Source organism: Hypanus sabinus, chromosome 25, assembly GCF_030144855.1.
Source record: "Hypanus sabinus isolate sHypSab1 chromosome 25, sHypSab1.hap1, whole genome shotgun sequence".
In the NCBI taxonomy this organism is placed as follows: domain Eukaryota; kingdom Metazoa; phylum Chordata; class Chondrichthyes; order Myliobatiformes; family Dasyatidae; genus Hypanus; species Hypanus sabinus.
Genome location: NC_082730.1, coordinates 20,588,653 through 20,864,928, shown reverse-complemented (window position 1 = coordinate 20,864,928; position 276,276 = coordinate 20,588,653). Strand labels below are relative to the sequence as shown.

The 276,276-nt window shown below is 42.7% G+C and overlaps 4 protein-coding genes and 1 long non-coding RNA gene across 13 annotated transcripts; 2 read left to right on the top strand and 3 right to left on the bottom strand.

Annotated features, from left to right (window-relative positions):
- The first annotated feature begins 16,355 nt into the window (after window positions 1–16,355).
- LOC132381084 (uncharacterized) lies at window positions 16,356–35,359 on the top strand. 5 transcript variants are annotated; one of them, XM_059950277.1, is made up of 4 exons: window positions 16,356–16,413; window positions 23,295–23,402; window positions 31,952–32,037; window positions 33,935–35,359. In XM_059950277.1, exons 3-4 carry the CDS (start codon window positions 32,013–32,015, stop codon window positions 35,083–35,085), a joined length of 1,176 nt encoding a protein of 391 aa, XP_059806260.1. In that variant the 5' UTR covers window positions 16,356–16,413; window positions 23,295–23,402; window positions 31,952–32,012; the 3' UTR covers window positions 35,086–35,359. The 5 variants fall into 5 exon arrangements, with proteins under 5 accessions (XP_059806260.1, XP_059806259.1, XP_059806258.1 ...); XM_059950276.1 differs by lacking the exon at window positions 31,952–32,037 and having other exon boundaries at window positions 16,362–16,413; XM_059950275.1 differs by lacking the exons at window positions 16,356–16,413; window positions 31,952–32,037 and adding an exon at window positions 16,556–17,320.
- LOC132381083 (uncharacterized) lies at window positions 23,420–29,866 on the bottom strand. 2 transcript variants are annotated; one of them, XM_059950273.1, is made up of 2 exons: window positions 25,190–29,866; window positions 23,420–23,963 (listed from the first exon to the last, which is right to left on the bottom strand). In XM_059950273.1, exon 1 carries the CDS (start codon window positions 29,735–29,737, stop codon window positions 27,548–27,550), a length of 2,190 nt encoding a protein of 729 aa, XP_059806256.1. In that variant the 5' UTR covers window positions 29,738–29,866; the 3' UTR covers window positions 23,420–23,963; window positions 25,190–27,547. The 2 variants fall into 2 exon arrangements, with proteins under 2 accessions (XP_059806256.1, XP_059806255.1); XM_059950272.1 differs by having other exon boundaries at window positions 23,420–25,238; window positions 26,923–29,866.
- A 59,156-nt stretch (window positions 35,360–94,515) lies between the features above and the next one.
- On the top strand, window positions 94,516–159,959 carry LOC132381081 (ETS domain-containing protein Elk-4-like). 4 transcript variants are annotated; one of them, XR_009507924.1, is made up of 7 exons: window positions 94,516–94,655; window positions 94,813–94,954; window positions 124,209–124,430; window positions 126,947–127,792; window positions 134,368–134,484; window positions 135,979–139,965; window positions 140,230–159,959. XR_009507924.1 is itself a non-coding variant. In XM_059950269.1 (6 exons), exons 3-6 carry the CDS (start codon window positions 124,224–124,226, stop codon window positions 136,075–136,077), a joined length of 1,269 nt encoding a protein of 422 aa, XP_059806252.1. In that variant the 5' UTR covers window positions 94,516–94,655; window positions 94,813–94,954; window positions 124,209–124,223; the 3' UTR covers window positions 136,078–159,959. The 4 variants fall into 4 exon arrangements, 3 of the variants coding, with proteins under 3 accessions (XP_059806252.1, XP_059806254.1, XP_059806253.1); XM_059950269.1 differs by having other exon boundaries at window positions 135,979–159,959; XM_059950271.1 differs by lacking the exon at window positions 94,813–94,954 and having other exon boundaries at window positions 94,518–94,655; window positions 124,206–124,430; window positions 135,979–159,959.
- A 178-nt stretch (window positions 159,960–160,137) lies between these two features.
- On the bottom strand, window positions 160,138–224,537 carry LOC132381079 (major facilitator superfamily domain-containing protein 4A-like). Its single transcript, XM_059950265.1, has 10 exons — window positions 224,172–224,537; window positions 203,865–204,063; window positions 200,957–201,199; window positions 192,645–192,804; window positions 172,816–172,931; window positions 168,895–169,068; window positions 165,571–165,718; window positions 164,154–164,224; window positions 163,087–163,210; window positions 160,138–160,368 (listed from the first exon to the last, which is right to left on the bottom strand). Exons 1-10 carry the CDS (start codon window positions 224,396–224,398, stop codon window positions 160,316–160,318), a joined length of 1,515 nt encoding a protein of 504 aa, XP_059806248.1. The 5' UTR covers window positions 224,399–224,537; the 3' UTR covers window positions 160,138–160,315.
- Window positions 224,538–239,629: 15,092 nt separating this feature from the next.
- On the bottom strand, window positions 239,630–241,170 carry LOC132381082 (uncharacterized). The gene is made up of 2 exons (XR_009507925.1): window positions 240,194–241,170; window positions 239,630–240,100 (listed from the first exon to the last, which is right to left on the bottom strand). It is a non-coding gene; the product is annotated as an uncharacterized LOC132381082 (long non-coding RNA).
- Between the last annotated feature and the right edge of the window lie 35,106 nt (window positions 241,171–276,276).

Genomic DNA, 276,276 nt, shown 5'->3' with positions numbered 1-276,276 from the left:
AGTGCTGATATTCACTGATAATCAATAAGTTTCATTCAGGAGCCACTAACTTGGTTAAGGCAAGGGTATCTGAACCATGTATAGACCAGGTATATCCTACGTTATTGAATTGATGTCAGCATGATGGAAGTTTCTAATTTTCCCCTAAGGAATCAGTCAACAGCCAGCAATCCTATTGCTCAGTATTTGGAATTGCTTGATAACCACCTACAATAATTTCTGTAATGGGATTTACTCTGAAAGAGATGGCCAGTCTGGGTAATATGGGGGGGGGGCGGGGGATACTGAATAGACAGTAGTACAACAAGTTTCTTAAGAGGGGCTAGAGAAAAATGCGTTGAGGGATAAAGGAAGTGGGACATTGTCCATTTGAATGGCGATGATAAATCAGTACTTATGTGGCACTTAATATGAATCATTGTGCTTTCCCATCACATTTGAAGTAAATTGCATTTTAACATTGCTTCCATTTTTATTGTAACACTAATTCACAGTATAAAATAGCGTAGTGCTTCCATCTCATAGCATAATTGATTGGACCGATTAGTATTCTTAGTTTTAAAACATTCATAGCAATATATTTTTAATAATTTATTAGCTATAAAACTGTTTTGATACAGTAGAATTGGTATTTTTTCCAGACTTTCAATGTACTGTGTATCTAAAAATGCATGTAAAGGGGTGATTCCTTTTTGTGCTTCATTTACAAACTTCTTAAATCTGAAGCTGCTCTATCTAACAGGATTTTGTTTGTACTGCTGGGATATTTCAATTAATTCAAAGTGCAACTTCTAAGTGCCTTTTGAATCTGCATGTTGTAAATTTTAAAAATGTAAAGGAATTGCATATATTCACATTTAATGGTAATTACCATTAATAAAACCAGAATTCATACCAAGAAGTCTTGTGTCTTATTTACTTTATTTAGTCAGCAAAGCATTTAGAGATCAAAGTACAAAAGTAGTTTGCATACTGGAGCTAATCAACAAGCACCCACTAGTATAGGTGGATCAAGAATCAATTTTATTCACCATGCACTGTACATGTACACTCTGGCCACTTTACTAGCTATTTCCTGTACTTAATAAAGTGGCAACTATATGTTCATGGTCTTCTGCTGTAGGTTATCCAGAGATTCTCTTCTGCACACTAGTGTTGTAACGTGTGGTAATTTGAGTTATTGTCACCCTCTGGTCAGGTTGAGCCAGACCAGCCATTCTCTTCTGACCGCTCAAGGCATTTTCACCCACAGAACCACTGCTCACTGGATTTTTTTTTTGTTTTTCACACTATTCTCTGTAAACTCTAAAGACTGTTGTGTGTGAAAATACCAGGAGATCAGCAGTTTCTACAGTACTCAAACCACCCAACAATCATGGTCAAAGTCACTTAGATCAATTTTTTTCCCCATTACACAATGCGTTTAATAGGGAAATGTATTTGAACACAAGCACAACACTGTTTACTGCTTACAACTAACTTCTTCGGGAACACAAAAAACTAAATAATGGCAAGTTGGTGGTACTTAAAGTTGTGAGCAGCAAATATATAAAATAAAAATCAGATGCTCCAAAGCTGAAATAAAACCCAAAGATGCTGGAAGCATTCAGTAGGTAAAGCAGAGGGAGAAAGAAAGTTATTTTTAATTTGCAGAGGAGTGGAAAGTTGGATTGAACAAAAGGAATATAATTTATAGAGAGGCCATGGGTGCCAAACGGATAAATTGTAAAGATCATCTGGTCAATAGGGTTAATGGGACCCAGACAGAGAAAGTGAATGAAAGCAGTGACTTTGGGGTAGCTAAAGAGAAGCCATGCAAGCAAAGAAGCATGGAAGTTGTCAAGGGTAGGAATGTAGAGACTGCCTTTTGATCACTCTGCTAAGGAGAGGGAAAGGCCCACTGCTGTGCCCAGAGAATGTTATTTAGGTTTTCTGCGATTTGGATATGGACTTGGACAATAGACTGGTTTTTCAGACTTTTTTTCATGTTGTGTTTTTCACCAGATCTTTCCTGTGTTTGTATGCGGAGGAGGGTGATTTGGGGGAGGGTCAATGTGCCTGTTCTTTTTTGTCCAGGGAGGAGGGACTTGGGGGTTGATGATTGTGCTGCCATTCTTGGTTTCATGGCTACCTGGAGAAGAAGAATTGCAGAGTTGTATACTTCAATAATAAGTGAACCTTTGATTTAGAATGTGCCCAGCAAGTCAGGCTGTGCTAATGGAGAGAGCGGAAAATATGAGTTAATATCGATGTTTTGCCTCAGAATTCAGTAATATTTCGTAGAGTTGGCCGTTCAAGTCATGCAACCCCGCAACCCTGATTAACTCGGTAACCTAATCACAGGACAATTTTCAATGACCAATTCAACTACCTGACCTGGTATGTCTTTGGACAGTGGAAAAAACACCAGAGCACCTGGAGAAAACCCATGCATTCAGAGACCATATAGTGACTTCTTACAAAACGGCGGCGTAATTGAACCCAGAGCTCTGGAACGCCCCAACCTGTAATAGCATTGCGGTAACTGTTATGTTAGCATGGTGCATATTTGCTATTCTGAATTAATCAAACTTAAAGAATTTGATACTGATTCTGTAAGGCTGCAACATGCACCAAAGGAAAATGAGATATTGGATGTGCTTACCTTAGATCTCCTTGTGAGAGTGCAGAAGCACAAAAATATGTAATGGAGAATTAGGGTGATGAGCAATAGAAGCTCCCCTGTGGAGCACTCGATGCAGCTGCACTGTGAAGCAACCACCCATTTGGTTTCTCCAGTGTTAAGGAGATTATGTTATGAACAGTGAATGCAGTACACTAGAAAGAAATGGAAGTGTATTGCACACCTCTGCCCTCATCCCATCTCCAGCACAGACCAAGGATAGTTTCCCAGGTGCTCATCTTCCACATGTGCAGCATCTGGAGTCGATGAAGCATTTTAACAGCTTCAACAAAATGTCACTACCAGACACAACTCTTCTTCCCTTTTTAGCATTTTGAAGGGACCCTTTTCCTTCGTGACTGCCTGGTCACCTTTTTCATCCCCAGTGGCTACCAGCTTTCTATAATCTCTGGCTCACTCACTTAGCCATTTGGGCTCATTAACAAGTAGGCAATACTTGACCTGAGTGTTTCTAGAATTTTTGTACTACTTCCAGATTTTTGATTTTCAATCTAGCAGTTCGCCCAGCTATTCTGAATGATGCTGATTACACATTACTGGCAAATCAGTTGAATTATTTCTAACAGTGATTATGGAACACATATAACTGAAGACAAGTTACTAATCTTTTTGATAATATTTTAAACCAATGCTCCTGTTCCCATTTCAAGTGGTCAGATTTCCTCTTCTTCAGCCCTTTACTCTCCCATCTCCCAACATTTTACTTCAATCTCCTCCCCCACCCACCCACCTTCCCTCTCACCTAGTTTCACCTGTCTTTGACTATTAGTACATAGCTAGTGCAGTAAGACTAGCTATGCGGTAGGGATGGGCTCCACCAGGTTTCAGGTGCCCAAGGTACGAGGAGCAATCACCAAAAAGATCGGTGTCAAAAGCTTGTCATGATGGCGCCCCGACAACTCCACCAGGAGGTCAAGGTGCGCGCGTATACACACACACACTCTCTCTCTCACTCTCTCACTCACAGAGATCTTCAGTCTCCCTGTTAACCACATCTGCACAAAGTGAATGGATCTGCAGTGGCCTGGTCTCTGGCTCTGTGGCTCAGAATGAAAGAGGGGAGAAGAGTAGTGTATCAGTGATGAGGGATTCCATAGTTAGAGGGGTAAACATGAGATTCTGTGGATGTGAAAGAGATACCATATGGTACATTGCCCCAGGTGTCAGGGTCAGGGACATCTCAAACTGAGTCCACTACCTTCTAAAGGGGGAGGGAGAACAGTCAGAAGTTACGGTACATATTGGTACCCACAGCATAGATAGGAAAAGGAAAGAGGTCCTGAAGAGAGAATATAGGGAGTTAGGTGGAAAGCTGAAAAGCAGGACCCCAACGGCAGTAATCTCCAGGTTGCTGCCTGTGCCACACACCAGTGAGGGTAAGAATAGCATGATTTGGAAGGTGAATGTTTGGCTGAGGAAATGGTGCAGGGGGGAGGTGTTTCTGATTTCTGGATCATTAGGATCTGTTCTGGGGAAGGTGTGACCTACTCAAAAAGAACAGATTACACTAGAACTGTTAAGGAGGTTGTAAGCTAATTTGGCAGGGGGTTGAGAACTGGAGTGATGAGGCTGAGGATGGGGCAGTTGGTATGCAAGTATATTGTGAGACTGTGAGGAAGGACAGGCAAGTGATAGGGCAGAATTGCAGACAATTCAGCCATAATTTTTTTTTAATTTAGACTTCATGAAGAGATTAAATTGCAATGAGATGCCATCAGCACTGTAGTATTGTGGTTAGCACAATGCTTTACAGTAGCAGAGACCCAGGATCAGAATCCGGTTTAATATCACTGGCATAGATTGTGAGATTTGATAACTTAGTGGCAGCAGTACAATGAAATACGTGATAATATAGAAAAAATATAAGAATCAATTACAGTAGCTATATAAGTATATGTATTGAAGAGTTAAATTAAAAATCGTGCAAAAACAGAAATAATAAAAGTTTTCATGGGTTCAATGTCCATTTGGGAATTGGATTGCAGAGGGGAAGAAACTGTTGCTGAATCATCGAGTGTGTGCCTTCAGGGTTTGGTACCTCCTTCCAGATGGTAACAATGAGAAGAGGTCATGTCCTGGATGATGTACACTGTTTTTCTGGGCACCGCTCCTCGAAGACGTCTTGAATACTACGGAGGCTAGTACCCAAGATGGAACTGACTAATTTTACAACTCCTTAGCTTCTTTTGATCCTGAAGAGGGTTATAAATCTGGTCAGCTCCATCTTGGGTACGAGCCTACAAAGTACCCAGAACATCTTCAAGAAGCAGTGTCTCAGAAAGGCAGCATCTATTATTAAGGACCCCCAGCACACATGGCATGCCATTTTCTCTCTGTTACCATCTGGTAGGAGGTACAGAAGCCTGAAGGCACACACTCAGTGATTCAGGAACAGCTTCTTCTCCTCTTCCATCCAATTCCTAAATGGACATTGAACCCTTGGATCACTTTTTTTAATATGCAGTATTACATTATTTCTGTTTTTTGTACATTTTTAATCTATTCAATATACACTGTTACACCTGCAGCCCCCTCCTTTTTGAGAATCGCAGGATCACTATTGATTTGGGTCAGGAGACCAGGAAATGAGAGAGAGACATGGACTTGTGTATTACAATACTGTGTTACATGGAAGGCAAAATGGGCTGGTTGAGGGAGGGATTGCATCACCCCAACCTGATTGACATCTGAGACCCTGTGAGTCAGGATAAAAGAGGGTCTGTGGGAACAGCCCCTCAGACGCACCAGAAGAAATGCTAGCAATCCCATAATAGCGGAAGTCGGTGGGAGGAGGCCACGTGAGTTCAGTTCCATTTGCCCTGGAACCGGTGGCTTTTACCATGGAAGAATGGCTTTTAACTAACAACAGGGAAACCAACTCCCAATGGCTCTCAAAGGGTTGACATCATAAAAGGACTGGGCAAGTTTTAACCCGTCTTTCTCTCAAACCAAAATGCTGCAGCTTGAACGAACTAACAGTGACTTTTATATTTCCATCAGACAATACATTATCCCCTAGACAATGATAGAGCTATTTCTTATTGATTATTATTATACCCGCGCTTTTAGATTTAGTATTGACGACATATATTATCTGTATGTTTACATTGATATTCTTTTGTGTATTTTTATCAATAAATACTGTTAAAATAGTACCATCAGACTTCAACAGACCTCTCTATCTTTGCTGGTAAGTGACCCAGTTACAGGGTTCGTAACAACTTGGGGGCTCGTCCGGGATTTGATACCAAATTGGAGGGCCAGTGAATCGGGCTTGTAAGTCCAAACTTGGATCTGGTACACGGGTAGCCAGATGGGAAACCAGCAAAGATGGACATGGGTAAATTTATAGAAAACCCAACTCTGGAGGTGCTAGAGGCAGCCACCAAATCAGACTTGATAAATTTGGTGAAAGGGTTAAACCTCGCAGAGGTGAAGTTGTCCATGAAAAAGCCGGAGGTGCGAAGGGCAATAACTCAGTATTATATTGGGAAGAATGTGTTTGCAACTGAGGTGTTGGAAAATATCCCTGAAAAGGTACCAGTTAGTGGGACGGCTCAGAGTTGGAGAAATTAAGGTTGGAACATGCAATTAAGGTAAAGCAGCTGGAAGCAGCTGAGAAGGAGAATGAAAGAGCCGAGAGAAAGAAGGAGCATGCGCTCTAGCTAAAGGAGTTAGAGGTGAAACGGGAGCAGGAAAGAGTGAGAAACAAAGAGAGCATGAAATTCAGTTAAAACAGCTGGAAGCAGCTGAAAAAGAAAAAGAGAGAGCCGAGAAGGAGAGAGAGTATAGGGAGGCAGAGAAACAAAGGAAACATGACTTGGAGATGGAGAACTTAAGGCAAGGGCGAAGCGATCAAGGGTCAGACCAAAAGGAGCGGTTTAATGTTAGTCGAGATTAGTCGAGGTTAGTACCTCCGTTCGAGGAGACGGATGTTGATAGTTATTTCTTGCTTTTTGAAGAGGTGGCAGTGAATCAGAAGTGGTCCAGAGATCAGTGGGTGGCGCTGTTACAAAGTGTGTTAAAAGGGAAGGCACAGCGGGCATATACGCCATTGTCCATGGAGGAGGAAGAGGAGGAGAGTTATGACAAAGTAAAGGCGGCCATTCTGCGGAGTTATGAGCTAGTACCTGAAGCGTATAAGTTCAGAACTTTAAAGAAAGGGTGGAATCAGATGTATACCGAGTTTGCCTATGAGAAGGGTGTGCTCTTGGACCGTTGGTGCACAGCAGAGATAGTGGAGGAGGATTATTGGCGTCTCAGGGAGTTAATTCTGATTGAGGAATTTAAAGGTTGTGTTTTGGAGGATATCCGGATGTATTTGAATGAGAAGCCAAATAAGTCCATCTCAGAATTTGCTAGGTTCGCAGATGAATATGCCTTAACCCACAAGACAAAGTTTTCCTTGAATAAAAGTTCCCAGAGAGTCCGTGGGAACGATCGAGAAAGCCCGCCGGCTGAGGCAAAGGTCCCGCCGGGAGCTAGTGGTAAAGTTGAGAGGGAAAGGCCAGACGGCCAGAGATTTCTGGGCTTGACCTGTTTTAATTGTGGAAAGGGGGGGCGTATTGCATCTCGGTGCTTTGCTCCGAGGAAAGAGACAGGAAAAGGGAAAGCAGCAGTCCCTATCTGATGTGCCGTGGTAATCAGTAAATCGACAAGAGAGCCCTGGGTAGACAGAGTACGAGAAGGTCCTGAGACTTGTCTGTCAAATGGAACCGTGTCTGTGAGGGAGGGAGACACACCAGTTCCAGTACGGATCTGGAGAGATACGGGGGCTGAGCTATCGTTGATCAGCAGTAAGGTACTAGCTTTTGGTCGCAAGACAGGAATGGTAGCTGTGAAAGGAATAAGTAAAGGGACAGAAATGGTGCCCTTACATAGGGTCATTATGAATTGTGAGCTAGTCTCTGGTCCAGTTGAAATAGGGGTGCGATCCGAATTCCCGAGAACTGACGCGGACGTCTTTCTTGGTAACGATTTAGCCGGTGGTAAGGTTTGGTCAGCGATGACACTGACGAGCCAGCCGGTGAGTGTTGCGGCCCCACCCCTAGATTCCAAGATCTATCCCTTATGCGCGATCACTCGCAGCATGTCGAGAAAGGCAGCTGAGAAAGGGAGCAGTTTAAATCCGGCCAGTTTCAATTTGGCCGAGACGTTTTTACCGACCCTGTACCACGAGGGTTTCGAGGGTGGTAAAACGAAGAGTAGTAAAGTGAAAGAGGGCAAGGGAGAGGAGGTAGACCTGCCCTTAGCAAGGAGAAAAGTTCTAGAGGCAGAAAATAAAGATGAGAAACAGATAGAGCTGTTAAAAGGTCCAGGGTTGGACATAGATGATCTGTCTGGTTTGGCAGCACTGTTTGAAGAAGTTGAAAATGCTAGAGGTGTTTCCGACAATGAAATGAGGGCAGTCCTAGATGAAAAGGGTGCCCTTACCTTGAAGAAGTCTGCTGGGTTGGCAGATGAGGTTGTTTCAGCCCGTGGGGTTGAGGGTACTCCGGAAGGGAGTTGCCCAGAGAGTAGCTGGGGGGATCAGAGGAATTTAGAATTTGGACCGGGTATGGGTATTGAAAGCCTGGAAGAGGCAAATGTCCCATTTGAGTGTGTCCAAGATGTGGATGCACATGGTACTGAACCTAGTATTGGAGCTCAGAAAAAGTCTGAGGTATTTGATTCAGTTGAAAAGGAATGCAGTCCTTGTGGGTCAGATAGATGTGGTTCAGTGAAGAAAGGGTTAACCCTGGTAATAGTGGGAAGTGAGAGTTCCCAGGTGTTTGTGCTCGAAGGTGTGTTAAAAGTTAATGCTGAGATCAAAAGTGAGGAGATAAATATTATAATTGAAGGAAACGGGAAATATGTAGTTCCCAAATCGAATGAAGAAAATTTAAAGCCTGCAGATCGCTTACTGATTGAGTTGGAAGATGCTATTGTTATTCCAGAGTGTGGTGTGAAAAGGCAGAATTTTAAATGCTGCTTGAACAAAGAGTTCGAACTGAAAACTAATAGCCTGAAGGGTCCTGAAAAGAGGGCTAACAACCTGTGTAAAATTAAAGAATTGGGTGGAAATTCAGAAGATGGTCTAAGTTTGGGACACGGTGTTGATAAAATAACTCCTATGAAAGAAGCGGGTGAGAGCCTATTTCGCCAGGGTACCCAAGCTCCCCACGTGGGGATTAACCGGAAAAGAGGCGAGGGTTAATGGGGACGTCATTTTTAAATAGCAAAAGCCGGTTTTACAGGATTTCGACAAAGCATGTGAATAATAAAGACAACCCCATGGAAGCCTGCCTGTTAAGTTTGAAAGCAACATAAAGATTAGTATTTGCATGAACTTTTGTAGATACACATAAGCTAAGATCACAACTCCTTAGTTTTTGTTTGCTGAAGGAAAGAAATAAAAATAGGTGGTTATTAAATTGAAGTCTGAAGCTACAAGACTTTAGTAAGGTACAAGATGTTAAGATATTAAAGGAAGTGACACTATAATTGTTAACTGTTTAGATGCTGAATTGAATGTATAACTGTATTACTCTGTAGTGAAAAGGAAAAGCTTTTGTATTGTGTTAGATTCTAAAATCCTGTAAGACTCTGTACTACTTCGTTTTCACCGCTGGTGAAAACGCGTTGAAGAAAGGGGGTGTTACGCCTGCAGCCCCCTCCTTTTTGAGAATCGCAGGATCGCTATTGATTTGGGTCAGGAGACCCAGGAAATGAGAGAGAGACGTGCGGAATGTCTTGACCCCCCCCCCCCCCCGGCGATATAAAGCTACGGGAAACGGCCATTATCTCTTGGAGACAGACTTGTGTATTACAATTCTGTGCTACGTGGAAGCCCTCAGACAAAGTGGGCTGGTTGAGGGAGGGATTGCATCATCCCAACCTGATTGACATCTGACACCCTGTGAGTGAGGATAAAAGAGGGTCTGTGGGAACAGCCCCTCAGACGCACCAGAAGAAATGCTAGCGATCCCGTAATAGCGGAAGCCGATGGGAGGAGGCCACGTGCGTTCGGTTCCATTTGCCCCGGAACCGGTGGCTTTTACCACGGAAGAACGGCTTTTAGCTAACAACGGGGAAACCAACTCCCAACGACTCTCGAAGGATTGACATCATAAAAGGACTGGGCAAGTTTTAACCCGTCTTTCTCTCAAACCAAAACGCTGCAGCTTGAACGAACTAACAGTGACTTTTATATTTCCATCGGACAGTACATTATCCCCCAGACAACGATAGAGCTATTTCTTATTGATTATTATTATACCCGCACTTTTAGATTTAGTATTGACGACATATATTATCTGTATGTTTGCACTGATATTGTTTTATGTATTTTTATCAATAAATACTGTTAAAATAGTACCATCAGACTTCAATGGACCTCTCTATCTTTGCTGGTAAGTGACCCAGTTACGGGGTTCATAACAACACATACTGTAATTGATTTACTTATTATTATTATTTTTTTCTTCTTCTATATTGTATTGCATTGAACTGCTGCCGCTAAGTTAACAAATTTCCCGCCACATGCCGGTGATAATAAACCTGATTCTGATTCTGTGCAGTAGCACTTGTGCCCCCCCCCCCCACCCCCCCATCATACCAGACAGTGATACAGCCAGTCAGAATGCTCTCCATTGTACACTTGTAGAAGTTTTCGAGTGTCTTTGGTGACAAACCAAATCTCCTCAAACTCCTAATGAAGTAATAGCCACTATCTTGTCTTCTTTATAGCTGCATCGATAATCTAGGTCCAGGTTAGATCCTCAGAGATCTTGACAACCAGAAACTTGAAATTGCTCACTCTCTCCACTTCTGATCCCTCTATTAGGATTGGTTCATGTTCCCTCGTCTTACTCTTCCTGAAGTCCACAATCAGCTCTTTGGCCTTCCAGATGTTGAGTGCAAGGTTGTTGCTGTGACACCACTCAACTAGCTGTTATACCTCGCTCAGTTCCTGCCACCTTTGGTAAGGAGTTTGTACGTTCTCCCTATGACCATGTGGGTTTGCTCCAGTTTCATCCCACAGCCCAAAGATGTACCAGTTGGTAGGTTAATTCGTCATTGTAAATTGTTCTGTGATTAGGCTAGGGTTAAATCGGGCAATGCTGATTGGCACGGCTCAGAGAGCCAGAAGAGCCTAATCCACGTTGTATCTCAAAAAATAAATAAAAATATAATTTACCAATACAGAAAACACAGTGATTGACTTATTCACCACTGGATAAACCGCAGTTTCAAAAGACAATTCTGCTGTAATTTTAAAAAATATTTTTTGAGACTTCATGAAGAGATTAAATATCCAAACGTTTCATGATGCCGGGTGCCCCTAAGATATTCAGAGGTAGAAGTCCTGTCTGAATTTGCACAAGCTAGCTGCACCCCCCCCACCCCAAAATAAAAACACCATCCCACCAACTAATATGTTTTAATGGTTCTCAGCAACGAGCGTTGCAATCTTTCTTCTCTGCTACTCTAAGAACATTATTCAAAAGCATTCAAAGCTTGTTACAGTGTTGTCAGTTATTTTAACTTGGGACAAGGTTTAATTGGCAAATTATGTTCCACTGCACTTTGGGTCTAACTTGTTCTGAGCAGCCCTCATCATTCCAAAAAAGTACACATGACAGTATTTACATGCCGAAGGCCTCTCCAATCAGAATCAGCACAGTTTTGGTCAGGAAGTTAAAACCAGTAATCCACATAATGAAAATACAGTATTTACCACATGAAAGCCTTGCCTTTGATAGATAACTCAAGGTCATTGCTGGTTTTGTAAGTGTTGTGGCAAGACTCGTTCATTTGTTCCAAAAGGAATTCAAGAGAGTGGCATAGTGATATGGTTAAGTGGTCAAACACAAATGATGACTAAATTTATCCCATATTTGGTGATTCATGTATTGTGCATTTTTTGTGACCAGTGTTACGTTCTGTCTCACAATTTGAGAATGCCATTGTTCCTAGTATTTAAATATCTCGGAGTTAAAATCTGCCTTTACCCACCACCACCAAGGTCATTAGAATACTGTCCACCAAACACAAGGCCAAGAGGGCCAATCTTGGGATCAAAGTTCAGGAAGGATAAGATCAATAGATTCTGATAAATTTGACCGAACACTTTCCTAAACAGTTTGTTCATGCTGTAATGTTGCCAGCCATCCGGGAGGTGGTACGTAGAGGGATTGTTGGTGGTAAAGTGATGACACAAAGAAAAAAATGGCAAATATTTGGTTTTTCTACCCAATATGGAATTCTTTTAAGTTCCTAATAATCTATCTGTTCCTCTGTGGTCAATGGGTAGTTTCAAAGATTCTGATTCTGCTTCAGATGTATTTATGTCATTCAAAGATTCAAAGTACGTTAATTATCAAAGTATCTATGCAGTATACAACCCTGAGATTCGTCTCCCCACAGACAGCCACAAAACAAAGCAAACCATGGAACTTGTTCAACAAAAAGCATCGAATACCCTCACCCCATGCACAAAAACAACACGAAGGGCAACAAAAAAGAGTGAAAAACACAGAATAAAAAAAAACAAAGTCAAAAGAGTTGAGGCATATTCATACATACAGTGAAACATGTTGTTTGCATTAGCAACCAACACATCTCGGGATATGCCAGTGCAGCACACTGTGATACTAACATTACATGACCACAATGTTCAAGACAACAAGGCCAGAGTGGAAAATGCCACTTGTACATTCTCAGAATTACAATTAGTTTCATGTCTTCAAACAATCTTTGTTTGTAAAAGAAAGAAACAGATGGAATCCATTATTGGGGATTGGAAAGAATACCAAATCCAGTAGTAAGACTTATTTCTTTTTTTCTCTACTGTATGAATTAAGAATGTCTTCCTTCACTGGACAACTGTGAGGCCCCAATGCTTTCAGAGATCTGTTCGGTTCACTAAATGGACATTCCCTGACTGGAATTCTGTTCTACCAACTGTTTCAGTAACCAGCTTGCTGAGCAGATGGTATCATTGGGCTCTGCCCATTATGTGAATCTGTTTGTCAGTGATTGTATGTAGTCATTGATAGAAGGAATAAACTGAGAAATTAGGCAAGTATAAAGTTGTTCAAGGTGAAATTTTATACAGTATACCAAAGTAAAAAAACCAGCAAGTCGGCAAAGAGCATAAAATTTAACAACTGGGACAGAGTGACTCTTATCTTAAAGTCCATCCTGCGTACTTTCATAATTAATCATTACGGGGATTGCATTAGAGCACATTTCCTCTGAGAATATCATCCACATTTGCCAACTAGCAGGCAAAGTTGATTTTGTCCAATATGACAGCATACAGTATATACTCCCACTGGCCACTTTATTAGATACCTCCTGTACTTGATAAAGTGGCTACTGACTGTATGGCTATGGTCTTCTGCTTCTGTAGTTCATCCACTCAGCCATACTCTTCTACACACCCCTGTTGTAACGTGTGGTTATTGGAGTTATTGTTGCCTTCCTGTCAGCTTGAACCAGTCTGGCCATTCTCCTCTGACCTCTCTTATTAACAAATTGTTTTCACCTACAAGACTGCTACTCACTGGATGTTTTCTTATTTCTCACACCACTCTCTGCAAACTCTGGAGACTGTTGTGTGTGAGAACCCCAGGAGATAAGCCACTTCTGAGATACTCAAATCACTATTATTCCACGGTCAAAGTCACTTGAATCATATTTCTTCACCATTCTGATGTGTGATCTGAGCAACAACTGAGCCTCTTGACCATGTCTACATGCTTTTAAACATTGAGTTGCTGCCACATATTGGCTGACTGAATATTGACATTATTGAGCTGGCATACAGGTGTACCTAATAAAGTGTCCATTGAGTAAATAAAGCTACTCCTTTTGATGTAAACAAGCAAACATGATAACAATCTGTAGATGCTAGTAGATGAAGTTGTTATGATATATGATAGTGGTTTCCATTGCACCCTTCCACACAAATGGTTTATCAATTAAACGTGACTCAGTTCCTTTTACATGTCATCACAAGTCACATGGATAAACTAATAAAAATGGCCCCATCTTTTGTCAATAGACAGAAGCAAACAAAATGAAAGGGCAGGATATTGACTGTAACTATTGTTAGAAATGTGGGCAAGGTAGACTCTGAAATATGTTACAACTTCCAATGAACTACACTAACTGATGTTAAATGCTATCTTCACAGCTTTTTCTCTGATTATTACACTAGACAACAATTTTTTTCCAAAAGTGTTACTTCCTCAAAATTGTTTTTGGTTTATGATAGACAGCTTAAAGCTGAACAAAAATATAATTTCAGACTGCTTGTATCATGTAGGAATTTGTTGAAACAAGAAATTAACTTTTATTGAAGATAATGCATTTAATTGCATAATGATGCTGATGCTTCGCAATAGTTCAACTAATCTAAAAATATTTTGTTGGTGATTTTCATTTGTACAAAGTGTCTGAGGCTTCTCGTTTAAGTGTTCAACAATAATCAGCCAGCATTGATGGATTCCAGTTGCCCTGGTACTGTTTCTCCATGACTGCAATGTCCTGGTGAAACCTTTCACCGTGCTCATCACTGACAGTGCCAAGATTTGCAGGGAAGAAGTCTAAATGGGAATGCAAAAAATGTATCTTTAGTAACATGTTGCATTTCATGGTTTCATATGTTTGAAATATGTTCTCAACTAGCTGCATGTGGTTTGGTGCTCTGCTGTTTCCAAGAAAATTTTCAACAAAGTCTTTGAATGTCCCACTAAAAGTTCTTCAAATATCCTTTTGTTGTTGACTGGTTTAATTTGTGGCATCGTTTATAATGACTTGAATTATGAATTGAAATTACAAATACAAGTGATTTCAGGATCAGCAGCCCAAAATCTATCCAATATACCCAAAAGTATTCAGGAAGCAAAATCTTTTTTGTCCAGTTTTATTATTTCAATGCATAAATAAAATCTGGGAAATTGTGAGTGATGATATGGAAAAATGAAAAGAATAATATCCTGTGGTTATTTCAGAAAAACCATCAACCCTAGAGTTAAAAAAGAAAGAAATATGTATTCACACTGCATTTTCCATGGTCTCTGGTAATTCTGAAGTCCCCTCCATCTATTTACATGTGGTCACTGTAGTGATTAAAGAATAGTGGGATCCCTGCTGTGAAATGCAAGATCCCACAAACAACAGGATCATCTGTTTTCAGTGATGCTGACTTACAATCCCTGGAGAGCTGTTTTTAGAATAGTGCACCAGGGCATTTTATATCTAGCTGAGAGGCCAGGTGGGACTCAGATATAAAGTCATCCAAACACTGCACCTCTATCTGTTCTGCACCCACTCCGTCCAATACCAGAAGTGTTAGCTTCTATATTGTACTCTAGTCTGTGGAACTACAACCCTCTGACTTAAGAAGCAAAGTTACTGGTCAGGGATGGGATTCGTACTTGAATCTTTAACATACTTACATTGGTGTTGAAGTTATAGACCATCTACTTGATACATCAACAGAAATATCGAGGCTCCTTTACTGAAAGTTTGGTCTTCCCACTGTAAGCTCCTCCTTATCTAAAAAAAATTCAAAGTTCAAGTTAAATTTATTTTCAAAGTAGGTATATGTCAACATATACTACCCAGGGATTAATTTTCTTACAGGCTTTCACAGAAGAAGTACAACAGAACCAATGTAAAACTACACCCAAACGAAGACTGACATACAATGAATGTGCAAAAAGAAGATAAACTGTGCAAAAACATAAATAATTGAGAACATGAGCTGTAGAGTCCTTGAAAGTGAATCTGTAGTTATCTACACTGGTTCAGGATCCTGATGTTTGAAGAGTAGTATCTGTTTCTAAATGTGGCGGTGTGGGAACTAGTGCTCATGTACCTCCTTCCTGTTGGCAACAGCAAGAAGAGAGCATGTCTGGACAGTGGGGCTCTTTGATGATGGACGTTGCTTTCTTGTGGTAGTGCTCCTTGTAATGTAGATGTGCTCAGTGATGGGGAGGGCAATTCTTCTGATGGACTGGCCTCTAGCCATTAAATTTAAAGGGCTTTTTTTTAGCCCTTTACCTTTCTCACCCACCTGGCTTCATCGATTACCTTCTAGCTTGTCCTCCTTCCCCTCCCACCACCTTTTTCATTCTGGCATCTTCCCCCTTTACTTTCCAGTTCTGATGAAGGGTCGGCCCAAAATACTGTCTGTTCATTTATTTCCTCAGATGCTGCCTAACCATTTGAGTTCCTTAGGCACTTCGCGTGTGTGTTGCTCTGGATTTCCAGCATCTGCTGTTTGCTTATAACACATTAAGTTTTGTAGGCCTTTCCTTTCCTGGGCATTAGTGTTTTCATACCAGGCCATGATGTAACCAGTCAGGATACTCTCTAGAGTGCATCTATAGAAGTTAACAGAGAACAATAGTTAAGGCAGGATTATGTATAAAAGTTAGGGATCTAAGCCTCCTTCATAAAATGTTCCCTACACAGATTCAGAAACCTTCTGTTCACACTGTAAATGATTAGTGAACATCATTATCCAATTAATACCAATCCTGCATACATCATCTTCTTCAGTGTGTCTAAATTGGGTTTGTGGATTGTTCTTGAAGACTGGTTGGTTGCTAAATACAAGCCAAAGAGGTGAATCAGCTTCTAAGGGGAGGAACTATATTCTCTTTAAATTACATGTTCTGACTGCGATCCACATTCAAAAGCTTCTCCTGATTCCTGCATGGTTGCTTTTACAGGTATTGTACTGTTTATTCGATGTGCGCTAAGCTATTCTAAAGTGTCTGGCATCATTAATAACAGAAGGAACTGGTTTAAAACAGAAGGAATGGGTTATTTCTTCAGCGGTTTGATCGGGGCACGACTGCACAAGTGCGTGGACGTTAGCCAGTGAGGACAGCGAGAAGAGTTTAAAAGGAGACACCTTACAGAGCGGGCGGTAGAGTAGAAAGGCTTTGGCTCAACGGGGCTTCAGCGATAACGGTCGAGGCGTGGTGGGTTGCCTGTGTAGAATACAGACAGGAAGTATGTGTGTGAGGCTGGTGTTCTGTGCTCAGTGTCAGATGTAGGAAGTCCAGGAGACTCCCAGTCTCCCGGATGGCCACGTCTGTGCCAATTGAGTCGAACTGCAGCTCCTTAGGGACCATGTTAGGGAACTGGAGATACAGCTTGATGACCTTCATCTGGTCTGGGAGAGTGAGGAGGTGGCAAAAAGGAATTATAGGCAGGTAGTCACACTGGGGCCTTGGGAGACAGATAAGTGGGTAACAGTCAGGAGAGGGAAGGGTGGGAATTAAAGGCTAGAGATCACCCTGTGGCTGTACCCCTTGACAATATGTACTCCTGTTTGAGTACTGTTGGGGGGGAACAGCCTACCTGGGGGAAGCAACAGTGGCCGTGCCTCTGGCACAGAGTCTGGCCCTGTGGCTCAGAAGGGTAGAGAAAGGAAGAGGATGGCAGTAGTGATAGCAGACTCTGTAGTTAGAGGGACAGACAGGCAATTCTGTGGATGCAGGAAAGAAACACAGATGGTAATTTGCCTCCCAGGTGCCAGGGTCCGGGATGTTTCTGATCGCGTCCACAATATCCTGAAGTGGGAAGGAGAACAGCCAGAGGTCATGGTACATATTGGTACCAACGACATAGGTAGGTAAAGGGAGAAGGTCCTGAAAGCAGACTACAGGGAGTTAGGAAGGAAGTTGAGAAGCAGGACCACAAAGGTAGTAATCTCCGGATTACTGCCTGTGCCATGTGACAGTGAGTATAGGAATAAAGTGAGGCAGAAGATAAATGTGTGGTGATGGATTGGAGCAGGGGGCAGAGATTCAGATTTCTGGATCACTGGGACCTCTTCTGGGGCGGGCGTGATCTGTACAAAAAGAACGGGTTGCACTTGAATCCCAGAGGGACCAATATCCCGGTGGGGAGAGTTTAAACTAGGATTGCTGAGGTGTGGGAACCAAACTGAAGAGACAGAGGAAGAGACCCTTCATCAGGACCCTCGGCCCAAAACGTCGACAGCACTTCTCCCGATAGATGCTGCCTGGCCTGCTGCGTTCCACCAGCATTTTGTGTGTGTTGCTTGGATTTCCAGCATCTGCAGATTTCCTCATGTAGACAGAGGAAGAGGTAGTTAGCTCACAAATAGAGAAAGCTTGGAAACTGTGAGAGAGGGAAGATAGGCAGGTGATAGATAAGGGCTGCGCTCAGACCGATGGTTTGAGATGTGTCTATTTTAATGCAAGGAGCATTATGAACAAAGCAGATGAGCTTAGAGTGCGGATTAGTACTTGGAGCTATGATGTTGTGGCCATTTCAGAGACCTGGATGGCTCAGGGGCATCTTAGCCTAGGGTGCATCTTGTCCAGTCCTGGTGACATAACCAACTTGATGCTTTCCAAAAGCTCCAGCACATCCTCTTTCTTAATATCTACATGCAGGGAAGCAAAAGAGGTGGGAACGTAGCACTGTTGATCCGAGATAGTGTCAGAGCTGCAAAAAAGGAGGAAGACATGGAGGGATTGTCTACGGAGTCTCTGTGGGTGGAAGTTAGGAACAGGAAAGGGTCAATAACTCTAGTGGGTGTTTTTTTATAGACCACCCAATAGTAACAGGGACATCAAGGAGCAGATAGGGAGGCAGATTCTGGAAAGGTGTAATAATAACAGGGTTGTCGTGGTGGGAGATTTTAATTTCCCAAATATGGATTCGCATGTCTCTAGAGCAAGTGGTTTAGATGGGGTGGAGTTTGTTTGGTGTGTTCAGGAAGGTTTCCTAACACAATATGTAGATAAGCCTACAAGAGGAGAGGCTGTACTTGATCTGGTATTGGGAAATGAACCTAGTCAGGTGTCAGGTCTCTCAGTGGGAGAGCATTTTGGAGATAGTGATCACAATTCTATCTCCTTTACCAGAGCATTGGAGAGGGATAGGACCAGATAAGTTAGGAATGCATTTAATTGGAGTTAGGGGAAATATGAAACTATCAGAACTCGGAAGTATAAATTAGGAACAGATGTTCTCAGGGAAATGTATGGTAGAAATGTAGCAAATGTTCTGCATAGGTACATTCCAATGAGACAGGGAAAGGATGGTAGGGTACAGGAACTGTGGTGTACAAAGGCTGTAATAAATCTAGTCAAGAAGAAAAGAAGAGATTATGAAAGTTTCATAAAACTAGGTAATGATAGAGATCTAGAAGGTTATAAGGCTAGCAGGAAGGATCTTAAGAAATAAATTAGGAGAGCCAGAAGGGGCCATGAGAAGGCCTTGGCAGACAGGATTAATGAAAGCCTAAGGCATTCTCCAAATATGTGAAGAGCAAGAGGATAAGACGTGAGAGAATAGGACCAATTAAGTACGACAGTGGAAAAGTGTATATAGAATTGGTGGAGATAACAGAGGTACTTAATGAGTACTTTGGTTCAGTATTCACTACGGAAAAGGATCTTGGTGATTGTAGGGATGACTTACAGTAGACTGAAAAGCTTGAGCATGTAGATATTAAGAAAGAGGATGTGCTGGAGCTTTTGGAAAGCATCAAGTTGGTTATGTCACCAACAGGACTGGACAAGATGCACCCTAGGCTACTGTGGGATGTGAGGGAGGAGATTGCTGAGCTTCTGGAGATGATCTTTGCATCATCAATGAGGATGGGAGAAGTTTCTGAGGATCGGAGGGTTGCGGATGTCGTTCCATTATTCAAGAAAGGGAGTAGAGATAGCTCAGGAAATTACAGACCAGTGAGTCTTACTTCAGTGGTTGGTAAGTTGATGGAGAAGATACTGAGAGACGGGATTTATGAACATTTGGAGAGGCATAATATGATTAAGTATAGTCAGTATGGCTTTGTCAAAGGCAGGTCATATCTTACAAGCCTGATTGAATTTTTTGAAGATGTGACTAAACACATTGATGAAGGTAGAGCAGTAGATGTAGTTTATATGGATTTCAGCAAGGCATTTGATAAAGTACCCCATGCAAGGCTTATTGAGAAAGTAAGGGGGCATGGGATGCAAGGGGACATTGCCTTGAAGATCCAGAACTGGCTTGCCCACTGAATCATATTCTGCATGGAGGTTGGTGACCAGGGATCTGTTCTGGGACTCCTGCTCTTCGTGATTTTTATAAATGATCTGGATGAGGAAGTGAAGGGATGGGTAGTAAATTTGCTGATGACACAAAGGTTGGGTGTGTTGTGGATAGTGTAGATAGTGTGAAGGGCTGTAAGAGGTTACAGCAGGACATTGATAAGATGCAAGACTGGGCTGAGAAGTTGCATATAGAGTTCAGCCCAGATAAGTGTGAGGTGGTTCATTTTGGTAGGCCAAATATGATGGCAGAATATAATATTAATGGTAAGATTCTCGGCAGTGTGGAGAATCGGAGGGATCTTGGGGTGTAAGTCCATAGGACGCTCAAAGCCGCTGTGGTTAGGAAAGCAGATGGTGCATTAGCCTTCATCAATCGTGAGATTGAGTTTAGGAGCCAAGAAGTAATGTTGCAGCTATATAGGTCCCTGGTCAGATCCCACTTGGAGCACTGTGCTCAGTTCTGTTCACCTAACTACAGGAAGGATGTGGAAACCATAGAAAGGGTGCAGAGGAGATTTACAAGGATGTTGCTTGGATTGGGGAGCATGCCTTATGAGAATAGGTTGAGCGAACTTGGTCTTTTCTCCTTGGAGCGACGGAGGATGAGAGGTGTCCTGATAGAGGTGTATAAGATAATGAGAGACATTGATCGTGTGGATAGTCACAAGCTTTTTCCCAGGGCTGAAATGGCTAGCACAAGAGGGCGCAGTTATAAGGTGCTTGGAAGTAGGTACAGAGGAGATATCAATGGTAAATTTTTTACGCAGAGTGGTGTGTGCATGGAATGGGCTGCCAGCAATGGTGGTGGAGCCGGATACAATAGGGTCTTTCAAGAGACTCCTGGACAGATACATGGAGCTCAAAAAAATAGAGGGCTATGTGTAATCCTAGGTAATTTCTCAGTTAAGGACATGTTCGGCACAGCTTTGTGGGCCGAAGGGCCTGTATTGTGCTGTAGGTTTTCTACGTTGCTATGTTATTTTCTGTGTATAAGTTTATAACAGACATAGATAGAGTGGACATCCAGTGCATTTTTCCCGGGGTGGCATTGACACATACCAGAGGACATCTGTTTAAGGCAGGGGTTCCCACTCTTCTTTATCCCATGGATCCCTACAATTAACCAAGCGGCCTCTCGACCCCAGGTTTAAGATGAGTGGAGGATCTTTGAGAGAAGATGTCTGGAATGTACCCCTGAGGCTGAGGGTAGAGGCAGATGCATCCAGGGATATTGAAGTGACTCTTAAATGGATGAAATAAAATGGAGGGTTACGGGCTGCACCCTGTAGGAGGGAAAGTTTTTTGATCAGGGAATAGGCTAAAAGGCTGGCACAACATCATAGGCTGAAGAGCCGGTTCTGTGCTGTACTGCTCTGTGTTCTATGTTCTATGTTTCCTGGCATCTGTTATGTTTCGTAACTCCAAAACACAAAACTAACGGAAAGAAAAATGCAGAGCCAGAGAATAACGTGTCTACTCTTAGTCTTACTTTTAACTCTTACAAACAGTTCGGGTCAAATTTGACCCGTTCTGACATTTGACAGTAGTAAAAATACCCTAAACGCCATTTTTTAAGCGGAAATTTGATGGCTTTTCCTAAAGTGACCCAAAATGTGCAAAATTGAAAATATTTAAAAATTTTATACTTTTGTACAAGTGCTACAAATTTTTGTACATTGAGGCTGTTCCGGGTCAAATTTGACCCGTATCTATTGAAATAGATTTTAGATCTCTGAAACATTAATTAATGATTAATCTCCCATTTATTCATGTCAGATAGGCTATTTATACATTTTAAATAGATCTGTGGTTCAAAATTTGGTATAGACACTTGTTATGAAGGGATTCTTGGGCCGGGTCAAAATGGACCTGGACCATACTGTGAAGGTATAGAATTTGAACAGTATGTAAGGGTTAATGGGATGTGCACATATGACAGGGTGATGTAATGATGTATGCCATTCACATGTTTTTACATATAGACTGTAATGAATTATGTAAACAAGCAATGAATACTTCAAACAATATATTTATAATATTACTCAAGTATTACTGAATTATTAAATACACACCATCAGCCATATAAAACCAAATGCCTTCATGGTAATTTTATCAATAAGAAGCCATTTGCTGCTCCTACGCATGTAATGGGTTTTACCTGCTCAAAAGTACAATAGGAAGCCAAAGGTCACTGCTGCTCATTTGCAGTATGTCAGTTCCTACGCTGATGTAGGAAGCAATGCTGAAGGATAAATGGGACATTCAGACTGAGATAGAGAGATGTGGAAATTTGGTGGCATGGTACAGTGTTGATGTTCACCATGCAAGTTTTTTGTACAGATATCTGGGACCGGAGCCAAGGAGTATCAGGCCCACAGTTTTCCCCCTGCGTTCTCGATCCTCTGATGCACACATGCACAGCTACCTGAATTGTTCAATGCATTCAATGCATGAGTGCATGCTACGTTTCCTGAGATTCTGCATTGGCCTTAAATGGCATAGGCGATTCATGCAGAAACAGCTCTCTCCCCACCCCACAATTTGGAAATTTTCTTGGGCAAATCTCTTTGAAGTCAACCCTTTGTTAACCTTAGAAGGGATCTCCCTTAGTAATTCTAAGCGACTGAAGTCTGACACTATGTAGGTCGACCGTAAATAGGAAACATACCCTTTTTGATATTGCCCAGAATACCACCACCGACAGGTAAGTCCATGACCCTAACCTAATCATAATATCAACCCAGCACTGGCAGTTTGCAATACCCAAACACCAACTTGTTGTCCTTAGACAGGAATCAAGGAAGACTTCTTCCATTCCAGTTTACTGCATTCTAAGTTAGACCATTGAACAAGAACGTTACAGCACAGAAAAGGCCTTTTGGCCTACAATGTTATGTTGTTGTTTTATACCACTCCAAGATCAATATAACCCTTCCCCTCTATATAGCTCTCCATCCTTTTTCATTGATATACCTATCTAAGAGTCACTTAAATGTCCCTAACATCTGTCTCCACCACCACCCTCAGAAGTGCATTCCATTCACCCACCACTCTCTCTGTAAAAAACCCCTGACATTCCCCTATACTTCACTCCAATCACCTTAATTATATGTCCTCTTGTATTAGCCAGTGCCTCCCTAAGAAAAGAGGCACTAACTATACACCCTCTCCATGCCTCTTGTCACATTATACACCTCTATCAAGTCACCTTTCATTCTCCTTTGCTCCAAAGAGAAAAGCCCTTACTCATTGAACCTCCATAAGACATGCTGTCTAATCCAGGCAGCATCCAGGTAAATTCTCACTGCACCCTCTCCAAAGCTTCCACGTCCTTCTTATAATGCAGAGACCAAAACTAAATGCAGGTGTTCGGCTGAAAACAAGAATTCAAGTGACACAACCACAGACTCTGCGCCCCCTCACCTGCAGGAGGCAGAGTGGGTTTGGCAATCGCACTCGTGATTATGCACGTTGCAGCCGATTAGTGTTCCTTTGTGATGGTATTAACTCCTTTCCTCTCATTTCAGTCTTGGTGAGAGCTGACCAAAAGCAGTGCAACGTCAACCCTCCCTGCTTACTGTTGTCCTCGTCCCGGGGAAGAAGACAACTATTTACACGGTTGCTGTTAAGGAGTGGTACTGTGTTTATTTAGTATTAAGCTACTACTGCCAAGCTGCTGTGTCAGCATTAGCTTTAATTTGAAAGTTCTAGTTAACAGCCCTGTTGGCCTAGCATTTACTGATTTGTCCTTTATTTCTGCACAGTTCCGGTTAAAGTGAACTATTTTATTGATTTTTGTTTTTATTTACTTTGAGAAACAGCACGGAATAGGCCCACACAGTCAGTTGAAGCTGTATTGGGAGAAGTGACTATATCAGTATGACAGATACTCTCAGAATGACAAGCCCAATCCAAGCTAAGGTTTGTGGAGGATAAAGTAAAATCAGTAGTAGGTTTCTGCTTGTGTGCGCATAGGTTTCCTCCAGGTGCTCCAGTTTCCACCCACAGGTTAACTGGTCATTGCAAATTGTCCTGTGATGATGCCAGGGTTAAATCAGTGGGATGCTGGGCGACGCGGGTTGAAGGTCCGGAAGGGCCCAGTAAAGGCCAGGACCGAGGTTAGATGAGCTCCCTCTGCTGGGTCCATTTTCTTCAGATGAGATCTGCTGACAAGAATGTGCGTTATGGCCCAAGTGCTGGGAGAGAGAGAAAGAGAGACAAAGAAGTGATCAGCCACGGTCGTGTGGTGAACTACATATACCTGTCTGGACACGCCCCCTGCTGACTGCTCCTGTGGCTCCTCCCACAGACCCCTGTATAAAGGTGATCTAGGCCTGAGCCCGGCCTCTCAGTCTCCAGGATGTAGTGTGGTGGTCACTCAATGCTTGTTCCTTCTTCCAGTCAATAAAAGCCGATATCTCGCCTTTACGTCTCAGAGTGAGTTATTGATGGTGCATCAGGCAGTGTAACAGTTAATGCAACACTATTACAGCTTGGGGCGTCGGAGTTCAGAGTTCAATTTTGGCGCTCTCTGTAAGCAGGCTTGTGGCTGGATTGGCCAGCATGTCTCATGCAGTGTGACCGCTACTTTCAGAGCAGCAAACCCAGTCCCAGCTGGAAGAGCCGGTGTCAACACCTGCACCAACAGTAAGGCAATTTACCATAGACAGCCATATCTAGGTGGCAGATTACTGCCCTCATGGTCACAGTCCAACAGCTTAGTGCCAACAGGCAGAATCAGGCGACAAGCATTATCACCCTTGTTGCCACAATTCAGTAGCCCTTAGCCATGTCCGTCCCCCTCCCTGAATCTCCCAGACTCTCCTCTTCAACAGCCTCAGCAACCTCAGCCTCTAATGCCCCAACTCCCGTAACCAGGAACAGACCAGAACCAAGTATTCCTCACCAGCCAGATACTTCACTGGCCCCAATGGCTGTAGAAATGTTATTACTCAGCACGAGCTGACCTTCCAACCCTGCTGGTGATGATCATAAACCAGCATACGTGGTGAATCTGTTAGATGGACCCCCCCCCACTCAACTTGTTCACTGCTCTAGGGGATAAAGGCCAGTCATTTTGGCAATTTGTTGGCGTGATCAAGAGAGTTTTTGAGCTTCCGGTATGGGGTCGTGTGTCCGCTCAGCCACTCCTGGACTTGCACCAAGGTAGAGGGACAGTGAGGGACTACGCAGCAAGGTTCCGCATGCTTGCGGTGGAGATTGGCTGGAACGAGAGATCCCTCATCGTTGCCTTCCTGCTGGGACTGAGCACGAGAGTCTGGCATGAGATCATAATGTGTGAAGAGCAGGACAGCCTGGATGACTTGATTAATCTGACCATTCGTATTGACAACCGGGCAAATGAGTGACACAGAGAAAGAACACCCTCAGCTACCTATTCCATTGATTAGTGGTTGCCAACCTGTCGATCGTGATCAACTGGTCGCTCTTTAAGACTTTCCCAGTAGATCCTGAAAAAAAAAGAAAAATAAATAAATACACAAATACTGTTGAGAGATTGTTTCCGGGTTGTGGGGTTTTAGTTCCATTCTTTCTGCTCAGTGTGCATGTGTGTAGCTCCCCCGCCATGTGCTGGTCCCCAACCACCGGGCTGCAAGGAAACAATATGAGCCTTCTTCATTCCCTGTCACGCTCACTGTTGAACTTGAATACACGCAAGGTCATTACTCAGGCACATCAGGGATCACTGGTAACCGGCCAAAGTCTCAACTCCCGTCAAGCTCGTCGGGCTCTCCTGATCATCGGTTTTAACTTCATCCTCGCCTACCAAGAATACCAAGGCCGATGCTCTCTCCTGGCAGTTTGACGTGTCAGAAGACAAAGTCAACCTGGAGCCCTTCTCTCTTTGCTGGTGTATTGCTGCTCCAGTGATTTGTTGAATAAAGGTGGAGGTGACAGAAACCCAACAGTCAGATGCAGGATCAGGTGGGATCCTCCTAACCAGCTGTATGTTGGAATGGGCTCATTCCTCCGGTCTGGTTGGACAGCCAGGAATTCAATGGACCTTGGACTTTATCAAGAGATGACTTTGGTAGCCACCTATTTTCCGTTGGCCCGTGAGACTGCCATCCTAATGATTCAGCGCATGTTCAGGCTGCACATCTTCCCTCAGGAAATAGCATCTGATCATTCACATCCCATTTTGGGAAGGCCGTCTGTTCTCTTGTAGGAGCCACAACCAGTCTCTCATCTGGTTTCCACCCCCAATCTAAAAGCCAGACTGAGAGAGTGAATCAGGAGCTGGAAACAACCCTGTTTCTTCCAACCTGGAGCTCCCAACTGGTTTGGGCAAAGATTGTCCACAATTACCTACAGTTGTCATCCACCGGCATGTACCGCTTTAAATGCCAAAAGCAATTCCAGCCACCACTCTTCCCTGACCAAGCAATTGACATGGGAGTTACTGATCTGAACTGTTGATCTAATGCTCCAAGTGCACGTGGAGACAGGCCAGAGCTTCTCTGCTACGTGCTCAGAAACAACAGGGCCGAGAGCTGATCAGCTTCGTCTCTCAAGGCAGGGGAGAAAGTCTGGCAGGCATCAAAGGACATTCGCTTGAAAGTCGAGAGCTGCAGGTTGGCTCCACTCTTTTCCATTTGTAGTGAAAAAGACTATCAACAAGTTCTCATATAGATGGCGTTTACCATCATAAAAAAAAGGTTCATCTGGTGTTCCAGCTCAAGGCAATGACTACCTCCTCCTTTGTTCCAGTCACTCACCTCCCCCTCCTCGCAGCTTGGTACATAGGTCCCTGGCCTATTCTGTCTAGTGACTCCTGGCATCCTGCTGGGTGCAGGGAAGTGCCCATTATCTCATGGATTGCGAGTGGTATAGCCCTGAAGAATGCTCTTGGGTTCTGGCCCATGACTTCCTGGACAAGTCTCTCATCTGCAACTTTCAGCAGGCACAGGTCTCTGGTACCAATGGATGCCTAGGGAGGGGGTCCTGTCACAACCACAGAATCTGGGTGCCCTCACAGGCGGGCTGCAGAATGGCTTCGGTAATCACACTCCTGCGAATGCACGTTCCAGTCGATCAGTATTCCAGTGTTGTGCTAGTGAACTCCCTTCGTCTTGTTTTAGTTTTGTCAGGCCTTCGACCAAAAGCAGAGCAAAGTCAACACTTCCTGCTTACCGTTGTACTGTTCCAAGAAAGAAGACTTCCATTTAGACTGTCACTGTTAAGGAGAGTCTTTTATTTAGTATTAAGCTACCTCAGCTGAGCTGCTTTGTTAACGTAAGCTTTGGTTTGAAAGTTCTAGTTAATGGTCTTGTTGGTCTAGCATTTCTTGTTTTTTTTCCCCTTTTTATTTCTGCACAGTTCCTATTAAAAGTTAGTGAAATGTGGATTAGCTTCAGTGGGCTGCTCTCTCTCAGCACTTGGGTCAAAGTGCACATTCTTGTCATTCAAATGTGTGATCTCGCCAGAGTTTGATAACACTCCAACATTACTTCACGGCTCTTAAAATCCATTGCAAGTGAAAACTTGCCTAATGACATTGATGCACCATCAATAACTCACACTGAGACGTAAGGCGAGATATCGGCTTTTATTGACTGGAAGAAGGAACCAGGAGTGAGTGTCCATCATACTACGTCCTGGAGACTGAGGCCGAGCATAGGCCTCAGATCGCCTTTATACAGGGGCCTGTGGGAGGAGCCACAGGAGCAGTCAGCAGGGGGCATGTCCAGACAGGCACACGTAGTTCACCACATTCGCCCCCCCTTTGTTTAAAAGAGTCCCCATGTGGCGAAGTTTCTTACAAGTCAAGTCTATCAGGTGGTCGAATCTGTCGCTGCGATCTACGTAGCACCGGCTGTGATCGCATGGATGCCGGCGACATTAGTGATTGCACAGGGGACGGAGGTTGCGTTTGTTCCTGCCCACTAGGCGCCGGTGATCCCTCACGCATGTGTGAGGCGCCTGGTATAAATGCGTACGAAACGCCCGGTATACAAGTGTCGTGAGGAGTCTGTGTAGGGCCTGGTGAGTACGGTGTCACCTCTGGTGCAGGGTTCATAGTTACCGGAGAGCCTTCAGGGTAGTGGTCTGCTGCACCTGCGGGTGCCAGGTCGCGGATGGAGACCGTGTCCTCCCGCCCATCAGGTAAGACCACGTAGGCATACTGGGGGTTCGCATGTAGAAGGTGAACCCTCTCGACCAGCGGGGAGTATTTATTGCTCCTCACATGTTTCCGGAGCAGCACTGGCCCCGGGGACTTCAGCCAAACTGGTAGGGTGGTCCCAGTGACAGACTTCCTGGGAAAAGAGAATAGGCGTTCGTGAGGGGTGGCATTGGTGGACGTACATAACAGAGAGCGGATAGAGTGCAATGCCTCAGGGAGGACCTCCTGCCATCGAGAGACCGGCAACCCTTTTGAATTAAGGGCTAAAAGTGTGGCCTTCCACACTGTGACATTCTCCCGCTCCACCTGGCCATTACCCCGGGGATTATAACTCGTGGTCCGACTGGTAGCAATGCCCCTAGCTAGCAAGTACTGGCGCAGCTCCTCACTCATAAAGGAGGACCCTCTATCGCTGTGGATATAGCAGGGATACCCGAACAGAGTGAAGAGCTGGCGCAGGGCTTTTATGACGGACGTGGCAGTGGTGTCGGGGCAGGGGATGGCAAAGGGGAACCGTGAGTTCTCGTCGATAACACTGAGAAAATAGACATTGCGGTCAGTGGAGGGAAGGGGGCCCTTAAAGTCAACACTCAGTCGTTCAAAAGGGCGGGTGGCCTTGACAAGTTGTGCCGTGTCAGGACGGTAGAAGTGCGGTTTGCAGTCAGCGCAAATTTGGCAGTCCCTGGTCATCGTCCTGATGTCCTCCAGGGAGTATGGCAGGTTCCGAGCTTTCACAAAATGGTAAAATCGGGTGACCCCCGGATGGCAAAGTTGTGCATGAAGGGTGTACAGCTGGTCGAGCTGTGTGCTAGCACATGTTCCCCGGGATAGGGCATCAGGGGGCTCATTGAGTCTGCCAGGCCGGTACAGGATATCATAGGTGTAGGTGGAGAGTTCTATCCTCCACCGCAGAATCTTATCATTTTTGATTTTGCCCCGCTGTTGGTTGCTGAACATGAACGCAACCAAGCGCTGGTCAGTCAGCAAGGTGAACCTTTTGCCAGCAAGATAGTGCCTCCAGTGCCTAACAGCCTCCACTATGGCCTGGGCTTCTTTCTCCACCGCGGAGTGCCGAATTTCGGAGCCTTGGAGGGTGCGAGAAAAGAATGCTACTGGTCTGCCTTCCTGATTGAGGGTAGCAGCCAGAGCAAAATCGGAGGCATCACACCCCACTTGGAAGGGAGCGGTCTCGTCCACGGCATGCATCGTAGCTTTGGCAATGTCCTCTTTAATGCAGCTGAAGGCCGCGCGGGCCTCAGCAGAGAGGGGAAACGAGGTAGACTTGACCAGGGGGCGTGCCTTGTCTGCGTAATGGGGGACCCATTGGGCGTAATAGGAAAAAAAACCCAGGCACCGTCTGAGGGCCTTGAGAGTGGTGGGAAGAGGGAGTTCTAACAGGGGGCGCATACGTTCGGGATCAGGGCCAATAACCCCGTTTTCCACGACATACCCAAGTATAGCAAGGCGGGTGGTTCCAAACACACACTTGTCCCTGTTATAAGTAAGGTTCAGAGCTGCGGCCACTTGGAGAAATCGTTGGAGGTTGGCGTCGTGATCAGGCCTGTCGTGACCACAGATGGTGATGTTATCCAGATAGGGAAATGTGGCCTGCAGTTGGTACTGGTCCACCATCCGGTCCATTTCCCTCTGGAAGACAGAGACACCATTCATGACACCGAAAGGGACGCGCAGGAAGTGATAGAGCCTGCCGCCCGCCTCGAAGGCAGTGTAGGGGCGGTCCTCTGGGCAGATGGGGAGCTGGTGATAAGCGGATTTCAGATCTATTGTCGAGTACACCTTGTACTGAGCAATCTGGTTGACCATATCCGTGATGCGGGGTAGGGGGTACGCGTAAACCTATTGATGGTTTGACTATAGTCCACCACCATCCTATTTTTCTGCCCAGTCCGAACAACAACCACCTGGGCCCTCCAAGGGCTTGAGCTTGGCTCAATGATCCCCTCCCTGAGCAGCCGCTGCACCTCCGACTGAATGAAGGCCCTGTCCCCCGCGCTGTACCTCCTGCTTTTAGTTGCCACAGGCTTACAGTCAGGGGTCAGGTTAGCGAACAGCGGTGGGGGAGGGACCTTGAGAGTGGAGAGGCTGCAAGTGGTGTCGGTAGCGCAGCTGTCGGCCTGGTTCTGGATGGGATGTGTGTGCCCGTGTGTGTGTGTGGTCAGTAGGGGGGTATGTGAAGAAGTCCCACAAAACTGAGGATTCCTGACAGTGAGTGGTGGGAGGGGCCCGTCGTATACCATAGTCACACTTTTGAGATGGCTCTGGAAGTCCAGCCCCAATAGCACAGGTGCGCACAGATTAGGCATGACCAGTAGCTCAAAGTTCCGATATTCTGTGCCTTGCACCACCAAAGTCGCTACACAACCCGCCTGGATGTCTGCGGACTGCGACCCAGAAGCCAAATGGAACCTCCGACTTACCGGCCGCGTTGCGAGTCCGCAGCGTTGCACTGTGTCCGGGTGAATAAAACTCCCAGTGCTGCCCGTGTCAAACAGGCATCTATTCCTGTGCCCCTCCACCCGGATGTCCATCATGGACCTTGCAAGCTGGTGTGGGGCGCTTTGGTCGAGAGTTACAGTGGCCAGAGTTGGATCGCCGTCGGGGTACCCGGTAAGCATCGGAGGGTCGGGGGCGGGGCATGCTGACATCGACAAAGATGGCCGCTCACATCCGGGGTACCCGGTAAGCATCGGAGGGTCAGGGGCAGGGCATGCTGACATCGACAAAGATGGCCGCTCACATCCGGGGTACCCGGTAAGCATTGGAGGGTCGGGGGCGGGGCGTGCTGACGTCGACAAAGATGGCCGCCCACATCCGGGCATGCAAGATGGCGGCCCCCACGTTTCACCCGCAGCGCTGCACTCCGCTCGAGGTTGAAACTTACAGACCTTGGCGAAGTGGCCCCGCTTTCCGCAGCTGGAGCAGGTCGCTTCTCGCGCTGGACAGCGTTGTCGAGGGTGTTTTTTATGGCCGCAGAAATAACACACGGGCTTCTGACGGGCCACCGCCGTGGTCAGGGTCGGGGAGCTCGTGGAATCATGACTGGAAGCGGCGTTGGCGAATTCGCTCCCGGGAGCCGGCGGAGGCGGGGTCTGAGGTGTCCACGGAACCGGCGGGGAATCGCGCGACTGGACAGCGTCAGCATCATGCAAAGCAGCTTCTAGAGCGTTGGCCGTCTCTATTGCCGAGCGTAAGGTAAGGTCGGCATTTTCCAGCAGTCGCTGGCGCATGTACACTGACGTCAGTCCCGTCACAAAGGCGTCTCGCACCAGCAGCTCCGCATGCTGTTCTGCCGTGAGCGTCTTGCAGTCACAAGCTTGGACGAGCGTTTGTAGTGCTCGGAGAAACTCAGCGCACGATTCGCCAGGCCGCTGTTGCCGGGTAGCTAAACGATGTCTTGCGTAGACGGTGTTTACCAGCCGCAGGTACTGTCTTTTGAAGGCGTCCAGTGTCCCATCGTAGGTCGGCAGGTCCCGGATAATGGAGTAAACTTTGGGGGTGACCCTCGAGAGTAGGATTCTGTGCATAACGGCGGGTTCAGTTGCACGAACCTCCTCCAAGTACGATTGGAAGCATGCAAGCCAGTGTTCAAAAGCGAGAGCTGCGTCAGGGTCTTGAGGGTCCAAATCCAACCGGTCCGGACGCAAAACGGTTTCCATGTTTTAAAACTTCCAGTCAATAAAATTGATGCACCATCAATAACTCATACTGAGACGTAAGGCGAGATATCGGCTTTTATTGACTGGAAGAAGGAACCAGGAGTGAGTGTCCATCATACTATGTCCTGGAGACTGAGGCCGAGCGTCAGGCCTCAGATCTCCTTTATACAGGGGCCTGTGGGAGGAGCCACAGGAGCAGTCAGCAGGGGGCATGTCCAGACAGGTATATGTAGTTCACCACAGACATGGAGCACCCTCCCCATCAGAAGATCCACTGAATATTTTTTCTGCATTAACAACAGCAACAGAGGTAGACACAAGATGACATAATGAGATTTATGAATGCAATATTTTTCCTCAGCTTGGAGTGCTAAAATTGTTGTGTAAAGGGAAGAGTGCAAGGCCACACGGACATTGGTGCAATGGGTAACATCTTGAACGCATTTGGTACGAGTTATTTTTAACGTATGATTCTATTTTGGTGTTTGTGCTCTGTGTGAAACACTTTATTCTGCACTCTAGTAATGTTTTACCTTGTACTACCTCAATGCAGTCAATACACTGTTGATTGACACGAATGGTGTGTAAGACGAGCTTTCACTGTAAATCTGCACATGTGACAATAATAAACCAGTTTACCTCTGTAATGCAAAGACTTAACTTGCCAGCCAAAAGCCACTTATGTTGTGCAGATCATCTTGAAGCCTGCTTGAGGGATGTCTTTCCCATTGGCTGGCTTTCGCACCATGGCACCAGCCTCCAATTCCAGACACACCAGGGGTATAAGAATAATACGTGCAGGAGACTCTGCCTCTTTCACTTGGGGCTCTCTTCAGAACGAGGTCGCAGCCAGTGCTGAAGAACCATTGGGAAAGTGTGCTGCAGATAGTGGGGGGGGGGGGCCCACACACACACACACACCCACCACACACACACACACACACACACACACACACACACACACACACACACACACACACACACACACACACACACACACCACACACACACACACACACACACATGTTTAGTGTCATAGACTTTATAACTTAGGGTGGTTTACCTGAATATTGTTTGATTTAGATGCTTGGTTGGGTGTTTCACTGCTTGTAAATAAATAGTTAAAATGCTTAATCACAATCAGTGTCTTCTGTCCCACTTACCAAATCTGCGAATCTACTTCTCTAGAACAACAACCATCTCTGCCTTCCATTCCTTTCCCAGCCTTTTTATCCAACATTACCACAGTACATTTCTGTTCCTTTTTCCTCCTGTTTGTAAGTGTACTCTGGTACCTGTTTCACTATTCCACGAGATAAAAAAAAATTCTCATGCCTTTTTGTTTAAAAATGTTTATTCTCAGTTCCTTTTTAGATCTGTCCCAGATAAATCTAATACAAAACTCAAGATTTTTTTTAACTCAAAGCCTGGAAGGGATTTTCTACCCTGTTGAGTAGTTACATCAGGAATTACCTCAAGAGTACTTACCATTTCACCATTATTAAAACAGATTTTTCCAATATATGAATCTGTTTAAAAGGATTTAATGAAGTAGCCAGAACAGCTAAGAAGAATTAATAAGGTTCAGGGGGTAGTGTGGCTGAATGTGCAGAGAAGAGGCACCTTCTGAGGGGCTTTAAACACATAAACACATGATATAGGCCTCAACTTGTGTCAGTTCCATTCCTCATGAATCACAGGCAAAGTTTTGACCAGGATAAGGTGACAGGGTTTTGCCAAACTCCAGATATAGGCAACCCGCTATCCATCATTGACTCAGCTCTCCATTAACATCTCTGCCAGTACGACACCACCTCATGTCAAGGAGTGAGTTGTGAGCTTTACCCATCAGAGGCAAAATGTCGAGTTGAAACAGGTGCCACCTTTATATACCCATCAAATAATGGAGGGCTATGGTTCCAGTGTAGGGAGATGAGAGTAGGCAGTATAAATGGTTCAGAACAGACTAGATGGGCCAAAGGGCCTGTTTTTGTGCTGTACTTTTCTTTGATTCTACGACTCTAATTCTGGTCTTCTCAATTTACATTTTCTCTACAGTTTTCATTCCAATCATTCCACAGTGTAAAACCTCTCCCTACCAAACCAAAACCTTCCCTTTTATTAAAGTTCCTGGCCTGATGCCTGGTGAAGACATCCTTTTAGCTCTTGCCTCATCTTTATGAATGTTCTAGCATTTTCTGTTCCCTCTGTAATAACATACTGATCTGAATCATGAGCATAAATTGTCTGGTTCAGCCAATGGATTATCTGATTGAGATATGTCTTAGGCAATATTTTATTCGTCCTGCTGAGAATAACAATTCTCTCTGTGGTCTTTCTTCAGCTGATGCAGATTCCAACTCTTCCCTTTGGGAAATAATTGGGATTGAACTGTACCCAGAAGATCTGTCGACATATTGCTTTCAACCTGACCGGAGAACATGCCACCGAAAGTACACTGTTCCTTTTACAGCAGAAACCAAAAAGTTGCTATATGCAAATAATGATCGAATTTCTGCCTTGGGAAATACTGCCAGGGTTTCTAGAGTGGCAGCTAGACTTTTGAGGAGAATGATGTCTTTTAAACAATGTCCAATAGCCACCAAAAGACCAAGAATAAAAGTAGTAAAACTCTCTTCTACATTTCCCACCAGAAACAAAGATTTGCATTTATCTAGCACTTTTAATATGCATAAACACCCCAAGGTGTTTCACAGGTACTTTATCAGAAAGAAATTTTGCACTGCTGCTAAAAAGTTTATGGAAAATGGAATGAAAAACTATGAGTCAAACCATACTTCAGCAATTGTTACAAAGAACCCTGGAGCACCAACTATTAGAAACACCAGTAAGAGCTCAAGGATGGCAAAGACTAGAAGCTCTCTGGTGACCCCCACCAGAAGTAATTGGGTTGCTGCCATCAAGAATACTGATGGCTCTTTGGTAGCTGTACCCAGGTTAAACATCACCAAGAAACGTTCAGCAACTGTCATTGCGAACCCTGGGAGAATTATCCCTGTAAACCCAGTGGTAAATGCTACTCAAGTGCCAGGAGCAGCAACCAATCAAAATCCTTTGACGATAGCCGCTGGAAATCCAAGGATGACTACTGGGAGCAGTTTGAAGGTGGCCGCTGGAAATCTGAAGATGACTACCGGAAGAAATTTGAAGATGACCCCTGGAAATCCAGGGGTGACAACTGGGAGTGACTTCTTGTCAGTTGCCATTAAGAATGATAACATCCTCATTAAAACTGATACAAACCAAAGCCCAAGTAACATCAAAAACAGGTACACTGTCACCATTCGTCACCCCAACAAGAGTGCTATCCAAAAGCCCAGCAGAAGTAACAGTGGAAGCACCAGACGTGTTTCTAATCAACCGTCCAAAATGATCACCGTGAAATCTCCCCGTGGGAAGGTCACTAAAGAAGTGAATGGGATCCTTAATCAAAAATTGAGCAGAATTGACATTAAAATCACAGCAGGACCATAATTCAGAACCCTAGAAGAAGCCCCATTCAAAAATTCAGCTGAAGCACCAGTGAAGAAATTAACAATATCATTATTGTAAATCCCAGTCGAAAAGCCAAATTAAATGCCATTATGGACCGTGACAGAATAGCCACTCAAAATCCTACCACAACCAGTGTCAGAAATGTCAGCATTATTAATGTTAAGAAACTTGCTTAGCCCTTCAGTTAGAAGACAGAAGCAAATCTCAGCATTTTATATTTGGCATTTGCATGAGATTAAATAATTAAGCAGAATTGCTATTTGGGTCATTATTAAATTCCCTCTTCTGGCACTAATAATGAGCAATCGAAGTTTGTGCAAAGACTATCGAATGAAACAGATTAGGGGGAGAAATGAGGCAAATAATTGCACTTTAAGAGAATAAAATGTAATTTACCCATGGGTCAAAATTTGGGATGAGATTTCACAAGGATCTCTTTCCTTCTCATCATGGCCTCTATTTTGCTTCTGTTTCTCCCAAGAAGGAAGACGTTTCATTTATGGAGCATCTCAGGCTGTCCCTTAAATCGTTGATTATTTTTCATACACAACAAGCTCCCAGAATTCAGGAAGGAAATAAGTGACTAAGTACCAAGCAGCTTTGCTTTTAACTGTGGAGGAAGAATTAGAATCATTCCAAATTCAGCTCCTTGAGATCTGACACTCGAGCCTTATATGGCGGTATGTAACACTAACCGCCATATTTAATATGGCTGTACTAAACATAGCTATCGGATATTGAAACACCTAGAAAAAGTGGACATAGAGAGGAGTAGGGGAGTCTGGAACCAGAAGGCAGAGCATCAGAATACAAGGACTTTCCTTTAGAACAGAGATGAGATGGAATTTCTTTAGCCAGAGGGTAGCAAATCTGTGGAATTCATTGTCGTGGATGGCTGTGGAGGCCAAGTCATTGGCGTATATTTAAAGCAGAGGTTGATAGGTTCTTGATTAGTAAGGGTATCAAAGGTCACAGGGAGAAGGCGGGAGAATTAGGTTGAGAGGGATCATTAATCAGCCATGATAGAATGGTGAAGACTTGATGTGCTGAATGGCCTAACTCTGCTCATATACTTTATGTCTGATGGTCGTAGAGTCATACCTGATCAGTAGGCAGGAGTGGATTGTTAGGAAGCAGGAGATGAGTGGTTGAAATGGCCAGAGAAACAGGCTTGCTTCCCATTCCTTGAAATATAAGAACTAACCTTGATCTTCTTCAGTGTCACAAATCAACCTCTGCCAACTACCCAGCTTCCATCCATACACCCTCCACATCAAAGCACACCATGAGTGCACACATAGTGCTCTACAGCAATGGAACTTTCATGGTCTGCTCAGTGGAAGGTGTCCTGGTTCAGAATGAATTCTCAGTGGAAAGTGCTTCCAACAGAAGCCATGGCTATTGTCATTTGTTGAAAGAAGGGAATTGACACTTAGGTGTTGGGATGGACGATTATGATCCAATCCCTTGATGGGTCATGAGGGATATAATAGAAGAGGCTGAGAACCATTCAGCCCCTCCTGCCTATTCCACCATCCAATGAGATCAAAACTGATCTTTCATCACTTAGTCACGGAACCACAGATGGCACTTTGCAATGCTTATCTGAACTGCGGCAGGTACAGTCATTGGCTCCTGTGCCTTGCTAATCTTTGTTCAGCAGGAGGAACTGAGCCTTAAGGGAATGGGTGTGGAGGTGGACAAAGTGGACAAGGTTAGTCAGGAACCATCCGGAGTCTCCCCTCACCGGACAAGCAGACAGGAAGTTTAAGAAAAGATTAGCTTTATTTGTCGCATGTGCATCAAAAACATCCAGTGAAATGTGTGGTTTGCAAGGATGATGTTGGCAGCAAATATTGGATGCTTGCAATTTACTACCTCTAGCTGTGCGTCTTTGGAATGTGGGTGGAAACCGGAGAACTCAGAGAAAACCCACCTGGTCACAGAGAGAAAATATAAATTCCTTATAGACGGCAGCAGGAAATAAAACCCAGTCGGTGAACACTGGTCCTGTAAGGCAATACACTAAACACTGTGTTACCGTGCTACCCAGCAACTAACTACACCACTGTGCCGCCCAGAGCCAGGGACCAGTTGTTCCCTGATGTTTCTGCTGATGGTGACCTGCAAGATTCCAGCAGCTCTCCATCCCAACCCAATGAAAGCAAAGTAATAGCTGTTTCCACTATATCGCTTCTATTGAGAAATAAAATTCAATGCTCCATCTTTACTCATTGCAAGTTTTTCTCCATTATACTAATTGCTGAATATAGTAAAAGCAGACATTAATTGAAACAGCCATTCATTCACTTTCTTGCTGCTATGAATGATTCAAGTTAGCTGTGAATGCCCAGAACCCTCTACTTGAAATTAACATAGATAGATTTTATGTGCACAGAACAGCATTTTAATATTATTTATGCCATCAGAAGTTGATATGTAACACTCAAACACAATTACCACCTAACAGAATGGCAAATGCAAGGATAAGCAGTAAAAAGGTATGTGCAGTGATCTGATACAATCACATTCATCCTGAGAAGTTGTTGGCCATTATGTCAAGCACATTGGAGTCCATGATGGTGAATGGGGAGCCCAGTGTTTTCTGGTCCTTGATCTTCTCCAATACTGCAGCTACACAGTATCAGGGTCTACCTGCATTTCGTATTGCTCCAAGATTAAAAGCCAGTGGGAAGTCTCCTCTTATATCAAGGGCTAGTAAAGCTTTTGTGTGCTTGTACTGCAATCACCTGATTGATTCTCCACATGGAAGAGTTTGTGTATGGCTCTACACTACCTCATTAAGTCCTAGATTAGCCACACTAAAAGTTCAATTAAATTTATTTAAACATATGTAAATGTCCCATGTACGCCCTTGAGATTTATTTTCTTGTAGGCATTCAAAGTAGAGCAAAGAAATTCTGTTAATCGATGAAAATCTGCCAAGATTGACAAACATCCAACATGCAAAAGAAGACAAAATGAGCAAATAAAAATAATAAATAAATTCTGGGAACATGAGTTGTAGAGACATTGAAAGTGAGTCCATTGGTTGTGGAATCAATTTGGTGATGAGGCGAATAATGAAGTAGATATTATCCTTGTTGGTTCAGGAACCCAATGGTTGATGGTTAATAACTGTTCCTGAACCTGGTAATGTGGGACCCTAAGGCTCCTGTACCTCCTACCCATACGAAGAGAGCATGGTGTGGCCTGGATGGTGGGAGCTCTTGCTGATGGATTCTGCTTTCCTGAGTTAGTGCTCCTCAGAGGTGTGCTCACTGGTGGGGAGGCTTTTGCCTCTGATGGACTGGGCTATGTCCACCACTTCTTGGAGGCTTTTTCCATTCTTGGGAATCAGCGTTTCTCTTTCAGGGCATGACGCTACCACTACACGCTCTATCATAAAGGCCAAATGCCCACAGAGCACTGTATTCAAGTCAAACTCCTGGGCAGTGGATTTGATGCAGTCTGTCACTTAGGTGTTGGAATGTTATTCACCTATGTTGAAGTTCCCTTCTTCCAAACTGACTTGCGAATGCTCTGGGTGTAGTGGTAGAGGCTTCCTAGGGCAGACTACTGGAATTAGTTGAGACACAACAAGGAAGGTGCTGTACTGGGAGGTGCCACGCTTACATGACTCCTCTAGGCTGGAGAAGATCCAACGTAAGTGTTCTCACAGAGAGTAATGTTTGTATGGAACATGTCGTCAGTGGTTCAAGGTTCAAAGTAAAGTTATGAGCAAAGTACTACATATAGCCCTGAGATACATTTTCTTGCGGGCATACACAGTAAATCCAAGAAATGCAATCGAATCAATGGAAGACCACAGCCAACAGGACAAACAGCCAGTGTGCAAAAGACACCAAACTATGCAAATACAAAAGAGGAAATAATAATAATAATAATAATAAAAAACAATAAATATAAAGAACATAAGATGAAAATCCTTGAAAGAGAATCCATAGGTTGTGGGAACAGTTACGTGATGGGGCAAGTAGAGAGTTATCCCTTCGGTTCAAGAGCCTGATGACTGAGGGGTAGTATTTGTTCCTGTACCTGGTGTTGTGAGCCCTGCTGCTCTTGTATCTCTTTCCTGATGGCAGCAGCAAGAAGAGGGTATATAGCCTGAAGGTCCTTGATGATAGATGCTGCTTTCCTGTGACAACACTCCACGTAGATGTACTTAATGGTGGTGGTTGAGGCAGATACATTAGGGAATTTAAGAGACTCTTAGATAGGCATGTGGATGGAAGAAAATGGAGGGTTATGTGGAAGAGAAATGTTAGATTGATCGTGGGAGTAAGTTAAAAGGTGAAGGACATTTACTGTACCATACTGCTCTATGTTTTATATAGTCTGTAGCCCCTCATCACTCACATGCCCTTCCCCTTGAATGAAGACACCCACTGCTACCCGCCATTCACCTAAAGCACATCTCACCCACAGTGGACCCCTTAAGTTCCATATAATGCCTATCTGTAGCCGTCTCTATAATTTGGGATAAGATTAAAACTATCCATCTACTGAGAAAATGCACACAATTCACAACAGTAATTTCTTTAATTAAGGCACATCTCTGATCCAAAACGATAGGTTACAATATTTATGTGTACATGTTGCAGCCAAATATTTGACTCAACCCCATGTCAACTTGACATCAGAACCTAGGTTGAACAGCTCAAAGACATTTCCTTCAAAATACAATAGGTCCTTAATTACAGAATCAGAAGCAGGTTAATTATCAGCGACATATCTGGTGTTCGCTTGCTATATCTGCTGATGGTGGTATGGCATCAACAGACTTGTTTTGAATGACAAAGTCTTCGTACAGACTTCATCCAGAGGGTTGTGCATCCAGTCAATGTCAAGGGCATTCAGGTCTGGCTGGTCTGTTAGATAACACTCACCATTGATCTGGTTACCATTCAGCTTCATCGTGCAGTGTGTTCTGCCAATCGGCTTGGGGGTTCCACCCGATGCACAGCAGATGGACTGATGCGATAATTTGATTGGTTGGGACCCAAGTGCCCACCATGTGCGTTTGGAAATAAAAATGGTGATGTCTGACACCACCGCAACTTATAGATCGACCAAATGATTGTTGATAAATACATTGACCTACCTTCAACTTTGGACATGACCATTAAATTCCTTGTAAGTTTTGATGGCTTTAGAAACTTCTTGTCCTTGTGTATCACTGGCCAAGAAGATAGTGAAGGATGGAAAAAGCCTCCTTTGTGACCATGCTTTTGGCACTTGCTGAAATGTGTTTCTTGTATTGGCAATTTCTCACATAATGCCACACACCACAGTTCCAACAAGCTGTGTTTGGCTACTTTCTGAATGTTGATGCCTGAGTGACTGGAAATTGCAATGAAATGGTTCTGTTCGACCAGGTTGGAATCCTTTTTCAGATATTCTGGAGTGCCAGCTTATAAAGTCCTTTCAGAGACTTGCTCCAGTCCGGCAAAGAGCCGTTTGTAAATGTCTGCATTGCCAGGTGCCTCAAGTTCACAAATAAAAATCAGATATTTGAACTGTGATTCAGTCATGTTACCCAGCTTGAGCTTTTCACATTCACGATTGACAATGGTGGCATGGGTAACTATGTCATCGACGTCATGTTTAACAAGGTTTAAACATTGCCCTAACTCCTGTCTTCGGGTCTCATGAATAGTTATAGGTTGAGTGAATAGAACAAATTGGTGATGAGGCACTCTATTATACTGACATGCCAATTTCATCAGACAATTTACACACAGTTCTTCAACAGCAGTAAGCTTAATCTGAGGTGGGCTAACTGAAGTTAATTGAAATGTTGACCTGCAGGTTATCATTGAGCCCAACAACATTGGTGTCTAGCACTGAACAGAACTCATATGAGTCAGTTGTTGTATCTATTACCAACTTCCAGTTCAATGCCGTATTGGATGTTACATTCGAATCCTGACTTAAATGTTATAAAAATATATTCTGGGTTGAATTCACCAGTATGGGCGACATGTGGAAGACATGAACTTGGCTCCAAAATTTGAGTACTAGTGAATGTAAGTATTATTTCATCTTCATTTTGCCTAAGAAACCATGTGACCTATCGTTTGATGAAACTATCCAACAACTCACAAGCATTTTTGAAGAGCAACCATCTCTCTTCAGTGTTCACTACCAACTTGTATTGGTCAGCTGACAACCAATCCCAGGCTGACTTCCACTAATTGATCATTGTTCCAATCAATGTCTTGAATGATCTTTGGTTAAACATCGTGCTTTGGGATGTACAGTTGAGTTTTGAGTTTGAGGTTTTATAGTTCCGAGGTTTTACAGAATATAGGAGTATTTCAAGTTCTGGCTTTGTCCTGTCTGCGGGCTTTGGGTCTCATCAGTAGTTATAGGAGAACAGAGGCAACATTTTGCAGTAGCAGTACAGTGCCGACATAAAAATACCATAAATGACAATAAGAAATATATTTTTAAAATAACTGAATAACTAAATAATGTGAACCATGATACAAGATCACAGTAGTAAGGTAGTATTAATGGGTTCATGGACCATTCAGAAATGGGGAAGAAGCTGTCTGTCCTCAGCTTCCTGTACTTTCTCCCTTATGGTAGTAATGAGAAGAAGGCATAGCCTAGATCAGGGGTCAGCAACCTTTACCATTGAAAGAGCCACTTGGACCCGTTTCCCACAGAAAAGAAAACACTGGGAGCCGCAAAACCCGTTTGACATTTAAAATGAAATAACACTGCATACAATGTTTTTTTTTGCCTTTATGCTATGTATAAACAAACTGTAATGTGTTGCATTTATGAAATTGATGAACTCCTGCAGAGAAAACGAAATTACATTTCTGCATGCAACAAAAACATTTTGAACTCCGAAAAAAAGACGTTGGGTTGAAGGTTACTTTTAAGTAAAATACTCAATGTCTATTTGAGTTCTTCTTTTATTTATGAAAAACGCTGAACTTAAATTTTCCGCCAGCAGCACACCAAAAATAACGTCAGCCAGCTGTCAACCTGAAAAATCAAAGGACTATTTCACTGAACAATGAAAAAATATGAATATTCCTAAAATAATAGGCAATTAAAATATGTATCATACTTGGTTAATGGGATTTCTGCTCCTGGACCTCAGCGCACAGCATCTGCACATCAGGGCTGTATGACGTCACCTTCATCTTTACACAGGATCGCAAGCTGTCATCTGTGAGGCGTGCACGATGTTTTTAATAAAGTTCATGTTGGAGAACACCTGCTCACATACATATGTGGATCCAAAGATCGACAGTACTCCAGACGCATACTTTTTAATGTTTACATAAATGTCGGGAATAACATTCCATGTTTCGAACACAAGTTTGTCCGGTTTAGGGAGGTTTTCAATACCACTCCATTTGTGATTCTGAGCAAGAACGGCCTTCTGACGGGCAACATCTTCAAGGTCTGCTGTCAAGCGTCTAAACTTGGACACCCATATGTCTTTGTCGGCTATTTCGGCCAGTTCCATCTCAAGATCAGGTTTACTCACACCTGCCAATGCAGTCGTATTCAGTAGAGATGAATCGATGCTTGGGGGAGTGACCGGGAAGGATAATGTGTTTTTTTCCTCTCTGAACTCACAGAAGCGTTTCCCAAACGATGTTTGCATTGCAATGATTGCATAATGTAAATACTCCGAACTTATCATGTCGTGACCTTGTTTGAACTCTCTCAAATTGGGGAAGTGAGACAAAGTGCCTTTCTGTCAATCTCTGGCAAGCACTGTCAACTTGCGCTTGAATGCCAAAACTCCTCCAACATGTGTAGGGCTGTACGTCCTTTCCCCTGAAGAGCTGTGTTCAGCGTGTTCAGATGTGCTGTCATGTCTACCATGAAGTGTAGCTTTTCCAGCCCTTTGCTGCCCAGGAAAGTTTTCACTTCTTCCAGACACGCGACAAAGCGTTTCAGCACCTCCCCTCTGGACAGCCACCGGACTTTGTTGTGCAGCAGGAGATCAGAATATGCGCTTTCCAGCTCGTCCAGTAACAAACGGAATTGACAGTGATTTGCCATTATTTTATTGACAATCTGAATGACAACATCCATTACTTCTGTGCATTCCAGAGGAAATGTTTGAGCGCACAGTGCCTCTTGGTGCAAGATGCAGTGAAAAATCAGCAGCTTTCTGTCCAGCGACTTCTGCAGTAAAGCCACAATTCCCTTGTGCGTTCCCGTCATATTCGGTGCCCCATCAGTAGCTACTGACACCAGGTGGGTAGTCTTTATTCCTTTGGCTCTTAAACAATTCAAGAGAGCCTCACAGATGTCCTCCCCCCGTGTTTGGTCTTTTAGAGGTATCAACTCAATCAGTTCATCCTGTGGCCCGGCAGAGTTTACATACCGGCAGAACAACGCTACTTGTTCAATATCACCTTTGTCTTGAGACTCGTCACAGGCAATCGAGTAGGCCACAGCTGAATTGATGACTTTAATTTGCTGTCTTGTGATGTCTTCTGCCATTTTTATGGTTCTGTCTTTGACAGTCTTTGCAGAGAGGGGCATATCCCTGATTTTCTGCACAATTTCACTCTTGTTTTTAAAGTCCGTGAATAGATGTTCTGAAATCTTAATGAAAGATTCTTTTATATATTCACCATCTGTAAACTGCTTCCCGTGCCTGACTATTTCCTGAGCGGCAATATAACTAGCGTATGTCGTTGGTTTTCCGGACTTCATCCATTGCTTGAAATGATTTTTGCTCAGATCAACCTTCCGCATCAGTTCCGAAACGGCTTTTTCTCTCTCATCTCCATCCGGATATTTTTGAGCAAAGGCTGCGTGTTTATTCTGGAAAAGTCTTGCGATTTTTGACTATTTGTTGTTTGGTAGTTTCTCATTGCACATTAAGCATACCGGTAAACCAGTCTCATCAGCAGTGAAAGCAAATGAATCTGTCCACTTATCAGTAAACGTTCTGTTTTCTTCAGTCACTTTTCTTTTTTTAGAATTCTCCATAGTTGGCCTACCTTGGATCGAAAAATTAAAGAAATCGCGCACTGACGGGTGTCAGGTATTGGCAGTGGTGACGTATATTAATAGCGATAAAAACACGTTGTAGCGGTGTGCTCACGCAGTCAGTAAACTGCAGTCGAATAACTTTATTCGAACTAAACAGCCTTGCTTTTAAGCCTCCCTCAACCTGGCCCCCATGGGCGCAGATGCTGCAAAAGACCAATTATTTCCCAAAGCAACAGGGAGCCGCAGCACAGAGGTAAAAGAGCCACATGTGGCTCTGGAGCCGCGGGTTGCCGACCCCCGGCCTAGATGGTGAGGATCCTTAATGATAGATACTGCCTTCTTAAGGCATGGTCTTTTAAAACCATACCACTTTCAGCATTTGACATATCATGAACATTATTGACCATCATGGGCACTAGCCTCCCCAGTAGCCCGAACGTCTTCAAAAGGCAATGTCTCAAAACATCAAATTTCTTGACGTCTGTCAGTGATAATATCCTGATTCTGATTTGGCTTACTCTGAAATATATGTGGGACATACACGCAGTAGCTTTTGCCAGAGTGTGGGGCAGAGAGCTCTGCTTTCACGTAGACATGTTCAAACTCAGACTGTCTGTGCAAGGTCTTTGAATTTCCTGTTTGTGCTGACCAACTCCAAAACCTTCCAATCTATTCTGTTCATGTTCCTGAAGATCCATTCTGCAAATCTATGCCATAGTCAGGAAAATATTGAGATCTCAATTGCTGACATTGAAAATACTTCTGACATCATAAGATCTGTCCCTCTCCTGTGGCTGGGTACAAAGCACATCAGAAATATTTCTTTAATTTCCTCATTATAATAAACCTTACATGGATATGAGAATTTTTTATTTTATCCCTAGAGTCCTTAAAGATTTACATGAGTCTTTTACATGAGGCATGAATATAAATGAAAATCAAATAGCAGTTTGCTGATGGAAATGTCCAACAGGTCGTCAGCTTTCTGAGACTTGCCCTGACCCCAAATTACATCAAGAGTACTTCACATTTATTATCTTAAGCACTTTACAAATATTAAAATAGAATTTCCAGTGTTTGAATCTGATTGAGCATTTAATGAAAGAGAACAGTTAAAAAGGTTATCAGAGTTCAGGATGATCGTGCTGTGAATGGACCAAGAGACATATTCTGGGACAAGCAAGAGAAAATCTGCAGATGCTGGAAATCCAAGTAACACACACACAAAATGCTTGAGGAATTCGGAAGAACAGGCAGCACCTATGGAAGAGAGTACAGTTGGCATTTCAGGATGAGACCTTTCAGCAGGACTGGAGTAAAAACGATGAGGAGTCAGAGTTAGGGGGTTTTGACAAACACCAGATGTAGGCAATCTGCTGCTCACCATCGTCTTAGCTCTTTGTCACCATCTCTTCCAGTACAACACTACCTCATGTCACGGAGCAGGGTATGAACTTTACCTTTCACAGGCAGAACTTTGTGACCATCATTCTTTCGATGAGATAGGCAGGATCTACAGGAAGAAATAAGTCAATGCTTTTTAGAGGAGTGGAGAGATGGGTTAGTAGATTTGCTGATGACATTGATTTGCCTTGAAGAATGAATTGGGAGAATTTGTTATGGGAAACAGGGAAATGGCAACAGAATTTAATGCATACTTTAGATCTGTCTTCACCAGGGAGGACACAAGCAATCTCCCAGATGTATGGATGGGCCAGGGTCATAAGATATCAGAGGAATTGAGACAGATTGACATTAGGAAAGAAACTGTGATGAGTAGACTGGTAGGACTGAAGGCTAATAAATCCCCGGGTCCAGATGGTTTGCATCCGAGGGTTCTAAAAAAGGTGGCTCAGGAAATTGCGGATGCATTGGTAATCATTTTCCAGTGTTCCTTAGATTCAGGATCAGTTCCTGAAGATTGGAGAGTGGCTAATGTTATCCCACTTTTCAAGAAGGGAGGGAAGGAGAAAACGGAGAACTATCGCCCTGTTAGCCTAACGTCAGTCGTGGGGAAGATGCTTGAGTCCACTATTAAGGACGAAATAGTGGCACATCTTGATGGCAGAAATAGAATTAGGCTGAGCCAGCATGGATTTACCAAGGGCAAATCATGCTTGACTAATCTGTTGGAGTTTTTTGAGGGTGTAACAAGGATGTTAGACGAGGGTAAGCCAGTGGATGTTGTGTACCTAGATTTTCAGAAGGCATTCGATAAGGTGCCACATAGGAGATTGGTGAGTAAAATCAGAGCTCATGGCATTGGGGGCAGGGTTTCAACATGGATAGAAAACTGGTTGGCAGATAGAAAGCAAAGGGTAGCAGTGAATGGGTGTTTCTCGGACTGGCTGGAGGTGACTAGTGGGGTACCACAGGGCTCTGTATTGGGACCACAGCTCTTTACGATTTATGTCAACGATTTAGATGAGGGCATTGAAAACTATATCAGCAAGTTTGCTGACGATACTAAACTGGGTGGCAGTGTGACATGCGAACAGGACGTTAGGAGAATACAGGGAGACTTGGATAGGCTGGGTGAGTGGGCAGATACTTGGCAGATGTCATTCAATGTGAATAAATGTGAAGTTATCCACTTTGGAAGCAGGAACAAGAGGGCAGAGTATTGTCTGAATGGTATAGAGTTAGGTAAGGGAGAAATGCAAAGAGACCTAGGAGTCCTAGTTCATCAGTCAATGAAGGTGAATGAGCAAGTGCAACAGGCAGTGAAGAGGGCAAATGGAATGTTGGCCTTTATTACAAGGGGAATTGAGTACAAGAGCAAGGATGTCCTTTTGCATTTGTACAGGGCCCTGGTGAGACCACACCTGGAATATTGTGTACAGTTTTGGTCTCCAGGTTTAAGGAAGGACATTCTGACAATTGAGGAAGTGCAGCGTAGATTCACTAGGTTGATTCCTGGGATGGCAGGGCTGTCTTACGCAGAGAGATTGGAGAGATTGGGCTTGTACACGCTGGAATTGAGGAGATTGAGAGGGGATCTGATTGAAACGTTTAAGATAATTAAAGGATTTGATAGGATTGAGGCGGGAAATATGTTCCAGATGTTGGGAGAGTCAGGTACCAGAGGGCATGGATTGACAATAAAAGGTCAGTTATTTAAAACAGAGTTGAGGAAGAGCTTCTTCTCCCAGAGAGTTGTGGGTGTCTGGAATGCACTGCCTCAGAAAACGGTGGAGACCAATTCTCTGGATGTTTTCAAGAAGGAGCTAGATAGATATCTGATGGATAGGGGAATCAAGGGATATGGGGACAGGGCAGGGACTGGGTATTGATAGTGAATGATTAGCCATGATCTCAGAATGGCGGTGCAGACTCGAGGGGCCGAATGGTCTACTTCTGCACCTATTGTCTATTGTCTATTGACACAAAAGTTGAGGGTGTTGTGGATAGTATGGAGGGTTGTCAGAGGTTAGAGTGGGACATCAATAGGATGCAAAACTGGGCTGAGAAATAGCAGATGGAGTTCAACCCAGATAAGTGTGAGGTGGTTCATTTTGGTAAGTCAAATATGATGGCAGAATATAATATTAATGGTAAGATTCTCGGCAGTGTGGAGAATCGGAGGGATCTTGGGGTGTAAGTCCATAGGACGCTCAAAGCCGCTGTGGTTAAGAAAGCAGATGGTGCATTAGCCTTCATCAATCGTGAGATTGAGTTTAGGAGCCAAGAAGTAATGTTGCAGCTACATAGGACCCTGGTCAGACCCCACTTGGAGTACTGTGCTCAGTTCTGGTTGTCTCACTACAGGAAGGATGTGGAAACCATAGAAAGGGTGCAGAGCAGATTTACAAATATGTTGCTTGGATTGGGGAGCATGGTTTATGAGAATAGGTTGAGTGAAATTGGCCTTTTCTCCTTGGAGCGACGGAGGATAAGAGGTGACCTAATAGAGGTGTATAAGATGATAAGAGGCATTGATCCTGTGGATAGTCAGAGTCTTTCCCCAGGGCTGAAATGGCTAGCACAAGAGGGCACAGTTTTAAGGTGCTTGGAAGTAGGTTCAGAGGAGATGTCAGAGTAGATTTTTTATGCAGAGAGTGGCAAGTGCGTGGAATGGGCTGCCATGGATGGTGGTGGAGGCAGATACGATAGGATTTTTAAGAGACTCCTGGACAGGCACATGGAGCTCAGAAAAATAGAGGGCAATGGGTAAACCCTAGGTAACTTCTAAGTTAAGGAATGCTTGGCACAGCTTTGTGGGCTGAAGGGCCTGTATTGTGCTGTAATTTTCTGTTTCTATGCTTCCGGCTGAGACCCTTCATCAGGACTAATGTTGGGTCCTGATGAAGGGTCCTGGCCCAAAACAGCAACTCTTTTATTCCTCTCCATAGATGCTGCCTGCCTTACTGAGTTCCTCCAGCATTTTGTCTGTATTACTATGGATTTCCAGATCTGCAGAATCTCTTGTATTTATTCTTTTAATTAACTTAATGGATCCTGATATAAGTGTTGATGCCAAGACCAAGATTGCTTAACGTCATTTCCAGTTCACAGGTGTAAAGGAGAACAAAATAATTGTTACTCCAGATCTGATGCACCACAAAGAAAACACACACACGCAAAGTAAAATAATGAACACAACATTAAATAAAACATTAATTTTGCACCTTTCAGAAGGCTAAGAAATCATACAAAGTGAAAACAGTGTCCAAGATTGAATCTCACCCACATACTTCCTAAGTCTACCAGGATATCGAACAAACAAAATGAAAGCTGAAAGCACTGAAAGCCAGCACAAGGACTGTGTGTTTATGCTTCTGTATCACTAAATTGTTGCAAATTGAGCATGATAATCAGAGTTTGAATTTAGCAACAAAGATTATAAATCAAGGCTGCCTGCTGCACGGCATTCCTTCAGTCACAGGGCTATGTCACAGCACAAGTTATTGCCCCGCCAGCACAGGGGTAGCCTTGAACAGAGGTTCTCCAGCAATGATACTCCAGGGTCAGAACTGGCATGAGAAGAGTGCCTCCTTTGTCCTCCCCACACCCCCTTCACCACAATCAGCTGCCATTGCATCCTGTGTTCTGGGGCAGTATTTGAAAGGTACAGGCCTCTATTTGGGGACTGGACAGGTAACTAAGCTGATGCTAGAGGGAGTGTTGCACTGTTAGAACTGCCAGTGAAAACATTAACTAAGCTCTATCTGCCCTCTTCAAGTGGGTGTCAGTGACCTGACGGTATTATTTTAGGAAAAAAGTAGAAGGAACTTTGTCCTGTATATAAGGCAACTTACTCTTCACCCCCAAAGCAATTTATTTGCCTCTTTAATTCACTACTCTCATGAAAGGCCATTGACCTGAAGTGTTACCCCAATTTTCTCCTCCCCCCTCTCTCTGCAGATACTAACTATCCCCAGCATTTTCTGTTAATATCCTGCATTGATTTTGTTTTGAAAGCATTACTCAAATGGGATGATTAAAATTATTGCTGGGCCATAAGTACATAGAAACATAGAAAATAGGTGCAGGAGTAGGCCATTCGGCCCTTTGAGCCTGTACAGTGTGATCATGGCTGATCATCCAACTCAGAACCCTGCTTTCTCTCCATACCCCTGATCCTTTTAGCCACAAGGGCCATATCTAACTTCCTCTTAAATATAGCCAATGAACCGGCCTCAACTGTTTCCTGTGGCAGAGAATTCCACAGATTCACCACTCTCTGTGTGAAGAAATTTTTCCTCATCTCGGTCCTAAAAGGCTTCCCCTTTATCCTTAAACTGTGACCCCTCGTTCTGGACTTCCCCAACATCGGAAACAACCTTCCTGCGTCTAGCCTGTCCAATCCCTTTAGAATTTTATGCGTTTCAATAAGATCCTCCTTCAATCTTCTAAATTCCAATGAGTATAAGCCTAGTAGATCCAGTCTTTCTTCATATGAAAGTCCTGCCATCCCAGGAATCAAGCTGGTGAACCTTCTCTGTACTCTCTCTATGGCAAGAATGTCTTTCCTTAGATTAGAGGACCAAAACTGCACACAATATTCTAGGTGCGGTCTCACCAAGGCCTTGTACAACTGCAGTTGCTCCTGTACTCAAATCTTTTTGCTATGAATGCCAACATACCATTTGCCTTTTTCACCACCTGCTGTACCTGCATGCCCACCTTCAATGACTGGTGTACAATGACACCCAGGTCTCGTCGCATCTCCCCTTTTCCTAATTAGCCACCGTTCAGATAATAATCATGGTTATTGTGAACAAATGAGAATGCACCACTATTCAATTTTTCAGAAAAACTAACTCTTACAGCTCTATCATGTGTACATGCACAGTACGTCTGTGTTGCCTTTATGGCAGTTATTTAGTTTATAATATATTTGTTTATTAATTCGTTTGTTAGCATTCTAGTTAAAGATAGGATTGTTTAAAGTAAATTCATTGTCTATGAGATATCGCGGCATGCGATGACTTCACATCCAGTTTTGCCGCGTCCTGTGGGAAAATACCGGTTTGGAGAGGCGGGAAGGTGGGAGTCGAGACATGTGCGAGCGCAAGCAGCAGCAATATTTTCTCTCTACGCACCAGAAACATAGTAAAGGCAACGCTGTAAGTCATGAGATAATCGATATGTTGAATTAAAATGTTAATGCCGATCCTGTTAAAAGTAATGACGGTCGATAAGGTTTATGTTTTCGTTAGTTAAAGAGTTGCGGATAGTTTGCGTTGAAGTGTATTTAAAGCAGTCAATGGCGTAGGTAAGATTCTGACTGTATGCTGCACTTTAATGTAATGTAGTTGTTGTAGTTTTACTTTTGCAAGTATTTACGATGTAAATGTAATATCAAGAAGGAAACAAATGCTGTACAAATCTTGTATTGTTTTATCAACAGTTTTCACCATACGTTAATGTGGAAGAGTGAACAGTAAATGGTTAATCTTACTGTGATCCTGTCGTCATTGACAAAGGTTTAACTCGGTGTTTAGTTTGGTGTTCCGTTACACCCGAGCAAGAACACTACAATGTCCAAGGTCTGCAAACACTGTGATTACCTAGCAGGGACAAGAAGAGCACTTTTTACAATATCTTCTCTAATATTAACACACGGTAGCAGATGCACAATGGAATAAGGTGGAGCCTTATTCCATTGTGTCAAGTCCCATTATAATGTTGTTTTGATCATTTTTTTCCCTAATCACTACTGTAAAGTTGGAACATTGTCCAAAGCTATCCACAGCTGCTAAACTTTGAAAAGAGGATGCTGTCTAAGTTGCATGCCATCTTGGACAATGACTCCCATCCACTCCATAATGTACTGGTTAGGCACAGGAGTACATTCAGCCAGAGACTCATTCCACTGAGATGCAACACTAAGCGTCATAGGAAGTCATTCCTACCTGTGGCCATCAAACTTTACAACCCCTCCCTCAGAGTGTCAGACACCCCGAGCCAATAGGCTGGTCCTGGACTTATTTCCACCTGGCATGATTAGCTTATTATTATTTAATTATTTATGGTTTTATATTGTTATATTTCTTCACTATTTTTGGTTGGTGCGGCTGTAACGAAACCCAATTTCCCTCGGGATCAATAAAATATGTCTGTCTGTCTTACTTTTAAGATGAAAGCACACAAAATACATATATTATTGGTTACACATTTTATATTTACTTGTAGGTGCCATATTTTCCTACGTACTTTTACATACAGTACATAACCTTCCATTTTCTCTGCTTTTCTTCCCGCTGAGCAAAGGCTCCCATGATGTAAGTTCCAGGCCTCTCTTTCTCGCTGTTCCTTTAAGATGAATTGATGGCCTCAGACCTGTTAGAAGGACAATATTATTTTCCCTCAAGATCAGTTACTGTGATGCAGAATATATTGCTACCTCAGTGAGGTTAATTAAAGTATTCATGCATGGTTCATTTTCAGGGATATAAACTGAGTATGAGAGCTGTGTGCTATTTGTTACTGATTCACCTGGGGTCTCCATCGTGTCTTGCTTCTGCTTTAAGTTAGGTATGTGTAAATGTTCAGAAAATAAAAATTAGATACCAAAATGTTTGTTGCATGGATAAAATCCTGCATGGTTGCCCATAAATGATTGGGTAAGGAAGACTTGGGAATGTATGTTATATCTTTCAGTTCATCACTGACCACACCACACTTCAGTTCAGCATTCAACACAATCATCCCTCAGAAACTGATTGGAAAGTTGAGCCTACTGGGCCTGAACACCTCCCTCTGCAAATGGATCCTAGACTTCCTGACTGGGAGACCTCGGTGAGTCCGGATCGAGAGCAGCATCTCCAACACCATCACACTGAGCACGGGGGCCACCCAGGGCTTTGTGCTCAGTCCACTGCTGTTCACTCTGCTGACCCATGATTGTGCTGCAACACACAGCTCGAACCACATCATCAAGTTCGCCGATGAACGACGAGTCAGCTTACAGAGAGGAGGTGCAGTGGCTAACGGACTGGTGTAGAGCCAACAACCTGTCTCTGAATGTGAACAAAACAAAAGAGATGGTTGTTGACTTCAGGAGGGCACGGAGCGACCACTCCCCGCTGACCTTCAACGGCTCCTCGATAGAAATCGTTAAAAGCACCAAATTTCTTGGTGTTCACCTAGCGGAGAACCTCACCTGGTCCCTCAACACCAGCTCCATAGCAAAGAAAGCCCAGCAGCGTCTCTACTTTCTACGAAGGCTGAGGAAAGTCCAACTCCCATCCCCCCATCCTCATCACATTCTACAGGGGTTGTATTGAGAGCATCCTGAGCAGCTGCATCACTGCCTAGTTCGGAAATTGCACCATCTTGGATCGCAAGACCCTGCAGCGGATAGTGAGGTCAGCTGAGAAGATTATCGGGGTCTCTATTCCCTCCATCACAGACATTTACACTACATGCTGCATCTGCAAAGGAAACAGCATTATGAAGTACCCCAGGCACCCCTCATACAAACTCTTCTCCCTCCTGCTGTCTGGGAAAAGGCTCGGAAGTATTCGGGCTCTCATGACCAGACTATGTAACAGTTTCTTCCCGCAAGCTATCAGACTCCATAATACCCAGAGTCTGGACTGATACCTTGCCCTATTGTCCTGTTTATTGTTTATTGTAATGCCTGCACTATTTTTGTGCACTTTATGCAGTCCTGTGTAGCTCTGTAGTCTAGTGTAGTTTTCTCTGTGTTGTTTTTTTACATAGTTCAGTCTAGTTTTTGTACTGTGTCATGTAACACCATGGTCCTGAAAAACATTGTCTCGTCTTTACTGTGTACTGTACCAGCAGTTATGGTCAAAAGGACAATAAAAGTGTCTTGACTTGACTTGAATATTGTGTACTATTATTCCTGCTTATATTATTAAGCACACTCCCCAATACTTTCTAATGAATAGCTGCTTTCATTTAAGTAAAATCTAGCATATTCTTGTTTTCAACTATTTTCATGGTCTGGCCTCTCCCAGAACCATAAACTCTGTATGGCAATGACTATTTGATAACAGTAAGGGTCAGTGGCACAGCCAGTAATGACCTAGCCCAGTCCTGATCACCACTGCTGCCTGTATGGAGTTTGCATGATTCCTCTGTCACTGTGCGGATTTTCTCCAACTGCACCATTTTACCCCAGCACCCCAATCATAGACATATGTTGATAGATTAATCGGTCATCACAAGTTGTGATGCCACTGTTTATTTTTTATTTACTCATGTCTTGTTTTGCAGACGATCAGAATCAAGTTTATTATCACTATTGTGAAATTTGCTGCCTTGTGGGAGCAGAACAGTCCAAGACATAAAAATTACTGTAAGTTAACAAAAAAACAAACAGTGACAAAAGACAAATTCTGAGCTGGTGTTCATATGTTCATGGACCATTCAGAGATCTAATGGTGAGAGAAAGTAATTGTTCTGCAAGTATTAAGTATGAGTCTTCAGTCTCCTGGTATCTCCTCCTAACAAGAAGAGGGCTTGCCCCAGATGGTGAGGGTCTTTAATGATGGATGCTGCCTTCTTGAGGTATCATCTTTAGAAGGTGTCCTTCATGGCAGGGAAGATTGTGGAGCAACCTGTGTCCTCAGGATCTTGCGAATCATGCATTGGAACCTCCAAACCAGGCAGCAATGCAACCAATCTGAATGTTCTCTGCTGCACTTCTGCAGAAGTTAAGACGTCTTTCCTGACATCCCAGATGTCCTCAAACTCTTAACAAAGTAGAGCCACTGGAATGGCTTCTTCAGGACTGCATCAATGTCCTGCACGAAGGGTGGATCCTCTGAGATGTTGAACGCCGGGAATTTGAAGCTGTTCACTCTTTTCACCACTGATCCCTCAGTGATAAGCTGGTGTGTGTTCTCCTGACTTCCCCTTCCTGAAATCCACAAATAAATTCCTTGGTCTTGCTGACATTGAATGCAAGGTTGTTGTTGCAAAACCCCTCAATTATTTGATCTATCTCATTCCTGTACACCTTGTTGCCATCTGAGATTTTTGCCTACCACAGACGTGTGATCAGTGAATGTATAGATGGTGCGAGCTGTGCCTAGTTACACCATTATGAGCTTAGAGAAAGTAGAGCAGAGGGACAAGCACACATCTTTGAGGTGCGCTGTTGTTGATCGTCGGTGAGGCGGAGATGTTATTACCGATCTGCATTGACTATAATCTCCCAATGAGGAAGAAAACATCCCTGTTGCAGAGGGAGATATAAAGGGCCAGGATTTGAAGCATGTTGATTAGTAGTGAGGAGATGATGATGTTCAAACCTCTCATTTATGGCTTCCATAATTTATGTAAAATATATATTCAATGGCCACTTTATTGGCTACACCAGTACACCTGCTCATTATTGCAAATATCTAATCAGCCAATCATGTGACAGCAACTCAATGCATAAGAGCATGCAGACATGCTCAAGAGATTCAGTTGTTGCTCAGATTGAATGTTAAAGTGGGGAAAGAAATGTGATCTGACTGACTCTGTCTGTGGAATGATTGTTGGTGCCAGATGGGGTGGCTTGAGTATCTCAGAAACTGTTGATCTCCTGGGATTTTCACACACAGCGTTCTCTAGAGTTTACAGAGAATGGTGTGAGAAATAAGAAACATCCAGTGACCAGCAGTTCCATGGGCAAAACTGCTTTGTTAATGAGAGAAGTCGGAGGAGAATGGCCAGACTGGTTCAGGCTGGCAGGAAGGCGACAGTAACTCAAGTAACCACACGTTACAACAGTGGTGTGGAAAGAAGCCCTCTGAAGGCACAACACATTGAACTTTGACATGGGAGCAGAAGACTACAAACATACACTCAGTGGCCACTTTATTGGGTACAGAAGCCCACTGAGTGTATGTACTGTTTATTTGTGCTCTGTATGTTGTCTGAATCTTTGTGTCTGTGATCAAGTCAAGACAAGTCAAGATTATTGTCATTTTGACCATAGACTGCTGGTACAGTACACAGTAAAAATAAGACAACATTCCTCCAGGACCCTAGTGCTACATGAAACAACACAAAACTACATTAGACTATGTGAGAAAGCACAAGGCTACACTAGACTACGTAAAACAACATAAAAACTGCACTAGACTACAGACCTGCAAAGGACTACATAAAGTGCACAAAACAGTGCTGGGCAGTACAATGATTAATAAACAAGACAATAGGCAAAGTAGAGGACAAATTTCAATATAATAATAAATGATGTAGATGTCAGTCTAGACTCTGAGTATTGAGGAGTCTGATGGCTTGGGGGAAGAAACCATTGCCCAGTCTGGTCGTGAGAGCCTGAATGCTTCGGTACCTTTTGCCAGACGGCAGGAGGGAGAAGAGTTTGTGTGAGGGGTGCGTGGGGTCCTTCACAATACTGTTAGCTTTGCAGATGCAGTGTGTGGTGTAAATGTCTGTAATGGTGGGAAGAGAGACCCCGATAATCTTCGCAGCTGACCTCACTGTCCGCTGCAGGGTCTTGCGATCCGAGACGGTGCAATTCCCGAACCAGGCGGTGATGCAACTGCTCAGGATGCTCTTGATACATCCTCCATAGAATGTGGTGAGGATGGGGGGGTGGGAGATAGACTTTTCTCAGCCTTCGCAGGAAGTCGGGATGCCTCTGTGCTTCCTTGGCTATGGAGCTGGTGTTGAGGGACCAGGTGAGATTCTCCACCAGGTGGACACCAAGAAATTTGGTGCTCTTAACAATCTCAACGGAGGAGCCGCCAATGTTCAGCGAAGAGTGGTCGCTCCGTGCCCTCCTAAAGCCAGTCGACACCCATCTCTTTGTTTTGCTCACGTTCAGAGCCAGGTTATTGGCTCTGCACCAGTCCATCAGTCTGATGTTGCAGCAAACAAGTTTTTCTTTTTACCTATACTTCACCGCACTTGAGAGCGTGACAATCAACGTGACTTCTGAGCCAGAAGGCTTGTTCCTATGCTATGAGACCAGAAGACTGTAAAACCATGAGATAAAGGAGCAGAATTAGGTCATTCAGCCCATTGAATCTACTCTGCTATTTAAATATGGCTGATTTATTATCCCTCTCAACCCCATTCTCCTACTTCCATGTCCCCCCTTCACTTTGACACCCTTTCTAATTAGCCTATGAACCACTTTAAATCTTCACTTTGAGCTGTCTCTCTTTAGGACTCTATGCCTATGAGATAATATTGTTTAGTAGAGAGATATGTTAAAAATGACTCATACCAAATGTGTTCAAGATGTTGCCCATTGCACCAATGTCCATGTTGGCTTACATTCTTCCCTTCACACAACAATTTTAGCATTCGAAGCTGAGGAAAAATATTGCATTCATAAATATCATTATGTCATCTTATGTCTACCTCTGTTGCTGTTGTGAATGCAGAAAAAATATTCAGGGGATCTTCTGAGGGGGAGGGTGCAACATGTCATTAGGCATGTTTTCATTTGCCATGGGTTTTATGAGCCGTGAGGTAATGTTGGAGCGTTATAAGACTCTGGCTAGATCACATTTGAATGGCAAGAATTTGCACCAAGTGCTGAGAGAGAGACGTACAGGGCAAGAAGCTGCAGAAAGCTATAGTGTCAGCCAGTCCAACATAGTCACTACCTTCTCCACTATTGAGGTAATCTTCAACAAGGCATCAGGCATTACTGAGGACATGTTCCCTTCTCAAAGCTACCTTCAGGGAATAGATGCAGGAGCCTGAAGACACACGCTCAGTGATTCAGGAATAGCTTCTTCCCCTCTGCCATCAGATTTATAAATGGTCTCTGAATCATTGGTAAATAAATCCTTGAACTCTACCTCATGACAAGTGAACCCATGAATTCTACCTCATTATTCCTTTTTTATGTTTTTGCACTATTTTTTTTAATTTATTGTAATTTTATAAAATTGCTGATGCAAAGCCATAAATTTCATATCATTTAAGTCAATGATCCTAAACTTGATTCTGAAGTTTCTGATTAGTTGCTGGTAACTGCTGCTGACAAGCATGCTGTGTATTCCTTTCCTTTTACATTTAATGGATAGGTACTTTTAATGCTGTAGCCTGCAGAGAGCATCTGTAGCAACTTGAATGAGAAGCAGTTAATCTTAAATTCCCGCGCTGTTAATAAATTAAGATCAGCTCCCTTCAGGGGCAGGTCAACGTTTTCTGTAGTACTCGGGCATGCAAACTTGGTTACGCACTGAGTTTGTTGATTTTAATTAGTGTAGTTAGAATTTACCTCAGCATGAGTGGGAATTAATCAGTCCAGATTGCAGCCTTCCCAGTAACTTCTGCCCTGAAACGTGTGTAGAATTTGGGTAAGTTGACTATTTGAACTCATTAGCTATTCTTTTTTTGTAAATAATGAGTTATCAGAGATTATCAGAGGTAACACAAGTTATCAGAGATTCTTGACATAAAGTTTAGGACTTTATCCCTTGGAACATAGTAGACTGAGGGGAGATTTAATAGAGGTATACTGAATTATGAGGGATGTAGATAGGGTAAATATAAGCAGACATTTTCTATTGAGTTTTAGTAGGACTACAACTAAAGGTTATAGGAAATGTTTAAGGGGAACATGATGGGAAACTTCTTCACTCAGAGGATCGTGAGAGTGTGGAATGAGCTGCCAGTACAAGTGGTGCATGTGAGCACGATATCAACATTTAAGAAAGGTTAGGATTGGTACATGGATGGTAGGTTTATGGTGGGTTATAGTCTCTGTGCAGGTTGATGGGCTTAGGCAGTTTAAATGGTTTGGCATGGAATAGATGGGCCAGAGAGCCTTTGTCTCTGCTGTACCTGTCCATGAGTCTAGAAGGAGTTGAAAACACAAGGCATTGGGAACTTCTAACACAGGAGCAGGCTGTAACAGGAAGGGTAACAGAAGCTATCCATACAACATCGTTCCAACAACAGTTAGTCCAAGAGATGATTGTATTAGAAATTGGGGAGAACATTTTGTAAGTCCAGCGATTGTTAGCTTTGCTAATTACTGTGCAAAGTTGATAATAAACGGCACCAAGGTTGGGGTGGTCCAGCCTCACACACAACACAAAATGAAAAAGGGAAGCATTATAAGAATCTTCTGTCTTTACCTAACACCACCATCTACCTCCACTCTAAACCTCAGGCCCAGGTCTATTTAGAAAATTAGCCTGTTTCAAGTTCTGAGCTTATTAAAATTTCTGAGAAATTGGTTGCCTTTTAATACACTAGGTGAAAACTGATAGGACCAAACAATGTTAAAAAGACTTCAAGAATAGTTAGGGTTCTTCCAGAGGCAATCAGCTTCTGTTGCTTCTTAGACTGGAAAATCGATTTATTATTGTTACCTGTACGAAGTACAGTGAAAAACAGTTTTACTTGCTGTCCATACTGATCATTTCATCCCATCAGTGTATCAAGATGGTACAAGGTGCAGGCCTACCTAGTAAATGAACAAAAGCTTGTTAAAAGATCTGAAGACTTTGTTGTCTTTTAATATACAGGTGAAGACAAATAGAATCAGAAAAGGTTGAAAAGACTAATACAATTTAGGGTTCATACAGAGGCAATTAGCATATTTTGTCTGATATGTGGTGGTGGTGGGGCTACTACGCAGGATCAAAATAAGCTGTGTAGTTGTATACTTAGTCTTCACAGTATCCAAGACATCTTCAAGGAGTGATGTCTCAAAAAGCTGGCATCCATCATTAAGGGCCCCCATCACCCAGGCCATGCCTTGTTCTCATTGTTATTATCAGGAAGGACATACAGAAGCCTAAAGGCACACAGGCAAGAATTCAGGAACAGCTTCTTCCCGTCTGCCATCCAATTTCTGAATGGACATTGAACCCAAGAACACCAACTTACTATTTATCAACTTTGCATTATTTATTTAACTATTTAATATATAATTACTGTAATTCACAGTCTTTTTCTGTTATTATGGATGACTTGGTCTGCTGCCGCAAAGACAACAAATTTCACGACATATGCTGGTGATATTAAACTTGATTCTGACTCTGATTCTCTTAAGTTGATAAATTGGTTTATTATTGTTGTATGTATGAAGTACAGTGATTATACATTGTTTTGCTTGCTATACATAACAAATTATTTCATTACATCAGAGCATGAAGGTAAAACAGTAACGGAAAGTAGAATAAAGTGTTGTAATTACAAAAAAACTGAAAGCACGTACCACCACCGTCAGGAGCAGCTTCTACCCCGATGTCATAGCACAGGAAGACAACAAGATGTAAGGGAAAACAAAGTAGATTGTGAGGTCAAGAGTCCATCTTATTGTACCAGGAGACCATTCAATAGTCTAATGACGGTGGGATAGAAGTTGTTCCTGGGTGTGATGCTACATGCTTTCAGTTTTTAGTATCTTCAGTCCCATTGGGAGAAGAAACTGTTCAGAGTGGGTGAGGTCTGTGAGTATGTTGTCTGCTTTACTGAGGCAGCGAGAAGTGCAGACAGAGATGTGAAAGATTGAGAAGGGGAAATTCCCTTTATTTTAGGATTCTGTCAAAGAATGATTTATGAATAGAAGCTCCCAAAGGTCTTAAGTTCAAGCTAAGCCATTTGGAGAAATCAGGAAATGCTCGCCATTAAAGGGAGACAGAAATGTACTGCACAGTCTCTCAAAATAAAAGTTCAAAGTAAATTTATTATCAAAGTATATTTCACCATATACTACATAGAGATTCATTTTCTTGCAGACATTCACAGTAAAACAAATAATATATAATAAACTCGATTAAAAAACTACACACAAATGAAGACTGACAATTAATGTGCAAAAGAAGATAAAAGAGTGCAAATAAAAATAACTAACTAACTAAATAAATAATACCAGGAATATGCATTGTAGAGTCCTTAAAAGTAAGTCCATAGATTGTGGAATCAGTTCAGTGTCGAGCTAAGTAAAGTTATCCATGCTGGTTCAAGGTGAGTAAAGTTATCCTTGCTGGTTCAGGAGCCTGATGGTTGAATGGTAAGAACAAAGAAACACAACAGAATCAATGAAAAATTGCACAATATGATGGACAATCAACCAATGTGCAAAAGACAACAAACTGTGCAAATGCACAAAGAGAAAAAACAAATAATAATAATAAATAAACAAGCAATAAATATCGAGAACATGAGATGAATAGTCCTTGAAAGCGAGTCCATAGGTTGTGGCAACAGTTCAGTGTTGGGGTGAGTGGAGTTATCCCCTCTGATGGTTGAAAGGTAATAATTGTTCCTGAACAGGCTTGTGCAGGAGCTAAGGCTCCAGTACCTCCTTCCTGATCCCAACTGGATCAGAGAAAAGAGCTGATGTTTCAAGATTGCTCTTTCCTGAAAGGTAGCCAGTGTTCAGATAACAGTGAATGTCAAGGCTGTAGCTGATAGAGGAACATAACTCACTGCTTTTACCTGTTCTCTGGAGTAACTATCATCAATTTAACAAACTGGTCGAATTGAGATGTTTCTCGGTACAACAGCGCCCTCTATTACATGATTCAAGTCAAACAGCTAATTAAATCAACTGCTCACATTATGGAAATTAAAGGTATATTAAATTTCTCAGCTTCTAAATCCAGAGTATAGCAGTTAGCATGATGCTTAGCAGCACCGGCTGTAAGAATGGGGCTAAATTCCCGCTGCTCTCTGTAAGGAGTTTGTACGTTCTCCCCATGACCACATGGGCTTTTTCAGGTGCTCCAGTTTCCACCCACATTCCAAAGATGTATAGCTTAGGGTTAGTGATTTGTGAGCATGCTATGGTACAGCTGAGAGTCTGGTGACATTTGCGGGCTGCCCCCAGCACCCCCTCAAACTGTGCCGGTTGCTGGCACAAAGAACGCACCTCATTGTGTGCTTCGATGTACATGCAACAAATAAAGCTAATCTTCTAATCTTCAATACCTGATAATCTCCCCCTCTCCCAGTGTAGAGTGCTCTCCTGCTTCAAAACACCCACCATTGTCTAAAAAGACCAAGGTAACCTATCTGAATGACTGGCGTCCTGTTGCACTCACCTCAATAATAAGCAAATGCTTTGAGAGGCTGGTCAAGGATTACATCTAGAGCTTGCTACCACCCACACTAGACTCCCTACAATTTGCCAACTGACACAACCGATCAACAGTTGTTGCAATAGCCACAGCTCTACACACCGTCCTTACACATCTGGAGAAGAACGATGCTTATGTGAGAATGGTATTCTTGGTCTACAGTTCAGCATTCAGCACCAGAATTCCCTCCAGGCCCAACAAGAGGCTCAGAGACTTCAGCCTTCATCCTGCCTTGTGCAGCTGGATCTTGGACTTCCTGTCAGATCGCCGGCTGGTGGTAAGATTGGGCTCCCTCACCTCTGCCCCTCTGACCTTCAACCCTCAGGGTCGTGTCCTTTACTCTCTGTATACCTATGACTGTGTCGTCACCTGTAGCTCCAATCTGCTAATTAAATTTGCTGACGATACTACATTGTTTGGCCTAATCTCAATTCATAATGAGGCAGCCTACAGAGAAGAACTCATCACCCTGACAGAGTGGTGTCACGAAAACAAGTTCTCCCTCAATGTCACAAAAACAATGGAGCTGGTTGTGAACGACAGGAGGGATGGAGACGGGCTAACCCCTATTGACATCAATGGATCTGGGGTTGAGAGGGTGAACAGCTTTAAGTTCCTCACCACACACATCACCGAGGACCTCACGTGGTCTGTACACACCAACCGTGTGATTAAAAAAGCACAACAGCGCCTCTTTCACCTCAGACAGTTGAAGAAGTTTGATATGGGCCCCCAGATCCTAAGAACTTTCTATAAGGAACAATAGAGAGCATCCTGACTGGCTTCATCACTGCCTGGTATGGGAACTGTACTTCCCTCAATCACAGGACTCTGCAGAGAGTGGTGTGGACAGCCCAGCGCATCTGTCGATGTGAACTTCCCACTATTCAGATTCAGATTCAGTTTATTGCCATTTAGAAACCACAAATGCAATGCAGTTAAAAAACGTTCCTTCAGAATGATATCAGAAAAGCATATGACAAAACAGACTACACCAGAAAATCTACGTAACGTTTGGCAATCCCCAATCCAGAGTCCGGAGTGGCTGCTGCGTATTAATATCGCGCTACCGTCTTAGCGCGTTCCCCGGAAAGGAGCTCCAAATTCACCAGACAAAAACAAGACCAGAAACTAAAGCTACAAGACCTGAACAAAACCACATAATTACAACATATAGTTACAACAGTGCAAACAATAGCATAATTGATAAAAGAAAAAGACTATGGGTACAGTAAAAATAGTCCAAGATGTTAAAGGACTGTGAGTTCAAAAGAAATCACCAGTTTCCACAAATCCCCAGGGTCCTGACAGACTCGCCATCCCACGCCGGTGGCAGAAGGGAATACCCCCACTATGGACTTCCAAGGCGCCGCCCAACTCAGCCTCGCAGATGCAGCACACAACAGAAGCTCTGTCGAAACCAGCCTCGCAGACGCACAGCACACAACGAAAGCGACTTGAGTCCGTCGAACCTCCGAGCCTCCGACCATCCCCTCCGGCACAGCTTCTCAGAGCACCATCCTCTGCCGAGCGTATTAAGACGGCCCCACCAACGGCCATCGGCAGCGCGACCCCGAGGACTGGGGGCCTGTTCTTCCCAGCAGAGTCCCGGACCTCACAGCAGCAGAAGCAGCAGAAACAAAGAAGGTCTTCCTGGAATTTCCCGATGTTTCTCAGGACACTTATAAAGACACGTATGTAAAAAGGGCCCGAAGGATCACGGGGGACTCAAGTCACCCCAACTACAATCTATTCCAGCTGCTACCATCCAGGGAACGGTACTGCAGCATAAAAGCCAGGACCAACAGGCTCTGGGACAGCTTCTTCCACCAGGCCATCAGACTGATTAATTCATGCTAACACAACTGTATTTCTATGTTATAATGACTATCCTGTTGAACATATTATTTATTACAAATTACTATAAATTGCACGTTGCACATTTAGATGGAGGCGTAATGTAAAGATTTCTACTCCTCATGTATATGAAGGATGTAAGTAATAAAGTCAATTCAGTTCAAGTGCTTCACTTTATCTTGATACATTGCATGATAACAGCTTTGTTAATGACAGTGATTAGAGGAAGCCAAGGCTGATACATTACTAGGCAGACCACACCACAGTGGAAATCTCTGTGGAATTCACCCACACTTCCACAGAGATAAAATCTCTCCAGTGAGAGAGGACTTGTGCACCAGAAGGAATGTAAAGCTCAACAGCTCACTCCCTCTCCAGAGCTAATCAGTACTTGGATGTCCCTGGAGAGGTAACGCCATCAAACTCTGATTTTTCCTCTTTTAACACAGATTTGTCTCCTTTTGCATGTTGGATGCTTGTTCGTTTTTATGTATAGTTTTTTTCATAACTTTTATTGTATTTCTTTATTTTCCTGTAAGTGCCTGCAAGAAAATGAATCCCATTGTGGTAAACGGTTACAGATATGCACTTAGATAAATTTACTTTGAACCATGAACTCAATGCCTTCAGAGAGACAGATGTACATTGACTATTAGCAAGATATTTTAGGTTATATTTTAAATCTCTTAATTAAAATAAAGGGTTTCCCCAAAAGTAAATGGACTTCATAAGAAAAATATGCATTTGTCCATAATAAATCAATATCATGAAACAATCTATTGATGAACTATACCATTGATTTCCTGGTGTAAGGATAGAATAAGCTCTAAGGACTGAAGCCTATCAAATATTGAAAGACATAGACAGGGTGAATGGCGAGAGGATGTTTCCAAAGGTGGGTGAGTCTAAGTCCAGAGGGCATAGCCTCAGAATACAAGGACATCCCTTTAGAACAGATATAATGGGGAACTTCTTTAGCCAGTGCATGGTGAATCTGTGGAACTCATTGCTGCAGGTGACTGTGAGAGCCAAGTGATTGGGTAGTTTTAAAGCGGAGGTTGGTAGGTTCTTGATTAGTACGGGAAGAAGGCAGGAGCATGGGATAGAGAGGGATAATAAATCAGCTATGTTTGAATGGCAGAACAGTCTCAGTGGGCTGAATGTTCTAACCCTTACATACTGTTCGGGTCAAATTTGACCCGTTTTGACATTTGATAGCAGTAAAAACACCCTAAATGTCATTTTTCAGCTGAAATTTGATTACTTTTCCTAAGGTGACCCAAAATGTGCAAAAATGAAAATATTTAAATATTTGATACTTTTGTACAGGTGCTACAAATTTTTCTACATTGAGGCTTATCCGGGTCATATTTGACCTGTATCTATTGAAATGGATTTTACATTTCTGAAACATTAATTAAGGATTAATCACCCATTTTTAATGTCAGATAGGCTATTTATACATCATAAATGGATCTATGGTTCAAAGTTTGGTATAGACACTTATTATGAGGGGTTTCTCAGGCTGTCAAAATTGACCACAACCATACTGTGAAGGTATAGAATAGGAACTGTATGTAAGGACTAATTTTGTTCCTATATCTAATGGTCTTATGGACAAACACAGATTATTACACCAGCAGAGGTAGGGCCATGGGATAAATTACATCCAGCTGATGGTGCTAGTGACATTCTTGCCTGACGCCACGGTTGAGAATTGGCAACTCAGACAGTGCCACATTCTCTCAGAACTTCAATAAGTGGAGACACAAGAGAGTGAAGATCCTTGATCTGAAGCAAAAATAACAAAGTACTGGAGGAACTCAGTGGCTGAGCAGCATATGCGGAGGTGAAAGGGATTGCTAATGCTATGAGTCAAGAGCCTTCACCACCATTGGTAACCAAGGAGACCATGAGTTCTGTTACCAAGCCTTAAACTCTATTGAAACTCCTCTCTGTCACTGAGAGATTGATTAAATTATTCATTTAGCCATTCACTCTGATAACTGATTAAGTGACTTGTTGTCAATCTTTGTATGAACCATATTTTAGAACATAGTACGGTGCAGTACAGTACAGACCCTTTGGCCCACAATATTGTGCTGACCCTTTGACTTACTCCAGGATCAATCTAACCCTTCCCTCCCACATAGGCACATGAATGAAAGAAAAATGGAGGGCTAAGAGTCTCTAAAATGCCCCGACTTTACCTGACTCTGCCACCACACCCAGCAGAGCATTCCACGCACCCACCACTCTCTGTGTAAAAACACCTCTGATATTCCTCCTATAGTTTCCTCCAAACACCGTAAAGTTATGCCCACTTGCATTAGACATTTCTGCTCAAGAAAATGCCTCCGACTGCCCAGTTGATCCACCCCTCTTAACATCATGTGTTAAAGATTGTTATTATTATATTCCTGGGAAAATTGGCCTGAGCTTTGTGCCAAAATCTCCACAACAGGATTGTCAAGATATAATATTTTTGTCTGAATGCTGAAACTTTTCTTCATCTCAGTTCCCTTTACTTAATCTCATTAGTATAACCTCTTTCTGAGTTAGTTCTAAATCTGTAACTTATGCTGTCCTTCTCAGACTAACCACTAGAGCGCAACCATTACTGAAAGTACTTTACAAGAGACCAACTCATCGGCGTCAGCCAACGGATTCAGTTTCTATAGAGTCTTAAAAATTTTTCCTGTTTTTCAGCTTGTAATCAACAAACAAAATATGTACACACAGCAAGATTCTACAGTCACTGAAAATAAAGTTAGATTTATTAATTTTTCATAATCAGGAAAACTATTGGGAAGGGCAGCTTTTATTATCCAGCTTGTACTACCTTTGTTCTCTTTCTGATTGTGCAGAGCTAAGACAACTGATAGAGAACTACATTTCCCAGCATGCTGTGCTAATGCCACCCTGTGGTATAACATACATTACCTCTCCACTTTACGGCAACCTGCTGTCAAACTGAAAACTATGGATCCATTTCCATGTCAGTATGACACAGTGGTGCAGCCGGTAAAGATGTTGCCCTTGTGACTCCTGATCTTGGTCTTTAATGCTCTCTGTGTGGAGTTTGCACATTCTCCCTGTGACCATTGAGTTTCTTCAGCCTGCTCATTTCCTCCCATGAGACATAGGAGCAGGACTTGGTCATTGGGCCCATTGAATCTGCTCTGCCATTTCATCCCTCTCAACCCTATTCCCCTACCTTCTCCCTGTAACCTTCGATGCCCTCACTGATCTAGAATAATCAAGAACCTATAAAACCTCTGCTTGAAATATCCCCAAATGGCTAGGCCTCCTCAACTGTCTGTGGCAACGAACTCCACATATTCAGCACTCTCTGGCTAAAGAAATTCCTCCTCACCTCTGTTTGAAAGAGACCTCCTTCTATTTGGAGGCTGTGCCCTCTGGTCCTAGACTCTCCCACTATTGGGAACATCCTCTCCATGTCAACACTGTCTAGGACTTCACTATATTCAGTAGTTAGGACTAAGATGGGGAGATTAATAGTTAATTGGTCACTGTAATTTTCCCTAAATATGTGGGTAAGTGGTAAAATTTAGAATAAAATGGGCTAATATAGCTTTAATGTAAATAGTCAGGGCAGATGCATGGAGCCAAAGATCCTTTCTGTATGCCCCAATACCATTTTTAATGATATGAAGCATTTTAAGATGCTTCAAATGAGAGTTAACAAATGACACTTGATACTCATCCTGCAGAAGTGATGTGAGGATGAATGTCTTGGACCAAACTGAAAGGTTTTCAAGAAAGTGAAAAAAGGACAGGAAGAAAAGTGGAGAGATTGAGAAAGGAAATGTTAGAGCTCTGGATCTGGGCAGCTGAGAGCAGGTTGTTGCCATGTTTTGTAATTTCAAAACATTAAACTAATTCAAAGGAGGACATGGTTGCCTGAAAAGCGGTCTAACTTCGAGTTTAAGTGAAGCGTGGTACCATGATGATGAATGCAATTAACGTATTCTAACATGTAACCCGAAATTAATTACTTAAACGAACAATCAAACAGTATATATATAAATATACAAGATTACTCACATACCATTGAAATTTTAAATCTATGACTGTTGCAGATTAGAATCAGAGATGCCCAAGAAGGTGGAATTGGTGGTGCGTGTGGCATTCCTGACAAGGTTGCATGAGCTGCAGTCTCCATCTTAGATTTAGTTATTTTCTTTAGTTCCTGTGGATGGATTTGGTGACGGGTTAGAGGTCAGGTTGGGGATGTGGAGGAGTTAGAGTTTACGAGTCCGAGAGTCCGCTGGGAAAGTCAGAGGCCTGATATCTGCAAGTCCATGACCCACGGGAAGACCGGAGGCCAGTTCCGGGGATGGCAAATTTTCCGTGTGTCTGAGTGGGTGGAAGGGAGGAAAGGGGTTTGTTTTGCTGTTGTTGCTTAGTTGCTCCTTGTTTTCTTTTTTTGCTGTGCTCTCTATTGTTCTGCTGTACATTGTGGGTGTGTTACATTGTCGTGGAGACACTTGCAGGCTGCCCCCTCGAACACGTCCTGAAGTATTGGTTGTTAACACAAACAACGCATTTCACAGTATGCTTCAATGTACACGTGATAAAAAGAGATTTGACCAGCGGCCAATCTGGTCATCCGAAGTTTTGAGAGGAGGAGACTTCAATCAGGTCCTCTGCCCGAGGATAGAAGGCAGCAGCAGGTCGCCTCAGGAGTTGGAGCTGGAACGGGATGAACTACAGATTATTCGGGAGGCTGAGGGGGTGATAGGTAGGACATATAGGGAGATATTTACACCCAAGGTACAGGACCCAGGAAACTGGGTCACAGTCAGGAAGAGGAAAGTGGTTGAGGAGCCAATGCAGGGTATCCCTGTGGCTATCCCCCTCAACAACAGGTCATCACTTTGGGCGAGAATGACCTAACAGAGGAAATTCTCAATGGTCAGGTCTCTGGGACTGAGTCTGTCTCTTTGACTCAGAAGGGAAGGAGGAGAAGGGCACGCTGTAGTGATAGAGGATTCATTAGTTAGGGGAACAGACAAGAGGTTCTGTGGGCGAGAACAAGATTCCTGGATTGTATATTGCCTCCCAGGTGCCAGGACCTGGGATATCTCGGATCGAGTCCTCAGCATTCTTAAGTGGGAGGTTGAACAGCCATAAGTCGTTGTCTATGTAGGTACCGATGATGTGGGTAGGACGAGTGATGAGGTTTTGCATGGAGAGTTTAGGGAGTTAGCTGCTAAGTTATAGGACAGGACTTCCAGGGTTGTTATCTCAAGTTTGCTACCTGTGCCATGTGCTAGTGAGACCAGAACTAGAAAGATTATACAGTTTAATATGAGACTAAGGAGTTGATGTAGGAGGGAGGGCATAAGATTTTTGATTCATTGGGCCCTCTTTCAGGGAAGGTGAGACCTTTACAGAAGGGACAGCTTGCACCTAAACTGGAGGGGTACTAATATCCTAACAGGAAGATTTGTTAATACTGCATAATGGGGTTTAAACTCGAGTTGCGGGGAGATGGGAAACAGTGTGCCAGAACAGTTAGTGGAAGGATTGTGGAGGCAGTTGTTGCTAGGACCTCAGACAAATTTAGGAAGCGAAAGGTTAAGCATGGTGCGACCAGTGTCCTGAGCTGCAAATTTTTCAATGCAAGAAGTATCGTCGGAAAGGCGGATAATAGTGCTGAAGATGAGGTAGCTGGTTTAAAAAACAGAGGCAATGTGTAGTCAGGAGAGGCTGCTGATAGGGCAAAAATGCAGTCAACGGATGAGTTGCAATGAAAAAGGCAGACAAAATCACTGAATACATGACTAAAGGTGTTGCATTTGAATGCACGCAGTGTACAGAGTAAGATAGATGAAAATGCAGTTGTATATTGGCAGGCAAACTGTCATAGGAATCACTGAACCATGGCTGAAAGAAGATTATAGCTGGGAGTTTAACGTCCAAGGATATGCACTGTATCAAAAGAACAGAGGGAGCAGTGTTGCTCTGTTGGTTAAAAAATTAAATCAAATCATTAGAAAGAGGTGACATAGGGTTTGAATCATTGTGAATAGAGCTAAGGAACTGCAAGGGTAAAAAGACCCTGATGGGAGTTGTATACAGACCTCCAAACAGTAGTAAGGATGGCCTACAAATTACAACAGGAGATAGAAAACGCATGCCAAAAGGGCAATGTTATGATAGTCATGGGGGACTTTAATGTGCAGGTAGAATGGGAAAATCACATTGGTGCTGGCATCCGGGGGGGGGGGGGGGGTGAGTTTCTAGAGTGCCTGTGAGATGGCTTTTCAGAGCAGCTCGGGGTTGAGCCCAGTAGAATAACAACTATTCTGGATTGGGTGTTGTGCAATGAACCAGAATTGAATAGAGAACTTAAGGTAAAAGAACCTTTAGGGTAAAGTAATGATAATATGATTGAATACACCCTAAAATTTGAGAAGGAGAAGCTAAAGCCAGATGTATCTCTAATACAGTGGAGTAAAGGGAATTAGAGAAGCATGGGAAAGGAGCTGGCCAGAGATGATTGGAAAAGAACACTGGCAGGGATGATGGCAAAGCAGCAACAGCTGGACTTCTGAAAGTAATTTGGAATGTGCAGGATATATACATACCAAAGAGGAAGAAGTGTTCTAAAGGAAAGTTGACACAACCAAGAGAAATCAAAGCCAGCAAAAGCCAAAGACAGGGCATATAAAAGAGCAAAAATTAATGGGAAATTAGACAATTGGGAAGCTTTTAAAAACCAACAGAAAGCAACTGAAAGAGTGGATAACAGATTGCTGGAAAGTGATGCTGGAGAGATAGTAATGGGGGACAAGGAATTGGTGGGTGAACTGAATAAGTATTTTGCATCAGTCTTCACTGTGGAAGACATACTAGCAGTATGGTGGAAGTTCCAGGTGTCATGGGTCATGAAGTGTATGAAGTTACCATTACTAGAGAAAAGGTTATTGGGAAACTGATAAGACACCTGAACTAGATGATGTACACCCAGGGTTCTGAAAGAGGTGGCTGAAGAGATCATGGAGGCATTAGTAATGATCTTTCAACAATCACTAGATTCTGGAATAGTTCCAGAAGACTACAGAATTGCAAATCTTATTCCACACCTCAAGAAGGGAGAAAGAGAGGCAGAAAAAGAAAACTATAGGCCAGGTTGTCTGACCTCAGTGGATGGGAAGATGTTGGAGTTGATAATTAAGGATGAGTTCTCAAGGTACTTGGAGGCACATGATAAAATAGGCCCTAGTCAGCATAGTTTCTTCAAGGGGAAATCTTGCCTGACAAATCTGTTGGAATTCTTTGAAGAAATATCAAGCAGTATAGATTTAAAAAAATTGGCTGATGTTGTGTACTTGCATTTTCAGAAGGCCATTGACAAGGAACCATAGATGAGGTTGCTTAACATGCTACGAGCCCATGGTATTACAGAAAAGATTCTAGCATGGATAAAGTAGTGGCAGATTGGCAGGAGGCAAAGAGTTGGAATAAAGGGAACATTTCTGGCTGGCTGATGGTGAGTGGTGATGTTCCACAGGGGTCTATATTGGGACTGATTCTGTTTACGTTATATGCCAATGATTTGGATGATGGAATTGATGACTTTGTTATAAAGTTTGCATAAGATATGAAGACAGGTGGAAGGGCAGATAGTTTTAAGGACAGAGAGGCTACAGAAGGACTTGAGGAGAATAGGCAAAGAAATAGCTGATGGAATACAGTGTTGGGAAGTGTATGGTCATCCACTTTGGTAGAGAAATGAAAGGGTTGACTATTTTCTAAATGGAGAGAAAATACATAAATCTGAGGTGCAAAGAGGCCTGATAATGCTTGTGCAGATTTCCCTCAAGGTTGATTTTCAGGTTGATTCTGTGGTGAGGAAGGCAAATGCAATGTTTCAAGAGGGAAAAAATAAAAAAGCAAGGATGTAATGTTGAAACTTTATAAAGCATTGGTGAGGCCTCACTTGGAGTATTGTGAGCAGTTTTGGGCCCCTTATCTTAGAAAGGATGTGCTGAAACTGGAGAGGGTTCAAAGGAGGTTCACGAAAATTATTCCAGGATTGAAGTGGTTTGTCATTTAAGAGTGTTTGATGTCTCTGGACCTGTATTTGCTGGAATTCAGGAGTTTGAGGGATGACCTCATTGAAACCTATGGAACGGTGAAAGGCCTTGATAGAATGGATGTAGAAAGGATGTTTCCTACAGTGGGAGAGTCTAAGACCAGAGGACACAGCCTCAAAGTGGAGGTGCATCGTTTTAGAATGGAAATGAAGAGGAATTTCTTTAGCCAGAGAGTGAACCTGTGGAATTCTTTACCACAGGCAGCTGTGGAGGCCAAGTCTTTATGTATCTTTAAGGCAGAGGTTGATAGATTCTTGATTGGTCGGGGCATGAAGGGATTTGGGGAGAAGGCAGGAGATTGAGCTGAGAGGAAAATTTGATCAGCCATGATGAAATGGCGGAGCAGACTAGATGGACAAGATGACCTAATTCTGCTCTTATATCTCCATGGTCTAATAAATAAATTAATATAAATCTCAGAGGGCTAAATCAGTTATAGATATGAACAGAGATGAGACAATGAACTAGCAATTTTTCAGATCAACAGATCTGTTTGAACCCTTTGCTCACCTACCAGATTTTCTGGGACTGGATTTTGTGAAAAAAACAGCAGTCTACTATAGCCTCTGTGCTGGCTTTGCAGCTCTGCAAAATCAGTTGTGGCAGATTAATTTTCTTACATCACAGTAGTTAATTACTGTGTGCTCACAGCATCTGTCATCATACTTTAATGTTTCCACCCATACGAGCTTGTCAGAGCCATCTCGGAAATAAACCTGTAACAGAAAAATAAAACGACAAAGCAGCTGGACGGAATATAAACTAGGATGGAGACGTTGGAGAGTATACAGCCCCTGTTCCGATGGTGATTACAGAATTATGCAAGCATTATAACACTGAATAAGGTGGCTCGGTCTCACTAATTATTGTTGGTCTTTATCCCTCATACAAAGTAATCCTAAATATAGATGAGTATCCCTTTTCTTCAACCACTGATCTAAACCATTAAATACTGGTGTATCATTTGTAATTCTAGTAGTGCATACCTCAACCTTGTTTTTTTTACATTGAAAAGGTTTCAGTTGCTCATTTTTTGAAGACCCTTACCTTTAATTTTGCATCATTTACTCCTTGACCACAATTGCTGGAAACAGTCCGTTTCAGTCTACATCAATCTATTCCTTCTTAATGTTAATACCTTGGGCAATCACATAGTCTTCCATTTTAAATAGTTTTGTTTCCTTTCTGGATCTTTCTGCCATTTCTTCACATCAGATAATTGAACTACATCTTCTCCTGTTGCAATCACATCCTTCCTGCAGTGTGGAGGCCAAAGCTGTACATAGTCTTCCTTGCTCTGAATCCTTCCTCTTGTATTTATAATATATTCTTAAGATTTTGGAGATGCTCCTTGTCATCCTCAACAGTAACAATGATGTCATCGAAGTGAAACAGGCAACCTTTCAGCACCTGGTCCATTATTTTCTGTCAGAATGCAGGTGTCGATGCTACTCCAAAAATAACCCTATTATAGTGATAAAGACCTTTGTGAGTACTTATGGTGGGAAATACTTTAGACTCTTCTTCTATCTTCGTCTGTAGGTAGGCCTCAGATAAATCCAATTTATCAAGTGACTCCCCCCAAAAAAGATATCTTCTATTCTGGGCTGAGGATATGCTTTCAGTACTTGGTTGATGGTGACCTTAAAATCATCACAACTCCTGACAGACCCAAACTTCTTGGCTACTAGAACTACTGGTGGTGCCCAAGGGCTCCACTCAAACTTGGAAAGAATACCTTCAGCATCCATGTGATCTAGCTCAATGGCTACCTTGTCACAGATGGTATAAGGAACTAAACGGGCTTTGTAATTCTTGGTTGTGTCATTTTCATTTAACACTATTTTACCCTTGATACCTTTGAGTTTTCCAATGCCATCCTTGAACACTGTTATGGCATTATCCAGTATTTTTCATAATTCACCTTCAGTTGAATCTTATTGCAGGGGATGTGGCATGCAAATAGAGGATGGATCTCTAATTAAGCTCGCTGGCAAACATGTCCCCACAATACTGGCCCTACCGTTTGTACTACGTACAATCCCAATGTGGCTTGTTGGTTGTTGCATTTCACTGTTGACTGTATTTCCCACAGGAGTTATCATTTCTCCAGTATAAGCTCTTAGTTGGATATCTGCAGGCTTCAGTTCAGTATCTTTAAATTGTCATTCAAATGAATTTTATGAAATGATTGAGACAGACAAACAAGTATCCAATTCCATTTTAATTAATTTGCTACTTTCTTCTTGTGTAGGCCATATTGTTTGTCACCTGTTAATTTTAAGATTATAAATCTTGAGGATACTCAGTCTTGCATTACATTCATCATTATCAGAATTTTCAGCTTGCAGATTAGCGCTGTTTTCAAATCTGCAACTTGACTTTTTTACAGTCTAATTATTTTTGTCTGTGTGGTGAACTACTTGTGCCTGTCTGGACACGCCCCCTGCTGACTGCTCCTGTGGCTCCTCCCACAGACCCCTGTATAAAGGCGATCAAGGCCTGAGCCCGGCCTCTCAGTCTCCAGGATGTAGTGTGGTGGTCACTCACTGCTTGTTCCTTCTTCCAGTCAATAAAAGCCGATATCTCACCTTACGTCTCAGAGTGAGTTATTGATGGTGCATCAGTCTGCCTGACATGTGTTCTACTTTGTTGAATCTTCTGCAAGTTTTGCCTTTAAATCTACATTGGTCTCATGTATGTGAGCCTCTGCCACAATGGTAACACAATTTAATTGGCCAGGTATGTACTGCTTAAACATTGTAATTTTGTTCACACTCATCTTCAATCCTGTCTGCTACTCAGTTACTTCTCTAGCTGCAGTTTCTATTGATAAGGCGATTTCAACTACTCTTTTAAATGTGAGTTGTGATTCAGTTAGGAGTCACTTCTGAAGGCTCTCTTGTAGATTCCACAAACTAGGTGATCTCTCAGTGCATTAATAAACTGATCACTGAACTGACAAAGCTCAGACACTCTCTTCAATTCAGCCATGTAACCTGAAAAGGACTCTCCTTCCTTTTGATTCCTCTTCTGAAACCTAAAGCATTTTGCAACTAACAATGGCTTCAGTTCCAAATGTTCCTTATTATTTTCACAATAGCAGTAAAGCTCATTTTGGCTGGTTTGGTTGCAGCAGTCAAACTTCTAGGCAAATTGTATGCACTTCCATCCATTGCACTCAGCAAATCTGACACTTGTTTCTCATCAGCATTCCATTTGCATTAAAATACTGCTCAATTTGTTCAGTACATACTGCTGTGCAATTGAGCGTCTCTATCATTCCAATGTAGCCAGCCATTTCTGCTTTTATTATTATTTATTATTATTATTGCCTGGTACTCACTCTTTAAGAACCCGTGAAATTCTTCCATTTTCAACCAACTCATCCCCTCTCCTGAACAGACATGTTGCGCTTTATATTTTAACTCAACCAATTCTTCACTCTCGCACTTTTTTTTTAAACTCAAATGTCTTGCTGTGCTTCAACAGGTAGGTAGTCATCTCAGGTTTGCTTTAAAACTCACTTGTCACAACTGTTATGTTCTGTAACTCCAAAAGACAAACATAATTGAAAGAAAAGAAAAGAGGGAGACAGGGATAAATTGCAAGTTTAGTTTTTACTTTAGTGAGGTGCACAATTAGATGTGGTGGTGTACTGACATATGCCATTCACATACTTTTATATGTAACCTACAATAAGTTATGTAAACAACAGATGCTTAATCAAATGATATATTTACAATATTACTCAAATATTACTGAAATATTAAATGCACAACACCATTCAAAATATAACGTGAAGTACACCACCTCACGTTTAATGATGCTGTATTCTGTTTGGAATCATTCTGGGTTTATGAAATTATGGAAAGCATAATTATAGATGAACTAAAATGAGAACCAGGTTACAGGAAATAAATTTAATGGATTATTCTGATTCTGTTGTGTTGAAGACAATAGATGAATGTTCCTGCTTTCAATAGTTTCAATGGTTCCATTTAATTTCAGAAAATGGATACAGTATACAACCTGAAATTCTTACTCTTCACAGACATTACCAAACAGAAGAAGAACCCAAAGAATGAATGACAGAAAAACAGAACGCCAAAGCTTTTAAAACATTATTAAAAGTGTATCCCTGCCACTTAAGGCAGGCTGGATCTGCTTTGCCTCTTAACCTTCTGGTTAGCGGTACATCCATGGAGCCAGCCATCAGCATTGCCACAGAAGTGTCATATTTTGGATGTCTAGTGGCTTTTCGAACAAACACCAGCACTGAATATTCACAGGGGTTCTGATAGTTGGGATGTGCTGCCATTGTAAATATACGATCCCGTAAATTTAAGAAAATGAATCTCAGGGTAGAACTTGGCGACATATATGTACTTTGATAATAATTCTACTTTGAACTTCAAGTCAATTACCTGACTATATTCAAATGTTAACTAGGTAATTATAGCAATTGAAACTGCAGTTACTCGTATTGTTAACATAATATTGAAGAAGTATAAAACATCACATTAGGAGGGTAAAACTCTTTTGGATTCACCTGGCCTCACTCCTGAAGATTTGCTGTGTGAATAAAGACTTTTATATTTCCCAGTTACAGCTTCAGTCACAACTTATTCTTTCTGTCAATGTTTTACCATTCCATCATGCTGCCAATATCCTATTTAGCTTCTTTTAGTTGCTGAAGTTACTTGTGTTGTCTCTAGTTGGCGCAATTGCAAGAAAAATAGGCACAAAAGTAGAGCTGGAAAGACATGGAAATTGAATGAACTAGAGTAGCAATGATCCCAAAGCAGATCTAAACCCATGGAGCATTTGGACAGAACATAAACATGGAAGGAAAGATCATTCAGGTTACAAGGCAGCAATCACAGCTCAGGTTCAGATGATTGTTATAAAATTACATGCACATCGCAACGTGAAATAATCCGGCTTTGCCCAACCAGTTCACTATCCCTCACACAAACTTTAATCCTAGCCCCAAATACCCAACCACTTGAACCACTGATAAGCTTGCTGCTTTAATCATTAACCCTGGTTATGCATCCACAGCCTCAGTGTGCGTTGTATTTAAAAAGAGATTTCAGTCCTTTCCATGTGATATGGTGAGACTTTAATCTAAGACCAGGAAAAACCATTAATTCCACAAAGTGATATGAGACTGCTGCTCAAACAATGGTAAAAACCCTTATTTACTAGGATTACTTATAACACACCTAATATGATGAGGGTTAAACAGCATCAATGGAGAGGATTAAACAACTGAGTCCTGATGAGGGGTCTCGGCCTGAAATGTCAACTGTTTATTTCTCTCCATAGATGCTGCCTGACCTGCTGAGATCTTCCAGCATTTTGTGTGTGCTTCTCTTGTTTTCCAGTGTCTGCAGAATCTCTTAGAGTCATAGACAAGTACAGCAGAGAAACAGGCCCTTCTGCCCAACTAGTCCATGCCGAATGATTTAAATGCTTACACCCATCGACCTGCACTGAGACTGTAATTCCTCATACCCCTATCATCCATGTATCTATCCAAACTTCTCTTAAACGTTGAAATCAATCTCACATGCATCACTTGTGCTGACAGCTCGTCCTATACTCTCACGACCCTCTGAGTGAAGAAATTTCCCCTCATGTTCCCTTTAAACTTTTCTCCTTTCACCCTTAACTCATGACCTCTGGTTGTAGTCCCACCCAACCTCAGTGAAAAAAGCTTGCTTACATTTACCCATTCTATACCCCTCATAATTTTGTATATCTCTATCATATCTCCTCTCAGTCTTCTACGTTCCAAGGAATAAATTCCTAACCTATTCAATCTTTCCATGTAACTCAGGTCCTCCAAACTTGGCAACATCCTCATAAATTTCCTGTGTACTCTTACAAACTTATTTACATGTTTTCTGTAGGTGGGTGACCAAAACCACACACAATACTCCAGATTAGGTCTCACCAATGTATTATACAACTTCAACATGACTTCCCATCGCCTGTATTCAGTACTTTGATTTATAAGACCATAAGATCCTAAGACCTTAAGATATAAGAGCAGAATTAGGTCATTTGGCCCATCAAGTCTGCTCTGTCATTTCATCATGGCTGATCCAATTTTCCTCTCAGCCCCAATCTCCTGCCTTCTTCCCATATCCCTTCATGCCCTAACCAATCAAGAATCTATCGATCTCTTTCTTAAATATGTGTAAACACTTGGCCTCGACAGCCACTTGTGGCAATGAATTTCATAAATTCACCATTCTCTGGCTTAAGAAATCCCTCCTCATTTCTGTTCTAAAAGAATGCCCCTCAATTCTGAGGCTGTGTCCTCTGGTCCCAGGCTCTACCACCATAGAAAACATCCTCTGCACATCCACTCTATCAAGGCCTTTCAACATTCTAAAGGTTTCAATTAGGTCATCCCTCATTCTTCTAAATTCTAGTGAATACAGGTCCAGAGCTATCAAATGCTCTTCATATTCCAGAATCATTTTCATGAACCTACTTTGAACCCTGTCCAGTGTCAATACATCCTTTATAAGATAAGGGATTCAAATTTGCTCACAATACTGCAAGGGTGGCTTCACCAGTGCTTTATAAAGCCTCAGCGTTACATCTTGCTTTTATATTCTAGTCCTCTTGAAATGAATGCTAACATTGCATTTGCCTTCCTCACCACTGACTCCACCTGCAAATAAACCTTTAGAGAATCCTTCACAAGGACTCCCAAGTCCCTTTGCACCTCAGATTTTTTTTCTCTCGATTTAGAAAATATTCTACCCTTTTGTTTCTTCTACCATAGGGCATGAGCATACATGTCCCGACAACGTATTCCTTCTGCCAGTTTTATACCAATTCTCCACATCTGTATAAGTCTTTCTGTAGCCTCTCTAATTTCTCAAAACTATCTGCTCTTCCACCTATCTTCTTATCATCCACAAACTTTGCAACAAACTACCCAGGTCATTGACATATAACATAAAAAGAAGCTGATCCAACATAGACCCCTGTGGAACATTACTAGTCACTGACAGCCAACCAGAAAAAGGCTCCCTTTATTCCCATTCTTTGCCTCCTGCCAATCAGTTTATCCATGCCATATTTATGAAGGTCAATGTGCCAAAATCTTTCTTTAGATACATGACTACCTGAGACACCACTTTCAATGAATTATGGACCTGTATTTCCAGGTTCCTTTGTTCCACCACACTCCTCAGTGTCCCACCATTCACTGTGTAAGACCTACCCTGGCTGGTCCTAGCGAAGTGCAACACCCTGCACTTGTCTGCATTACATTCCATCTGCCATTTTTCAGCCCATTTTTCCAGCTGGTCCAGACCCTGCTACAAGCAGGATAGCCTTCCTTGCTATCCACTATACCCCCAACCTTGGTGTCATCTGCAAATTTACCAATCCAGTTAACCACATCATCATGCAGACCATTGATATAGATGACAAACAGCAATGGACCCAGCACCGAGCCCTGCAGCACTCCACTAGTCACAGGCCTCCAATCAGAGAGCCAATCACCTACTACCACTGTTTAGCTTCTCCCACAATATCTAATCCAATTTACTACCTCATCCTGAATGCTGGGCAACCGAACCTTCTTGACCAGCCTCTGATGTTGGACCTTAGCAAGTTCCTTAGTAAAGTCTATGTTGACAATATCCACTGCATTTCCTTCATCAACTTTCCTGGTAACTTCCTCGAAAAACTCTATAAGATACAAAAGCTCCTGTGCTTACAAATTTCCTCTGACCCTCTTTTTCTGCTTAACTAAAAGTTGAGTCTTGGAAATTGACAAAACATTGATAGTTTCTACAAGTCATCCACATCAGTAAATATCCTGACCATACTTAAGCTGCTTCAAACTTTGCTGTTCAGATCAGGAAAGGGACAGCTCAAGGTGTGTGCAAATTTGCCGGATGGGAGGCGATAAAGGAATGAAAGCAATGTTTCATTAGAGCACTTCCTGGTATGTAAAGAATGTTAAGATCCACACAGGCAAAAAAAAATAGCAGAGCTGTTTATGTTATGATTACTGGGCGATAAGTCAGTGCTATTAAAAATGTAAGGTTTCGCTTGAACAGTAACGAACACACTTTACAAGGATGAATACACAGAAAATGCTGGAGGAATTCAGCAGGCCAGGCAGCACCTATGGAAAAGAGTAAACAGTCAACATTTTGGGCCGAGACCCTTCATCCAGTCTGATGAAGGGCCTCAGCCTGAGATATCAATTATGTAAATATAAATTTTATGTAACTGAACCCTTAATACAAACTGGCCGCTTTGGTGTTTATCCTCCAAACACATTTACTCATACTCTTCCCAATTTCTCTTACACGTTTAGTTTCTGTCTTGAATTAGGAATTCTGTCTTGAAAGTTGACAAAGCCTCCGGCCTAAAAATTAACCTTGCAAATGATTGCACCATCTCACAAAGAGGTTTAAAGATGATAGTGACCTTATTGTGAGCAGTTTTAGGCTCCTTATCTAAAGAAGGATGGGCTGTCATTGTTGAGGGCCCAAAGGAGGTTCACAGAAATGGTGCTGAGAATTAAAGGGTTATGAGGAATGTTTGATGGCGCTGGGCCTATACTTGTTGGAGATTTGAAAAATGAAGGGGGAGCTCAGTGAAACCTATCAAATATTGAAAGACCTAGATAAAGTGGATGTGGACAGGATTTTTTCTATAGTGGGGGAGCCTAGGACCAGAGAGCACAGACTCAGAGTACAAGGAGGGTGGTAAATCTGTGGAATTCATTGCCACAGACAGCTGTGTATATACAGTCATTGTGTATATTTAAAGTGGATGTTTTACAGGCTCTTTATCAGTCAGGGTGTCAAAGGTTACAGGGAGAAGGCTAGAGAATGGAGCTGGGAGGGATAATAAATTAGATATGATTCAATGGGCTGGATGGCCTAATTTTGCTCCTATGCTTATGGTCTTATGATTTTCTTACTTCTGTTCCAGATTTCTTGCCTTCACACTGTTTTTTGAGTTATTGTTTAATTTATGAAGATTCTGAAACAAGTATGTAGAAATGTACATGGACATCAGCCAAATTATTGCATCAGCCAATAAGACCCAAGGCTCCAAACCAAACATTTGCTAGAGTGCGACATTGGTTTATCAATTAAAGTTTACTGAAAACTTAACCCTTAACTTTCAGTCCTTGAAATTGCACAAGGGAATTGGCATTGTACTATATCTTTATATTTTAACCAAGTTTGAATTCACTAAATGGAAAAAAATCATTCCTAGAATTAAAGGTAACATCGATTAGATTCTCATTGACACAAAATTAGCTTTAATAGGCATTCAATTTGAAATCCCTTTCAACCAGAGGTTAATTAGGTGAAAATTGAAAAAAACGTAATCCCCAATCCAGTTGAGAATGGGATTGGGTAGTAGAGAAAGAGTTTTATTTTTCATCGAGCCAGTTTGAGGATCTAATTTAACTAGATAAACTTTCCAAGGCCTATCAGGTGTAATTTTCCCCCTACAATCCTGACTCGCTGTGCATTGAATTAACCATTGATCTGGTAACACCTGAGAGTGACATTTTGTGTTTGAACTGGGAAGTCAAAGTCAAAGTAAAAATTATTATGAAAGAACAAATATGTTCACATATACATAGTACCCAGAGATTCATTTCCATGTAGCCATTTACAGAAAAATGAAAGAATTCAATAGAATTTATGTAAAAGAATACATAAACCAAGACTAACAATTAATGTACAAAAGAAGACAAACTATGCAAAAAAAAAATACTGAGAATATAAGTTGTTGAGTTCATGAAAGTGAATCTGTAGACTGTGGAATCAATCCAGTGTTAAGGTGACTGAAGTTATGGTTGCAGGACAATAACTATTCCTGAACCTGGTAGTGTGGGACCTAATGTGTCTGTACCTCCTGCCTGATATTACTAGCAGTAGACCTGAAGTGTTGAGTTCCTTGCCATTACTGAGTTGGATTGCATTGGACCCAGCTCACTGGCTAGACTCTACAATGCCTGCTAGCATGCACTTAATTTTTTTCAGAAGCACCAGATCAAATGTGCTAACATGTGACAGGTGTCTTGGCCTGGCATACTGCCTGCCAAAGGTTTCATACTTGTCTCCGATAGTCAGAGATGTCTAAATGATCCTAAATAGAAATGTATTTATTTCTTTTAAATATAAGAACAAAAAGTGCAACTAAATGTACATCAAATTATTGGCAAATAACTAACAAACATCAAGGTGAAGTGAAATAAATGAAGCACAACTGTACTTAACCTTTCCATAATCCATTACCACATTGAAAAGATCAGGATCACTGGTCACAGGCCAGCTTTTCCTGCTTAAAAGCTGAGGGTTTGGGTGAGAATTGAATTTGGACCCAAGGTAGAGGTTAGATGGTGAGGGCGAGAGAAGCACATTGGTAAGGACTCCACTCAAAATACTGGAGGAACTCAGCAAGTCAAGCAGCAATTATGGAGATGAATAAAAATGTATTTGATGCAATCGGTAACAGGGATTACATTGGTAACCTTAGTGATAGAACCATTTTGGTGAGTAATTTATGTTCACTCCTCACCACCTTATCAAGACAATTATGTATGGGCAACACTCTTGACCTTCTTAGCAACACTCCACATCCACCAAATGAACAACAAAAGGTCCACTTTGTGATTACAAACAATTTAAAGCAGAAGAGAAATTCCTTCACAATTAATGGTAGTGTGTATGTGGAACATCAACATCAGAGGACATGGATGTAGAACTGATTGAAATGTTTCCCCGAGAAATTTGGCAAAGGTGAATATTAATAAAAATAGGGAGAGTGCAAGGATTAAAGAGACACTCTGGACAGTTTCAGACTCTAAATTAATTAAAAATACCGGGATATGCAATGCTGTTATTAATGAAACTACCAGTTTCATTGCAATGCACACGGTGGCCTGTTCAATTAGCCAAGTGAATTTAATTACAGTCTCAGTTTTGGCGATGTTGACGCAGGAGAAGAGATGGGTATTGGTTCATGAATTCAAGATTCAAAGATTCAAAGTTGCTATTTTGGGCGATTTTGAATTTGGGCGGCGTGCAGATGATGAACACTGAGCTGAACTGGATATGCATGGACTCTTTTGATTTAGTCTTTTATATTCTGTGCTTTTTGCTCAGATTTTTTGTCGCCATTTGCACGATTAGTTATTTTCTGTGCAGGGTTGATGTTTTTCTTTGAGCAGGTTCCGTGGTTTTCTTTGTTTTGTGGTTGTCAGTGGGGAAGGCTAATCTCTGTGTTGTATACTGCATACACACTTCGATTATAAATGTACTTTGAATCTGTGGTAATTATTTTAGTTGGGATTATGTGCAATTACTGTACTAATACAAATTATATTGTTAATAGGCATCTGGAAGGTAGTTTTTCAAGTGACATTTGTATTCATGTTAAGTGATGATATGATTAACATTAATGCTAGCATTACTTGTACTAGAGATATCGACTATTAATAGTTATGAGGACAATGGTAATGTCTGCCACAGCTGTGTGGTAAATGTGCTACTAATAGCTGTAATATTAGTTTGTCATGATTATGGTGTTATCTGATTAGTTCAGAATTGCTCTTACCGTTGTTATTTCTTCAGATGCCACATCTGTGTTGAATATCAGTCCTTGGTGGTTCCAGTTACTCTCAAGAGAACAAATTAAAAGCAGGAAAATAATATTGTTCAATAAGAGTCAGAGTATCAATTACAACTGGGTTATTGCTAATAAATAAATATTAAAATTTCCATTCAAAATTCTGATGGAGGATTTCACAACCTGTTAACCAGCAAGAAATGCATTATAAGATTTTTCAAATGCATTATAAGATTTTTCTTCGTCTTTTGTACTTCCAACTCTATTTTTCACGCAACAGCGATAGGTTTTTTCTACCAAATCTTTTTCCCACAACCATTTGCCAAAATAATCCCCTGAGAGCTATAGTGTGTTCTCACAGCCAGGTATAAAGGTACTTACCATCCTCCACATTGAAGCAGTGAGAAGTCTAGGAGGGTTCTTTCTCACAAAAGGACATTCGATCGGACTATCATTGATCTCCATAGATGCTGCCTGGTCTGCTGCATATTTCCAGCATTATCTGTTTATCATTTGTGCCCATAATGGCTTCATTTTATAAGCATGTCACGAACAGGGGAAAGTTTCAATTCCCAGAATTTTCAGGTGGTTGTGAATCACAAGAACAATTTCCTTGTGGAGAATGCCAAGTTTCTAGGAAGCAAACATTGCTTTTGTCATCCTGGGGGAATCTGAACTGCCAGATATTTCCAACAGCCAATTCTGACCTAGAAGATGGATCCTAGAAGGTAGAGGCTACAAGAACATGGATAGAATGATAGCCTTTCTTGAAAAGTAGGGTAAGACTTTGGATACAACATTACAAGGCCCCGGTGAGACCACTATAATAAAAGGTGATCAGGAAAAGCTGAGCAGATTGGAGAGGGTCACATATAGCTTTGAAACATGCTGATGAAGGGCCTCAGCTGAAAACATCGACTGTTCATTCCTCTCCATAGATGCTGCTTGAGCTCTGCCAGCATTGTTTGTGTGCCCCCAGGGATTACTAGCATCTACAAAAACTCTCGTGTTTATAACCTGCTTACCTTTTCCGGTAATTTTAAATGGAAGGGAAAATGGGTGATCTACCTCAATGCTGTCCAGTCCTGCCTGTTCAAACTTCCACCTTGCAACTTGCACGGCACCCAGGTCACTGGGATCCCAGGTGGATCAATGACCTCAAAAGGTTATTATTGGACTTGGGCAGAGGATGAAGAGAAAGGCATTTTACATTACCAATGTGGATACGGACTGTTTTGATTTAGCAACAGACCTATGGCCTTCAAAAGCAATTCCATCCAATTTGGTGACCCACCTTCCTCCAGTTGCACCAGCATTACCTTCTGATGTCATTTGCACTGTTTATTTATGTTAGACCTTAACCCAATCTTTATCTCACTTCAGAGGAAAAGGTTCCTTTTAGTGAACTTAGAGCAGCACTGTGGTGTAGTGGTCAGAGTAACATTTTACTGTATCAGATTTCAGAAAGTCGTGTTTCCATTCCTGCTGGAAACCCTCAGGGTCATGGAGAGAACACACAAATTCCTTACAGGCAGCAGCAGGAATTGAACCCCAATCTCACAGCCGGTGCTGAAAACCACTGTGCTACCATGTTGCCCCAGTAATATTCCACTTAGGGAGTTCTAATGCATGCATCAAGTTCATCGAGGGAATTGGATGATGAGGTTGATGAGGTTATATTGATGATCCAGTTGCTTTATGAATGGGATGTATACATTCATATATAATGATTATAAAGAGTAGAGGGCTTGTGTCCAATGCTCATCCTTCAACTCTGACTTTATTAAAGAAGTCACCTAGACACTCATTTCATTGCTATTTGCAGATGTTAATGATGTGCAAATTGACTGTTGTATTCCCTGCATTACAACAACTGTAACAGTTATATGTCACTGCTGTATTCAGAAATATGTATCTTGAGTCATGAAAAGATCTACACTCAGAGGTCACTTCATCAGTTACCTCCTATATCATCCACTGCAAGGTTTGACGTGTTGTACATTCAGAGAGGCTCTTCTGCATGCCACTGTCATAAGGCATGGTTATTTGAGATACTGTCGCCTTCCTGTCAGCTCAAACCAGTCCGGCCATTCTCCTCTGACCTCTCTCATTAACAAGGCAATTTTGCCCACAGAACGGGCACTCATTGGATTTTTTTTTTGTTTATTTGTTTTTTGTACCATTTGCTGTGAAGTTCAGAAACTGTTGCACATGAAAAATCCCAGGAGACTGGTAGTTTCTGGGATACTCACACCACCCTGTCTGGCACCAACAATCATTCCAAGTTTGAAGTCACTTGGATCACATTTCTTCTCCCATTCTGATGTTTGATCTGAACAACAACTGAACCTCTTGACCATGGTTACATGCTTTTATGCATTGAGTTGCTGCTACATAATTGGCTGATTAGATATTTGCATCAATAGGCAGGTGCACAGGTATATCTAATAAAGTAGTAGGTGAGTATATACAATTAATTTAAAGAGGACATTGGGGGGGGGGAAACAGAAGACAGCCTGATTTGCTGAGTTCCTCCTGCATTTTCTGTGTCTTGTTCAAGATTTTCAGCAGCTCTTGTGTTTATGATTAGCTGTTTATTGTTTGGTAGCTATCGGAACAAATACTCAACTCTTAAACCTTAGAATTTATATCTTCATGTATTCAACTGAAAACATCAGTTTCTGATTACTCATAACTAAAACCAAACAGAAAAGATTCTGTAAGTCCATGTGCCCTTTTCTGAAAAACATTCTTGTGTATCACTGGACTAATTGGGTAATTTTCTATTCATTGCTCTTCCAGCTCACAATAACCCTGCCAAGATAGGGTGTGCAAAGCTCAGCGACTGTACTTTGTGTCTAAACTTGCTGGCACTAAACAATGAGAGCGAAGAGAGAGAGAAGGGAAGGGGGAGGGAGAAAATGAGAGAGACAGAGAGACAGACAGAGCAAGAGAGTGAGAGATACGGATAGATGTTAGCTCGACAAAGAAAACCCAAGGAACACATTCACTCCCAGTTCCCTGACACTATCTTCCTGCTACTTCTGAGCAAATACCTTACCACGTTACCTCTAAATCTCTGACAAAAGTTTTAATTGTCGTTGTTGTTCCTTCCTGTGCCTTGCGGCACATCAGGCGGCAACCTTGCCATTTCTTTAGCAATTGTCTGTTGTTGCCAGCTCAACCCAGTACAGATGGAAAGCCAGCCAGCTGTGAACCCAGAATCATTCGCCTTGAAGATGCCTCTATGCCACCGGCTGGCATGGGTTTTTAATTATATTGTTTTAAATGTGCGTGCTCATGACAGCTCCTCAGCGATTGCAGAAGTGAAGTTATGAAACATTTATACATGGAGCAAGTACAAGGAATTTAGCTTTAGAGGGTAAAGTGGTGTTGCTGTTGTCTCAAAGCTCCAGTGACCCAGGTTCAACCCTGACTCCTGGTCAAATCAAAATCAAGTTTATTATCATGTGCGCAAGTACATGTTTGCACAGGAGCAATGAAAAAACTCGCTTGCACAGCATCACAGGCACAGAGCAATGCATAACCAGAATTTATATGAAAAATATAAACTAAATTATACACAATCCTTACAAGAATGAACATAAAACAAAAAAAAACCTATTTTAGCGGAAAGTGACCAAAGTGGTCACAGTGTTGCTAATCTATAGTGGAGCAGTCTGTGTGGAGTTTGCATGTTCTCCCTGTTTCTGCGTGGGTTTCTTCTGGCTGGTTTCCTCCCATATCGCAAAAATGTGCGGGTTGGTAAGGGTAACTGGCTGCTCTATATTACCCACAGTGTTGGTAGTTGGCAGGCATATCAAGGAAGATGATAGGCTCATGATTATGATTTGATCTTGGAACAGTTTGGGCCCTTCAGCCCATGATGTTGTGCTGACCTGTACAATGATCAGTTTGAACCTTCCCTCCTTCACAGCCCACCTCCTTTTTTTTAACATCCGTCTAGGAGTTGCTTAAATGTCCCTCATGTATCAGCCTTGACCAACACCCCCCAGCAGTGCATTCAAGACACCCACCTCTCCCTGCATTAAAAAAATTTCCTTACTCCCCTTAAACAGATGTTCTCCAGTATTGGCCATTGCTAAAAATTAGGTTGCAGGGAAATAGGTGGAGAATGGGACTCTGTCAACTGCACTTTTTTCCACAGATGCTGCCTGGCCTGCTGAGTTCCTCCAGCATTTTGTGTGTGTTACTCGGATTTCCAGCATCTGCAGATTTTCTCTTGTTGGATAATGGGATTGATTGGATTCTTCTGAGAGCTGGCATTGACTGATAGGCTGAATGGCCTTCTGTGTCACAAGACAGTACAGCACTTGGTTAGGTCGATTCTCTTCCGCAAATAGCAATTGATGCTATATAACATGCAAACGTTGAGGTTGATGGAATGCTGCTAAACAAAGGTATGAAGGGATATGAGGCAAAACGGAATATATTGAGTAAATTTACCTATCAGCTATAATTCTACTGAATGGTGGAGCAGCTCGTGTGGCTGCACCTGTTTTTTTACCACCAACCTGTATGTGATTGTCGAGCCCCAGCAACACGAATGGCCCTTTAGTCAATCTCCAAAATGACCACAAGCTAGCCAGTTAAGTGACAGTTAGTACTGGCTTTGCCCACAACTTTCAGGTTCCATCAATGAATAGCAAACTTAGGAAAACTTCCTTGTTAAATAAACATGACTTAACTTTCGCAGCATATTGACTTTCCAAAAGTTTAATTACTTTGCCCTTGAAAATTGATTGCAACACTTTCCCCACTACCAATGTTAACCTTGTTGGGCTTCATTTGCTCTACTTCACTTCCCTTTCTAAATAACAAGGCCTCTAAGGGGTTCATAGAGTTCAGAGATAAAGAATAGTAAAAGGACCTTCTGACCCAATGAACCCGCGCTGCCTAATACCCACGTGACCAATTAACCTACCAACCCCTGAATCTTTGAAATGTGGGAGGAAACCAGAGCACCTGGAGGAAAGCCATGTGGTCACAGGGAGAAAATTAAATGGCTTATAAACAGCAGTGAGAATTGAACCCGAGCTTCTGGCACTGTTTGGATTGGAACAAGCTACACTTGAGTTAGAACTGAGGCAAATTATCAAAGAGCAGATGAGAAGTTTTGCTTTCCACATAATTGTGTCACAACTCACCGTTGATGAAAATACTGGGTCGTTACGGGATTGATACTTAAAAATACTTTCATTCTCTTGGGCCTTACTAGGATGGGTAAACACTAGTCACATAGGGACTGAAATGTGCACCAGAAAGAAAATAAAGAAGAGTCCCAACCGAAAATGTTGATTGCTTTTCCCTCTCCATAGATGCTGCCTGACCTGCTGACTTCCTCCTGAGTTTTGAGTTTGTTCCCCTGGGTTTCCAGCATCTGCAGAATCTCTTGTGTTAAGTTGACCTGCTGGGTTAGAAACGAGTAGGATTGGTCACCAAACAAGCAAAACTGGATTTGCTTGGATTAGGGAGATTTTTACTAGCTGCCATCCAACTGGAAACGTTGAGCAGTGCCAACAGGAGGCAGGGCAGCAGCTCCTGCTACTGATGGGAATGGTTAAAGATGCAAATCGGTGCATCATCCTCGCACTGTATGTGGTGCCACAATGAACCCACCCTCAGGGTGGAGGAGCAACACCTTATATTCTGTCTAGGTACCATCCAACCCAATGGCATGAATATTGACTTCTCCCTCTGGTGAAAAAATATGTTTTCTTCCCTCCCTCTATTTCCCACTCTGCCCTTTTACCTATCACTTCCCCCAGGTCCTGTTCTCCTTTGGTTCACTCTCCTCTCCTATCAGATTCCTTCTTCTCCAACCCTTGACCTTTCCCACCCACCTGGCTTCACCTATCACCTCCCGTCTGGCCTCTTTCTCCTCCCCTCCCCCCACCACCTTTTTATTCTGGCAACTTCCCCCTTCCTTCTCATTCCTGAAGAAGGGTCTCGGCCCGAAACATTTCCATAGACACTGCCTGACCTACTGAGCTCCTGTAGCATTTTTTGTGTGTTGTTTTGTATCTTCTGCTTGATGGGAGAGGAGACAAGAGACAAAGTTCAGGGTCCGGAGTTGGTGGGGGGGTGGGGGGGTTCTTTTATTATGCTGGCTGTTTCGCTGAGGCAATGAAAAGGCCGTGCTGCTGGAAGGCCATCAACTCAGTGAATGATGCCCTTTGATCTACCCAAAACTTGTTGGTCTTCCAGCACAGCAAGATGCCTGTAAGGGAATGTTGCAGTCTGGCACGGTTCAGGCCGTACAAGTACGTGCTGAGGGACACACTGAAGCTTGGTACAGCCAATGCTGAGTCTCTGTGGGGAAGGACACAGTATAGGCTCCTTCCAATAGTGCACACAGAGGGGCAGAAATGGGTGGGGAACCCCTCGAACGATGAAAGGGTGTAACACCTCAGGGAGCTACATGAGTGGCTATGGTGCTTTTTCTTTTTTTTAAAGATTGGACTACTGAATGTAATGACTATCAACTTAAGTTTTTTTTGCACAGCTTCTTTCTTTCAATATATTTTTATTATGAATAAAGTCTATTTTTGAAATAAAGAAAAGATTGGCAAATCTCTTCACATTGATATCCTGCCAGACTAATTAAAGTTCCCGCCAACTTTTTTTCTGTAAACCTTTTCTTACAGTTGCAAAACAGCTTTGAAATCAGACGCAGCAATGTTAATACAGTGATGCTTAAAATATTCTGCTGAAATACCTCCCTCTAATTTTTTTGCATTAAAACTATTAACCCTAAAATGGCAGAGCGGAAAGAAAAGAAAAAAAGTGGAACCAAGACACTTTTTTGTAAATCTCTATGAAAGCTCGGGTTATTTTTAATATCTCTACATTAGAAGTGATATACAGAGCCAAACAGCAGGGTTTAGGCCCTTTGGCCTAATTCATCCATGCTGACCAACATATCTATCTAAGCTTGTCCTGTTTACCCTTGCTTGGTCCATGTCATTTCATTTTTACCATTAGATATGTGTCGAGTCTGAAACAGGTTTAATATCACTGGCATATGTCGTGAAACTTGTTGTTGTACAGCAGCAGTACAATGCAATACCGAATAAGAAAGACTGTGAAGACAATAAGATGTATATATTTTTTTATAAGTTAAATTAAATAAGGAGTGCAAAGTAGTAGTGAGGTAGTGTTCATTGATTCATTGTCCATTTAGAAATCTGGTGGCAGGGGGGAAGAAGTCGTTCCTAAAACGTTGAGTGGCCTGCAGTCTGCTGTACCTCTTTCCTGATGGCAACAACGAGAATTGGGATTCAGGCACAGGCCCATTCTGCAAGTTTAAGTTTATTGTCATAGTTATATGTGCATAAATGCTATGGAAACTAGCTTTCCTTCAGTAATATGACAGGGTGCACTTCTACCTTAATGGTTCAAAGTTTAATTTATTATCAAGGCATACAACTCTGGAGTTCTTCTTCACTGGATAGCCACGAAATCAGGAAAGAAAAGAGAGGCAGCATGATCACCAACCCCCCCCAAATCCCTCCTCCCGCATAAAAAACAAACAAAACAGAAACAAGAGAAGATCTGCAGTTGCTGGAAAAAACAGAACAGGCACATCAACCCCCAAATCCCCCTTCCCGCACAAACAAAAACATGAAAAATTGGGCAAAAAAAGCACAGAATATAAAAAAAACTCTAAGATTGAAATGATATCTATAGTCCAAGTCGATATCCAAGATGCAGAAAATCTGCGGAACTCTCTCTGGGCACAGTGACAGGCTCTCCCTCTCCGGCAGCAGAGCGACGAAAAGACAAACAGCTGTCGCTCACCTTCCACATTCACCCCGATGTTTCAATCTCCCTCATCGCTTTAATAGAGGCTTAGCAGAGGCTTTAATTGGTGAAATGGAGTCAAAGATTGGCTTGCAGCCCATCTCACAGCCTGTCCACCACGAGATTTGCACGCGCTGCCTCTGCCTCCCAGAATCCTTTTGGAGAACGTGGAGCACTGGAACAGCCAAACAATCTCCAAACGTCTGCATTCACCTTGATATTTCAGTTTCCCTCATCACTTTAATCGGCAAAATGGAGTCGAACATCAGCTCACCCATCACGAGGTTCACACATGCTGCTTCCATAGTGCCCATGGCATCCATGGTTCAATAGGTTGGCTTGATAATCTTTTCTTGCTGATTTACTTGGAATTAGAACATAAAACACAGACTGCATAACATAGGAGCAGGTCCTGAAACCCACTATCTCCATGGCAACCATATACCAAATTAAACTAATCCTACCTGCCTGCACATGATTCATACCCCTCCATTCCCAGATCACAGGCCCATGTAATGATGTCTTAAATGCCACAATCACGCCTGCTTCCACCACCACCCTGGCAGCACATTCCATGCACCCTGTGTAATACACTTTTCCTTCTAACTTACCCCTCTCATGCCTTCTAGTATTGGATATTTCCACTTTATGGAGAAAACGTTCTGACTATCCATATTTTATATATCTCCCCTCTTCATATAAAGCTCTGTGAGGTCTCATGTCAGCTTCTGAAGTTCCAGGGCAAACAACCCAAGTTTGCCCAAACTCTCTTAAAGCAAACTCCCTCTGATCCAGGGAGCATCCTGGTAAATCTTTTCTGGAACTTCCCCACAGCCTCTACATCATTCCTGTAGTGAGCTGACCAGATTACACGGAACCCACATCACAAATTCTTTGCCCTGCAGTCCAAACTAGAGGGCCAATGCTTCGATTGATCCAATGATCCTATGATTTCAGGCTCTTTGAGGCCGATGAGCGAGCAGCGTTCAGGACGGTGAACCCACAGAGAGCAGATGGGGTACCCGGCCAAGTACTAAAGACCTCTGCTGATCGTCTGGCTGAAGCGTTCACCAACATCTTTCACCTCTCGCTTCAGCAGTCTGAGCTACCCACCTGCTTTAAGCAGGCTTCAATTAAACCAATGCCTTAGAAGTATGTGGTAAACTGCCTCGATGGATATCATCCAGTATCACTTTCATCCACTGTGATGAAACGTTTTGAGAGTTTGGTGATGTTACATATCAACTCCTGCCAGAGGAGTGACTTAGATCCGCTCCAATTTGCCTAACATCACAACAGGTCCACAGCAGATGCCATTTCTTTGGCACTTCACTGAACCTGCAACATCCAGACAGCAAAGATGCATACATCAGGATGCTCTTTGTCGACTACAGCCCAGCATTCAATACTATCAATCGCTCAAAATTAATCAATAATCTTCAAGGCCTTGTTCTCAATACCTCCATGTGCAATTGGATCCTCAATTTCCTTATTTGCAAACCCCAGTCAGTATGGATTGGTAAAACATTTCCTCCATACAGGTGACCCAAAAAGCTGTATGTTTAGCCCCAGCTCTAATTGCTTTACACTTATAACTGTGTGGCTAAGCACAGCTCCAATGCCGTATTTAAGTTTGCTGTTGACTCCACTGTCATGGACCAAATTAAAGGTGGTGATGAATCAGCATATAGGAGGGAGATTGTAAGTCTGGCTGAGTGGTGCCAGAACACCAACCTTTCACTCAATATGAGAGGGAGGGAGACAGGGAGAGAGGAAGGGAGAGAGGGAGAGGGAGGGAGAGGGAGAGAGAGGGAGAGAGGGAGAACGAGAACGAGAGGGAGGGAGAGACACCCCCCCAGTGCAGGGACCTTCTTTGGATCACAGCAAACACTCTGCCTGCTATTTCAACCTCAACACAAGGATCTGCAGATGCTGATATTTTTAACCACAATAACTGTGGGTGACAGCAGATTTCCAGCACAGTGTCTGGTATTTGTTGGAGCCATCAGATTAATCAAATTAATTCTATACTCTGGCTCTTTCTCAATGGCCTTGCATTTTCAATTTCTTTGAATGTTCTGTTGGATAGCTCACTATCTTTAATTTCCCAGTTAATAGTGTCCCACGTTTTAAAATATCTGATCTCTTATTTTAAACTGGACTTTGGACGGCCTGGTGTTTTCAAGGATAGTTATCACTTAATTGAGGTGTATAAAATTTCCAGAGGCCTAGATAGGATTTACAGGAAAGGCCTAGTTTCTGTTGACATTGAAGTCACTTACTAAGGAGCGCAGGTTAAAATAATTGGTAAAACGTTTAGAGCGGAGTTGATAGGGAGGGAATTACCAAAGTGTGATAGGGTTCCGCAGGCTCCAGTCTGAATCGGTGGCGGAGGCAGAACTACCAGTATATTTAAAAATACACCTGATAAACATTTGATGAATGAGACGCAAGGGACATCTTAGAGAAGATCCAAATTTTTAGGAACTCCCACAAAGGGCAGCGGCTGCCGCTCACTAACTGTATTCGGGACGGGTGGCTCTTTGATTAGGAGGCGGTGAATCTGGGCAGGGAAGTGGAAGTGGAGCCAAGATTGGATCAGGTAACACACACAAAATGCTGGTGGGACTCAGCAAGCCAGGCAGCCTCTATGGAAAAGAGTAAACTGTCAACGTTTCGGACCGATACCCTGCATCGGGATTTGTATAAACTGCTGAAGGAAGTCAACAAATCGAGCAGCATTTGCAGGAGCAAAAGAACTTCCGACGTTTAGACTGGAGATCCTGCATCTGTCCCAATATTTAAGATGCTGCCTGATCCGTTGAGTTCCCGCTGCAGATTCCAGTATTTGCGGTGTGCTGTGTACTTCTTTAAGTTCTTGTATAACTTCCAAAGCTACTGACCGACCGCGAGTCGGCAAATGACAGTGACCTCCACAGTACCGTTTCTGTTTAGGCCGATGTGTGTTTGTGTCTCGAGTTTCCACGCTGCGATACGAGACGCCGAGTGAAACAGGCGTGTGCGTAGGACAGCGCGGACTCCCGCGGATGGCTGACAGCTCCCAGGAACCGAGGGGGAATCGATAGAAAGGGGCGGGGTGGGTGGGGGAAACCTGACAGAAATCAGCACAGGGCAGAGCTGATTTACCGGCGAGTGATTGCGGAGACTCCTTGTTCTTCTTGACTTTGCGTGAGGAGGGCGAAAAGCAAAGAAGAACAAAAAAAAACGTGGGAGAATCCTTAAAGTGTTGATCCACGCATAGGCACCCGCCGCCAGCAGCCTTCTCCTCTTCGCTCCGACACCAGGAAATCCCCGGAGACAGCAGACGCGGTGAAGTTAACAAGCGGACGGGGCGAGACAGCTACAGGCTTGAAACTGAGCGGTGAGAACTGGGAGACCCGCGCCTCCAGGTCGGGGAGGAAATGCAACCTTTACCCAGAGTCTCTCCTTCTCCTTCCTCTCCACACCCCCAGCCTCCTGCAAAACGACCGGAGAGGCTTTCTCTGTGGCAGTGAACGATACTTTGATTTGAATTTCAACATTGTAAATAGCATGATCACCTTGGAACTGCCGGTCCCAGAATTTGCAGAGACTCGCCGGAGTTGGGGTGAGTGTGTGTGTGTGTGTGTGTGTGTGTATATATATATCTGTGTATGTCTTGTTCTCTCCCCACCCCCACCCCCGCTGTTGCAGTTGTTCGTCTTACAAGATTGTTTATTTCCCCTCTTGATCTTGGCTCTTGTGTAACAAAATTCTTTTTGAAGGGAGCGGGGAGACAATTGGATTAAAATGTATCGAGCTGGCGGACGTAGCGAGGTCGAGCCCAGCTGTCGACTCCTGGTTTGTGGTGAAGTCGGGAGTTAATTCAAGCGTTGGCAAATGACTGACTAGAAAGCATAAAATAAAGTAAGAGGACGTGGTTGAGTTTTTATTTATAAATGGGGTTATAGTAAACGGTTTAAATAGGCGAGCTAAACTGATAAAGAGAACCGCCCACTCCGATGATTGGGCCTTCTTTAGGCCCGAGTATGGGTTCGCAGGTTTGCGTTTCATCCTGTCGACTCTTGGTTACTTCCCGAACACCCTCATCTTCCCCAACCCGCCAACTATAAACGAGACGCTCTCCCTCGTTCACTCTCTGAGGGATCCGGTTACGAACTGGTTTAGGAGCTCCGGAGACTCTGAGTTTGGCATCCAGCTCGAGGTGGCTCACGCAGAGATTGCTGCTGGAAAATGGGCGTGTGTGGGCACTAAGTGAAGCTGGAACTGGGCTTCAGTTCGGACGCCTGTCACCCGCCACACAGACACACACACACACACACATTCATTCACATACACACAGGGACACATAATATACACGCGCGCACACACACAACCATTGCCTCTCAAAAGGCTGGGAGCACCGCGCTTTAGATACACATATGGCAAGGACAACTCGGGATATTTTACTGTCTTTATGTGGGGGGGGGGGGGGGAGAGAGAGGATTACATTTTAAGTCACGGACTGATCTGTAAAGGCTACTTTGCTCCTGATCTAGTGGCGGTGACATTCAGCTCACCTGGCACTTCGCTGCCCCAGAGGTGGAGGCTTCCAGCCACTTACCGCGAATAGCTTAATGAGGTGGGTGGGAAACCGTTCAGAAGTAATGTCAGAAAACAGTGCCGGCGGTTCGATTATTTTCACACCTACACACACATTATTTTTAACAGTATATATCACCATGTTATTTATACAGTGGTGATAATAAAATGGAAGCCGTGGATAGGCTGCTGGTGACACGGACAGTCAAAAGAACCATCCCTTGGGTCCACGTACGAAGTGTATGACCCACAGGCGCTTTTGGTAATCTGCTTCCCCTGGTTCAATGTAACTGCTGACACTTCTACGTCTTAAATGAATAAAGACCAACAAATGTTCACAAATACATGTAGGCAACATTCGGTCCTATTCTCTAACCACGGGTTGTTTTGTGTGTTCTTAATGGTTAAAGGACAGGGCAAAGTTGTCAATAATTTAGTGGTTTATAGAGCAATCGTGTTTTGTTGATGCTTGCGATAAGGTGACGCCAGATGTGAGGGCGAGTTGAAGAGGGAAGAAATTGGCTGATCAAATTCGGATTTAGATTTATGAATCACACATAATGCGTCGTTTGTGTTAGCCACCAATACGCTCAAGGACCTGCTGGAAGGAGCCGGCCATTATCGCCACACAGTCCCGCGCCGACAGAGCAGGTCAGCGGAACAACAAACAGACCTGCAATCTCAGGACCAGTCACCTCTGAGCCTCCAACTTCGGATTTCGCACCAGTCATGGGTTTGATCATCGGACCTCCGATCCCGGGGACCCCGGACCTGGTGACTCCCTTGGGCCCCTGCCGTTGGACATGCTGACCTCTTTACAATCTTCGGGCTTCTGCCTCTGGTAGATCATTTAGTCATCGGATCTTCAATTAGATCATGTTTATTCCGTTTCTCAACGTGTTCTCTTGTATTTCGACTGTAAGTAATAGTATACCTAAGGTGAGAGGAGGAAAAATTATGGGGAGATGTCAAATGTTTTTTTTTAAAAACACAGTGATAAGTGCCTGGAAAACATTGCCAGGGATGGTGCTAGAGGCTGATACAACAGAGACATTTAAAAGACACAAGAGTTAAGGAGTGTATAGGAAAGAAGATTACAGAGTAGTTTTATGTTGCTTGACACAACATTGTGGAACAACAGGACGGTGCTGTACTGCTCAATGTTTTAATAAAAAATCTGGCAATCAATTTTTTTTTTTATTGATATACAGCATGGGATAGTCCCTTTTAGCCCTTTGAGCCCTGCCTCCCAGCAATCCTCCAATGTAGTCCTAATCAGGCAGCAATTTGCAATGAACAATTAACCTACCAACCAGTATGTCTTTGGACTGTCGGAGGAAACACACGAAGTCACGGGCAGCAATTTGCAATGAACAATTAACCTACCAACCAGTGTGTCTTTGGACTGTCGGAGGAAACACACGAAGTCACGGGGAGAATATACAGACTCCTTTCGGGACGTGGCAGGAATTGAACCCAGGTCACCAGTACTGTAAAGTAGTTGAGCTAAACACTGCACTACCCTGCTGCCCCATCCTTCATTGCTTTAGGAGAGAATGTCATTTTCCACTACTCCACGTGTGATAAAATAAAATGGAACATCTGTACCTGCTGATTCTTCCCAGCCTCCACGTGCAGGAACCTCCCAGACTCCACCCAGGTATTAGGATTAGAACATAGAACAATACAGCACAGTACAGACCCTTTGGCCCACAATGTTGTGCTGACCCTTAAACCCTGTTTCCCATATTACCCTCTACTTTAAATTCCTCCATATACCTGTCTAGTAATCTCTTAAATTCCACTAGTGTATCTGCCTCCACCACTGACTCAGGCAGTGCATTCCACGCACCAACCACTCTCTGAGTGTAAAAAAAAACCTTCCTCTAATATCCCCCTTGAACTTTCCTCTCCTTACCTGAAAGCCATGTCCTCTTGTATTGGGCAGTGGTGCCCTGGGGAAGAGGTGCTGGCTGTCCACTCTTATCTATTCCTCTTAATATTCAGACAGGATTCACCTGCCACTTGCTCCAGACTCATCACCTGCAGCCTATTTAACCCCAGTTCTCAATCACAGCCCTCAGTTGCTCATCGAACTGGCTTTCGAACTCTAGCTTTCACTCTCACTGCCTGAAGTTTACCTGGTTGCCTGTTGTGTTTAATTTCTCTTCTGTCTTGATTGGTGGCCCCTCGTGGCATATTATTTTGCGGTCTGTTATTAAAGTTAGCATTCAGTGCTGAATCGTCCCCGCTACTCTGATTTTGAGTCAAATCTCCTTTGTATTTCCTGACAGATGAAGTTGCATAGAGATTACAGAACTATACAGGATGTAAACAGGCCTTTCCCACTGGCCACCAATCTCCCATTTAGATTATTTCTACACAAATCCTGTTTTATTCACCTCACATCCTTACCAAGTCCCACTCTGCTGGATGTTAGAGATGATTTCCAGCGGCCAGGAGGTCTACCAATGTGGGTGGAAACTGGAGCACCTAGGGGGGAAGTCCACACAATCACAATGAGGGCATGTAAATTCCACACAAACAGGAGCAGCAGGCAGGTTTGAACCTGTAGCTCTGGCATTGTGTGGGAGTGGCTCAGCTCGATTGTAGCAGAATACCACCCTGGAGAGTCATATGAGCGCCAGCTGTGCTACTGGTGTGTGTGAATGCAATAGAACAGCTTGAAAAGCACTGTCTATGAATGTCAAGAATGAATAGTTTTTTCTTGTAAGTAATTTTTTTACTATGAATAAAGTTTATTTTTTTTTAAATTAGCTCTGCTATGATATTGTCTGGTGAAGTTGGACAGGTTAGGCGTATATCCACTTGAGTTTAAAAAGGTGAGAAGGGAAGGCTAGGAGCAACTGATTAAAGGCAGCTGGTTCATTGTGTGTACAAGGACTGTGTACAAGGACTGTGAACGAGAACTGGGGGTTTAAATAGGCTACAGGTGATGAGACTGGAACGGGCAGCAGGTGAATCCTATTAGCTAGGTGGAGTTTGGGAGGTGCCTGCATATTGGAATATATGAGAAATCTTTGAGTGACTGGCTGTGGACAGGATGCTTTGAAGAGAGCTCAGATGTTGGTGTGTCTTATTCATGGTTGCATCTCTTGGATTCAACTTTATGAGTTGTTTTGATTTTTGAAATCAACTTGTTTTGATTTCTCCTAATGCTTTCGCCCTTTAGAGCAGGGGTTCCCAATCTGTGGTCCACAGACCCCTCAGTTAATGGTAAGGGACACGGAATAAAAAAGGTTGGGAACCCCTGCTTTAGAACATAGAACATACAATAAAACAATACAGCACAGTACAAACCCTTACTCCCACAATATTGTGCTGACCCTTTAACCTACTAGATCAATCTAATTCTCTCCCCCGGTGCATTATTTTAAACAATGTACTTGTAAACCTAAACTTGAGGAAGCACAAACCCCCTAGGATCATTCTAGTGAATTTTCTCACTGCCATTTTATTTAGCATCAGAAATCTTAAGCCTAAAGTGAGATGTGATGTCACAAAACTCTACTTGTTCACATGTGGAGCTCTGGAACGTGCTTTCTGCGCAGTAGAGTACTAAAGGCAGCATAACAATTTTATGGCACTGCTCTTCTAACCGAACTGTTGAAATAGCAGTCAATTGGTCAATGAAAAATGTTTCTTCTGAATATCCATCCTTGTCTCTGGCCAGCTTCACTGTGCCTCTTGAAGAGTAAAATGAAATTAATTAAATATGTTAATTGTATGCTAACAAGTATACTATATTAACACACTAAGTTACATTGGTTACCTGCCAATGTACATCAGCGTCCATTCACAAATTATTTCACGATGTTGACCCTTTCAACTCAGTAATCACCTACAAGTGCTCCCCCCATTTCCAGCCTCATGCAGTCAAACAGCACACAAGGGAGCTTTGGCCCTTCTAGTCCATGCCATTTACTAAAGACCAATTCGCACTAATCCTATTAACAATTTCTGAAGGAAAATAATCAATATCAAACAAATTAATTGTTCTCCTATCATAGAAGCTGCCTGACAAGCTGATTATTTCCAGGATTTTTTGTTTTATTTATACTGGTCAAATGTGATCAATTTTGACACTTGTGGTTGCAGAGGCAAGGGACAATCAGAACTGTAGGCTCAATAGGACTTATTTTAGTTTTTACAATAAGGCACTCTGTCACAATCTAAGATAAGATCAGTTGCTGATTTGACTTATCTTTCTACCTTCAGATAATCATTAGTTCCTCCAAGGTGTGGTTGATCATTTGGCTAATATTTTTATTTATTAATTTATTTTATTTTACATTGAGATACACTGTGGAATAGGCCCCTCTAACCCTTTGAGCTGCGCTACCCAACAACCTCGATTTAACCCTAGCCTAATCACAGAACAACTTTACAATGACCAATTAATCAGCTAACCCACTAACTGGAACACCTTTGGACAGGGGATGAAACTGGAACACCCAGAGGAAACCTACGCATTCCATGGGTACAAACTCCCTGCAGGTGACATTGGAATTGAACTCTGAACTCTGACGCCCCTGGCTCTAATAGCATTGCGCTAACCGCTGTGTTACTGTGGCACCCTGGAAGGATGATCAGATGTCTTGCCATTCACTCCTTGCCTTTGGTCACGATAAGTGTCAGTCTTCCCAGAATTCCAGCATCTCACAGCCAATTGGAAAGTGAAAGATTCTTCATGACTGGCATTTTATAACTAATAAACAGAAAAACAAGCTTAAAGCATGTTAATTTTAATTATTCTCTGATCTCTCAAATGTTCAATTGGGCTCTGTTTACTGGGAGAATTTGATAACCTGTTTTTTTGAACTCCTGGTCTCTGACCAGTCTCTAACACACTGACCTAGATATATGTAATTATCTTAATGCAACTTTGATAGTGTACTGTCAGCTGCAGTTTAGTTGCTTCTTTTGAGCAAGACCAGATTTATAAGGCACTTTTCATTGATATTCTCATGCTTCATAGACAATTTGATACTTTTGAGGTTTTTTTCACTGTTGTAGAGCAACATCTGGGTTTGGAGACTCAAGCAAAGCACTTAGATGGCATTTGAGTTCTACTTGATTGGATGAGACCTCAATGTTGGGCCAACTTGATGACCTTCTTTCCCAGTTCTGACAATAGGCCTTCGACTGAAACATTAACTGTTTCTTTTCCAACAGATGCTGACTGACCAGCTGAGCGTTTCTGATATTTTCTGCTTTTATTTCAGTTTTCTCTAGTTGTTTTAATTTTCATTTCTTGGTACCACCCTACGCTGTCCTATTTTTCTCTTTCTCTATCTCCCTTTCTCTCTTTCTTTCTTTCTCTCTTCTCTCACCCCACCCCTCCACACACACACACACACACACACACACACACACACACACACACACACACACACACACACACACACACACACACACACACACACACACACACACTTGATTCGGAATTAAACAATAAAGTACACACTGCGGCTGCCTGGCTTGTCTTCATTAACTAGTGCAGCGTTCCACATGAATGCAAATTCCTGGAAAAATATTGCATTGAATTTTCCTCAGCTGCACCAGGCAAATTATATAAATAGCAACTCCAGCCTGCAAAAATAGATCTATTTATGTGAACATTGATTTACTTGAGAAACTTGTGCTAATGCTTTAGGATGTATAATAAAATTTTAAAACACCCATCCGGATATTTACCTGTCAGCTCTCCTTCTGTGTTTTACTCTCTCTCTTGTGGCTTTTCGTTTTTCTTGAGCCCTCTTTCTGTCTGTGCATATCTTTTTCATTTCCCTTCTCGGCCACTCTACCTGTCTGTGGACATCACCCTCTCTGTCATTTTCTCTCTCTCCTTCACCCTTAGTCCCTCATTCTTATTCTGTTGCTCTCTTCCTCCATATTTCAATTGAGATTAAAAAGTGTGCATCAACAAGCCAGTAGACTGTATGTGTTCTCTTCTCTCTCTCTCTCAGACACACACAAACACACACTTGTGAGAATCTTTTGGTGTACAATATAAGTTGCAGTTGATGATACTCCCACTGATATATGCTGCTCCTCACATGGGAATTGTAGCACCTACTATTGAGTTGTGATCTCATTTTATTGCAAAGCTTGTTTCACAGAAGCGTCGAGCTTGTTTTGTTCTCAAAAAGCAAAATTCTTCTGGCAGAAGTTTATAAAATTGTGAGAGGCATAGCAGAAAAAATCTTCCCCCCCCCCCCAAGTTAAAAATATCAGATAGAAGAAGACAAGAATTAAATCAGGGGTTCCCACCTTGGGGTCCATAGCATAAAAAAGATTGGGAACCCCTGATTTAATGTGGGAGGGGCGAAGTTTAAAGATGTGCAGGACAAGTTTATTTTTATAAGGTAGGTACCAGGAACGGGCTGCCAGAGATAGTAGTGGAAGCAGATAAAATAGTAGTAATTAGGAAGACTTGAGGTGGGCAGATGAAGGTACAGGCAATGGAGGGATATGGATCAGGTGCAGCCAGAGAGATTTAATTTAATTTGCCACTGTATTCAGTGCAGATACTATGGGCTGAAGAGCCTCTTGTGGTGCTGCACCGTTCCATGTTCAAAGTTGTGTCTGAGGCTTATTGGAGTAAAATGCATCAGAAGCTGAAAATCTGAACTAAAACCAGCAGATCTCGCAGCGTCCATGGATAAAAGAAACAGCTGATGCTTTAGATCAAAGATCCTTCATCGGAATTGGAAATGTGAGTAGGCGATCAGTTACAGAGGAGGGTGCAGAGAGCAAGACCAGGTTTCCTTTGTTAACCTTGAGAAGTGGGTGAGGAGTTGGGAGTGGCGAAGGTGCTGTTCGGACAGGACCTCCCAAGATTTTGACCCAATGATCATGAACGAAGCTATGGCCAATGCACACCTCAGTCAGGATAGTGTGTCCTTGCTTAGATAGACCTTGATAGTCCTTGCTTTCTTATTGGAGGCCTGGAGTAACACATACAAAATGCTGCAGGAACTCAGCCAGTCAGGCATCATCTAAGGAGAGGATTAAAGAGTCAGTGTTTGAGGCCTGTGCAGTCCTGCAGTGCTGATGAAGAATCTCAGCCTGAAACGTTGATTCTTCATTCCTCTCTGATCCCCCAGTATTTTGTGTGTTTCTCTGGACTTCCAGCATTTGCAGAATCTCTTATATTTATGGACTGGAGCATATTCTGCTATAAACCGAGGTGCAAGGTGTGTCTATGTTTGCTCCTCATTCTCTGAAGTAGTTTTTGGGTTAGAAGGACTTGGTCACTCTTAACCTCCTACCTCTCTCTGCTTAGCGATGCTGTGCTTTGTACTCAGTATCTTGGAAAGCTAGCAAAAGCTGTTCCACAGCTTCTGCAACCCAGCAATTCAAATATGAACCAACCTGTAGGAACAAGTTGCTGCACAGCCCTTGTACCTGTAGTTAGTGGGTGAGACAACATTCCGTCATTTCTATTTTGTATTTGAACTCTACTATTTCCATACACTTCGTACTCACTAGAACCCAAGCATCTGATTGCACACTCTCTATGCCACTCATCTCTCACACACGCTACAACATCAATCAATCTCCTCAGCCCCTACACACTCTGTTCTCACTTGTGGAGGTGCCAGGGGAAACTTTAAAGGGGCCTGAGGGGCAACTTTCTCTACACACAAGGTGGTGGGCATCTGGAATGAGCTGCCAGAGGAAATGGGAGAGGCGGGCACTGCCACCATGTTTAAATGACATTTAGAGGGCCACATAAGTCGGAATGCTTTAAAGGGATATGGGACAAATGCAGGGTAATGGCGATATCTCAAGTAGCCCCTTTAGGCTGGCCTGGATGAGATGGGCTGAAGGGCCTGTTTCTGTACTGTACGACTCTATAATTATTGCCCATTTTCTCACTTTCAATGTATTGTCCATTTCCCTACTAGTCACATTCAAATTTTACCCCATCTATCTATCCGCCCTCTTGTGCTTACACAATCCAGCTCTGTTGAGTGACACTCTTTGCTCTGAACTCCATTTTCATCAGCATTCCAAAGACAATAAGGAGTCTAACCATGTCCCCTTAAAATATAATGAATTAGCATTATTAGAAACCCTAACCATGATGTATTGGTCACCATTGGGTAGAAATTGAAATTGATCAATTATATACAAATTGAGGTAACACTATGAGGGGTATAGATAGGGTAAATGAAAGCAGGCTTTTTTCACTGAAGTTGGGTGGGACTAGGGTTGGTGGTCATAGCTTAAAAGTGAATGGTGAAATATTTGAGGAACCCAAGGGGGAACAACTTCACTCAGAGGATAGTGCGAGTGTGGGACAGAGGAGGTGGTGGATATGGGTTTGATTGCAACATTTAAGTTTGGATAAGTACAAGGATGGGAGAGCTATGCAGGGCTCTGGTCCAGGTGCAGGTCGATGGGGCTAAACAGAACAATAGTTCAGCAGATGGGCCGAGGGGCCTGATTCTGATCTGTATGACTTCTTTAACTGAAGATCATGAGATGAATTTTCTGCAATGAGTTACTTGCTTCTTGAACCTCCAAAGCCAAGCAGAGAGAATGAAAAATTTGAAGTACTGTCCACTTGCTTGGGATGAGGCCACCCTGTATATAGTCACACACATAAAATGCTGGAGCCACTCAGGAGGTCAGTCAGCATCTACGGAGGAAGATAAACAGTGAACGTTTCAGGCCAGACCACTGAGTTCCTCCAGCATTTTGTGAGTGTGAATCAAGATTTTCCACCCTCAGCAGGATCTCTGAAGTCAAGAAGATTGGGACTGTCAGGAATTGGAAATGGATTGATCACGATCCAAACCACAACACTAAACATCCTCTCACAAAGCCATCATGAGTTGTTTGGTTTCTACTGTCCTAATTTGGACATTTATCACTTTTGACTTGTCACTGGATCAATATCCAAGAAAAAAAATGCTCCACAACTTGATATGCAGCCATGGGAGAATGCTACTCACTGCCAACTTCCTGATGACAGAGATGGAAATAGATTCTAGTATTGCATGAAACGGCTACTTCTGGTCAATGATAAAATTACATAATAAATCTGGAGCTGTCTACTACTGATTGAAATAGAAGCATTTGCACTGCCTGGCAAAATAGATTTGCTCAATATTCAAGCAGTAAATAGATGACAATGAATGATACTTGAATGGGTTTCAGTGCTGAGCACACACTATTAACATTGGCACAGTTGGTGATTGTCAGTGAATGATCCCGGGAATGGAAGAGTTAATATAACAGGAGCATTTGATGACTCCGGGTCTGTACTCACTGGATCTTAGAAGAGGGAGGGGGGATCTATCAAATATTAAAAGGCCTGGGTAGAGTGGACTTGGAGAGGATGATTCCTATAGTAAGGGAAGTTTAGGACCAGAGAGCTCGACCCCAGAGCAGAAGAACTTCCCTTTAGAACAGAGATGAGGAGTTATACCTTCAGCCAGGGGGTGATGATTCTGTGGAATTCTTTGCCCCAGATTGCTGCGGAGCCAAAGTCATTGGGTATATTTAAAGCAAAGATTGACGGATACTTGATTATTGGGGAGAAGGCAGGAGAATGGGGTTGAGAGGGATAATAAATCAGCTATGATGGAATGGCAGAGCAGGCTCGAATGGCCAAGTAGCCCAATTCTTTTCTTATATTTTATGGTCTTAATGTCTTATGTTTTATGAATGCAGTGCTTCTCTCTCTCTAGATATTATTTGGCTTCATCCAACCTTGTGGAATTTAGGAGCCATTCCAAATGATTCCTTCTGCTGCCCATCCCTCCCCACAACCCTCTAAAGTTTGAACCCAGAGTAATTTCCTTATTCACTTACAACTGATTTTGCTTACAGTTGATGTATCAACTTTTAAACTTTGGCATTCAAATCAATGTCAGTTTTGTGATAGTTGTGTTTATGTGCGAAGGATATCTGTGTAGCTAAATTGGCATGATCTCTTGGATCTTAAGTGGCCACACTCAGTAGCCACTTTATTAGTTATTATCTGTACAGGAGGTACCTAGTAAAGTGGCCACTGTGTGTATGTTTGAGGTTTTCTGCAGCTCTAGTCCATCCACTTCAGGGTTCAACATGTTCAGCATTCAGAGAGTTCTTCTGTACAGCCGTGTTGTAACATGTGGTTATTTGAGTTATTGTCATCTTCCTGTCAGCTTGAACCAGTCGGGCCATTCTCCTTTGACCTCTCTCACTAACAAAACATTTCCACCCAGAAAACTGCCATTCACTGGATAAGTTTTGTTTTTCGCAGCTTTCCATGAAATTTCTTAAAGACTGTTGCTTGTGAAAATCCCAAGAGATCAGCAGTTTTTCGGATACTCAAAAGTCACAGTTAAATATCTTGCAGTAAATCACATTTCTTCCCCATTCTGATGCTCGTCCAGAACGACAACTGACCTGCTTGATCGTGCCTGCATGCTTTTGTGCGTTGAGTTACTGCCACATGATTGGCTGGTTCGATATTTGTATTAACGAGTGGGTGCATAGGCATACCTAATAAAGTGGCCGCTGAGTGTAGGTTGTGGAGAACCAAGTGGTGGTGGTTGTTGAGCAGGGATTTCCCAGGGTATTGGTCTTACTGTCTCATTTCTAGGTCTCATAAACAATGTGCCCTGGAGTCAGTACACAGAGTCTGAAGCCTGCTCCTGCACATTTCCTTCTCTTTGCTTTGAAAAGCTGCCAGGTTATACTGAGGCTTGTCTGTGCAAGTCCCACCTGCTTTATGTCTAAATGTCACACGTTCTTTCGAAAAAAGCAATTCTGGTACGTGTCCACAGTATGCCTTCCTGTGATGGGAAGGGGCGGGGCGGGTTATAGTGTAAAGCAAATAGGGGACCGGAGGAAGGGCTGAGCTTCCTCAGCCATTAACACTCTGATCTCCAGCAGGAGAAGGGCTGGGATGCTGCAAGATGGGAGTGGGAGGCACGGGCTGACTGCCTTCCTTATGTGTCGTAAATTTAGAAGGATTTATATTTAATTTTATTTAGAGATACAGCACTGTAACAGACCCTTCTGAGCCAAAGAGCCCGTGCTACCCAATTACACCCATGTGACCGATTAACCTACTTAACCTATGGACTGTGGGACGTACAAACTCCTTACAGACAGTGGCGGGAATTGAACCCGGGTCATTGGTGCTGCAATAGCGTTACACTACTGTGCTGTTCAACCCAATTTTGTGATACTCCCAACATATTAAACTGGATTCCTAGGATTCCTGTGCAATGCAGCTTCATTTCAGCCAAGGCTTTTTCTTTATGGTATTACATAGTACAGAAGAGGGGCATTCTGCCCATCATACCTGTGCCAGCCCTTTTGAAAGGGCCCTCCAACCTGTTGCAGTCTCATGGAAGTTAATTTAATTATCGAGATTCCTGATGAAACTCACTGCCAAGTCCACTTCTAGTAATATTTTCTGGAACATTACTCTGACTGGCTAAAACAAACAATTCCTTCTCTCCACTTCGGTTCTTCTTACCAATTATCCTCCTGGTTAATTTTCTCTTTCATCTTACATAGAGCCATAGGGTAATTTAGCATGGAGACAGGCCCTTCGGCCCAACTCATCCATGCTGATCAAAGTGTCTATGCTAAGCTGGCCCCACTTACTTCCATTTGGTCTGTGTACCTCCGAACCTTTCCTATCAAAGTACTTCCCAAATGTACCTCAAATGTCATTATTTTACTCGCCTCAGTACTCTCTCTGGCAGCGCGTTCCATTTACCCTCTGCGTGAGGAGTTGCCCCTCAGACTCATTTTAAATCTAGCCCCCTTTCTGTGCCCTCCAGTTTTCAGCTCTCTTTCCTTGGGAAAATAACTGCAATATTCACCGTATTTCTGCTCCTCATGACTTTACCACCCCGATAAAAAGACCATAAGGTATAAGAGCAGAGTTAGTCCATTTGGCCCACCGAGTCTGCTCTGCCACCACTCAGTCTCTTATACTCCAAGAGATGGAGCTCTAGCTTGCACAGACTCTTCCTCAAGTCCTGGTAGCACTCTGTCCTGAAGCTGCCATCTTCTGATTCAGATTGAAATTCATTTTGTTTATCACATGTATGTGCGGAACATACAGTGAGATGCATTGTTACCGTTAGCAACCAACACAGCGCAAGGATGCGCTGGGGGCAGTCCGCAAGAGCCGCCACACATTCGAGCGCCAACATAGCATGCCCATACGCAGAACACAACAAGCAACGGAATAACAGCACCAAAAGAAGCCCCTTTACTCCCTCTCGCCCTTCCACATACATGGACGGACCCCCTACCCTAGGACCAACATCTGAGCCTCCAGTCTCCGTCCATCAAGCTTTGGCCTTTGAGCTTCAGCGCCTGTACTTCTGATCAAGCTTCAGTATTAACCCCAAAATGGCTGATGATCAGACCTCAATATTCTGCCAGGTTGTCTTGCTAATAGCTGTTTAAGCTATTTGCCCGTCTTTTGATGAGCCAGCAGAGAGGAGTGAGGGGGCAGCACGATCCAGCCCTGCTGCTTGAGCAGCTTAGTTGCCAATTGGAAACCATTGGGTTGTGCCTTGCCTCTCCCTGCCTCGTCGCCAGCCCAGTGACTGTGAGAAAGCAGCAGAATATCAGGTTGTTCCAGCCAATGGGGCAAACCCCAAGGATGAAGTTCTATATCTCCTTGCACCACAGAAGAGGCTAGTCAGCCCAATTAAAAACAGAAAATGCTGGAAATACTTTGCAGGTCAAGCTGCATGTGTGGATGAGAAATAGAGCTAATGACCCTGGATTTCAGCCACCGAACAGTCTCAGTACTCTGTTAATTTTCCCTCGCACCTTTTCTCATCAACTCCTCGCACCAGGGACAACCTGTAGTGGTCAGATAACCTGCCAGCCAGCAGTTAGTTGGGATTTAGGAGGAAAGAAGAGCATCTGAAGGAAATGCACAGGGTCTCATGGAGAATTCACATGCTCCACCAGAGGCCAGGATTGTTGATACTGTAACAGTGACAGTGTGTAAACCAAAGTCTGAGATTTTCCTCATCCGTGCCACCTAGGATAACCTTGTACCCTAGAGCCCTGGACTACTACGTAACATCAAATAAATTCCCTGTCATTTCAGCTTAAGATATCAGAATCAGGTTTATGTCATCGGCATACGTCGTGAAATTTGTTGACTTTGCAGCAGCGGTACAATGCAATACACGATAATTTTTTTTTAAATTAAATTACAGTAAATATATATGTATATTAAATAGTCAAATGAAGGTAAGTAGTGCAAAGAGAGAAATAAAAAAAAACAATGAGGTAGCGTTCATGGATTCAAGAGGAAGCTGTCCCTGAATTGTTGAGTGTGTGCCTTCAGGCTTCTGTACCTCCTTCCTGATGGTAGTAATGAGAAGAGAGTATGTCCTTGGTGGTGGGGGTCCTTGATGATGGAGCTGCTTTTCGGAGGCACCGCTCCTTGAAGAAGTCTTGGGTGCTACGGAGGCTAGTATCCATGATGGAGCTGACTAATTTTACAGCTGGCATCTTAAAAAATTATATATATTAGGATTTAACATATCAAAAGGGTTAAGTCCCAGATACAAGATATCAGATTCAGATTCATTTATTACATGTAGTTCAAAACAAACAGTGAAAAGCGTTGTTTGTGCTAACAACCAACACATTCAAGGATGTACTGTAAGTGTCACCACACATTCCGTCTCCACCATAGCATGCCTACAACGTTCAACACAACTACAACACCACACAGAACAATGCAAGCAACGACAACAGCAGATCAAAACAAAACAACAGTAAAACAAGCTTTTTTTTTCCACTCTCATCACACAGGCTTCCAAACCCAGAGAGAAGCCATCCCCAGGCCTTCAGTCCTTAGCCCAAGAAATTCAAACTCACGTAACTCGGGCTTCCAACCTCCAGCCTCTGGCCTGGACATCCAAACTTGCAGGCATAAGGTCTCCAATCTCAGTTTCTGGTCTGGACCTTCATGCCTCTACCTCCAGATTCGGTGACTTTGGTTTCCATAGTACCTCTTGCATCTTTTCAGGAAGTCTAAAATATTTCACGTTGCATTGCTTCTACAGTCGAAACAGATCAGCAGCCAATTTGTTGTTAGCAATAAAACATCAAACAATAATTTTTGATGGTTGCGTTAACAGATAAGTACTGGTCAGAGCATTGGGGATAATGCCTACTTTTTATTTATGCATTCAAGGATCTGGCCCTTGCAGGCTGAGCAGACATTTAACTGTCCATCCCTAATTGGCTTGAGAAGCTATGGACTCATTTGCTCACTCAAGGACTGCAGTGGTTGAAAAAGGCAGATCACTTAGTAAATTTCTACTCTGAGAGAGAGTTTCCGCAATGATGGAGCAAATCTCTGCATTGTATGGGAGTGTTAGCCGACTGTGTTTGGCAGTATTCATTGAAACCTATCAAATGTTGAAAGGCCTTGATACAGTGGATGCGGAGAGGATGTATTCCTATGATGGGGGAGTCCAAGACCAGAGGATTCAGCCTCAGAATAGAGGGCCGTCCATTTGCAATGGAGATGAGGAGGAATTTCTTAAGCCAGAGAGTGGTGCATCTGTGGAATTCATTGCCACAAGCAGCTGGGGAGACCAAGTCATTGGGTATATTTAAGATAGAGGTTGGTAGATTCTTGATTAGACAGGGCATGGGGAGAAAGCAGGAGATTGGGGCTAAGAGGGAAAGTGGGTCAACTATGATGAAATGGCAGCACACACTCGATGGGCCAAATGGCCTAATTCTACTCCTATACCTTATTGGCTTATGGTCTTATGAAACTAAGGTGGTGGTTTATGAAAGTGATCAAGGATACGACTTCTTGTTGGAAAACCACACTTCTGGTCCAGGGGCCATACTTACTTCAGGTTGGTAAGACACGGAAGATTTCTGTCCTTGTGGTACATTAGTAAATCAGTCAGGCTTTTTCACTGTGTGCCATTAGTAAGACTACCTTTTTTATTGAGTTGTTTAATGATCCAAGTTTAAATTCCCATCCTCTGTGACAGGATTCAAGTTATCTTCACGTCAGTGTTCCATAATTTGTCTACTGGTTCACTAACTTCGCCAGTTCATTTACACTAGTTCATTTCACAGAAGTGAGAGTGGAAGTTGGCACTATAATCAATGCCAACGTAACTTACTTACTGCCTTTTACGCCACTGGCATTTAGGGCGGCGCTGAAGGTCCCCCCTGTCAAGCCTTCCTTCATTGTGTCAGTAGCTTTCTCTCGATTTTCACTGCTGTCAGTTATGCAGGTCCCAGGTGGAGATGCAGGAATACCATTGCACTCAGATGCAGAAGGATTCTTTATTGCTGTTCCCTTAACAATTTTGTTAAGGTTGTTAGCCCTGAGCGAACCTCCAAACCTGGAGAACTGGTAGGCCACTCAATCTGTCCTATATACTCTTTGACCTGGTTAGCATGGGTGACCCTACCAAGAGCCAAAGCATAAAGTACTGACTCCACCCAACATAGTTCTCCAGTTCATGAGGCACGCAGGCTTCCAAGCCATGATCACTTGTAACTGTGCCAATTGAAAGGCTTTAGAGGAACAAGAAACAAGCCACTCATTGCAGAATGTTCATCTCATGATCTATAATTTTCATTTCAGTTTGAAGATAATTGGTCAACTTAAATTTCAACTCAGAGGTTGCCTCCAGCATACCAAAACATCAGGGTTAAGGGTTTTCATAAAGCTAATACATTACATTTCAAGGCAAGACTGTTACACTCACTGTATCAATAATCAAAATCAATTTATGAAAGTGATCAAGAATCTGCCTTCTTGTTGGAAAACCCTGAAAGAAATTTATTAATGTGCAAAAGTCTTAAGAACATATACTGTATTTAGCTAGGACACCTAAGAATTTTGCTCAGTACTGTACACTATGTCTTCCCAGTTATCAATTATCACTTAATTCTATTGAGCTAATAAAAAGTTTAGTATGCTCATTTCTGTTTCTCAGCCAACTTCCTATTTTAATCAATATACAGTACTGTGCAAATGTCTTAGCTATATATTTGTGCCTAAGACTTCCACACAGTACTGTATCTTGCAGGGGAATAAATCTGTTCTTGTTACTGAGTTTTCTATTCCACACTAATTAATTTGATGCCTAAGTAGTGTTCTCCAAATACTATCAAACCACTCAGTTTTCCAATCATTTGTAATGGCTCAGGGAAAATGCTACCATGCCCTTCTGAAATAACCAGGAGATGAGTGATGATTACCAGCTTTGAGGTGTTGCTAGCATATTGAGGATGCATTGGAACAGGGATCAATTCTTCATTGCCTTGCACTGATTCCCACTTACTACAGGAAACAAGTACCATTCTTGAGCAAAGATGAGGAGGTGGAAAAGAAAAAGTCATAAATCAGGACTTTAAAACCAAGGGTTCATGGACTCCTCGGTTAATGGTAAGGCTCCATGGCATAAAAAAAGATTGGGAACCCTTGCTTTAAAGAGAGCAAAAGTTGGGTAGCATTCAACCTGATGGCACGAACATTGACTTCTCAAACTTACAGTAATAGCTCCCCCCTCACCATTTCCCATTCACTATTCCCTCTCTCACCCTATTCTGCCAAGGCCTCCCTCTTTCTTTCTTCCATGGCCTTCTATCCTCTCCTATTAGATTCCTGCTTCTCCAACTCTGTACCTCTTTCACCAATCAACTTTCCAGCTCTTTACTACACCACTCCCCCCTCTCGGTTTCACCTATCACCTTTCTCACTTCCTCCCACCTTTTAACTCTGGCTCCTCAACTTTTTTGCTCTGGTCCTGCTGAAGGGTCTCGGCCCGAGATGTAGTCTGCACTCATTTCCATAGATACTGCCCGACCTGCTGAGCTCCTCCAGCATTTTGTGTATGTTGCTTGGACTTCCAGCATCTGCAGACTTCGATTATTTTCCTAATGCTGGCTGGATGGCTCCATTTTCACCGTGTGATCTCCCTCTCCAACTGCTACACCCAGTCAAAGTCTTTATTTTTTTGTTTTGAATGTCGTTCTTATTACCAGTACATTAAACATTTCAGGAAAATGGAACACACACCTTTGCCTCCAGGAATATTTCTGGGTGCCACTGCTTTGAGATTAATGGTCAATTCCTGGGTACTGTGAAGTTAATCTATGGGGATTGGCAGCCTCAGGGGAGGAGAAGTGACTGAATTGCCGTTGTTCATTCTGTAAGGCAGAGTCCCAGAACTTCTTTACTGAGGACCCTTGATTTTAAAATTATACTTAACCAGTCAGCTGAAACCTTAAGGAGTTCTGTGGTGTCTGACACAGTGGAAGAGAGAGGGGGCACAATACTCCTGCCAGCATGCCACAGCATAACTTTTTGTTTTGCCCATTCTAAATTTAGTTTGGTCATGTTTTCTCGAGTGTCACTAGTACTGGGTGCCAGACATTTGCCCTTGAGCTGTGGAATATTTGAGAATCTGCCAAACCCTTAAATATCGTCTGTTCTCCCACTGTTTTATCCAGGACCTTTACTCTGATATGAAGGGTTATTTGAAGGAAATGGATCCGCATGTGTGAAACAGCTGTGGCATTAACCTTGCCAGGACTCTGGAAAGTTCTCTCAGATGTGAGGGTAGCTGTGCAGAACAGAAGGAGGAATAATAGGTTGGGATTTAGGTAGTTTTAATGCATAAAACTACCTGAATCACAACCTGTTATTCTTTCCATTATTGAGGCCTGGAGTTTGGGATCCTGTCATCGGTGAGTCAGGGTTCGAGGCCTGGACTTGGGGATCCTGTTGGCAGTGAATCCTGTGCCTGATACTGGAGGTCGATCGGAAGTCCAGAAGTCAAGGCCTGATGGCCAAAGTGCCAGGTCAGCGAGTCTGTGAGTCATTTGGGGAAGTTGGAGGCCCGATGTCTGCAAGTTCAGTGGAGGCTGAAGGCCTAGGCTTCGAAGCCCCTCTGTGGTCATGAGATGGTGGGTGGATGGGAGGGAGAGAAGACCTTGTTTTGCTTTGTTTCTATTGAACATTGCTTTCACACTGCATTGGCACCACAAGTGCTGACACTTGTGTTTTGCCCCCGGCATATTCTTAGTTTGTGATGATTGCTAACGCAAGTGGCACATTTCACTGTATGTTTCAATGTACACGTGATAAATAAATGTATCTGAATCTAATACCTGATGTTGTTTGTTAGTAATTTGACAGTAATCAAGCCGTTTAAAGGCATCTATTTAATCCGATGGTCTTTTATCACACTATTTCAACGGATATCAGAGACAAAGCAATAGGACGAATGAGGGAATATAATTAACTGTACTTGTTGGATGCCTGAGCATAATCAGACTGCTGGAGGAACTCAGCAGGTCAGGCAGCATCTGGGGAGGAAAGCATTCAATCAATATTTTGGGTCCTCTAGTCAGAAGTAATAAAGCAAGTAGGGAGAGATGAGTGGAAGAGTGGGGCAAGATAGGTGGATCTGAGTGAGGGGAGATGGAGTAAGGTGAAGGAGAGCAGGGTGGAAATAATGGCGGAGGCTGGGAGGTGAAAACTGGAGGCAACAAAAGGCTGTAGATGATGGGGTCTGATAGGAAAGGAAGATGATTAGAACTAAATAATGGAGGTGTGGGTGATGGGCAGGAGAAGTTGGTGGGAGAGGGGAAAGAAAGCAGGTGATAAGGAGATGGGGCTAGGTATGCAGGAGGAACAAACACAAAATGCTGGAGCAACCCAGCATTGATTGCTCATTCCCCTCCATATTTGCTGCCTGACCAGCTGAGTTCCTCCAACGCACTGTGTGTGTTTCTTGAGATTTCCCGCATCTCTTGAGTATGTGCAGGAGGACGTGGTTAGCTGAGGGGTGAGGAAACGGGGTGGAGGGGGAGCAGGGTAAATAAAACTGGAGAATTTAATATTCATGCTGTCAGATCTGAGAATATCCAGGAGGAATATGAGGTGCGGTACCTCTAAAGCCTGCATTTCTGGTGCCTGTCATAACCTTTGGATGGATCCTAGAACCTCACCACTAATGATGTACCCTGTAGCCTCTGTTCAAAGATAAAGATTACCTTTATTTGTCAGATGTGCAGTGCATTGAAACATTGAAGCATATAGTGAAGTGCACTGTTTTGCATCAATGTCACCGAGGATGTGCTGGGGGCATCCTACAAGTCACGCTTCCAGTGTCAACATCGTTTGCCCCAACTTACCTTAACCCGTATTGTTGTGTATTTAATACTTCAGTAATATTTCAGTAATATTGTAAATATACTGTTTGATTAAGCATTCTTGTTTGTTTAAATAATTCATTAAGTGTTATAAGTAAAAGTATGTCAATTGCATACGTCATTATGCCGCCACATTATAAGTGTCTTTCTTTCAATTAGTTTTATGTTTTGGAGTTACAAAATATAATATGTATGTCTTTGGAATGTGCAAAGAAATGAGAATACTTGGAGGAAACCCACACCATCACAGAGAGAACATAGAAACTCCTTACAGAAAACAGTGGGAATTGAACCCTAATCTGTGATTGATTGTGCTGTAAGCTGATGCGTTAACTGTTTTGCCACCTTTTGGAATTCTTGTTAACAATAGACAATCTCCAAACCATGGATTCCCACGAAATGTTAGATTGAACATTGTTTTACATTGTTAGCTGAGGAATAAACGACTCCAGGGAAGAGCACTCTTTGCCTTCACAATGATGTCATTGGGTCTTTTACAGACACCCAAGGGTGCCAACAGGGCCTCAGATGAATGTCTGGGCTGACAGATGCACTACTGTGGGTGATCAGTATGGATATTTGACATCTATATCACAATGGTACCAGTAACTACAAAATACACTGTACTGATCATCAAATGGGACCTCTATCTCATTGTAGCTTCCTCTCCAGGACCAAGGATCGGAGGCCTGGAGGTGGCTTTAAGAGAATGGGACCATAAACCATTGGAGTAGAATTAGGCCATTTAGCTTATCAGTTCTGCTCCACCATTCCATCATGGCTGATTTATTATCCATCTCAACCCCATTCTCCTGCCTTCCTTCCTTAAGCTTTGACACCTTTACTAATTAAGAACCTATCAATCTCCGCTTTAAATATCCCCAATGACTTGGGGTCCGCAGCCGAATGTGGAAATGAATCCACAGATTCACCACCCTCTGGCTAATGAAGTTTCTCCTCATGCAGGCCTGTCCTGGGATTGGAAGCCTGAGTGTGTGAGGGGGTGGGAGGTGGGAGAGGGGCTTGCTTTGCTTTTGTCTTGTTTTGCTCTGATGTTGTCACTGCTGCTTGTGGTGTTCTGTGTGGCCTACTGTGCTGCTGTTGTGTTGAACGTTGTGGGCATATACTATGTTGGCACCGGAATGTGTGGAGACATACATCCTTACACATTCACCCAGCACATCCTTGGGAGTGTTGGTAGTTAACCCATATGACACATTTCACTGCACAAAAGTCTGAGACACATATGCAGTGCCTATAAAAAGTATTCAACTCACCATCACCACCCCACCACCCCCCCAGAAGTTTTGATGTTTTAGTGTTTTACAACATTTAATCACAGTGGATTTAATTTGGCTTTTCTTTTGACACTGCTCAACAGGAAAAGACTCTTTCATGTCAAAGTGAAGAGATCTTTACAAAGGGATCTAAATTAATTACAAATATAAAGCACAAAATAATTGATTGCATAAGTATTCACCCCCTTCAAGTCAGTATTTAGTAGATGCACCTTTGGCAGCAATTACAGCCTTGAGTCTGTGTGGATAGGTCTCTATCAGCTTTGCGCATCTGGACACTGCAAATTTTCCCCATTTTTCTTTACATAACTGCTTAAGCTCTGTCAGATTGCCTGGAGATTGTGAGTGACCAGCCCTTTTCAAATCCAGCCGTAAATTCTCAATTGGATTACGGTCTGGACTCTGACTTGGCCACTCCAGGACATTAACTTTGTTGCTTTTAAGCCATTCATGTGTAGTTTTGGCTTTATGCTTGGGGACACTCTTTTGCTGGAAAACAAATCTTCTCCCAAGTCGCAGTTCTCTTGTGGTCTGCATCAGGTTTTCCTCCAGGATTTCCCTGTATTTCGCTGCATTCCTTTTACCCTCTACCTTCACAAGCCTTCCAGGGCCTTTTGGAGTGGAACATCCCCACAGCATGATGCACCCACCACCATGCTCCACAGTAGGGATGATGTGTTTTTGATGATGTGCAGTATTTGATTTACGCCAAACATTAGCGTTTGGTCTGATGACCAAAAAACTCAATTCTGGTTTCATCAGTCCATAGAATCTTTTTCCAGCTGACTTCAGAGTCTCCCGCATGCCTTCTGGCAAACTCTAGATGAGATTTCATGTGAGGTTTTTTTTCAGCAGAGGCTTTCCCTTTGCCACTCTCTGATAAAGCTGCAACTAGTGAAACAGGTGGGCAACAGTTGTATGCGCAGTCTCTCCAATCTCAGCCACTGAAGATTGTAAATACTCCGGAGTTGTCAGAGGACTCTTGGTAGCCTCCCTCACTAGTCCCCTTCTTGCACAGTCACTCAATTATTGATAACGTACTGCTCTAGGCAGATTTACAGCTGTGCCATATTCTTTCCATTTCTTGATGATTGTCTTAACTGTACTCCAGAAGGTATTTAGTGACTTATAAGTATTCTTGTATCCATCTCCTGACTTGTGCTTTACAATAACATTCTCGCAGAGTTGCTTGGAGTGTTCTTTTGTCTTCATGGTGTAGTTTTTGCCAGGATACTGTCTCACCAGCAGTTGGACCTTCCAGGTACAGGTGTATTTTCAATAGAATCAATTGAAGCACCTTGTCCGAACACGGTGATCTCCACTTAACTAATTATGTCACTTCTAAAACCAATTGGCTGCACCAATGATGACTTGGTGAGTCATATTAAAGGGTGTGAATATATATGCAATGAATTACTTTGTGTTTTATATTTTTAATCAATTTGGATCACTTTGTAGAGATTTGTTTTCACTTTGACATGCAAGAGTCTTTTTCTGTTCATCGGTGTCAAAAAAAGCTGAATTAAATCCACTGTGATTGAATGTTGTAAAACAATAAAACATGAAAACTTCTGGGGGGGGGGGCGGTGAATAATTTTTATAGGCACTGTATACAGCTAGGGTGCCTAAGACTTTGGCACAGTACTGTATTGTCACATGGAACAGAGAGTGAGTTTGTAAATCTGCTGGGAACAAAGGATGTTGGGAATGATGAAGGTGGAGTGCCACATGTGAGGTGTGGTTCAGGTGGCAGAGCAGGAGCGCCAGGGTTGAGGAGTGGCGCGAGTGCAGACACACCCAGCCCTGAGACACCAGGCAATATTATTTGATTCTAAACAATTGGTTTATTGACCATTACAGAACATCTCATCGATGCTTCCTGCTCCCTCCCCTCTTGCTTCCCGTTTTCCTAACCATGATTCCCCTTTCCCTGCCCGTTTCCCACCCTCAGTCTGCAATAGAGACCCATATAAGAATCAGGTTTATCCTGGTCATCCACAGCACCCTGACCTATCTCCAGTTGTCTTGACAGTGGATCCAGATAGACTAGGAGAGAGTGAGGTTGGTTTCCTGTGCAGCTCTCCCTCACTCACATGCAAGTCAGGCATCACAAACACACCCACCCAAGCATGGCAGTCACCCTCATTGCTTGTGATGGACATGCGGATATACACAAACACACATACACCCACCAGTTGAAGTAAGTGACTCACGCTGTTCTCAAGGACAATAAGGGAAGGGGGGGGGGGGTAATAGCTACCATTGTCCATGGTTCTAAAATAGTGATCAAAAGCTGTAAAATTCAGTGTGATCAGAGATTCAGCATCAGTGTCCAAAGCAGTTGAGTTTAACAGTACTGTTCAAATTTGAACTAACGCAAAAATCACTTTAGCAGTTGATACAGCTTGTATCAAAATCATATTGTACACCCAATGTAGTGAATGTAAAAGTCTTCCACCTTGTTAAAAAGTAAGTCAGAATGGCCATAGTTTATCTTAAGGCCAGTTTAAGGGTTAAATTACTGGACAATTGATCCAGAGTCATGAGTTAAAACGCTATCATGATTGTCAAGAAATTTATATTCAAGTTGTAATGTCTGGAATTTTAGGAAAAAAGCTGGACTTGGTAACACTTACCATAAAACTCCTGGCTGCATTGCTGTAAAAGAAAAAGCAATCGCTTTTCATCTTTCCAAAAATGAAAATAAAAGACAAAAAGATATTAATTAAAAGCAAGGTTAAATAAGAAGGTTTAGAGCTGGTGTTTAAAAGTGTCACCTGATTCTGCATACCTTATTATTTTAGGTATTGAGTTCCACAGTTCAGGAGCATAGTTCAGAAGCTCTGACCTGCCAATTGTCTTTTGAGGGAGATTGTTTAAGTGTAAGAGATCTATAGAAGAAGATCTGCGAGCTCGAGCAGGGTTGTGAGACAAAAGTGATACTGGGATGTATTCTGGTCCCAGACAATTGAGAGATTTAAAAACAAGTAAGAGAACTTTAAAATCAATTCTAAAAAATACAGAAAGCCAATTCAGAGTAGTTAGGATGGAGTGATATGCTCCCTCTTCCTAGTTTTAGTTAAAAGTCTTATAGCGGTGTTCTGACAGTTGAAGTTTGCTTTGGAAGGCCAGTGAAAAATGCACTGCAGTAATCTAATCTATTTGATATAAAGGCGTGAATTACTTTTTCAGCATCATTACATGACAGAAACAGATGTCCCTTTGCTATATTTCTAAGTGTAGAAATGCTGCTCTGTTCACTTTCTCTATGTGGGATTTAAAATTCAGATCTGTATTAATTACAACAAATAGGCTTGTTATTTATGATTTTTCATGGGGATCCAGGTTCCCAAGTTTATCAAGAAGTTTAACTCGTTTGGCTTTGAGACCAACTAAAAATATTTAAGTTTTATCTTCATTTAGTTTTAGGAAATAATTGCTCATCCATTTGTTCATTGCAGCCACGCCAGATGCCAGAGAATATAGGGCATTACCATCATCAGGGATCAGTTCAATTATGTGTCATATGCATAACTGTGGTAATCATTTTCATGCCCGCATATGATATCTCCTAAGGGGAGCATTTACAAAGAGAAGAGTAGGGGACCAAGGCAATTTCCCTGAGCAACACTAAAAGATACATTGTCTCTCTGAAAATGGTCTCCAACACAGATAAAAAATTTCTCTGTAAGATATACAGAAAAAATCAATTAAGGATGCTACCACAGAGCCCAACCCAGTTTTCAAGATGATCTGGAAGAATGTAGTGGCCAATTGTGTTGATGCCTAGAAGAATTAGAACTGATATTCTGTTGGCATTGGTGCTGGGACTAAGGTGGCTAACAACTTTGATAAGGGCCGTCTGTCTCCATGCTGTGGTTTGCTCTAAAACCTGACTGAAACATTCTTTTAGAATGTTGGTCTCATTCAGAAAGTTGTCAAGTTGGTTGAAAATTACTTTCTCAAGAATCTTACCAAGGAAGAGAAGTTTTGATACAGGTCTGTAGTTAGCTAACACCTCACTATCAAGCTTTGGCTTATTAAGTAGTGGTCTGACAGAAACAGATTTGAAGGCATCTGGAAAGACTCCAGTTTCAAGGGATGTGTTAATACTTTTTATAACAAAATTGAAAACACTTTAAGGGAGTCCTTAAAAAATGTGGCAGGGACAGGGTTGAGATGGTAAGTAGATGATTTCAGTCTTTGTTATAATCTTTATAGAGTTCTGAATCAGAAATACTTGTACATTTTAAAATGGTTGCCATCTTTTTACAAGGTTGTCTATAGAGGTTACCAGTATCTGTAGCTATTCTCTCTCTAATGGAAAGAATTTTGTTGACTTATTTATTCTGTTTTATATTTATCTTCAAGTCTCACTCCAGCAGTGTGTGGTACCTGCCTGCTTCAACCAGGCTTCGATCACACCGATGCCCAAGATGAGTGTGGTAACCTGTCTCAATGACTATCACCCAGTGGCACTTACATCCACGGTGATGAAGCAGATCAGCTCCCGTCTGAGTGGCGACTTGGATCTGCTTCAGTGTGCCTACCAAAGCACCAGTCTACAGCAGGTGCCATCTCATTGGTTCTTCACACAACCCTGACACATCCGGTCAATAATGATGCATACATCAGGATGCTCTATCAATTACAGCTCAGCATTTAATACTATCATCCCCTCAGAATTAAGCAGTAAACTCTAAGACCTGGGCCAAATACCACCATGTGCAATAGAATCCTGGATAACCTCACTTGCAGAGCCCAGTTAGCTTGGATTGGTAAAACCACCCCTCCACAATCTCCATCAGCACAGGAGCATCACAGGGATGCGTGTTTAGCCCCTGTTCTACTTGCTTTACATGTATCACTGTGTGACCAAGTATAGCTCCAACACCATATGCAAGTTTGCTGCTGACACCACTGTTGTGGGCTGTATCAAAGGTGGTGCTGAATCAGCATACAGGAGGGAGATTGAAAATTTGGCTGAGTAGTGTAATCTTCTTCAGTTGTCTATCGGAATCCGATGACGACGTCCACTCCTTTAATAGAGAGATCTTTGATGACTATACAGTCCTATCCTGAACCCACAGCTCTGTTACAGGTGGGACATGTATATGTGGTAGTGGTGGTAGTGATGGCAACCATGGCTGCATTTCTCCTGGCTCTCTTCTGCAGTCTTCTGGTTGTTCTTTCCATCTCCAGAATACAAACCCCGTCCCTACACAGCTGTCGCCAAGTGTTACGGTCAGCAGCAACATCCTCCAGGTCCTCAGGTCTGATCTTGCACTTCCTTAAAGCATTCGTCATCTGATCCTTATAGCGCTTCTTCAGCCCTCCAGCTGAGCGTCGACCATGATGTAGCTGGCCATATCACACTCTGCGGGGTAGCCGACATGGGGGCATAACAACAGCCTGTCACTCAGTGTCAATAAGACTGCAGAACTGACCATAGACTTCATGAGAGGGAAACCAGAGGTCCATGAACCAGTACTCATCAGAGGTTTGGAGGTGGAGAGGGTCAATAATTTTAAATTCCTGAGAGTCACTATCCCAGAGGAACTGTCTTAGACCCATCATATAAATATAATCGCAAAGAAATCATGACAGTGCCTCTACTTCCTCAAGAGTCTGCAGCGATTCATCACTCTATCAAAAACCTTGGGAAACTTATATATGTGTGTAGTGGAAAGTATGCTGACTGGCTGCATTACGGCCTGGTATGGGAGCACCAATGCCTTTGAGCAGAAATTCCTACAAAATGTAGTGGATTCAGCCCAGTACATCACAGGTAAAGCTCACCCAACCACTGAGCACTTTCACATGAAGCATTGCCCTGGAAAAGCAGCATCCGTCATCTAAGATCTTCACTACCCAGGCCTTGCCCTCTTCTCATTGCTACCATCAGGAATGAGGTACAGAAGCCTGAAGACACACACTCAACGTCTGAGGAACAGCCTATTTCCCTCCGCCACTCGATTTCTGAACAGACAATGAAACCATGACACTGCCTCAGTATTAAAAAAAAACCTCTCTCTTTGCACTGATTATTTAATTTAATTTTTAATATATCTTATTCCAATTTATTATTATGTTGTGCAGTGCACCGGTGTCGCAAAACAACAGCTTTCATGACATAGGCCAGTGATATTAAACCTGATTCTGATTATCTACCAAGTGCCATCTGGTGTCTGAAAAGTAGCATTGCCACCTTCAATGAATAAAATCAATTAGTGTGAGAGAGGAAGGGAGGGAGAAAGAGAGAGGGGGGAAAAATGGAAGAATGGAGGGGTGGGGAGCAAGAGGCAGGGAGATGGGGAGAGAGAGAGAGAGATAGTTCTCTGATTCAGAAAAAAAAGGTCTCATCTGATGCACCATCAATAACTCACTCTGAGACGTAAGGCGAGATAACGGCTTTTATTGACTGGAAGAAGGAACAAGCAGTGAGTGACCACCATACTACATCCTGGAGACTGAGAGGCCAGGTTCAGGCCTCGATCGCCTTTATACAGGGGTCTGTGGGAGGAGCCACAGGAGCAGTCAGCAGGGGGGGGCGTGTCGAGACAGGTATATGTAGTTCACCACATCATCCTTAAAAGCTGAGCTTCACTGCAATATTCTGACTGAATATACCCACTGATATATCATTTTGCGTTGGAATTTCAGCATTATCAATATTTCCACTTCACCTGCTCCCTACTGATTGTTCTGATTTCTATTATTTTGCTCACCCCCATCTTTTAGTTGCTTCTATTCTTCGGCCAGACCCCACCTTCTCTGACACTTCTTATTCTCCCCTCTCCCCCATCTTTCATTTTCCATTCCCCATTCTGGTTCCCTTTTTATCCTTTCTCTTTTCCTCACCTTCCCATCACCTCACTCTCCTTTTTCCCTTTTGCCTGTGCTCCCCTCTCCTCTCCTATCGGATTCCTTCTTCTTCATCCCTTTATCTCTTCCACCTATCACCTCCCAACTTCTCATTTTCTCCCCACCCACCTCCATTCCCCTCACCTGATCTCCCCATCACCTGCCCTCTTTTACCCTCCCTCTCCCCTCATCTTCTTAATTTGGTTTCTGCTCCTTCTTTTCCCATCCTGATGTGCCATTGCTCAACCTGTTTGATGTGAAACGCTAACTTCTCGTAATATATATTTAGGATCTGTCCTGTGACACTGACGTTTTACCTGTATTGTAATTATTTCAATTTCAACTGGATTGTCTGACAGTAGCAGGTTTTATCTGAGCTATCGAGGTAACTTGTCTTAGTGAGTGGCATCACTTCTGAATTTGCTAGTTTGGGTTCAAGGTGCTTCTCAAGGCACAACTGCATCATTCCTCCTGATAAACCCAAAGCCAGTGCCACTACTGAGGACATGCTGAGATCTGCTGTATTTGAATGATACATTAACGTCGTATGCAACCTACACAAAATGCTGGAGTCCTGATGAAGGGTCCTGGCCCAGCATGTCGACTGTTTATTCATTTCCTTAGATGCTGTTTGACCTGCTGACTTCCTTCAGCGTTTTGCGCGTGTTGCTTTGGATTTCCAGCATTTTGTGTTTGATTTTAAAGTCATGTTTGCATCTCCTCCTTCAGGTACAAATAAAGTAACCTGTTACATCACCTTCCATAGAAGCATGGGAGTCATATCAGTCTTTACCTCTCATTTAAAAACAAAGCACAGACTGAAATTTTGTGCAACAAACAGAAAATGGTGGATAAACAGCAGATCAGGCAGCATCCATGGAGAGGAATAAGCAATTGAAGTTTCAGGCTGAGGCCCTTTATCTCGGCCTGAATGTGACTGTATATACTATGTTTTACACCTTGGCCCTAGAGGAACAATGTTTTATGAGTTTAGTTGAATGATAGTAAACTTGAACTTGAGTGATTGGAACAAGTGGAGCTTTGGGGATCTATTGTTTTTCTGTCATTCATTCTTTGGGGTTTTTCTTCTGTTTCATGGATGTCTGTGGAGAGTAAGAATTTCAGGTTGTATACTATACACATTCTCTGATATTAAATGGAACCATTGATCCGTATAACTTGTGCCTGTTCAGCAGGAGGCAGTTCCAGGCATGGACAATACCATCACCCTGTGGCAGTTCTTGCTGCAGCTGCTCCTGGAGCCCAAGAACGACCACCTGATCTGCTGGACCTCGAACGACGGGGAGTTCAAGCTTCTGAAAGCCGAGGACGTAGCCAAACTTTGGGGCTTCCGCAAGAACAAACCCAATATGAATTATGATAAGCTGAGTCGTGCACTACGCTACTATTACGACAAGGTACAGATTATTATCTTCCTGGCAAACTTGTTCCTCTGTCCTAGGTAGACAAGGTAGTTCTAAATGTCAAAGCAGAAAAATAGAAGGCATTGGAACATCAACAGATCAGTTGGTTCCTTGAGCTTGCTCTATCATTAAGTGTCACAATCAATCGTGAACCCTAATTCCCCTTGGCTTATCCCCAAGTGCTCTAATATCCTTGTGTTCAGAAAGCCGGTGCCCACAGCCCTATGATGTACAGAATTCCAAAGCTCAGAGCCTATAATCAGTGTTTGAGTCAGCTACGTAGCAGAGATGTCTGGATATCTGGATCAACAAACAATCTGCTGGAGGAACTCAGCACATCCGGCACATCAGGGGGAAGAAACGGTCAATGTTTGGGGTTAAAAGCATGCATTGGGACCAAAACATCGACAATTGCCTCATCCCCATGGATGCTGCTTGGCCCACCAAGTTCCTCCAATAGTTTGTTTGTTGTTCCAACTTCCAGAATCTGCTGTCTGTCTTGTCTCCATAGATAACAAGAAAGTCACTAACTAGATCTGCCTTCTCTGGTACTAACTAGCTCATTTATGCTGTCCTAATTTTGAACATGATTGTCTATAAAACAGTTTCTTTGATAGCAACTCTACCTGCTCTCCATTAGTGAATGTTAGTACAGTTCCAAGGGCCAGAATATGAGGGGGAAGATTATAGAACTGCTTGTATTAATGGGAATATGGAAAAGAGTGGAGAGGTTTAATTGAGGGTTTTGATAGGAACTGACAATAGTGAAGGAGAAACCTTTCTTAGCTTCTTTTGTAACACATGGAAGTTTTCACACTTGAATACTCCAGTACCTTGATCGGAGTATGGAGAAAAGATCCAGTACGGAGAAAAGAAATGCCTCCCACAAAAGATCCTCACAGGCAGGTTTACGCAATGTGTTCTTTGATTGGTACTCGTGGACACAATCTTACTTTGAGTCAAGCAGGATCTTAGATTTCTGGCCATGCTGTCCATGGCCAGTGGACTTTCCAGTGAGGTTTTCCCACTGTTTTGGGCAAGGTCAAAGCTAGAGACCCCTAACCTTGGGGTCACCAGTAAGATCCTTAAAGCCGTTGTGCTAGATATGTCCTCTGGTTCCTTCCATCTGGATAATGGGCTTGTACAGATGTTGGCTGCTATTATTCAAAATGATTGGTGCACTTTTATGTTATGTGGTGTATTATCAAAGGTGAAGGGTGAGGCTAGTGGTTTTCAGCAATAGGGAGACTAAGACAGGGAAGTTTAAAGCCAGCATCATGCTAAGGGATATCGGGAAGCATTTCTTTGCATAAAGAAGGTTCACTAAAATGGTTCTGGGATTGAACGGCTTATGCTATGAGGAGCTTTTGATGGCTCTGTGCTTGTATTCATGGGAATTCAGAAGAATAAGTATGATCTCATTGAAACCCATCGAATCTAGAAAGGCCTCGATAGGGTAGGTTTGGAAAGGATGGTTTCTACGGTGGGGGAGTCTAAGACCAAGAGGACACAGCCTCAAAATAGAGGGACATCCATTTAGAATGGAAATGAGAAGGAATTTCTTTATCCAGAGAGTGGTGAATCTGTGGAATTCGTTGCCACAGGCTGATGCACCATCAATAACTCACACTGAGACGTAAGGCGAGATATCGGCTTTTATTGACTGGAAGAAGGAACCAGGAGTGAGTGTCCATCATACTATGTCCTGGAGACTGAGGCCGAGCGTCAGGCCTCAGATCGCCTTTATACAGGGGCCTGTGGGAGGAGCCACAGGAGCATTCAGCAGGGGGCATGTCCAGACAGGCACATAGTTCACCACACAGGCGGCTGTCAAGGCCAAGTCATTGGGTATATTTAAGTCAGAGGTTGATTGACTCTTGACTAGTCAGGGCACGAAGAGACACAGGAGGAAGACAGGAGATTGAGGCTGAGAGGGAAATGGATTAGCCATGATGAAATGGCGGAGTAGACTCAATGGGCCAGAGGCACAATTCTGCTCCCATATCTTATGGTCTTAAAAAAATTCGAAGTTCAAAGTAAAGTTTATGATCAGAGTACATATATGTCACCACATACAACCCTGAGATTCATTTTCCTGTGGGTGTACGAACAGTGGTAGAGGTGAGGAATTCTCCTTCACAAGTATTACAGGTAAACTCAATTAATAGTTATACAGCTGCGTTTGTAGACTTTTGCTGGACAGGAGTTTAAGTGATATGAAAATGAGGTTGTTCTTGGAATTAATGTTATTCAGCATTGCACAGTATGAGGTTCTACATCACACATTTCTTGGAATCATTTTTGTAAATGTCGTACTTGTTTTCATGTAAATTATTCAGTTTAACTCTGAGATTTATTAAAAGTATGTTTTTGCCCAAGGCAAATAGAATTTGAGTAACATAGGACAAACAGTATAATGCAGGAATAGGCCCTTCAAACCATGATGTGACCTGTGACAATCATAATGTATATTAAAGTATTTATTCTGTATTTTCTCATTCAATCTACAGAACATTATTAAAAAGGTGAATGGACAGAAGTTTGTGTACAAGTTTGTGTGCTATCCAGAGATATTAAAGATGGATGTCAACATGGTGGGTAAGGGTGAGAATGGTGTTGATTTCAGCTTGCCAGAAATGAGTAGGCTGCCAAAGGACAAGGAGAACCATACCCAGGAGAAGGGAGCTTCATCTTCCTCCAAGAACTCCAACCGTAATGATTACATTCGGTCGGGCCTTTACTCATCCTTCACCTTGAACTCACTGCAAGCCAACCCAAACATCTTTAAATCCATCAAGATCGAGAACCCTGCGGAGAAGGTGCCAGAGGAGAAGAGGCTGCCGCTTTGCCAGGAACCGGTGACCGTGATTAAGTTTGTGACCAACCCGCCGAAAAGACCCTCACCCCTCCCTGCGGTAGAACCAGTGGTGATCCCCACGCCAACTGCAGCCTCACCGAAGCCCGAGTTGTCGGAAGAAACTTCATCTGTGCCGAGTGTGGTGACCTCTTTCACCACCACCCCACCCATCTCCTCTGTCTCGCCCTCCGCTCCTCTGCCCCTAAGCCCCGGCTCCCCCCTCTTAGCCTCCTCCTTCGACCCCCCTGCTGACTTGCCCATCGAGGCGGAGCTGGCCACCAGCCCTTCGGACCACCTGACACAATCGCTGGAGCCCTCCGACGGGGAGGATCTGTCACAGGACAATGCGGAAGCAAAGCACCAGAAGGGCAGGTCAAAGAAGCCCAAGGAGCTGGAACTCGCCCCTGCCCTGGTCATCACTGGCAGTGACCCGAGCCCACTGGGCTTACCGAGTCCTCCCCTGCCAGCAGCATCCTTGACACCAGCCTACTTAACTCAGGTAAGTTATCACAACACATCCCTCTCTGAATAGTGGATTGCAATGGGAATCTGTTTTGATAAGTCTTATTGTGAATATAAGGAATGTGCATCATTGTAGGCTAGCAGTCCATCGAGCCCACTCCATTATTCAAAACATCCTGGTTGATCTATTACCTCAGCACCACTCTCTCCTACCAACCCTATAAATCCTGTGACAGAGTCATCGAGCACTACAGCACAGAAACAGGCCCTTCAGTCCATCTAGTCTGTGTGGACCCAATCTACCTAGTCCCATCCACCTGCATCCGGACTGAGCCCTCCATACCCCTCTTATCTACCTACCTATCCAAACTTCTATAAGATTTCTCATCCTCCTTTTAATATCTCCCGATATTCAGTAAATATCTCCTGATATTAAGCTAATTTTCTTCTTTGCAAATTCATTGACTCCATTTGATTTCCAAGATTCATTGTTTTTTTGTTTGGATACACCCAACATCCATGACCTTTTAGGGTAAGGAATTCCCAAGATCTGAGTTAAGGAATTTCTCTTCATTTCAATCCCAAATGATTGGCCCTTTCAATCTATGACCCTGCTTCCAGATCTTCACTCAGAGTGCTGGAGTGAAAAATCAAAGTGAAAAGCATATTACTAAAACTGCTATTCTTTCATACATGCTGAGCTTCAAATCATTATGTCTCCGATGCATTCCAGCCCTTCATGCAAATATACAAATTAGAACAGGAGTAGTCCACTCAGCCCCTCGAACCTGCTGCATCAAATATGAACATCTTCATTAATGAAATGTTAGCTGCTCTGATCGGAGCTTCAACTCCATGTCGTTACCTTTGCACAGTTATCTTTCATTCCCACCTTCCCTGCCCCCACCACCATCCCATGCTTATTACGAATCTGTCTACCTCTGCCTTAAGAATATATTCTAAAAATATTCTAACATCCTGGTTCCACCGCACCTAGAGGGAGAGAGTTCTAAAATCCAACGATCCCTTGAGAGAAAATGAAAATGTCTCATACCTTCAATGAGATTTTATTTTCAGTTCATGATCCCTAGTTCTAGATACTCCCAAAAGGGAAGAAACCTTTTCTCTACATTCACCATGTCAAGAGCCCTGAGAATGTTAAATGCTCTGATCAAGTGTCCTCTCTGTTCTGAATCCCAGCGGTAGAAGCCCAGTCTTATCTGTCTTTCCTTTTATATAACCTATCTAATCCTTTGAGCTGCTTCCAATGCATTAATATCCTTGTTTAATAAAGAGACCAGTACTGTTTTTTTCCAGATAATGTTTCACCATTGTCCTGAAGCACAGCCTTCTAAATTTGGAGACCCAACATTGATCCCTGTAGAATACCACACTCTACATCTAGCCAACCCGAAGAAGTGTCAGTTATGTCCACTTTGTGTTTCCTGTTAGCCAGTCCAAATTCTGTCTATGCCAATATGTTTATTGGTTGATTGACATACTGTGTAGAATAGACCCTTCCAGCCTTTTGAACTGCGCTGCGCAGAAATCCCTCAATCAAACTTAGCTTAATCATAGGACTATTTACAATGACCAATTAAGAGATAGATAGATAGATGCTTTATTGCTCCCAAAGGAAATTAAATGTCACAATAGCATTAAAAGTTCAGATATAAATATTAGAAGAGATGTAGAAAAAACAAAAAAGAATTTACCGCAAACAGTCTAACAAGAGGGGATCATCACTTCCCCAGCTCCAAGTTGACATTATAGAGCCTAATGGCCGAGGGTAGAAATTACCTCATATAGCGCTGTTTGGAGCAGCACAGTTGTCTTGGTCTATTACTAAATATGCTCCTCTGTTCAGCCAAGGTGGCATGCAGAGGGTGGGAAACATTGTCCAGAATTGCCAGGATTTTTTGTAGGGTCCTTTGTTCTACCACGGACTCCAGTGTGTCCAGTCTGACTTCTATAACAGAGCCAAACTTTCTAATCAGTTTATTGAGCCTGTTGGCATCACCCGTATTGATGCCATTGCCCCAGCACACCACCGCATGGAAGATTGAACTGGCGACAATAGACTGGTAGAACATGTGAAGGGGAGGTTACTAACCAATACGTCTTTGGACTGTAGGAGGAAACTGGAGCACCCGGAGAAAAGCCACACATTCCACAGGCTCCTTACAGATGTCGTTGGAATTGAACTCCAAACTCTGAAACCCCGAGTTGCAGGAGCGTTGTGCTAACCGCTGTGCTACTGTTGCACCCCAACCCATGTTACCTGCCCCACACTGTGATCAGTGTTTTATATTCTTTGTTTAGATTAAAGTGTGTAAAATTTAAGCAAGTCTGTAAAATATGTGCAGCATAGTTTTTTTGCAGCAATATAGAGGTACCAACTAGGAAGAGGCAGTGTTGGATCTCCTGTTATGGAATGAGATAGGTCAGGGAACGGAGGAATGTGTTGGGGAGCACTTCAGGTCCAGCGATCACAATGCCATTAGTTTCAATATAATTATGGTGAAGGATAGGACTGGACCCAGGGTTGAAATTTTTGATTGGAGAAAGGCTAACTTTGAGGAGGTGCAAAAGGATTTAGAAGAAGTGGATTGGGACAATTTGTTTTATGGGAAGGATGTAATAGAGAAACGGAGGTCATTTAAAGGTGAAATTTTGAGGGTACAGAATCTTTATCTTCCTGTTAGGTTGAAAGAATAGGTTAAAAGTTTGAGAGAGCCATGGCTTTGAAGGGATATTGGAAACTTGGTTCGGAAAAAGAGAGTGATCTACAATAAATATAGGCAGCATGGAATAAATGAGGTGCTCGAGGAATATAAAGAATGTAAGAAGACTCTTAAGAAAGAAATTAAAAAAGCTAAAAGAAGATATGAGGTTGCTTTGGCAAGTAAGGTGAAAATAAATCCAAAGGGTTTCTACAGATACATTAATAGCAAAATGATAGTGAGGAATGAAATTGGTCCCTTAGAGAATCAGAGTAGACGGCTATGTGCCAAAAGAGATGGGGGACATATTTCAAATGTCATTAGAAACGGGGATGGTGCCGGAGGATTGACATATTGCTCATGTGGTTCCATTGTTTAAAAAGGGTTCTAAGAGTAAACCTAGCAATTATAGGCCTGTAAGTTTGACGTCAGTGGTGGGTAAATTAATGGAGAGTATTCCTAGAGATGGTATATATAACTATCTGGATAGACAGGGTCTGATTAGGAACAGTCAGCATGGATTTGTGCATGGAAGGTCATGTTTGACAAATCTTATTGAATTTTTTTAAGAGGTTACTAGGAAGGTTGACAAGGGTAAAGCAGTGGATGTTGTCTATATGGACTTCAGTAAGGCCTTTGACAAGGTTTCGCACGGAAGATTAGTTAGGAAGGTTCAATCATTAGGTATTAATATTGAATTAGTAAAATGGCTTCAACAGTGGCTGGATGGGAGACGGGAGTGTCTAGTGGTGAATAACTGTTTTACAGGTTGGAGGCTGGTAACTAGTGGTGTGCCTCTGGGATCTGTACTGGGTCCAATGTTGTTTGTCATATACATTAATGATCTGGATGATGGGGTGGTAAATTGGGTTAGTAAGTATGCAGATGATACTAAGGTAGGTGGTGTTTTGGATAGTGAAGTAGGTTTTCAAAGCTTACACAGAGGTTTAGGCCATTTACAAGAGTGGGCTGAAAGATGGCAGATGGAGTTTAAAGTGTGAGGTGCTACATTTTGGTAGAACTAATCAAAATAGGACATACATGGTAGGGCATTGAAGAATGCAGAAGAACAGAGTGATCTAGGAATAATGGTGCATAGTTGTCTGAAGGTGGAATTTCATGTGGATAGGGTGGTGAAGAAAGCTTTTGGTATGATGGCCTTTATTAATCAGAGCATTGAGTATAGGAGTTGGGATGTAATGTTAAAATTGTACAAGGCATTGGTGAGGCCAAATTTAGAGTATTGTGTACAGTTCTGGTCACCGAATTATAGGAAAGATGTCAGCAAAATAGAGTACAGAGGAGATTTACTAGAATGTTACCTGGGTTTCAGCATGTAAGTTACAGAGAAAGGTTGAACAAGTTAGGTCTTTATTCTTTAAAGCATAGAGGGTTGAGGAGGGACTTGATAGAGGTATTTAAAATTATGTGTGGGATAGATAGAGTTGACGTGGATAGGCTTTTTCCATTGAGAGTAGGGGAGATACAAACAAGCGGACATGAGTTGGGAGTTCAGGGGCAAAAGTAACACGAGGGGTAAGTTCTTTACTTCTTTACTCAGGAACTTCTTTACTCAGAGAGTGGTAGCTGTGTGGAATGAGTTTCCAGTAGAAGTGGTAGAGGCAGGTTCAATATCGTCATTTAAAAAAAAATTGGATAGGTATATGGTCAGGAAAGGAATGGAGGATTATGGGCTGAGTGCAGATCAGTGGAACTAGGTGGGAGTAAGCATTTGGCACGGACTAGAAGGGCCAAGATGGCCTGTTTCCATGCTGTAATTGTTATATGGTTATATGGTTAAAGTGTGGGAGGCTGTCAGAAGTCAGTTTTTATATAGGATGGTAGGTGTGTGGAATGCACTGCCTGCGGTCGCGTTAGGGCAGATACATTAGGGATCTTTATGAGGCGTATGGATGAGCGAAGTTTGGAAGGCTATGTGGAAGGGAAGGATTAGGTTGATATTGGAGTAGGTTAAAAGATTGGCACAGCATAGCGGGCTGCAAAGCCTGTGCTATGCTGTACTTTTCCGCGTTCTATTACATGTGGCACCTTCTCAAAAGCCTTCTGAAAAGCGCTAAACGTCCATTGGTTTCCTTTTATCCGCAGCAGACATTACTTATCAAAGAATTCCAGTTAATTGAAGGCAGAATCAAGTTTGATCACAGTCCATGTTGATTTTGCCTAATTACCGTGAAAGTTTGTAAATGTTCTGCTGTAATGCCTTCAATAATTACACCTAACATGTTCCCTCTGACAGATGTTAAGCTAAATGTCTTGACGTTTTCTAACTCTCTGTCTTTTAAAATTTCCAATTTAAAGAAACATGCCCCAAATATTAAAAAAAAAGAAAAAATTAAAAACCAGTGCGTCAACCATATCACTACTCAATTCTTTTGAGACCCTGGGATGTGTTCACTCAGGACCTATCGCTTAGAGGGAGTTCTCAACACTCATTGCAGAAGTCAGCATGCTATTATGCCAGGTTCACAGTGGTACAGAGGTGACTGTGGGAGAGGGGCAGGCAGTCACGTTGAATAGCAATGAAAAATTGGCATTGGTCTTACCTTGGTCAAGGTCAGAAGACTTGCCTTTGAGTCAATTAATCCTCTCCTCCACACAGGAGATTCGAAGCACACTACAGCTAGAAATTGAAACAACATTTCAAACAACAGTGTAAATCAAAAGAAAAGCTGCAGATGTTGTATGTCTGAAATAAAAACAGAAAACGCTTGGAAACACTCTGCAGGTCAGGCAACCCCTGCGGAAAGAGAAACAGAGTAAATGTTTCAGCTTTGAGATCCTTGGCAGGCACTGGGGAAAGAGTTCTGATGAAACTTTAAATATTCATTGCTACACAGTACCTCTAACATTATAAATCAAGATACAAACACTTCAAAAAGTATAATGAAACATACTTTACACATGCAAACCACAGGTTCCTCCTGGAGTGTCAGCATTTGAAAAAAATTCTAAAACAATATATTATGGAGTCTCTTAAAAGAAAAACTTCATGCTATCTTAGAAGTTTCTCCCCCCAGGCAGTTAATCTGATCTACCATTCTAGTTAGCCGCCCACCCCCAAGCACCCTCTATCGATTGCCGCTGTCACTGCATTACACTGTATTACACTGTAAACACTTTAAACCACTTTTTATAATAATATTTACATTGTAAGTAGATGCTGGTATTTATTTATACATACTTTAATCCAAATCTGTACTTTAATCTCCAACTTTATATTTTATCTAATTCCTTATTCTTTATAATTGTTGAATGTTGATTTTGTTGCAAGTTGCACTAACAGACCAATGCTAATTCCGTATACATGTAAATTATGAATTATTAATTCCTAATTAATATTAATTGTGAATAATTCCCAATTTACATGTATTTTTAAATCTGGATTTTAAATAAAGTTCATCATTAATAGAAAGTCAAATGACCTCGTTCTGTGTCTTAAGGAAACGATAGAAGATGAATGTCTGTTTTTATCTGTTCTATCCTAATGTTGCACATTCATTAATTTGTTACACTTCACCTCTGAGGTAACAAACACTATTCTTCCTATACCTCACATAGAGTGCAACTTTGCTGTGCCCCTTCCACTGTTTCAAATTTCTTCCAAATCTTGATCCATTCACTGAAGTTGGGCCTTTGGAATAGATTCAGGTTTCGCTGGTTTCTTCTTTGAATAGCTTGTCAACCTTTTGTTACGTATGCAGCTGGTGAATTTAGCCTTGAAAATGTTCATTTGTTCGAAAGTAACCACAACTTTTCAGGGAGTAAGTTCTAGACTCCAGTGTTGCAGGAAGATTGTCATCACTAGATAAAGCCCATGATCTGTGATTGGCAGATGTTGATGGTTCTAACTTTGTTCTACTTGTTTCAGACTCCCTTCTTGCTGACTCCCAGTCCACTGCTCTCCAGCATACATTTCTGGAGTACTTTAAGTCCTGTGGCCACTCTCAGTCCAGCCCGGTTGACAGGAACCAGCACTTTATTTCAAGTAAGTATCGGAGATAGAGTCTCCTGATCGATTGAACTGTGAATATTTAGAGTAATAGAGTACCACAGCACAGACTCAGGCCCCTTAATGCGCCAGCCTGGTCCTGGTTAGCGCAGCGCCAGCGATCAGCATTTGATCCCCACTACTGTCTGTAAGGTGTTTGTACGTCCTCCCTGTGACCGGTTGGGTTTCCTCTGGGTGCTCTGGTTTCCTCCCACAGTCCAATGGCGTACAGGTTAGGGGCTAGTAGATTATGGGGATGGAATGTTGCCACCAGACGCATGGCGACACTTGCGGGCCGCCCTCCAACTCACCCTCGAGTGTGTTAGTTGCTGACACAAGTGACACATTTTCACTGTATGTTTTGATGTGCATGTGACAAATAAAATTAATCTCTCCCTCTCTTTATCTCTCCTATCTACCTGCACACAGACAATATCCTTCCAAGCCCCTTCCATCTACTTACCTATCTAAATTTGTCTTAAATGTTTCAACTGAATGCATATCTACTACTTCTGCTTCATTTCATCCCACACTTGCACCACTCTCTGAATGAATTAGGTTTCCCACAGATTCTCCTTAAATATTTCACTTTTCATTGTAAACCTATAATCTCTAGTTCTAGGCTCACGCAACCTGAGGGGAAAAGACTTGAATGCATGATGGGGATAAAATAAAACCTCCTCATACTTTCTATACCTCTATATGATTTCTCCTCATTCTCCCATGCTCCAGGGAATAAATCCTAACCTATTCAAACTTTCCCTGTAACACAGGGCCACGAAAAAGGTCTAATGCTTTCCCGGCATATATGATGAATAAACTGTTCACTGGCTTCCAGCTAGGTACAGGTATAAATTTTAACTAACGTCTTGATGACAAACTCTGCCATCTTCATAAGGGATGAACCCTAGGTATGTCTAGTCTGGTGGTATATAATCCCTGTCATCCGTCCTTCCTGATTGGTTAATCCCCAACCAATTAGGTTTCCGCTGTCCCACCTTGTTTAGAATTGAATCCCAGTTCTTACTTAGAGCGAAAATAAAATATTTTAACAAAGATGCACGTCCCGCTCTAAGTAAGAAGGAGGTGGGTGATGAGGCATACACAATCAAGGGTGACACTTGTGTGCAGAAATCCATGGTGACTATCAATCTGGCATGAACAAGTTCTGCATTGCTGAGAGAGCGTGGAACTGCAGTGGATGCTGTCTTTGGACAGATATATGCAGCAGATTTCTCTGAAGTACTCTGCTGATCTACAGCATGCGCACTCTTCAGTCATAAGCCAAGACTCTTCACCTCACAAAATTAATCCAAAATACAGCCTTCAGATCTCATTACTTGCACATATCGTATTTTGTTTGGAAATGTACCTGTGATGTTTTGCCATGTCAAGGGTTCCACATAAATGCAGGTTTCTGTCGAAGATGTACAATTGAAAATATACTTATCAGGAATGCACATATCATAATTGTTTCTTTTATTCTTTCAGTTTCCGAACATAGCCAACAACCAACTGCAGATCCCATTCTCGAATATGGATGGCTCTTCAACTCCAACCTCCCTGTCTCCAGATCTTCAAAAGGCCTAATCAGGAAACTCATGGCGCAACAATCCGCTCTGACAACACTACAGGAGGCTCGGCTATGTTAAAGACTGTGAGGTCCTGTGGTGACAGTTGCCAATATAAACTGATGTCTCTGGCAAACTAATCCTTTGAGCATTCTTCACAAGCAACAGTGATCAGGAGAGGCGGGCCTTAACCCTGATCAGCACTGGATGCTGATGTAACTAAGGCAACAACAATATCCACGTTACATCTTTCTGAATTGGATTTGAAATCAGCTTCTTTTACTTACTCCACTTATCCGAACAACAGTGACATTGTTTGATGGCTTGTCAAGTGATAAGAGGCGGACAACTTGTGCATATCAAAATCTCAACGACTTTATACCTGTGCCAAGTTTCTTCATTTTGTTTCGAAGCTCCTCCTGTATAGACCTTGCATGTAGGTTTGAGGAATTTATATCCAAGGAGCAGGTGACGTACGTTTAGATCCGTGTTACTGCTTTGAATTTCCATTCATTCACTGATTTAATTGGAGTGACGGAGAAGGATCTTGGATAACTGGAAGAGGAGCAGTTAAGATCAGATGCCCCCACCCCCCCCAGTTCTCTCATTGATCAAGCACTGTTAATCGGGCATAGTTAGTCAGGGGACTGGACAGATGCCCAATGACATGTCATTGCTGCAGATCTCTTTGATTTTTTTATTATTTAGACCCCATGCCTTTAAGAATTAGAGCTAACAAACTGGTGCCTGCCCTGGAGTCTGCGTGGTGTATGTGGCGGATGGTACAGCCACATGCTGAGCTCCTTCTGCTTGCTGACTCGGGGACGTGTTGTGAGCGCAGTCACTTGGTAATTCATGAATGCCACTCAGGAGCAGATGGCTGAACCTGCTGCGCAAGACTGGAGAACTCCATTTGCCAAATAACCAGTGGAAGTTCGCCCTGTGGGTCTGGTAGATTGAAAAGCAGAATATCGTGCCAAGTTCCTAGTAACTGCATTAGTTTCATAGAATAACAGCTGAAAATACTGGAAGTATTCAACATGTTGAGAGCAGAGAGAGAGGGATGGTTTACTTTTCATTTGTGAAGAAAGGTCGCATCCTCAAAACTTGAGCTTCACTGCTACATTCTGACCTATTTTTATTTGTTAGCAGAGCGGTTTCTATTGCTACCTTTGATCTGGATGGGTAAGGTACCTTTATTTGCAGCAATATTTTTCAAATGGCTGCAGGAGTATTGCCAAGAGTGATTTAGTGCAAGATTTCTGCACGGTCTATGAATCCTTCTAAGCAGAAAATGAACCTAGAGTCTCTCTGTGATGGGATAATCAAAGACGTTTGATGTAATGAAAGGTTATCAACTTGAAAATGTTTTTTTTCAGGATGAGAACATTTTATTAAATCAAACATCTTTGATCTGAGCTCTGTTCCTCTCCCTCCATACACACTGCTGATGTGTTGAGTATTTTTAGCATTTTCTTTTTTTTACATTTCTGTGTATCTAGAGCTTTTAACTTCTGATTTACTAATTTCATTTTTCGTTCCCTTTCCTTCCTGTAAGCTGATGTGTCCATTCCTCCTTTTGCCAGCTTCACAATCGGTTCCTCCCTCCATCTCCTATCCTTCAGTGCATTGATCCTCCAGCCCATAAGACCATGAGCATAGGAAGAGCCTATCAACTCCTGTTTTAAATATACTCTATGGCTTGTCCTCCACCAATGTCTGTGGCAAAGAATTCCACAGATTTACCACCGCCAAGCTAAAGAAATACTTCCTCAGTGTCCCTATGCTTCCATCTCCCTCCTTTGTACATCTGCTCTTTTGTCTTCCTTTCCCTTCCTCATGTGTTTGCCCCCTTCCCTCCATTTCCCATCTTACGATGTGTCCTTCCCCCTTTTCTGATTCGGTGCACTCCTCCCTCCATCTGGGATCTTTCAGTGCATTTATCCCTCCACTGTGGATCAGAAAATGTATTGATTATTTTACCCTTTGCCTTCCATAGTTTATGCTGATCCCTCCCCTGCCTGTACACAAGATAGATTTAAAAAACGCTGAGTTCAAGCAATCAGTTCAGGGCATAAGATAATATTGGGTGAGGGAATGTGAGCCTTTTTTTGAAGCCATTTTTTCAAAACCATCACTCTTCAAAGCTGTTCCTATTTGATCTGGATGGGTAAAGTGTCATTATTTGCAGCGGTATTTTTCTATAGGCTGCAGGATAATTGCCGCGAGTGATTTAGTGCAAGTTTGTGCACAGTTTGCGAATCCTTCCAAGCAGAAAATGAATTTAGACTCTCTCTGTGGTGGGATGGTTGTAACTTTATGCTAGCTTCCGGAATACGTGGTTGTGTTTTATAAGAACCAAAAGGGGATTAATTACTCAAACGTAATAATGGTATTTTATCAATTGAGGTACTGAAAGATGACTTTCTGAAGCCTAGGTTTATAGCTATTTAAGGAGAGGATGATTAATCCTACAATGTTAGGGTATCCATCCCAAAGCTCCAAACTTAAGCAGCCAAGCCCTGTCTGGTTCAATCTTGTTCCACTCAGTCCAAACCTTTAAACAGTCCTTGGAGGGTGTTGCTTGCCCTTGCTTTTGGAACAGTGTCACCATGTAATGAAATGCAATGTTCAACCAAGCTCCTTTCCGCTCATTTGGGTTCGAACGAAGACAAAGGTCCCATTGGTACGATGCGAAAAAGGGCAAGGTGTTGCCCCAGATCCTTGGCCAACGTTCCACCCTCAGAGCGGGGAAGCCAAAGTAATAAGCAAACTGATTGTTCATCTCTTTGCTCTGTGTTAGAGGCTGCAGGTGTAGAATCTCTGCCTAATCGATGCCCAAAACTGCTCGAGCTGCACTTCACGAAGTATCAATCACTCAAAAGCACTTTTGAGCACTGTATCAAAGCAAGCATCATCAATCTTCAAGGGGTTATCCAGTCCAATTAAATGAAAAGGACTCTAAAATCGGAACAGGGCAGATGCTGTTGGGATACGAGGGCACAGGTATATCGTGTTGACAACAATTTTTGATCCAACCAACTATGTGAACAAGAAGCAAGTACTAATTGCATTGACAGCAGAGGATGGTATGCTAAACGTTTTGATGTGAATGCCCCTTTATCACTCACTAATGAACTTATGGAAGAAAGCATGCTGGCGGGCCCGGGCTGCATGGAGGAAGGACAGGGCTTCACTGGGCCGGGTGATGTATATATCAATGTACTAAAATGGAGAGTCAGTTCCAGGAAGTGGACTTGCTGGAAGTTGAAACTTTTTGTTGGCTTCTTATGAGCTGGAATAGGCAGGCAGGACCCTCCTTTTATAAAGAACTATTCCAAATGCTTTAAACTGGGTTTTGCTCAGAATGTGACCTGCTATTGTGCAGTAGGATCATGGAATTCATTTCTACTGGTATGACAAATGGTAGGTCAGAAAACTCTCCATTCTGTTCTTCAGATGTTGGGACTATGATCTTTCCTAATACTCAAACTCAGAAGAAATAGAAAATGTGAGAGAGCTGTGAAATTAACCACTTGTGATTCCATCTGTGCCATTTTCAAAATCACGCATGGATTATGGGTGAGATGTCTACAACATATTCACATTACTTACTCTGAACATTTATTGGAATCTTTCAGAACAAACAACTTCGGAGCCGAAGATTCAGGAATTAATGGAAGAGGAAAAATAGTTTTTAAAAAAGACTTTTTTGATGTCTGATTTACTTTTTTAAGAAGTCATAAAAAGATAAACATTTACTCAAGAGATGGAATAGGAAACTGGTGCTGGAACAACCAGGGAGGAACAGAAGACAATTTTACTAAAGCCAAAAATGGAGACTGAGCTGTGGAATTGGCCACTGTCTAATACCAAGAACCTTGTGAAGGTTTCTTTGAACCAAGAGGTTTGTGAAGCTTCTCTTGAATGTAGGGGGATGATCATGTTGTGAGATTGACAGTTAAACTGAATTTTGACACTATGACCCTGGTTGCCATCTACAATGAGAACACTACTGCTGTGGTCAAAGGATGGCAGCCCGCCAGAGTCATCTGGGGGTCACCAAGAATTAAAGGTTTATCTCCTAGACCCAGCTATGAATGGTGCAAAAGGGAAAATGAAATGACAGGGGTGGTTTAAAAGAGTGTTTTCTTTTGCATTTTCATTGCAGACTTCCCTTTTTTAGTTACAATACTATTGGAAAGACTTTGAGGGGGAGAAAAGGGCTGTCTTGCTGAATATTGCTGTTCAGAGGTGGAATTTAAATATTAAAGAAGCAATCTATTGCCAGCACTGACACCATCCATCCCAACAGTACAAAAACTGTGTCGTTTGCAAGACTGGGCAACAGCTGCCTACCGTCTTCTTGGCCAAAGGTGGGTGACCTTCAATAGCCTTAAACCTGGAAATAAAGTACTTTGGATGTTTATTTTTTCTTTTAATATAATTGAAAGATCATCTGATGAGATTATGAGACACAGATGGTGTCTACCGTGACATTCTTGTACAAGATTTCTATGGTATTTGGATTTCAAAAGGGAAGTGTCTTAAAATATTCATGTTTATTGAGTTTTTTTTTAGAAATCTAAAATGTGTAAAGAGCCATGCATTATTACGTCTATGTAACTGAGCAGTTATTTGACCAAACAGGGCTTATTTGATATGGATTAACGTCCATTTATTGAGAACCGGTCTTTGGGCTTTTAGTGATCAGAGCATGTTGGCACTACAGTTACTGATTCTTTATAACTTTGGCCTGGCCAATGATCTGTGGACTTCTGTACATAGGTGCTGTTTAACAACATAGCTAATGTAAAAGTGTAATGCATTTAATTTTAAATTACCTTCACACCCTTGTCATATATGGAACCAGGGGTTGAAGTTGTACCCTGTGACATTGGAATTGGTTTCATTTGCACAAATCCCCTTTGTGATTCTTCTTTGGCTCTTCTTTTAACACAATCATATTGATAAAGGAGACACGATTGTACATGTCTGACTCCTTGAGAGATCTGTCCATTTGGTCCCTTCACCAAGCCATTTTCATTCCCTTTTTTAAATATTCCCATCTCAAGTTCTTATTTAAAACACAGCATTCAATCTGTTGCCACCAATAATTATTTTTTATCATGATCATATCACAATAGAAGGTATTCAGTCCCTTGGACCTATGTCAACTCTCCAAGAGATTTATTCAATTATTCCAAGTCTCCAGACCACACTGTAACTATTGTGTGGAATATAGCATATGGGTCTGTTGTTTCTTTCAGTGCAAGTGTGTATAGGAGCTCCCTGGGTGCAAATTACTGAGTTATGGAAATCCAACTTTATACAAATTCTCCCATGCAGTTTTAAAGCATTCTTCAGGACACCAATAAGAATAGTAAAGAGATTCATGGTGTTTGTTAATGACTGAAAATTGTATATATTCTATTAGTTTAATCATGGGTAATATTGGGGTGATTATTTAATAAAATGTAAGAATTATAGCAAGTGTGTGTACGATAAAAATACTTTTCTGACTTGTGGAAAAATTGGCTTATGGACATTCCTCAGGAACAGGGCCCTTATGTAAGCTTGGGCACTGCCTATGCTTGGGATTACAGCAAAGTTTCACTAGTTAGATTGTGGTGGAGAAACTACCCGGTCAGAAGAGATTGGGTTTGGTGCTCTTAAACATTCTGGAGTTTAGAAGAATGAGAGGCAATTTCCTTACAGAGTTCGAGAAGGTTGATTCAGAGATGGTATTTTCATGCCCAGGGTGCTGCAGAACCAAGGGTCACAAATTCAGCTAAGGAATTTTGGACAGGATTAAGTTGAGAAGAAATTCCTTCACCTTTCAAATCACTGGGCAAAAGCTTTGGAGGCTTGGTCACTGAATACATTCAAGAATGTGATTTATAGATTTCTGGATATTAGAGAGTCAATGAGTGTGAGACAAAAGTAAAAGTGCCAATGCAAAAGTTGGCCCAGGACTCTATTGTATGGCAGAGTTGGCTTAAGGGACTGAATTACCCCTGCTCTTATTACTTATTTTTTTCAAAATAATCCCATTCTCTCTCAACACCTCCAGAAAAATTTCCCTTTACATTCTCTGTACAAGGAGAACAACCTCAACTATAGCAAATAACGTCATCTTTGGTCACTTATGTCACACAGAGTTCAACCCTTTTGGTTTCATTGTTTGTGGACTAACTTTTCTGGTCAACGTTTGAAACAGAGAAAATTCAATGCAATCAATCAGAGAAACTACACTTACAGGGACGTGGGTTGTGTAGTTGTTTACTGTTTTCTGTGATCTGAGTGGTGTAGATATTACCCTTTTACCTTTTGGGCCTAAGTTGGAATGCAACCCAGTCTAATACAACATTGATGATTTTTTTTCTCCCGATGAGTGAGCTCATTAAAATGGGCCCAGTAGGTAAATGTCTACAATGCAAAAACTGCAAATATTATTCTTCTAATCTCAAGGATTTCTAGCATGGAGACAAGAAAGCTATCACACTAATTTGGTAAAGGTGTTTTGAGCATTGGGACAGAGTTTCACTCTGCCTGTAACCTGCTTTATACATGACCATGCAATGATCAACTGTACTTACTGAACCTTGATGTACCTCATTATCTTAGAGAACACTTTAGCAAAGTTAACAGCAAATATTGTTTTGTGCACTGTAGAGTGGTGTAATAGGCCAAGAAAGCAATTTGGCTCGTGTGATGAATTGGAAAGAAACAAAAAGTTAAAGCCTTTTATTGACCTTTAATTGATAGTAGCCAAAGTGTTGCAGCCTTGTATTTTAGAATAAATATTTGCCCTTATTATACAGAAAGGCATAAAAAATAATAAGAAATATACCCAGAGTACTGGTAGCTGTAAAAATAACTGCTGTTTCCAATAAGTTTCAGTCCATGAGGCACAATGAATAGTGCCACTAAACATCATTGCATTTGCTACCTAAGCCAAGAGTTCAGGATATCGTTAATGCCTCATTTGCCTCTCAGATGAACATAAGAGGTCATAAAAATGACAATTTTTCAAACAAGATTAGGGAAAATGTCTCTTAGTCAATATCCATTTCTCCAACAGTGGCACTTCCATTGAGGAAACTTTCAACCAAACAGGATGTTATCTAAATGTTTTGGAACCTTATTGTGCACAGAGCGACTGCAATGCTTAGGTACAGTACAACAATGACTGCCCTTCTTAAAGATCGGGCAGAGCCTGTAGGAGACCTGAGAGTTTCTTCCCAGAAGAGTAAAAATGCCACATTCATGCAAGGGAGGGCGCTGTGGAGCAGCATGGCGGAAGTTACATCCTGTTCATCAGAATGGCCTGTAACTTGGAATAGTTCCCATTTCTGGAGCTCTCACCATTGCCACGAGGCGGAGAGAACTCTGCTCAACTTCCCCATTGATGGCATGGTTGGAGAATAGTTAAAAGCAGAGGTACAAGTGATCAGTAGTCCACTATTTATTTTGAGTTTCTTACATTGTTGATATAAGGGGCGATCTCTCTTTCCACTTGTTTTTAAGTTTATCTGTCAAAGAAAGCTGAAAGCTTAATACAAATTCAGCATCATTTAAAGCAACAAGCATTTAAGTCCAGAGGAAAATATTTTCACAAGAACTGTGGTTAAACACTATTCTGGTGGTTGAGATTTCACAAAGCACAAGTGACTGCAGATGCTGGAATCTGGAGCAGCAAGTAGCTTGCTGGATGAACTCATCAGGTCGAGTGGTAACTATAGAGGGAAAGCAATTTTCGGCATTTCAGGTCAACACCTTGCAAAATGACCCACAATGTCGACAATTCCTCCTTCTTCAATCTCCACAGGTGCTGATTGACTTAGTGAATTCCCCTGGCAGATTATTTATTGGCTGAAATTCCTCATTATCTATAGATTTCTAGATGTTTTTCACCAAATATTGCTCAGGAAGATGGAAGGGGGCTTTCGCAGGGCAATATTCATCGTCCCTCTTACTTCCTTGAATCTAACAATGACTATTATCCAAATTATTATCCAAAGCTTTTGAAGAGTGGTTTCAATCAGCCTACTTCAACAGTTTTGTAATAATCTCAGAAAATGGTATATTCCTTTCTTAATTCTGTATTTCATATACAAGCTATTACTTTACTGTTCATTGTGGCTTTGTGGTCAGCACTTTTGCTACTGAGACAATAGGTCATTATTCAAGGCAGACTGAAGTCTTAGCTTCGTAATCCAGAATGGTGTAGCCAATAAGATTCCAGCGTCTATAGCAAGGATGGACATTGAGTTGGGACATTGACCATAGTCCTTTCTGCTCTCAGGTGGAGGTAACTGAACTAATTCCTGAGATGAGAGGGGTACCCTATCAAGACAGGCTGGATAATTTGAGTCTGCATTCCTTGGAGTTTAAAAGAATGCGGTGTGAGCTTATTCAGATCTATAAATTCCCAAGGGGACTTAACAGGGTAGATGTTGAGATGCTTATGGTGAGACAGTCTTGAGCAAGTTGTTAAAATAAAAAGATAAGGAGCCAGTTATTTAAAACAGAGTTGGGTAGAAATTTCTTTTCTCTGTGGTAGCGAATCTCTGGAGTTTTCTACCCAGCTCTCCCTCTCTCCCCTGAAGGGTGGTGGAGGCCTGATCATTTAATATGTTTAAGGTGGAGATGAATAAAAGTCTTGAAAAAGATTGGAGAAGTGAGGGCTGTGGGGAACTGGCACAGAAGAGGAGTTGAGAACAGCATAGATGTGCTATTATCGCACTGAATGCGGGGTGAGTTTGAGTGGCGAGGTGACCTGCTCCCGCTGTTTGTTATGTGCAACACCTAAAGGACACTATCATTTTGAACAATAGCTGGAGTTTGCTATGTGTCTGGCCCATGTGTATTGCTCAATTGGCACCTTTAAAACAAATGAAATGCTTGTTATCACCTTACTGTTCATGGGCTCTTGTCTGCAAAATGTGTTCCCTAGTTTTTCATTCTTTCAAATGTCGAGAACGCTAAAAGAAGCTGGTGAAATTCTTTAGTTCCCTGCAGTTACAGTGGCTAGAAAAGTACTGGAGGAAAAATAATTCTAGGATGAAGACCAAAAGTTGTGCTTACCTACTTATTTAATCATGACCCCTGAACAACGATGTCTAAAGCAGTGTCTATTGTCTGCCCCTAATTCCTCTGAATTGTGTGGATTGTTGGGTCTTCTAAGAGAGCTAATAAATGCCACCATTTCACACACACAGCCCTGGGTCCGGGTTCCCATTTAGAAATAGATGCTAGATTTTGGAGTGGAATGGGTTTATTTACAAGGCAGATTTAGGGCTTTATAAGAATAAATAGGCTCACATTCACTAATTTCTGTTGAATTCAAATTCAATTTACCCACCTCTGGCTCCTCCAAAGCCTCTACATTTTGGGGTTGCTCAACTTTCAAAATTGGTCTGGAATTTCCAGGAGTCCTAGAGTAGAACAGCACAGAAACAGGCCCTTTGGCCCTTCTAGTCCTTTTCGCTGCCTAGTCCCATTGACCTGCGCCCGGACCATAGCCACCCCCATGCCCATTCCATCCATGTGCCTTTCCAAATATGTTGAAATTGAACCTGCACCCAACAATTCCACTGACAGCTGGTTCGACACTCTCACCACCCCCTAAGTGAAGAAGTTCTCCCTCATATCCTCCTTAAACTTTTCACCTTTCACCCTTAACCTAGTCGCATCCAGCCTCAGTGGAAAAGGCCTGCTTGCCAATCGGTGGTGGTTGCCCATCAAGTCTTACAATGGCAGAAGACCTGTATGGGAGAGTTTTGCTCAGGGGCAGATCCATTCTCTCAACTTCAGAAGTCTGGGTTCAGTGATTCAATCAAGCATCACAAACTGGGGTTGATTGTGACATCTTCTGTACCTTGTTATGCCCTTCACTCTCCTCAGAGCATTGCTGTACCACCTTCCTAGCCATTGGGTCTCACTATAGATCTCATCTGCCCGGTCCACTGGAGCTGACTTTGCAAGCTAGGACAAGCATGTCCCTCTCTCACCAGGGTATGAGGCCTGTTGACTCCCCTCACCTAGTTTAGCCCTATCTATCTATGCACCTCATAATTTTGTATACCTCTATCAAATCTCCCCTCATTCTCCTACGCTCTGGGGAATGAAGCCCCAGGAATTGAAGCTTTGAGCAATCTGCTGTGAACAATCCTGGACAAAAGTCATGGAGGTGATTAGGTAAAAAAAAATGAAGGTGGGGAAAGGAAAGCCTTAGATTGACAACTAGTCAAGTTATAGAAAAAAATCAATGGCCAATTGTTATGATAACGAACTTAAGCTAATGAGAGCCATTGGGAAGACCAGTATATTGATGTGCATATAACTAATGGTAAGAGAAAAGTTATATGCACATTAATCTACATTAACATGATGTTACATTACTCCAGCTTATTTGAGTTGTGGTCATCTGATAACTCCTCCGGTATTGTGTCCAACTCACAACTGACAGTCCTTTTCTCCTCTGGAAGCTGCTTGCATTTATCCTTCCTTGTGAGCAAACAACTTGATACTTACTGTACTGTCCCTTCACAATCTTTGAAAATTTAAGAGCTTGAATCCAGCACAATTTATTCCAATGCAAACAGATCAAATTCCTTTTGTTTCATGTCAGCTGCCACACTTATTGTGAAATATCCTAAAGTTTTATTGTTCTTGCTTTTTCTAACTGAGCTACTTTATGGAATGAGGTACGGTTTAGTTGCAACACAAATAACGGCCATTTGGCCAGTTAAATCTTCACTGTATTTTCTGGGTCAGAGAGTTATTTTCCTTCAAGTACAAATCCAATACCACACTTGAAAGTACAGAATAAGTTTGACGCTCAGAGCTGTGTGAAGCAGAGGAAACTTCACCACCCACCATAATTTTATGTAAACATGGAGCAACCTTCAAGGTCACTTCATAGAATTAAGCATGTGAATCTAGGTAGCAAGTACAACCAGAACTAATCTGCAAGAGCTAGATGTGCATACATTCTCAGCCATATTTGTTTCCATGACGACAACATCAAAGAATAATGAGATTGCTATGAAGCATTTTGGTACTTGAATGGCATTAAAGAAAAGCTTTTCCCACTTAAACTGTAGGGATGGCTCTCAAACTCAGTTTTGTTCCTAACATCCGGCAAGTGCAAAGATCTAAACCATGCAGGTCATGGGGGTTGTTAATGGTCCCATTACGAGAGGAACTTTGATTCACACCACATCTTTAACATAAAACCTTAAGGTAAAGGAGCAGAATTGGACCATTTGACACATCGAGGTTGCTTTGCTATTTCATCATTGCTGATCTATTGCCCTCTTAGCCACAGTCTCCTGCCTTCTTCCCATGCTCTGACTGATATAGTGAAATGATAAAGGTGTTTTAAACTTTATGTGACTCTAATTGGCGCTCACCCTCATGAAGGGATTTTAGCACTTATGGTAAAACTTGGGTCAACTAGGTGGCTATTAAGGAGTGAATTAAAGAGAGAATCAGGGGGAATTTCAGAGTTAGGTTCCAGGTAGCTGAAGGCGTTGGCAGGAAGAGTGATTAAAATGGGGCATCCTCAGTTGGTGGGAAGCCATGTAGGAATCTCAAGGGATCTCACTTTCTTTCTGCTCACTTCTTGCACTGCTTATTTATTTTATATATTTCTTATTGTAATTTATAGCATTCTTTTAAGTATTGCACGGTACGGCTGCCGCAAAACAACAAATTTCATATATAGTGGCCACCTTATCAGTACCTCCTGTACCAAACAAAGTGGCCGCTGAATGTACGCTTGTGGTGTTCTGTTGCTGAAGCCCATCTACTTCAGGCTCCAATGTGTAGTGCATTCAGAGATGCTCTTCTGCACAACGTTATTTAAATAATAGTGGTGTGCATAACATGGTTATCTCCATTACTTCCTGCCAGCTTGAACCAGTCTGGCCACTCTGACCTCTCTCATTAACAAGGCACTTTCGACCACAGAACTGCTACTCACTGGATGTTTGCTTTCTCTCTGTTTTTCACACCACTCTCTGTAAGCTCTAGAGACTGTTGTGCATGAAAATCCCAGGAGATCAGCAGTTTCTGAGATACCCAAACCACCCTGCCTGGCAGCAACGATCATTCCACAATCAAAGTCACCTACATTGCATTTCCTCCCCATTCTGATGTTTGGTCTGAACAACAACTGAACCTCTTGACCATGTCTTCATGCCTTGAGTTGTTGCCACATGTTTGACTGATTAGGTAGCTGCATTAACGAGCAGGTGTATGTGGCCATTGGGTGTAATTTCAACCATAATAAACCTGATTTTAATTTGGAATGTTTGCAGAAGGAGGTAATAGGGAAAATTGAAATGTGAAAATATGGATGACCTTTGTAAAGCCCTCCGATTGCCAAACTAAAATAAAATATAGCACAGCAAGCACCGGCCTGGACTTGATGGACATTAGGACTAGTGCAGAGGAGACATGATAAGCTTAAGCCTCCACAAAGTGGGCCCAGGAGCCCACTGAACGAGCTTACAGATACCAAAGGAAAGGGGGAAAGGGACCAGATGAGTTATAGTAGAAGTTATTCAACAAATCAGTAGATTCTCCATTAAAATGGAGCATGATTTCTCTCTTTTCCATTTGCAACCCACTCAGACTCTTGAATTCATTTCCTTCTATTTCGATCCCTGTGACCAACTAGGTAATAAAAATCCGAGCTCGTCGTTACCTAGCAACTACTGCCATACCACCCTTGTCATTTCCTCTTGTATTTGTCCCTTGCAGTTTGTGGGCCACAGGAAACTTAGACAGTAGGGCTTTGACCCGGGTTGATAGGCAGTGTTTGACCAACCGCATATCCTCTGTTCTGGCCTGACTGACAGGCATATTTTGAATCAAATAATTCAGAGGATAGATAACAAAGGGGAGGTTAAACAAGAAATCAAATCTAATTATCAATTTGAGATTTGGATTCAATTAATTTTCATCATTGTCTTACAGCATGGAAACAGGTCCTTTTTAGATTCAGATTGAAATTCATTTATTTTTCCAAACACACAGTGAAATGTGTCTTTTGCATCTAAGGATCTGCTGGAGGCAGATTGGCCCACTGAATCCACAAATGTTTACTTACTCAAATCTGACAAAAAAAAACCCATTCTCCTAAAATCCTTCTCAGATCACCTTAAATTCACTACTCATATCCTCACTAGTGACAAGATAATCCACCGTCCTGCCTGTCTTTGGAGTGTGGAAGTAACCTGGAGCACCTTGGGCACAGGAAAATGTGCCACCGGGTGGCATAGTGGGCAGCACAACAATTTACAGTGCCAGCTATAAGGTTGGAGCTACAGTGCCGCTGTCTGTAAGGAGTTTGTACATTCTCCCCATGAGCGCTTTGTTTTCCTCCTAGTCCTTCGGTTTTCTTCCACATTCTAAGAACGTAGTGTTAGTGAGAGGTGGGCTTGCTATGTTGGGGCTGAAAGTGCGGCGGCTCTTGTGGGCTGCTCGGCACAGTCCTCACTGACTTGACTTGACTCAAATGGCACATTTTAATGTAGATGTGACAAGTAAGGCTAATCTTGCATCTTTCTTTCACTACTAGCTGCATTGCTGTCACCTGTAAATGAAGAAAATCCCTTCTGCATAAGTGATTGTTGTTGCGTCCTGATGAGAAATGTCGATTCTTTATTCCTCTCTGTAGTTTCTCCCCGCGCCGATAGGAATGCTTTCTTTAGCATTTGTCTGTTCTGTGAGGCCAACTTGCTAGCTCAGTGCTCAACCTAGTGCAAGTAGAATTTGTGCAAGGAGACAGCCGAATTCGTACCCAGGACTTCTCTTTCTGATGCCACTGCACCACCAGCACAGCCTGACCTGCTGAGTTCCTGCAGCATTTTGTATGTTTTTCTCTGGATTGCCAGTATCTGCAGAATATTTTGTGTTTATGATTGATATTGAAAGTCTGATTGGTTCATTTATGTTCCCCTGGGAAGAGCATTTGACATCCTTATCAGATCTGGGCCTATCTCTGACTTCTGACATTAGAGGATGCTGGGTTCTTAACTGTTCTTCTGCCTTGAGTTAGAAAACTACTCTGCCATTTCAGGGTGGGGAGCCCTGCCAGCAACACCCACACCTGTGAATTAATATCGAAGGCTGTCAACGGGAAGAGTTGTTGCTGTCGTACAATTTCTATTCTGGTACCATTGCATCGGAGTTTGGTGAAAGTGCTGCGGCTGAATCAGAATAGAAAATAGCTTCAGTGTGGGAGTGATGTGAATCCTTGCTGTCTCCTAACTCCACTTGTATTAACTGAAGTGCTATTCTGCAAGATGATGAGTCACTGCCGTTGATGATAGCATGGCCACTTCAGAGATGTTTTCGGCTTTGATTTAATCTTTCCGGACCCCCCTTCCTCCATCCTTCAGTTACATCAATAATCCTGTTGATTATTATCAAGTTAACTCAGTTAATTTTCAGGCTTTGAATGTTCTTGCAGTCTGTTTCCTTTCCCTCCAATAATTAGGGCCAAGTGGGCCACTTTTCCTAAGCACCTCAACACTTGATCCTTGTTTATGCTCCTCTTTGAAATTCATTTGTTTGCCCAAAAGTTTGGTCTCCTTTCTTAACACACATGTGGTTTGTTGAAGTTGTATTGGCAACTTTTCAGCACATTTTAGTGCATTAAAGGTGCTAGATGCAAGTTGTTGTCGAAGCAATTAACTTTTTACTCTCGGAGTCTTAGAGCACCGCAGCGCAAAAATAGGCTGTTCAGCCCATCTAGTTCACATTCTGCCTAGTCCTATTGACCTTCATCTGGACCATACCCCTCCCATCCATGCACTTATCCAAACTTCTCTTGAATGTTCAAATTTAGCTAGCTGCCTGCTTGTCTAAATGAAAATGTAACTCTTATTACCACCAGGTTGAAGTGATGAGCAAATCAGTTTTGGGGAAAAACTTGAGCAGAGCTCTTGCTGATTTTGCGCATCCAACAGAGACTAACACCAAGAGAGTAACCTACGTGCCAAGCTGCTACTTGAGCATGGATGGGAATATGGGCATTTGGAGCATGTTGTTCATTGAATAAGACTATGTGATTGTGCAGCAAAAAAACCTATCTTGCTTGGATTTTATTATCAAATGTGCCGATATGTGCTACTCTTTAGAGTTATGCAGCCTAGTTATAAGTCTTTCAGCCCACCATGACCTTAATGGGCATCAGGTCCTTGTCTACAATCACACTTCCCAGCATTCTGTTTGCAGTCTTCAATGCCATGGTGTTGCAAGCACTATGTAAAACAGGGGTGTCAAGCTCATTTTAGGTCACGGGCCGGATTGAGCAAAATGCAGCTTCATGCGGGCCGGATCAGTCGGGCGCGTGCGAACGCAGCTTTCATTGCCTCCGTTTTTTCAGCCTGTTCTCATGCGTCTCAGTCTCTGCTGTAACTACAAAGTGTTTCACTTCACAAATTCCATTTCTTATGAAGAAGACTGCTGAGCAAGCATTATTTTTATGATTGGTATTAACATACAATCATAGGCTTCATATCGCCGGGCCAGTAATAATTAAAATAATAGATCTATCTAAAATGATCTCGCGGGCCGGATATAATTGTACGCCAGGCCGGATATGGCCCGTGGGCCTTGAGTTTGACACCTATGATGTAAAATGTTGTGAAAATACAGCCTCCACTAACCTCTCAAATTGTGCGTACCAGATTTCTGTCTTTGAGGAAAAGAAAAAATAATATTGCTTAAGTCTTCTCTAGACCTCCCATTCCTCGCCCTGAACCTCTACCCACTGGTTATGGACACCTCTGATAAAGGGAGGAGTTACTCATTGTCTGCCACAACTGTGCAACCCCTCACACCCACTTTTAATCTCACAGCCTGGTTTACCCCTTGTCTCCTGCTCTGCAAGAGAAACAAACCCATTCCATCCAGTACCTCTGCATAGCTTGAAACACTACACCAGCCAATATCCTAGCGAATCACCTTCGTACCCTCTCCACTGCAATCCATTTGTGGGATAAAATCCCACAACTAAGCAACCCTTACTAACCTTCTCTTCCCTGTGATATACAGTACTGTGCAAGTCTTAGGCATCCTGGGTTATTATGTGGTTTCAGATGGCATGCCCTCTGTAGAGCCCTGATCTCAACATCACCGAGGCTGTCTGGGGTTTCCTGGAGAGAGAGTAGCAAGCGAAACCGCCAAAGTCTGCAGAAGCCCTGCAGCAAGTTCTCCAAGATGCTTGGCATAACCTACCAGCTGCTTTTCTTACAAAGCTGCACGGCAGTGTACCTAAGAGACTTGATACAGTTCTAAAGGCAAAGAGTGGTCACACCAAGTACTGATTTGATCTAGTTTTTTACTGCTTCCCATCGTAAAACTTTTTGATATTTAGGAACTTTTCATTACTCGTTTGCATAGTAATGTAGCTCTGGTTTCATGCTCCAATTCTGCCGCCTGTTTTAATAGGAGAGACTTGGCTGGTGTGTGTGTGCCAGAATCAGTATTTTGGTCTCTGGTTTTGGATATTAATCCCAGGCAGTTATCCTTGCCAGCATTGCCTTTGGAGCATTGTGTGTCTTGTAAAGTCAGAATCAGGTTTATTATCACTGACATATGTTGCAAAATGTATGTTATTTGTGTTTGTGGCAGCAGTACAGTGCAATAAATAAAATATACTATAAATTACAGTGTGTGTGTGTATGTGTGTATATATACACACACACATACAAAATTTGTAGTGCAAAAAGAAAGCAAAGGTAGTGAGGTAGTGTGAGGTGGTGTTCACGGGTTCAGGACCGTTCAGAAATCTAATGGCAGAGGGGAAGCAGCTGTTCATAAAATGTTGAGTGGGTGTCTTCAGGCTCCTATACCTCCTCTCTGATGGTAGTATTGAGAAGAGGGTATGTCCTGGGTGGTGGGGGTCCTTAATGATGGATGCTGCCCTTCTAAGGCATTGCCTTTTGAAGGTGTCCTCAATCGTGTAAAGGCTAGTGCCCATGCAGGAGCTGGCTGAGTTTGCAGCCCTGTGCAGCTTTTTCCAACCCTGTGCATTGGCCCTTCCATACCAGATGGAGATACAACTGGTTAGTCTGTCTTATAGCCAATAAGCATTTCCCTGTGCCCTCAGCATTCTAAAGACAGTGAATGACAATTGAAATGCAGTCAGTATGTACCACTAAGGAGATAGTGGCCAGATAAACTGGTCACTATAAAATTATTAGATAACAAAGTCAAAGAGTGCAGACTGTACCATGTTCAATATCTCATCTGATATATGGGCACTGTTGGTCTGGATTATATACTTAGGCCAACAGATGGATTCAAACTGTAACCCATTCTACCAATTTAGCTTCACCTTTCTATGGGTTGAAGATTGTCAAGTCCTGACCTGCTGTAACATTAGCGTTTTAACTCATCTATCCTGCTTGAGCTCAAATAATGGATCATTTAGTCTGTCAACATCTGAAGCTTGAATATGAAACTCTGGGGGTAGGATGATGAAGGAAATGTTTTGCTTCAAGAATTTTACTTCAGCTCACATCCCTTTCCTCATAAACAGGACAGTGTTCTGTGCAGACTGAGGGGTTGTTGATGCTTATTTACTCCACACTGGGGCTGCGGCAGCAAGATCATTCCAGTAGCCTGATGCAGCCTTTCAGTTCTGCCTTAATGCTCTCCCTGTCAACAGTGGGGTTGAAACAGACTGAGAACGCAGGAAGTAGGAGCATATGTGGACTTACCAACCCTTAGGCCTGCTCTACAACTCTATAATATCAAGGTTGATATGATATTCATCTCAATTCTAATTTCTTGTTCCTTCCCCATAATCACTAGCTTCCTAATGGTTTAAAACAAAATCTGTCGCTCTCAGTCCTGTGCGTATTCAATGGTTCAGTCCTCATGACTTTTTGTAGTACAGTATTCAAAATGCTCAGGCTGAGGAAAATTCCCCCACTAATCTCCATACTAAATGGATGACACACAAGATGCTGGAAGGACACAGTGGGTCAAACATCATCAAAGCAGAGAAGTAGACTATTGGTCTGCTTGGGTTGGCCATGGTAGCCATGGGTTGAGATCCTTCATCTTCACCACAAGCATTGAATGTCCATTTCTCTCTATGGATGCTGTCTGATCCATAGATCTCCTCTGGCATTTTGTGTGTTGCTCAATATTCCAGCATCTGCATTGTCTCCATTTTAAATAGATGACCCCGTATTCTGAGACTTTAACACTAGATCTAGATTCTATCAAACAACAGTACCAGAGGAATCAATCTCTCTGTATATATAAGGTTGAGCCCCTCAAGTTTCACTAAGACCACTTCTCAGTTTTAAAGTCCGGAGACCCGCATTCTCTTTTGACAGAGAAAAATGGTAGTAGAACTGTTTACTTCTTTCTTCAACATCAAATCTGTGGAGCAGACTTGTTGGGCCGAGTGTCCTAATTCTGCTCCTATATCTTAAGATCTTATATCTTATGGTCTAGTATTTAGGAGACTGAGAATAGTGCTGACTAATCGGTGTCCGTACTTAAGAAACTCAGCTATATCATTATGGGCTTCATTATAAAATAAATGCACCTAATTACTTTTATTTCTTGGATCTAATTACTTTTACTTCTTGGAATTTGATATCAAATGGATGCTTTTCAATGTTATTCTACAATATCGTTGGTGGAAGAAAGAGACAATTTGGTGCAAAGGAAATGTTTGAAGTTGTTTTCCTCTAAATCTGTTGGTTCACATTGAGAATGGAATGAGGCTGCCAAAAAAATTATTGTTGCAATTAGGAAGATTTCCATTTCCGTGGACGTATTCAGAGAAGGTTTCATTTATCCATACAGGCAAAATGGTGAGCATGGTGGAAGGAGGGTATTTTCTCACTCTAGACAACACCGGAGCCTGGTGAAAGACTGAGAATGAGTTGCCTATTGTTTTGGTCAGATTCTTGTGAGAACCTGCAGGTGAAAATACATCCTGGGAGTCCTAATGTCAAAGCAGGTGTGATGCTAGGCAAAATGACTGTTGTTACTTGCTGAAGCCTGAGAAACCAGCTCATCTTTACGGCTCAGACACTTCTAGTTGTCAAAATATAACTGTGTGATGATTAATGTGAACTGAAATAGCTATTCCTAGGTTAGAACAGTTGAGACATTACCTGCTGGCACAGTGTACAGTTGACTCCAATCTGCTTGGTGAGTTACTATGTCTAGGAATACATACTGTGGAAAAAGCCAAAGGTATTGAGTCTCCCGTTTATTTGAGATTTTAAGGGAAAAAAAAGTTATGACCTTCTTTAAAACAAAATCTCCATTGAATTATATTTACTGGTTTGTTAGTGCTGTACTAACCTACAGTATGTGGAAGTTATAGGTTACGGGATTTCTTTTATAAGATTTTGCACCTAGAGCTAATGTATGAAGCTTTGACCCAGATTTTGTGTTCGTAATGACAATGATCATCACACCTTGAAACTAACAGCAACACCTGGATCCCCTGTCTTCAGGTGCACATTCCAGAAGTTGTCAGTGATTCACTAAGTGTGCTGTTTACTGCCTTCTCCAGACTAATCAGGAAATTAATGAAAATTTCAGGTATTTTCAAAACAATTTGTTATTAATTACTTTGAAGATATTCTGGTTTATGCAGAGAATTCGTAATGCAATACTAAGCCATAGTTACTGCTTCACAAACATTCTCCTTTAAATTAATTTATTCTTTTATTTTTAACAAAGCTTGCTTATTATCATCCAAAACTTCAAAGTGAAGTTTTACTACCCCGAGATTCATTTTCTTTCAGGCATTCACAGCATTAAGTGTGACTTTATGTGTGTGCCCCAATCTTTACAGTATTTTCCTCTCTGTAAAATTATCTAAAGAATATAATCAGTTCTGCTATTTATTTCCTTTTTTGTGATCCGTGTGAATTCTTCAATATGATTGGACGTTCACCTTTCTCAGAAGGGTCACACCCTCAGGACTGATGAAAATAACCAGCAAAGGGAAGTTCACAAGTCCGTGGTGTCTAAAACCTTTAGGGGAGAAGCTCTCTTTTAGGTCACGGATGAGCTGGGTGACTTTGCCAATGAGCACAAAGTCTGGGCCAATAACTGTTTTCAATGAAAGATGCAATTGCAGCCAATGAGCAGGGTAGGCACATTACTTGGGAGTTCATGTCTTAGCACTAATACCCTGCTCCACTTATATCAAATGACTATATACCCCCTTGTTCTTTCACAAGTACTTTTGAAAATCATGAAATGATAAAATAATTTCTATGGCTAATATGTTGAATTTGTAGAAATTATAAAAGTTCAACTAAATAAATGAACATATCAAAAAATATATTTTCTGAAATAAAAATTGAGCCCAACCGAAAGGGAAACTAATGCTGTTTGGTTTGGCAAAATGTGTAGACAATCAAAGAAAGTGGCTATTTTTGTTGTACATTTGAATTAAAAAAATATATGTAAACTACAGTCTTGCGTTGTGTTATTTTTAATAGTTGTGGAAATCATGTGAATTCTGTCATCTTTCAGGAAAAGACAAGATTCAAGCCCCATTATGGGAGGAGAACTCTCAATATTTTCATATTCCCTTACAACAGATAGGAGAGATTTGACCCACAGTGTTTTTGCTGGTTCTCAGTGCATTGCAGTTTCTTACTTGTTCCCTGTATCCAATCTATTGCATATGCCTATCAACTCTCCCCTTGTTCTCCCACCAGCCAAATTCCTAGAGGGAGTTTGCAGTAACCGATTGGGAGAGATCTCACAATCAGCTAAGCTGATTAAGAGTTCCTGGGCAAAATGACTTTGATAACTTAGTGAACCTTCTCAGAGAATCCCACATCTTCTCCCACAGGCCAGTCACAGATTGTTTGAACTGTGACAAGAGCTCATTTTCACTTTTACTGACAAATCTACTTTTGAGCAAAACTGGACTGCATTAAGGAAGAAAATGCTGAAGAGAAAAAAAATGACAACCTTTCCTTAGATGTGAGAAAGGTTAAAAGAAAAGCCGGTGGCATACATTTAGGGTTGTGAAGATTAAATTTAGGATACACATCAGGATTTTTAAATACAGGTAATGCATGGGCATCAGGATAGCTAGTCAAGTTTTAAGTATTAGCTCCATTTAAAGAAGAGCTAGATAATATAAAGGGAAGATAGGTATGTTGAAATGGAACAACAGGATCTGGGTAGAGGTGGGAATGTGTATGATTAGGGTGGGAGAAATGTGATGCCACCATTGAGTGTGTATAATTGAAACAAAACTTCAGATATTAAAGATGTAACTTCAATACAAGTTCAAAAGTCTGCAAAACAATAGGGGAATTAGGATGGGGTTGTGAAGCTGACTATATATTACTGAAGGTTGGAAATGCAGAAATACATCACCAATGGACCAAAATGTAAACTAATCCTGTGATATGGTAACAAGCCTTTAAATTATTATAGATATTGAAATGAAATTCCACAGCATTTTGTTTTAAATATCTTTTATCTATTTTCTCAGTTGTCAGAACACAGACAAACGCTGAACACACAAGTACAAATTATCAGATGATTAACATCCAACTTCAGGAGTTATTCAATCAAAATAGCTTTCACAAAAGACATTTAAATAAAACCAAATCATCTCATTTTCAGATAAAAACAGAAATGAAAATGTAACTTTTAGGATCCCGTCAGGGGTTAAGGAATAACAGGTACTAAATTATCTAGCAGCTCTGGAGTGTCCTGGAAGGTGTTTTTACAGGCTTTGGCACACTACTGAGGTGCAATGCCACCACTTACTGAACCCAATAAGATCCTTTCCTGCAGCCACCACTCCACATAAGTTGTTACTTTTAAATTCCACACCTGGGAGCAATCATTGAAATCCATCTGCAGTCCTTCAACCAATTAATGGTGCATTGAACCGGAGAGGAAGCTGACCAATAAATTAATTGTGGAATCCTGCCTCTAATAACAGCTTACTTATAAAACAATAAACTGCCAATGGCGTATCTGTAAACCAGTTTGCAGTGCAGAGGAACCTGTCACAGGATAGGAGCCCAGTCCTCGAGGCTTGTAACCCCAAACCGTGAGGAAACTAATTTTCAACTGGTTCTTGTAGATAATTTGAATTGCAAATTCATTCGTGAATCCAAGCTCAGTTCTTCTCGTAAGGCTAGAAAGTTACTCCTATCACTATGTATCGGGACTGGACAATCTATAAGACAGAAGGATAGCTGTTTTTATCCATCCTGAAGCTGTTCTTTGGACACAGCAAGGAAGAGTGGACATTTTCATGAGGTGTTGGGTGGAAATTAAATGTTATAAATGGTATTTCCATAATTTAATACTCATGATATAACTGGTCTCTTGACACCTGTCTCAGTATTAAGTTAGTTTATATTGGGCACTGCTTTAGTTAAGTTTAATTGAGCTCCATTTGGTGTATAGATGAGTGTACCTTCACCCCAAAAGCACAATGGAGCCTCTCCTGTTATACAAGTATGCCTTTCCTTGGATGAGATTAATCAATCCATATCCAACTGTCTCCAACTCCATTTGATGTGAAATGAATATGACCAGCTCAGAAAGCATTTGACTTCCAATAAGGATTCACTACAATTTTGTGGTGAGTCAATAATAAATACAAATTCCATCTGAATACAACTTTAAAGAAAGGAATGTTGTAGTATATTCTTTCATGGTTAAAATGGTATTACAGTTTTGCAAAAAAGACCATTCGACTGACACTGGCTGTTGACTGTTGCAGAAAGTGGTTATAATATGGGACTGTTCTGGAGCTGAATCCCTCTAATCTGTGATTTTACCAGAAGCTTCCATTTGAAGCCCTCCAGGTCTTTGGGATGTTGCCATTTTCCAGCTCAATTAGCATGCAATCACATCAAATGGGCCACCATTCCAGAACAGTACTGAGGGTCCTCTCGACTGTCTGAAGACATATTCCTCAGACAGGTGATGCAGAGTCATTCCTTCAGCATCATTTGATGAAGAGCGAGGAATTACCTCACTAACTTGACCAATAATCCTCCGTCAACCAATGCCAGCAAAAATAAATAGACTAGCATATAACATGCTCAACATAAACTGAATATTGTATTTCCTACACTACACCTGGAACTACATGTCATTGTATCTGCAATATTTGGAGATATAAAACTTTTAGATTGTTATCCTTGGTGAGAGAATGGATGAAAACCAAGATACCGATGGTTTATGCATGGACACCTGTTCCTCTCCACTACGAGACTGGGCTTTCAGCGCAAAGACTGAGAGTTGGAATTCCCGCATGGCAGGATGCAAAACTGAAATGAGTAAATTTGGGAATTTTTGCTTGCCAGCAATGAAAGGAGAATGGCCACAAAGGTTTTAGGAGAAACTTTGTGGTTCAGTTATGTCCCTCAGTGGATTTTTTCTCTTAAACTAGTCCTTCTTTCAGTTTTGTGACCTTTCACAGGTAAAACTGGGATTTGTCATCTAACCCCAACTTCTGTACACAAGGTAGAGAATGTGGGATGGGGGTTACTCTCACAGTGATATCCAACGGGGTACTCCAGGCAGTGACCACATGCCATGTTTGACTAGTGCAGTTGACCAAACACAATTCTAATAGACAATAAATGTCATCTGGCCAGTGTCACTCAGCACGTGAGCAGACAGAATGCAGTCCAACTTTGGCTGAGGTATCAACCCCTTAATTTTCAATCTTCATGAACTGAGCACAAGAGTGGAGGAACACCTGCTGAATGCTTGTAACCGGGCCCTCCATGTTTATGGCCTTCACTCTCACTTCAAGTGAAATTGGAACAAAACATTTGATTTCTCAACGAAACATTTGGCATTTTGTTTTTAACAAATAAAAATCAAAAAATTTAATTAACCTGAACAAATCAAACATGTTTTGTTTTGAATAAAACAGTTCTACTTCAAAAAATAGCATGCTTGCTAACTCAAGTCCCATGTGGTGCTGATTAAGACGATCATTGTTACTTTATCCTCTCTATGTCCATTCTCACTGGGAGATGACGGCAGACATGTACACACCAGTGTGCTGCATCAGACGAGCAGACAAAAGCGACCGTGCCACTTCTAAGATGGGAGGGAAGGCTGCTTATGGGCTGTTGCAGCAATGTCCACCGTTAAAGTCAGCACAGGCTGTTAGTCTATTCCAATGATGCACTGGATCCTTCCAGGTCAACTGTGCATCACAGTGGCTGGCCGCTTGCTAAACCTCAGCTCTGGTATGAAAACTGGGACTCCGATATCGTGGGTGTTTTTGAAGGCCCTGTGAAAAAATGAAGGCATTGAGTTGGAAATGAGTACACAACAAAACAGGGTAAGAAAAAGAGAAGTATAGCTGCACTCACGTCTTAGGTTCAATTTCCACTAGGGAGAATACCTGCACATGAAATCTGTGATTCTTTCACTCATGAAGCTACAGAATAATGTTATTCTTAATCCACCCGACTTGATGACCAAGAGAGTTGGGCAAGTTCCAGCTATTAGTATTGGTTTGTTATTTTTACATATTCCAAGATACAATGAAAAGCTTGTACTGCATACTGTACATACAGATCAGATCATTACACAGTACATTGAGGGAGAACAAGGTACAACAATAACAATGAAGAATAAAGCACAAAAGCTACAGAGAAAGTGCAGGTAAACAATAGAGTGAAAGTTAAATTGTAAGGTCAGGAGTTCATACAAAAGGTCCATTTAAGAGTCTGATACGTTGGGATAGAACCTATGCTTGAGACCAGTCGTATGTTTCAGGTTTTTGTATCTTCCACCCAGTAGGAGAGGAGAGAAGAAAGAATGGTGAGGTATTTGTCTATGATGGCTGCTTTCTGAGGCAGTAAGAACTAAGGACAGAATCCACGGGGAGGAGAATGGTTCCTGTGTTATGCTGAGCTGGGTCCACAGCTCTCTGCAGTTTCTTGCATTCACGTGCAGAGCAGTTGCCATACCAAGCAATTATGCATCCAGTCAGAATGTTTCCTATGATGGTTTGATAAAACTTGGTAAGGGTAGACAGATTTGGGATGATTGTCCCAATTACTAGACTTATTCAAAATTCTTCCTACGCCATATCTGAAACTGATTAGTTTCACCCATTATCTCCTGACTTACTGACCTACACCAACTCATGATCCAGCAATCTCACAGTTTTAAGAAGTTTCATCCTCCTTGAGTCTCATCCCTCACCACCATCAAGCCTTTTCATCTCCTCACCTTTGAGCTCTGTAACATCCATCACAATACCATTTCTTCATTTAAGCCCTTCAGGCAGTGAGAACTTTAACTGCCCTAACATCTCAAAAACTATCAAATTATTTTAATGATAAGCAACTTCCCATGAAGGGCTTTATGATATTTATCTATGTTAATGGTGACACAAAAGGTTGCAGATGTTGGAATCTGGTACAACAAACAAATCACTGGAAGATTCAGCAGGTCAGGCAGCATCTGTAGAGGATTATGTATAGTTAACGTTTTGGGTCAAGACCTTTCATCTAGGGTCTCAATTAACTGTTTGATGTTGCCTGAGAGGCTGCCTGACCTGCTTAGTCCCCGCAGTGGTTTATGTATTGTTTCTCTAGGTCAAAGGCTGCGGTTGGAATCATTCCTACTTCTCCAACTCCACAAGGACGTCCTTAAGATAAGATTAACCTGCTTTTTGTTTGCTGTTGACGAAATTCACTGCAGAAGCCAGAAGAGGCATGAAATATCTCTTGGTTATTGGTAGTGACTGTTTTGACCCTACATCAGCCTTCAGTATAGTAGTATAGCAGCTAAACTGCTGGATCCATTTCCCCGAGACTTGCCTAAATAACCCAGAAGGCTAGACTCCAAATCTCACCAAACCAGCTATACAATTGAAATTTGGATTTTGACCACAGAACAACCAGACTGTGACAAAAAACTAATCTCATTGAGGGAGGCTTAACATGTTCCCTGTTCAACCCATGTGTAACTGCAGACTGACCTGACAATCAGCTTGGTAGGTGATTAGGGATGGACAATAAATACTGGTGTAAGGGGGTTTCTTCTTTCTTTATGTTACTGCGTGTGTTAATCAAAATGGCTTCTTTTTTAATGGTAAAAATGCTTCTTTGTTATGCTAACTGGTGAAAGAGTGCTTTCTCTCAAAGCTTGTTTGGGTTACGATTGCCGATAATGGGGATTGTATTCATTTGTTAACCAATTGGGATAGATGTTATTCTCTCTTCTGGGTCTGTAAGCTATTGTTGGCGGGCTTTTGGGGAGTCAGCGCGAGGGGGTGAGAGAGAGGGGAAGCAATGCTGTAAGCTGGGCAACGAAACGGACCCCAAGTGGGGGTCCGAGGCTAGGGTTTTCAGTGAGGAGAGGAGACAAAGACAGACGTGCGGGGGGTGCTTAGTTGATCACTTCGGGTGGTCCTGAGCTACGAGTCGAGGAGGTCTGAGGGGATCAAATGGTGGCCAGAAGACTTCGTTAATTGAGCTCCAATGGTTGTGCACAAAGTGGTTTGGACTTTGATAAGTTTGGCACCTTTTACTTTTTCTTTTATATTGTATCTCTATTAAGTACAGTTCCAGCAGGATCTATAAAGTGAACTTATTTAATCGCATATGGTGTACTGTCTGTTATTAGGCATGTTGGGGACATCACACAGCATCCACACAAGCTGATTACTCAGTTTGGTGGGGCCAAAGGCTGCTCCCCCTAGACAGAAGTGAGCTGAACGAGCCTGAGGCTTACCAGGGGGTTACACTGGTCTTGCTAGCAATGGACACAAGTTAAAGGGAAATGAATAAGTAAAGAAAATGAACACCTATCTGTGTTGGGCACTCACCTTAGACACTCAAAGGAAAGGGCCCCAGGAATTCAACAAGGAAACCACACAGAGTGCATATTGCTACTGCTTAAAATTATCTATGGACAGCATGCCCTGATTTCTCTGTCAATACCTATTGTATCTAAGGCAAACCCATACATTCTCCAGGGTTTGACCACCTACCTGTCATGGTCTGAAGATTATGTAACCTATGTACGAGGAGAAGAACTAAGTAGAACAGAAGAGCAAGGCATCCAAAGGTAAGGCCACATACGAGGAATATATCAGTCTCGGGTGACTGAATAACCTGCAAGAAATCACAAGATGAATTAGTCAATGCTGTAAAGGAATGAGGATCAATATTCCGAGAGCAAAATGAAACGGTGGTGGTGGGGATGTTGGAACGAGATGAAGAACTGGTGAAAGGAAACACAAACTAATTCTCCAGATACACTGATTATATCTCTTGCCCCTGTTCTGAAGTTACCCTGGCAAATTTTACAGAAGTCTTTTTTTGTCCATTCCATGAAATGGAGGACATAGAAGTTTCCTGATGAAGGGTCTCAGCCCGAAACGTTAGCTACTCTTTTCTCACGGATGCTGCCTGACCTGTTGAGTTCTTCCAACGTTGTGCTCGTATACTTGTACAAAGCCCTGGTTAGATAACACCCAGGGTACTGATCGCAGTTCTGATTATTGTAGCTTGGGAAGGATCAATTGCTCTTTGAGGGAGAGTATTGCAAATTTACCAAATCAATAGCTGGACAAACCAGGGTAGGACTTGCACAGTAAGTGGTAGGGCCATGTTTAAGGAGAAACATTTCACCTTTCACGCTTAACCAATGACCTCTAGTTGTAGTTTCACCCAACCTCAGTGGAAAAAGCCTGCTTTCATTTACCTTATCTATACCCTTCATAATTTTGTATACCTTTATCAAATCTCCCCTCAAACTTATATGTTCTAGGGAATAAAGTCCTAACCTATTCACCGTTTCTCTATAACCCAGTTCTTCTAGTCCCGGCAACATCCTTGTAAATTTTTGTTGCACTCTTTCAAATCGGTTTACCCTTTCCTGTAGGCAGGTGACTAAATCTGCACATAATATGCCTAATGACACCTCAACATCTTATACAATTTCAACATAACATCCCACATCTAACAAAATAATGCTACCAAACACCTTTTGAGAAACAAGAAACCTGGAAATGCTTTGGTTTTAAAGACCAAAGCTCTGAAACAGTATACTCACAGATCCAACCAGCATCTGGAGGGCAAACTCCCCAACTCCTGCCCCTGTCACCAGTACGGTTGTCGCACATCCTATACAAAACAAGAGAAACAGAAAGCATCAAATAAAATGTCTAGTTATGGTAACGTAATTTTGAATATAATGCCAATAGCAATCAAAACACATCCTGGTGCTGGGAGGTAAATAAATGCAGAAATAGGAAATACATGCAATAACCAAAGCAATTTCTATAAATTGGAATGTTCCAGAAGGCATTATGACTACTGAAATTTGGAATGAGCCACTCCCGCATCAAGGGAAGAACAGCGCCAATCTGTGCACATGGTATTGACTGGAGTAATCCAATTAGAAACAAGAGAAAGTCTGAAGATGCTGGAACTTCAAGCAACACACTCAATATGCTGGAGGAACTCAGCAGGCCAGGCAGTATCTATGGAAAAGAGTACAGTTGACACTTTGGGCTGGACCCTAGAGTTTGGCAGGACTGGATTATATTGTTTATACAATACACAGACAGCAATGAATATCGGCTGGATGAATAAGGTACAATCTCCACTCTTCTATATAAGAGTGGGCATAGGATCTCTTGTACTGATTTGATGGAGCATCAGTTTAACATTTCATCCCAAACGCTGAACCGATGGAGTGCCAGCTTAGATATCGATAAATGATAAAAACATAAAGCAACACTAAGTGGCCAGTTCATAAGCTATCTCCTGTACCTAATAAAGTGGCCATTGAGTGTACCTTCATGGTCTTCTGTTGCTGACCTTATCCACTTCAAGGTTCGACATGTGTGTTCAGAGATGTTGGTTGGCACACCACTGTTGTAACACGTGGTTATTTGCTGTTGCCTTCTTGTCCACTTGAAGCAGTCTGACCATTCTCCTCTGACAAAGCACTTTCACCCACAGAACTGCCAATCACTGGATTTTTTTTTTTGGCTTGTCACACTGTTCTCCGTGAACACTGGAGAGTGTTGTGCATGAAAATCACAGGAAGTCGGCAGGTTCTGAGATACTCAAACCACCCTGTCTGGCACCAACAATCATTCCATGGTCAAAGTCACTTAGATCACATTTCTTCCCCACATTCTGGTGTTTGGTGAAAACAACAATTGAACCTCTTGACCACACCTGCATGCTTTTATGCATTGTGTTGCTGTCACATGATTGGCTGATTAGAACCTTGCATTAATGAACAGGCGTACCTAATAAAGCAGCCACTGAGTGCATATCAAACAGCTGGGATGAAGCAGAGTGGAATTAGTAGAGATTTCAATATGAACACCAGTGCACACCAGCTGTACTAAATTCCTTCTTTGACTATAATCCCATGTCAGTCTCAATAATATCTTTGGAAAATGTACATCCTAAGGAGGAATTGGAGAGATTAAGAACAGGCAAAATCTGCTCACCTTGGTAATTCAAGATGTCTTCAGTGTAAGCCAACATACTTGGGAAAGTGCTGCTCAAGAAAAAGCCCAAAAGTCCCGTTCCAACGTAAAGGCAAACAATGCTGACTGGGAAACACAGCATCAAGACAAAAGTGCCAATGATTCCACCCTGCAACATGGACAGACAAACATGCTTATTGAAGTAACAGTCTAGGATGACATACCTTCCTGTAAGTAACCATGAGAGCTGGATATTACATACACCCGAAAGACAGGAAAAGACTGAGTGGACTTCTTAGCCAAGTTTTTCCATATACACTGTGACAGAGAGATTAAGTCTGTTTAGCTTTTACAAACGTTTGTAGATATTACAGCAGTAGAACACAGGGATCTGAGAATAGAGACCCACATTTCCTTGAAAGTGGCATCACAGACAGATAAGGTTGCAAAGAGAGCTTTTGACACATTGGTCTTCACAAGTCATCAAAGCACTGAGTACGGAAGTTGGAGTGCTATGTTTCAGTTGTACAAAACATTGGTGAGGCTTTACTTGGAAATATTGTGTACAAACGGATTTGGTCACCTACCCACAGGAAAGATGTCAATAAGATAAAAAGAGTGCAGAAGGAATTTACAAGGATATTGCCAGCACTTGAGGACCTGAGTAATAGGAAATTAGGTTGACTAGGATAGGATTTTATTTCCTAGAACTTAAAAGACTGAGGGTCAATTTGATAGAGATATACAAAATTGTGAGGGTTATAGATAGGGTAAATGCAAGCAGCTTTTTCCACTGAGACTGGGTGAGACTACTAGAGGTCATGGGTTAAGGGTGAAAGGTGGAATGATTAAGGGGAACCTGAGCAAGAACTTCATCTCTCACAGGCTGGTGAGAGTGTGGAACAAGCTGCCAGCTGAAGTGGCGGATGCAGGTTTGATTTCAATATTCAAGGAAAATTTGGATAGGTACATTGATGTGAAGGATATGGAGGCCTATGGTTTGGGTGCAGGTCGATGGGAATAAGCAGATAAGTAGTTCGGCACTGATGGGCCAGAGTCTTTTTCTGTGCTGAGGTGTTCTGACCATTTTACCTCCTTTCAAGAGGTCGAATGTGGCCTTTGGTTAATATCCCATTGAGACATTTTGATGGATGATAGAACAAATAAAGATCAGGAGGAGTACTGCACCCATCTTCATTAAGAACACCCAGGCCCGGGAATGGAACAATCGACAAAAATTGGTGGATACAGCCCAGTCCATCACAGGAAAAACCCACTCTAGCATGGAGTGATGACACGAGGAAACAGCAACCATCAAAGACCCACACCATCTCTTCTTGTTACTACCATCAGACAGGAGGTACAAGAGTCTTAAGTCCAACTTCACTTGGTTCAGGAACAGTTATTGCCCTCAATAATCAGGCTCCTGAACCAGCATGGATAGCTTCACCACAACTCTGAACTGATTCCACAACCTACAGACGCATTTTCAAGGACTCATTTACACCTCATGTTCTTAGTCTTAAAATTTATTTTTATTTCCACAGTTCGTCTTCTTTTGCACATTGTTTGTCACTCTTTCCTTAGTATAGACTTCCATAAACCCTATTGTATTTCCTTATTTTCCAATTAATGTCTGAAGAAAATTCTATGTGGTAGCACATGGGTCGTTTTACAAAAGGGTTTGAGTATTGTGCAAGAATAACATCCTATCATTACGTTGGGCCTCAGTGAGAGCAGACCACACCTGGAGTATGGTGAAAAATCCTCTTTTCATATCTAAAGGACTAATTAGCTATAGGAGTGTGGCAAAGGTTAACCAGACTGGTTCTTGAGAAGGCGAGTCTGTCATGCGTGCAGAGATAGAGTAGGTTAGCAGTCAGTTCTTTTGAATAATGGATGACGTCTCATTCAAACATAAAAAAGGATTTGATGGAATCCATACGAGGAAGTTATTTCCTTGGCCGAGGAGTCTGGAAAAAAAGGTCACTGTCTCAAAATATCTGAGGCTGTTTGTGATTGAACATTGTGGTGGTCAACATTCTTTTTATATATGGTATTGAATCTTTAGAATTAGGCAAAAAAGTCTGTGGACATTCAATCATTGATGGGATTCCAGTGGTTGACAGATTTCAAGGCTGAAGATCAGCCAAGATCTACGTTTGTAATTGAATGGTGGAGCGAGTTCCAGAGGCCGTCTTTACTACCTCTGCTCCTATTTCCTGTGGATGCCAATGTGTGCATTACACATGTATTTAACATATCTTGTAATTATAACAGAGAAAATGGCCATTCAGCCCATTAAATCCACTCCAGTTCATTGTGAAGCAATCCTATGTGTTCATTCTCGTTATGTCCCTGCACACTTGCAATTTATTCTCTCCCTTACATGTCTATCAACTTCTCTTTAATCCTTTTTTTTGCCATTAATCTACAGTGAGGGGTAATTTTCAATAGGGCACAGCATTGGTATGTAAATAGATTGCAAAGCACCCTGAAGAAACCCAGACAGAGAGTATGCAAACTCGAAAGCCCCCTGAATTCCGTACCACTGGAGCTGGGAGGCAGCAATACGAACTGCTATGGCCCCACACCCGTCCTTAGACAAGCCCCAAGTTAATTCTAAATTCCTGTGATCTCGTCTAATTGCTTCCAAGAGATCAGACAACTGCCTTGGTGTTACAGAGCACAGAAACAGGCCCGTCATATCCATGCCTACCCTTATGTTATCTGTACTCATCCTGTTTACCTGTACTTGGTCTTCAGACTTTGCATGACCCCTGACCACCTAACCAGGAGACCAGAATGCTGGAACCCAGACAAATAAAAGAATCCAGGCCAGAACATAGAAAAGTATAGAACAGTAGATCACGGGCCCATGGTGTTTTGCTGACATCTTAGCCTATTCCAAGATCAATCTAACGCTTTCTTCCCACAGTCCCCTCATTTTCTTTTATCCAGGTACCTGTCCAAGAGTCTCTTAAACATCTCTGCTTCCACCACCACCCCAGGCAGCATGTTCCATGCACCTACTAATCTCTGTAAAACAAAACACCTTTGACATCCCTCCTATATCGATCTTTCCTCCAATCACCTCAAAATTATGACCTTCTGTATTAGCAATTTGGGTAAAAGGTTCTGCCTGTCCTGAACCCCCAACATTAAATCATTGTGTTCCACAGCCAGCCAATCAGGGCAATACTGATTGCCTGATCAGGGTCAGGGTCCTGGGAGGACCCTGTCCTTTAGTGAGGGAATATACATTTAGACACGAAAGTCAGAATCCACCATAGCCATCATAATGGAAGATACCAGGATGAACCATGCCTTGAAAAGAATACTCACCAGGTTTATGATCACCATGGTTGCAGGTCGCAACTTCCAAGACACTGGAATTGACGCCAATCTCCCTAAAGTAATGGAGGCCCAAAAGAGGCTGCTGAGGTAACCTGCCACTCGAGGCTCGATGTAGAGTGGTTTCTCAACAGCATAGGTGTAGACGAACCCAGAGTACTCACCCTGTCAGAGATCAAACACAACACAAGTGTGTGAATACTAATCGCCCTATTTTTGGATTAGAATCCTTTAAAGAGACAGATTAGAGTACTAATTCAATGAGCCATCTTGCCCTTCTATCCCCAATACTGTCTCAGATTATGTAAATGTACTTCCATGTAATCCAGACAATCCACCCCATTTAATCAATTACTCAATCCCCCTTTCCACCAATCACAATGCTGCTTACCATCTTAAAGACCCCATTTCTACAGTCACCCTTGCTGTCAGGAAATGACCTCTGAAAATGGACCTCCCACCTATGGCACAAGTGCCACTTTACTGTAAATGACACTCTTGGCTCAAAGCCTTCCCAAATGCAATCTCCTTAGGGTCTACCCAACTTCCCTCCCTGACCTCTGATCATCTGAAACTTCTCAGGTCATTTTCATCCTCTCACTTCTACGGGTGGAAGTTCCCACTTGCTTCAAAAAGGCAACAATTAATGCCCAAAAAGAATAATGTGAGCTGCCTTAATGACTATCGCTCTGTAGCACTCACATCTACAGTGATGAAATGCTTTGAGAGGTTGGTCAAGACTAGACTGAACACCTGCCTCAGCAAGGACCTGGACACATTACAATTTGCCTATTGCCACAATAGGTCAATGCAGACACAATCTCAGTGGCCCTCCACACGGATTTAGACCACCTGGACAAAAATACCTACGTCAGGATGTCGTTCATCGACTATAGCTCAGCATTTAATACCATCATTCCCACAATCCTGATTGTGAAGTTGCAGAACCTGGGCCTCTGTACCTTCCTCTGCAATTGGATCCTTGACTTCCCAACCAGAAGACCACAAACTCTAGATTTGGTGATAACATATCCTCCTCACTGTCGATCAACACTGGCACACCTCAGGGGTGTGTGTTTAGTTCACTGCTCTACTCTCTGTATACACATGACTGTGTGGCTAGGCTCAAATACCATCTATAAATTTGTTGATGATACAACCATTATTGGTAGAATCTCAGGTGGTGACAAGAGGGTGTACAGGAGTGAGATATGTCCACTAGTGGAGTGGTGTCACAGCAACAACCTGGCACTCAATGTCAGTGAGACAAAAGAGCTGTTTGTGGACTTCAGGAAGGGTAAGACAAAGGAACACATACCAATCCTCATAGTGGGGTCAGAAGTGGAGAGAGCGAACAGCTTCAAGTTCCTGGGTGTCAAGATCTCTGAGGATCTAACTTGGTCCCAACATATTGAAACAGTTATAAAGAAGCAAGACAGTGGCTATACTTTATTAGGAGTTTGAAGAGATTTGGCATGTCAACAAATACACTCAAAAAATTCTATAGTTGTACCATGGAGCGCATTCTGACAGGCTGAGTCACTGTCTGGTACAGAGGGGCTACTGCACAGGTCCAAAAGAAGCTGTAGAGGGTTGTAAATCTAATCAGCTCCATCTTGGACACTAGCCTACACAGTACCCAGGACATCTTCAGGGAGCGGTGTCTCAGAAAGGCACTGTCCATTATTAAGGACCTCCAGCACCCAGGGCATACCCTTTCCTCACTGTTACCATCAGGTAGGAGGTACAGAAGCCTGAAGGCACACACTCAGTGATTCAGGAACAGCTTCTTCCCCTCTGCCATCCGATTTATAAATGGGCATTGAAACCTTGGACACTACCTCACTTTTTAAAAAATGTACAGTATTTATGTTTTTTGCACATTTTCCAATCCATTCAATATACATATATTGTAACTGATTGACTTTATTTATTATTATTTTTTCTCTCTGCTGGATTACATATTGCATTGAACTGCTGCTGCTAGGTTAACAAATCTCACGTCACATGCCGGTGATAATGATTCTGATTCTAATCTTTCCCTGTAGCCTGCTATCTGTCAAATGACCCGGAAGCAAAGACATCGAGAAAAGACCATCAGTTAACTTTGCCCAGAAATCACTCACAATTTGCTCATTGCAAATATCAGGACCTGGCGTTTACAGCACTAGCAGCTAGTGATTGTGCAGCTGACGTATCCTACCGATTGTAATTGTAAGACCCTGATTTAGATGATGCTTTATTGTATTAATATGGTTATGCTGTTAGGCATTTTATTCCCTGCAGATTTTCTTGAAATGCAATGTGTGCATTGTACAATCGAGTATTGCTTTTTTTTGCTGTTTAATATAATAATTAAGTTAGGCTTTTTCTAATAGCCAATAGGTTTTGTCTTGTCAACACTTTGCCCAATAAGATGCCTCAGAGCATTCCAGAGGGATCAGAGGTAGCCATTTTTTGGGAAGAATGAGGAGTTTTGGAAGAAGGAGAAAGAAGGAAAATGGAAGCAGACAGCAAACATAGCAGAAGAACATGAACTCATTTAGAAGGACAGATACTACTGTCAGGAAGCCCTCAGGCAGACGAAGAATGTTCAGATAACTTCTAAGTAGTTGTTATCACATGACCTTGCAGAAAGTTTGAGGTGTCTTGCCCTTAGAAATTCCTTGGATATTTACTTATGCTTCCCTTGGATTGTGTTTCAGGGAGAATTGTTGGTTACTGTGAGTAAACAGAATGAAGCAAACCTGGATTGACTTCGCAACAAATGAGCTCCAACGATTATGTGCAAACTTTAGGCTAATCTGTGTGTTATGGGCCCTTTCCTTTATTTTTTTCTGGTATAGTTTAAAATATTTTGTCAATTCAACTTTAATCTAAGTTTATACTGGTGTGAGTTATATTATTGCTCTCTGGTGAACTGTGAATTTGCATGGGTGGTCAGTATTCCTACATATAAACAAGCCTACTTTCCTTTAAAGGAACACTCAAACTTTTATGTTTTGCATTTATCCAAATCATGTTTACCCTAGACGTGTTTATTAATTGGAAATGGTCTTCTTGTCATTATTCCCATGCTTTGTCGAGTAAAGTTGCTGTTAGCTTGTGTTTATAGTAATAGTTAATTCTTCACAAGCATACGGCGGGAGGGTTACATAATATTACAAACTGCTGCAATTAAGAGCCACACCTCAGCAGGTGTTAATGGCTTGATTATGATAGAAATTGATTTAATTGTTTTCATGTAGGAAGGCCAACAGGTCCAGGCAGTTCCCATTCTGCCACCTACACCCTCATTTCAGACACGTTACTGCAAGAGAGCTCTAATAAAGTGACTCTGAAGCTGAAATTTCATCTGGCATGAAGTATTAGGCCAGTTTAAAAAAATATATATATCCTATTTTGGGTTGTGGGCATTGCTGGCCTTGCCAGCAACGGTTTCTCTTCACTAACTCCCCCTGTGAAGCTGTTGGCAAGCCACCTTCTTGAATTGCCAGAGTCCTTCTGCTGAAGGTGATCCTACTGTGTCTTGGAGAAGGAAGTTCCAGGATTTGGACCCAGTGACTGGAGAACATGAGGAACAGCTCCCCCACCCCCCCACATAGAAGATGGTGGGCATATGGAACAAACTGCCAGAGAAGAAGGTAGAGGCAGGCGCATTGACAATATTTCAAAAGCATTTGCGTAGATAAATACAAGAGAAAATCTGCAAATGCAGGAAATCTGAGCAACACACATAAAATGCTGGAGGATCTCAGCAGGCCAGGATAGGTAAATAGAAAAGGACAAGAGGGATATAGGCAGAATGCAGGAAAGTGGAATCAGCATGGATGAGTCATATTCCTTCTTTTTACTAAAATCCAATTATAGGACAAATTCTGAGGAGCAGTTGTGGTCTTCATGTCTACTTACCAAAATCCCATCTGTCATAAAAAGTACGATGGCGCCTACAATGTGGACGACAACGAAGGTACAGGGAGCTTGTTGAAGGTACAGAGCCTTGAGGCAACTCGTCAGATTGTCGGGCTCTGCAAATTGAAAAAGAATGAACAACTGATTTGATTCAAGGAAGATGGTATAAAGAGTTTCACTGAAGACACATCAATACTAACGGGCCTGTTTCAAGGCTCTGCTGGGTAGCTTCTTATCCTTTCCATCAAAATAAACCTGAGCCCAAGATCACTGTCCTCCTCCAATCTTGGTTCTCTTAAATGCAAACCAGGTACCTGAAAGGACAAAATCTATAATTGTAGCCCTGAACTGGCCACAAAATAAAAATTCCATTCCTTTTCCGGACCATACCAATAGCGATGCTTCCTGGTACTCCTGTGAAAATCATGTCTATTTGTACTATTGAGTGTTTTGCATGGGTTTATTTGATTCTGAGAATTACAAACAAGAATTTAAAAACCTTTCATCCCTATTACCAGACTCCTCAATAATTGCACCATTTCCTTTATCTGTATGTTCCAATTCTATAATGCTTCAGGCTTCATCTCCTCCAATTCTGAACTCTAGCCCAATTTTACTGCTCTTCCACCTCCTACAATTGCTCAGACAACATGCCTTAGAATACCCACCCCTAAATTTATCTGCCCTTATGTTCCTCTTTGAAATGTTTTTACTTCTCTGCTTGCTAACTTGAGATCCTCCTATATGATTGCAGGTCAAGTGTTCTGCTGTAGCACTGTCATGAGATATCATTAAAGTAGAAATAATTTTTAAAAACAGGCCAGAAAAGCGGAAAATCACAAATGCAAGAGTCTGCCGAGCCCCGAAGAATCTGCAAATGCTGTAAATGCAGAGTAACACCACAAAATGCTGAAGAAACTGAGCAGGTCAGACAGCTTCCCAATGAATGGTCTCAGTCCAAAACATCAACTTTTTATTCCAGGCCATGAGAGCTTCTACAAACATATATAGAGGCTGAGCATAGTTGCCCTACTAGTGGAGGCACCACCTCACAGTGCCAGAGACCAGGGTTCAGTGTTGACCTTAGCAGTGGTCTGTGTGGAGTCTAATGGTTTCCCTGTGGCTACATGGTTTTCCTTTCCGTGTTCCGGGTATCTCCCACATCACAAGTTATATGGGCTGCGAGGTTAGCCACCGTAAACTGTTGAGGGTGTGTAGCTGAGTGGTAAAATCTGTTGGGAGCTGATGGGAAAGTGAGGAGATTAAAAGAAAATCTTTAGGATTTCATGTGAATGGGTGCTTGATGTTTCACAGACTTGGTAGGCAATGCCATCTCGCCGTATAACCGTACACTGTTGATTAGCATTAGTTCTTTGGAGAATGAGATTGGGAAACTAAATTGGGAAGCAAGAAGATGCAACACAAACTTCACAAGCATTTTGTAGTTAAGAAAGCTTATGGAGTGTTAGCTTCCATAAGTCGAGGGATAGAGTTTAAGAGTTGCGAGGTAATGATGCAGCTCTATAAAACTCTGGCTAGGCCACACTTGGAGTACTGTGTCCAGTTCTGGTCGCTTCACTTGTTCAGTTGGAGTACTGTGTCCAGTTCTGGTCGCTTCACTTGTTCAGTTGGAGTACTGTGTCCAGTTCTGGTCACTTCACTTGTTCAGTTGGAGTACTGTGTTCAGTTCTGGTCCTTCTGGAAGGATGCGGAAGCATTGGAAAGGGTACAGAGGAGATTTACCAGGATGTTGCCTGGTTTAGAGAGTATGGATTATGATCAGAGATGGGAGCTAGGGCTTTACACTTTGGAGAGAAGGAGGATGAGAGGAGACATGATAGAGGTGTACAAGATATTAAGAGGAATAGATTGAGTGGACAGCCAGCACCTCTTCCCCAGGGCACCTCTGCTTGGTACAAGAGGACATGGTTTTAAGGTAAGGGGTGGGAAGTTCAAGGGGGATATTAGAGGAAGGTTTTTTTTTTTTTACACAGAGAGTGGTTGGTGTGTGGAATGCACTGTCTGAGTCTGTGGTGGAGGCAGATACACTAGTGAAATTTAAGAGACTACTAGACAGGTATATGGAGGAATTTAAGGTGGAGGGGATATATGGGTGGCAGGGTTTAAGGGTCAGCACAACACTGTGGGCTAAAGGGCCTGTACTGTGCTGTACTATGTTCTATTTTGTAAATATGTTCATGTAAAAGGACCTCAATAATAGGTGAAAGTCCCCCTGCTCTACTCACTTTACACTTATGACTGTATGAGTAGGCACAGCTCCAACGCCATATTTAAGTTTAAAGGAGGAAAATTGAAAATCTGACTGATTTTCATAACAACAACCTCTTACTCAATGTCAGCAAGACAAAGAGCTGATTATTGACTTCAGTAGAAGGAAACTGGAGGTCCATGAGTCAGCCCTCTTTGGGGATCAAAGGTGGAGAAGGTCAGCGTCTTTAAATTCCTCTGTGCTATCATTTCTGAGGAGATGTCCTGGGCCCAGCACACAAGTGCAATTACTAAGAAAGCATGGCTTAGCACTTTGCAGAAACCTAGTATGACATCTATAACTTTGAATAACGTCGATGGATGTGTGGAGGAGAGTATATTCATTGGTTTCCTTAAAGCCTGGTATGAATACACCAATGGTCTTGAACAGAAAATCCTACAAAAAGGCTCAATAAGTCTTGGTCCATCACAGATAAAACTCCCCCCACCATCGAGCACAGGTACATGGAGCATTGTCGCAGGAAAGCAGCATCCATCATCAGGACCCCAACATTCAGACAATTACAATGTGTAAAAGGCATTTAGACAGGGCACTTGGATGGAAATGGCATAGGGTCTTGACTAATGTGGGAAATGGGATTAGTGCAAAAGGCAATGTGGTTGGCACGGATGAGTTGAATGGAAAGGGCCCTTTCTGTGCTGCTCCTTCCTCTGGTCCAAGTTTTCAGAAAAGAGATCAAACCCTTAACCTGAAGACCTGGAAGTTCTTCTCTTTGCCGGTTCAAACTGTTGGAAAGACCTAGTCCAGGGAGCAGTGACGGATATTAAAAACCAGGACAGACTTCAGAATTGCCAAGAAAATGGACATTGTTGGGGGGAGAACAAATCTGATGGTCAACCATCATCTTAATCTCAAGGAGGCTCATGTAAGCTTCTCCTGCTCCTATTTATTCATGCTTTTCTGAAATGCTTTGGGATCTTGGTTTCTTTTTAAATGAGTGTCTTTCATGCAAAATCAAGTTGTTACTGTTCTGTTTATTCCTCCCTCATGTCGTTTTCTAACTCCTTTCAATCCAGCTGTTTTACCCACATTGACCTTTCTTTGTGGTAGCAATCTGCACGCTATCACCAGTCTGTTATGTTCACAGCACACTGGCCAAATAAACCCTACAAGATGCTAATCAGTTAGAACAGGCAGTTCAGTTAACTACAAGGCACTGATGTCTTCTGCAGGGTTTCAGAAATTGGATAGATATAATATATTAACTGCATATGCAATTGCTAGATCCCAGTACTGTAATTATACATTCTGGTGCTAAATACAAGAAAAACAGATTTGCCACTAAATCATTCTCTTTGCATGCTTACCCAAGTGCATTTAAAGGGCACACACTATTACTTTGTCAACAACAGAGCTTACATGTCCTCAGAATTTCCCAAATTGTTCACTGGGGACAAAGTTTGGCCAAAGTGTTATCATCATACCCAGTGCAGTGCAAGCTCCCACTGATGATAGAGTCAAAGTGATTTGGTTGAGCACAATTGATTTTTAGGATTCTGGGGAACAGGCAGGAAAATGGCACTGGGATAAAGGTCATCTAGGTCATCTTATTGACCAGCAGAGCAGGGCAGGCTTAAGCTTGCTGTCAAGGTCATTCAAGAAAATTACCTAGGAAGTTGAAGTTCCCAAGGAATGGAATGTGGCTGGGGTTATTCATTGTTTGAGAAGGGTAGCAAGGACAATCCAGGGAATGACTAGGAGATCAGCCCTGTTGTGCAGACACAGGCTTTCGAGGACGAGTGTATTTGTCTCAGCATGCCTGGTTCGTTGTTCCCACACTGCAAATTCCCAGCATGTACCATGGCTAACAATGTTTAGACTTAGTACACTGTTGTCGTTCTTGTTCTGTGTATACGCAACAAGCCTTCCATCAGGAGAGGGGAAGTCTTTGGAGGGAATGAGGGACTGGATCTACCAGCATTTTAATAGACAGAGTCTGATTAGGAGTCAGCATATGGTGTATGTGGAAAATCATGTTTTTTTTAAGTTAAAGATGAGCTTTTCTGTCACTTATACATTGAATTACATTGCTTGAGTCAAATCAAATCAGCAAGGTCGTGCTGGAGTAGTCTGAAGTGTCATCGTTCTTCTGGCACCAACAGAGCAGGGCCACAGCACACTAACCCTAACCGGTAGGTCTTTGAAAGGTGGAGGAAACTGAAACACCAGATGAAACCCACACGGCCACAATGAGAAGGCACAGTCTTCTTACAGATAGCGGCGAGAATCGAACTCTGATAAGAGATCCCTGGTGCTGTAGAGCAAATGCGCTAACTGCTACACTACCGTGCCTCCTTTTAGTTTCCTGAAGAGGAAATAACAAAGGTAGGTGAGGATAAGGCAGTAGATGTTGTTTATTTGGACTTTAGCAAGTCCTTGACAAGGTCCTACATAGTAGGCTGGTATAGGTGGTTAGTTCCCATCAGAATCCAGGGAGAACTAGTCATACTCCTAGGATGCCTAAGACTTTTGCACAGCACTGTATTAATTTTATGTATCGTATTGTACTGCAGCAGGAAACAAAAAAAGCAAATTACATGACATATGTGAGTGATGATAAAGCTGATTCTGATATGGGCTTCTATTATGAACTGAGAGTGGGAAGGGGGCAGGGAGAGGGGAATCATGGTTGGAAAAAGAGGAAGGGAGAGGGAAGGGAGTGTGAAGCACCAGAGAGACATTCTGTAATGATCAATAAACCAACTGTTTGGAATCAAATGACCTTACCTGGTGACTCCAGATTGGGTGCATCTGCACCTGTGCCACACCCCCACCCCGGCACTCCTTCTCTGCCTCCTATCCCACATCCTTCCCACAGCGCTCCACCTTCACCGTTCCAAATATCCTTTGCTCCTGCCAGATTCACAAACTCACTCTCCATTCTACATTGACAAATACAGTTCTGTGCAAAAGTCTTGGGCTCCCCAGCAATATATGTGTGCCTCAGACTTTTGCACAATACTGCAGGTAGATTCAAAATTAGCTCGGAGGCAGGAGCAGTGGGTGGTGATTGAGAAGAACTATTCAGATCACCAAGAGGGATTGATGTCAGACGTGACACTTGTGGTTGACGGTGCAGATCTGACTGCCTGAATGAATCACATTTGGAATGCAATAGGCACATTAAATCTTCACAGAAAAATCAAATATTAACGGACTCCTATGTCATGGCACACCCAAGCAACTCTGCAAGGAGCTGTTCCAGAAGCCAAACTCCTCAGATCTTGTGACCTGTCGGTTTACATCTTCACTTATTTTCTCAAGGTGCATACCCTTTAATCATTGCTGCATCGACTGACGGCTCTCAGTTCCATCCGAACAGAGTGACCACCGCGTGGGGCAATCACTGGTAGGTTCGGAGTCACATACAGGCTAGACCCAGTAAGAATGGTTCACATGCCTCCTCTGAACGGAACTAGTGAATCAGAGGAACTACAACAATAATCCAGTAGATGCACGGTCATCAATACCGTAGAGTCATTGAGCACTACAGCACAGAAACAAGACATTTGCACCATTTGGTCCGTGTTGAACTGAAACTCTGCCTAGTCCCATTGACCTGCACCTAGACCATCAACCCCTCCCCCCACCTCCCCAAATGCCTCTTAAATATTGCAAATGAGCCCACATACCACCCTCTGAGTGAAGTAATTCCCCCTCAGGCTTCTCTTAATTACTTCACCTTTCATCCGCAACCTATGACATCTAGTTCTAGTCTGAGCAGGGAAAGCCTGCTTGCATCTACCCTATCTATACCCCTTATGATTTTGTATCCCACTATCAGATCTCATCTCCTTCTTCTACACTCCAGGAAAATTAAGACCCTACCCATTCAACCTTTTCAACACAGCTCCTCAAGTCTCAGCAACATCTCCATACTCTTTCAATCTTCAGTATCTGAGTTAGGTTTATTATCATGAAATCTTACAGAAATCTTTCCTGTAAGTAGGTGATTAGAAATATGCACAATGCTCCAAATTTGGCCTCATTAACTTCTTAGATAGCTTCAACATTAAATCCCAACTGCTGTACTCAACACTGAGTTATGAAGGCCAATGTGTCAAAAATCGCCCTTTACAACCCTATGTACCTGTGACTCCTCTTTCAAGGAATTAAGGATCAGTGCTCCCACATCCCTTAGTTCTAACCCATTTCTCAGTGCTCTATAGTTAACTGTGCAAATCCAAACCTGTTTTGTCCTGACAAAGTGCAACACCACACGTCAACGTCAAATTCCAACTGCTATTTCCCATTCTACTTTACCAGCTGGACTAATATCGAGACTTGGCTTACACTGCAGACAATTAACCAGATTTAAGTTCCACAACAGAGAAAGTGGGATTAAAGATGTAACCACTGCATCACCCATTGTTAATGCCTCTAAAACTAAGTTTTCAGCTCTCCTGCAACGTGAGGAAACAGTTTTTCTTGGGAAATTAGCTGAAGAATCACGCTAAGCGATACTGGTTCCCAATCTACTACAGCGCCCGTTTCAAATTTAATTCAATGATAAACAATTTGGCTCTCATGTATCACAAACATGAGAAAAGCTGCAGATGCAGGAAGTCCAAAGCAACACACACACAAAATGCTGGAGGAACTCAGCAGGCAACATCTATGGAAAAGAGTAAACAGCTGATGTGTCAGGCCGAGAACCTTCAGCAATCCTGATGAATGTCTTAGCCCAAAACGTTGACTGTTTACTGTTTTCCATAGATGCTGCCTGGCCTGCTGAGTTCCTTCTGCACTTTGTGTGTGTTTCCTTGTGTCTTATGTTCCTTTAGGCCAGGGATGGCCAACCTATGGCGCATTGCACCCCAGTGATAATAATAAAAACTAAGCTTACTCATGCAAAAAGTATTAACCAAAAACCGATTTGTAGAAAAAATATCTATAACAGGAATTCAAGTAGCTTAGAGCTAGAAGTGGGTTTTACTGAGAAGAAATCTAAAACTTAGCAATTATTTTTAGCGATTTTATTATTTCATGCACATCTTTTGGCGAATGTTATCTTCTTTCACATTAATCGGTTTTCAATTTTTTAAAAAATGTTCAATGAGTCAAAGTAGGAAAGAAGGAATTTTGTTTGGCAGTTGTTCCATAACTGTTCAATACACATTCGATACTTGTTTGATCCTGAGGCACCGGGCGTCTGCACCAGCAGTGCGTCGCAGGTTTTTGCCAGTCAGTTTACAATTCCGTGCGCTACGGAGTTGTGCTTTGTTCGTCCTTTGTGAACATTTGCAGTTTTGTACTTTTTCAAAAATCAAGCCTTGTTTTTACATTCAGATACCCATCACAGTGCAAAAGAAAATGAGCAAAAGAAAAGCAGAAAGTAATAGTAAGCATGAATTCATTGAACGGTGGGGAAATGAGTTCTGATTTATAGCGGGTCCATCAGGAAAACCGTTGTGCATCGTTTGTGAAAACACTTTCTCACATAATAGAAGGCGTAATCTTAATAGACACTATAAAACACAACATCAGACTGAATTAGAAGGAAAACTGAAGCTAGTGCTTGGGTCTGAGTTATGGAAAGAATATGTGATTAAGAAAAAGGAAGAAATCAAAAGAAGACAGAATATATTTGTTAAAAGTCTCATTAAGGTAAGTAATGTTTATCTTGTTTTTATATTAAATCAATATATCGTGTAAAATGCTAAATATGTCTATATTAACATATTTTTACAAGAATTGAATGGGGGTACAAGAGTTGTATGGTGCATCTGAACTCGTGTGTGAAAAAATTGACACACAGAATGTGAAAGGGTGGCCGCCCCTGCTTTAGGCTGATATCCTCTGGCTGTTTCAAGTTTGTTTTAACTGGGATAGGTTGTGTCAAAGCATTGAACAACCATAGTGGTACAACAACTCGTCATTAAAGAGGGTGTTACCAGTAAGAAAGGCAATATCAGCAATACTGTGGAAATCTCACAGAATCAAAGTTAAGTTGCTGATTCTCACACCACCAGATTCAGGAACAGTTATTACTCCTCAACCCTCAGGTTCTTGAACCAGAGGGGATAACGTGAACTGGTTATACACAACTGGTGGACTCTCTTTTAAAGACTCCTCAATATTCATTACTTATGTATTTTTTAATGTATTTCCACAATTTGTTGGCCTTTGCACATCAATTGTTTGTCCCCCTTTGTCGTGTGCAGCTTTTCATTGATTCTATTATGTTTCTATGTATTTAGTGAGTATGCCCACAAGAAAATTAATCTCAGGGTAGGATATGGTGACATATATGTACTTCAATGATAAATTTTCTGCAAACTTTGAATTCTGTTTGAAAGTATTCTTGGAGGATGTGGTCTAATCCTACTCTGGAAATTTGCGCAGGGAAGTATTTAGACCAAAATACCTGTCCCATACTGATGAATGGTGTGTAAAAGTTGTAATTTTTTTTTAGACAAAACCAAAGAGCTTATTATTGACTCCAGGTTAGAGAAACGGGGGTCCATGAGACAGCCCTCATTAGGGGATCGTAGGTGGAGGGTTGGTAACTTTAAATTTCTTGGTGTTAACATTTCAGAGGATCTGTTCTGGGACCAGCACTTGCCTGCCACTATAAAAAAGATACGGCAGCACTTCTATCTACACATACAGGTTTGGCTCATCACCTAGAACTTTGATAAACTTCTATCGACATACAGTGGAGAAGCACCAATGCTCAGGAACAGAAAAGCCAACAAATGTGGTGGATACGGCCCAGTCCAATACAGGAGAAGCCCCCCCCCCCCAATTGAGCACATCTATAAAGATCGTTGCCACAAGAATAGAGCATCAGTCATCAAGGACCCATGCTCTCTTCTCGCTGAACCTGGGCTTCTGGCTAGCTTCTTACAGTGCTGGCAGCCTGGGTTCAATTCCACCGATGTCTGTGTGTATGTTCTCCCACTGATCACGTTTGTTTCCTTCAGCTGCTCCACTTTCCTCCTACATTTCAAAGGTGTACGGCTTAATTGGTCACATGGGCGTAATCGAGTGGTGCAGGCTCATTGGGCCAGAAAGGCACATTACTGTGCATTTCTCTAAGCAAACAATAAAGTTTACTTGTGGATGAAGTATGATCTCATAGAAAAGGCAAGGCACTTGTTTGACTGAAGTATAAAGATGGGTGTGTTTCTGGCTAAGATTAGGATGCGAAGGTCAGGAAATGTTTGTATTTTGCATTGTGCAATCACAAGACAAACCGGTTTCACACAGCACAGTGAGAATCAATTACATTTCAGAACCCTGCCGCAAAGGCAATCGGGGACTGGCTATCTCTTTTCATTTTATTTAGAGAAAGGGCGCGGAACAGGCCCTTGTGGCCGAGTGAGTTGCACCGCCCAGTAACCCTCCTGTTTAACACTAGCCGAGTCGCAGGACAATTTACAGTAGCCAATTAACCTGTAAGCCGGCAGGGGAGTGTGGAAGGAAACTAGGGCGCCCGAAAGAAACCCACACCCCTCACGGGAGAGAACGGAGGACACCGGAATCAAACACCGAACTCCGATGCCCTGAGCTGTAATAGCGTCGCACGAGCCACTATGCTGCCATGGACTGAGTCCATTCAGCCCTTCATTCATGTGCATGGCTGTGAATTTAACTACCACCCCCCCCCCCCCATCTGCTTCCTCCCCTTCTGTGGACTAAATAAGCCACGGATGCGATGCAGGAGCTTTCTCATAGCTGTGTATATTTATTGCAAAATATTTGTTAAGCCGAGGCACTGCTACCTCATCATTCCAGCTGGGGTGTTTACAGTAAATAGGTGCCATTGTTCTCAACCCTTCCCACTTCACATCTCCCTTTCTTGTCTCCAAAACTTAACTCGTCTCTGAAGAGTCTAACACATGCTGGACGGGCAAGCTTGTCATTATGCCTCTCTGACTAATATCTCCAAACATCTCATGTGTATCACTGTCAATTTTTGGTTTGATATTACTCCTGTGAAACAATGCACCGCAGACATTGTTATGGTAAAGGTGAATGTAAATGCAAGGTACCAGGACACTTAGACTGAAATTCTCAACCAAGCCGCATTTTGTTGGCAATCAGACCAACTTGTTATCACAAGGTAAGAATACATTCTACCAGGCAACTATGTACTTCGCTGTGTAGAAAACATGGCAGTTACTGTCTCACGCAGCAAGAGTCCAAAAAAAAGCAATAATCAACCAAATTTAGCTACACCATTAATGGATACAAGAGGCTGCAGACGATGGAATCTGGTGCAAATAAATTGAATTCAGCAGGTCTGGCAGTTTCTGCAGAGGGAAATGGGTTGATGAAAGGTCTAGATCTGAAAGGTCAACTGTCCATTTCCCTCTACAGATAGCAACGCACATAAAATGCTGGAGCAATTCAGCAGGGCAGGCAACATCTCTGGAAAATAGTCAATATTTCAGGATGAGGCCCTTCATCAGGACTGGAAAGGAAGAAGGAAGGAGCCAGACCAAGGAGCTGGGGGAGGGGAGGAAGAAGTACAAGGTGGTAGGTGATAGGCAGAGGGGGGAGGGGGTGAAATGAAGAGCTGGAGAGCTTATTGATGAAGGAGGTAAAGGGCTGGAGAAGGGGGAATCAGGAGTGGATAGACCATGGAAGAAAGGGAAGGGGGAATAGCACCAGCAGCTAAGGAGATAAGTTGAGAGAGGGAAACGGGAATGGGAATGGTGGGGGGACACCAAGAAATCAATGTTCATGCCATCAGATTGGAGGCTACTCAGACAGAATATAAGGTGTTGCTCCTCCAACCTGAGTGTGACCTCATCATGGCAGTAGAGGAGGCCGTGGACCGACATGGTGGAATGAACAGATTCTGACTGAACTCCCGACAAACAAGCAGTTTCTTTTTCTCATTGAGCCTTTAATGCTGGCCAAGAAAATATTCTTGCTCATCACAGAGTCATACAACATGATAACAGGCCTTTCAGCCGAGCTGGCCTATGTCACCAAAATTACCATCTAATCTAGTCCCATTAGTTCTTTGTCAACTACTGCCCTGGGGCTTCTGGAATGCCCCTTACAGCCAGGTAAATCTTCAGTTTAATATACAGACCAAACCTCCACTAAAATGTGTGGCTATTTATCGGTTCAAATCTTTGGAGTACACCTTCAATCCACAATCCTCTAACTTCAAGCAGAAAGCGTAACCGACAAACATTCAAAATATTGCATAATGAAGCATCTACCACTTAGGCCAACTTAGTTTATTGTCAGTGACCAACAGTCTGCTGGTGGAACTCAGTGTTGAACATCACCTGAGAGAGAGGAAAGGAACTGTCGACATTTCAGGATGAAACCCTGCATCAGGACATTTATTTTTATAGTTGTTCTGTTGACATTACTACAGGTATGTGGTAGGCAAGCCCAACAGGATGTAAATATTTTATGACATAATGTAGCTTATTTGGTGCAATCAGCAATGGCCATTGGTTAAATGTTGGGTCTAAAAGTTACAGGTCCACACAGGTCAGTCACAGTACTTCTATACACATGAGCAAAATAGCCTTTTTATAAAACCTTCAGTATCTCCTTACTGCTTTTAATAAAAATGGTACATTACTTAGCATCCTTCACTGTAACATGATTCTTGTTTAAAATACAGTCATTGGTAATTATGAAATTTATTACAGCGTGTTATATCCTAGTTGCTCTGCGTTCCCAACATTCAGATCAAAAGATTAGCTTTATTTGTCACGTGCACATCAAAACACACAGGGAAGTGTGTCAAATCTAATCCGTGAGGATTGTGCTAGGGACAGCCCACAAGTACAGCCACACTTCTGATGCCAATATAGCATGCCCACGACTCACTACCCCTAAATGTATATCTTTGAAAAGCGGGAGGAAAACAATGCGGTCACGGGAGAACATACTATGTCGTTACAGGCAGCGTCAGGAAGTGAACCCCAATACATGACTGCTGGAGCTGTAGTAGAATTATGCTAACCACTATACCGCACCAAGGAATAACATCCCTTTCTCTTGTTCTATCCTCAAATTAAGCGTCTCAATCAGCTGTTAGCTGAAAGACGGTGATGGTATCATTGTTAGTTAGCTGCACCAGTGCAAGGTTTTCCTATCCTACGGGCAGAAAGGGCCAGCAGGGAGGCTCAGACTCCAGATATCCAGAGAAAGCAGCTAAGACACCAATCCATCTTGACAAGTGAGGGCAAATGCTGGAGAGGGTGGATCAAGGCAAGTTGAGAAGGTTGCATTTCTATAATCCTTTTAATATCCCTTTCAAAGTAGCCCAAATTAGTTTACTGTTCAAGTACAATCACTGTTGTAATGGAGAAAATGATGCAGATAATACACACACACACAAACATTTGATGATCAGATAAGTTGCTTTGGAAATATTGACTGAGGCAGAGACCTTGGCAAGGATTTAGAGTAAAATTTCCCTTCTTTGAACTGTTGCTATGGGATCTTTTATATCCAGCAGTGATAGCTTTCATTTTAATGTCTCATTTGGAGAAGGGTACTTCCAATGGTGTGTGTACCTGCCTTTCCTTCAAAACCATACTGGAGAGAGTGGAAATGGAACTTGAACTTGGGGTCAAGAATGCAACCTTTTTGATACAGCTGACTTTGGCGAGCTTCTCTGATTTCACCTTGTCACACACAATGCCCCCAAGATCAAGCAGAGATATACGAACAAAACCAAATCAGTCTGCTTTATGATTCCATCGTTAATGAACCTCCACTTTGCTCACAGGGTTGATAACAAAGGCTCGCCATTGACAACTTGGGCAACTTATTTCTCCAAACCCCATGTCCTACAACGTCTGTGACAACACTGCTACTTAAACACAGCAGACATTCAAAAGCTATTGACAAAATATGCTGGAGGTATTTTGCAAACAGATTTCAAGATTTATCAGCCTCATTCGCCTTTCCTGGCCCAGCGTCGGAGAACAAATACCTTTTTTTTCTTTCTTTTTCAATCTTTTTATTGATTTTCATATATACACAAAAAAAATAACATAATAATAAGTAAATTATGAATACAATAGACTTGAAATCACATTGATAATAAGATAACAATATCCTACTAAACATCAACAGAAGAAAATACCTTAATCAATCAAGTCCATATGATTATATGAAAAAAAACAAAAATAACCATTAAAAAAGAAAAAAAAATTTGAAAATATGTGAAAAAAAAGTATATATTAAGAAAAATAAAACTCTAAAACTAAACTAACACGGGCAATAATAACAGTTTACAAGTATATGATAGTGTCAAAGAACTCCGGAACTCCATACCTGACATGAATAAGCAGAAAGGAGGTCTGGAAAAGGCCAAATTAATTCATATGAAAATGTCGAATAAACGGTCTCCAAGTTTCTTCAAATTTAATTGATGAGTCAAAAATAGTGCTTCTAATTTTTGAGAACAAATACCATCCGGTTCTGACCTCACCAGTTCTCACTTGTTGTAGCAATGAAACCACAGCAGAAACGCAGTTCCCAAACCTGGGAGTCACCACCTCCTTCTAAAATGGACCCTTGGCTTCCTGACTAATAATTATTAATGATTGGCGGCAAAACTTCTGCCACAATTATTCTCAACACTGGCACTCTGTAAGGCTGCGGCCTTAGCCCCCGATTGTTGTTCCTTTCCACACCTTGTGGCACATTGGCCGGCAACCTTGCCACTTCATTAACATCTGCCTGTTTATTTTTACGAGGCCGGGTTACTAGCTCGATACTCAACCTAGCATGGATGTAAAGCACGCAAGCAGCTGGCTGGATTCGAATTCGGGACTATTCGCCTCAAAGTCCAGTGGTGATCCCCTGTCCCCCTATAATACCAACTATAAATTCAAACAACTCCATCTACAAGTTTGAAGATGATACCACCATAGTGAGCCGTAGCTGAAATGATGTTGAGTCCAAGTACAGGAAGGATAAAGAGTTTAGTAACATAGTGTCACGACAACAAACTTAGCAACCTCTCCCTCAATGTCAGCAAAATTAAAGAGTTAATCAGTGACTTCAGGAAGAGTGGGGTACATATTCTCCTCTCTACATCAATGGTGCTAAGTTTGAGAGCACTGAAAGCTTCAAGTTCCTAGGAATGAACATTACCTATCCTGTCCCGTTACCACGCAGAAGCTGGGGCAAAGGAAGCTCACCAGTGGCTCTACTCCCCAGTGAGGGTAAAGAAACTTGGCACGTCCACATCGACCCTTATCAATTTTTATTGATGCACCACCTGGCATGGTTATTGCGTTGCACGTGACCGCAAGAAGCTGCAGAGTTGTGGTCACTCCTCAGCATGTTACCGAAGCAAACCTCTCCATCATGAAGAAGTTCAATCTGCTCACTACCTCAACACAATCAATGATCCCGCTCAACCTGAACATTCCTTTTCCCCGATTGGAAAAAGACACAAAAGCCTGAAAGCACAAACCACCAGACTAGAAGACAGCTGCTATCTCGTGTTATAATGGTTCCCTCATATGATAAGATGGACTCTTGACCTCACAATCTACAATACTGTGCAACATTCTTAGACGCATATACAGCTAGGGTTTTCGTAAATAAAACAAAGTGAGATATTTTATCTTTAAGGAAAACCACTGCACATTTTATTAAACTCCAATACCTGAACACTAAAGCTCACTAAAAAACCTTTACGTAATTGTGTCATCATGTCAGACCAATTTCTTAAAGTGAAACCCTGACTCAAATGTTGGTGGTTGTGAATTATGTACATTTCTACCAATTACATTGCCATACACCTCAGTTCTGTAGTAACTTTAGACATTGCTCTGTACTGCTGCCCCCCAAAAAAAAAACATTTTATGACCTACGTGTGATAATAAACCTGATTCTGATATGGGTCTCTATTGTGGACTGAGAGTACAAAGGGGGCAAGGAGAGGGAAGGGAGCAGGATGCACCAGCAGAATATTCTGTAATGATCAATAAACGAATTATTTGGAATCAAATGACCTTGCCTGGTGTCTCAGAGCTGGGTTTGTCTGCACCCGTGCCATTCTTTGTCCTTGGCACTGTTTCTCTATCACCTGTCCCCCTCCCCTCCCGTGGCACTCCACCCTTGCCATCCCTTTTCTCCTGCCACATTTACAAACTCACTCTCCGCTCCACATTGACAAATACAGTACTGTGAAAAAGCCTTGGGCACTGTGGTGAACTACATATACATGTCTGGACACGCCCTCCCCTGCTGACTGCTCCTGTGGCTCCTCCCACAGACCCCGGTATAAAGGCGGTTGGAGGCACTGCTCCTCCCTCAGTCTCCAGGATGAAGTATGGTGGTCAATTGCTGCTTGTTCTTTCTTCTAGCCAATAAAAGCCTATATCTCGCCTCACGTCTCCAAGAGTTATTGATGGTGCATCAGGCACCCTCGCTATGTATATGTGCCCGAGGCTTTTACACAGTCCTGTATCTCATTATGATCTTGCACTTTGCCGCTTACCCACTCTCTCGCTGTTATTCTGCATCATTATTATTTTACCTCGTTCTACCTCAATGCACTGTGTAATGAATTAATCTGTGTGCATGACAGGCTCTTCTCTGCATCTTGTACATGTGGCAATAATAAGGAGATTCCAGTCAGGGAGTGGCTGTTAGGGAGTAGAGATGGTGGAACCAGCACAGTCCTTATCCTGGTTCCTGTGCAAATGCTCAATCTGTAGTATGTAGAATGAGGTCAGTATTGAGCTCCCAGTCAGGGTAACTCAGAGCAGGATCACCTGCTGGCATGCACCACGTGTTCTGTACAAGTGTTAAGCAAGGAGTGAATGGTCCAGAAAGTCTCAGTGCTTTTAGATATATCAAGAGGGTTAAAGCATGGGGAAGACAGAGATTTTAGAGAACATAGAAAAGTACAGGCCCGTGGAGCACGATATTGTGCTGACTACTTAACCCACTCTAAAATCAATCTAACACTTGGCTCCCACATAGCCATCTGTTTTTCTTTTATCCCTGTGCCTACAAGAGGGTCTCATAAATGTCCCTGATTTATCTCCCTCTACCGCTAACCCCATTAGTGCTTTCCACGCTCTTACCACCCTCTATTTAAAAAATTTACCTCTGACATCCCTCCTATGTTTAATTCCAATCTCCTTAAAATTATGCCCCGTATTAGGCATTTCCACGCTGGGAAAACGTTTCTAGCTGTCCACTCTATCTATTCCTCTTAACAGCTTGTACACTCTATCAAGTTCACCTATACTGCATCCTAGTAAATCTCCTCTGCATCTCTTTCAGGATTCCACATCCTCCCTATAACAAAGGATCAGAATATTTCAAGTGTGGTCTAACCAGGGCTATGGAGATGCAACATTACCTCACAGTTCTTGTACTCTTGAAATTTTGTGACTTGAGGACAGTTATTTTCCAATATTATTACACAGTAGAAAATTCTTTTCAAAAATCAGGATAATTTTAATGTGAAAAAAATTTAGTTTGGTAATGGGCCAATTAATGAACCATTTTAATAAAGTAAGTGTCCAAGAAGAAAATGGAATTCCTCCGTGTGTTATGGATGACTGGTTCACAGCTTCCGTTGGCAGCAACCGAGTCACCTAAATGAACAGTTGTATTTAAGTTCTCATTTTTGAGTTTCAATTGTAGGCAGTCTTGCACAGCAGTGACAGGAACCAGCATTGCATTCAGGAGGTGTTGGCAGGGTTTGAAAGAGCTATGGGAGATCTGAGTATTTAATATAATGGTACAGTGCATTTGCAACCCCAGTTACATCTCCCGTTCTTATTTTTGTGGAAGTCTATGGGGGGAGGGGAGGAAAACTGATTTTAAACCTCCGCTGCCTTGCAGCAGGACCCACCCGTGGGAAAGACTTCGGGAGTAAACCCTGAGGAAGAAATCCGGAGCCGGCGTCCCTAAGGCAGTCCGATGTTGTTTACAATTTCACCTTGGCAACCTCTGCAACGACACCAGTGCCGAGCTGTATCGGCTCTTGTCCTTCCCTTGGACTACATCAGTGATGTGGAGGGGGGGAACTGACCGCATGGGCAATAACCAGTTCTTCAAATCTTCCCACCCAGACTTGCACCCTGGAGAGGGCACAGTCCACCAGAGGCTCAAACTCATGATCTCCTGGGATTGATGGCTGCCTACTGGTATTAGGAGGGATAATAAAATGAGGCTATTAGCTTTCATCCATTTGATAATGAGGCAACTAGTCAAACACCCAAGTGTCATTCTTTTTTAAGAACTAATTCTCAATGTCACACATCAATAAAAGATTTTGTTTTATTATTGCACCATTCATTATACAGATTCAGATTCATTTATCACCTGTAGTGTAGTGGTTAGCACAACGCTTTACAGTACAGGCGACCCGGGTTCAATTGAGGAGTTTGTACACTCCCTGTAACTGTGTGGGTTGTCACCAAGTGCACCCGCATCCGCCCACAGTCCAAAAATGTACCGGCTGATAGATTAATTGGTCATTGTAAATTGTCCTGTGATTAGGCGAGGGTAAAATCGGGAGGGGAGGGGGGGTTGATGATTGGGTGGTATAGCTGGAAAGTCCAGAAGGGCTTATTGCCCACTCTATTTCAATAAATAAATACATTGGAAGTTCAAGTATTGTGAGCAGTTTTGGGCCCCTTATCTAACAAAGGATGCACTGGCATTGGAGAGGGTCTGGAGATGGTGCACAAAAATTATCCTGGGAATGAAAGGGTTAACATACAAGTAGCATTGGATGGCTCTGGGCCTATACCCACTGGAGTTTAGAAGTGGGGGAGAGATCTCATTGAAACCCATCAAATATTGAAGGGCCAAGACAGAGTTGATGTGGAAAGGATGTTTCCGATGGTGAGGGAGTCTAGAACCGGAGAGCAACAGCCTCAGAATAGAGGGACATCTCTTTAGAACAGATGAGGAGGAATTTCTTCAGCCAGAGGGTTGTGAATCTGTAGACTTCGTTGTCACAGATGGCTGTGGAGGCCAAGTTGTTGGGTATACTTAAAGCAGAGGTTGATAGGTTCTTGATTAGTAAGGGCGTCAAAGGTTATGGAGGAAGGCAGAGGAATGGGGTGATGGGGATATTAAATCAGCCATGATGGAATGACAGAGCAGAATGCCCTAATTCTGTTCTGCATCTTGTGGAAACATCCATCGAAATCTGTCATTTGTACTAAAGACCAATAGACCTCATGATGTGCTGGGAGCTGCCCACAAAGTGTTGCTAAACATTCTGGCACCAACATAGCATGGCCACTATGTTCATCAGGCCCACACAAAACCCCTTTCCCAACCTCCCACTCTCATACACAGACAGACTTCAACCCCAGCACAGGCTGGGCAAGTCCCAAATTGAATGTCTCAAAGCCAATGACTTCTTTTGAGATCTGATGAAGGGTCCTTCATCTGAAACGTTAAGTGTTTCTCTTTCCACAGACATTGCCTGCTCTGCTGAGCCTCTTCACGTACTTTTTTCAGAAGTGTAGGGCCTGCTGGAAATGCACCAGCCATTTAGTGCAGAGCAACACCTGCAAAGGGCAACACACACAAAATGCTGGAGGGACTCAGCAGGTCAGTCAGCATCTATGGAGGGGAACAGTCAATATTTCAGGCCGAGACTTTTCATCAGGTTGCTGAGTCCCTCCAGCATTTTGTGTGTGTTGTTGTTGACTTCCAGCATCTGCAGAATCTCTTGTGTCTAACAGTTAAAAAGGAGCACAGGGTACCAAATGGTCAGTGAGCTGAGGGAATGGTGATGACAACTGATAATAGCCTCCTGTGTGATGCAGAGTCTTTAACCTGTGCCTAAGAGGTCTGACAAGGGTACTTAGCGAAACATCTCACCCAGCTAGAGTGAGAATGGCATTCTCAGTTCCAACATCTCTGTAGTCGGTTGTTGAAACTGCAGTAAAGCAAGGGTTAGAACGGTGTGCTAACCCAAACAGAGCAGGGACAATTTGTCTCCTTTCTCTGCATGAAAGTTCACTAAGGCAACAATCAAGATGATAAGCTGACAGAATGTGAATACACATAGCCCAGCCACCCAGGTTGAAAATGGCTCTTGAAAGCCTAACTCCTGTACAGCCTTTCTGTTTAAGCCAGGGAGCCAAGGTCACCGAGCATGCCAAAACAAGATAAAGATGCAAATGAAGAATTCTAGAGCAACACTCACTATTGGATAGTTATTTTACCAATTATTAAGGAACAATGGATTCAATTGGTTATTATCTCCTGAAATATGGATTATGTTTGGTACTTAAATATGCAAATGTCAGGATTCAGAAGTGCACGAAGTTTCTATTGGATCAATGTTGGTATACAATTAGTCAATTTATGTATAAAATAGGCATTTCTTTGCTCAAACTTTCATGACAGAGGACATGTTGCTCTTCTGCACAAGTAAGTAAAGGTTGATTGAGGAACAAGTGCAAGTTGTCAGAGCTCAATTAAATGGTGACAATAGGGGCATCGCCCAAGTCAGAGACCCAACAACCCCACATCCACATGAGATGACACATATACGTGCACTCAATGCTAACACTGTTTATCGTGTTCATGGCTGCACCACACCTACCTTTGGCATTTAACGTAATTTCCTGCCTTGCTGATAATCTGTCCATCTGCAGGTCTGCGGGCAGTTCCTCGGCTGGCAAGAGGGGTGCGTTTTTCTTGCTACAGCAGCCCCCGAATCCCTGCTTGCACATCAGGAAGAGCACGGCCACAGGCACGGGCAACTGGAGAGTGAGAAACAAGTCAATGGATTGGAGGAGGAAATAACAGAATTAACACACCTGGTCAACAAGACAAGAAATATCTTGGTGGCATAGCAGTTTGCGTACTCTTTATGGCAGCAGCTACAAGGTTGTGTTTCAATACCCACTGTGGACCGTAAGGAATTTGTACGTTCTTCCCACGACCACGTGATAATGCGGATTGCAGATTGCAGACTGCTGCAACATTCATGAACCCAGGGTCTTGGATTTGTTTCTTACGTGACTGTATTTTACTGATATCTTATATGTGCTTTGTGCTCTGTATGACTGTAGGTATTGTGTTTTGTACCTTGGCCCCGGGGTAACGCTGTTTTTGTTTGGCTGCAATCATGCAAGTCTGGATGACAATTAAACTAGAACTTGAGCTTGGGTTTCGTCCAGGAGCTCCCAGTTTCCTCCCACATTCCAAAGATGTGCAAGTTATGGCTGGTAAATTGTGGGGATACGACGTTGGCGCCAGGAGCATGGCGACACTTGTAGGCTGCCCCCAGCTCATCTCCGATTATGTTGGTCCTTGACACATGCAAGGCATTTCACTGCATATTTTGATGTACATGTGAAAAGCAAAGCTAATCTTTATCTTTGTCTGCACTGAGCCACTGGACCAAGGGTCTAGTGTGCAATAAAATTGTGCTAATGCCTCATTCTAAACCTTCCCTTGTTGGCTGGAAAGATAGCAGATATACTTTTTTTTTCCTGAAGCAGCTGAGACATCGTATGTTTGATTGCATAGATATAATGTACCCGGGATGAACCAATGGGCTTCTTTCTGAACTTCATGTTACCTCTAACATCCAAGTGCGGCAGGGAATCATGCACAGCAATAAAGGTCATTGTACCACGTGGTCTGCAGATCTAATATCCAGGAGTACACTCACACTCTCCAATACTTTTGCACCCAGCAGTGGAGAAGTTGAAGATGAATGATTAGCTCTATTGGGCTAGTCGTACGTATATCGAAACATACAGTGAAATGCATCATTTGCGTCAATGACCAGCACAGTCAGAGGATGTGCTGGGGGCAGCATGCTACAAGTGGCAACGCCGCATGTTCACAACTTGCTAACACTTTGGAACGTAGGAGGAAACTAAGGCGGACAGAGGAAACCTACAAGGTCTTGGGGAGAACGTACAAGCTCCTTACAGACAGCAGCGGTAATCGAACCCCGATCTCACAGCTGGTACCGGAAGGCTTTACACTGACCACTAGGGTACCGTGACATCCTGTGTGACCATGGAGACTTTTCTTGACCTGAACTTGATATTAAGACTCCTTGCAAGTGTTCCCATGTACCCTTCCACCTCGTCTCACCCGGTGGAGGAGACTAGGAACTCTGGCCTGTTGAGGTGAGTGGACAAAACAGAGAAAATCTTCCAAACAACCACCAGGTATCAGTGGAACTACAACCATTACTGCATCCCAGTAACTCAAAGTCAAAACAAATGCCATGGCCTCCAAGAGCTGTGGATAAACATGTGAAAGCGTCTGAATTTTGTATGCAATTCTGCATTAACAAATTGCACTCCAATTCAGCCTTCTCACTTCAGAATCAAAAGTAGGATGTCACAGTAGTGTAAAAGATAGCATGATGCTTTACAGCAGCAGCTGTAAGATCAGGTTCAATACCCGCTTGTGCCTTTAAGCAGTTTATACATTCTCCCCGTGACTGCATGGGTTTCCTCTCACATTCCAAAGATGTACAAGCTAGGATTGGTAAGTTGTGGGCATGTAGTGTTAGCGTCGGAAGTGTGGTGACACTCACGGGCTGCCCCACATCTCAGACTGCGTTGGTCATTGATGTAAACAGCATATTTCACTATAGGTTTTGATGTACATGTGACAAATAAAGCTAATCTTTAAATCTTTAAAATATGCAGAACATGGAATTTTGATTCAGATTAAAGTCTCCTCAGAAGAGTCACTGGTCTCGCTTCCAACCTTAGGACAGTGGCCATTAATGAAAGAGCAGGGAAGTCTGAGTGTGTTACTAAATTTGGACTACTGAGCCGGATGTCAGCAGTCATTCTGTGTGTTGGATCAATGCCGAAGTTTGAGTTCAAAAAGACAATTAATGTGCTATCCATCAGTACTGTTAATAATCAGACACAGATGGGGGCAGAAATTCATCCTTGGCTAAAACATGCAGTGAAGCAGGAGTATGCATTGTGATCACACAAACACCATCTAAGATTTTTGTACAGTACTGTATTCATTGACATGGAGGGGAGAGCAAGTTTGTAAATCTGGCAGGAGCAAAGGATGTTGGGAATGATGAGGGTGGAGTGCCGCAGGAAGTGTGGAGGACAGGTGGCAAGGGTGCAGACACATCCAACCCTGAGGCATCAGGCAAGGTCATTTGATTCCAAACAATTGGGTTATTGATCATTATAGAACCTCTCCCTGGTGCTTCTCACTCCTCCCCCTCTCCCTTCCCCTTTTCCCAACCTTGACTCCCATCTCCCTAGCCCCTTCCTACACTCAGTCCGTAATAGACACACGCCAGAATCAGATTTATCGCTGCTCATATGTGTCACAAAAGTTGACCTTTATTTGCAGCAGCAGTACAGTGCAATACATAGAATTACTACAATACTGTGCAATAAAGTCCGAGGCACCCAAGCTAAACATCTGCGCACAAAACCTCTGCACAGTACTGTACTTTGTAAAGAACCCACATAGGCGCATGGTCTGAATTGTCCCCAACAACCATTCCTTTCTCAGGACCCCTCACAAGATGGGACAAGCTGCCCTTCAACCTCTCCTCTTCATGACATCCAGGAACCCAACTGGCAGTAACTCCTCTCAATTTAGACTCAAGACTTGAGATCGTAAAGGGGAATTAAATAATAGTTACTCCAGGTCCAATGCAGCACAAAATGTACAACAATATAAAGAACACAATAATAATAAAAAAAACAAATATAAATATATAAGATAGCTTATATAAATAGATTGATTGTATGTCCATAAAGCACTGGAATGTCTGTACACAAGGTGAATGACAAGCGATAGTGGTGGGGGGTTAGTGTATTGCATTCGGTGGTGAGGGGTTGTGGAAGGGTGGGTTGGAATTTAGCATTCAGTGACCATGACATGATCTCCTTTATGAAATAGATTCGGCTACATGGATTGAGCCCAAATTCCACTTTGCTGGAACTTCATAATCTCTCCCACTCTCATCCTTCTGTCACAGTCCAATAAAGCTCAAAGAACAGAACACACCTTCTGTGACACATTGCAGCTGGTGACATTCAGTACAATTACTTTTACTTATTTATAAACTCTGCCCTATTTTGCATCTTAGTTATTACTCAATCTTTGCTTATATAGAGATTTTCATAAATATTATTGTATTTCTTTATTTTCCTTAAAATGCCTGAAAGAAAATGAATCTCAAATTATATTGTGACACATATATACTTTGGTAGTAAATTTGACTTTTGGCTTTGAACAATTTTGATCACAAAGGCATAGTGGGCTGTGGACTGGTTAGTTGGATAATATAGATGGGTACCTGATAGTCGGCACAATGCAGACCAAAAGTCCTGCTTCTGTGCTGTATGTGATCCCATGGTGCTAATTTCACATAACGAACCCTTGTGTCACAGCAGTTCGGGCATTAACTCAGTTGTTCTCTCTGTACTGTTGAATATTTCCAGCATCCCCCTTTATTCCAGCAACTGACTTCACAGTTCTAACCTTGTTCTTGCCTTTCCCTATTGGTGTCATTCATCTCCTCCAGACAGTTGACAAGCACTCACACTTCGACAATAGCAATACCATTTGTTCTGTGGGGACAGTTTTCATCCCATCACGCACCACCTCTCTGTTCGCTCTATCTTTGATTATGACTTCAAATATTCTGATCTCTCACACACACACACACACTTTTGCATAGTATTGTCATTTTATATATATATTTACTATACCACTGTTGCAAAAATAATCTCATGACATATGTGATAAACTTGATTCTGATATGGGTCTCCATTGTGGACTGAGTGGAATCATGTTTGGGAAAAGGGGAAGGGAGAGGGAAGTACCAGAGAAACATTCTGTAATGGTCAATAAATCAATTGTTTGGAACCAATTGACTTTGCCTGGTGTCTCAGGGCTGGGTGTGTCTGCACCCGCACCAACTCCCCCCACACCTCAGCCCCTGCACTCCTTCCCTATCACCCCTTCCGTTGCGTGCCACCCTCCCCGTTTCCAACATCCTTTACTCCTGCCTGATTTACAAACTCACTCCATGCTCCATGTTAACAAATGTAGTACTGCGCAACAGTCTTAGGCATCCGAACAATATATACATGTGCCTGAGACTGTTGCACAGTACTGTAGAAAGTGGAGATGGGTAGGGAGATGGAGCTGTTTGAGAGGCTGGGAGAAATGAGAGGAAGGATCTGAAAATGTGGAGGAGGAGTGACCAAAAAGAGGTGATGTTGCAAGACGCAAAGGAGGCAAGCACAATTAAAGATATAAAGTGGTAGGGGAGATCGGTGAATGACAAAGGAATACTAAATAGCTCCCTAACGCTACTACTGTATTTCTAAGATGCTTTTATACAAAGCGAGCTGCCAGTGCACATCTTCCCAAGGTGTCTGAGATCTGAGGTCAAATGATCAAAAGGGGATTGGTTTGAAAGAGTACCTTAAAAAAATAGGGGGTGGTGAGATTTACTGAGTGTGAATCCTATAGCTCAGACCGGGGCAGCTAATAGCTGTCAGTGAAGGTGAGATTATACAAGGGATGCTTAGACCCGACGAGTTATGGGGTTGGAAATTTCAGAGGTACTGTGGGTCAAGGCCAGGTTCTGATATAAATGAAAACAAAGGCAGGAATTTTGAAATCAAGGTGTTTTTGTAACGAGAAATTGGGTGAGAAGGGCCTGTAACCAGGCTGAATTCTTAAAGAAATAAAAATAATGCCTAAGTTGGTCAGCAAGCATGGCGGGTGAATATCCGATGATGAAAGAAATTAACTGCTTTCAGTTGAGGTTACAGTGTAGCTTGGCAAATGAAGCAGTAACAACACAATCCTTTTTTGAACAATAGTATCCAGGATAATTCTTCAAGCATTTTGTTTTTATTGTTGGGCTACACTCAGAGTATTAAAATACTAAAAAAACAAATACCAAGAATGCTTTGATCCCTTTCGCTGATATTTTTGGGTAATTACAACATCATGCCTGGATCAAGGGAGAAATTTAACAATGGCGGTTGGGGCAGTAACCAAAGGACACAGATTTAAGATAGCTGATCAAAGTACCAGAGGGAAGATGAGACTTTTTTCATGTTTCTTTTTAAAAGATATCTATTTTATTTATTTACTTTTACACAGGGAGCTTCTTGATCAGAAGTATTCTGTCTCAAGAAAGCTGGAATCAGATTCTTCAGTAACTTTCAAGAAAAAAAGTGCTACAGATAATGATACAAATTTGGTATATCATTGAGAGCAGAACAAACATGCCACACAGAATCGTTTGTTTCTGTATTGCCTGCATGTCTAATTCTATGTTACCTAGGTGACATTTATAATTTTTGGCTTTATTCTACCAGTGTAGTTCAGCAACTACCTCCCAATGGTGACTGCACTTAAAACACAAAATCCTCAGGAGTATCTTGAGGATGCAAAGAGTGTTATAAAAATGCCATTTTTCCCTTTTGATTTTTGTTTATAGATGCTGAGATCCATCCCAGGATGTGATGGGACTCATCATCAGTGATGTAACCCGGGATCATCCGGTGGTTCGAGTCCTTCAACATCAGACGCCCTCGCCCGGGTGACCCAGCCAGGATTAGTCAGGCTACAACTTGCCTCACAACAACATTGGTCCATGGGTCACCCATAGCCACTTGGAGGCTCGCTCAACCACACTGATGGCTCTTCTCATTGCAGCCCCCGTTATGCCAAGGAGACAGCAGGTTCTACAGAGTTAGCAGCCAGCAAAGCATTTACACTCCACCCCTTTAGGTGCTCTCCACCTGTCTCTAGCACTGCTCTACCAGCTCCTGGTAGTTGGGTTTCTTATGCTCGACCATCTTCTCAATCTGGTCAGTGCTACCAAGACCACTTGCTTCGAGGTTTCTGACAGGATGACCACATCAAGCCTCGGTGATGATGATGCGCCAAAGTGGGGGAACTTCAAGAGAATTGACTTGATTGCCAACAAAGTTCCACCAAGATTCCTTATTGTGCTAGTCTGAGGCAATTTTTGCCATTATTTATTACTCTGGAGGGAGTGCAGTAACTTAGATAGGATTGGGCCATTTGGCCCCTTAAGCGTGTGAACCAATTTGCCAATGAAATGCTATCATGGCCTGGAGGCAGGAATTTCAGTGTTACCCCTGTACTGCTGAATATAAATTCAAGTAATTTAATAAACCTGTTAGTAAACAAAAATTAGCAGAAGTGGATTGGCATTAAACAAAAGAATGCCCAGTTTGCCAATGCTGAAGGGAGTTTTACTGTCCTTACCCAGCCAGCTCTATACCTGAATGTAGAGCTGGCAGAGTCATTTACTCTAATATAACCCACTCTTCCATTTAGCGAAGGATGGGAAATGAATATTAGCCTCACCAGTTATATCTCCATTGCATGAAGAAACAAAAATTAAAGTCACTGCAAACTCCATCTTCTTGCATCATTTGGCTTCACAGGTTCACTGCCCTTTGGCTAAATAAATTTCTCCTCATCTCAGTTCTAAAGGGATGCCCTTGTATCCTGATGCTGTGCCTTCTGGTCCTAGACTGCCCCACTACAGAAAACCTCTTCTCCACATCCATTCTATCTAGGTCTTTCAATATTTGACAGATAACCCATCATTCTTCTAAACTCCAGTAAGTACAGACCCAGAACCATCAAATGCTCCATGCCCTTTAACCTTTTCATCTCATACAAACATGAAAAAAAGCAAACTTCATGACAAATGTGAGTGATGATAAACCTGATTTTGATATGGCTCCTTATTGTGGACTGAGAATGAGAATAGGGCAGGGAGAGGGGAATAATGATTGGGAAAAGGGGAAGGGAGAGAGAAGGGAAGCACCAGACAGACATTCTCTAATGATTAATAAACCAATTGCTTGCAATCAAATGACCTTGTCTGGTGGCTCAGGGCTGGGTGTATCTGCACCCACACCAACTCCCCACCCCATCTCTGGCACTCTTTGCCACCTGTCCCACACCCCTCCCATAGCACTCCACTCTCTCTATTCCCAATATCCTTTGCTTTTGCCAGATTTATGAACTTGCTCTCTGCTCCGTGATCTAACTACATACAGGTGCCCAAGCATTTTACACAGTACTATATATACCTGCACATATTGATTTCAGTTTTGGTTAATTCAATGCTCATTTATTGCTGGACTTTCTCTTTGCTGATTGATTTTAAAATAAGTTTTTCTTTAATCAGCTCTATTTGTCACATGTGCATTGAAACATCAAAACATACCGTGAAATGTGTCACTTTGTGTCGACAACCGACACAGTCGGAAGATTATGCTGGGGGCAGCCCTCAAGTGTTGCCATGCATCAGGGGTCAACACCCTTAACCAAAGGTCTTTAGAATTAGAGGGGAAACTGAAGCACCCAGGAGTATCACAATGGCCTCAAGCGGAAGATGCAGGCACAGGGATGGCAGAGTTAAGGAAGGACTTGGAGGCAACATGTAGTCTGTGAGATGACCTGTAATTAAAACACTTTTCAGCCCAAAACATGAATTGTTTAGTTCCCTCCATAATTGCGGCCTGCCCTGCTGAGTTCCTCTAGCATTTTGTGTGTGTGTTACTCTAGGTTTCCAGCATCTGCAGAATCTCTTGTGTATGTTACCAGGGTGACCTGGTCTGGTTTGGATAATCTGGAATTTTCCAGATTATCATTCCTACCAATTGATCAGACCTTTTTTTTTTGCCTTATTCATAACGCCACATGGTTGTGGAGGCAGCTATGAGTGGGGAAAGAGGAGAAGTTTGGGGAGGTGAGACCTTGAGACTCCAACCAGCAAATAAGCTTGATGGCCCATTGCATCAAGTTCAAATGTTCTTAAACCCGTAAATCATACCTTACTTTATATATAATTGCTATAACTGCCTTAATACACATCTCACTTACATTGATCAGAGCCATGATCCAAAATGCATAGGACACATTTGAGACAAAATGCCCACTGGTCGCCAGAACAATGTTACTCTGATTCATCAGATGGTGAGATATCAAGGAATTTCGAATGTGCGTCAGGTCAGTTGAGGTCCCATTTGCGGTGAGGTTGTTCTGCATACAGTTTGTTTCAGAGAGGAAAGGATCTGCTATCATGGGGCTGAGGAAAGCACCAAAGCCAACACAGAAATGGAGGACCTGTCAATGGAAAGGAAGAGCACTTCACATCAAAGCCAGGAGTTCCAGCCAATCAATTAATTAAAAACTAAAATCATAGAACTTAGAAACATATAGCTCAAGAATAAACCTGCTGGCTCGTCATATCTGCATCGACCACTATGCCAATTATTCCTATCTATTATACATGGTCTGTATTGATTATTACCTGCCTATTCACGTGTTTGTTAAAATGATCATGAAATGTCTTGTTGTATCTACTTCGCTTGGCTATATACTCTAGGCACCTACCATTCTCCGAATAGAACATTGAACACTCCACAGCTTATGTTGTATTGACTTTTTAAACTCCTCTAAAATCAACCTAAGCCTTCCCTTCTGCATAACCCTCCATTGTTCAACCATCCATGTGTCTAAGAACTTCTTAAATGCCCCTAATGTATCTGCCTCTACCACCACTCCTGGCAGAGCATTCCACACGTTACTGTGTTAGTGCAATGCTTCTCAGTACCAGCTACGGGGGTTTATTCCCCATCGCTGCCTGTAAGGAGTTTGCTAGTTTCCCCCTGTGACTGTGTCGGCTTCCTCCAGGTGCTCTGGTTTTCTCCAACAGTCCAAAGACATACTGGTTGTAGGTTAATTTGTAAATTGTCCCATAATTAGGCTAGGGTTAAATTGTGGGTGGTGAGGCTCAAAGGGCCAGAAGGGGCCTATTCTGCACTGTATCTCAATAAGTAATTTTTCTTTTAATTTACATCTGACATCCACGCTATACACTTCCCTCCAAACACTTTAAAATAATGTCCCTCATAAATAAAATAAACTCTTGCCTAGCAAATCTCCTTTAAGCTTCCTTCGCACCTTAAGCCAATGCTTTTGAGTTTTCCCACCTTTGGACAAAGTGTCTATTGACCCCGTCGATAGCATACTTTGCCGCTCCAGAGAAAACAACCCAAGTTTGCCTCATATCTCTATATTGCCTATACACACAGAACTGGAGCATTTCAGTGCGTCATGTAATACACCCAAATGTGCCATAACGCGACTGGTAAACTTGGACTGCCAAGCACACAGGTTTGTCTTACACCAGGTAAGGACGCTTTCTTTAAATGGGGTGCAACTGAAATTCGTGATAGATTGCTGGGACAAGAGGGTTATTCCATTAGGAGATCTTGAGTGCAAGGGGCCCACATTCTCTGGATTTCAAGTGGGCTGTGATCTTTTCAAAACATGGAATCATTTTATAGGGAATACGTTGAGAAATTAGCTCCGCTAAATAGAAACTGTCAGTGTCTTGGAAGAGTGTGGGGTGTGTCAATAATTTATAACTGATGGAAGGAGCATTGTAAGCCTTTGAAATTATTACAGAGGGATAAAAATGCAGTGTTTATTTATTTATTTAGATACAGCACAGAATAGGCCCTTCGAGCCATGCCAGATTTAATCTGAGCCTAATCACGGAACAATTTATAGTGAACAATCAACCTACCAACCAGCAAGTCTTTGGACTCTGGGAGGAAACGAAAGTACTAAGAGAAACTCACATGGTCATGGGGAGAACACACAAACTCCTTAAAGGTAGCGGAGGGAATTGAACCCCAAGTGTTGTGCTAGCCACCACACTCCATGCCGAGTTATTGCACGTGACTGGGAAAGTGGTAGAAAGTTAGTGAAATAATAGAGCAATTTTGATGGGCTAACCAGTCCCTCTTCCTGTATTCTTATTGTCTGATATCCAGCTATTCATTTTCTGCGGCTCAGACTGGAAATGAACGGTGTGTGGAAAAAAAAATAGGAGGAAGCATGGGCCATTTGGCCCTTCAAACTTGCTCTGCTCCAGTATTCTGTCTGATCATAGCTGACCCTGCTGTTCAATCCCTCATAACCCCTGGTCTACCATCACATCCTCGTGATGCCTTTGGTGTATAGAAATCTATCTAAACTTGCTGAATATACTTAGCCATAGTTTCCACAGTCTAAGATATGAGAATACCCCAGACTCACCATGAATAATTTAAGAATTATTTTAAAGGAACTCTTAGATAGGCGCATTGATGTCACAAAAATGGAGGGCTATATAGGAAGGAAGGGTTAGATTGATCTTAGAGTAGGTTAAATCTCAGCACAACACCATGTGCTGAAGGGCCAGGAACTGTGTTGTAATGTTCTGCATTGTATGAAGAAGTTTTATCCTCATCTCATTCCCAATTGTCCTCCCCAACTTCCTAACACAGTGATCCCTGGTTCAAGGCTCCTAAAGCCCTGAAAAGTTTTTGAACTTTTAAAAAATTAGATATCTTGCTTTTCCCAACCCTGGGTAAATATAGCCCTGGATGAGCCAGCCTCTTTTCATGCAATCCCAGGAATCTACTTTCATCTGAGGACCCACCAAGAGATAATCTCTAGAACATCATACTTGACTACTACACAATGCACTGGAGGAATTTGCCTTCTCCTTTTCACACTAGCTGTTTCCTCTTTCTTTCAGTCCAAATAAGTTGCTTGACTCACCGAGTTCCTCCAGATTGCAACATCAGCAGTTTCTGGTGCCTATGCAGTATGTCAGATATGGTGTGATCAAGCACTGTATAATTCTAGTAAGACATTATGCTCCTGGACACTAAACCACTTACAATGAAGGCCAATATAGATACAATCAAAAACACGTCTCAACATGTCTGCCAACCTGTAGGAAGATAGGCGAATCCTTCTGGTAAATCCGGACCAGCTGTAGGTTAGCAATGGTGTCTATGCAGCCCATGGCCAACCCGGCCACGGCCAGGACAAAGGCAAGAATGATTACGTTGCTGCAGAAGGGGATGATGGAGAAGACAGCTGATATCAGTAGAGTGGAGACAAACAGCGCACTCAGGGAGCAGAAGAACCTGGAGAAGATAATTGTAAATCCTGATTAATACAGGTGTGACAAGGGACGAACTATAACTACTGATTGGGCAAAGATGCTCCTCTGCCTTCCCCACCAAAAACAGAGGCTGTTAAATAAACATTCCACCAGCAAATAAACTTATTGCTGACAGTGGTTCAAAAAAATGAGAGTCAGATATATGTAAAATATGTAATTTAATAGTTTACACAAGTCACAATCTATACTTGAATATGTTTTGGCACACTATATGCAAATGATGGTTAGTATGAAATTGTTGAGGAGTTATAGATAAAATAGTCAGTGAACTGTGAGTGAGGTCAACCATAGCTACATCCCCTTCTCAGGCAGTACTTCAGGATTGAGTTGACTTGTTTCATCTTAGTTATGTCAACTGCTCTGACCAAGAAGTTGCACAGGATTGTGAACACAGCCAACAGCCAAATTATGATCATGCAAACAAGTCTCCCCTCTACTGACTCTGTCTGCACTTCCTGCTGCCTCGGGAAAGTGGCCAACATAATCAAGAACCCCTCCAGCCCAGTCATTCTCTCTTAGGAATCACAAAGGAGACCCAGAATCCTCAGCTTTGGCCTAAACTGATTGCCCCCCAAAACATTCTTTCTGTGACAGATGACTTGGCCTAAATTTCGTCAGTATATTTTTCTAGTTTGTAAGTATTACATTTGCATTTTAGAAATCCATTGTAGAATTATAATCTCCATAAAAATTTACTCCTCAGAATAAAGTCTGCTTAAAGTAACAAGATTACAAAAATGTGAAAATAATATAACTGTTTTTAATCTGCTTTGTTAGCTGGAAATATTTCCTATTTAATTGGAGGGCAACCCACCACTTGAAATGGTGATAATAGGCAGTATATTTCTATGCTTCAAAGCAGCTACAGTATGTTAATACCATGCCTATACTTCACATGGCAGCAACTCAATGCATAAAAGCACGCAGAGAGGGTCAAAAAGTTCAGTTGCTGTTCAGACCAAACATCAGAATGGGGAAGAAATATGATCTATGTGACTTTGACTGTGGAATGATTGATGGTGCCAGATGGGGTGGTTTGAGGATCTCAGAAACTGTTGATCTTATTGGATTTTCAGTCTCTACAGCTTACGGTAAATGGTACGAAAAACAAAAAAAAAAAAAAATCCAGTGAGCGGAAGTTCTGGGCAAAAATGCCCTGTTAATGAGAGAGGTCAGAGAAGAATGGCCAGACTTGATCAATCTGACAGCAAAGTGGCAGTAAATCATATAACCACACTTTATGGCAATGGTGTGCAGAAGAGCATCTCTGAATGCACAACATACTGAACCTTAAAGTGAGTGGGCCACAACAGCAAAAGACCACACTGAGTTCTACTCATGTACCTAATAAACTGGTCACTGTGTACTTCATTGTGATCTTCCACATCATCATTTACCAGCACTGTACTGCATTCTGCATTGTTATTGCTTAACCTTATTCTCTTTGATATCCTGCATAATTATTAGACTTGAATAAGCACTATGCAAAACCGGCTTCTCACTCTATCTTGGTACACGTGGCAATAATAAACCAATACCAATAAACCCCTTCAGTAAAGAGACCATCATACGAGCCATAGACTCCGTCTACACTTTCTACTAACTTGGAAGACTAGACAGGATTACCAGACATTTAGTCATTCTCTCTTCTCCCCAATTTCCTCCACTGGGCAAAAGCTTGAGAACATGAACCACCAGGTTCAAGAACAGCTTCTATCCTGCTGTTGTGACTGGACATCTCATAAACTAAATCTGAACCCTTGATCTCTCAATCCACCTCGTTATCTCTGAAATGTAGCACAGTATTCTGCCTTCTCTCGTTTATTTCCTTTACACTACCTAGAGATACTTGCGTATGAAATACTCTGACCGGAGAGCCTGCAAAGAAAAGCTTTTCGCTGATTTGGGGACATGTGACAATACTTAACCAATTATCAACCTTTGAAACATAGGTTGATGCAATATAATCTACCTAAAGTGAGGATACCGGTAGACTTTACATGTGAGGACTGCAGAGTGGATCTTTCATCCATCTGACGTATTTATCAGGAATGCTACATATGGAGGGCCCTTGGCATTGTCAGGGATCCCTCCCAATTTCTATCACCTCCTGCCTGAAGGCAGGAGGTACTGTAGAATTAGGACAAGAACAAAAAGACAAGAACATCGGCAGATGCTGGAAATACTGGAAGAACTCAGCAGATCAGGCAGCATCAATGGTAATGAAAAACAGTTAATGTTTCAGGCTAAGACCTTTCTTCAGAACTGAGAAGGAAGGGGGGAAGATTGCAGAATGAAAAGGTGGTGGGGGGGGGGGAATGACTAGCTGGAAGATGATGGGTCAAGCCAGGTGGGCAGGAAAGGTCAAGGGCTGGAGAAGAAGAAATCTGATAGGAGAGGAGAGTAGACTGTAGGAGAAAGGGAAGGAGAGGACCCAGAGGGAAATGATAGGCAAGTGAGAAGAGGTAAAAGGTCAGAGTGAGGAATAAGGGAAGGGGGAAAGTTGGGCGGGGGGAGCAAAGCATTAGGAAAAGGACAAGGACAAAGACAAGGACTGTTAGGGTGGCAAACAGCCACCACCCAGGCTTCAATACACATGAAGTGCCAACAGCATTGCACTGTTTACTTTCTAAACTGGTGTTGTAATTGCACCATATGCCAAATGTCAATCTACTGGAATACATTTTATTATTTGTTAGTTTGCTTGTGGTAATGTTTCTTCATGTGTTGTGTGTGAGATATACGGTATGCATGGTATTGGTCTGGAGGAGCGTTGTTTCATTTGGTGGTATACATACACTATATGGGGGCTGAATGTCAATAAGCTTCAACTTGAGTCTTTTAACTCAAAAAAGTTTGGTTCAATTTTACGATTCTAGAATAGACATACTCAATGTCTTCACACTAAACCCTTCCAACTTTCAGCCTCTTAAGTTCAAAAAGTTCAAAGTTCTTAGTAAATTTATTATCAAGGTATGTACATGTCACCATATAAACCCCGAGATTCATTTCCTTGGGGCATTCTCAAAAAAATACAAAGAAACACAATAGAATCAATAAAAAAAAACACAAAATGCTGGCAGAACTCAGCAGGTCAGACAGCATTTATGGGAGGAGGTAGTGACGACGTTTCGGCCCGAAACCCTTCATCAGGAGAAATCCCGAATTTTGTCCCGAAACGTCGTCACTACCTGGTCCCATAGATGCTGTCTGGCCTGCTGAGTTCTGCCAGCATTGTGTGTTTCTTTACAATAGAATCAATGAAGGACCGCACATAACAAGACAAACAACCAATGTATAAAAGACAACAAACTGTGCAAATACAAAAAGAAAAGAGCAATAATAAATAACCAATAACTATCAAGAACGAGATGGAGAATCCTTGAAAGTGATTCCATTGACACAAGAAAATCTGCAGACGCTGGAAATCCAAAGCAACACACACAAAATATGGTAGAAACTCCACAGGCCAGGCAGCATCCATGGAAAAGAGTAGTCAACATTTTGGGCTAAGACCCTTCACCAGGAATAGAACGGAAGGGGAGAAATCAGATTAAGGAGGCTGGGGATGGGAGGAAGAAGGACAAGATGGCAGGTGACAGGTGAAACCAGGAGAGGAGGAGTGGGTGAAGTAAAGAGCTGGGAAGTTGATTGGTGAAAGAGATAAAGAGCTGGAGAAAGGGGAGTCTGATAGGAGAGGACAGAACACCATGGAAGAAAGAAAAGGGGTAGAAGCCCAGATTAGACTGCTTCATTGAGTACCTTTGCTCCATCTGCCAGAAGGAATAAAAGTGGGATTTCCCGGTGGACACCCACTTCAATTGTACTTCCCATCCCGACATGTCAGCCCATGGCCTCTCCTACTGCCGTGATGAAGTCACACTCAGGTTGGAGGAGCAACATCCTATATTCCGCCTGGGTAGCCTCCAACCTGATGGCATGAACATTGATTTGTCAAACTTCCGGTAATAGCCCCTGCCCCATCTCCTTCACCACTCTCCTTTCCCTCTCTCAACTTCTCATCTTCCCATCACCTCTTTCTAGCTCTTCCCCTTCCATGGTCTTCTGTCCTCTCTAATCAGATTCCCCCCTTCCCTCCAGCTCTTTCTCTCACACCAATCAAATTCCCAGCTCTTTACTTCATCCCTCCCTCTCTCCTGGTTTCACATATCACTTTATACTTCTTCCTCCCTTCCCCCAACCTTCTCATTCCAACTTCTCCCTTTCCTTTCCATTCCTGATGAAGGGTCTCAGCCCAAAACATTGACTGTTTACTCTTTTCCAAGTCAGTCCACAGGTTGTGGAACATTTCAGTGCTAGCTATTAAAGTTCACCTCCTTTATATTCGGTTGCCAGACCCAACAACTCAGGCCATGTTCAGTCCAGAAATTTTCCCGTGAAGTATCTTGGGAAGATTTACTACTTTTAAGGTGTCCATATGCATGCAAATCATTGCTTCTGTATTACAGAATACAAGGGATAATAGGCTCTCGTGCTGCAGTATCTCAGCTGGGAAGCAAACTGATTATTCCCCTTTTGTTACAGTGCCCAAGCTGGTTAGAAATTGGTTAGTCTCACAGGCTGTGTATTTATACAAAACATTTGGCAATGGAACAAATAGTAAAGGGCACACATACTCAAGGAGTAGGGACAGCCTGACATTACAGACAAAGGATATGGAGATTTTAGCAGATTTCCTCTTCAGCTCTTGTATGAAGAGATGAGAAAGTGGCACCACTGTCATCATATTGCTGGTAAAGTAACAGGCAATCGCCCCACACCACCATCCCACCTTACACAAAATCTCCAGAGTTAGAACTGTACAGCACAGAAACAGGACCTTCAGCCCATCAAGTCAGTACCAGCCTTTTAGTCCATCTACATACATCCCATTTGCCTGTATTACATCCAACCCTTCCATGCCATATCTAATCAGGTCTTTGTCTAAAAATGTAGTAACTGCACCACTTCTGGAAACTTTTGGAAATCCTCTTCAAAGCTGTTACCACTCACCATAAACCTGTCGCTTCTTTTTTTTTTATATATTGCTATCATGAGATGAAATATTTTAACTATTACCTTCTCATCTGCTCTTTCACTGCAGAGCATGGTAAATTTTAGAGAGATTGACAGGTTGTGAACATACTATAAAAGATAGAGGTTGTGTTTCTTTCTTTATTGAGATACAGAATGGAGTAAGCCCTTCCAGTCCTTTGAGCTGTGCTGCCCAAGAAGCCCCAAGTTAACCCTGGCTTAATCACGGGAAAATTTACAATGGCCAATTAACCTACCAATCAGCATGTCTTTGGACAGTGGGAGGAAATTGGAACACACACGCAGTCACGGGGAGAACGTACAAACTCCTTACAGGTAGCAGCAGGAATTGATCACAGGTCTCTGGTACTGTAAAGCATTGTGCTAACCATTATGCTAGTGTGCTATCACTTGCTTAGGGCTAGCTCAGATTGTTTCACAGCCAAGTATTTTTGAAATATTTTCTACTGTTGTGACATGAGAGATTCCAAATTATTTATATTCCAACTTATACAGAATTCTTAAAATGCAGTACAACAGCAAGGACTATTATGCTGGTAATAGTTTCTTCCCCCAGGATTTGAGACTTCTGATCACCCAGTACACATTATTTATGACAGCGCCAGTAACAGTAAAAAAGTATATTTAACTATATGCCATATATGCACTTTATCAACTTGAATATCTACAGAATACTTTTTTATCTGTTAATATTATTTCACGTCCTGTATGTGATATATATACTGTGATTTTCAACGTGGTCCCTGAGGAACGTTGTATACATGTATACGATTGAATGACAATAAACTTGAACCTACGCACAGCAAGATCCCTGAACCAGCAGTGTACTAAAGTCTTGGTTAATAATTTTACTTGGATGACAGATATTGGCAAGAACATCTGGCTTCCCTTCCACAAAGTAGTGCTATGGAACCACTTACATCCAATAAGGAGGGCAGTCATGACCTTGATTTAACGTCACATCAGGAAAATCATCTCCATTAGTGTAGCACTCCCTCACAACGACAAGTGGCAGTTCTTTGAGTGCATCATTAAGCACCCTTGACCATCCAAGTCATTCTCTCTTTGTGTTCCCATCAGGGAGGTGGTGCAGGAGCCTGAAGACCCACACTCACTGATCCAAAAACCGCTTCCCCCCCCCAATCACCATCAGATTTCCAAACACTCCACATATCATGAACACCACTTTGTTATTCATCTTTTTGTTTGCAATGTATAGCATCTTCATGTCTTTGCACGGTACTGCAAAATGACAAATTTCACATCATCCAAGTCAGTGATAATAAATCTGATTGTTTTCAACTGACATGGAGAGATTTGCATGGATGAAGTGCTTAAGACCCTAGTGGAGAGAAAACCCCCTTTTTGTCTAGATTTTCCCTCCAGCCCCCTCTCCCCACCCCAGCCACTACGTACATCCCTCAATAATTGGAATTGTAATTTCACAAGAGATTGTTGGCTCAGAGGGATTCACAAAGAACAAAAGTCATTAAAAAAAACATGCTATTGTTAAAACCTTCATTGAAATTCATAACAGTGACTCATTAAATGAACAATTACTTCATTCAACAGGACTTATCCAGGGTTTTAAAAAAAAATAGTATACATAGTTTCAAGTGACATTTCTACGTCAAGAATTTTAACGGCAACACAGGTTATGTTCAATACAATGGAAAACACATTATTACTTTATTTGTTAAGTCATGTGCAGTTAAATCAACAATCAAAAATAAGTCCACTATCAGCTGGGAACTGCACACACATCACCTAAAGGACAATTGAAGGATATGTTATATTTAGTTAAGTTTTCACGGTGGGGACGTGGGGGGTGAGGGAAGAAATTGTCTGACTGAGAATGAGACAAACAAACATAATTTAGAATTGGCCTCTATTCTACTCCCACAACAGACTAAGCTGGCCTGGAATGTGTAATTGGTACAGGATGCATCTGGCAAGAGGAGATACTCTGGGAATCCCAGTCAGAGCATTGAAGGTTGACAATGGATTGAGCAGAAATAGTTAGTGGTTAGCACAATTCTCTACAGTACCAGGGACCCAGGTTCAATTCTTGCCACTGCCAGTAAGGAGTTTGTACGTTCTCCCCATGACTACACAAGTTTCCTCCGGGTGCTCTGGTTCCCTCCCACATTCCAAAGACGTACCAGTCAGCAGATAAACTGATCAAGAAGAAAGTATTTACGCAACATCTATGAAGGAAAGGAAGGAAAGTCTGAGAGATTAAGTGAGGGAAAAGTGTAAGGTCTACTTGGCTGAAGGTAGATGCATCAATGACTAAAAAAGGCATGGAATGTGTCAGAGTCCAGGACAGAAAACCCCTTAGCGGCTTTAAAGCCTCAAGAGTTTTCAAAGTTGGGGAAAGGGTGAAGTCATGAAGGGATCTGAGAGAGATTAAAACAATAATAACATTCAAGGTTAAATTGGAGATAGGAATGAATGAGAAGTTGTTGCTGAAAATGAAAAGGGGAATTTATCTCAGACTATTTATTAACGAAGTGGGTAAGCGCTGACGTGGGTGTGATAAGCTTAATGATTTTTGTTTTATGGTAAATACTTCTATGAACTCAAATCAAAATGTACTAATGAAAGACAGTAATGTTCTGATCTGACAGAGGTGGTGGGAATGGGACATACACATTTGCAGAGTAATTGGTTTAAACTCTGGTTAGTTGGTTCCTGTTATTTCAGATTCAGATGTATTTAACACATGTACATTGAAACACAGTGAAATGCATCATCTGCATTAAAGACCAACACAACCTGGGGATATGCTTGGGACAGCTCGTAAGTGTCGCCACATAGCGACGTAGCAGAGAGAAAAATCAAAAGGACACAATAAGCAACAAAACAGTAAGCAAAACAAGTTTCTTCTCTCCTTAACCATATACAAACAGTACTTTGATGTTGCAGTGTTCTTGTGTGTGCATATCCCCCCCTCCATTCGCTTGCCTTGGTCCTGATTGGCTACCCCTTCAGTTGGCCTTTGAATTCTATTGGCTCACATTGCCTTGGCTCTTAGGGATTCGTCGACTGCGTCTATTTCAATATGTTCATTTGCAGAGTTATCAGAACCGAACCATATACAAACATATTGAAATAGATGCTATCTACAAACCCCCTAAAAGCCAAAGAAACGTGAGCCAATAGAATTGAAGGTCAACCGAAGGGGTAGCCAATCGTGACTGAGGCAAGCAAATCAGGGAGCTACATAAACACAAGCACTCCCTGGGACAAACACCAACAACTGTGCATTGAGGATATCACCTCGACTGGTGATGAGGCATCTACAAGCTAATTGCCAAGCTCGGCAAACACCATAACATCAAACGCCTCAGCCCAAGCTACCAATATTCACCACCGTCCTAAACAAACAGTACTCCAACACCAGGACAGGTCTCCAACCTCTTGTATCCTAATGAGAGACAGAACCTTCTGGAAAGGAGCAGAGTAAATTGTAACTGTTTGAGGAATAAAACTAAAGATACCTCAGTTTCAGTAATTACAACTTTCCCTTCAATTGTCAATATTCACTCTGCCAATGAGAAGATATTGATTAGTCATCTTGTGGTACAATTCTGAACACCTGCTATTGAACACCAGTTTACAACTCTTATTCAATGTGTTCAAGAAAATCACAGATGAACTTCTACTGCTGCTAACCATTTAGCCATTGATCGATAGCAAACAGTTCATTGCCTTCTTTACTCAGTATTGGCTGCATTAATGGCAAGGTTGCACAAGGTAGTCTTGGAAATAAATGTAGCCATATCTCTAGAAAATGAGAAAATGTCAATTTCTATTAAGAGAAAGTCCAAGTAGAGGTGACCACAATCACTTCTACCACGCACTAAACATTCTAGGGAACAGGAACAGCTTCTACTCCATTGTCACCTCAGTATTATTTATTCTTATTGTACCTGCACAGTTTGTCTTTTGCGCATTCGTTGCTTGTCAGACTGTCTACATAGCTTTTCACTGATTCTCTTGTATTTCTTTGTTCTACTGTGAATGCCTACAAGCAGCTGAATCTCAGGGTGGTACTTGGTGATATTTATGTACTTAGGTAATAAATTTACTTTGAACTTTGCAATTCTTCACTGTAGGGTAATTAGTGTGTATGAAACTCACTGTCACGTGATATGATTTATCACACATACATTTAAGGAAAAGCCAGGTAAACATGAGGTAGGACTATTAAGATTTGATGTGGAGACCAGTTGGGCTGAAATATGTTGCAAATTCTTTGAAACATTATATGACCTATTGAACTTGAAACTACTTTTCCTAACCTACACTCACCAATGAGCTGCCCTTTAAGTTGCATGCAATAACTGATAGATCCATTCCTTACTTCTGATGTTGGGCATTACCCTCATCTGTCATCCTTCTTTGCCTTTTCTTAAACCAACGTGCTTCTCTTGTTCTCAAGGCAGAGTAACGGTTGATTGTAACTCCATTGTTTTTGCCAAGTATTTAAACTTCTATGAATATACGTACTTTGTAAATAAATTTAGCATCAAGCTACCAAGCTTTACAGGGGAATTTAGCACAAATATTCACCTCACACTGGCCATTTTGATTCCCTAAAGGGGAGCAAACTATTTAATCCCATTGCCCACAGTTACTGGCCATCTTCCCTCTACACTCTTCGTCCTCATGCAGGGTCTTGACTTGAAATGGTGACCGTGCCTTTGCCTTCACAGATATTACTTGACCCATTAAGTTCCTGCAGCAGATTGGTTCTTTATTTTCCTCCAGATAACAGCATCTCCATAGAGTCATAGAGCACTACAGCACAGGAACAGCCTACCTAGTCCATGTCAAATTGTTATTCTGCCTATCCCCATCGCCCTCCATACCTTTCTCATCCAAGTACACCTAAATGTTGAAATTGAGCTCCTATTCACCACTTCTGCCAACACCTCATTCCACACTCGCACCACCCTCTGAGTGGAGGAGGTTCCCCTTAAATATTTCACCTTTCAGCCCAAGCCCATGACCTCACCCAACCTCAGTGGAAAAATCATAAACACAAGAGATTCTGCAGATGCTGGAACTCTACAGCAACCCACGCAGATGCTGGAGGAACTCAGCAGGTCAGGCATCATTCTATACAAATTAATAAATAGTTGACATTTTGTGCAGAAATATCCCCCCTTCCCTCTTCTTCTATTCCGTTTTTCTATTCTGGCTTGTTACCTGTTCTCCTCACCTGACTGTCACCTTCTCCTGGTGCCCCATCTTCTTCCCTTACTCTCATGGTCCACTCTCCACTCCTATCGGATTCCTTCTTCTCCAGCCCTCTCCTTTCCCACTTTATTTACTTGGCTTCACCTATCTCCTCCTAGCTAGTCCTACATCCCTTTCCCTCAACCTTTTATTCTGGAGTCTTCCCCCTTCCTTTTCAGTCCTGAATTTATTCCAAATTTATTCATTTCCATAGATGCTTCATGAACTGCTGAGTTCTTCCAGCATTTTGTGTGTGTTACTCAGTAGAAAAAGCCTTTACCCAATCTGTACCCTTGTTCAGTCTCTTGAGTCCCCAATTCAGCCCTACCAATGACAATACCTCTGGGTTCCAAAGAGACCTCAATGGCCACTTCAGAACCCACAGCACTAGATTGGAAGCAAGTCACTCCCATTTCTGGGTGTATTTGTTTTTTTTTTAAATTATTTTAAAAAAACAAATGCACCCAGAAATGGGAGTGGTTTTCTCAATCAGTCACTCAGGAGAAGATGCAGTAGGGAAGTTAAGACAGTGTTTTAAATTGGATAGAAGGAGGGTAATTCCAGAAGACGGGCTGAGTGGTTTGACAGGACCCTGCATCAGGACTGAGAGTGCAGAGAGAAGATCCTGAGGGAGAACCCAAGAAACATCAGTGGTGCTGCTTTGTGAAAGTGGGTTGTGTTGTTGACGTGGCCAAATTACCACAAGCTTCCTGCAAAGAACTGGCTGCACAACCTTGAGGCAATAAAGGAAGAGAGGAGGCAGGCTGTAAGCTTGCTGCTAGCTTGACTGGCTGACCCGTGGATCGCCTCTGCTGGAGGGAGAGAAGCCTTTCACACTGTGTACAGATGAGTTGGGCTGGCTGGTGGTGTAGTGGCATCCGCACTGGACTTCGAGGCGGGTGGTCCTGAGTTCAAGTCCAGCCAGGTCCCAACCTGGGCAGCAGCAATATCTAAATGGAAGAAAGGCCTGGCACAGCTAACCCCAATGGGTGGGTCTCAGGCAAATTATTGGTGTAGTGGAGGTAAAAAGCTAGCAGCAAGTTTACAGCCTGCCTCCTCTCTTCCTTTATTGCCTCAAGGTTGTTTACAGCCAGTTCTTTACAGGAAGCTTGTGGTAATTTGGCCACGTCAACAACACAACCCACTTTCACAAAGCAGCACCACTGATGTTTCTTGGGTTCTCCCTCAGGATCTTCTCTCTGCACTCTCAGTCCTGATGCAGGGTCCTGTCAAACCACTCAGCCCATCTTCTGGAATTATCCTCCTTCTATCCAATTTAAAACACTGTCTTAACTTCCCTACTGCACCTTCTCCTGAATGACTGATTGAGAGAACCACTCCCATTTCTGGGTGCATTTGTTTTTTTTTTAAATAATTTCTTCATTGCAGCTGCAGCATTTACACCCACAGCTAGAGATTGTGGCTACTCTGGAGTCACAAACAAGGGAAAATCTTCAGACACTGGAAATCCGAGCAACACACATACAGAATGCTGGAGGAACTCAGCAGGCCAGGCAGCATCTAGTAAGAGAGTACAGTCGATGTTTAGGCTGAAACCCTCCAGCAGAACCTTAAACTCAGAACTTTGCTGAAGGGTTTCAGCCTGAAACATCAACTGTACTCTTTTCCTAGATGCTGCCTGGCATGATGAGCTACCTCAGAATTTTGTGTGTGTCTGTATTACTCTGGAGTCATGACCCTTTTGGGGTTGCAGTGATTTTTGACTCATGGTTGCCCCAAGGTCAGGGTCATTGCATGGTCACAGTAACTATTGCATTGGCACTATGGTCATCCTGTAGTCATGGTCACTCTGAGGTCATGGTAACCTCCAGAGAAGTGGGAAGGTTGAAGATGTGGCAGCTCTGAGAACACAGTTATAGACGATCGAGTTTTACAGCTCAGGAACAGAATGGTCGGCCAATCGTGTCAATCTACCTTACTCACATTTGTCTGTATTAATTCCATATCCACCTTTTCCTTCCTCATTCAAGAACCTGTCCAGATACAGCAGGTCTTAAATGTAGCTTTATTGTTCTAGCCTTCATCAACGCGGCCGGCAGGTACCAAACACCAGATACCAAAATTCTCTGAGTAAAATTTCCTCCTCACACCACTACTAATCATCCTTCCTCTTACCTTAAACCTATGTTTTAAACACCCTCACCATGGGAAACAGACTCTGACTATCTATCCTATTTATGCCTCACATTATTTATTATTGTCATCTCTCATCCTCCTTCGCTCCAGTGAAAACAGACTGAGCCTCTCCTGATAAATCAAGCCCTCCAATCCAGGTTAAATCTTTGTGAACCTCCCTCCACCATCTCTAGTTCATGCATCTCCTTCCATTGGTGTGGCCAGAACTGCACACAGTTCTCCAAGTGCAGCTTAATCAGTGCTTTATACAGCCAATCAACCAGCACTTTGATTCTCCTCACTTGCTGTTAACACTTTTCGTTCACCAAAACGCTGAATCTGAAAGTGAGTGATTTGACAGTCAATCACTTTTCTCTTTCAGGATTGTTTTGTGAAGACTAGTTCTATGCAATAATCCATATTCTCCAAAAATGGGTTTTTAAAAGTAAAAAAAAAATCCATAAAGTGTAGAAAATCCATCAGGTCTGATAAATGGCCTTGAGTCTATGGACATGATTCACTTCATCTAAACAATGTTTTAATGTCAAAACAAGCGAGGAAATGGACTGAAAGTGATTGACTTCTTTGTTACGACTCTCCAGACTATCACTGTAGGTTTCCTAAAGTCACACAGTATGCTTGAATACTCAGAGCAGCCTCCCACGTAATCATAATGTAATCCTATCCTGATCCGCATTAACCAGAACTTCCGTGTGCTGCTCTAACCTGGAGTCAAATAGAAATGTGATTTGGTTTCCAAACACCACCATGAACAAACATCATTCTGCAGACATCTTTGTGAGGTCAGTCAGAAGTCCAGTCATGGTCCAATGGCCAAAGCCTGGGTTTGCAGATCTCTGCAAGTCCATTGGGAAAGTCAGGGCCTCGTGCCGGCGAATGCATGAATCTGACAGAGGCAGAAGATGTTCTTCCTGGGGTTAGGGGACTGTGCATGTGTGTGGGTCGGTGGGTGAGAGGGAGGGACAAACAGGGCTTGTTTCACTGTTGTTGCTTGGTACACTGTGTTGTTCTACCAAGGATTGTGGGCATGCTAAGCTGGTGCTGCAAGCAGTAAATCTAAATCAGAGTGCTCAGCTAATACAAATCTAGCTTCCATCATTGTGAAACATACCCACTGCAGAAACATGTCACAATACATTTGACAATGTACCACATGGGCCAGGACTGTAGCTTAGAGGCTTGGAGGTGGCCTGTACAAGGCATGCCTGAATGAGGGATTTGGTGACGAGGAAAGAGGATGCTTTGCTGCTGGTTTTGTTTCATTTAGTTGTGTTGTTCTGCTGAATATTGTGGGCATGCCATGTTGGTATGGGGACGTGTGGTAACACTTGCGAGCTGCCCCCAGCACATCCTTAGGTTGTGTTGGCTGTCAACGAATTTCACTGTGTGCTTTAATGTGCATGTGATAAATGAGTCTGGGTCTGAGTCATGGGGCGATATTAGGAGGAGCGCTCGAAAGAGGTGAGATTCAAGAGTATTTTTTTTTTTACAGAAGAAAATGAGGTGGAGGTACTAAAGAGGAAAGTGTTGAGAGCCCAAGAAACTGAAGGCATGGAAGCCAGCAGTGCAGGAATGAGCATTTGAAACTGGAACTCTTTCATATTATCCCTCCCACACAACTCTATACAAGGGTGGTGCGAGGCTGCCATTGCCAGTAATGCTATTCACAGTACCGCTGGGGACAGCGTTTTCAGGGAATACCCAGTTGCATTGAAGAACTGTCTATGCATCTCCAAATTGTGATTACTTGACTTGGAGGGGATCTTGCCAGCGGGCCATGCCCCTGGTACCCTTGCCATTCTTACGGTAGAGGCTGTGGGCTTGCAAGACTCTGTTGGAACAAGATGGGCGAGTAACTACAGTACATGTTATACACGGTGTACACTTCATCTGCTCTGCTGGCGAGGGAGATAGGCTGCTTTATTTAATTTTTATTTATTCGGAGATACAGCACAGTAACTGGGAATTCTGGCCCGACAAGCTCACACCACCCAGTTACACCCATATGACCAAGTTATAAGCCATATTTATAACCCATATATATTTGGAACCCGACAGGAAACTGAAGCAGCAAGAGGAAACATGTGCAGTTACGAAGAGAACATTCAGACTCCTTACAGACAGCGGCAGAATTGAGCTCGTGTCACTGGCACTGTAGGAGTGTTACACTACCTACTGCACTGCTGTACCACCTCTCCACAGGGTAGTCAGAACATAGAATAATACAGCACAGTACAGGCCCTTTGGCCCATGATTTTATGACCACCTTTTAACCTACTAGAACATTTCCTCCTATGTAGTCCTCCATTTTTCTATCATCCATGTGCCTGTCTAAGAGTTTCTTAAATGTCCCTAATCTATATGCCTCTACCACCACTCCTGGCAGGATATTCCATGCACTCACTACTCTTAAAAACCCTACCTCCAATCACCTTAAAATTATACCCCCTCATATTAGCCATTCCTCCTTAGGAGAAAGTCTCTAACTATCTTCTCAATTTTTTGCCTCCTTTTGTCTTGTAGACCTCCATCAAGTCACCTTTCATCCTTCTTGAAAAGTTATGGATCATGGCCAAAGCAAAGATCAGGTAAAACAGTTAATTGAAGGCAGCCATTTCAAATGTGATCCCAGTGATTGGTGGGTCATATAGCTGAAGTCCCTCCTTCTCCTATATTGTTAGGTAGAAAGCCCTTTCTTAAATTATCGTTGCTATTGCCAACCATTATATACACACACATTCTTATGTCCTTGTTCACATTTACTCATTAAACCATGTTTTTCTGAAGCTAATTCTAAAACCATGTCCTTAGCACATCGCCATTTGTAGAAACTTACTGCACTCAAACTTGCTGCTACAATAACTACAGTAACAACATTTCAAATGTGCTGCACTGCTTGTAAACCACTATGTGTTGCTCTGAAAATTATATGCTAGAGAAACACGTCAGTCTTTCTTTGCTCTTGTCCTTGGTTCAGTGAACCACGATTATGTTTTACTCAAAGTGCTTCTGCTTTTGCCATGCCTTTGAAAGTCAGCATTATTTAAGTTTCCAGTAAGGATTTGACTTTTTCTGTGTATAACTCACTTCTATGGGAAAAAAGAAATAAAATAATTGTTCAGCACTGATACCGGCACATTATAGGATGTTCTTGCCATTCATTACTTCATAATTCAAAGGTTGCATTGAACTCCCAAATTAATAAAGTTGTTTTCCCTGCTTCAGACCATCACATGCAGCTTCCTATTTTACCTTGATAGCTTGGTTCTATTTACCAGTCTTGATCTTGACAGAATAGTCAATTCATAAGGCATCCTCAAATGTTTGCCTAATAGTAAGAATTTTCTTTTCAGAAATTTGCCTATATTTTCTTCTCAGATGGGAACAATAGCTTTACTAGAAAACAATGCAGTAGCAGGGAGGGGTATACTTAGAATTGTTTAACATGGTTATAAGAAAGGGTGACCTCCAAGAAGACCACAACCTGCCGTAGGGTTGGGAGGCTTGCATGCCCCAATGACCCAAAGATCTATGTTGGCTAGAGTCAAGGCCTTGGGCTTTGGCTCTTGGCAGCATTACCCATGCCAAACAGGTCAAAGGGTAGAACCAGACTAAGAGTGGTCCACTGGTCCTCCAGGTTTGGGGCTTCAGCTCGGGGCCAACAACCCTGACCGGTTAAAAAAATCATTACAGACAGTATCAACAGACAGAGATGGAAGATCTTCATTGCTACCCTAAATGCCAGCAGTGTAACAGGCAGTAAGTAAGAATGGATAAATTAACTTATATTATCTTAGGATTTGAGGGGTTTACTTGCTATTGGAAGTTATATTCTAGACTGATGCTGAGAATATTTTTCTTCAAATTGGAAGTAATTAGGACCCGAGAGATTTTCTAGCCCAGAACAAATTATATCCTAGGCTGGGAACCATTTTTTTCAATTTGAAGGTATTAACTGCATTAGTTACAGCTCATTTGTATTCCCTCTAGCCAGGGGTTCCCAACCTTTTTCTTTTAAATGCCATGGACCCTCACCATTAACCAAAGAATCCATGGACCCCAGGTTGGGAACCCCTGCCTAGATTCTGTGTTAGAAGATTGTGGATTCCATTCTCACTGTTTTGGTCACCTCATTACAGGAATGTTATAAGATATGGATACTACTGAGAGAGTGCAGAAGAGATTTACAATTTGTTGTCTGGATTGAAGGGCATCCCTTATAAGAATAGGTCGAGTGAATTTGGCCTTTTCTCCTTGGAGTGACAGATACTGAGATGTGGCCTGACAGAGGTGTACAGGATGATGAGAGGCATTGATCGTGTGGATAGCCAGAGGCTTTTTCCCAGGGCTGAAATGGCTAACACGAGGGGGCATAGTTTTAAGGTGCTTGAAAGTAGGTCCAAGGGGGATGTCAGAAGCAAGTTTTCCACAAAGAGAGCGGTGGGTGTGTAGAATGCATTGCCAGTGAAGGTGGTAGAGGCTGATACAATATAGTCTTTTAAGAGACTCTTAGATAGGTACATGGAGCTTAGAAAAACAAAGGACTATGTGGAAGGGAAATTCTAGGCTGTTTCTAGGCTAGTTTATATGGCCTGCCAGGATTGTGGGCTGTAATGTGCCGTAGATTTCTATGTTTCTACAACACAAACCCAAAAGTTTCTGCAGATGCTGGAAATCTTGGGCAACACACACAATATACTGGAGCAACTCAGCAGGTCAGGCAGCATCTAAAGAGAGGAACAGAAATTTGACGTTTCAGGCCAAGACCCTTCATTAGGATTGGAAATGAAGGGGGAAGATGCCAGAATATGAAGGTGGGGGTGAGGGGAAGGAGTACAAGCTGGCAGTGATAGGTGAGACCAGGGGAAGGGGAAGGTGGGTGAGTGGGGATGAAGTAAGAAGCTGGGAGGTGATAGCTGGAAGAGCTAAAGGGTTGAAGGAATCTGATAGGAGAGGACAATAGACCATGAAAGAAACAGAAGGAGGAGGGGCACCAGAGGGAGATGAGAAGAAAAGAAAGGGTGAGATGTTGACCAAAGTAAGGGATGGAAAAAGGCAGAAAGGGAAGAGTAAAATTAATGGAAGCTAGAGGAATCAACATTCATGCCATCAGACTATCCAGGCAGAACATGAGATGTTGCTCGCCCTTTCTGAATGTGACCTCATCGGGGGGAGATAACCAGAGGAATCCCCAGCCGTCGCAGAGAAGATATACAAACTGAGGTCAGGACTGAATCCAGGTCATCAGTGCTGGGAGGCAGCTGTGCCTCTGTGCCTGTCCTTTAAAGCACTGAGCTACATGAGTTGGCAAAATACCGCCCGAAAGGATGATGGTGGCTGAAAACAACTTCAGAAAGGCAACTGGAAAATACATGAGGAAGGTTGTAAGTGACTCTTAGATTGGCACATAGATGATAGAAAAAGATTAATTGATTGATTAGACTGATTTTAGAGTAGAATAAAAGGTCACCATAAGACTGTGGGCCAAAAGACCTGTATTGTAATGTTCTACATGTTCTTTGGGCAGAAGCTTTACAGTACAAGCGTCCTGGGTTCAATTCCCACCACTGCCTGTAAGGAGCTTGTACGTTCTCTCTGTGACTACGTGGGTCTTCTCTGAGTGCTCAGGTTTCCTCCTACAATCCAAAGACCTACCAGTTGGTAGGTTAATTGGTTATTGTAAATTGTGCCATGATTAGGCAAGGATTATAAATCGAGGGATTGCTGGGCAGAACAGCTCCCTATTCTGCATTATATCTCAATAAATAAATAAAACAAACAAAACACTGAGCTGATTAAGAAACAGTGTAAAATCAGCACAGGCCTCACTAAATCCAAGGGCACCCTTGTATTTTAAGATCTGTGGACTTGCTGCAATTATTTTTGTTTCTATGCGTCTTCTCTCTCTGTCAGTCTATTTGATGCCAGTTAGAATTTTTTTCACTCTTCTTCCTGACCACAACTAATGATACAGAAATATTTACAAGGCCCAAATAAAACAGAAACCTCGAGCCAAAAGAAAGCTTCAGTATTTTACTAACACTGGGATAAGTACTAATTGGATGCATCTACTTAAAGCTAGTGTTCTCAATTTAAAAATGGGATCTGGAATTTTAGCTATTTTTGAAAAGTAAAGTAAAAGGGAATTCCAGAAAATATGAATTTAAGGGTTGAATTGTCTTTCCAAGAAATAGCCAGTTTTGTGAGCTCTGAACAGTTAGCTAACCCAAGAGGGAATTTGCATTGTCCATATTCATTGATGGAACTCTAAAATATACTGCATTCACAGAACTGAGGAAGAGAGTTGTGGAGCAACACAGGCCCTTCAGCCCAATAAGTCCATGCCAACCACAGTGGCCATCACTGTGAAAGTGTCCTTAGTCAGACAAGGTGTTCACCACAAGCGTCCGGTGTTGAAAAGTTCCCATGTCCCATTCAGATTCATTTATTTATCATATGCACATTGTAACTAAACTGTGGAATGTTCCCCTTGCATAAACAATGAACACAACCCAGGTCGCAGGAGTCATCACACATTCTGTCACCAACATAAGATGCTCACTATGTTGAGCAGAGTACCGCAAGCAACAGAACAGAGACAAAATAATAATAAAACACTATCTTTCTTCCCTCCCACCCACCCACTCATACGTACAGTCTCCAACCCAAGGACGCCTCAGGGCCTCCAGCAGACTCACAGACATTGGGTCTCCAGCTCCCCAGTCCTTGCACTTGAGTCCATCCTCAAGAATGAGACCCCAGTGTAGGACTGAGAGGGAGGTGTTGCCTCTTAAGTACTGTCACACTAAGTCCCAGTTTAATCACCCAGTAGGACCTAGAAGATCTCAACCACCAAAGGAAGGTAGAAAAACAAATCTCATAATGTTTTGGCGGAAGATTAGCTCCAACAATATCAAAAGAGAAACCGATCACTGCCGTGCTCTCAGTCCCACACCAGGCATTATTCCAGTGTTTGGGAGTGGAGCTGTTCCCAGGAGCCCGGCCAATATTTGTCCTGATGTGTCACTGAATATTTATTCCCCAATTAACATTTCAAAAATAAAACCTCTGGTCATTGTACAATGTTGTCTGTGGGAACTTTCTTTTTTACGTCACGCTGCTGACCGCAACTCAAGAGGACACCGTTGGCCGTAAAGCGCTTTTAAAGTTCCTGAAAGAGTCGCGGTGCGCCCTAGATTAACGCGACACTTTTTCTCGCTACATTTTAACTTTAACAGCCACATTGTACCACCTTACTATTTGTATTCTGTCACCCCCACGGCTCTGCGGATTTCTTTTTGTTTAAAAATAACTAGATGACATGGTGTGATCTCAGCAGTACGCAAAAGAACTCTTGCCTTGATTCATTTACTATACTTCTTCAAAACTTTAAACCCTGTGCTTCAAAGAGAAAAAAAAAAGCCAATTGTAACCGCAAGCAAAACTAAAATTCTGGTGAAAATCCAAGTGAGACGCGAATCAGGGGCGAGTTTGACTTGTAACACGGCAAAAGGCCGGTCTGCACAGTAACAGGGAGAAACGGGACTGCGGAGTTACTGAGAAACGTATGACAGCGTGTGAGCAAAACGCGAAACTCTGTAAATGCCTCACGTTTTCTTGAAGACCCCGCCAATGATGGTTCCAACGAGGACGCAGAAGTTCTGGGCGAAGAACACCCAGGTGATCTGTTTGAGACTGGAGCGGGTCTGACAGCGGAGGTCCAGTAGCGTTGGTCCCAGGAAAGCCATGCACAGCCCAAAAGAGCAGAAGGCGCTCCAGAGAGTGATGGTGGGTTGCAGGTTTCGCTTAAAGAGACCCCATCGACGATCTTCGAACATCTCGGAGAAAGCGCTGAACTAACTCCGGCTGAGGTTGCAGTCCTCGGTTAGACGCGAAATAGGACGTGAAAGTTTCGAGCTTACAAGGTCTGCACGAGTGTCTTAACAAGTCTGAACACCACCTCTGAAAGCACGCAGATACAGGAGGTTCCTAGCGTACAGCCAGTGCGTCTTATATACGCTCCCTTCAACAGGTAATTAACTCTTTCCCCACACCATCATCCGGGATAAACTTTGCGCTGAATCTTTTCCAAAGCAACACGCCCCCTCTCCGGGAGGGCTCTTCATTAATAGTTGACCATCCCGTGGGAGGCAATTCCTCAATGGGATTCTCGGTGAAATATTGAGCAAGAGTTCAACGTTGCTTCACGCATTCTTCTCCCCCCCCCCCCCCAATAAAACGTTAGCTAGTTCGGTTTAAACTCGAGGGCAATGGTTAATGTTTCTTTCTCTCTGTTTGTCTGTCTTAGAGAATGGGTGAATAAGTTACAGAGAGGAAGTGGACTCATTCAAGGGGAAGGGAATGTTTCACGACGTCAGGTGTTGGCCGCGATTGCTTGCAAATCACAAGGTTATTTATGAGTTCGCCCCTGGACGCTAATGAACTGGTACAGTGTCAAGGAACCGCTGCACCGCCCGCGGTACTTGTCTTAATTCAGACGCGAAGTCCACAGGAACGGGTGAAACCAACAGAGCGCTAATCAATGAGATTGCGATCCCACACTCACTTCCCAAGCTGGTTAACAAGAGTCTGTCAGCCTTAAATTAAAAATCCTAAATTAACCCAATAACAATTGCTGTCCCTTTCACGTAAAACAAAACAAAACAAAACAAAACAAAACAAAACAAAACAAAACAAAACCTTAGATAATGGTGGCAGTTCCCAGACATAGTTCAGGATTAATCTCCGACAGACAAAGGGCAGCAGATTCTGGAATCTGCAGCAAATAACAATCTGCTGGAAGAACGCAGCAGGTCGAGCAGCATCTGTGGGAGGAAAGGGACTGTCACCCGTTCTGGTGGAAGGGTTGACCTCCAGAGTGCAATGAACCAGAATTGATCAGGGGCCTTAAGCTAAAAGGACCACATATCAAAAGTGATCATAATATGATTGAATTCACCCTGAAACTTGAGAAGGAGCAGCTGAAGTCCGTATTACAGTGGAGTACAGGGAACACAGAGGCATGAGAGAGATGGGAAAAGAACACTGGCAGGTATGATGGCAAAGCAGCAATGGCTGGAATTCCTGGGAGCAATTTGGAAGGCCCAGGATATATACGTTCCAAAGAGGAAGAAGTATTGTAAAGGAAAGATGACACAACCATGGCTAACAAGAGAAGTCAAAGCCAACATAAAAGCTAACGAGAGGGCATATAATAGAGCAAAAATTAGTGGGAAATTAAAGGATTGGGAAGATTTTAAAAACCAACAGGTCAACTAAAAATTCATTAAGAATGTAAAGCTAGTCTACAAAAGTAAGCTAGCCAATAACATTAACAAGGATCCCAAAAGTTTCCTCAGATACATAAAGTGTAAACGAGAGGTGAGAATGGATATCAGACTGCTGGAAAACGATGCCGAAGAGGTAGTAATGGGGAACAACAAAATGGACAAACTGAATAAATATTTTGCTTTAGTCTTCATGGTGGAATTCATTAGCAGAATGGTGGAAGTTCCAGGTGTCAGGGTTCACCAAATGTATGACGTTATCATAACTAGAAAGAACGTTCTTGGGAAACTGAAAGATCAGAAGGTAGCCAAATCTCCTGGATGAGATGGTATACACCCCAGAGTTCTGAAAGAGGTGGCTGAAGAGATTGAGGAGGCAGTAGTAATGATCTCTCAAGAATCACTAGATTTGACAATGATTCCAGACAACTGGAAAATTGCAGATGTCACTCCACTCTTCAAGGAAGAGAGGCAAAAGAAAAGAAACTTGAGGCCAGTTAGTCTAACCTCAGTGGTTGGGGTTGATCATTGAGGATAAGGTCTCAGGGTACTTGGAGGCACATGATAAAATAGGCCCTAGTCAGCATGGTTTCCTCAAGGAAGATCTTGCCTGACAAATCTGTTGGAATTCCTTGAAGAAATAACAAGCAGGACAGAGAAAGGAGAATCTGTTGATGTTGTGTACTTGCATTTTCAGAAGGCCTTTGAAAAGGGTGCCACAGATGAAACTGCTTAACAAATTAAGAGCCCATGGCATTACAGAAAAGATTCTAGCATGGATAGAGTAGTGGCTGATTGGCAGGAGGCAAAGAGTGGGAATGAAAGGTGCCGTTTCAGGATGGCTGCCAGTAACTAGTGGTGTTCCACGGGGGTCTGTGTTGGGACAAATTCTTTATATATTATACAGTATGTCAATGACTTGGATGGTTTTGTTGCAAAGTTTGCAGATGATACGAAGATAGGTGGAGGAGCAAGTAGTTTTTGAGGAAGCAGGGCGATTACGGAAGGACAGACAGATTAGGAGAAAGGGCAAAGAAATGGCAGACAGAATACAGTGTTGGGAAGTGTATGGTCATGCACATTGGCAGAAGAAGTGCAAGGGTTGACTATTTTCAAAATGGAGAGAAAATACAAAAAAAAACTGAGATGCAAAAAGACTTGGGAGTCCTTGTGCAGGATTCCCTTAAGGTTAATTTGCAGCTTGAGTCTATGGTGAAGAAGGCAAATGCAATGTTAGCATTCATTTCTAGAGGATTAGAAGATAAAAGCAAGGGCATAATGCTGAGACTTTACAAAGCACTGGTAAGGCTTCATTGGAGTACCGTGAGCAGTTTAGGGCCCCTTATCTTAGAAAGAATGTCCTGAAACTGCAGAAGGTTCAAAAGAAGTTCACGAAAATGATTCTAGGCTTGAATGTCTTGTCATATGAGAAGTGTTTGATGGCTCTGGGCCTGTATTCACTGGAATTCAGAAGAATGAGGGGCGTCCTCATTGAAACCTATCAAATTGTGAAAAGCCTTAAATGAGTGGATGTGGAAAGGCTGGCAGGAGAGTCCAAGACCAGAGGACACAGCCTCAGAATAGAGGGGCATCCTTTTAGAGCAGAAGTGAGGAGGAATTTCTTTAGTCAGGGAGTGTCACAGTCTGGTCTGTGGACTTCGCATTCCAGTTCACGGTCCAGTCCGTGGATTCTGCAGTCCAGTTGTTTTTCTGTTTTCCCTTGTTCCATTGAGCGCCTTAATTGAGACACCTGATTCTCGTTTCGGGCTGGCAACGTAAATAGTTCTGGGCTCCAGCTATTCCTTCACTGGACCGTCCCATCAGAAACCCACACCAAGAAACTCGGCACCAGAAATTCATCCCAAGAAGCTCGGCATCAGAAACCCATACCACGAAGCTTGGTATCAGAAATCCACACCACGAAGCTTGGCATCAGAAACCCATACCATGAAGCTTGGCATCAGAAACCCATACCACGAAGCTTGGTATCAGAAATCCACACCACGAAGCTTGGCATCAGAAACCCATACCACGAAGCTTGGTATCAGAAACCCATACCACGAAGCTTGGTATCAGAAACCCATACCACGAAGCTTGGTATCAGAAACCCATACCACGAAGCTTGGTATCAGAAACCCATACCACGAAGCTTGGTATCAGAAACCCATACCACGAAGCTTGGTATCAGAAACCCATACCACGAAGCTTGGTATCAGAAACCCATACCACGAAGCTTGGCATCAGAAACCCATACCACGAAGCTTGGTATCAGAAACCCATACCACGAAGCTTGGTATCAGAAATCCACACCACGAAGCTTGGTATCAGAAACCCATACCACGAAGCTTGGTATCAGAAATCCACACCAAGAAGCTCGCTACCAGAAACACATGACCTGAGCCAGTGAGGGAAGTCTGGACCATTGTTGTAGCTACCAAGTATCGTGGACTCTAGGTTGCTTCTGAGTCTGTGGCTGCTTAGCAAATTCAGTCGGCTTTGTGTCCAACTGGGTTGCCGGCTGTTTTGCCACTGCTCTGAGTAAGGTACAAAGTCTGACGCTTTCGTGGCCAGCTGAGAATTGCTGACAGTTTGCAGTAAGAAGAGTCCCGGCTCTGTGTCCAAGAAGAGTCCAAGTCTAGTCAAGTCCGAGTCCCTGTTCAAGCCAAGGCAAGACCCAGGTACCGTGTCCCTGCCAAGTCCCGAGTTCCCAGTAAAGTCTGTGTCCAAGCCAAACCAAGTCCAAGTTCCACATCAAGCCAAGTCCACATTCTAAGTCAGGAACTAAGTCAAGACCCAGGTACCGAGTCCCTGCCAAGACCTGAGTTCTAAGTCATGACCCGAATTCCCAGTCAAGTCCAAGTCCCAAGACCTAGCCCAGGTTGTATCCTACCTCTACGTCCACGTTGTCATCTTGTCCTTGCTCCTCGGCTTCCCTATCATATTTCTTCAGTGTTTATGTCTTGCATTTGGGTCCACTCCCAACACCCCCCCCCTTGTGACAGAGAGTAGTGAATTTATGGAATTCTTTGCCAGAAATAGCTGTGGAGGCCAAGTCTTTATGTATATTTAAGGCAGAGATTGATAGATTCTTGATTGGTCAAGACATGAAGGATTACGGAGAGAAGGCAGGAAATTGGGGCTGAGAGGAAAATTGGATCTGCCATGACGAAATGGCAGAGCAGACTAGATGGGCCAAGTGGCCTAATTCTTCTCCTCAATCTTATGGTCTTATTGCTTGTTGCTTATGATTCATCCTGTTAATTTCCTTATAAATTTCAATCAAATAATTTCCTTGATTAACTACAATACTAGATTGTGTAAAACATCTCATAACTAAAGTCCATCATTGGTAAATGTTCTGCTTCTCCTTCATTGTCAATGTCTCCTTCTTGAGATACAACAGCTGTACCTGTCTATGAGAGCTTAATACCCAACAAAAAGAGCAAACCGTAGCACAGAGAGGTCCTTAACAAAATTGTCAACGATCTCAAGCTCAGCACTGATGCCAACAGAGTCTCATTTCTAACTCTCCCAGATCTAAGTGCTGCCTTCAACACAATTGACCACAGCATTCTCTTAGACTGCCTTTAAAACTGGGTTGGCCTCTTTGGTAGGGCACTTAATTGGTTTCTTTCGCATATCTTAAAGAGATAAAAAAATATCTGTCTGTCTTGGAGAACAATTTTCTAAGAGGTACGATGTACCATTTGGTGGTGCTCGGGGAAGTGGTCTTGGTCACCTGTTTTTTCTGCTTATACATGCTCCCCTTATGAGACTTCATTAGAGAGCATAAACTTGACGTCCACAGTTATGGAGATGACACACAGTTGTATATCTCAGCTGAGCCAGATGATGGTAACACCCTACCTTCTTGGTGTGGCTGCAATAAACAAATGAATGAGCAATAATTTCCTTAAACTAGATGAAGATAGAACTAAAATACTTTTGGGTTGGTCCCAAAGCCAAAAGAGATAAACTTCTTGATAAACTCAGGAATTTGGCTCCCCTTGTAAGTCAAAAGCACCAAGCCTGGATATTATTCTTGATTCAGGTCAGAATTTTAAACTCCACATAAAGAATGTGACAAACAGCATTTCTACACAAAAAAACTATAACAAAGGTACTACATGTCCATTTCTGTCATGTAATGATGCTGGAAAACTTAAGTCACGTCTTTATATTGAATAGACTAGATTACTACAGTGCATTTTTCACTGGCCTTCCAAAGCAATCTATTGACAAACTTTAACTCATTCAAATCACAGCTGCTAAATTTTTAACTAAAACCAGGAAACATGAACACTTCACACCTAACTTTCATTGGTTTCCCGTATTTATTAGAATTGATTTTAAAGTTCTTTTACTTGTTTTTAAAGCACTAAATAGTCTTGGACCAGAATACATCGCAGAATCATTTCTGTTGTATAATCCTCCTCGAGCTTTAGATATTCTTCTTCTGGTTTCTTAAGTTTAAATAATTTCCCTCAAAAGATAATCAGCAAGTCACCTTTTTTTAAACTACAATTCTAAATTGTGCAATTCAATACCTGAAACTATAAGGGATGCTAAAACTAGAAGGTGACATTTTAAACACCAGTGCAAAATCTACTTATTTAACCTTGCTGTTAACTAACATCTGTTTGTCTTTTATTTTACGTTTATTTATATCTTTTTTTTTGTATTTTCATGTTTGCACTTTATCCTTCTGTAAAGCACTTTGAACTACTTCATCTGTATGAAGAGTGCTCTATGAATGTGTAAGTTATTATTATTAATAAAAATAAAATAACTGATCAGATATAGATGATGGGAAAAGAAGTTTATCATTTCCTGATTCCCCTCTTCTGCATTTCTGAAATGGATTACTTAAAATATCTGCTATGTTATTTGAGATGCTGGGATTTAGATTGGGACCTAATGGATGAACAGATCTATCCCTGGCTCCAATCTCACCTGCCCCTCAACTCCATTCAGAACCACTCTCTCAGAGGGAAGTTGCATAAGATCATAAGACACAGGAACAGAATTAGGCCATTTGGTCAATTGAGTATGATCGGCTATTTAATCATGGCTGATTTATTATCCCTCTCAGCTCCATTCCCCTGCCTTCTCTCCATAAACCTTGACACCTGACTAATCAAGAAACTATCAATCACTGCCTTAAATATATCCAATGACTTAGCCCCCATAGCTGTCAGTGGCAATGAATTCCATAGTTTCACCACCCTCTGGTCAAAGAAATTCCTCCACATCTCCATTCTAAAGGGACGTCCTTCTATTTTGAAGTCTGCCTTCAGGCCCTAGACTTCCCCACTATAGGAAACAACCTCTCCATGTCCACTCTGCCTAGGGTTTCCAATACTCGACTGGTTTCTGTGAGATCCCCTGCCTTTCTTCTGAACTCCAGTGAGTACGGGCCCAGAGCCATCAAACGTTCCCCATACATTAACCCTTTTATTCCTGGGATCGTTCATCATAGCAATAATCTGAAGACAAGGAGAGTTCTCTGTGCTGTAAGTATTTATTCATGCTGTAAATATTTGTCCATCAACTAAATTTGGCATAACATACTATGGGAGTTTGCTGTGTATTTCTTATGCTGCAATGTCTTTCTTCAATGGCTGAAAACCATTTCAGTCATAACTGAGGCATAATAAAAATAGAATTCCACTCTCACAGGAGTAAATCGTAGCGATACAGGGGAGTATTTCTCTCTTGTCTTTATGAAGCAACTCAAAACTGTTATGCTAAATGTGATCTAATTCCAATTGCCACCAAATGCTCTCCCACATCTCCCAAGAGTTTTTGTAAATGCGGTTCCAACTTCACATAGAATTGCAACTTTAATCTTCATTGCTGTAAGCTCAGCTCCTTTGCTCATCCAAGATTACTTCTCTCTGTTCATTAACCCAGTTTCTCAATGGGCCCTGGTTCAGCTGGCATGTGCCTGGCTTCTAGAGTCTCACCCATATTCCACAAATGCAAAGTACCGAATCAAGAGGATGAAATCAATTCAAATAAAATGAAGGTGTACAAGGAGTGATGTTAAAGAGTTTGAGGAGTGGCTTTGAGAAAATAGATTTAGACTGCTTTAGCCTCTATATACCTTTTCAAACTCTGGTTCCAGCTTTTGGACAAGCCATTTGACTTTGGAGGGATTTATGTCTTAGAAATTACTTATTTTCATATCATACTCCATTAGAGGCTACTGCAAAATAATCAGGATGGGAAATTACAAACAATTTTATCCTTAGTTTATGAAACACACAATGTAATTCCCACTATCTTTCACATTTTTTTCTTTTTCCATTGGCATGAGGATTGTGTCAAAGAATAGAAATAATTCCGTTGTGTATGCAGTCCAAAATGATACTGAAAAGCTAACCAGAAAATGTAAAGTCAAAGTAAATTTCTTATCAAAGTATGTATAGGTCAGCATATCCTACCTTGACATATGTTTTCATACATGTGTTTACCGGAAAGTAAAGAAATACAATAGGAATTATGAAAAATTATATATAAAAGTGATAAACTACCAATATGGAAAAGAAGAAAAATTGTGCAAATAATAAAAGAATAGATAATATTGAGAATTTGAGTTGTAGAAAATTAGTCTATAGATTTTGGAATCATTTCAGATTTGAGGTGAGTGAAATTATCCATGCTGGCCTAGGCTCCTGATTATTGTATGGTAATAAATGTTATTGGACCTGATGGCATGGAACCTGGTACCTGTAAGGCTTTCCTATAAGCCTTCCCTGAAGGCTGTTGTATCTCCTGCCTGATGGTAGTAGCAAGAGGAGAACATGACCCGGATAGTGGGGGTACTTGATGATGGATGCTGCTTTCTTGTAGATGTGCCCTATGGTAGGGAGTGTTTGGCCTGTGATGGACTGGTCTATATCCACCAATGTGCAATCATAGTCATTTATAATAAATAGAACAGTCAATGTAACATAGAGTACACTCAAATCAGCGTGAGTTAATCAGTCTGATGGCTTAGTGGAAGAAACGGTCCCGGAGCGAATTGGTCCTGGCTTTTATGCCAGAAGGTACAGGAACCTGAGGAAACACACTCAATGTTTTAGGAAAATCTCCGATGTGAGATTTTTAAGTGGACTAATGATGCATGAACACCAACTCACTTTTTGCTCTTTTTTTTTGTAATACTTATTTTTAAAAAAGTATTTCTTATTGTAGCTTATAGTAATGTTTACATGCGGCACTGTAGTGCTGCTGCAAAACAACAAATTTCACATCTGTCAGTGATAATAAACCCGATTCTAATAAATGCAGTGCAGTGATTTCCCAGCGTTGCACCATCATCATGTTCCAAGTGCACAATTCACGATTCAAGATTATTTATTGTCATCCTTCGGTACACAAGTGTAAAGGAGAACAAAGTAATCATTACTGTGGATCCATTGCAGCACAAAAAAACACAATAAACATAAAGAACACAATAAAAAACCAAAAAAATCACAATAAATATAAATATAAATGCTATCCTATAAAACACATGTACAAGTAACTCATATGCTGTAGACAGAGTGACTGTATGTGCATAAAGAGATGCTAGGTGATGTGTATGTAGTGGTGATGGGTGGGTTAATGGGTGGAAGCATTAATTAGCTTGATGGGTTGAGGGAAGTAACTTTCCCTGAGTCTAGTGGTCCTGGCATGGGTGCTGCATCGCCTCTTCCCTAACGGGAGTGGGAGAAGCAGTCCATGAGCAGGGTGGGTGGGATCCTTCATGATATTGCTGGCCTTTTTCCGGCACTGTTGTGTGTGCATGTCCTTGATGGCGGTAAACAGCATTGGGCAATTTAACTACCCGTTGTAGAGCCCTCTTGTTTGTCGCAGTGCAGTTTCCATACATGCGGTGATGCGGCAAGTTAGAACACTCTCAGCTGCTGGGGATGGTTTCTCCTACCTAGAAAATAGCTGGTTCCTTTCCATGATAATGAACTGGAAATACATCAAAGTTCCTTCTATGAAACTGGGTCAAATTCCCTCAGCTCACTTCTTGTGAGTACTTTTACTGAAAGAACTTCACCTATGCATAATGCCTCACTAAAGTCAAACTCAATTTTATTGCCATCTTCACAAGTACAAATCAGGGAAGTGGAGCAAAATTAAGATGGTGCTGAACAGTGACACCTTTGCTTGCATCTTTGGAAACAGCTCTGTTTCCATCTTTAATATCTTTATTTTTCCCTTCCAGGGTTCTTTTGAAGACCCTGACCTGGAGTTACATGCAGACTTCGGTTCTTTGCGGGAATGGGACCCGTTCTCGGGGTTTCAGAACTGGCCATTTTTTTGGCACGCCAAAGGCTTGGCCTAAGAGTCCGGCTCGAATTTGGAAGCCTAAGATCTCAGGGGTTCGGAGATGGGTGGATCGAGAGTTGTTGTCTGGGCAGGAGACCCATGTGTCATCGGGGGGAGTCAGGATATCTGCTGTGGGCCCGAAGACCTGGGATCTTTGCGATCTTCAGACACAGAGCTCAAAAAAGCAATGTAATTGACATCGTAAATCAGCGAGTTGCTTGTTATGTCCCCCCGCTCACTGGGAAAATGGAAACACCTTTTTCTCCCTTATTAGGGAAAGAGAGAATCTGCAGTATGTCAAATGCCGGGTGTAACTAAAAGTCTTTGGAGTAACTGCAAGTCAGCGTCTTAGCTATTGCTTTGCTCACACTTGAGTGCTCAGTGACAGTGCTGATGCTTGTTTATTTTTGCCGGTGGGGGAAGGGGGGGTTTGTTGCTTGCTGCCGCTTACACACAAGAGCATGGGTGGCTGGGGGGGACTTTGGTGTTCTTACATTAATCTGTTGTTCATTCTTTGGGGCACTTCTCTGTTCTCATGAATGTTTGTAAAGAACAAGCATTTCAGGATGTATATTGTATACATTTCCCTGACATTAAATTGGACCTTTGAACCTTTGAACGTGTATGCACAGACACAATGATAAATTTACTTGCAGTAGTTTTTCAGATACATAGCATGATATAAGTAGCATTTGTACTAAAAAATCAATTACATATAAATTAGATTCAATTTTACAAGAAAGAACACAATTAGAACTAACTAAAACTAAATCCATTCAGTGCAATGTGAACATAGTATTCCTAAATTGTAATGATTTCAACTGTAACGCTGACTCGATCCAGCATTTTGTGCGTGTTGCTTTGGATTTCCACCATCTAGAGAATTTCTTGTGTTTATGTTTAGAGTTGTGTTGGTTGGTTGAAGAACCTGATATTTGAAGGAAAGTAGTTGTTCCTGAGGCTGGTGGTGTGAGACTTTAGACAGGCTGTAGCTTGTTCTTCAATGAGCTAAAATGGTGGGAACTATTGGTCAAGGTGATCTCCAACACTAATTCACCTGTTTTCAGAGGACCAAGCCAAATGGGAATTTTCTGAATCTTATCTAGAAACATAGAAAGTCTACAGCACAATACAGGCCCTTTGGCCCACAAAGCTGTGCCAAACATGTCCTTACTATAGAAATTAGCTAGGGATACCCATAGCCTTCTATTTTTCTAAGCTCCTTGTCTCCTTAAAGGCCCTAGCTCCACCACTGTCGCCGGCTGCCCATTCCATGCACTCACTACTCTGCATAAAAAACTTACTCCTGACATCTCCTCTGTACCTACTTCCAAGCAACTTAAAACTGTGCCCTCTCGTGTTCACCATTTCAACCTTAGGAAAAAGCCTCTGACTATCCACACAATCAATGCCTCTCATTATCTTATACACTTCTATTAGGTCACCACTCATCCTCTGTTGCTCCACTGAGAAAAGGCCGAGTTCACTCAACCTATTCTCATAAGGCATGCTCCCCAATCCAGACAACATCCTTATAAATCTCCTCTGTACCCTTTCTATGTCTTCTACATCCTCCCTGTAGTGAGGCAACCAGAACTGAACACAGTACTCTAAGTGGGGTCTGACCAGGGTGCTATATAACTGCAACATTACCTCTCAGCTCCTAAACTCAGTCCCACGATTGATGAAGGCCGATGCACCATATGCTTTCTTAATCACAGAGTCAACCTGCGCAGCAGCTTTGAATGTCCTATGGACTTGGACCCCAAGATCCCTCTGATCCTCCACACTGCCCAGAGTCTTACCATTAATACTATATTCTGCCATCATACTTGACCTACCAAAATGAACCACTTCACACCTACCTGGGTTGAACTCCATCTGCCACTTCTCAGCTCAGATTTGCATCCTATCAATGTCCCTCTGTAACCTCTGACAGCCCTCCACACTATCCACAACACCCCCAACCTCAGTGTCATCAGCAAACTTACTAAACCATCCCTCCACTTCCTCAGCACAAAGAGTAGGGGTCCCAGAACAGATCCCTGAGACACACCACTGATCACCGACCTCCATGCAGACTGACCTCCATATCATTACTCATTCTGGAATTTTCCTTTCTGCCATATTTACCACATTTAGACCAACAGTGTAAATGCATTTCACTGAGTTTTAGGAACTTTAAGAGCTGCTGTTAGTAATGAAAAACGCCACATAACCGCGTTGAATTAACTCATCTCAGGCTTCCAGCCAGGCACCGGTATTGATTATAACCAGCGGTTCGATAACATCGTCATCATCAGTTTGTCGTCAAAACATTGGTTATAACCTTTACCCAGTCCGAAAAGAGTTTATTCATCATATATGCCAAGAGAGCACAAGATCCTTCTTTTACATAACCCTGTATCGTTTTTGCAAGTCACAAGTTTAAAGAGAGAATGAAAAGCTTTAAATAGGAGACTGAAAAGCAACCTTTTTCACACAGATGGGGGTATGTAGATAAAGAGAGCTGCATAAGAAAGTGATTGAGGCCAGTAAAAAAGAACAATATTTAAAAGACATTAAGGCAGGTAGTTGGATACGAAATGTTCATAGGAAGTGTTGCAGGTGGGCTGCACGGTAATGTAGTGGTCACTGTAATGCTTTACAGAGCGGCGACCGAAGTTCCATTCCCACTGCTGTCTGTAAGGAGTCTGCATATTTTCCCCATGACCATGTGCATTTCCTCCCATATTCCAAAGACATGCGGCTTAACGTTAGTAAGTAGTGGGCATGCTAGCTGGCACCAGAAGCATAGTGACACTTGCGGTCTGTCCCCAGCACATTCTCCGTGTTGGTTATTGACGCAAAGGATAGACTTCATTGTATCCTTTTCATTGTACAATTGTAGGCCGTATCTTGGGTAATGATGTCTGAGTACAGAGAGGAAATTAAGAACCTGGTGGCATGGTGCAAAGACAATAACCTGTCCCTCAACGCCAGCAAGACAAAGGAATTGGTTGTTGACTTCAGAAGGAGTAGCAGACTGCACGACCCCATCTACATCGGTGGTGCGCAGGTGGAACAGGTCAAAAGCTTTAAGTTCCTCGGGGTGAATATCACAAATGACCTGACTTGGTCTAACCAAGCAGAATCCACTGCCAAGAAGGCCCACCAGCGTCTTTACTTCCTGAGAAAGCTGAAGAAATTTGGCCTGTCCCCTAAAATACACACTAATTTTTATAGGTACACCGTAGAAAGCATTCTCCTAGGGTGCATCACAACCTGGTATGGAAGTTGTCCTGTCCAAGACTGGAAGAAGCTGCAGAAGATCGTGAACATAGCCCAGCACATCACACAAACCAATCTTCCATCCTTGGACTCACTTTACACCACACGCTGTCGGAGCAGTGCTGCCAGGATAATCAAGGACAAGACCCACCCAGCCAACACACTTTTGTCCCACTTCCCTCTGGGAGAAGGTTCAGGAGCTTGAAGATTCGTATGGCCAGATTTGGGAACAGCTTCTTTCTAACTGTGATAAGACTGCTGAACAGATCCTGACCTGGATCTGGGCCGTACCTTCCAAATATCCGGACCTGACTTGCACTACCTTACTTTCCCTTTTCTATTTTCTAGTTATGACTTATAATTTAAATTTTTATTATAATTACTTTGATTTGTACTTCAGGGAGCGCGAAGCACGGAATCAAATATTGCTGTGATGATTGTACTCTCCAGAATTAATTGTTTGGTGACAATAAAGTAAAATAAAAGTTTCAATGTTTCCATGTATTTATGACAAATAAAAGTAATCTTTAAAACTGATACAAATGGGACTGCCTTAGAGGAAACATTGGTCATCATGGACAAGTTGGGTTGATGGTCCTGTTTCCATACTGTATGACTCTGTAACACTAAGTTATGAAACTGAATTACACATTATAGAAAGCTGAAGGAACAACATAGGCTGCATTGTCACTGAAGTACTGAGGGAGTGCAGGTTTATTTGGATGTCGTCTTTCAGTTGCAATTAAACTAAGACTCACTAATCCTTTTGGTGATTAAATTAATTGCAGAGTATCCAGAATCTAAGATCAGTGATCCAGAGACATCCGATAGTGTAACTCAGTAAAAGCTGTAGAGTTTAGCAACTAAGTTAACGTGGAATGTAAAGCTAGCATTAGTGGTGGTGGCCATGGAAACACCGGATTGTTTCACCCTTTAGGTGTTGGAACTACTTCTATGTTGTATGTCAATGATTTGTATCTGGTATATGTCAATGATTCGGATGACAGAATTGATGGCTTTGTGGCCAGCTTCGTAGATGACACAAAGATAGGTGATGGGGCAGGCAGTGTTGAGGAAGCAGAGAGTAAGATTAGGACAACGGGCAATGAAATGGCAGATGGAAGAGTGTAGGAAAGTGCATAGTCATGGACTTTGGTGGAAGGAATAAAGGCATTGACTATTTTCTAAACACAGAGAAAATTGAAAAAAATCAGAGGTGCCAAGAGTCTTGGCAGTCCTTGTGCAAGATTAGCTAAAGGTTAACTTGTGGGTTCAGTTGGTAGTAAGGAAGGTAAATTCAATGTTAGCATTTATTTTGAGGAGCCTAGAATATAAGAACAAGGACGTAATACTGGATGAGCTGCTGAGATTTCATGAGGCTTTGGTCAGACTGTGCTTGGAGTATTGTGAGCTGCTTTAGACCCCTTATCTAAGAAAAGTTATTCTGGCATTGGAGGGGGTCCAGAGGAGATTCACAAGAATGATTCCGGGAATGAAAAGGTTAACGTATGTAGAGTGTTTGATGGCTCAGGGCTTGTACTTGCTAGAGTTTAAAAAAATGAGGGAGGATCTCACTCAAAGCTATTGAATATTGAAAGACCTAGAGAGAGTAAATGTGGAGAGGATGTTTCCTAAAGTGGGTAAGTCTAGGACAGTGGGCACAGTCTCAGAAAAGAGGGATGGCTGTTTAGAACAGTATTGGGGAGGAATTTCTGTAGCCAGAGGATGGTGTATCTGTGGAATTCATTGCCACAGATGCTGTGGAGGCCAAGCTGTTGAGTATATTTAAAGCAGAGGTTGGTAAGTTCTTGAATAGTCAGGGCATCAAACGTTATGAGGAGAAGGCAGGAGAATGGGGTTGAGAGGGCTACTACCTAGTGCATAGGTGGGTAGTAGAATCCGAGTGGATTTGATGGGAAAGTGGGGATAGTATAGACGGAGGATTAATGCAAAATGGGTGCTCATTGGTCAGCGCAAACCTGTTCGCCAAACGGCCTGTTACTGTGCTGTGGATCTCTGTCGCCATGGTTAACATGCACCTGTGCTTCATCTGGTCTCTCAATCCAGTCTGAATTCTAAATGTCCTGCATACTTCTTGGCAATCATGTATAGCCAACAAGTAACACCATTGTCACAGGATGTCCCTATCTCAAGGATGGATAGTAAATGAATAAATGCAAAGGCTCAAATTTCAAAGGCAATTTATTATCAAAGTACACAGGAACATATATGGCACCCATATGTTACTCTGATATCTACTTTCTTGCAAACGTTCCAGTAGGACAAAGAAATACAATAGAATCATTGAAAAACACCACAGAAAAGCAACCTATGTCCAAAAGAAGGCAAACTGTGCAAATACAAAAAGAAAGTAATAATAAATGAATAATATTGAGAACATGTGTTTTGAGTCCTTGAAAAGTGATTCTGTAGGTTGTGCTCAAGGATCAGTTCAGTGTCGAGTTGAGTGCAGTTATCACACTAGTTCAGGAGCCTGATGGTTGAGGGGTAATAACTGCCCCTGAAACTGGTGGTGTGGGATCTAAGGCTTCTGTTCCTCCTTTCCAATAGCAGCAGCGAGAAGACAGCATGGCCTGGATGGTGAGGGCGCTTGCTGCCAGATGCTGCAGTGCTCACTGGTGTGGAGAGTTTCTCCTGCAATGACAGAAGTGAGTCAACACTGATGAAGGAAAACACCAAATGGACTTCACATTATTTACCCTGAAACTACCAGGTAGAGGAGATTACCTGATCATTTAACCCATTACAGCGCGTGGGATCCAACTGTGCGGACATAGCTTCCACATTTCCTAGACGGTAATCGTGACCACACAGTATATTACAAAGTACGGAGCTTTGGGACATTCAGAGGTCATGAACGAGATAATAGGCATGTAAGTCATCCCTTCCACTGACGTCGCAGCCTTTTCTTTCTGCACTTATCAGGTGATGTGTGTTTGCTCATTTGCCGTCTTTGGTTGGGTGACAGGTATACAGTTACAATCCCAGATTACAGATTAACTAGTGGCACCTTCCTCTGAGTGGCTGAGTGAATAAAAACTTAACTGTCAGAGCATCATGCTGGAATTATATTACCCCATCTGTGAGCACTGATGATTAAATATTCACCATTGAATACCTTTTAATTTTAATAGGAGGAAAACGTTAGTTTAGTCAATCATTACTTGTTGCAAAATAAGTAAGGGATGAGAAAACAATCTGCATTTACTTGGTTATTTAAGCGTTTTTGCTCTGTTGTGATATAGGATGCATGGTGGCCAGTGTGCGCACAGGAAGGTCACCTTCAAAAGCTGGTGCCTCAAGGAGGTGGGATCCATCATTAAGGACCCTCACCATGCAGGATATGCCCCCATCTCATTACTATCATCAGTGAGGAAGTACAGGAGCCTGAAGATGCACACTCAAGTTTTAGGGACAGCTTCTTCCCCTCCGCCATCAGATTCCTGAATGATCCCTAAACCCATCAACACCATCTTGCTGCTGCTCTTTCACACTATTTACTCATTTCTTCGGCAACTTACAGTAATTTTTATGTCCTGCCACAAAACAACAGCTTTCACGATATATGCTGTTCCTTTCCGCGCCTTGTGACGCAGCAGCTTTGCCGTTTCTGCGGCATTTTTTGTCTGCTTTTTACGAGGCCGAGTTGCTAGTTCGATACTCAGCCCAGCACGGATGGAAAGCGTGAAAGGAGCAGGCTGGATTCGAACCTGAGACCACCTGCGTCGAAGTCCGGTGCGGATGCCACTGCTCCGCCGGCCGGCTTTTCACGATTTCTGTCAGCGATAAAAACCGGATTCTGATTCTGACAGATAGGAATGACTACAGTAAACAGATCACAGAGCTAAATTGCACCATCCACAAAAATGGGCATGAGACTGAGGATTAAAAACAGAAGGTGTTGAAAACACTCAGCAAGTCAGGCTGCATCTGGGCAAAGACAAACAAAGTTACTGTTTCAGGTCAACGACCCTTTGTCAGAACTGGAAAAGAGAAAACAAACTTGTTAGTGTAAGTAGCCGCGTAAGTAAGGAAGATATGGATAAGACAAAGGGAATATTCAGAATTAAAGAATCATAAAGCACAGAGCAGACCACCAAGTAAATGATGATGACCATTCTATCTGAATCCCATTTATTACCACTTAATCTGTGGCCAGTTATGCCTTGGCTATTCTTGTACTTATCCAGATCCTCTTATGTAGTAAATCTTTGCCTCTACCTACTTCTCAAACAGTGCTTTCCTGATCATAACAACCCTCTGGATAAGAAAATCTTCCTTAGTTCCTCTGCAAATCTCATACACTTCACCTTAAACCTTTAATTCCCCCACCGAACTGTCTGTCTTCACTCTCCTGTAGGGCCAGGGTGACATCAAATGCAGATTAGAAGAACAGCACTTCATATTTGGACTGGATATGGTGTGAACACTGGATTCTCTAATTTCAGGTAGCATTCTCCTCCTCCTAATCTATCAAGGCCTTCATGGGCATGGTCTTCTTACCAAACTCCCTCCTCCACCTCAGCCTCCATTTCTCACACACTCCTCTCATGAGGCCCCCTCCTACCATTTTCCTCCTTTGGTTCCAACAAATTTCTTTTCCCATTGTATTCCTTTATTTATTTTACTTTATTTAGATACATAGAATGGTAACAGGCCCCTCTATGAGCTCGCTCTGCTGAATTAGACCCATGCGACTAACCTGTACATCTTTGGAGTGGGAGGAAACTGGGACCGCTGAAGGAAATCCACATAGTCACAGACAGAATCTTAAAAACTCGTTACAGGCAGTAGCATGAATTGAACCCGATCACGGATGCTCCCACAACTTTATGCTACCTGCTACACTATCATCCCACCACTCTTTTGCAGCCCTTTATTGTCTCTACAGCCTCTGTCACGACCCCCACCCTTCATTCTCCCACCTGACTCCACCCACAATTAACCCCTCCTCACTGGGATCTACCTTTCACTTGTAGCACACAGAAAACACAGGAGGAACTCTGCAGGTTAGGAGAGGAATAAACAGTTAACATTTCACACCAAGTCCCTTCAATAAGAGTTATCACTAACTCCACCTATTGCCTGCCAGCCTTCGCACCATCCTCCCCCGTCACCTCTTTCCCCTCCATCACTTGGTTCAAATGAAGGGTCCTGACCCGACGAAGGGTCTCGGCCCGAAACGTCGACAGCGCTTCTCCCTATAGATGCTGCCTGGCCTGCTGTGTTCCACCAGCATTTTGTGTGTGTTGTTGTCCGAAACATTCACTGTCCATTTTCCTGCACAGAGGCTGCCTGGCCCCTGAGTTCCGCCAGTGGCTCATTGCTGTTCTTCTGGTTAAATCTACCTGCATCTCAAGGGTTGTTACTGAAATTGGTTTATAATTGCCGCACGTACCAAGGCACAGTGAAAAGCTTGCCTTGTGTACTGTGCATATAAATCAAACGATTGCGCAGTGCAGTGGGAAAGAGCAAGGTAAAACAGTAACAGTACAGAATAAAGTGTAAAAGCTACAGTGCGGTAGAAAGTGCAAGATCACAATGTGGCTGTGTTGATTGTTAATGCAAACGATGTGTTTCACTGCATGTGACGCTGCTGTTATGATAACTAAATCTAAGTCTGAATTTGAATCGGAATGTGGACGATGAGTTAGCTTGTGAGACTTATCGTTCAAGATCTCCCGATCAAGAGGCTGATAACGGGTAGAAGCTGTCCTTGAGGCTGGTGGTTCGTGCTTTCAGACTCTCGTACTTTCTGCCCAATGGGTGGGGGGAGAAGAGAGAATGTCCAGGGTGGGGTGGGGTCTTTGGTTATTCTGGCTGCTTTACTGAAACAGTATAGACTGTGACGGTGGTGGGGGGGTTAGAGTCACTGCTCGTACAAGTGAATCAGAGCACAGAAATGTTGGAGAGGTTCAAGATCGTCCAAGACAAAGCAGACCGCTTGACTGAGCAACCAAACCTCAGCTGGTTCTTACTCCACTGGCAGCAAACAGCAAACTCATGCTGCAGGACTGTACACCCCAACGGCGTGCCAGCCTTCAGTCTGTGGCTTCAGGCAAGGGCAAGGGCAGCATATGCATTGGAACACCAGTTGCAAATTTCCATTTCAAATCACACGTTATCCAGACTTGGAAATCTATTTGTTGCTGCTTGCTCTGCCTATACCCTGGAACGTCCTGACACTGGGAGAGCACCTGCATCACACAAACTGCAATGATTCAGCATTACAGCTCATCAGCTCTTTCTAATGGGCATTCAAGGCTGGATGATACACACTGTGCCGCTATTGACGAGTTACTAAATAACCAGAAACATGGAATACAAAGAGGTATGCAAAGTTACGCGTGGTATAGATAGGGTAAATGCAAGCAAGCTGTTCTGCACTGAGGTTAGAACAAGAGGTGATAAGTTCAGGATGAAAGGTGAAAGGGGAACCTGAGGGGGATCTTCTTCACAGAGGGTGGTGCGAGTGTGGAACGAGCAGCCAGTAGAAGCGGCGGATGTGGGTTCAATTTCAACATTTAAGAGAAATTTGGTTAAGTACGTGGATGGGAGTGTTATGGATGGCTATGGTCCAGGTACAGGTCAATGGGACCATGCAGATTAATCGTCTAAATGGGCGAAAGGGCCTATTTCTGCCGTGTGGTGATCTATGACTCTACGGGAGAGCGTGACTTACAAGATTTTCTGATCGTAGGCTGGAGGTTAAGAAGGGAGGAGCTCAGATTAGGAGTGACGCCCTGTGGACAGAGGGCCCACCATTTAAATTCTCCACAGCCACCGGGAGCTCCGTGTTCAGGAGCCAAATCCCACTGACCTGAGTACTGCAGGGATTTCAGCGATCAAGCATGGGTGGTCAAGGTCACCGAGTGCCTGTTCAAATGCCATATCCTAGCAACCACTCCAGTAGCTTTAGGCATTGTTCAATTTGCCACACCCCCAATGCTCACTTTCCAGCGATCTCATGCCTGTCATTCATCTGCTCCACCTTACCATCACTCGGCATATTTTGTGCCTCACCCTTGCCCCCCCCCCCCACACATCCTGACAGTCCAACCTTGATAGCCAAAACACTCAGGCTTCCTGCCCATCACCTCCCTCTGATTCGCCCCTCCTTCCCTTTCTCCCATGGCCTATTGTCCTCTCCTATCAGATTCCTTCTTTTTCAGCCCTTTACTTTGTCCACCTATCACCTCCCAGCTTCTTACTTCATCTCCACTCCCACGCCCATCCACTCACCAGCCCTCCCGCTTGGACTCACCTATCACCTGCCAGCTTGTATTCCTCCCCCGCCCGCCCTAACCTTGTTCTGGCTTCTTCCCCCGGTCCTTTCCAGTCCCGATGACGGGTCCTGTCCCAAAACTTTGCCTGTTTATCCTCCTCCATGGATGCTGTCTGACTTAGTGAATTCTTCCTGCATTTTGCGTGCACTGCAACAGATTGTTGGATATTGATTGAAGCCCTTCCCTCTCTTTTGGAGAATCAAGTGATGGAAAACCAGAGGCAGGAGGAGTTAAATTGTTTGGTCCCGATGATTTGTGAGGCACCGGCACAGCAGACTGCCAGAGACTAAAGGCAAAATGACTGTTACTAGGATACTATGATACTGAGCCGCATTGGATTTTGTCTGACAAGAAATTAATGAATTAGAACGTAGAACATTACAGCAAAGCACAAGGGCATTCAGCCCATAATGTTGTGCTGACCTTTTAACCCTCCATTTTTCTATCATCCATGTGCCATGTACAGACACTTTAACTACAGGTCAGCATTGACCACATTGAGTGCTAACTGACTCTTGGGTGTGTCTTTTCCCTCTTTGCTTCCAGTGAATCTTCACCAAGTGCATGCTTATATCAGGGTCCAGCTTCCCAGAGGCTGCACACCCCAAACTTCAACTGGCCCACTTTCCGGCCACCATCATGGACTGACTGCAGTGTTCCATACAGAACCTGACCAAAGAGAAAGCCATTCAGCTTCCAACATTAAATTATCTCATAGCTGATCTGCATCCTGTATTTCTAACCATTCTTTTCAATGACTTTGCATGACGGGCTCTCCAAGATCTAAAATTTCAATTTAACCCAACCCCTACTGTCTATGGGATCTCCACTACTCTTTGTGTGAAGGAGTGATTTCTAGCGCTATTATATAGTCATACAACATGGACACCAACACTTCAGCCCAACTCTTCCTGGCTGGCCAAGATGCCCATCTAAGCTTGTCCAACTTGTCCAAGATCCCTGTCCTTCTAAGCTTTTCCTTATTCATGTACCTGCCCAAATATACTTTAAATGCTGCTATTGTACCTGCCTCGACGACTTCCTCTGGCAGCTCATTCCATATACCTGACACTCTCTGAGTGAAAAACTTGCCCCCCCCAGGTCACCTTTAAATCTTTCCCCTCTCACTGGTGAGATCACTTGGGCTGTCATGGAAACCCAGCAGAAGTTGAAAGGCCTTGACAGAGTGGAGCTTGTTTCCAATAATAGGGGGAGTCCAGGACCAGAGGGCACAGTCCCAGAATGCAAGGGCATCCCTTTGGAACAGATATGAGTAGGAATTTCTTTAGCCTGAGGGTGGTGAATCTGTGGAATTCATTGCCACAAATGGCTGTGGAGGCCAAGTTTAAAGCGAATGTTGATAGGTTCTGATTAGTAATGGCATCAAAGCTTGCAGGGAGAAGAAAGGAGATAAGAGGGGTAATTAAACAGCCATGATGGAATGGCAGAGCAAAGTCGATGGGCTAAATGGCCTAATTCTGCTCCTATGCCTTATGGTCTTATGACAGTCACCTTAAACTTAAGCCTTTTATTTTAGAACATAGAACGTGGCACAGGATTAGGCCATTCTGCCCACAATGTTTTGCTGAACCAGCTAAAAAGCAAATAAAAAGCCCCTAAACATTAATCCTTCCTACCTACACCATGTCCATACCAGTCAGCGCATTCCAGGCATCCACCACTCTCTGAGTAAAAATCTTCCCCCTCATGTCCCCTGGAGCCTACCCCCTCTCACCTTCAATACATACCCTCTGGCATTAGACTTTTCAACCCAGGGAAACAAATACTTTCTGTCCACTCTGTCTATGCCTCTCGTAATCTTGTAAACCTCCATCAAATCTCCACTCAGCCTCCGACGATCCAGAAAAAAACAACCCAAGTTTATCCAGGCTCTGGTGATAGCACACACCCTCTAAATGAGGAAGCAGCCTGGTGAACCACTTCTGCACCTTCTCCAAAGCCTCAACATCCTTCCTATAGTGGGGCAAACAGAACTGTATGCAACACTCCCGATGTGGCCGAACCAGAATCTTATAAAGTTGTAAGGTAACCTCCTGACTTTTGAACTCCTTAGACTCCTGTACTCCGGGTAAAATTCGCTCTGATGCTTCCACCAGTCTTACAGACTCAGGCAAATTTACATTAGCATGTAAATCTGATAACCAGGTGGCCTGTGGGACATTGTACGATAACAGAGCAACTCAGGGAAGCATGTGTCTTACAAGGGGAACATGCAAATTCCAAACTAATTGTGCTAGAGGTCAGCATAGAACCTTAGTCCCCTGAGCAGTGAGGCAGCTACATTGCCTAACACAATAACAATTAGAGGCAACAACACACACAAAATGCTGGTGGAATGCAGCAGGCCAGGCAGCATCTATAGGGAGAAGTGCTGTCGACATTTCGGGCCGAGACACTTTGTCAGCGCTTCTCCCTATAGATGCTGCCTGGCCTGCTGTGTTCCACCAGCATTTTGTGTGTGTTGTTGTTTGAATTTTCAGCATCTGCAGATTTCCTCGTGTTTGAACAATTAGAGGCAGGCAGCATCTATGGAGGGAAATGGACAGCTGAAGTTTTGGTTGAGACCCTTCATTTGAAATTAAAAGATGGAGGTAGATATGGTACGATAGCAGTTAGCTTAATGCTATTACTGTGCCAGCTATAAGACCAGGGTTCAATTCCTACCTCAGGAGCAGAAAAGACTACTATAAATAATGGGTATAGCCCAACCAATCCCAAACAAAGTACTCCCCAACATCGAGCACGTTCACAAGGAGTGCAAACAGAAGGAAGCAACATCCGACATCGAGGACCCTCTACCATCCAGGCCATCTCTTCTCGCTACTGGCATCAGGCAGGAGGTACAGGAGCCTTAGGTCTTGCACCAGTAGACTGAGGAACAGTTATAACCCTAAAACTATCAGGCACATGAACCTGCATGAATATTGTCCTCTCCTATCAGATTCCTTCTTTGTCAGCCCTTTACTTTGGCCACCTATCACCTCCCAGCTTCTTACTTCATCTCCACTCCCACGCCCATCCACTCACCAGCCCTCCCGCTTGGACTCACCTATCACCTGCCAGCTTGTATTCCTCCCCCGCCCGCCCTAACCTTGTTCTGGCTTCTTCCCCCGGTCCTTTCCAGTCCCGATGACGGGTCCTGTCCCAAAACTTTGCCTGTTTATCCTCCTCCATGGATGCTGTCTGACTTAGTGAATTCTTCCTGCATTTTGTGTGCACTGCACAGATTGTTGGATATTGATTGAAGCCCTTCCCTCTCTTTTGGAGAATCAAGTGATGGAAAACCAGAGGCAAGAGGAGTTAAATTGTTTGGTCCCGATGATTTGTGAGGCACCGGCACAGCAGACTGCCAGAGACTAAAGGCAAAATGACTGTTACTAGGATACTATGATACTGAGCCGCATTGGATTTTGTCTGACAAGAAATTAATGAATTAGAACGTAGAACATTACAGCAAAGCACAAGGGCATTCAGCCCATAATGTTGTGCTGACCTTTTAACCCTCCATTTTTCTATCATCCATGTGCCATGTACAGACACTTTAACTACAGGTCAGCATTGACCACATTGAGTGCTAACTGACTCTTGGGTGTGTCTTTTCCCTCTTTGCTTCCAGTGAATCTTCACCAAGTGCATGCTTATATCAGGGTCCAGCTTCCCAGAGGCTGCACACCCCAAACTTCAACTGGCCCACTTTCCGGCCACCATCATGGACTGACTGCAGTGTTCCATACAGAACCTGACCAAAGAGAAAGCCATTCAGCTTCCAACATTAAATTATCTCATAACTGATCTGCATCCTGTATTTCTAACCATTCTTTTCAATGACTTTGCATGACGGGCTCTCCAAGATCTAAAATTTCAATTTAACCCAACCCCTACTGTCTATGGGATCTCCACTACTCTTTGTGTGAAGGAGTGATTTCTAGCGCCATTATATAGTCATACAACATGGACACCAACACTTCAGCCCAACTCTTCCTGGCTGGCCAAGATGCCCATCTAAGCTTGTCCAACTTGTCCAAGATCCTTGTCCTTCTAAGCTTTTCCTTATTCATGTACCTGCCCAAATATACTTTAAATGCTGCTATTGTACCTGCCTCGACGACTTCCTCTGGCAGCTCATTCCATATACCTGACACTTTCTGAGTGAAAAACTTGCCCCCCCCCAGGTCACCTTTAAATCTTTCCCCTCTCACTGGTGAGATCACTTGGGCTGTCATGGAAACCCAGCAGAAGTTGAAAGGCCTTGACAGAGTGGAGCTTGTTTCCAATAATAGGGGGAGTCCAGGACCAGAGGGCACAGTCCCAGAATGCAAGGGCATCCCTTTGGAACAGATATGAGTAGGAATTTCTTTAGCCTGAGGGTGGTGAATCTGTGGAATTCATTGCCACAAATGGCTGTGGAGGCCAAGTTTAAAGCGAATGTTGATAGGTTCTGATTAGTAATGGCATCAAAGCTTGCAGGGAGAAGAAAGGAGATAAGAGGGGTAATTAAACAGCCATGATGGAATGGCAGAGCAAAGTCGATGGGCTAAATGGCCTAATTCTGCTCCTATGCCTTATGGTCTTATGACAGTCACCTTAAACTTAAGCCTTTTATTTTAGAACATAGAACGTGGCACAGGATTAGGTCATTCTGCCCACAATGTTTTGCTGAACCAGCTAAAAAGCAAATAAAAAGCCCCTAAACATTAATCCTTCCTACCTACACCATGTCCATACCAGTCAGCGCATTCCAGGCATCCACCACTCTCTGAGTAAAAATCTTCCCCCTCATGTCCCCTGGAGCCTACCCCCTCTCACCTTCAATACATACCCTCTGGCATTAGACTTTTCAACCCAGGGAAACAAATACTTTCTGTCCACTCTGTCTATGCCTCTCGTAATCTTGTAAACCTCCATCAAATCTCCACTCAGCCTCCGACGATCCAGAAAAAAACAACCCAAGTTTATCCAGGCTCTGGTGATAGCACACACCCTCTAAATGAGGAAGCAGCCTGGTGAACCTCTTCTGCACCTTCTCCAAAGCCTCAACATCCTTCCTATAGTGGGGCAAACAGAACTGTATGCAACACTCCCGATGTGGCCGAACCAGAATCTTATAAAGTTGTAAGGTAACCTCCTGACTTTTGAACTCCTTAGACTCCTGTACTCCGGGTAAAATTCGCTCTGATGCTTCCACCAGTCTTACAGACTCAGGCAAATTTACATTAGCATGTAAATCTGATAACCAGGTGGCCTGTGGGACATTGTACGATAACAGAGCAACTCAGGGAAGCATGTGTCTTACAAGGGGAACATGCAAATTCCAAACTAATTGTGCTAGAGGTCAGCATAGAACCTTAGTCCCCTGAGCAGTGAGGCAGCTACATTGCCTAACACAATAACAATTAGAGGCAACAACACACACAAAATGCTGGTGGAATGCAGCAGGCCAGGCAGCATCTATAGGGAGAAGTGCTGTCGACATTTCGGGCCGAGACACTTTGTCAGCGCTTCTCCCTATAGATGCTGCCTGGCCTGCTGTGTTCCACCAGCATTTTGTGTGTTTGTTGTTGTTTGAATTTTCAGCATCTGCAGATTTCCTCGTGTTTGAACAATTAGAGGCAGGCAGCATCTATGGAGGGAAATGGACAGCTGAAGTTTTGGTTGAGACCCTTCATTTGAAATTAAAAGATGGAGGTAGATATGGTACGATAGCAGTTAGCTTAATGCTATTACTGTGCCAGCTATAAGACCAGGGTTCAATTCCTACCTCAGGAGCAGAAAAGACTACTATAAATAATGGGTATAGCCCAACCAATCCCAAGCAAAGTACTCCCCAACATCGAGCACGTTCACAAGGAGTGCAAACAGAAGGAAGCAACATCCGACATCGAGGACCCCCTACCATCCAGGCCATCTCTTCTCGCTACTGGCATCAGGCAGGAGGTACAGGAGCCTTAGGTCTTGCACCAGTAGACTGAGGAACAGTTATAACCCTAAAACTATCAGGCACATGAACCTGCATGAGTATTGTCCTCTCCTATCAGATTCCTTCTTTGTCAGCCCTTTACTTTGGCCACCTATCACCTCCCAGCTTCTTACTTCATCTCGGCTTCCATGCCCACCCACTCACCAGCCCTCCCGCTTGGACTCACCTATCACCTGCCAGCTTGTATTCCTCCCCCGCCTGCCCTAACCTTCTTGTTCTGGCTTCTCCCCCCAGTCCTTTCCGCAATTCAGAACGAATTCCACAACCTACAGACTTGCTTTCTCTTCGAGAACTTTACAGCTCATGTTCTCAGCGTTGATTTATTTATTTATTTTCAGAGTTTGTCATCTTCTGCACATTGGTTGTTTGTCTGTCTTTATGTATAGCTTTTCATAAATTCGAATGTATTTATTTTCCTGTAAAATAACTTCAAGAAAATAAGCCTCAGTATAATATATGGTGACATATACAGTATGTACTTTGATAATAAATCTACTTTGAGTTTGGTTTTCTGTGAGGATTTTGTACATTCTCCCTATTCTCCTGTGGGTTCTTCATTTTCCTCACACATTCCAAAGATGTATGGGTTAGCAGCATTTCACTGTATGTTTTGATGTACATGTGACAAATGAAGCTAATCTTTAAAAATTTTAAAGGTAGCTTTATAAAAAGGTGTAGGGAATGGCAGGGTAAGAGGTGGCTGGAGGTTTGTGTATCAAGGAAAAAGGATGATAGGCAGATGGCATAGTGGGGAACAGTGCTACTACCTTTGTAAACCTTGAAGTGATTGGTAGAAGTGCCAAAAAGATGAAGATCGAGGAATCCAATAAGAGAGTATTGAATAAGAAAAGAGGTGAGGAGGACAGAGGTGAGTAATAGGATAGGGGAACCAATGGAAGGTGTGTGTGGAGAAGGTGCCAGATGGAAAGAGACATGGCAATGGAGGCCATGAAGATCAGGAAGGAAGAGTAAGAGGGGGAGCAGGTATCAAAAGTTAGAAGGTTCAATGTTTATTTCCCCAGATTGTAGGCTCCTCAGGTGCAAGATGAGGCACTGTTCATCTAGCTGCACCCACCACACTATTTTACCAAACACAAAGTACACTGCAGATGCTGGGGTCAAAGCAACACGTACAACACGCTGGAGGAACTCAACAGGTCCGGCAGCATCCGTGGAAATGAACAGTCAACATTTCGGGCCGAGACCCTTCGTCAGGACTGAAGAGGGAGGGGGCAGGGGCCCTATAACTCTATTTTACTACCTGAATTACGATACAGGTGAGTGCCACACATTGTACATCGGACACAATTCCAGATCGTTCAGTGTCTGAAAGGATTATTTTCTTCTATCACTTCTGAACATCTCCTTGGGGCATCCACTGGGAACTGAGGATAACTCGCCTCCCTTTCAGCTATTGCAGCTAATGAGCCTAATGTTGGAAATGTGGGTCTTTCCACAATGTGGCAGCAGGGGCCCGACAGGGCAGGCAAGTGTGCTGGTTGTGAGGCGAGGTGTTGCTTCTAACACTTGGACGGGGTTTCTGTGTGCATTCAGCAAATGGTTTCAAGGGTCTCAGCAGCATCACAGATCTTTCTTCTCTGGTGCAAGCAGTCACTGGCTAGAAGTTCCCAGAAGCTAGTGGGAGCAGCGCAGTTCTTCAAGGCATATCCTTGATCCTTTTCTCTGTCCTCCTAGTTGTCCCCCTCAGGATAAGAATGAGTGCTTTGGAAGTCTGTTGCTGGGTATATAAACGTCACAGCCAGCCCATAGGAACTGGCTGAGAGTAACTGATGACTCACTCTGGCGATGCTGACCTGCCATAGGATGTTGGCGTTGCTTTAGCAGATTTAGCAGATTTGGCAGCAGCTGGGCATTACCTTGAAGTGCCTGCTAGCAATAGTCCAGGTTTCAGAAACGGAGAGGACAGGCAACAGTGCTGCCTGGTAGATCATGAGCTTTACACCATGCTTGTAAAGAAAATGCATCTCAGAGTCGTATATGGTGACGTTTATGCTCTTTGACAATAAATTTACTTTGAACTTTGAATGTCTGAGTTGTTGATAGTTAAAATGAAAACATACAAATCTACAGCACATTACAGGCCCTTCGGCCCACATGTAACCTACTCTAGAAAACACCAAAGACTCCCGCAAATCACTACAGAGATACCGTGGAGAGCATTCTAACTGTTTGCTTCACTGTCTGATATGGTGGAGGAAGGGAGGGGGGTGGACTACTGCACAGAATCGGAAAAAGCTGCAGAGGACAATACACACAGCCATCTCCATCGTGGGCACCAGCCTCTCCACCCATCGAGGACATCTTCAAAGTCAGCGGGACACTCAGCCTTTTTGAAGGTGCCCTCGATGGTGGGGTGGCTAGTGCCCATGACGGAGCTGGTAAGTGTATGATCCTCTCCATCTCTTCTGATCATTAAGGGTCCCCACCACCCAGGACGTGCCCCCTTCTCATTTTTACAATCAGGGAGGAGGTACAGCAGCCTGAAGATGCACACTCAGCATTTTAGGAACAGCTTCCTCCCACCTGCCATCAGATTACTGAGTGGATATTGAACCCAAGTACATTACCTCACAATTTTTTGCACTACTTATTTGATTTATTTTTATTTACATCTCTTATTGTATATACATATTTTATGTCTTGCAGTGAACTGCTGCCAGAAAACAACAAATTTCATAACATATAGTACGTTAGTGATAATAAACCTGATTCTGATTCCTCAATTGATCAAAGGCTTTCTGACGCATTGAAAACAAATGATATGTACTGCTCCAAGATAGGCCATTCAGCCCAAAAGCCCCTGCTGCTGTTTACATTCCATGTATTGCCTTCCATTGTCTCATCTCCCTTGTGCATGCTTTTTTCTCAGAGTACCTAAGCGTTCATGGCTTCCTGCGCTGGTGATCTCACATTCTAAAAGCTTTCAATAATAAGGGACCTCACTTCCTCGTGTTTAATAATATCATATTTATGACTCATGCTTTTGGATTCTCCTATAAATGGAAATATTCTCACCAGATTTACTTTGCCAAATCCATTCATAATTTAATGACATCACCTCAAATCTCCACTTTCCAAAGCACAACCTTTAATACTGCGTAACCTTCAATACTGCGTAATTACTACATTTCGGGATTGGTATCCAGTACTTGGGGATCGATCCCAAGACAAAAGTTTAAATCCCACACTTGCATCTTGGAAATTTAAATTCAAGTAATTTGTAAATATAGAATGTAAAGTTAATGTCAGCAAAACTAATCTGAATGTTGTCATATAATTCCATCTGTTTCATCCAGGAATAAAAATATGTCGTTGTTTATTTATGATTGTAGGCCTAAGAATGTGGAAAATCCTTAATTGTCACATAAAAAGACTAGGGGGCCTTATACTTTGCCAACAATGTCCACATACTTTAATGGATTCTTCTAAATATGTAAACAAACAGAAGGACGTGGAGAAGTACAGCATGGGAATAGGGCCTCTGGCCCACAATGTCTGCGCCAATCACAAGGTTGAATTCAACTGAACCTCCTCTGGCCGAACATGATGTGCAGCAGGATGTCGGAGATTGTTTACCAGTCTGTTGCAGCGAGCGCAGTCTTCTTTGCTGCTTTATGTTGGGGGAGCAGCCTCGGTACTGGTGATTGCAAAAAACACTAAATAAACTCATCAGAAAGGCTGGATCCGTCCTTGGCTACAACCTGCACTCTTTAGAGTTAGTGGTGGAGAGGAAGTCACTAAACAAACTGTTATCCTTTATGGACAATCTGGCACATCCTCTCCATGACCTACTGACTAAGCAGCGGATCCCCCTTGCAAACAGGCTCCTTCAGGCCCGCTGTCACAAGGAACGTTATAGAAAATCTTTCCTACCAAATGCAGTAGGTACATACAACAGTTCATCTCTGTGCAACAGGAGAATACACATCATAGTACAATAGTCTCTGCTTTATTATTTTATACATTATTATTGCACATTGGTAAATTATTATTGTGTATATCATTATTCTGTACTTTATTATTAGCTAAGTCTGCACACTGTTAAGTGTATTTTTAAATGTTTCTGCTGTAATGAAAGAATTTCCCTGTCAGGATCATTAAAGTACTTACTATTATAATTAATAATAATATTATCCATTTCCCTCCATTTCATGTATATTCATGTGTCCACCTAATAGCCTCTCAAACGATTCTACCACATGTGCCTCCCCCACTATCCCTAGCAACCCGTTCCATGCACCTACCACTCTGCATAAAGCTTTACAGCACCAGTTGTAGGACCGGGGTTCAATACCCACCGCTGTCTGTAAGGAGTTTATACGTCTCTCCGTGATCACGTGGGATTCCGCCAGGTGCTCCAGTTTCCTCCCACACTGCAAAAGCGTACGCGTTAGGTTTAGTGGATTGTGGGCATGCTATGTTGGCACTGGAAGCATGGTGACACTTGTGGGCTGCCACTAGCTTATCTCGGACCGTGTTGGTCATTGACGCAAACGGAGGATTTCACTGTGTGTTTCATTGCACAGTTTGCCTTATCTTACACATCGGTTGTTTGTCAGTCTTTGTTTGCTGTTCAAAGTTCAAAGTAAATTTATTATCAAAGTACATATATGTCACCATGTACAACCTTGAGATTCATTTTCTTGCAGGCATACTCAGTAAATCCAAGAGCCATAATTTATTCAATGAAAGACCGCACCCAACAGGGTGGACAGAAGACCAACAAACTGTGCAAATATTAGAAGAGACACTCGGAACAGACTAAATGACAACAAGGAGGCATCGAATGGCTGGCTCAGAGTTGGAAACCTCTGGTGTTACCAGCTGGGGCTGAGAAAAAATAAAATACAACATCAACAACAACAAACAAACAAACAAACAAACAAATAAATAAATAAGCAAGCAAGCAATAAATATAAGAGAACATGAAATGAAGATTTAAGTGTTACTTGGTAACTGGAAAGACATAACATGCACTACTGTGCAAAATCCTTAGGCACCCCAGCTATATATAAGTGCTATATATATATAAGTCTATATATAAGACTTCTGCACAATACTATTTTGTATTTGTAGTTTATCTTCTTTTGCACATTTGCTGCTTCCCAGTCTGCTTGTGTGCAGTTTTTTCACCGATTCTATTGTATTTCTTTGTTCAACTGTGAATGCCTGCGAGAAAATGAATCTCAATTACATTGGTAATAAATTTACTTTAAATTTCGAGTTAACTTTTCAGGTCTGGGGTCCTTTTCCAGATCTGGCAAAGAGAGAATGCCAGGAAGCTTTCTGTGTCGAGAACTTGGGGGAAGGTGGATGGATCAAAGGCAATATCTCCACAAGATAATTCCAAATAACTGGAGTTAGGATCAGGTTGTGCTTCTTTGTCTGTGCAATGGGTTTTGAAAAGCCAAACTGTGGGACATGGGGGACATGGGCAGCAGGTTAGCCTATACTAATAGAAAAAGTTTTCATACAGACTGAAGTTCTCTTGTCTAAATTATCCACACTCCACCTTTGTCATTACTGAAAGCTAGCTTATTTTCCTTTCTTTCCCAGTTCTGACTGTGGGATTCCATTATGAATGTGCACAGAGGGATGAGTGATGGAAAAATTAACACAGTGCTTTCATATGTAAGATGGAGACACAAACGACCTGTACTTTGCCAATACTTCCCTTACCCCTTCACACTGGCTGTCTCCCCATTGCACAGTTTTAATCCGAACATTGACTGTACAGATGTTGCCTGACCCATTGAGTTCTTCTAGCAACTTTGTTATTTTTTTCACTTTCAGATGTAAGGTTATTTTAATTAATTCAATATTTCAAATTCAAATTATTGTCATGTGCATACATAAACAGGGTATAGATGCCATTAAAACAAGCTTTTTGCAGCAGCAGCATGGTACATTGCAAACGTGACAAACATAAATTAAAATAGATTTTACATAACCTTCACAACAAAAGAAATATAATGACATTGGTGCAAATTGAGACAAACGTAATCTGAGATAGGATGGGGTTTTACAGTTCCTTTGAAGAACCTGACGACACTGAGGAAGAAGTTGTTATCGAACCTTGAAGTGTGTGTTTTCGATCTCCTGTCATTCCTGTCTGATCCCGACAATGAGAAGAGGGCCCGGTCAGGATAGTGGGGGTGCTTAGTGAAGGAGGGAGTTTATGAACAACAATGGCTGGGCTGGCATATATTACCTGTCCCCAATTGCTCCAGAATTGAGGAAGCAATTAAAAATTAACCATATTTGTGTGTTTGAACTTAAAACAGATCAGACCAGAGAAGGACAAAGATTTCCCTCTGTATAGGGCTGTAGTGAATTACCACAAATGGTTTCCACAATAATCTTGTGGTTTTACTGTTATGAAGAAATGCTTGTTTAATTACTTGATTTTAATTTCTGCAGCTGGCATTGTGGGATCCTAACTAACTGGATTAATAATCTAGAACTCTTGACAACTAATCCAGTCATTTAACCATTATGCTACTTTATGTTACTTTACTTAACATAAACCTGGCTTACTTCATCAAAGCAAGTCATGAGCCAAGGCACTAAAATTAACTTATAATAATTATTCTCTTTGGTAAGAGACCTAGATTTGAGTTTAGCCCAGGAATTCCACAGTTGTTCATTTGCTAAAATGCATCCACTGCCTTGTCTATGTTTTATGTGCAGGTCACACTGATCACTTTATGGAACAATCAGTCTAGGACACTCCTTCCTCCTAACTTATCTAATTAGATAAATGAGTCCAGTGAAATTCAGGTGAAAGAATTTGCATTGGCATCTTGATCTAACAATAGAACTTTAAAGGGTGAAAATTTTCAGCTTGCTGCACTTAGGGAGTATTTCTGCAATTTGAAAGATGGCATTTGGTAAATCTAATCTAAACTGTACAGAATTAACAGCATAGAAATAGATATGCTGGATCAAGTAGTCCAGAATGATATTTATCATCCCCACACAGCTTAATCCTACCCTAATAAACACAGGAAACACACTCAGAAGGACAGTACAGTCCATGTTAAGAAGAGTAGAATTGATGTTTAAAAACGCAAACACAAGGGAATCTGCAGATGCTGGAAATTCAAGCAACGCACACAAAATGCTGGTGGAACGCAGCAGGCCAGGCAGCATCTATAGGGAGAGGAAAAAAGAGATAGGAAGGGCTTTGTCTCCCCTCCCCCTCCCACTTTCAAATCTCTTACTATCTTTTTCTCAGTTAGTCCTGACGAAGGGTCTTGACCCGAAACGTCGACTGTACTTCTTCCCATAGATGCTGCGTTCCACCAGCATGTTGTGTGTGTTGGTAGAATTGATGTTTCAGGACTACCTTCCATTGATGGTTCAAGTCATCTCATCCTGTTAACGCACCAGGCAGGTCTTCCGCTTCAAACCCAGCAGATCCAGTCAGGAGAGGCAGCGTTTTAGCCTTATGGTTGGAGGGGAGCTCTGGGCTCCTAGAGCAGGCTGAATGAAGTGAGTGTGGCTACGAGTCGCCATTGCAAGAGGGAAAGCCTGGGCTTCTTCAGAATCTGGCTGGAGGGCCAGTGTTGCACTGAGGTGTTCCAATTCCCAGGTTAGGAAGTCTGCCTGCCCGGCCTCTGCCAATTTAAACAGTGAGCATATTGAAGTAAATAGAACGACATACCCTCTGAAAAAATAATGAGGAGGCACTTCTTATTAATCCATGTACTAGTTAACTGCATTTACGAGTGTCACTGTTTTTAAATTTTAATCTTTCAGCCATCTTTTAATAATTTGGAGTTTTGATATTATTTTTGTTTATTATAATTCTTGAATGCTTTGGACAGCGGGGCCTCACCAGCAATCAAAACGATTAGAAGGTAAAACATGGAACCCTACAGCACAGAAGAGGGTATTTGGCCCATAATTTTTTTAAAAGGCTTACAGCATGGTAACAGGTCCTTCTGGCCCAAAGAGCCTGGGTAACCAATGTGACTAATTAACATCTTTGGAATGTGGGAGAGGAAACCAGAGTGCCCCTAGGAAGCCTACAGGGTCATGGAGAGAACATACAGACTCCTCTCTCCTGTTCCTCCATCTCGCATTCTTCATCTCTGGACGTAAACTGTCTACTGATATGTTTATCAACGTACCGATTCCCATGGCTATCTTGACTACACCTCTTCCCAACATGTCTTCAGTAAAAATGCTCTTCCCTTTTCTCAGTCCCAGGATGAGGCTTTCCTTTCCAGTACATCAAAGATGTCCTCCTTCTTCAGAATTTTCCTTCCTCCGCAATTGATGCTGCCCTCACCCACATCTCCTCCATTTCCCATCCTTGCTCACTCTATCTTCCTGCCACCTTAAATGTGATAGAGTTCCTCTTGTTGTCATAGAGTCCATTCTCACGTACGGATGCGAGACGTGGACACTCACCAAGACCATGTGAAAGTCACTAGATGGTTGCTATACACGAATGCTCCGGATGGCTCTTGACGTGAGTTAGCAACAGCACATGGCGAACGTCCAGCTCTATGACGACCTAACGATGCTCACTGCTAAAATTGAAGCAAGAAGACTGTAACTAGCGGGGAACTGTCTACGCCACCCTGAGCTACCTGCCAGCCTAGTCATCACATGGGAGTCCAAGCATGGGAGGATGAAGCCTGGGCGCCCTCCCAAGACTATAGTCAACACACTCCTAGAAGTTAGCGGCGCGACTAATGTAGATGAACTGAACACACTGATGAGGGAGAGGAAGGAGTGGAGAGTCTGTCATCGTGCCCGACGCCAGCCCCCTAGGCCTGAGTCGAGTAATAGTAGCAGTCCGCTGGTCCTCACCTACTGAGCCATGTACCTCTGCATCCACACATCATTCTCCACCATCTTCAACAGGATCCTACCACAAAATTCATCTTTACCTTCTCACCTTTCACCCTCCGCTTTACACAGGGATTGCTCCCTTAGTGATTCTTTTGTCCTTCCCTACTAATCTCTCAAGTTGCATGTATCACTAAAAATGACAGATATGTTACACCTGCCCATTCACCTCCCCCTCACCTCCATTCAGGTGAGGCAACACCTCCCTGTGAATCTGTTGAGGTAGTCTACTGTACCTGATGCTCCTGATGCAGCCTCCTCTACACTTCACCTGCAAGTGTGTTGGGGTTGTCATATCCTGTGGTCCTGATATGGCCTCCCCGACACTGGTGAGATCCGAAGTAAATTGAAAGAACACTTTGGCAAGTGCCACCCCTCCATCGATCAAAAGCGGCATTTCTCAGTGGCCAACCATTTTAAATCTAATTCCCATTCACGTTCTGACATATCAGTTCAATTTTCCATGATCAGGCTACTCTCAGGGTGAAGGAGCAACACCTCGAACTTCATCTAGATAGCCTTCAACCTGATGGCATGAATATTGATTTCTCCTTCTGTTTCTTCCTGCCCCTTTCCCTCTTCTTCTGTTCCTCACTCTGGCCTCTTACCTCTCCTCACCTGCCTATCAGCTCCCACTCCTTCCCATTCTCCCATGGTCCACTCTCCTCTCCTATCAGATTCTTCCTTCACCAGCCCTTCACCTTTCCCACCCACCTGGCTTCATCTAACACCTTCTAATTAATCCTCCTTCCCCACTCCCCACCCTTTCATTCTGGGGTCTTCCCCCTTCCTTTCCAATCTTGAAGAAGAGTCTTGGCCCGAAACGTCAACTGTTTGTTCATTTCCATAGCTGCTGCCGTCCTCCAGCATTTTGTGTGCATTCATCCATGTCCCTGTTTTCTACTTATTATCCCTCACTTTTCTTTCCTCTACAACACATGAATACACCAAGTTGCTCTAATCCTTTACATCACTGTGTCCTCTGAGAACAGGAATCTTCTGAAGAGTGACATCTCTCAGCTTGATGAGAACATCAAACTGCTCCCTGCAACTTCAGGTAGCTTGGTGGTGTGTGCAGGGTGAGACCCCCATTTGTCGGGGTTGACCATGGATACTGCATCCTAGCTGTTACATGGCTGCATGCTACGGGGAGAAAGCTGTTGATTTCAGCACAAATGTCTTCTCACCTTCATCTACCTTGTCAGATTGCAAAATCTGTTATGGCGTTGCCTCGACGTGGGAGGGTTTGCATCACAGCCAGGCAGGCTGCTCACACCTGTAGCCCTGGTGGGTAAGTCACCCCCGCAGTCTGTTTCTGTGTTGGCTGGCTAATCTTGGAGCTTTCTCCCTGCCTCTTCTTCTCTCATTTCTCCCTGTGTAGCTGTTGTCTGACTGTGATGGGAAGTGTGCCCTCAAGGGTTGAAGCCATTCTGGAATGGGGCCCGTTCAAATACTGGCAGGTGCATTAACATGGGTGAGGCCCCTGGGGCGAATGATGCATGTCCTTTTCAATATATCACTCTAGGTGCAAACCATCTGAACAATTTTTATTAAAAGTACTTTTGGCTAATTCATGTTAGTCGAAGTGCCAGCCAAGGCTCTGGGATCCACTCTCCACACCACTTTGTTTCAACATCCATCCTTCTCTCTCCTTCCAATCTAGCTCTTCTCCAAGCTTGTGCCAACACCCCCTTTTGTGACTCACAGTCCTCTTGCTTCACGTGGAGGAAACCTGAAGCAAAAAACAAGAAGCTGGGGAGCCCTGTGGACCAGGCAGCATCAGTGGAGGAAAATTGGCTGTCCATTGACTTCCTTCCGAAGTTTGTTTTTGACTCCTTTTGATTAAGTTTAACACATCTTACAAATGCACATCAAAGTTCAAAGTAAATTTATTATCGCAGTACATTTGCTGTTTGTCTCTATATACAATCCTGAGATTCACCCTTTCGCAAGCATTCACAATACAACAAAGAAATATAATAGAATCAATGAAAAACTTCACACAAACATAGACTGGCAAGCAGCCAAAGTTCAAAAGAAGACAATCTGTCCAAGGAAAAATAATTGGGCCAGATCAGGTCTGCAGCCTTGGGACAGTTCTGCAGAGAAGAGGCCGCCTGCCCCAATGTGTGGCACACGCTGCGGAGCAGCGGCTACACACAGGAGCACGGAACAGACGGAAGGTCAGAAGGCAGTGTACTCGGCCTCTTGCTGTGCACTGGGCTCAGCCCTGAACCTGGCTTTGGTCCCATAAGAAGCTGAGCCGAGGGTCTGGATGCCTTCACGTCCAGACCCTCGGCTTCGTAGCAGCCACAGATGGTGCCGCAAGCATGGCCCCTTTCGTGAGCGGGTACGTCAGGGCAGATCAGGTGGAGCACAAGATACTCGGAACTTCACAGAAGTAGGCAATGAGAAAGGATATGATCCAGAAAAGAATGGGGCCACACACCTTCCCCAACAAGTTAATTGAAGCCAACTTATTTGCTTTTTACTTTGATTAGTTGTAATTAAATTAATTTATAAGTTGAAAGTGTATTTATTATTTTTTTCAATTTTTGTATTAATTTTATTTAGATAGAGGTGTACAAAATGATAAGGAGCATAGATCAAATGGATAGCCGGGGACTTTTTCCCAGGGCAGAAAGGCTTAGTACGAGGGGGGCATAATTTTAAGGTGATTGGGGGAAAGTCCAGGGGGAATGCCAGAGGTACGTTTTCTTACACAGGCATGGAACCCTTTGCCGGGAGGCCGATACATTGGGGCATATAAGAAACTCTTAGATAGGCATATAAATGATAGAAAAATGGAGGGCTGTGTAAAGGATAGGATAGATTGATCTTACAATAGTTTACAAGGCTGGCACAATACCGTGGGCCAAAGGACCTGTATTGTGCCGTAGTGCTTTACGTTCTACATTCTAATTATTTTTATATTTTTCAACTCTTTCTAAATGCCGCTGATCATCAGAGACATTTGGGTAAGGATCTCGGCAGCAGGCCTCGAGTTTGTGGATGGAGCCCTAGTTTGCAACACCGATTGGAACGGCTGTCGCAGTCAGACCTGGGGACGTTAGGAGGTGCATGTCTGGGCACGACCAGTGTAACAGCAGCGACTCTGCAAGAGGTGAGCGTGAGCTGGAGGACGAACTTGGTGCGACCTGATTCATGTTTGCCACGGAACTTCGAGCATTGTGTGTAGTGGGAAGGATGTGATTCAGTTAGGGAAAGCACAGAAAAGGACATTGCTTGGACTGCAGGGTAAGAGTTAAAGGAGAGGTTTGCAAGGCTAGGACAGTTTGTACTGTTCGCCAGGAGGCTGAGGGTTGACATTATGGGCATTTATAAAATTTTTAGAGGCCCACGGAACACTGCTAGGAAGTCTTTATCCCAGGGTAGGAGACTTTAAAACTAAAGTTTTGAGGTGAGGAGGGAAAGACTTAAGGGGGTTCTGGGGGGAGGCAAGTTTTTCAGAGTGTAGTTGGTGCACCATCAATAACTCACTCTGAGACGTAAAGGCGAGATGTCGGCTTTTATTGACTGGAAGAAGGAACCAGCAGTGAGTGACCACCATACTACATCCTGGAGACAGAGAGGCCGAGCTCAGGCCTCAATCGCCTTTATACCGGGGTCTGTGGGAGGAGCCACAGGAGCAGTCAGCAGGGGGCATGTCCAGACAGGCACACATAGCTCACCACAGTAGTGGGTAAAGGGAAACAGCTGCCAGAGGCAGTGGTTGAGGCAATTATAATGAGAAGGTTTAAAAGACAGTTGGATAGGTATATGCATAGGAAAAGATTAGAGGGATATAGGTCAAATGGGATTAGATACCGCAGCCGTGCAGTTTGTTTGGATGGACGAATTGGACCGAAGGATCTGCTTCAGTGTTGCATAGCGGCACGACTCTCTGAGTCTAACCACAGTAGGCAAAGGCACTAATGTTCTTGGCATTGGGCTAGGTTTTTAGCTAGATGCAGATCTCAGTGTTGCTACTTTTAATTCAGGTAAGGTCAGACCCAGAACAAGAGCAGCAGAGTTGAGTCAGCTGAAATCAGACTGATTCAGTCGTCCACTGTGGAACCAAGCATACCTGATTCCCTTCAGAGCAGAAGCAAAGGGTGAGTGATTTTTTTTTTTGAACAGCTCAAGAGACTTGTGCAAAAACAATGCAGTCAAGGGGAACAACAAATTACTTTAGAAGTGAAAACTTTGAAGGAAAATGTAAACTGTCTTTCAAGTCCAATGCCAGGAACTAACCTAATATTCAAGATAAACAAAACTAGTCAGGGACTTTAACCAAGAATATGTTGTTAACATAAGAAATAAAAGCACGTATTTAGTTAGCAACTTCCAGGGCAACTCATGAAGTGCATGGGCAGTATAGCCCTCCTGTAATGGGAGATTCGGCAAAGTCTGGGGCTGGAAGGGAAAATCAATCAGCCATGATGAAATGGTGCAGCAGACTTGATGGGCCCAATGACCTAATTCTGGTCTTATGGTCTCACAAGTGATGATGGGAAGATAATCTTGACAGAATGACAAATATCAGGAGGACTTTAGAGGAAAGCCTTCTGTTCTGACCTGAACTAGTGGCATGATGTCAGTTAAATTCACATTCTTTTATGGTAGGTCGTGGATCTGGGGGTCATAGAGCTTTCAAACTGATGTCAGGACCGAACAGTGGCATGCACAGAGTAATGTATAGGGCATCGCTGTTACAACAAAGGTTTGCCACAAATAATCATTAAGAAAATGAAAGATCTCAGCGTCTGTTTGTCCTTATAATTTGTGTATATCTGATCTGGGAGGGTGGAGAAAAGTCTCTACCAAAGGAGGTGTGAGGTGCTCCTTCCCTCCTTTCCCACCCCCTCCCCCCCACTAGCCGGCAGGTCACTCCTGGGCAAGATGTAGAACTTGCTTAGTGCCCTGATCAGTGTCACATGAAAACATGGGATCAGGTGGTGGATGGTTGTGGTGAACTACATATACCTGTCTGGATACACCCCCTGCTGACTGCTCCTGTGGCTCCTCCCACAGACCCTGGTATAAAGGCGATTGAGGCCTGAGCCCGGCCTCTCAGTCTCCAGGATGTAGTATGGTGGTCAACTACTGCTTGTTCTTTCTTCCAGTCAATAAAAGCTGATATCTCGACTTCAGGTCTCAGAGAGAGTTATTGATGGCGCATCAATGGTCGTACATATCACAAGTCCTGGTTACGCGACCGCTGACGCCAGGCAGGCAATCTCTGAAGAGTACTGATAATGGCTGGGGTCACCCATCCTGTAAAGACAATGGCAAACCACTTCTGTAGAAAAAATTGCCAAGGACGATCACGGTAACTGTTAGTGGGAAGACAGTGATTGCCCACGTCATGTGTCATGGCACGTAATGATGATGGTTGATCTCGTCCTTCACTAAGAACCAAATTCTGAAAACATGCCTCTCTCCTGCCACTGTAGTACTCCTGAACAGACTTCTTGTGAAAAAAGATTAACTCTTGCCTCGTGAATTACTTTTTCCTTATATGTGCATCTTAACTGCACTTTCAATAACACTGTACTCTAAATCCTTCTATTACTACCCCCCTTTGTACTACGTTGATGAACTTACAAGAGCCTCAGGACTCACACCACTAGGTTCAAGAACAGTTACTGCCCCTCAACCATCAGGCCCTTGAATAAAAGGGGACAATTACAACCAATTGCCTCATCATTGTGATGTTTCCTTCAGCCAATAATCTCACTTTAAGGACCCTTCATCTCATTATCTCATGTTCTCATTACTTACTGCTATTTATTTATATTTACATTTACTGTTTGTATCCTGCATGCTGGTTGATTTTTCATTGATCCTGTTTTTGCCGAGTGTGCCCACAAGAAAGTGAATCTCGTATTTGTATATAGGAGAGAGCCTTATGCCACAGTCACTTTTCTTACCAGGGATTCCATTATGTAATTAGAAAGAGTAACACATACAAAGTGCTACAGGAACTCAGCAGGTTAGGCAGCATCTATGGAGGGGAATAAGCAGTCGACAGTTTGAGCCAAGGCACTTCATCAGGACTTAATAAAATTGTGATTATAAAATTGGCCATATAAAATGTAACTCTAGTTTCCTATTAATTTGCCAAGATCTTGGCCTAATAATGGGAACAGATGATACTTTTCAGACTTAACAACTGATGCAAACAACCCCAACGTCCAGCTCATAAAATTCAAAGCAGCCAAGCTAATCAATATGAGGAAAAGGATTCGATAGTTCTGCTTTTCTCTCTTATAAGAACAGCAGAAATAAGGAAAGTTGGACCAGTTGTATTTTAAATGGCGAAGACACTTCACAGAGTTGCACAGCATAAAATAGCTCCCTTGGCCCAACACGTCCACGTAAATCTTTTTGTCCATCTGCACAAAGCCCGCGAGGAGCAGAGAGAGATGAGTGCAGGAAGGCTTGTCCTGTGGTTAATTGTGAATGCCCTCTGCTGGAGAGTTTGTGTCTTCAGGATTGCACTGTGTCGGGTTGTTCAGCACGTAGAACCAATACCGATTCAGACTGCTCACATACAGAGCCAGAGGTCGGGAGCACACCACTGTGCCATGAATCCAGGCAATACGTTTCAAATTATAACAAACTGCAGAGTAAATGGCCTTTCATTCTTATGGAACTCATCTTAAATCCATGACTGCTGGTAATCAACCCATAGTTCCCTCGATTTTCACTCTGACGCCGTTATCAGTTTGAACATGTCAAATCTCCTCCTGACCACTAAAAGAACAATACAGTCCACTAGTACTCAGACCGTGCGGTGTTCTGTGAAAGCCCTTCTGCAACCAGTGTGGTATCTTTAAACCAGGTGTCCCTGAGCAGCTAATCTAGATGATCATTCTACATACCCTCACAGGTTAATGTAAGGAGCCACAGTAGTGTTTTAACGATTTCTGTCTGGAATACTGGGCAAATACATCCAAGCCAAAACCATTAAAAAGCAATCTGGCTGTTTCACTATTTGAAGAAGGTGTCTGCACAAAGGTGACTATGTGTCCCTAGTATTAGGTTACAATACTACCAAGCAGACAGACAATGGAGAGTACAGTGGCCTTGATTTTCTTGTGAATTATTTAGTTTTTGGGATCTGGCCATCACTGGCAAAGTCAAAGTTGAGTTCACTGCCATTTTCACGTACATGCACATACTGGTTCAATGAGAAGCATCCTTTGGCAGAATCAGAGACGCATAACTTCATATAAGCAGCTTTCACAAGAAAAATATAAACTATACACATTTTTTTACAAGAAAGAACACAGTTATAACCATAAAAAACAAGGCCCACTTTAGTGCAAGACTACAGTATTGCTAAACTGTGGTGCTTGGGATTGTGTCAGTTGATTCAAGAACCAAGCAGTTAAGAGAAGAGGCAGTTCTTGAAACTGGTGGTGCAGAACCTCAGGCTTCTGCATTTCCTACACAACAGTAGCTGCGAGAATATGGCATGGCCGATAGCAAATTAATCTTGAGGAAATGATGGTGCGTTAGAAACACGAGAAAGCCTGCAAACACTGGACATCCAAAGCAACACACACAAAATGCTGCAGGAACTCAGCAGGTCAGGCAGCACCTGTAGAAGTGAATAAACAGTTGACATTTCAGGCCGAGGCCCTTCTTCGGGAGCCTTTTTCGTGATAGTGAGTTGCTTTCTTGAACCTTCGCAGTCATTCCAGAGAAGGCGTTCCCACAACAGCATTGGCTTGTGAGATGTGGGGTTTAAAACCAGCAATGATCAAGAAGAAGGCACCATATATCCAAGTTGGAATGGTGTGTAATTTGGAGGACAACCTGTAGGTGGTGGTTTTCCCTCTGCTGCCCTTGTCTGTGAGATGATGTCCATGTAGCCATAATGAGCAATTGCAGCAGATGGTACACACTGCACTGGTGAGGGAGGGAATGAATGTTAGGATGATTGATAGTGTGCCAAACCTATGAGATTCACTGAGAATGCAATCATCCTGCTAACTATCAACCGCTTATATACTTTGAAGATCATGAAAAACCCTTGAGGTATCATGTGACTCAGTCATCACTGCCTGATGAAGTTCCGATGAAAGGTCACCGACTTGAAACTTTGATGGTTTCTCTCTTTACAGATGTTGCCTGACCTGCTGAGTATTTCCAACACTTTTTGTTGTCTTTTTCAGCCTCCGGCCTGCTTGTGTGCCAATATATTTACAGAGCTTATATATACTTCCTATACCCCTGACTCCCTCAGGAGGCAAAAAAAAACTTGGCATGCACCCATCGACCTGTACCAGTTTTTATTGAAGTACCATAGAAAGTATTCTGTCTGGATGCATCATGGCTTGGTATGGTAACGGCTCTGAAAGAGAGCACGAGAAACTGCAGGGAGATGTGGGCGCTGCTCAGCAATCACAGGAACCAGGATCCCCTCTATGGAATCGATAGAGGAGAGCCTGGTTCTGGCAAAGACTACAGTCAATGTTTCCAGCATCTGTTGGCTTTCTCCTGTTAGTGATTGAACATCCTTGTGAATCCCTTTGCCGCCCTCTCCAAAGCCTCCGTGTCCTTCTCATAATGGGGTGACCAAAAATGAACACAATACTCCAAATGCAGCCTGAGCAAAGTTTTATACAGCTGCCATTATGTCTCTCATACTCAATGCCCCAACTGATGTAGACAAGAACGCCATACACTTTCTCCACCACTTTATCTACTTGTGTTGCTCCATTCAAGGAGATATGGACATGGACCTCAATTCAATCCGTGCGTCAACATTTTAAGGGTGCTGTCATTGTGCATACCTCTTTAACTCACCCTCCCAAAGAGGTTCACTTCATACGTGTATGGATTAAACTCCATCTGCCCTTCTTGGGAATCTCTGGCCTGTGACTACTCAATGTAGAGGAGGAACATTTGCGATGGCATTGTCTCCATGTGTGAGGGTTGCATGGAAGGCCTGTGTAAATGGAAGAAGGGGCATGGCGTCTTGCAGGCTGCTGCCCCATTTGCCCCACCAGCACCTTCTGCCCCCTCAGTGGAGGAATTTACAGTTCCCATATTGGTCTCCTCGGCCTCCTCAGAATCTACAAAACGAAAGAAATCATCCTCCGTCCTGAGGGGCTACAGAAGAAGAAGAAAAAGAAGGAAGAGAAGAAGAAGAAGGTGGAAGTAGGAGGAGGAGGAAGAGGAGAAGGAGGACAAGGGGAAGTAGGAGGAGGAGGAAGAGGAGAAGGAGGACAAGGGGAAGTAGGAGGAGGAGGAAGAGGAGAAGGAGGACAAGGGGAAGTAGGAGGAGGAGGAAGAGGAGGAGGAGGAAGAGGAGAAGGAGGACAAGGGGAAATAGGAGGAGGAGGAAGAGGAGAAGGAGGACAAGGGGAAGTAGGAGGAGGAGGAAGAGGAGAAGGAGGACAAGGGGAAGTAGGAGGAGGAGGAAGAGGAGAAGGAGGACAAGGGGAAGTAGGAGGAGGAGGAAGAGGAGAAGGAGGAAAAGGGGAAGTAGGAGGAGGAGGAAGTGGAGAAGGAGGACAAGGGGAAGTAGGAGGAGGAGGAAGAGGAGAAGGAGGACAAGGGGAAGTAGGAGGAGGAGGAAGAGGAGAAGGAGGACAAGGGGAAGTAGGAGGAGGAGGAAGAGGAGAAGGAGGACAAGGGGAAGTAGGAGGAGGAGGAAGTGGAGAAGGAGGACAAGGGGAAGTAGGAGGAGGAGGAAGAGGAGAAGGAGGACAAGGGGAAGGAAGAGAAGGAGGAGGAGGGGAAGGAAAAGAAGAAATAGTAGCTGACTCTGTCAAGTTTCTTATTAACCCACACCCAGGATGTTGATGATGCGGGATTCAGTAATTGTGCAATTCTGGAAGGAAATAGATATACTAACAACAGCAGAACAGTAACCTGGATTACCTATTGGCATTGTTCATACCTGTGTTAAAATTAACTTAGCATTTTGGTTCAGCAGATTGTGAAGCCAACGTCCAACAGTGTCTGTCAATTTTTTATCATGATTAACAATTCCCGACTGAACACAGTATCATGATGTAATTTGTAAGCTGATCACAGAAGGTTGCATTGAAGTGTTCATGGTCACTTGTCCCTTTGTTATCCAGCCCGTGGTGGTAGGAAATAGAGACGGCTCTGAGGCCGTCTACAAGAAAGGTCAGAGCTGCCTCTATTTCCTGAGGAGACTGAGGTCCTTTAACATCTGCCGGACGATGCTGAGGATGTTCTACAAGTCTGTGGTGGCCAGTGCTATCATGTTTGCTGTTGTGTGCTGGGGCAGCAGTCTGAGAGTAGCAGACAACAACAGAATCAACAAACTCATTCACAAGGCCAGTGATGTTGTGGGGGTGGGACTGGACTCTCTGACGGTGGTGTCTGAAAAGAGGATGCTGTCCAAGTTGCATGCCATCTTGGACAATGTCTCCCATCCACTCCACGTTGTACTGGTTAGGCACAGGAGTACATTCAGCCAGAGACTCATTCCACTGAGATGCAACACTGAGCGTCATAGGAAGTCATTCCTGCCTGTGGCCATCAAACTTTACAACTCCTCCCTCGGAGCGTCAGTCACTCTGAGCCAATAGGCTGGTCCTGGACTTATTTCCACTTGTCATAATTTACTTATTATTATTTAATTATTTCTGATTTTATTTTGCTATATTTCTACTCTATTCTTGGTTGGTGCAACTGTAACGAAACCCAATTTCCCCCGGGATCAATAAAGTATGTCTGTCTGTCTTTCTGTAACTGTAGCAAGCTACTCTAGCTCGTGGGCATGAGTAAACACACACACACACACACACACACACACACACAGAGCTGACGGCAGTTCTCTACTCAACAAGACATAATTGGTACAGCACTGAGTGCGGTGTTTAGTTCTGTCAACCAGTACTGTTGCTTGTCCTCAAAGCCCTGAACACATCTTGCGCTATTGATCAGGAACTTACACATCATGTTTGAAGTATATTTGTGGTTTTCTTGTGAGTACTGCTTATATGATGTTCTGTGCCTGTGATTCTGCTGCGAGTAAGGTTTTCATTGCACCTGTACATATGTGTATTCGAACATACGGCAATAAACTTTAAACAATTTCCTGCTGACTGCCTGTCCTCCCCTGGGTGCTCCAAATTCCTCCCCTATCCCAAAGACTAGTTGGATAGTAGGTTAATAGGCCACTGTAAAATAACCTTGGTCAAAGGTAGTGGCAGGGGAATTTGATAGTACCGGTCGGCACAAGAGAGAGAAAACAGGTTACAAGGGAGATAATTTGGAATGGGATTGATCCAAGGGTGAGCATAAACTCGGGCTACGTCCACACTAGACTGGATAAATCTGTAACTGAAGCTTTTTCTCTTTGTTTTGACCCTCCGTCCACACTGAAATGGTGTTCTCCACCCTCAAAAATGGAGCTTTTCTAAAACGCCCTTCAGAGTGTGTAAATTTGAAAACGCCGCTTGGGCAGGAGTAGTGTGGACAGGGTAACCAGAGATTTCTAGAAACGCTGTCATGACGTGCCAGAACAGATGGCAGCATTTCATTGTTTTCCGGAACGCAGCCCCCCACGCAACCTAACAATTTCAGAACAGACGGCAATGAGACCGAAGCCAGAAGAGTTAGAAATGTACTCACCAAATACTTTGACCCATAACTTACTGAATAAATAAGTATACTCACTTTGATGTGTTTTCTGTCCTTGCTCGTGTGAAGGTGGTTTACCTATTTATGCAAGTAGTTCTCTGACAATAGATGTGTTACAGTCTAATGTAACATTGTATGGAATTACAAGATATCACTGATAAAGACATGTTTTATACATTTAACAAGGTGCTTTATTAATGCAACAGAGTTAGTCAGTTTTTCAATATTCGTCGTCAGCTGGGTCATACTATGGCCTGAACATCTCCTTTTTATGTCATAGAGTAAGAGAACGAGGCAGCATTCTGTATTGCTGACGCTACTCATGTTGCAACATGTGTAACTAGGTTCTTGAAACTTAGAGTAGAAAATGAAGCTAGGATCTTCGATTTATTTCACTGGTATTAGCCATCAGTATTAACCACTAGAGAGCAGCACTTGTACAATCAAGGTGTCTGTTTTATTTGACTGCGTGTAAATATACATGCTTATGCAGTCAGTGCCTCTTGTGTGTGGCATATATTATTCATGAGAGTGAAGCTTCTGGGTGTCCAGGACAAGCAGGCAGCATCCAGGACTTGGAGTCAGGCACGCCAGGAGTAAAGTTAGTAAATAATTTGTCACGTAAAGGGTGGTAGTTGTGTGAAAATCTTCCACGGACCACAGTTATTAATATTAAATCTGAGCTTGATAGATGCTTGCTACCAAAAGTATTACGTTTATTATTAATAATGTGAAAGGACAAATCAAAAGTCAGATGTTGGGTTGCGGCTGTGATCTCAGTCAATGGTCGAACAGGCTTGTGGGCTGAATGGTCGATTCCTGCTTTTGTGTTCCTGTTTTGTTCATTTGTTTCTGTACAAACCTGTGTGTGAATGTGTCTATGCAGATCTGGTGCAAGTGATTATATATAGATGATACCGGGGGGGTGGGGGGAGGGTGTGTGTGTGTGAGAGAGAGAGAGAGAGAGAGAGAGAGACTTTATGCTTTTGGAATGGAAATGTTTTGTTGGGACACCTGTGTACTTTCGCAATAAATTATTGAACGGAACTAATTATCCTGAACATGCTGACAAGATAAAAAACCACCCAGAACCTTGCTCTGACATAAATAGTTTACAGATAATTATCAGTGTCTACTGAGGCAGGGTACAGTGAGTATATGAATGCCCGGCATCCAATCTGATTGTTCTGGTGACCAGAGATCACTGTATTATTGAGGAGGACCAAGTGGGGTAGGTTGGGAAATCCAGATAGCAGAAGTATCTTTACACAGACTTGGAATGTTATAGAAACAATTGTACACTCACCCATCAGAGGGGTTCAGCTGCTGTTGTTGGTCAGATCCAAGCTCCACTTGTAGACAACTGTCATCTTCCTGCAAATGCAGCAGTGTGGCTAAGTTTGTAGCGATCTCACCTTTGAGTTAAAAAGCTAAGGGATCAAATCCCACTCCAAAGAACAGAGTGATATATATGATGAACTCATATTGCAGTATTAATCGAACACTCTACCTTGGAGGTTGTGGCTATCAGCTGAGACTCAAAGTTGAGCTCCACCTGTCTTGGGGAAGGTAAAGTCTTCCTCAACACTAGTCTTCAGTTAAAATGGGAATCCTCTCCCAATACTTATCTCCTAATCAACTTCATTGAAATGGGAAATTGGGTCATCCTTATACGAGCATTTGTGAGACCTTGTATTCCCTGCAATTACAGCGATGATGACAAAATTATTCTTTTGGCTGGAAGACTGCCCCAGCTGCTGTGCTCTCTGCCTACTAATATGAAGGACTTTGAATTCAAGACTTTAGGCCTACTGTTCCAGGATTTGGATCTGAGGACTCAATTTGGTTCAGAATGTTGTTGTTCTCTTCAATTATTTGCATGATTTGTGTGTTTTTTTTCTTTCTTTTGAGCATTGGGTATTATTTTTATATTTTTTAAATCATGTTCTTGCTTTGTGGCAAACAAATTTCAAGATTGTAGAATTTATACATTCTTTGATAATAAGTGCACTTTGAATCTTTGAATTAAAAGCTTTTCAAGGCATCCTGATGGCAAGAAAGTCTCTATTTAAATTCAAGCTTTTTTTTTAAAATTCCTCAGCAGTAATCATTGCCTCTGCAGGAGAAAGAACGAAGAATCTATTTTGCAGGGTTTGACCTCAATGGTAGATTCAGTCTAATTTCTGTTCCAGCTGCAGATGAATTAGTCAGTGACAAAGGTGAAAAGACACCCTGCCAAGAGTAAAAAAAAACTGAAAGACTCCAAAAATTAGTAGCAGCTCCTTTTCAATCCATGTTTGTCTTTGTTCAGTCAAGTGAACATGTTTGAGACATAAAACTCCACTCTATCCCACCTGCGACGTCTGTACCAGGTGCATTGCACAAGAGCCTCAGTGCATGTTAAGGATTATAATGAGCAAGGAAAGAGGCACAGATGACAGACTTTACATCTTGTATATGCTATCAGCTGTTCTTCGTCCCAGTTCCAAGGCTAGCAGGTGCAAAAGGGAGACGACCCCAAAGGCGCTGGAAATCTGGAGCAACACACATACAAAATGCTGGAGGAACTCAGCAGGTTAAGCAGCATCTATGGAGGGAAATGAATAATTGAGATTTCAGGCCAAAACCATAAAACCATAAGATGTAGGAGCAGAATTATCAGTCCATCAAGTCTTCTTTACCCTTCTATCACCACTGATTTAATCTCCCTCTCAATCCCATTTGCCCCCTTTTCCCATAACATTTGGCATTCATACTAATCAAGAACCAAATAGGCTTAGCTCTAAATATATCCACAGCTATTTGCATCACTCTCTGGCTAAAGAAATTCCTTCTCATCTCTGATCTAAAGGGACTTCCTTGTATTCAGACACTTCATCCTCTCATCCTAGCCTCTCAACACATTGGACACATCCTCTCAACATCCACTCTACTGAGGCCTTTCAATATTCAATAGATTTCAGTGAGATACCCCCCCCCCTCAATCACCCACATTCATCAAAACTCCACCAAGTACAAGCCCAGAGCCACAAATGCTCCTCACATGTTAATCCTTTCATTCCTGGGATCATTCCAGTGAAACTCTTCTGGATCGTCTCCAATCCCAGCCACCCTTGTTAGAAGGTGGGAGAGGTCCACTGAAAATCATGAATAGTGTTGGAGCATCCTAACAAGAGATGAATTCGTCAGTTCTCTCACAATGAGGTGGCCACTCTCTACTGCACTGGCCTCGGCCCACTTTGATCAACCTGAGGTCATAATACAAAGCCATGCACAGCATAGGAGTGGTTTCTCTCCACTTCAAATGAATATTACGCAGTGCATCTGTTATGTACCTCTCGCAACATTTGCAGGTGCTTCTGAGTGGACCTCGTTCCAACTGAAATATTACACAGGCAGGAGGGATCATCCTGCAATATATGGTCCATCGTCAGATCAGATTTCTCACCACATAGCAGCTAAATAGCCCCTCATGCCCAGACAAGTCAGAGAACACATAGTCAATCTTCATCTAGTAATTGAGAACTTTGTGTATAATACGTAGCAATCATCAGCGACTTTGTCTGTTTTCCACAGTATATGTGACTTCCCCAAGGACTTTGATACCTGCCCTGATATTTATTTATTTGTCTGTCTGTCTGTTTATTTATTTATTTATTGCAAAAGCTCAGAGCAAATGTGCTGCACGGCCCAACAATCCCGTGATTTAAACCTAGCCCAAGCACAAGATAAGCAACACACACAAAATGCTGGAGGAGCTCAGCAGGCCAGGCAGCATCTATAGAAAAAAGTACAGTCAACGTTTCGGGCCTCGACCCTTCGGCAGGACAGATGCTGCCCGGCCTGCTGAGTTCCTCCAGCATTTTGTGTGTGTTGCTTGGATTTCCAGCATCTGCAGATTTTCTCTTGTTTCTAATCACAAGACAACTTGCAATGACCTATTAACCTCCCAACTGGCACGGCTTTGGACTGTGGGAGGAAACTGGAGCAGCTGGAGGAAACGCACACGATCACAGGGAGGACGTGCAAACTCCTTACAGACAGCGAGGGGAATTGAACCCAGGTTGCCTGCCACTGTAAAGTGCCAAGCTAGCCACTATGCTTCCAACCCACCCTAACAACATACGTTTACAACATGATATCATCATGAGACGGGGTATCTTGCTGAACTTCCAGTGATGTGAGCTATTCTGCACACGTATCTGAAATATTTTCCATGTTTCAATTAGCTTCAGATCATCAAGTTAGATATGGCCCTTGTGGCTAAAGGGATCGGGGGTATGGAGAGAAAGCAGGTACAGGGTTCTGAGTTGGATGATCAGCCATGATCATACTGAATGGCTGTGCTGGCTCGAAGGGCCGAAGAGCCTACTCCTGCACCTATTTTCTATGTTTCTAGGTTTCTATCAACAATAACAATGGCTTTAAAATCATTGCAATCTCTCATCTGGCTGCCAGGTGTTGATTGGGCTGTTATCATGTGCACCCTTGATCTACGTACATCGTTAGGGACATTGGTGCCTCACTCCATGACTGCCTGCTCCATTAATGATGGCAGGTTTTCCCACTAAAACCTCCCTCTGCAGATGAAAACAGGTCCCAGTAAAGTATTGCCAGTGCTATATTTGACTCCTGATGAAGGGTTTCGGCCCGAAACGTCCTCCCATAGATGCTGTCTGGCCTGCTGAGTTCTGCCAGCATTTTGTGTTTTTATTTATTTCCAGCATCTGCAGATTCACTCGTGTTGCCAGACCTATATTTGTAGCCTTTGTGATCTGAAGGCCTGGACTGATGCAGCTGAGTGGCTTGTGTCATCACAATAAATTGCCTCTGGTGTGTAGCTGAGAACTCCTGTGTGTGACTTTCTTTACCGTGGGATGGCTGACGCCTAGGCAGCCACCACACAGAGTCTGACAGAGCCCAGTGGCATGGAATGCAAGGAGACTGGGCACACTTCACTTCGGCAGCCCTCCTCCGCCTTCACTGCCATTGAGATGTGTCATCAT

What these genes read in the sequence shown, in the direction of transcription:
- LOC132381084 (XM_059950274.1), top strand. Translation starts at nt 19,225, where the DNA reads ATGTCACCAACAGGACTGGACAAGATGCACCCTAGGCTACTGTGGGAT. An exon ending in GAGTCTTACTTCAGTGGTTG is followed by an intron (nt 19,439 to 23,294) that starts GTAAGTTGATGG and finishes CTCTCATTTCAG; the next exon opens with TCTTGGTGAGAGCTGACCAA. An exon ending in ACGGTTGCTGTTAAGGAGTG is followed by an intron (nt 23,403 to 33,934) that starts GTACTGTGTTTA and finishes GTCTTTCTTCAG; the next exon opens with CTGATGCAGATTCCAACTCT.
- LOC132381083 (XM_059950273.1), bottom strand. Translation starts at nt 29,737, where the DNA reads ATGGTCAACCAGATTGCTCAGTACAAGGTGTACTCGACAATAGATCTG.
- LOC132381081 (XM_059950269.1), top strand. Translation starts at nt 124,224, where the DNA reads ATGGACAATACCATCACCCTGTGGCAGTTCTTGCTGCAGCTGCTCCTG. An exon ending in TACGCTACTATTACGACAAG is followed by an intron (nt 124,431 to 126,946) that starts GTACAGATTATT and finishes TTCAATCTACAG; the next exon opens with AACATTATTAAAAAGGTGAA. An exon ending in CACCAGCCTACTTAACTCAG is followed by an intron (nt 127,793 to 134,367) that starts GTAAGTTATCAC and finishes TACTTGTTTCAG; the next exon opens with ACTCCCTTCTTGCTGACTCC.
- LOC132381079 (XM_059950265.1), bottom strand. Translation starts at nt 224,398, where the DNA reads ATGTTCGAAGATCGTCGATGGGGTCTCTTTAAGCGAAACCTGCAACCC. An exon ending in CCATGGTGATCATAAACCTG is followed by an intron (nt 165,719 to 168,894) that starts GTGAGTATTCTT and finishes TCCATGTTGCAG; the next exon opens with GGTGGAATCATTGGCACTTT. An exon ending in TAATCTTCAGACCATGACAG is followed by an intron (nt 160,369 to 163,086) that starts GTAGGTGGTCAA and finishes ATTTTTTCACAG; the next exon opens with GGCCTTCAAAAACACCCACG.